The 274,101-nt window shown below is 56.1% G+C and overlaps 3 protein-coding genes and 1 long non-coding RNA gene across 18 annotated transcripts; 3 read left to right on the forward strand and 1 right to left on the reverse strand.

The window, feature by feature from the left end:
- Positions 1–10,763: 10,763 nt before the first annotated feature.
- Positions 10,764–14,623, forward strand: GPR20 (G protein-coupled receptor 20). The gene has a single exon (XM_064587446.1). The coding sequence runs from the start codon at positions 10,774–10,776 to the stop codon at positions 11,845–11,847; it is 1,074 nt and encodes a 357-aa protein (XP_064443516.1). The 5' UTR covers positions 10,764–10,773; the 3' UTR covers positions 11,848–14,623.
- Positions 14,624–48,860: 34,237 nt separating this feature from the next.
- SLC45A4 (solute carrier family 45 member 4) lies at positions 48,861–125,167 on the forward strand. Of its 5 annotated transcripts, XM_064587806.1 has the most exons (9): positions 48,916–48,968; positions 72,815–72,895; positions 90,952–91,607; positions 115,784–115,972; positions 117,784–117,963; positions 118,510–119,549; positions 120,094–120,193; positions 121,344–121,555; positions 123,334–125,167. In XM_064587806.1, exons 3-9 carry the CDS (start codon positions 91,355–91,357, stop codon positions 123,691–123,693), a joined length of 2,334 nt encoding a protein of 777 aa, XP_064443876.1. In that variant the 5' UTR covers positions 48,916–48,968; positions 72,815–72,895; positions 90,952–91,354; the 3' UTR covers positions 123,694–125,167. The 5 variants fall into 5 exon arrangements, with proteins under 5 accessions (XP_054368403.1, XP_064443877.1, XP_064443878.1 ...); XM_054512428.1 differs by lacking the exon at positions 72,815–72,895 and having other exon boundaries at positions 48,861–48,968; XM_064587807.1 differs by lacking the exons at positions 72,815–72,895; positions 115,784–115,972 and having other exon boundaries at positions 48,861–48,968.
- Positions 125,168–129,018: 3,851 nt separating this feature from the next.
- Positions 129,019–154,565, forward strand: LOC135364053 (uncharacterized). Of its 3 annotated transcripts, none has more exons than XR_010410487.1 (5): positions 129,019–130,053; positions 130,821–131,055; positions 133,258–133,406; positions 134,851–135,022; positions 154,444–154,565. It is a non-coding gene; the product is annotated as an uncharacterized LOC135364053 (long non-coding RNA). The 3 variants fall into 3 exon arrangements; XR_010410486.1 differs by lacking the exon at positions 154,444–154,565 and adding an exon at positions 136,545–137,952; XR_010410485.1 differs by lacking the exon at positions 154,444–154,565 and having other exon boundaries at positions 134,851–137,952.
- Positions 138,079–192,323, reverse strand: DENND3 (DENN domain containing 3). Of its 9 annotated transcripts, XM_045895824.3 has the most exons (25): positions 192,089–192,210; positions 188,576–188,802; positions 187,342–187,446; positions 185,032–185,290; positions 183,996–184,111; positions 181,244–181,386; positions 178,638–178,749; positions 174,718–174,837; positions 174,221–174,439; positions 170,662–170,777; positions 167,913–168,068; positions 166,833–166,929; positions 165,114–165,217; positions 164,450–164,649; positions 162,325–162,846; positions 158,145–158,404; positions 157,292–157,462; positions 156,041–156,170; positions 153,164–153,271; positions 149,030–149,169; positions 146,276–146,430; positions 144,894–145,027; positions 140,106–140,224; positions 139,890–140,027; positions 138,079–139,720 (listed from the first exon to the last, which is right to left on the reverse strand). In XM_045895824.3, exons 4-25 carry the CDS (start codon positions 185,288–185,290, stop codon positions 139,520–139,522), a joined length of 3,720 nt encoding a protein of 1,239 aa, XP_045751780.1. In that variant the 5' UTR covers positions 187,342–187,446; positions 188,576–188,802; positions 192,089–192,210; the 3' UTR covers positions 138,079–139,519. The 9 variants fall into 9 exon arrangements, with proteins under 9 accessions (XP_045751780.1, XP_045751779.1, XP_045751778.1 ...); XM_045895823.3 differs by lacking the exons at positions 187,342–187,446; positions 188,576–188,802 and having other exon boundaries at positions 192,101–192,323; XM_045895822.3 differs by lacking the exons at positions 187,342–187,446; positions 188,576–188,802 and having other exon boundaries at positions 192,089–192,323.
- Positions 192,324–274,101: the final 81,778 nt, after the last annotated feature.

Below are 274,101 nucleotides of genomic sequence, written 5' to 3' on the forward strand. Positions count from 1 at the left end.
TCCAGGGGGCCGGCCAGCCAGGGAAGGAGCCCGCCCCCACCCCGCCCCCACCCCTCCGCCTTTGCCCAAAAGGAGCCCCAGAGAGGGCCTGACGTCAGGCCCCAGGAAGGCGGGTCGGGCTGCCGGACTGAGTGGCCCACAGAGCTGCCCCAGGCGGTCGTCCAGGCTGTGCCGGCTCTGCCTCAAGCTGCTGGAGTAGGCGAAGGTGCGGTGAGTCCCCCAAGAGCTGTCCCCGGCCCCCAGGAGCTGGACAGTGCCGGAGTGTCCTCATTCCCCAGCCAGGCAGGCGGCGCAGGGGCTGAGGGACCGAGAAACTACACCCAGACCCGGGGAGGGGAGAGTTCAGAGCCTGGATGGGCTTTGAGGTCCCACCCTGCAGGGAGCCATTGTACAGATGGGAAAACTGAGACCCTGAGGGCGAGGGGGGTGGGTGGTCACAGCTGGCCAGGCTGGGCAAAGAAACGGGAAGGGAGGGCTCCCAGGGGCTTGTAGGAGCATCCCTCCTGACCCCAGAGCCCCACCTGTGCTGCCCCCACCCCCTCTTCCCTGGGTTTCATTCATTCTTTCATTCATTCATTCAGCACTCTCACTGATCATCTGCAGGGTGCCCAAAGCTGTGCCTCGGTTTTCCCACCTGTCAGGGCACTAGGGTGGCCCCAGAGGCCAGGGTAAGGAAGGGATTGAGTGCTTGACCACCACTGGGACCTTGTCCATCACTGTCCCCCAGGCTGGGGCAGGGCCAGGGGTTGAGGGATTCCTGTGGGCAGGCTCCTAGCCATGCCACCCCACAGCTCAGGCTCTATGCTCCAGCCCTGGCCCTTTGCCCACTCTTTCAGCAGTGGGGAAACTGAGGCCCAGGGCAGCTGGTCCACCCAGCCCCCAGCATGAACCTCGGAGCTGGCACTGCCCCCGCCTGGCTCCGGCTGGCGGTGAGCGCCCTGGGAGAAGGGCAGCGGGAACAGGGTCCCGAGGGGGGCGGGCGGGTTGGGAACTGGCCGGTGGCCAGGGTGCCGGGCGGGACAGACAAGGAGCAGCTGTGCAACCTCGGGCAAGACTGGGGATGGAGGGACGGCGGGATGGTGGTGGCAGCTCACAGCCCTCTGGCGGTGCCTGGGCCTGCCCGCGGGCCCCCATAGTCTCCTGCCACGTTTGGTCACTCCCAGCCAGAGGGCCGCCCAGGGTGCCGCCTTCTCCCCTCCGGCGGCTTCCCCGCGGTGTGGGCCATGGGCAAGTCACTGCCCCTCTCTGAGCCTTGGCAAAAGTGGGGGTGCGGGGCTGCTGCTTCTAGAGCCCTGGTCTGTGTGGGGAGGGGGACTGGAGTTCTCCGAGCACCTGCACACTGGTCTCATTTCGTCCCGGGGGACCTGATGTGCAGGGCGTGGGTCTCAACGGGCCCACTTCACAGTTGAGGAAACTAAGGCTCAGAGGCGCCAGAGTGGTCCCTTTAAAAATCATTTATCTGGTCATTCAGCTGCAGCTCTGCAGGGCCACTGCCCTTGTGGGACTGCCAGGCCAGTAGGGAAAGCAAACAACCACCAAGCTGCCGGCGGGGGGTTGGGGGGGGTGATGGCAGCAAAACACAAAAGGGAAGGTAGGAAAGGGAAGGGCGATCTGGGAGGGCCACCCTGAGGAGGTGCACTGGGGTCTGAAGAACTCCCTCAGCAGCCACACCTGCCTGGGAGCCTCGGCGCCCTCTGCACCTGCACCACTGGGGGCTCAAGGTCAGGTCTGATGCCTCCGACACACGGGGTCCTAACCATTCCTCTGACCCCGACACCAGGCTGGGTGGCCCGGGCCAAGCTGCTGGCCCTGACCTTGGCCTCCAATTCCTGGTCTGCACAGTGCACGGCAGTCAGCTTTCAGGGGCATGGGGTCGGCAGCGGGCTCCACGGGGCAGAGTTCAAGTCACAGCTCCTCCATCCCCAGCTGAATGACCCGGACACACCACTTAAGCGTCCTGGACCTCAGTGTCCTCACAGGCAAAATCGGGCCAGCCACACAGAGCAGGGGCATCTTGGGAGGAGTCAGCGGGAACCTAGGAGGGGTCATCTCGAAGTCAGCCCATGAATTGTGGGATCACAGCTTTCCCTCGGTGGAGGGGTGTCCAGGGGCTGAGGGAGGACCGTGTGAGCTGGGGACTAGGGTGCAAGGGGCCTTCAGCAGATGACATGGGCAGACACGTGTGTCAGGCAGGCTGAGGATCTGCAGGCAGCCCCATCCTGGCTTGCCCCGAGAGAAGCTGGGGGGTGGGGGTCAGCTGCGTGAGCACCTGCACAACCTCGCTGTGCAGCCCTGCCTGGAGCTGCCCCTCCCGGAGAGACGTGCGCTTCCTCCGGAGCTGAGGGCGCAGAGAGGGTGGACTGTGGGCGGGGTCCCGCCTGATGGAGCCCAGGTGCCCTTCTCCACCGCGCTCAACCCACACCCTCCAGCGACCCCTGTCCCTGAGCTGCATGGAGGGAGCCAGGCCAGGAAGGGAACCTAGATTCTGGCTGGCGCCCCCTAGGACCTGTTGGTGACCAAGGGCCAGTCTGGCCCCTCTTGGGGACCTCAGTAGGAACCCAGCAGTCCCTGGATGGAATGAGCAGAGAGGCTCAGACCAGCCAAAAACAGCAGGCGATGTTCTAAAGCAGATGCCATGAAACCAAGAATAATTGTAAAAATAAACAGGCAGATGGTTCCCCCAATAATGGCTATTTTGGCCTTGGAAGACCACGAAGGTCACCCACAGCAGCACGGACATGCACAGGTACTCTCCGCCCTGGCAACGCCCTTGTGCACAAACCCCAGGTCCAGAGATACCAGCCCCCCACCCTGGTCCTACCCCTGCCAGGGCCAGATGCACTGGACCTGGGTTTGATTCCCAGCTCCTTTGATGCTGTGTGACCCAGGGCCTGTGGCTCACCTCTCTGGGCTTCTGCTTCCTCATCTGTAAACTGCCGTGGGGATTTCAAGAGCCCCACAGGTGCCTGGCCCACAGCAGATGCTCTTAGCACCTCGGTCAGGGACAGACTGGGCCTGTCTTCCATGCCTGCCCCTCTTGGCCTCTGGCACAGACCAAACTCCAGGCTGCCTGCACCTGTTGGCCCAGGGCTGAGGCCGGGCTCCCCACCTGCCCTGGTGCCCCACGTAACAGGGGCAAAGCAGCCAGGCCGCAGGATTGGCCACGGGACAGCTGCAAGAGAACGTGCGGGGATGGGGGACAGTTTTGAGAGGAACCAAGATGTTAGGACACGCCCGCCCCTGCCAAGGAGGGGACCCCCCTGGGCGTCCATGGGCAGGTACCAGCTCCTGAGCCTGGCGTCGTTGGGCACACAGCAGGGACCCGGCGAGCTGTGAGTGGCAGCCTCCCATCACTTGTTGGAGACGACAGAGTCAAATGACCCGGAGAAAGATGCTCATTCCCTGCTCTCGAAAGTTGCCCGGAGTCTGAGAGCTTCCCTAAGGCTCTGAGAAGCCCTGCTCTGAGTACCCTGGATGACCATTCAGGTGGGGGAACCAGGAGCCTCAGCACCAAACAAATATGATACCCAGCATCACACGGGAGGGAAGTAAGCTCCAAAACTCCAGCTAAGCCCTGTTGACAAGCACCAGGGGCAGGGTGAGGATGACGGGGACAAGCTGGACCCCACAGGGTAACTGGGTGGGCTTCCTGGAGGAGGTGTCAACTCTTCCTGTGCTGGGCTATCCCGGTGCTGGAGGAACAGACTGGAGCACTGCCCCCGACCCTTCCCCCACCAGCCCCACCCTCCGAGGCTCCCGCTGGGAGGGTTTCCTGTGGAGGGGAGGCCAGGAAGTCCTAAAGGTGGGTGGGCAAAATGTTGGGTAGGAGGGAGCAAGGAAGAGTCCAGGGTGGAGGAACAGCTTGGGCAAAAGAGGTCGGAGGGCGCATGGAGTGTCATCAGTCGGGGTGCTGCGAGACTGGAGAGGGGGGCCCCCTCAGCCTATCCGGAGCCTCAGGTCACTCCCAGGGAGGGCCCCTACCAAGGGCATCGCCCTTTGCCCACAGGCCTCCCTGGAGAGTCTCAGCAAAGCTCTGGAAGAAGAAGGCCTGTGATGTGCAGGGCTCTGGGTCTCCCCACCTGGAGGGGTCACCTCCCTCACCCTGCACCCCCACCTTTCCCCCACCCCTCCACCTCTGGCCACATCGGCACCAGGTGCTCTGGGTCAGAGCCCTCCTCCAAGGCTGGCTGGGGCAGTAAGCAGTGCAGGAGCCTGGGAGGGAGGCTTGAGAGGGAGGCCTGCGAGGTCACCTCTGGCCAGAAGCCTGCCTCCCAGGGAGTTGGATCTCGGCCTGGCACCTTGCTCTGTGTTCAGGGCCCTGTGAGAGAGTAGCTCCTGGCCTCAGCCTCCTAGGCTGCTCAACCAGGTTTCCACACCTGCAGAGTCCACTGCCTCCTCCAGGAAGCCTTCCCTGATCTCACCTCCCTGTGTCTCCCAGTCACCCTGCCAGCATTCAGCTGGGGGTCTATCTTCTCCACCCAAGACACCCTGCAGGTCTCAGATCCATAGGGGAACCATGGGTGAATGGGGGATGGTGGGCGGGAGAGTCAGGTCTGGGTCTAAATTGAACCCTGTCCCTGCCCAGTATGGGGCTCGCCCCCTCTCCCCCCGACAGTCCTCGGGTTCTCACTTGTAAAGTGGAGGGCCTGGCTTCCCAGGCTGCTGAGTGGAGGAGAGCAAACCCCAGGGAGACTGCTGGGTGGAGGAGAGGGAACCCCAGGAAGACTGCTGGGTGGAGGAGAGCAAATCCCAAGCGTCCGGAAACACCCGGCGAGTGCTCTCTGCTTGTGAAAGAATGCAGTTCACCGTCAGCCCAGCCAGGGACAAGCCCCAAGGCCCAGCTGGGTGACCCCAGTGTAGTTGCTGAAGCTCCCTGTCTCTGTGTCCTGTGTCCTCACTTTAAAATATGGATCAGACCCCCTTCCGATAATAGGAGGAATCCAGATGTCCCTTTCCACCTGCTCCCCACCACAGGGCCCCCAGGGGCAGGGGGCAAAGAGAGCAGGCCATGCCAAAGACTTGCCAAACGGAGAGGACAGGGGCCATGGGCTGGGCTCAGAGGGAGCCAACTTGGGCTGCAATATAGAAAGACTTTCTTTGTCTTCAGAGCAGCTTTACAATGCTGCAGGCTAACCTGGGGCAATGTCCCCATTCTCAGAGGAGTGCAAGCTAAGCTCTCATGAATTCACTCACTCATCCACTCAACCTATACAGAATATGACTCTACAATCTTCTCCTCTGCAGAAATTCACGGGCTAGTGGGGACACTAGACAAGTGGCCAGGCAATGACAGAACCACGGTGCTATGAGAGCCCAAAAGAGGCCACAAATCTACTTGAGGCAACCAGGGAGGGCTCTCTGAAGGAGGAGGCATACAAACTGAAGAGAGCCAGCATGTGAATAAGAGTGTATGGTAGGATTATTTTAGTCACAAGTGATGGAAACTCAGCTCAAAGTAATATAAGCCAGAGAGGGAGGTAATAGCTTCATTTAACCGACAAGTCCCAGGATACTAGCTTCAGGCAGGGCTGGATCCAGGCACTTGAGCCACCTCCTCAGGACTTGGTCTCTGCACTTGGCCCTGCAGCAGCTTGATCTCACAACCCCAGAGCAGAGAGAGCTGTCGTTGAAAGTCCCCGGGGCTGGCCGTGGCTGACCAATCACTGTAGCCCGGGGCAGCTAGCTAGCTCATCACTGGGGGAGTCTGGGGCTCGGTGCTGCAGGAGCCCAAGAACAAGGCCAGGCAATGGAGCAGGACCAAGCCACTGAAGGACTTTATCCTGCAAATGCAGGGTTTCCGAGCTGGAGGTGCCCACTGTACAGATGGCAAGACTGAGTCATGCAAGGGGCCTGGGAGGGCCTGGGCAGGTTGGAGGGACTCCTGGCCCCTCCCTCTGAGACCCCTCACTTTCTCTGAGACAGGCAGGAGCAGAAAGAGGGAAGGAAGTAAAGAGGCAGGCAGAGAGAGGCCCTACAGGGCTGGGAACCGGTACGGGAGAGAAACGCCCCCGCTCTCCTGCTCCCCCCTCCGGGGCCGCCACACACCAGCTGTTCACCCCCACCCAGGACTCACTCCTGGGGGCTGGGGGCTGTGCAGAGAGCCCTTGCTGCCTCCTCCAAAGGGGCCCCCTTTTCCTAACCCTCACCTGTGGGCGCACTTGGCCCCGTCTCCCCTCCCCCACCCAGCCACCAAATCCCCTCAGGGCCTGTCCTGTGCCACCTCCCAGCACGCCTCGGGGCAGCCTGAGGCGGGTTCTAACTCTGCCCGCCTTACAGGGGACGACACTGCGCTCTAAGATGTTTGGGATGGTTTGGGATGGGCCATGCTCCAGGCCCCCCACCCTGCTGTGCGTCTTCCCAGCTGACCCTGAGCCCCTGGAGAGCAGCCCGTGACTCTCTGTTCTGCCGGGAGAAGTACCTGAAGGTGGGCGGGTAGAGCGGGCTGTGTCCAAGCCCAGGACGGTCACCCTCCAGCAGTTTCTAGGCCCTGGGCCCGGCCCCGCGCCAGGCTCTACGAGGACATGGCCTCTGTCCACTGGGCTCCGGCCGGCTGGCCCGGGCTATGAGGTCTGCTCCACCTCAGCCAGGCCCAGGACACCTGCCAGGAAGGGGGAGGGGACGGGGGGTGCCACCCCCTCAGACTAGCTCCCAGACGGAGCCACGCCACCCGCCTCGGGCTGTGGAAAGCACTAGTGACCCATTGACACTGATGAAGAGAGCAAGGCTCGCTGACAGGGCCGAGGTCCCCGGGCTTGGCCGTGGCAGAGCCCGACTAGAACCCGGGTCTCCGGGACTCCTCTGCTCGCTCCCCGCGCAGGGCCTCTCTGAGGGCCAGGTCTGTGCCTCCCCCCTCAGCCTGGGTGGGCAGGCCTGGGGCCAGGCTGTCCCCACAGAGGAGCAGAAGCTTCTCTCCTTTCCCCTCATTCCAGGCTATATTTAGAGGCCACGCCGAGCGCGAGGCACGCGGGGAGTGGGTGTCGTGTGCCTGCCGGCGGAGGGGGCCACTTGCCTGGGGCCCCCGTCCCCCTCGGGACCAAGGCTCTGGCTGTGGGCTCGCCTGAGGCAGGGCCCAGGTTTGAGTCCTGGCCTGTCCCTCCCTGAGCTTCGGTTTCTCCGAGTGTGAGTGCAGGAGGCCCAGAGGCCGGGACAGGGACCCAGCACCTGGCTCCTCGCGGCAACCACACCACGAATCCGCTAGAAGCAGCGGGAGGGAGGCTCTGCCGCTCCATGGCTGTGCAGGCGGGGAGACCGAGGCCCAGAGAGCGACAGGTGGTGCGTGGGGACCAATCTCTGTTGGCCCCTGTCACCGTGCAAATGCTCCCGCAACACCTGCACTCCGGCCGTCGCTGGCTGTGCCGCCCCGCCCTGAGTCCCATCCTCCTGCGGAAGCGTCGTGCACAGGCCCAGCCCTGGCCGGCCGCAGGGTGGGGGCCCTCGTGTGCACGGTGGGAAAGCCAGCAGGACGGGGCTTGGGGGAGGCCAGAGGGGCCTCGCGACTCGGTGGCGGGAGCACGTGGGAGCTGGGAGTGTGCCAGGTGGGCGGAGCACCCTGCTGAGGGTCACGTCCTTGACCAGAGCAGATTCAGGGGTTTGCAGGGGAAGCCATCCCAGTGGACTGTCAAGGAGCAGCAGGAGCTGAGGCAGTGAAGACCAATGGGGAAACTGAGGCCGGAGAACAAAAGTCCTTCCCGAGGCCATGGGGAAGAAGGAGGAGAGAGGGGGCTGCTCAGCCCAGAGGCTCCCAGCCCAGCTCCTCCCCTGCCCCAGAGAGGGGCGGGCAGGTAATGTGTGGGCAGATTCAGGAGGCCATCAGCGGGCCACCGCCCAGAAGGCCTGCCTCCACAGGCCAAGCACTGGGTCTGGAGGCCCACCAGTGCCTTCCTCATTGTTCAAAGCAAAATGGACAGCTGCCCGAAAGAGGTCATTAAATAAGAATGCCACAGTGAGAAGTGAGGCAGAGGAGTGGGGTGTGTGTGGGGCGTGGGCTGTCTTACAGACAGAGACAGTAGACTCGCAGAGAGAACAGGGGAAGAGATGATACATGTAGAAAGTCAGGGGTGAGGGCCCAGGCTGTGACCAGGATCAGGGCTCAGTGTGTAACAAAGATCAGGGCTCAGAGTGTGATCAGGGTCAGGTTCAGTGTGTGACGAGGGTCAGGGCTCAGAGTGTGACCAGGGTCAGGGCTCAGAGTGTGACCAGGGTCAGGGCTCAGAGTGTAATAAGGATTGAAGTTCATTGTGTTATTGGAATCAGGACTTGGTGTGTGACCAGGAACAGAGCTCAGAGTGTGATGAGGGTCAGGGCTCAGAGTGTGACCAGGGTCAGGGCTCAGAGTGTGATGAAGGTCAGGGCTCAGAGTGTAATAAGGATTGAAGTTCATTGTGTTATTGGAATCAGGACTTGGTGTGTGACCAGGAACAGAGCTCAGAGTATGATCTGGGTCAGGCTCAATGTGTGGCAGGATCAAGGTTCCTGGGATCCTGTGTGGCTGACATCAGGGCTCAGCTTTGTTTGGGATCAGGGTTCAGACTCTTGGAGCTGGGAATCACGGTGTGCTTTGCAGACATCTCCATCTCTCTTCCCCCGTCAGGCCTCTGGGGCGTCCTGAGCATCCTCCCATCCCCCTGCTGCAGAGGCCCCAGGCCCCCAGCCCTGGCCTGGACCCTCCAGTACCTTGAGCCAGCAGCTGGCCAGCACGTGAGCCTGGAAGGGCAGGATCCCCGGGGCCAGCGTCATCCTGGGACTATCTCCCAGAGGAAACGTTCTGTAATGTTTATTATTTGTCTCTCCCTGTGACACGGACTCGAACCTAGTGCAGACACACTGGAAAACCAAAAAGCATGTGGAAGGGAATCCGAAACAGCTGTTTGCCATGTCCCTGGAGCCGGATCCCGGTACTCCCCCATGCTTTGCCAAGGCTCATTTGTTTCCACAGTAGATAGGCTGGGAGGCATCCCTCTCCTTCTTGGGGGCATTCTGGGGTCCCCCACTGGCTGCGGCTCCAGGTTCCCAGCCTCGGGGCCTCTGCTCAATTCTATTCATGCCCCCAGAACATCTCTCCCTGCCCTAGATGTCCCGTGTGCTCCCCATCTGCCTGAGTTATCATTCGGCAAACGTATCCATCAACCCTGCGTGTTAGGGGCTGGGGGTACCAAACAGAGGGCAGCCCAGCCCAAAAGGACTGCTGTGCTGAGACCTAGGCCCGCATGTGGTGGGAGCAGCCACGGGCCTGGGCAGCAGCTGACTCCTCCCAGCAGCCGTGGGGGTCGACAGATGCCCAGGGCTGCAGTCCCAGAGGCAGAGGCAAAGCTGGGTGACCTCAGGCACGTGCTGACCTCTCTGAGCCCAAGGAGAGAGGCAGCCTACTGTCCTGCCTGGGCCTCCCTCCATGCCAGACTGGAGCCTGAGCCTTAGCCAGGAAGGACTCCTCTGCTGTGCCTCCCCACCCCCACCAGGCTGGGCATTTTGTGCCCAGCCCCCAGCAGGCAGAACTCGGTACCCCCGGTCCACCGGGTGGAAGCTGCCAGAGTGAGCCTGTTGCCCAAGGCCAGGCAGACAGCCACGGGGAGGGGGCAGTGTCCGGTCTGCACGCAGCAGACACCCCACGTCCATGGGCCATGGGGGGCGGTTGCAGGGGGTGGGCAATGTCTGCCTTTCCCCTTGCAGGTGGGGGAGGGCACATTGCGTGGCCGGATGTCCCACGCACCCACCCATCCTCCCTGCTTCTCCCCAAAGTCCTCTCCTTTCTCCGGGAAAAGCCAGAAATGTCCTTATTTGGAGTATCAGCCCGGCCCAGAGTGGGGGTGGGGGGCCTGTTAACCCTTCATGTATAAATAGAGATAAATCTCAGCAAGTTAAACACAGAGCTGCAGGAACATAAACAGAATGGGCGGGCCCCTTACGCTGCGGGGAGCAGAGTTTATTTAACTCACACCCGCCCCACTGCTGTGGGGACCCAGCTCCAGGCTCAGGCCCCAGCGAGCACCCTGCGTGAGTGTCGAGCCTCCCAGACAACAAGGGTGCTCACCTCTCAGGGCCGGGAGCCCCGGGAGTGGCGGGGAGGGGGCAGGCGCTTGGGTGAGGTTCCGTACGAGGACCCTAGCTCCAGGCATTGACTCGCCACCAGCCTTAGAAGAGGCAAGAACAGACGGGTGGGCTGGAGGACGGGGTCTGACGCACGGGTGTGGGGGCAGCCAGGCGGGGCCGTCATGGGCCGGGCTCTCCTGAGCATAACCGTGATTTATCCGGCAGCAACTAACACTGTGGTTTATCTAGCACAAGCTATGCGCTAGGCCATGCTGTGCTTAGTTAATCCTAGCAGCTCCACAACCCCGGCCATACAGGTTACATGAAGCACAGAGAGGTTAAGTGACTTGCCTGAGGCTGCACAGCGAGTAAGGGGGGAACCAGGATTGGAGCCTGGGTTCAAACACCAAACACTCGGCTCCACAGCTTACCTGTGCCATAGCCTTCGACTTCCTGGTTAGTCCTGGGACGGTCCTGCTCAGCGAGGGTTTTTACTTCCGCTCCATCCAGCTGTGGCTCAGACCATTACCATTCCACCAGAGCTCCACCCCGGCGAGTGCGAGGCCCCATGGAATGGAGAGGGCAGGCATTTCGGGGCCGGGCCGGCAAAGGCACAAAGACGGGAATGCCGGGGACCCCGGTGAGCACGCAAGCCCAGCAGCGCCAGCCTCCAGGCGCGGCTCCAGCCACCCAAAGGTAACCTGTCTCCTTGCTTCCAGGCCCCCGGTGTGTGTGCCGGCCGCCGTCATGCCCTCTGTGTCTCCGGCGGGCTCCTGGGCCCCGGCGGCCCCCAACACCACGGCGACGGAGGCCAACGTCAGCATGCCAGAGAAGCCCCTGTTCCACGTGTTTGCCCGGCTGGACGAGGAGCTGCACGCCGCCTTCCCGGGCCTGTGGCTCGCGCTGATGGTGGTGCACGGCGTCATCTTCCTGGCGGGGCTGGTGCTCAACGGGCTGGCGCTGTACGTCTTCTGCTGCCGCACCCAGGCCAAGACGCCCTCGGTCATCTACACCATCAACCTGGTGGTGACCGACCTGCTGGTGGGCCTGTCCCTGCCCACGCGCTTTGCAGTCTTCTACGGCACGCGCGGCTGCTTGCGATGCGCCTTCCCACACGTCTTCGGCTACTTCCTCAACATGCACTGCTCCATCCTCTTCCTCACCTGCATCTGCGTGGACCGCTACCTGGCCATCGTGCAGCCCGACGGCTGTCGCCGCTGGCGCCAGCCCACCTGCGCCAGGGCCGCGTGCGCCTTCGTGTGGCTGGCCGCCGGCACCGTGACCTTGTCCGTGCTGGGCGTGACAGCCGGCGGGCGGCCTTGCTGCCGCGTGTTCGCGCTGACCGTGCTGGAGTTCCTGCTGCCACTGCTGGTCATCAGCGTGTTCACGGGCCGCATCGTGTGCGCGCTGTCCCGGCCGGGCCTGCTGCGCCAGGGTCGCCAGCGCCGCGTGCGGGCCATGCAGCTGCTGCTCACCGTGCTCATCATCTTCCTCGTCTGCTTCACGCCCTTCCACGCCCGCCAGGTGGCCGTGGCGCTGTGGCCCGATGTGCCGCGCCACGCCAGCCTCGTGGCCTACCACGTGGCCGTGACCCTCAGCAGCCTCAACAGCTGCATGGATCCCATCGTCTACTGCTTTGTCACCAGCGGCTTCCAGACCACCGTCCGAGGCCTCTTGCGCCGCCACGGAGCCCGGTACGAGCCCGACAGCAGCAACATGGTCAGCATGCACAAGAGCTCCAGAGGCTCGGGCCACAATCACATCCTCGGCGCCAGCCCCAGCACCTTCACCCAGGACTTGGCCAACGGGCCTGACGCCTAGCCAGTGGGACTCTGCGAGGGGACCCGAGGTCAGGACTGGGCGGGGCAGGCCAGGTCCGGGACAGCAGGGACCTCTGCTCTGCCGGGGGGAGGGGGCGGCAATCAGGTTCCCCTGGATTGACTGGGGCTGGCTGCCCAGCCCACTGCGTGGAGAAAGAGTCTAAGACCACACAGTGCCGTGGTTCACTGGCGATGTCCGCCACAGGCTCTGCGGGGGATGCGGCAGTCCAGGGGCTGATTGCTCACCATCCCGGGGGCATAGACTGTGTCCAGTGAAAACTCAGAGGGGTAGCCAGGAGCTGCTCCTCTCCTGGTCCATCCTCACCCTACAAGGACTCCTCAGAAACAGGGACTAGGAATCCTAAAGAGGTTCCCACCACTCTTCCCCTCCCCTGCCCCCGTGCCTGTCCCGCACAGAGAGAAGAACAAGGACAGAAAGGAAAAGTCAAGGGACACGAATGCCACATGAGCAGACGGGAGGGGTTCGGGTCTCCGGAAGACCGCTGTCCGAGGCCCCCGTGAATCACACAGTACGACAGCGTGACGGCCATGGGGTGCTTTGGTGGAAGGGCTGTGACATCGGGGCTGATGCCTGACCCCGAAACACCCCACAGAGGAGAGGCTGTGTCCTGCCCATCCGGGGTGGGAGGGGTTAAGCAGCACGTACAGGGGGCGCACGGCCGCGTTGGAATCGAAACACCGTCCCACCTCCAGCCACACCCCTGCACCTGCCCCATGAGGCAGCTCCAATCTGCCCAAAGCCCCCACTCCAGGAACGACCTCAGAAGACCCTGCCTGCTGCCCCAGGACGGTGGCAGGGCTCACGGCCCCATCCTATGGATGAGAAAACCAAGAGCAAAGACCTAGGGCAACGTGGAGCCAGGCCTACGGGCCTGAGGCTCCCATCTGCCCACATACGGAGCTCCTTGTTCTCCTCCGGGGGTAGAGAGCTCTGACCAGCAGCTCCTGCCTGGCTCGTTCTTTCTCCCCTGCCTTTCCTGGGGAGGGAGCGTTTTTCTGGCTTGGGTCTCTGATGCCTCCTCTGAGCTGCACTCCGGGCTTGCCTCCACAAGCCTTCTGTGGAGCAGGCAAGCTCCCTGAGCCCTTTGTAGACTGCTATACGGATAGGGGCCTGTTGGGGAAGAGGAGCCCTGGGCATTCCAGGCACCAGGCCTCACCCCAGCACTTGGCCAGAGCCAGTGAAGCAGGGTGAGATGGAATCTGGCCTCAGATCTGCCCAGCCTTACAGAGGAGAGTCCTGCCTGCTCAGTGGCTCCAGGCAAAATGCCCTGTCCTCCAAGTTCAGGGCCCTGGAGGGAGGCCTGCCTGGGAGGCAGGAAGGCCATCTATATCCCCATGCTACAGATGAGAAAACGGAGTCTCGAAGAGGGAAAGGCCCGGCCAGGGTTGGAGCGAGCACTGGGCACTGCAAGGCCAGCTCTGTCTTTGCCAGCCCCTGTGGGAGCCCCATGTGAGCAGCTCCTCCGACCCCAGGACACGTCAGCCCACTGCCTCCCTGCTGGAGGCCAAGGGAGTCCAAGGCTCCCTCAGAGCAGGGTGGTGCTGCTGGGCCCCCAGGCGGGCTGCTTCCTGGGCCTGGAGGCTGGAGGAGCAGTGGGCGTGGTGGTCAGCATCACAAGCATCGACGTCCTTGGCCCTGACTGAGTGCCAGGCACGGTACGGGAGCCTCTCCCCTACCTCGCTCCGAGCGGGGCTGTGGCTCACCAGGGACCCAGAGCTGCACAGGAAAGAGCAGGGACCTGGGAGCCCATGGCAAGAGGGATGCTGAGCCAAGGGACCGGCACTAATGGTAGGTTTTCAGGCAGGGAATCCCCCACGGAGCTCTGTCTGTCCCCGGCCCTGCATCTGGCCCCTGGGCAGGCATGCGGTGGGGTGGGGGGGGGAGGGTCAGTGTCAGGTGTTTGCCCCAGTGGAGCATCACCTGTGGGCTCTCTGCCTCTGTCAGCTCAGCTGCCCCTGGTTCTCATTCTCATTCACGCTCAAGAGTGAGTGGATGGCGACGGACTGCTGTGTTTGGGGCTGGAAGTTTTTTGGGAACAGTCCCTTCGTCTAGGAGGAGGGGTCTCTAAAGTAGGTGAGCCAGCGGGGATCTGGGAAACAGTGAACAGACTGGGTCTGTCCCGCCCTGTTTCACAGCTGTTGTCTCGTTAATCCCCACCGTGTGTGGAGGGAAGCGCCATGGGCAGTGCTTGGATCCGAACCCAGGAAGGTGCCCGAGCCCCCTCCCCTTGTCCCCAAGCCTGAAATCCCACCATCCAACCTGGGTTTTGCAGGGGGAGCCTTCCACCACTCAAGCTTGAGAGGGTGGCCACCTGTCTTCTGCAGCTGGGGCGGGAATTGGGGGCTGACCTCGCACCCCTGAGAACTCAGCCTGACGGCCCCCCACACAGGGCTCTCTCTAGGTGGCCTCAGTGTCCCCCAGTCTCCACTGCTCTCTCTCCTCTCCTTGGCCTTGCAGCTGGAGGAGAGGGGGCTGGGGAATCACCCCACAGCTCTCTCAGAGGCTTGATCCCACCTCCTGACATCTGGCTCCCTCCTTCTCTGGCCTCTTTGTCAGGACTGAGGCCCAGGGGCCTCCGGAGGCCGACCTGGACTGTCCTTGTTCCCATGGGGGCCAGGGTGAGAGGTCCCTGCACCCCCTCCCCATGGCCTCCCTTCCCTGATTTTCAAAAAGCCCAAGTGACATGACATGGCTTGTGTATTTATATCTGATGTAAACAATCCCCTTAACAAGAAGTCCTCATCCTGAATTAAAGCTGTTTATTCCCTTAGTGCCCTCGACTCAGCAAGCACGGGGCAGGCAGGGGTTGCCCTGGGGCTCCTGAGGCAGGCAGGAGCCTACACGGCCCCAGCCCCTTCACCGGCCAGGGACAGGCTGTGGTGGTGGGTGTGCGCCTGCGCCATCCCTGGGTCCCTGGGGGCGGGGAGGGGGGGTTAGGGACCCGCAGCCCCGCGCCTGTGAAGGGCAGGGGATGGAAGGAGTACAGGTGGAGGAGTTTGGGGTAGGGTGTGGGCACAGGAGCTAGGGTCGGGCGCAGACCAGTAGAGAGATGGGTCCTCGCCCATCCTGGTCCCCACCCTGCCCACCCAGGGAGAGGCGCCCACAGTGTCCCATCATATCACCCAGGTGCCATCTGGGGAGGGGGAACATGGGTCAGTTGGCAGAGGGGGAAGGCGCTCTATCTATGGGCTTGCAAAGTGCCACCGAGTTGTCCTGTTCTCTGAACCTGCCCAGAACAGAAGCCTGGGAGGCAGGGATAGTCATCCCTGATATACAGATGGGGAAAGGGAAGCTCTGGGCATGCAGGACAGGCTGAGCCCCTGGGCACCCGGTTCCTGCCTCGCAAGCCTCCTGCCTCGCAAGGTGGCCTGGGTTCCCTGCTCCTCTGCCCGGGAGCCCTGGGTGGGAGGGGGCGTGGCTGGACACCGCTCATCACTCTGCTGTCTGGCGCTCTCTAAGGCGGAGGCGGCGGAGGTAAATATTAGGGCCTGTTTAGATTAAGCTCCATTAATAGCAGAAAATGTCACTGCGGCGCCCGCCCCAGCTTCCTGGGGGCCTCCGGTGCCTGGGGCAGGCGTGGAGGGCCCTGTGGGAGAGAGATGTCCCCCCTGACGCCGTGGATCTGACCCTGCACTGCCCCCTGTCTTCTCACACCCCCTCCCCTCCCTCAGGAGGCTCTCCGTGCCCTGTCCCCAGGGGCCCAGGAGGCAGGTGCCAAGGAGGTGAGGACATTCAACCAGCCAGGGGCAACCCCTACACGGGGTCTGTGTTCCCAATTCACAGAGGAGAACACTGAGGCTTGGAGATGTGAGGGGACCCATGCAAGGCTGCCCTGTGCCACCCAGACCTGCCTGGGGAAAGGAGGGCATGCCCTTGTGCAGGAGGGAGCAGGGCTGGACAAAAAGGGGAAGGGGGAAGGAAGGTGGGGGACAGGCCTGGGGGAATGGCTCCCCCAGCCTCGCTCCCCTGTTGTTTCCCTGGCTTGTGTCATCACCCTGCCCCCCATTTCCACATGACCCCCTGCCCCATGGAGCCTCCCCAGACCTCCCAGACAGGCCCCCCCCCTCCCCTGGCAGCCCCTCTCCCCCACTGCGCTCAGAGCTCCGCAGACTCTCCCCTGGGGCCTTCCCTTTCTATGCAGTGTCTGCCCAGCACCAACCCCGACTATCCACCTCTTGGGTCCCTTCCTTTCCTCTGGCCCCGGGGCCAGCCTGTCGGAGTCCTTCCCACCCCAGCCCAGGACAGACCACCCGGCCCAGCCATCCCTCAGGACTAGCCCCCCACCTGACCATCGGGCTTGGTCCCTTGAGGGGCCCTCAGGGACTCTGCAGGGCCCCTGGGAGTCCAAAGCCTGTGGCACAGCTGGGGTGCTCAGAGTCTTCTGCCACGCCAAATGGGACCAGCCAGGCAGGGGCATCCAGGAGGGCTTCCTGAAAGAGGAGTTTCGAGGCCCTTGCTTCCGGTCCTCACCCTGCCCACCTGGCTCACCGCCCGCTCCCGGCTGGGCCTCTCCTTGAGGGCGTGCTGTTTTCAAGCATCAAGTGCCCCCGGAGCCTCGCAGGCTGGCAGGACCAGTGGCCACTGGGACCACGCACAGTCCCCTGCTGCACTAACTCTGGGACCCCTCTGAGCCTTGGCCTCACTGTCTGTGAGGAGGAGCCTGCTGCCCAGACTGCAGGTGCCCCAGGATTGAGCAGCCCTGGCCCACTCCCAAGACAACAGCGGAGGGGCTGCGGAGCCTGGCTAGGCAGGCGTTCCTCCGGGTGCCCCTGAGACCTCAGCCTCATCCCTGCCCCTCTCCCAGCCTGTTTCCCCAGCTGTAACCCAGAGCTCAGAACAAATGGCTTCCCAGCCTGGTCTTGGATCCTGGGGTCTAGTTGACAGAAAGGACTTAAATGGCAGAAGCCCTGTATGTGTTCGTAAACTAGCCTGAGGCTCTGCCTTCCTCCTCCCCCCACCCGCTGCCCCTCAGCTTCCAGTGCTCTGGCTGGGGAGAGCGGGTGTCCTGAGCAGAGAGGTGGACTCACAAGCCATGGGGTCCCCAGGCATCCCCAAGCCAGGGAGGCCTTCCCAGAGTGGGAGCTCCTGACGGGGTCCCAGACAGAAGTGGGCTGGGGCATGAGCTTGGTGGGGGGAGTGAGCCAGGGGCACAGTCACCTGCCCTGCACTGGACCATCCGGACCCAGGCATCAGTACATCCCCAGGGTGTCACGGGGTGCCACAGACCTTCACATCTAGGGACTCTGGGGGGCAAAGGGCGTCTGACCCCCCATGTGCCTCAAGTGTCCAGACTGTACCAGCGCCTTCGGGACCTGCTTCGTGAAGGAGTTCTGGGGCCCGTGAGGGTCTTCCTGCCCCGCCCACCCCAGGTGCCTCTCCCGGTGGCCTGCTTGGGGGGGGGCCTGGGGGAGATCGAAGGTCAAGCTCTAGTCTACGGGAGTGAGGTCCAGGGCTCTGACCCCTGCCGCAACCTGTCTTCTCTAGAGCAAGCCATGGGGGGCAGCTCTGGGATCCTAGCACCAGAGCCCCACAGAGAGGGTGTCATAGCCCAGCCCAGCCTAGAACACGCCTCCAGGTACAGAGCCCAGGCAGGTAACCGGGCGTCCCGCCCAGGCCAGGTCCCTTGGGCCACACCAGCTTCTCCAACCCTGCGTGAGTCACGTGCCATCTCTGGGCCTCGGTTCCCTTTTCTGTCAAGGGGGTCAACTGACACCCTCCGTCTTTAGGTGCCGCTGTGAGAATTGTGTACGTGTGTGCATGTGTGCGCTGTATGCATGCGTGCATTGTGTGTTATGTGTGTGTACATGGGTGCTGTCTTCTGAGTGTGCGTGTTGCATATGTGTGCGTGTTACATGCGTGTGTGCTGCGTGTGAGCATGTTGTGCGCATGTGTGTACGTGTGTGTTCATGTGTATTGTATGCATCTGTGTGTGCCTGTGCGTGTGTGTTGTGTATGTGTTTGTATATGTATGTGTTGTGTGCATGAGTGTGCACCTCTGTGTATACATATGTGTTGTGTGCATGTGTGTTGTGTGTGCTGTGTGTGCACATGTAGGTGTGTGTGTCGCGTGTGTCGTGTGTGCATGTGTGTGTTGGCGTGTGAGCATGTTGTCTGCATGTTTTGTGCCTGTGTGTACATGCACGTGTTGTGTGTATGAGCGTGTCTGTGTGTGCACGGATGTGTGTGTGTGTGCGTGTGTCGTGTACTTGCTCGTACACGTGTGTGTTGTGTGTATATGTGTGTTGTGGTGCGTGCGTGTGTTCTGCGTCTATGTGTATGTGCAAATGTGTGTGGGTGTGTGTTTCTTCCCATGGTGTCTGCATTCAGGCATTAGTGATGAACCTGAGCTAATGAAGGACATAAGGCCCCCAGCACGTTCATTCCCTCCACAGCACCCTTTGCCTTCCCTGCGCCGTGTGTGAGGGAGGGTCTCTCTCCCCACAGGACCCCTGCGCCCCCCACGCACACGGCGACGGTGACTGAGACCCGTCCATTCTCGCTTGTTCCTCTTGGGTAAGCCCTGTCTTTGAGCTTTTGCACGCGGGGGGTGGGGAGCGGTGAGACAGGCTCAGGGCTAAGGGGGCACCTCCTGGGCTCAGGCCGGGGTGCAGGATTCCCGGGCTCTGCCAGTGGTCTGGAGTGAGCCCCCCGGCGCCCCCAGACTGGCCCCAGCTCCTTCTGCGGAGCCCCGGGGAATGCCAGACGGACGAAGGCGTCTGGGGCCGGGGGCCAGCAGGTGGCGCTGCTGGCCTGGGAGAGGCGGCCGAGTTGTCCGCCACCCCCTGGGCTTGGCGGCGGCAGTGCCCCTCAGATCACCTCTGCCATCTGACCTCAGAGGGATGGTCCCAGAGTGGGCAACACTGGAAGGCTGCTTGGAGGAGCAGTGGAATGAGGCTTACGGCCGCAGGACACGCAGGACGGTGGGTTCCGGGGGCGGCTCGCGCCCTCCCCCCTTCCCCAGACCCTGCCCCCCCCAACCCGCTGCACAGGCTGCCTTGTGCTGGTGATTTAGGGGAGCTGAAAGGCCCCTGAGGCCATCCGTGGTCCCCATAAGACCCTCACTCCCCATCTCGTGAGCCCAGAGAGGGTCAGAGAGCTGCCCAGAGTCACACAGCCTGGCAGTGGTGCCCGCTGTGTGGGCAGGAGAGAGAAACACCCCCGAGGGCTGGGATAGCCTGCCAAGCAGTGTGGTGCATTTCCAGCTACAGCGCTGGCACCTGCCCCAAAGCCGGGCAGCAAGGACGCGGCAGACAGACGGACAGACCAGGTATGCCAGGGAGAGACTGGGCTGGGTAGGAGTTACTCGGTGGTCCCGGGGCTCCCCAGTCAGGCAGAGGCGCGGACCCTGCCATAGTGGACACAGAGGGAGACAGCGTCCAGTAGACCTTGGCCCGACAGCTGGGCGGATACAGCCCGCGTCTCCACCCGCACAGCGGACCTCACTGGGGCAGGCAGCAGCCCCCACCTCAGCTCAGCTGAGGACGCAGCTTGGCCCCAGTGGGGTGGGCACAGGGCCAAGTCCAGCCAGCTCTGCCCGGGGCCTGGATTCCTGGAGAGGCCTGCTAACTTCAACTGGTTGTGAGGAAAATGCAGGGAAAGGGACAGGCCTTCCACTTACGACCACTCCCATGTGAGTAAGGATGGTCCATTGATCAGTCACTCAACAAGCATTTACTGAGCACATAAAAGTGGAGGATGCAGGGATGAATGAAGCACAGTCCCTGTCTCAAAGAGCCCACTGCTCCAATCCAGTGCGGTGGGGTCCTGGCAGAGATCCATGCTAGGCTCAGCTGCCTGCCAGAGGGCTGGGGAAGGCTTTGCAGAGGAAGTGATGCTCCGCTGGGTTTTGAAGGATGAATAGGAGTCTGCCTCTCAGAGAAACAAGGGAGGGCATCTCTAGCAGCAGACACCGTGGGGGCCGAGGCTCAGAGGTATGGAGGTGCAGGCCAGGGCTCAAAGGCCTGGCTGAAGGCAGAGGGACCTCGGGCAGGTCACTTCTCTCTCTGGGACTCCATTCCCTTGTCTATAAAATGAGAATGAAAACACCACCTCCCCGATGAGGGGATGGCTGTGGAAAGTGCCAGGCGAATGCTAATGTTTCCTATTTAATTTTCCATGCTCTTTTTTGAGGCCAGGGTTATTTCTGTCCACACTTAGCTATTTCCAGGCCCAGAGCTCGTCCTTTCCCACAGACGACTCCCTGCTCCCGGGCCACAGTGGGAGGACAGAGGTAGGGGGCAGGAGGAGCAGAAACAGCCTATCTTCTAGTAAGGGGAGGACAGACCCCCGTGATGGGGCAGGAGCAGGCTGAGCACTCCCCTCCCCCAGGGAGCCGGGGCACCAAGAGCCCAGGCTGAGAGCCCCCCGGGGCACACACTTCCAGTTCCGAGCCCCCTTTTCCAGATGAGGTGGGACTGAGGCCCAAAAGATGTCAGGGGAAGGGGACAAGAAGCATTTGCCAACATGAATGCTCTCATCAGTGTCTGCCCAGAAACCGCCCTGCTACTGCCCCGCCTGCAGATGAGCCTCCCTGTTCCCATAGTGACGGCCCTGGTGGGCGCACGGCTCCTCCCTGGCCGCCCGCATCCACCTCGCCCCCTCGGCATTACCTATGCAGAGGACTGACCCAGGGGCGTTGACACAGGGAGGACAAGGTGGGCAAGGACGGGAGGGGCTGGAGTGCAGGGCACCACACATCCTGCACCCCAGCTGTCTGGGGGTTTCCCGGAACCACAGAGGGCCCACAGGGGCCCCTGTCCTCCTACCAGGGGCTCTGCTGCTGGCTAAGAAGCCCAGACAGCCTGGGCACCTCTCCCACCCCTCCGGAAAGCCCAGTCCCTGCCACCTCTCCCCACTCTGAGACCCTGCAGGCCCTCCCAGGAGGGCATCCCTTGGGGTCCCTCCCTGGGGGGCCCTCCCTGCGGGATTTCCCCATAGGGTCCTCCCTCCAGGGCCCTTCCCGGCTGTCAAGGGGCCTTGCTGGGGGTGGGGCCAGGAGTGGGTGGCAGGAAAGATCGGGACCCACCGGGGCCAGCTAGGAGAGAGCAGGGAAGGGTCTATGGGTGTGGGAATGGATGCGAGGAGGGAGGGAGGAGTTGGCTGGAGACGGACAGTTGGCACAAGGTGGGGGCCAACAGACCTCATCCCACGCGCACGGTGGTAGCTGCCCCAGCCCCTTACAGGGGTCCTCGGGCTGCTGAGGCTCTGTTAGTGATGTCTGCTGTTGGGGAGCATGGGGTGGGGACCTAGATCCTGCTCAGAACTCTGTCCCCCGGAGCCTCGGGGGCTTAGCGTTTGAGAATCTTCAGACTCCAGTTCTGAGAACTTGGAATCATAGAGCTTGCAGATTTGGGAACATCAGGCAGGAAGGTCACCTGCAGAATAGCTCATGAGCTCCTGCAGCCTGTAGGGTGCAGGGACCTGGCATATCCTGGCCAACTCCCCCCCCACCACCACCAATCTAGCCTGCTGGGAGACAGGAGCCACCACGTCGAGGCCCCCAGTCCCAAGGGGAGGGCAGGCCCGGAGCAGAGAAGGGTGCAGGAGAGAGCACAGCAAGGACCCCACAAAGAGGAGTTCAAACCCACATTGGCTCCAGGATCCCTGCCGGCCCCTCTGCTCTCTGCTCCGGAACCGTTACCTGACCGCTGGGAGCAGCCACAGCTCGAGGCAGCCCAAGGGTCAGCCGGCAGATGAGCAGATGCACAACCCCGGAGCCAAGCGTCCCTCAGCCATGCAAAGGGAGGAAGCCCAGGAACCCACTACGACGTGGATGAACCTGGAAGACACGGGGCTGAGTGCGAGGAGCCCCGTGCAACGGGCCCAGAGTGTGTGGTCCCATGTACACAAAGCGTCCCCAGCGGGTGCATCCACAGAGACAGGGAGCACGTGAGGGGTGGCTGGGCGCTGCAGGGAGGGCCTGGGTGGTTGCTTGGGGGATCCGGGGCTTCCTTTTGGGCTGATGGAAATGTTCTGGAACAAGACAGCCGTGGTGGTCGCCCTGCATCGTGAGTGTGCCCATTGCCACGGAATTGTTCACTTTAATGTGGTTAATTTCATGTTACATGAATTTCACCTCAATAAAAAAAACCTATTTAAAAAGTCCTTATCAGGTTCCTCAGCTGGCTCAGTCAGTGAAGCGTGCGACTCTTGATCTTGGGGTCGTGGGTTTGAGCCCCATGTTGGGTGTAGAGATTACTTAAAAAATAGAAATTAAAAAAATGTTTTTAAAGAAAATAAAGAGTCCTTATCTAAGAAACAGGGCTAACACCACCCCACAGGATTGTTGAAGGGATTAACCAAAAGTACTGTTTGTACCGTGTGTGACGCAGCCAGCCCTGTCCCCCGCCAAGCCAAGTGCTCGCTAAGGTTGGGGGGGGGGGCGCGAGGAACAAGGGCCGCCACGGGAAAGCGCTGTCACGGGGACCCTCGCTGCTGGCTCTGGATGTTTCCAGGGAGATCCTAAAGGATCCTAGAGACTGGCCAGTAGACTCCACCATCTCCTGTGTCACCCCCACCCTTGCCATCCCATAGGGACCCCAACACCACTTGGGTTGGGAGCACTAGGGGCCATTTGCCTTTAGAAGAGCCTGGGTGCACCCTGCAGGGGGCGGGGTCACAGGCCTGTGTGCCAGGCTGAGCCCAAGCCCACCCATCGCAATTGGCCATGCCTGTGGGTGGGGGCCAGCCAAGGGCTCCTAGGGATGGCCACTGAGGGTTCTAGGATTGGCCTGACCCAGCCCTGCTCCCCATGGCAGCTGGGTAGGGCTCCAGCCAGCATAAGCCTGGAGACTCGGCTGGCCTTTGACCCCAGAAAACCTGTCTTACTCTCCCGTGGCTGCTAGACCACAAATGTAGGGGCTTAAAACAACACCCATTTGGGACGCCTGAGTGGCTCAGTTGGTTAAGTGGCTGCCTTCGGCTCAGGTCATGATCCCAGGGTCCTGGGATCAAGTCCCATGTCGGGCTCCCTGCCCAGCGAGGAACCTGCTTCTCCCTCTGTCTCCTGGCTTGTGCTCTCACTCTCTCTCTGTCAAATAAATAAATAAAATATTAACAAAACAAAACAAAACAAAAACACCCATTTATTGTCTCCCAGTCGTGGAGATCAGAAGTCCTAGGATCAAGGTGCCTCCATTGCTCCACGCCTTGGACTGCACTGTGCCTTCTGCCCCTTCCAACCGGGAGAGCTCCAGCTCCCTCGGGGCCCACGCAGGCCACGACCCCTGCCCGCCCAGCTGGGGGCCCCATCACAGCGAGTCACGCTCCTTCCCTTGCCTCCTTGGAAGACTGCTGCTCCCTGGGCGCAGCTCTCTAGGGCCACACTCCCCTGTCCCAGGGCTGCGCACAGGGTCTGGTGCCCAGTGCACCTAGGGACAGCAACCAGGTGCCCGCCAGAGAGTGTCCTAGGTGTCTTCCTGGCACCCACCCTGGCGCCCTTGGCCCCACCTTGGTGAAGTCTTCTTGTGTTCCAAGGCCTTGGCCATGCCAACCACTCAAATAAATTAATGTTCCCATGGCCGCTGACTCATGGACGAGAACGCCAAGGCCCCTGCCAATGGCTGCTGGCCCCTGGCCTGCCAGGAAGCAGCCCTTTGCCCTGGGAGCACAGGGCCGTGAGCCTGAGAAGCCACCAGCCGCCTGCATCACGGCTGCCCGAGCGCCATTCTCAGAGTCTAGGGGCTCAGCACCCAGGGCCGCCTGCAGGCTTGTTCAGGCCCTGTGACGAGGCATGAGGACACAGGCTGAGCAGGGGAGGGGCCGCTAACCCGGCCGCTAACCCGGCCACTAACCGGCGACTAACTGGAGGCTGCCTCCTGGTCCCAGCTGGTGCCTGCACCTGCCTCCCACCCACCTCCCCACTCCCCCCCTTGGAAGGGAAGCTTCAGCTCAGACTTCTGGGGCTGGGGTGCCCTCGAGGACCAGCGGTGGTTCCTCATCATCCTAAAAGAGCCCAGGAGAGAACCAGCCCCCAGTCCCCCAAGCCAGGGGGACCTTGGGGACCCCATGGTCCAAGAGACTGAGACCCGCACAAGGAATTTGAAAGAGAGGTGGAGTAAGACTCCCCAGCCCTGGACAGTCCCTAGGCTCCTTTGTCCCCCTCCCCTCAAGGGCCTTGCAGCTGGGGGCATCTGGGCCTATAGCCCTGCCTGGGCTGGAAGGGAGCAGCGTGGTCCAAGGCACAGAGATATGCTCAGTTGTGGCAGGGGTGAGGTTTGCTGGGGCAGGGAGCAGGAGGAGGGTCTCGGGGGTGAGGGGGATGCTGGAGGTGGTCAGTCTGTAGCTCAGACCCACCTCTGGGCCTTGGCAGGGGCCACACAGAGCCTGCATCTCCCCCTCTATAAAACAGGCAGAACCGTAGCTTGCACACAGGGCTCCCGGGGTTAGGGGAGAGGCCCAAGCACTGCTCCATGGCCTTGACCCCACGTGGGCAGAAGCCCTCATTCGGCTGGTCAGCTCCAAAGGTGCAGCTCAGGGATTAGAACCCAGCTCCGGCTGGCCCCAGAGCCCCGCCTCTGCCTCTCACCACCCTGAGATGGAGGTGGGAGGCAGCTCATGCCCCCCAAGCCCCCCAGACCAGGGCCCAGGGACCTGGGTCTTTCAGGACATTTTGCAGACAGAAAACTGCAGATTTTAAGAAATTCGTATTCCATGAAAATCTTTGGGGGATGCTCTCAATTTTAACCAATGTTTGAGATCTGCAATAGCACACGGACCTTACCAATGTTTGACAGGGTTATTTTTAGCCAACTTTGTGTGATCACCTTTTGAATTCAAAGCTCCTGGGCATTCGGCAGCAGAGACGGTAGGACACAGAAAAGAGAGGGAGGGAGTGGTGTCTCCCTCCTAATCAAGGTGTGACTCTGGGCACGGCCGTGCCACAGCCCGGAGTGGACAAACCGGGACAGGGAGGGGCTGGGATGGGAAAAGCGATGTTATCGCTGCTGCTGAGATATTAATTACAGACCTCTCCATTGTTCACTGATCTCCGGGCGCACTTTATCGCCATTCTGCTCACCTCTGCTCTGCCCAGGCAAGCCTGGCTCGGTGGGCAGGAGGTGGGGGCTGTTTTCTAGTCTTAAGCTGTGAGTAAACAGGCGCCAGTGCGCATGGGCCTCAGGAAACCCTGCCAAGGACCAGCTGGACTTCGGGGCCTGAGAGTCCTTGCCCTCCATTTCAAAAACAGAAATATTCCATGGGGGGTTCCCCAGAAGCCCCCAGCATGCCAGTAATATCACCATGACACCCCAGAGGGCCACGCTGGGGAGCTCTGAGAGTGGTACGAGCCTGGAGCCCACTGTACGAGGAGTTGCCTTGATCGGCTTGCCGCCACACTGCTGAAGACAGGTCCAGAATGCTGCCTCCTGCCATCTCACTGAGCTGCTTCGGCTGTGTGACCTAGGGTGAGCTGGTGCCCTCCCTGGGCTCAGCTCTCTCCCTGCAGAAAAAGAGTAGGCCTTGGGGAATGCGTGTTAGGGTCGGGCACCTGTAGAGCAGGGACTCAGGCCCTTCCCCATCTGGCTGGGGCCAACGCAGGGGGAGGAGGGGGCTGCCTGCTTGATGCACCTCTTCCTGATCTCCACCCCCATGTTCCACCCCAGTCACTTCCCACTTCTGCACTGTGCCTTTGCACTTGCTGTTCCCTCTGCCTCACATGCCTTTCCCTTTATGAGCTCTTCATCCTTCAAGACACAGCTTGGCTGCCATCTTATCCAGGAAGCTTTCTCCCACTCTGGCAGAGGACCGCTGCCCTATCCTCACCCCCACCCCCCACCCCACTGCAGCTTCTGCTCTCCCAATGCCGCAGTTGGCATGAGTGCTCAGGTCCACGTGTGCACATATGCATTTGCTTCCTGGGTCCCCCAAACACCCTCTCCAGCTGGGTCTGCCCACATCATGGCCCAGGTGTGTGCACGAGGGCTGGGACCGGGGAGACAGCAGGAAGAATCTGTAAGTTGGGCTGGGTCAGGATCAGGTACACAAGCAAGACAGCTGACAGAGTGGAAAGGGCTCTGACTTTGAGCAGGAACTTGTGCCCAGCTCCTTGCCAGCAAGAGGTTAAAAACATGGGTACGAGCGAAGCACCCAACGCATGGCTGACCCTGCTCCCCGGAGTCTCAGGCTGCCTGCACCCACGGGGGTCAAGAGCCGGTTCCAGGCCAACACGTGCCAACTGCAGAGGACCACACTGAGACATCTAGCTTGAGGGAGTGCTCTGCTTGGTCACTTGCTGGGCTTCGATCCTGGTCATATGCTGACTCCTGATCCTGGGCATATACTGAGCTGACTCTGGTCACACACTGAGCCCTGACCTGGCTCACAAACCCATTGGCCAGAACCAGTCATGGGGTCAACCAGTTCAGGGATGGGGGAGGGGTGGAGGGGAAATGCAATCCTTCCGGGCCTAAAAAAAGAGAACTGGTGCTCTTTAGAGGGGCGGTGCCGGGGAGCCTGAGGAACTGTATCTGCTCCGAGAAGCCTTGTTCTAATTCACAGGAAGGGCTATAAACCTGGAGGTGGGCCCTGACACAGCCTCCCAAATGCCCAGGACCCCACGTTGGCCCTCCCAGAACACCCTGTTCTGTGCCACCACCCCCCACCCCAGCTAGAAATCAACATAAAGGCTAGTGCAACTATTTATCTTCACCCTAAATAAATGCGCTCCAGACTCTAGCAGGATTTCCCCACTGAATTCTCATAACTTATTTTGTAATTATATCTTAGTATCCCATTTGCTGGGGGAGGACACTGAGACTCAGAGAAGTGAAGGAACTTGATGGAGGAGACACAGCTCATTCCTGGCAGAACAGAGTTTGAATCCAGGACTGTGGGACCCCAAGAGCAGCCTCCCTTCCCTTCTTCCCAGCTGCCTGGCTAATCGGCTTCATTCAGCCTGTTCCAGGGTCTTGCTGCCCCTGCCAGGGTTGGGGTGGGAGTTCTAAAGATGAATCGGGGTCCTCCCCACCCCATAAGAATGTAGGCTGGGTTCCATACTGTTTCTGCCACCCAGGAGCTCAGTGACCTTGGGCTAGTTACCTAACCTCCCCGAGCTACTATTCCTAGTCTATAAATGGGCTGTTCAGAAGATTTATTTTCTGCATAAATAAGATAATGAAAAAAAGAAAAAAAAAAAAAAAAAACCTCAGCACAAAGCCTGCCACACAGGACGCCCTTAGTAGGTGTCAGCTGCGGACAGCGTCTCATGAATGTCTGCTCAACACTGGAAAATCCAGGAGCGTTATAGGATCAAAGCCGTGTGACCTCAGTGATGGGGTTTCAGGTACTGCGCCTGCATTCAGGGAAGAAGAGCCCTACAAAGGCCCCTGAGGCCCATGTCATGGCCCCTCGCTGTCTGGTATGTTATCAGGAAGCTGGTTAAGGAGATTATGAGACCCTCAAGATAGGTCTCCCTCTTCCCACCCATCCTATTAGATCAAGTGCTGCCCTCTGCTCAGGGAATTTATAATGAACTCTCATTTCTGCTAGGCACTGGCCTGTCCCCCTGGACACCTGTGTCCAGAACCTGGGATGTGAACATCATCACAGCCCAGTAACTCCTCTTACATCAGAATCCTGACACTGAGAACGGGAGCAGGTGCCGAGTCAGAGCCCACCACTTGCTCCTCATCTTGCCTCCAGTCCCCGTGTTTTGTCCCCATGCCTGGTCATGACCACCCTGGTCCTTGGCCACAGAGTCCCTTCCTATGGACCCAGGACCCACCCTTGAAGACTGAGCTAGTCTGGCTCTGCAGAGTGGGTGCCGTTCTCCTCCTGTAACAGGTGGGGAAAGTGAGGCTCAGAGGATGAAGGAAGTGCTCCTAGCCACACAGGCACAGGAGGAAAGGCCCACGGGGCTCTTTCTCCTTCCCTACATTTTCAGCCCCATCTCCCTGTGCCCACAGCCCAGCTGCAGCAGAGCCTTGCGAGGCCTGGCCGGAGCCCCAGTCCCCATCTCCCTGTCAAACACTGTCCACGCAGACTGAGCAAATGCTTCTCCGGTGGGCCGTGGGTCCTTTCTCCACTCCTTCCTCCAAAGGGCCAGTCTGGCAACAGACAGCTAGGATAGGGGCATGCAAATGGAATAAAGTCTGATGCACTTGAAACTGGAAGCAAAAATCCCAGTCCCCAGAGCTTGGGTGGGGCAGGGAGGACGGCGGGGAAGGCGGGGTGACACGCCAATACGCATCCGCCAAGTGCACGAATCCCGATGTGTGGGATGAATTCTGGAACTTGAGGCGGACAATAACCCCCAGCCTGCCATCGTGCTTCCCTCCAGCCCACCTGCCGCTCAGCTGCGGACCTAGACTTTGGCTCCTCCCCACCACCACCCACCTGTGCCCAGCAGGTGATTTCAACCCTCCCTCCCCCAATTTAATTCTCAGGGAAGAGTAAGGCATATGGACAGTCAGAGGATACTAGAGGGGGCGCTCAGGTACGACTACAGTGGGCTCCCTCGCGGGCAAAAGACGGATCAGGGTCGACCCGCACGTGACTCAGGGGCCCAACGAACAGCATAGACGGTGCGCCGCTTGCGGGCAGGGCCCCCGGCGCGGGCATGCGCAGAGAGCACGCCGCCCGCGGGAGGGGCTCCCGGGGCTGGGCATGCGCAGAGGACGCACCGCCCGCAGGCCGGGCTCCCGGGGCTGGGCATGCGCAGAGGGTGCACCGCCTGCGGGCGGGGCTCTCGGGCCGAGCGCGCGCAAGGCCCCAGACCCACCAATCAGAGGCGGGAGGGGGCGGCCGGCCGGCGCTGCGGGAGTGTGCCCTCCACGTGCGCGGAGCTGCGGAGCCCCGCTCTCCGCTGCCGTCTGGGCCGACGTGTCGGGAGACCTGGCGGGTGGCTCCTCGTGCGTGTCACAGCTACCCACTTCTCTTTTCTGCCCCTCCGCTCCTGTCCGAGCTCTCCCAGGAGCCAGGTTGATCTTTTAGACCGGAGCACGCCTCCCCAGCTTAGTCCTCTTCCACGGGCTCCCACTGCTCTGGACTGAGAAGACCGACGTCCCCAGCCCACCCAGGAGGTCCGCCTGCAGTGTGCCTGCCCTTGCGCCCAGCTTCCTGCCACAGCAGCACCCTACGGGACACCTGCTGCCGATCCACCCCCAAACCTCCTAATTCCACCAGCTTCCTCACGCCTCTCTTAGTTCTCTGCCCCCGGTCCCTCTGCTCTTTGCCCCCCTGATGCCAACGAGGTCTGAAGGACTGAAGACAGTCGCATCTGCTATCCTTTTCGGTGCTTAATGTCTGCTCCAAGAAAGCAGAGCTTTGTCCCCTTTGTTGCCCGCTAAATCCCCAGTGCCTCGCGTGGTGCCTGGCAGGTAGTAGGTGCTCAGTAAGTACTTGTGGAGGATGGGAGGAAGGAAAGAGATGGACACCCCAAGGCCGGTTGTGTGGACTAGTTGCGGGACCCCAAGTACTTCCTCTGAAGGAAGAGGAGCAAGGAGCATGAGTGAGTTAACTCACAGATCAGGGTGGAGTTCACGTGCTGGGAGCCCCGCTCTCTTGTGGGGACCCCCCCCACACACACGTGAGCCCATCAAATTCTCACCCCGGCCCATGAGAGAAGCATCTCAATGCCCCCGTTTCACAAAGAAGCGGCTGGAGGTTCAAGGAGGTGAGGGCCTCCTAGGCCACACAGCTAGGATGTGCTCCTGACTCACTCTCTGCTGCCCCAATCCTGGGCAGGCCTGCCAGCTTGCTGTCATGTTCCCGAAGAGCTCCAGATACCTCACGGAGGCAGCCCTGGCATCCTCCTCCACCCGGGTGTGACCTGGGTGCGACCCAGGAACTGGCCCTCCCTGGCCCTGAGGCGCTGGCCTCCTGCAGCTGCTGGGGGCCGCCCTGGCTGCGAGCCCACCAGCGTGTGAAGTGCTTCCCGAGGCCTCCCCGGGGAAGCCCCTGCCAGACGCCTGCTGGGGAGTGCATCAAGGAGGAGGCCTTCCTTCCGGGCTCATCCGCCGGGGCCTCAGAGGTCAGGCCTCGGGTCACCCTCCAGCTGGGACAGGAAACTTCACATGAGTCTGGAGTCTGGTGTGGACAGAGGCCGCAGGGCTGAGGACACTAGCCGTCTGAGCTGACACCAGCTCGAGCAGTTCTCCTCTTCTGCCACCCGCCCGCTGGACACTCGGCCCTGCCGTCTGTGCAGTCTGCGGCCAGTCATGCCAAGGCCCTCCTGTGTGCCCCACCTGGGCTGGCACCTGGACGGGGAGCCCAGAGCCTGCCCCAGCTCTCCCCAGACAGACGGTGGCCGGAATTCCACCAACCTTCCCACCTCCACTCCAGTCCCCACACCTGTGCTGTCTAAGATGGTGGCCGCTCGCCTCTTGGGAGCTCTTGAAGTGCAGCTAGTCCAAATTGGGATGCGCTGTACGAAACATGCACCCAATCTCAAAGTCCAAGGATGAGAAAAATAATGTAAGCTATCTCAATTTAGCTCAGTAATTTTTGTATGAATGACATTTTGAATAATATTTTGGATATATTAGGTTAAATAAAATATACCATTAAAATAAATTGCACGGGGCCCCTGGGCGGCACAGTCGGTTAAGCATCTGACTCTCGATTTGGGCTCAGGTCGCGACCTCAGGGTCCTGACATCGAGCCTGGTGTTGGGCTCCGCACTCAGCGTGCAGTCGGTTTGAGATTCTCTCTCTCCCTCTCCCTCTGCCCCTCCCGCTCATTCTCTCTTGCTCTCTAAAAAATAAATAAATCTTGGGGCACCTGGGTGGCTCAGTTGGTTAAGCGACTGCCTTCAGCTCAGGTCATGATCCTGGAGTCCCTGGATCAAGCCCCGCATCGCATCGGGCTCCCTGCTCAGCAGGGAGTCTGCTTCTCCCTCTGACCCTCCTCCCTCTCATGCTCTCTGTCTCTCATTCTCTCTCTCTCAAATAAATAAATAAAATCTTTAAAAAATAAAATTCTTTAAATAAATAAATAAATCTTTTAAAAAATTGCACCAATTTCTTTTTCATTTTTATAACATGACCACAAGAGACTTTAAAGTGACTTCTGTGGCTGTCGGTTCCCACTGGAGAGCGCGGGCTCCCTCTTCACAGAGGGAGCTTTCCAAATCTGAATCAGATCCGCCCCTCTCCTGCTCAAAGCTTGTCCATGGTTCCCGCTGCCCTCAAAGAAAGTCCTTCATGCCCAGTGGATTTTGGTCATGACCCAGTGTCACTTCTCATGCTGGCCTCACCTTTCTTCTGCCCTGACTGCTCCCATCCCCTTGCACCTGGGAGACTTTGCATAAGCCATTCCCTTTGCCAGGAATGCCCTTCCCTGGTCCCTGCTCCCCCGCTCTGTCTGGAGTGTCACCTCTTCCTCAACACTCCTCTAACCACCTCGCCCGGCCAGTCCCATGGCCCCCGCCGCACCGAGCTGCCCTGGGCTTGAAGAGGTTTGGTTGGCGGCGTACGATGTGGCGACCACTGAGGCAGCCAACCTCCTGAATGGAGTTGATGAATCTCAGAAATGTTTCTGGAGCCCCAGTCTCGTGCTGAGCTCCGATCCTGCCCGGTGCCTCCCAGCCGCCGCTGTCTGTGCTCTTGAGAGCTGGGCTGCACTGGGCTCCCGGCCCGGCCCCCCGGGCTCAGAGGTGAACCGTGAGGGCTGCTTCCCCAGCTGCTGAGCCCTGGGTCTTGGCAGTTGTTTTGTGTTTGTCAGGAGTGTGATGTGCTTTTTAATATTAATGCGATCGCCCACACTTCTTTGGAGGCTCACGTCTGCCAGGCTTTGTAGGGGCGCTCCACATACATTAATCCAAGTGATCGGAACCACCTCCCTGTATTAGTTTGTTCGGGCTGCTGTAACAAGCAGCACAGACGGGGCGGCCGCAACCACCACTGTTTACTGTCCCACCGTCTGGAGGCCAGAAGCCCAAGGTCAAGGTGCTGGCAGGACTGGCTCTTTCTGAGGGCTGTGAGGGAGCACCTGTTCCTCTCCTTGGCTAGTGGACAGACAGCCGTCCCCATGTCCACACGGCCTTCTCCCTGCATACCTGCGTCCACATTTCCCGTCTTCTAAGGACACCAGTCATGGTGGATTAGCACCCACCCGTATGAGCTCACCAACACCAGCACCTCCGTAAGGCCCCGTCCTGGGGTGTTGGGGACCAGGACCTCAGCATATGAATTTGGAGGTACAATTCAACCCATGACCTTCTCAGGAGACCCTCACCACCCTGTGTCACAGATGAGGGAGGCCCTGGTGGCTATGAAGTGGGCCAGGACCCTGCCGGGGCAAGAGGGACTGCAGGGTCCCCTGCAGGGAGGGAGGCTCTGGGCTCCAGAGAAGGCGGATCCCCGGCTGTGGGTGAATTGAGTTTACCAGGGTGGTTGTCACAGTCAAATTTCAAAATCGGGGCCCTTGCAACAGCCTCCTCCTCCTCGACTAATTGGCTGTGGGTGCCCAGGGCGGTATCGGTTTCTTCTCCAGGTCCTGGGTGACAGTTCCCACAGATGGGCGCAGGTCCCGCCTGCCCTCGGAGCGGTCTTGGCACCTTCCTTCCCGAGTGCCCCACGCTGGGGCCAGGATGCTCGTTTCCTCCAGGCAGTGAACCAGGCAGGCCTCAGGTCCCCTCAGTGTGCCCATCTGGAAAATGGGCTGAAAAGAGGATTGAGTTAGTGCCCCTGGAGCACCTGGAACAGGAAACTCCACAGTAAGTGCCCCAAGGATCTTTGTGCAGAGCAAGCATCTGGAAATCCCCCTGTGGGCCGCCTTCCAGTGCTGCTGACCTCCACCCACCTCTCTCACATTCTTAGAAACTGCTGGGGGGAGAGGGGCTGCCTGACAGCCTCCGGCAGAGAAGAGCAGGCTCAGGGCAGGGCTGGACCTCAGGCCTGGCTAAAAGTCCTCATCTCCTCTGCCCTTCCTTGCCCCCCCCAGTCCCAGCTGCTGAGTCACCGCCCCCAGGGAGGCCTCCCAGGAGCTCTCTAGGCAAAAGCCTATTTTGAGCTGGTCTTGGTGGCGGCAAGGGAAGCCTTTGTGAGTGAGGTTGTGTCTTAGTTTAGTTTGGACGGTGGGGAGAGCATGGGCAGGGCTGGGTGGCATTCTGGAAGGACCAGCATATGCAACAGCTAGGGGTGCGGCCCCTCAGGAGTGCCCCCCGCACTGCCCACCCCGCACTAGGGCTCCAGCCCTCCCAGGCGGCTGCCTGGCCTAGAGCAGACCTGCAGGCCTCAATATCCTTGCACCAGCTGTTCCTTCGGCTGGAATGCTTTTCCTTGCCCATTAACAGAGCAGGTCTTCCTTACCGCCAGGCTCACACAGCACTCGCGCCAGGAGACCTCCCGGAGCCCCGGTCTTCATCACACAAAAAGCCTCACACTCTGGCTGCACTCTCGCCCGCACACCACAACCCTGCCCCGTTTCACAGGTGAGGAAACTGAGGCACGGAGAACCAAGAGCCCACGTGAACTCACACAAGGCCCCGGTGCCTTTGTCTTTGAGTCCTTCACTTCCTGGAGCCCGCTGCTGGGCTCCCCCTGAGGGAGGGTTGGAGGCCCACTGGGGCCCATGGGATGGAATCCTGGTCAGTGGCAGGTCCCACGCTGTGCCACATGAAGCGGGCCACGGCCGTGTGAGGCTCTGACCAGGCCAGGGCAGCCACCGCGGGGCCGAGGCAGCTGTCAGCCATGGGGCTTCAGTGTCTCTTCTGGAAAGTGGGGTCTCGGGTGCTCCTGGGATCACATTGAGGGGCTGCTGTCATCTCCTCTGGGCTTTTCTTCTGAGTGCAGCAATGCGGGCCTGCCCCGTGCTGCACAAGACCCCCGTGAGCCCCTGCACTGCCCCCTCCCCAGCCCCCACCCCACACCCCCTAACCCCCTGGGCTGTAGCTTCTGAGGCTGGGACGCTGCAGGGCCCCCCCGGGCAGAACCAGAACGGGTGGAACACTCAAATTTCAAATCAGCCTCAGGGAGTCTGGAAGGAGCTCATGTCTCAGGGGGGATGAAGAGTTTGGGTCTCATCCCTGGTCTCTGTCACCGTCTTCCTTCAGTGAAAGCATTTCTATCCTTTTGTTTTGTTCTCTTGTTTTTGTATGGGTTTTTTTGTTTTTGTTGTTTTTTAAATTTAAATTCAATTAATTAACATATAGTGTACTATTAGTTTCAGAGGTAGAGGTCAGTGATTCATCAGTTGCATATAACACCCAGTGCTCATCACATCCCGTGCCCTCCTTCATGCCCATCACCCAATTACCCCATCCCCCCAACCTCCTCCCCTCCAGCAGCCCTCAGTTTGCTCCCTAGAGTTCAGCGTCTCATGGTTTGTCTCCCTTTCTGATTTTGTCTTGTGTCTACGGCCATACCACCCTGAACGCGCCCGGTCTCATCTGATCTCGGAAGCTAAGCAGGGTCGGGCCTGGTTAGTGTGCGGATGGAAGTGAAGGCATTTCTGTCAACAACCTCGTACACCCTCCCGTCCTACGGCCCAGGGGGTGGGAGTGTTAGAACCAGGATTCCAGGTGGTAAAAGGGGCAAGTGGCTGGGCACTCTCCTGTAGAGGAGGAGCCTGGTGCCCCGAAAGGAGGGGCCCCTGAAGACTCCCCCAGGCTGCTGCCGGGCCCAGGGGTCCGCAGGGCGCCAGGTGCAGGCAAACTGAGCATCAGTCTGCCAGTGGGCTCTCTGCACGGCTCATGGGTGGAGAATGGATGGGGAGTGACCTGAGCTTGTGCGGATCCCCGTGGGGGCCCGGGTGGGGGCAGCAGGAAGGAGGGGCCTCATCCAGCTCCCGTGTCTCTGAAGCTGCCTGAACCCTTGGGCCCAGGGCCGGCTCTTGGGAGACATGAACTCCAGAAGCAGGCATCCGGAAAAGGGGCAGAGGTCAAAAAGGAAAGCAAAGGAAATGCCCGTGCAGCTCTGGGGTGTACCTGGGGACTCGGGCCTGGACAGTCTCGGAGAGCCTGACAGGCACGTGCGCCCTCCGTGCGCTGGGAGGCTGCAGGCGCTCCAGAGGGGCATGGCGCCCAGGCTGGATCTGGGGGCACATGTAGGTGAGCGTGCTGGTGGCTGAGGATGGCGTGTGGGTATGCACATGCTTGTGCATGCACGTGTGAGTGTGTTTGCCTGCCAGTCTGAGGGCAGAGTGTGTGCATGTCAGCATGGATCCCCCTCTCGGGCCCGCGGTGGTCCCCCCACCTGGACAAGCCACAGGACAGTCTCCATGAAATCAGAGAACTGAACAGAGCGTGCTGTGTGAGGGCCACATGCCAGTATGGTGGGGAGACCAAGGCACGGAGAGGGGAAACAGGTCGTCTGACTCCACAGCTAGCAGAGTGTGGAAGGGACTGGAATGAACGTCTGCTTCTGATTTCAGCCCATGCCCTTTGGACCGTCCCCCCCAACTAGGGCGTGAAGCCCCAGGGCGCCAAGTGCTAGGCCGGCACTTGGAACCATCACTCCAGCCTCCCGCCAGGCTTCTCTGAGGGACGTTCATTGCCTAAAGCTGCAGATGTGGAAACCAAACCCCTGACCAGCGACGTGACCATCTGCATCCCAAGTGGGGCTCCCCACCGCACACCTGCCTCAGGGGCGGTGCGGGCCCTGGGCCCCCGTCACCCAACAGCTGTACTCCCTCACAGGGCCGGCAGGCTTGAAGCCTGGCACAGCTTCTCGAACCTGGGGCCCTCTGGACACCGAGGAGGGTGTCCCATGACCCTGCACTCACCGGGGCCATGGCCGCAGCAGATTCTTGGAGAAAGCGGGCGGAGAGGGCGGCGGGCAGGTTCCCCAGGTGTGGGGCACTGGCAGGGCCAAACCAACCCAGCAGGTTGGGCGGGAACTGGGTGGGCCTCCTTCCATCTCCGCGCCCCACCCCTGCAGGAGGTGGTAACCCTACTCCTGGCCCCGAGGACAGCCTGGGGCAATGAACAGAGAGGTCAGGGCTCTGCTGTCGCCTGCAGCGAGGCCAGGCCATGACTGCCCTCAACCTTCCTTCTGCATCAGTCCGTGGAGATCAGAATGTGGTCCTCGGATGGTGGGGTGATGAGCAAGGGATGAAAAGGGCTGAGCACAGAGTAAATGCTCAATAAATGCCCAAGGGATGAAAAGGGCTGAGCACAGAGTAAATGCTCAATAAATGCCCTCTCGTTCAGGCTCAGGTGACGCTGTGTCTAAGAGAGTGACAGGTCATACCAGCGGGAGGCGCCCAAGCAGGAGTGGGGGTGGCAAGCAATGCCCTCTGGACCCACCAGCCCCCCAGGTGCCCGGTCACTGCCGAATTCAGACACAGGGCACCCCACATCTGGCCCCTGGCACAGCGCCAGGCTCCATCCTGGGTCCTGACAGCTCCCGGGCTTCAGAGTTCCAACGCTGGGTCCCTGGTCCAGAGACCAGCCCTGGCTCTGCCCGCTGATCGGGTGGCTTCCGAGCCATCACTGACCTGGTCTGGGGCAGTTTCCTCCTCTGAGCAAAGGGAATCCTCGTCCTGGTGCAACAAAATGGGTTCTTGGAGGATTGAATGAGCTCTTGTGGTTGTGTAGCCCTGGCCCAAAGTACCCCCAGCCCTGCCTGCACCCCCCGGCCCCTCTGCTGCTGGGCCTCAGAGCCCCCCCTCCCCTTCAGTAGGCAGTCTGGGAGGCAGCCCTGCCCCTCTGACAGCCTGGCTGTCACTCCCAGAGCCCAGCCTCACCAGCGGCTGCCCTGGGGGGGGACGGGGTCTCGTGAATGGGGTGGTGGGAGAGTGCTGGAGTAAGCCGAGGGTCTGGTCCAGGGACCGGGAGCAGGGGAATGGAAGGGGGCTCAGCAGCCGCAGGACCTGCTCTCATCGTGCTTGAAAAACATGACTCTTCAGCTCTGTGAAGGGGGGTGTGAAGTGGGCTAGACTGATGCCAAAGCTGAGGTCTGGGGCCAGTGGGAGGCCTGGGCCCAGCAGGCAAGGGACCCTGTCCTGCACACCCCTGCACAGATGGCACAGCAGAGGGTCCCCAAGGCCAAGGCCAGAGGTGGAGGGGGGTTGGGGGCTACAGCGACTTGGCCAGTGGGTCAAACACTCAGAGGCGGCCCTGGCTGGGAGCCCTGCCGCAGAGTCCTACCCACGTCCCAGGCCCCCACCACAGGTCCCCTGCTGATGGTGGGCTTCCTTGGGCTGTCTGCACCCTCACCTACTCTGCTTGTCAGCCTCAAGCACTCGTTCCTTCCCGGTGTCTGTTGCCTTCTGGTCCACCCAAGGTGGCTGGCCTCTGGGGCAGGGAGTGCTCACCAAAGCAGTCATCGTCTCCTGGGGCCACCTCCGGGCCGTGCAACCCTGGCTCCCTGTCCCCATGAGGCTAGCCCGGAAGGTGCTTTCTGATAACTGAGTGCTGTTTGTCCACAGCCCGTGGTATGGCCTGATGCTGGCCAGGTGCTCACCTTGGCAACCAGATTCCCTTGCTCTGAGCCGCCCAGCCTCCAAGCCTCTGCTCAGGCAGCATCCTCCGCCTGGAGCGCCCTCCCATCCACTCCCTCAAAGGAACCCGGCTTCAAAGCCTTCTCTAGTAAACCTCCAGTCCTGGGGTGGAAATATGTTCCTGGCCCTTCCTGGGGAGTATCTTGTACAATGGAGACTTGACTGAACCGACTAGGAGACGGGAGGTCCTTCAGGGCCAGGACTGCTGCTGAGTGAGCCTTGAGTCCAAAGCATCTAGTACAGTGCCTGGCACAGAGCACGTGACTCGTAAACGAGAAAGATGAATGGGGCTAAACTGTGCAGAGGAGAGACCCATCAGCCCTGAGCTCACTGCAGGCTTGCCGCTGCCCCACCGGCCTTAAAAGCACCAGCCCGGTGCTGAATCCTGATCCCATCACAGACTGACCCCCGATCCATGCTGAACTCTGAATCCTAGTGACATACTAGACTCTGATCCCAGTCCCGGAATGAATTCTGACCTTGCTCTGACTGGGTCGTGATCTTGACCACACACTGAGCCTTGACCCTGATCACACACAGAGTCCTGATCCTAGTTACATACTGAGCCCTAATCTTGGTCACACTGAAACCTGATCCTGGTCACACACTGATGTTGACTCTGATCACACTCTGAGCCCTCTTCCTGGTCACACTCTGAGCCCTGATCCTGATGACACACTGAGCCCTGATCCTAGTCACACACTGAGCTCTGATCCTAGTTGCATACTGAGCCCTGATCCTGATCACACACTGAGCCCTGATCTTGATCATATACTGAGTAGTGACCTTAGTCACATACTGAGCCCTCAACCTAGTTACACAGTGAGCCTTGACCCTGATCATATTCTGAGCCCTGATCCCCATCATATACAGAGCCCCAATCATGGTCACACACTGATGCTGATCCTGATCACACTCTGAAACTTGATCCTGGTCACCTCTGAGCCTCAATCCTGGTCACATTCTGAGCCCTGATCCTGATCACACACTGAGCCCTGATCCTAGTCACATACTGAGCCCTGATCCTTGTTCACATTTGGAGATACATAACCTTGGTCAGACATTGAATCCTGACCTTGGTTATACAGTAAGCACTGATTCTACCCTCAATTTACCACTGGCTCTAGTTTTACTGACTGAAACCTGACCCTATTTGCTCAGTGACTGAACCTGATCCTGTTTACTAGTCATGCCCCCTTTCCATATATCTGCTCCACCCCTTCCTTACCAGGCAGCCTGAAGAAAGAGGTCTCAGCTCAGTTCCACCCTGGCCCCCAGCTCTGAACCCAAATCAGAGGTGGGCCTGGGAGTGGTTTCCCAGGACTACAGATAGGGAGAGGCTGAGCCATGCACTTCCCTCCTGTCACCTGCTGCCTCCACCCTTCCCAGCTGACCCAGCCCTCCCCACTGCTCCCTCCTTACCTCCAGCGTGCTGTTGGGGGGATGACCCTGGGAACATGGCCCAAACACTCAGAGCTCCTTGGAGCTGGAGGAGTCAGTAAACACCATGGAAAACAGGCCTCCTGGCACCACCGCCTCGGAAAATGGGGTCAGCCGTCTCTGCAGCCTGCTGCTCTTGGCTCTGGACTCCAGTACCCCCAGCAACTTCTCCTGTGCTCTCCCACCACAAGATCAGACAACACCCACCCTGCCACAGGTAGCCACCCAACACCTTCATTCAAATGACCTGCCTCTGCCCAATTTCAGTGGCCCCAGTTCCATTAGCACTTCTTTGCTTTTGGCTGCAGTCTGCTCCCTCCCACTTTTTTTTTTTTTTTTTTAAGAAACCACAATTTGTGAAGCACCTATTACAGGCTGTGTCCCCCAAGCCTAGCTCAGTACAAGTATTTTTTTTTTTTTAAGATTTTATTTATTTATTCATGAGACACAGAGAGACAGAGAGAGAGAGACAGAGAGAGAGAGAGAGGCAGGTTTCCCATGGAGCAGGGAGCCCGATGCGGGACTCGATCCCAGGACCCTGGGATCATGACCTGAGCTGAAGGCAGACGCTTAACCAACTGAGCCACCCAGGCGCCCTCAGTACAAGTATTGACCGGGCCACAGCAAGCCTTCATTGGGTGAATGAAATCTGACTCCCCTCCCACGCTTTCCTGGGCTTCTCACAGAACCTGGGCAGTGAGGTCCTAGCACCCCATTTCACAGGTGGGAAAACAGGCTTAAGGAGGCTTAGACACGCTTTCACAGCTAGTAATGACTCTGCTCCCATGTCCCATGGCCCATCCAGCGGTCAGTCCTGTGGCCTCGGCGTTTATCCAGAATCCCGAGCCTCTGCTCTGCTCACTGTCACCATCAGCTCTTCCCTGCACCATCACAGAAGCACCCCGTGGTCCCCCTGCTCTGCTTCCACCATGCAAAGTTCGATGTGCCCCTCCTCCATCCTGACCCTCCTCACTCCTGCACCCACTCAGGGGCCCTTCCTGCCGCTCGCTGTGGGTGGCAGCACGGCTCCCTGTCCTCCTTCCTCGCCTTTCTTTTTCTTGACAGTGTTTATAACCATATACTCCTACTGTTTATTGGTTGCTATGTCTCCCCACCAGAATGTTAAGCCCCTTGAGAGCGAGGACTTGGTATGTTTGCATCATACACACTCACTGAGACCCGGGCACCTCACAGACAATCTGTACTATTTGCCGAACGAATGACTGTGTGAATGCATGCACAGGTGTGTGAAGGGGCAGGAGGGCAGCAGAACCAGGATGCCGCCCATCTGAGTTCATTTCTAGAGGGTGTGCTATCCCCTGCGTGGCCTGGGGAGGGGGGCCACCTCCTCTAACGCACCTGGCCCCTGCACCCCGAAAAAGGGGCATCTGTGAGCAGGGCCAGGACCTGCGAGAGGCCCCGACCTTCTCTCGTTCACTGCTCCTTCCTGCACTGCACCAGGTGTGGATGTGTGCCAGGCTCGGCCCAGGGAGCCCGTGCCCCCGAGACCAACGAAGCAGGCAGAGACCAGACTGTGTGGCTGAGAGCGTTGCAGCATTGGTGGCTGGGGCCACGGCCAGGGCCCAGCAGGCAGGCCAGGGAGAGCTGCAGTGAGGGGCCCCAGAAGGGCCTTCTCTGTTTGGGGGTGGAGGACAGAGGGGCAATGCCCAGCCCCCAGTGGGAGACCAGGCTGGCTTCTGGGGGGGACATCCTTGGGGCTGTCCCCTCCCCTCCTTCAGGTTTCTCCAAGTCCCCTTTGCAAGTGATCTTGCCTGACACTCCCCCACCGCCCCCCCAATCCAGCACTTCTCCCCACTTCCTGCTCGGCTCAGAATCCGTCACCACCTAACTTACCGCCTGACTTACCGTGTCTGACCTGCTCCCTGTCTGTCCTCTCGCGAGGATGCGGCTTGTGGGAGAAGGGACTGTGTTTGTCTGTTTTCTGGCACAGCATCTGTGACAGGGCCCGGCACGGAGTAGGTACTCAGTCAACGGTTGCTGAGTGAATAAATAACCGAATGGAAACACAGGGCAGCCCTTGGCACCCAGGAAGTTCTCAGTGAGTGTCAGTCATTGGTGCAACTGCACCCCATGTGAGCTCACATCCTCCCTTTGCCTCTGCGGGCCCCATCTGCAAAACCCCATAGGGTTCCTGTGAGGTTCAGTGAGACATGGACAGGAAAATACCTTGTAAGGTGTCGATTGCTCTGTAAATGGTGATTCAAGGCACAATCAAAGCCCAGCTTCATTTCTGGTGTGTGCTGGGGGAGGCAGGGACTACCATGCACCTGCGTGGTCTGGAAGGGCTTCCTGGTGGAGGTGCCCCTGGGACAGGAAAACCCAAGGCAGAGAAATGGCACTGCTGGCAAGACGAACAGTGTGAGCAAAGCAGGAGGACAGTCGACCCAGAGGGCGGTGGGGAGGGGGGGTGGCCGCCATCCAAGCAGGGGTGCCAGTAGGAGTTCTGAGTCGAGGCCTGGCTGAGGGCTGCCACTGGGCTAGAGCACCCCAGAGGCCCACTCTGCTCTTATTGACGTCAGCAGGTGGGGCCTGTGCCTCGGGCCGTGGGTGGGGTGGCCCCACGCATCGCCTGCCTTCACCCTTCATTCTGAGACGTTCTGCTCGACGCCCCACCCTGCCACCTGCCAGGGCAGCTGGCTCCCTGCCTCCTCTTCAGGTCACCCTGGTCATTTGGTTCCCGGCTGGGCTGAAGGGAGCCTGGCCCTCCCTCCCTCGCCGTCCTGGCAAGTGCACTTGCAATGCAGAGAAGATGCTGCAGCTTCTCCCCACTCTGATTGTCCGGGAGCTCCTCGCAAGCCCTCAACCTTGGGCAGAGGGCACAAGGACGCAGAGCCAGGCAGCCCGGGTTCAAATCCCAGCTCGGCTACTTACCTTCTACCTGCCACCTTCTCTCCCTGTGCCTCAGCTTCGTCTTCCAGCAGAAGTGCACACAAGTGCTGGGCGCAGGGCTTCGTTGGTGCTCAGTCCCTCGCGGTGCCTGTCCATCATGCCCCAGGCACTTGAGTCAAGCCAGACAAGCATTAGCACTGAACTCATGCACCCATTTTGCAGATAAGGAAACCAAGGCACGGAGAAGCAAAGAGACTCATTCACAGCCAGGACCAGCTGCGTAATTTTTAGGCCCAGCGTCAAATGAAAAAATGGGGATTCCTTGTTCGTAAGCTATTAGTAATGGCAAGACACCAAACGTGGGGCCTTCTGAGGGAGGGGCCCTGTGTGCAGCCTGCAGGGAAGGGGCGAAGCTGGGACTCGAACCCCAGCAGGCTGGCGCCCAGCTGTCCCCACTCCAGGACTCCTAGGTCCCCTTTAAAGAAGGCCTGTTGGCAATGGTGCCCCATTCTCTAGCAACTGCAGGTCCCACAGGGACTCAGACAAGAGGAAGCCTGGTCACCATTATTCTTCAGGCCCAGGCCAAGAAGGGCTCGAGAGGTGGGGGTTCCAGCCATAGTACCGTGGTGCCTGTGTGAGTGCGTGTGCGAGCACACGTGTGTGCGTGACCGTGCGTGTGCCTGCTTTCAGGCTTTGTGAACCCTCAGGAGGCTCCACCACCCCCAGGTACATTTCCTCCTGGGCCACGGCGTCTAACGAGCCAGCCTCAGCAATGGGTTCCTTTGGCGGTAGGCAGTGCCCTCTTTTTAAGAAGCACAAAACCCTGCGGGAGCAGGGGAGAGGGAAAAGCAGTCTTTGTTCCAAGGCTCTGCGGGGGGCTGGGAGGGGTGATGAGGGGGTAGCCCGGGGGAAAAGGACCCACACGGGTCCTTTGGGGATTTCAGATGGCCAGCGCCTGCCGCGCGGGCTGCAGACCCCATCCTGAAGGTCAGTCCCGCGTCCTGCTTCCTTCCCCTGCCCAGCCCAGCCCTCAGCCCCTCCCGGGCATGGGACAGCCGCTGCCTCACTGGGCTCTCCCATCCAGCTGCTTCCAGACCTCCTCAGGCCCCCGTACCCTCGGGCAAGAGGCCAAATCCCACAGCCTGGCATCTGAGACCCTCCAGCCTGGCTGAATCCTGTCTTATCCTACCTCCTATTCATTTACGCTACAGTTTAAGTGTAGAATATACAACTACAGAAAACGTGTGCTCCCCCAGACCCCCGGGGCCTTCAGCTCATCTCCCCCGCAGGAGGCCTCTCCCTGCCCTACCGCACTCATCTGGTCCCCCACAAGCTGGCCAGGCCTTTCCTAGTGTCTGCCTCTCCCAGGCCGGAAAGCCCCCCCTCCCCAATATTCAGGGTGGAAAGTTGCCTCACTCCCTTGTGGAAACCCTCCGGTCTGCCCAGGCTGGGAAGGTAAGGGCTGTGCTGAGGGCCACAGCTGGTCTCGCCGGTGTCACGGCCATTCACGGAGCACGGCCTAGGTGCCTGGTGGGCTCCGTGCAAGTCTTTCCTCGTGCTCGACAGCGCTGCCCCGTCCTCCAGGCACAGATGTCCCGTCCACCACACAGATAAGGAAACAAATGCTGGGAGGGGGTGGGGCCCACCCAGGACACAGCAACAGTAGAAGAAGCCGGAACCTCTTCTGAAGTCTGAAGCCGGAACCTGTGGCCCCAGGTGACCATGTGACCCTGGGGGTAGCTATATGACCCTGGGGGACCCCATGACCAGATAGCCATATGACTCCTGGCAATTGTGTCACCGCAAGAAGCCCTATGACCCTGGTAAGCTGTATGACTTTGGGCAGCCATATGACTCCAGGTAACCATATGGCCCCAAGAAGCCATACGACCTTGGAAAGCTGTACGACCCTGGATAAGCCTATGACCCCAGGAAGCTGTATGACTCCAAGTGGCTTATGACCCTGGGAAGCTATATGACCTTGAGGGTCCATATGAACTCAGGTGGCTGCACGACTGGTCAGCTGTATGACCCCGAGTGACAATATGCCCCAGGTATCTTTATGATTCTGAGAAGCCATATGACCCCGGGCACTTCCAAGCCCCAGGGAGCCTGCTGCTCTCTTGCCCATCCCAGTGCCTGGAGGTCCTGCCGTGGCTTTCTCCCCCCTGGAACTGAGGTTACTCTGAAGGTCACTCGCTGCTCAGGACGCCCGGGCAGGCGTCGTTGTCCTCTCAGGCCTCACGTCCCAACGTGGGCAACTGGGAAGCTTGGCCTTGCTTTAAGACTTGGGACCTGTAGGGTGTGGACCCACCAACCCTGCATCGCTGGAGGTCTGCACCCCACACTCAGGGAGGGCCCATCGTCTCCACTTTGCCTTGGGACTCACAGAGGTTAGGCATTTGCCCCTAGGTCACATGGTGGGAAGGGGTGGAGCTCAAATTCCGACACTGGGCACTCTGCTCTCTCCATCACACCTAAACCTCCGAGGAAGCCAGGAGCAGGGGAGGAGGGTGCCGTCAGGTAGACACAGCTGCAAATCAGCACCCAGAGAACATGTGAAATCGGGCCTGGCTCAGAGCAGGTGCTCAGAAATACCTGGTGACAACTGACCATGCTAGTTGAAACACTGGGTTTGGCAAGAGTTTATTTTAGAAAGTGTTACTGCTGGGCACCTGGGTGGCTCAGTTGGTTAAGCGATTGCCTTCAGCCCAGGTCATGATCCCAGGGTCCTGGGATCGAGTCCCGCATCGGGCTCCCTGCTCTGCGGGGAGCCTGCTTCTCCCTCTCCCACTCCCCCTGCTTGTGTTCCCTCTCTCGCTGTGTCTCTCTCTGCCAAATAAATAAATAAAATCTTTAAAAAAAAAAAAAGAAAGTGTTACTGCTTAGGGGCGCCTGGGGGGCACCGTCTGTTAAGCATCAGACTCTTGGTTTCAGCTCAGGTCGTGATCTCGGGGTCGTAAGATCGAGCCCCACAGAGCCCCTCCTCGGGCTCCACACTCCCTCTGCCCGCCCCTGCCACCGCTCCCCCCCACCCACAGGCTCTCTCTCTTTCTCAAATAAATAAATCTTTAAAAAAAATAGAAAGTGTTGTTGCTTAAAAACGAAGGACAGCTTTGCAAATGATCAGAGGGGGCATCCACCGAGGGCCACAGTCCTGGCTTCTGTGCTCTCTTCCCTCCGCTGTGCTCTCTTCCCTCCGCAGTACCCCCTGCCTCACCCCCAATGTACAGCCTGCAGCCTCTGCTGAGTTCAAAGTTCAAACCCAGGCCCTGTGATCCGCCCCTAAACCTGTCTGCTGATTGCCCCTCCATTTCCCCAACCCTGACCTGCCCCAAATCCTGTCCCTCCCAGGCCAGCACTCCCATCCTCTCTGCCTCCCTGCCGGGTCATGCCTTCTGCAGGTGTCCTCAACCTGGTGGGGTCACACGATGGAGATGAAAGCTCTTGACCCACGGAGGCATGGCACTGTAGGGGACACATGGAACGCCAGGTCTGGCCTTCAGCAAGTGCCCAGTCAAGGTTGGTTCACATTGTTTCAGGAGTCTGTGGACCCCTCAGTGTCTCTCCATGGGTTCTCATTAAGAGATTCCTTTTCTCTTCCTTTCTGTCCCCCCTACCTGCAAACATGTCTGCAGCCCCATTGTGGACAGCCTCTGGGATGCAGCCATGAACCTGACCCGGTACCAGCCCCCTGGACAGGGCTTGCAGACCACTCGAGAGACAGACATGCCCAATTACAGTCGGGAATGATCTGTGAAGGGGCAGAGTGCCTCAGAGCTCATGGGAGGGAGCCACTCACTCCTGTAAGGCAGGACATCGAGAGGGCTTCCTGGAGGAGGGAAATTCCTGGCACGTCTCTGAAAATGGGCAAGGATACAGTTTTATAGTTCTTAGGCCCATGCAAACCATGGATGAGAAGGATACAACTCTGCTCCAAGGGGCCCCAGGTGAGGTGGGGAGAAGGCAAGGTGCACAAGCAGTGATGGAGACGTTGTCGTGCCCTGGGGTCCCTCCAAGTGTCCCAGGAGGTCAATGTGCTTACAAATGACGATATAGGATGGGCTGCACAATTTGTTAGAAATTATGAAGATTTTTTCAAAAGATTTATTTATTTCAGAAAGAGAGAGAGACAGAGAGAGAAGGAGAGTGCTTGAGCCAGGGGTGGGGTGGGGGGGCAGGGCAGAGGGAGAGGGGAAGCAGATTCCCTACTGAGTGGGAGCCCAGTCCAGGGAGGGATGAGGGTGTGTGTCCACCCCACAGATCACAACCTGAGCCAAAACCAAGAGTCGGACGCTTAACCAGTCGGCCACCCAGACTCCCCAGAAATTATTAAGAATTTGAAGATAGTCACAGCAGAGCTGTCAACCAGGCATGGAGCGCTTGTTTCTGAGGTCGCACACCTGTGACAGGTAGGCGCCCAGGCACGCCCTGCTCTGGAGCCAGGCCAGAGTCCAGGTCTTTCTGACTCCGGGGCAGGAGGGCTTCTCACATGTCAAGCTCCCTCCTCACAGGACTGGGGATCCTGTCATTCGAGGAGTGAGGGAGGACGACCTGCATGGCTTTGCAGAGCACCCCCCCCACCCCCCGCCGGGGCGGCTGGACAGCGACAGGCACACCTCACCCTCTGTCTTAATCAGCTCAGGCTGCTATAACAAGAATACCACCGACTGGGCAGCTCAAACATCCAATGCTTATTTCTCACAGTTCTGGACACTGGGAAATCCGAGATCAGGGCGCCAGCATGCTTGGGTTCTGGGAGGGCCTCCTCATACGGCCTTCCCCCGTGCAGCATGCAGAAAGAGAGAAAGGAGCTTTCTCTGGTCTCTTCTTATAAGGGCACTCATCCATCAGTAGGGCCCCACCCTCATAATCTAATCACCCCAAAGGCCCCTCCTCCCAATGTCATCCCACGGGGGGTGAGAGCTTCAACATGACTTTTAGGGGAACACAAACATGCATTCTGTAACACCCCTCCTGGTGGTGGCAGCTGGACGAGGCCGCAGCTGGCTAGGCTGGAATGGAGCGCAGGCAGAGTGGCCCTGCCCCCAGCCCTCATGCACACATGCGCGCGCACACACATGCATGCGCCCTTGTGCAAGCGCATGCACAGTGACCTTGCTCTCTGTCCATTCTGTTGTCAAACCCCAGACTGTAGAAGTAAATTAATCTGACGTTGAAATTTTCTTCACATGAAAGCTTACGCATACACTTTTATACACGCATTCATTCGCTTTTTCAGAAACATTTATGCAGGACCTACTATGAGCATACCCTATGCTGGGCTCCCCGGCCGCAGTGGCTGGCAAGCATTCCTTCATCAGAATGCTTCCCATTCTGCTACGGAATCCTTGAGGAGGGGGAGAGGATCTTGCCGCCAGCTCCAGTACCCTGCATCTGGCGGACAGACGGCATACAGTGGGCACTCAGTAGTTGGTCGCTGAATGAATGAAAGTAGATTTGATAAGTAGCATCATTTGAGGTGTAGTGAATAATTAAAGTTATTACGTCCTTACTTTGTGCTCCTTACTGTATCAAGCTTTTTTTTTTTAAAGCGTTATATAATCCCCAGGACAACTTGTGAGGTAGGTGTTATTAGAAGGCTCATTTACGGAGGAAGGCTCTGAAAGATTACAAAAGGTGCCCAAGGTCACAGGATATCTGGGATCGCCTCTGCCTCCATCCTCTGGCCATAGGAGCCAAAAACCCAACAGAGGAGGTAGATAGACAGTTATGAGGTACCCACGATGTGTCGGGTGCCACTTTGGGCTCTTTACGCACATGCCACTGATGTTCTTATTAACCCCTCATTGAAGTATGACATACACACCCATGTAACCAACACCCAGCTTGAGAAATGGAATCCCACCAGCACCCCAAACACTCTCTTGGCTTCCCCCTCCTAGCTCTGGCACCCCTCCCCCTAACACTAACCACTATCCTGACTTCTACATACACTTACATACACTTTACCACTTTATGCACATGGAACCCTATATGCTTTGATGTCTGGCTTTCCTTACCTCAAAATCATGTGTGAGAGTCACCCACGTTGTGTGTGGTTGTAAATTATTCACAGCCATGCTAACATTGCACTGCACCAATAGGAGAATGCTGTGGGTGTATCTGTTCTACGGCTGATGGGCATTTGGGTCCCCCAAGTTTGGTTATTGCTATGAAGAGAAAGATGATCACATAAGGTGTGCATCTAGGAGGGGATTGCGAGGTCATAGGGTTTGCACGCAAGCACTTGGAAAGAGCATCATTTTGCAACCCCCTCCCCCCAGCAGTGGGAGAGAGTTCCAGTTGCTCCACTTCCTCACCAACACTTGATATTGTCAGATTTTCTCATCCTAACTGCTCTGGAAGCTGCGCGGCGCACCCTCTATTTCTAAATCCCTTCAGCGGCCCCATGAGAGGGGTCTGATGATCTGTGGGTTACAGGTGAGGACACCCAGCTCTGAGAGGCGAACTGGTTTGTGCACAGCCACTTCCACCCTGGCGAGGCACAGGGCATCCGCTTCTCTGTTGGTCAGGCTGCCTCCCCCAGCCTTGTCTCCCTGGGCTCCGACGTCGGGGCGGGGTGGGGGGTGGGGGTAGGAGGGCGACCCATCCTTGGGACTGTAGCCATTCTGCTTGAGGGGTGCCACGAGATCGGTGTCCCTGGCTGGCACGGATCCTGCCCAGCTACCCAGACGGGACGCAGAGTGCGGGGGGATGGCCCAGGCAAGGTAGGGGTTCGAGGAGGGAGAGCCAGAGAGGCGAGGCCGGGAAGGCGTCCTCTGCAGCACCCGGGGGCGGAGCCCACCCTGCTCGGTGCGGGCCGGGTTGGGGGGGGGTGAGGGGAGGAGAACGCTCCTAGAGGGGATGGGCTGGTGAGGGCCCCTCTGCTTTCGGGGGGGAGGGCGGGGGCTCTAGCGCGCGGAAGCTGGGGCTGGGGGCTCGCGGGACGCCCCTCCCTCGGGGAGGGAGGTGGGACGCAGCGAGGGGCGGGGCCGGATCGGGGCGGGGCCGGAGGCGGCGGGGCGGGGCGGGCGGTGGGCGGGGCGCGCTGAGGCCAATGGGCGCGCGCGAAGCCAGCCCGGCCCCGGCCTCCCGCGGCTGCTGCTGCATAGTCATGAGCGCAGGCCGGCGCTGCGTCAGCGGAAGCGGCGCGCGGCGGCTGTTTCCGACCCGATAAAGCGGCGTTGTCCCCGCGCGCCGGCCGCAGCCTCGCCGCGCTCCGTCCGCGCCCGCGTCGCTCGCAGACTGACCGCCCGGCCGGCCGGCCGAAAGCAGCCGCCGCCGGGCCCGCCGCCGCCCTCGCCGCCGCCGCCGCCGCCGCCGCCGCCCCCCAGCGCCCGGGGCCCCGCGCCCCCGCCGCCTCCGCCCGGCCCGGCCCGGCCGCCCCGCCGCGCCGCCGCCCCCGCGGCCCCGGCCGGAGGAGACAGGTGAGCGGCCGCCGCGCCCGCCCGCCGCCCAGGCCCCGCACCTGGGCGCCGGCACCTGCCGCCTCCCGCCTCCCCACCCCACCTCCGCGCGACCGGGCCTCGAGCTGGTGGTCCCGCTCCCGGCCCGCCCGGGCATCTCGTCCCCGGGGAGGAGACCCCCCCCCCCCACACCCCGACTCCTCCCACGACCCGGCCGGGCGCGACTCCCGACGGGACTCCCGCCTCGCCTCGGCCGCCCCGCTTCTCTCCCCGGGATGCACCTGCCCCTCGTCTCTCCCGTCCCGGCCGCCTGGGAGCATCCCGGGCCCCCTCCCCGCGGGGTGCACCTCCCACGGATCCGGCCCCCCTCGCCCCACAGCATCCCCTCACCCCCCGTTTCCTCAGGTTTCTCTACCCAGAGGGGAATCTGGAGCCTCGCGCCCTTGGCTCCGACCGCGTCCTGCCTCCCCGGCCTGACAGCTATCTCCCAGCTTCTCCGAGAGTCCGGCCCTTGCCTGTCCTCTCTGCCTGCCTTCACCCCACGTCCCCTGGCCCCCGGCACGCACGCGCTCAGCACGCCCATCCAGCGTTCCACACCTCCGGCTCCAAGCTGCCCCCTGGGCTGTGCCTGTGTTTGTGTCTCATGTGCTTGTCCTCCGGTCTGTCCCTTTGAAGACACCTTTATTTCCTGTGGCCAGGCTTGTCCCCGGACGAGAGGGGCCCGTGCGTCTGTGCATCCAGGTCCGGAGCCCCTGCCCTGCACATTTCTCTGCACCTCGGCACCGCTTCCCTTTCCCGAGCAGCTCCTCCTCCTGGAGCTCTCGAATTTAACCCATTCCTCCCCAAGGTGTGTTGCTCTTGATTGGGTTATTGGGGAGCACTTTCCAGCCGAGGTCTTTCCCAGGGGAGGTCTATCAGAATGAGGGGGGGTGGTTTGGCAAAGGCCCAGCTTCTTGGTTGGCTATCTGTAATGATTCTAGAAAGTGGACGGTGGGGGGAGGGGAAGGGTTGCTAGGGAGGAGTGGGAAAGGGCAGTTGATCTCCTGGGGAGTGTGAGATTGTTTTGTTTTTCCAATGGGGGCATTGATGGGCCAGACTGAGCCACCCAGCCCCATTGGATACCTCAGCTAACTCCAGCAAAAGGGGCCTTGGAGCTCCTGGTTACTGGGGCATCTCCTAGCCCTAGGTCCTGGGAAGGGAGGAGGGTTTGGAAGATGAGTGACTGAAGCAGTTGTTGTGGGATCAAATGATTGGCAGAATCGAAGTCCATTTCTGCTGGGGAAACCCAGGTTGGATCTTGGCAGTGTTATGTGTATGTGCCCTGCACTTTCCTTCACTACGACCACCTCATACCACTCCCCGGCCATGGACAGACAGGTAGGGCTCCGGGGAGTCTGTCATCTCTATTATTTTGTGCTTGAAAAAAAGGGGAAGAACCTAAAAAGCTGGAGAATTGGTTTATTAATTAAGAAGTGTAGTAAATGGTTGGGTGTCAGAAACAGTAATCCCTAACCTCTTTTAAAAAAATATGAATAATTTCCTTGCTCTTTGGCTAGATCTGAATTAAGTATTTGAAAAAAGAGTTTATTTGAGGCTTGGGAGAGATTTTGCAGAATCGGCCTGAAGTTGAGTGGCAGCGTTTGTAGCCTGGAGCTATGCAGGCCCCAGGTAGAAAGCCCCAGGCTTGGTCCAGATCTCAAGTGCTCTCTGGTGGGAGGGTGGGGAAGTAGATTGTCTGAAAAATCAGGAATTTCAGTCCCATGCAGGCTAATTGTTTTTATGGGCAGCAGCTGTATAGGAAAGAGGTGGATCTTTTGAGATGCATTTGAAATGCATATTAGGTATTTAGTGGTGGTTTTTTGTGGCCCGGGTGCCCCCCAGGGGAGGCTGCCCACCCGCTGGTGGTGGGGGCGGCGGCAGTGAGCCAGTGGCCTGCTTCCCTTGCAGAGAGGAGTGTTGCAGCCTTGGCCCCTGTCGCATGGGGGGTGGGGGCGAAGCAGAGCCGAGATTGGACTGGGTGCACTCCAAGGTGGCTTTTGCAGCTTTTAACATCCCGGGGCTCTCTCTGTTCTCCAACTTTGCGTATTGGAGAGGAGGGGAGCTGGGAATGGGCGGGAGGAGTCTGGGAAAGGGGCCCAGCCCTCCGAGCCCGGAGATCCCGCCCTGCAGGTCTGCGGGGGAGGAGGGGCTGCGGCAACGGCAGCTCCCCCATCCCCGATGGAGGGAAGGAGTCCAAGAAGGTATTTTGGCTAGCGATTAGGTTGCTTGATGTTGGACTGGTTTTCTCTGTGTTGTCAGAGGGATGGTGGGGAGAAGAGCCGAGGGCTGCGCTGGGGTCTGGGCTCTGCCGTTATTTTCCGACCATGGGGCCTGTTTGGCCCTATCACCTGTCTGCACCCTGTGCCCTCTGCCTTCTTGTCCCGCGAGCCCCGGGCGCCCAGCCCCGTGGAGCCGTTAGGGGTGGCCCAGGACGAGCAGCCTCGCGGCCTGGCGCCGAGTGAGGGCGGCCGGCTAGCGTCCTAGGTGGCAGACAAGCCCAAATTGCCAGTGCCCTGCTCGGGAACACCCCTGGCAGCGCCCTGTCTGTAATTTGTGGAGCCGGAAAGTGCTGGAAGCCGTGTTCCTGGGGAGGATGCTGCTCCACAGCTGTTGCCTCTGGCTCCCCAGATTTCTCTGTTACAACGCAGTTCTGCTGCTGAAGGTGCACTCAGTGAAACACCATTAGGAGGGTTGCTTCCACTCCAAGCCAGGAAACGTGAGAGCATTGTAGCTTTGCTGAGTGGAAATTTGACCAGAGGGAAAAAGCCTCCCAGATGAAGAGCATCGTTTCGAAGGGGGGTTGGGGGTAGGGGGCGGGAGAGGACCCTGGAGCCAAGCAACCAGTGTCTGCCCGGGGGCTCACCGGCCCAGGCCAGCCCCTCGCACCTCCCCCACAGGCGCCCACACAAGGCCCCCTTGTTTAGATTCGCTTAATTACCCCACCAAAATCAATGAACAAGGATCTTTTTAAACATGGAACTTTCAAAATGTGCTTCGAGTGGCTTTTTTTTTTTTTTTTTTTTATTAAAGGTATCAGGTGCGAGGCCTTTGTGAAATAAGGCCCTTGGAGCGACCTGGGGGGATTGTGGATCTTTGCACTGTGTGCAAAGGAAGCTTCCCGGCCCTAAATCAGAAGGAAGCTTGCCAAAGTCCGACTTCACCAGTCTGCACGATAGTTATTTCCAACCCGCTGCCGTTGGGGTAGCGGTAACATTGGAAACACTTAGTGGGGGCCTAACAGCGTCTGTGAGCCTCCTTCCTTGGCAAGTGACTTTTAGAGGAGACATTTTAAGAAGATTAAAACGTCCACAGGCTTCGAGGGCAGCAGCGTAATCCACTTACTGTTTTCATGTCACGAAGAGAGTTCCTTTGAAGCCTGGCGCTCCTGCGGGGCCCCTCCACGGCTGCGGGGGACGGCGTGGTGTCCCCACCTTCGCCGACGGGCAGGCGGAGTGAGGGAGGCTGCGGGAAAGGACCCGAAACCACGAAGTTGCGCGAGGAGGGCTCTGAGTTCGGTGTCGCCAGTTTGGGGCCGCACGGGGGCAGGGGCAGACTCTGGCGGGGACCCCCGACGAGGGTGCACATTGGCCTGGGCAGGGGAGTGCCCGCCGTCCCGAGGTGGGATGCCACCATGCCACCACCCGCCACCCCAGCCAGAGGGCTTTGCAGAGCCTTTTCTAGTTACCGAGCGAGGCTACCTTGCCCTCCCACCCCTGCTTGGCCTGAAGCCCAGGTGAGGGAAGCATTGTTCAGACCGAGGTCGTTGGTGTTTTCATCCTCCCAAACCTGTTGAAGGATTTTGCTGGCGGAGAGGAAAACTGCATTCCTGAACCAGTGCCCGAGGGGTGCTTTCTTTTGCTGCATTCAAAAAGTACCTTCTGACCTGGATTCGGTGGTGTGGCTCCTTCTTCACTCTGTGTTTTTGGGGGTTTGCCTGAGGGTCTCTCCTGGGGTTCTTCTGCCTCTGAATCCCGGAGCCGGATGAATGAATCCATTGGCAACCGAATGCTTCCCTTTGTAAAGGCAGGAAAGTCTTGATTGCAAAATACATAGCAGACCCCTAAAACGGCTGACAGGGGAGATGGGACAGCCTGACAGGGGAGATGGGACAGCGTGGTGATCACTGTGATCACGGTCACTGTACTTCACATACAAATCTTATCTCGCAATTTCGAGCCATCAGTTGGACATTGCAAGGCCAGGAAACAACAAATACGCTTCTCATTGCCAACATTTTAGTCATCATTGTAGGAAAATCCATCCAAAAGTATGATTTTTTTTGGTTTGAAATGGAAAGGAAATATTTTTCCACCAATTATTTTGAGGGGGGAGGGGTTTTGCCGTCTCCTATGCCCAAGTTGAACTTGTTGATCCAGAGTTCACTGGACATAATAAGGTGGGGGGAGCTCGTTAGATTATGGGTCTTTCACAGTTGTATTGCCTTCCAGCTGAGATCTTCAGACATTTTTGCTCACGTTCCATAAAATAACTTCGAAAACTACAGGTGCGTTTCTAAGTAGACATCGAGCTTACTGCTAATTTTAAATAGAATTAGATGTAATGTCTAGTGCAGTGTATCTGTGGACATTGAAGTTCACAGTGAGACTGCTCTTGAAAGGATCCAGTACCAAGTATGCGACTGACTGGATAACCACTACCACCCTTTAAAAACCGAGCAGACTGTTAATGGTGATAACACGTGCATCTCTTTTCTTCTTCAACTTGGATGTTTGCTCCATTTTCCCGTCATGGAGTTTGATTCTAACGCACACACTTTTACACATCAGAGTCTTTCATTGATTGTCCTTCACACCCGTGACACAAGTGTATATAAATTGGAGTTTAAACCATGATGATTCTGTGATCATAAGGCTGTGTTTACCCCAACCAGAAGCATTTTTTGTCATTATAATTACCAATATAAAATTGATCACAGAAGCATAAGTGTGTCACTGATCTTCATAATTACTAAATGCACAAAGTAAAAATACATTGGAAAGGCATGTCTTAAAGAGCTGAGTGGTGGTCCAACTAAAGGAATTAGGGATCTGCCCATGGTGCCTCGGACACACCCTTGCTGCTGGAACATTCTCTGAGAGGAGTGCCTCCTGCTCATGGGGCAGGAAGGGAGAGTGAAGGCTGGGGCTTCCCCCACTGGCCAGAGCTCAGGCAGTCGTGTCTGGGACATTGAGATCCGTACATTCAATCTCCCAAATGCACCCCACCCGAGAATCCCAAAAGTGCTTCCACTGCGTTGTGTTACTGTGCTTGGTGGGCAGCGGGGTAAAGAGCGTTTGCCACTTCGTTAAATGATGACATTAAGTGCTGACCCATGTGTACTTTAATATTTAAATGCGTATTTTCTAGATTTACGTGTTGAAGGGCAGAAGATGATAGATCTCTTAAACATGTATGTTTTAGTCAAGGGGCAATGCATTTGTATTTGGTTGGGTTAAAATGTAAGCCTATGGGATTGTGCCTTGAGTTACATTTTAATTTTCCGGAAAGATGTGTTAAAAGCAGACCAGACTGCTTGGCTGGGTGTTGGATGCCAGAGAGGCTTTTGTCCTGCAGGAATCCAGTGAGCCTGCTGTGCTGGTCTCCTTTCTCGGAAGCTTTTAGAAGCAAGAGGATGTGTTCTGGGAGGAGGAGAAGGGTGTGTTGTTGGCTTCCCTCTGGGGTGAGGGCTCTTGGGGTGGGTGAGAAGTCCCTGGGGTTGTGGAGGAGCCCGACTGCGTGGGGTTTGCAGAGGTGGGGCCTCTGTCCCTGAGAAGCCCGGACGTACCCGAGAACTTCCTCAGACTGAAAGTCCTGGGCTGGTCCTCTCTCAGGCGAGCTGGAGATGCTCTCAAAGCATAAGCGGTTACTGTTGTTAGCCCAGAAACAGAAAGTGCCTTGGATTGAGAACTGTAGAACTTTGTATTACGGGATGGTTTTACGACGTACAGGGAGGTTCCAAGTAACAAGGGGTCTCTGGCTTTGTCCAGTTTGCGGGGCGGGGGGAGAAAGCAAGCCGCTCGCCCAGCTCCTGGGATTTTGGTAATGTCTGTCAGCTTGAAGTTTTATCTGTCTTCTGTCCTCAGGGCTGGCTGTTAAGAATCCACTTAAGAATGCTTCACCACGAATTTGGATTTGTAAATATTTGGGAACAAGTCGGGTCCTCAGATTGTGAGGCTGTGCCTTTGTTCCTAGGGTTAAGTGAAGATAGGAGCTAGTTCTAAGATCATGTTCTAGGAACCCTGTGGTTTCTCTAAGCATTGTGGAGCAGTGCTGGGCAAGGCCTCACAGCCCTGACCCACCCTGGTGGGGAAAAGGGTGGGACAGCGCTCTCGTGGACCTCCATTGAGTTTTTTTTTTTTTTTTTTTTTTTAAAGATTTTATTTACTTACTTGAAAGAGAGTGAAAGCTAGAGAGGTCACAGAGGGAGAAGCAGATTCGATGCTGAGCAGAGAACCCGATGTGGGGCTCGATTCCAGGACCCTGGGTTCGTTACCTGAGCAGGAGGCAGTCACTTAACTGAGCCACCCAGGTGCGCCCCCCCACCCCCCGCCGCATTGATCTCTTAAGCACAAACCCTTGTTTACACATTCTTAGCATTTTGGGCCTTGACAAGGAAATCAAGGTTTCAGGCTCATAAAACAAAGGCTAAGAGAAAGGCTCGGCCTGGTGAAGGTGAACAGGGGCACCCAGGTGACCCCGCACAGAGGGGTTCAGTTCTCGAAACCCTGCGGTTCCCCTGGGGCCTGACTCAGATGCCAGTCTACTCCCAGCCAGTCATGCTGCGCAGAACTGGAATAACAGGGCAACTGTTAGTGGTTCTTTGCTTATGTAAAACCGTTTGCAGTAGAAGCTTGGAGGACATCCTCCTCCCCATCAGGCCCTGCACACCACCACCCTCTGCTGGATGGAGCCAGAGCTTCCCGACGGAGGCAGCCTCTCTGCCCTTCAGCACTCCCGCGTGCGGGAGCTCCGAATTGGTGCTGGGGATGGATTATAGAGTTGAATCCGTCTTGCTCTTTGCTTTCCCAGCATGGGACCGGGAAGCTGAAGGAAAGCTCAGGGCCGTTTCAAACATGTCTAGCTCATCCCTGAATTATTCAGATGTCTAAAGTGTTTTTAATTCTTAAGAGGATAGGGAGGGGCCCTGGGCCTTTTATTCTGCAGCAGAAACGTCCTAGAGCCTGGCGTTGTTCGGGGTGCGGGGACCATTTCCATCCCTGGCTGGGCCATTCCTGGCTTTGTGACCTTGGCCCAGAAGCAACCCACTGCTCTGAGCTTCAATTTCTGCGTTATAATCTGGGAAGCATAATGAGTATTTGTTCCTGGCACTTAGCAGGCCCTGAGAAATAATCTAGGAGGCCAAGTCCTGTGCAGAACACTCAGCCTCATTCTCTCGTTGCAGAACCCAATGAGGGTGGTCTGTTATTACCTGCATTTTACAGAGCAGAAAAGGAGGCGCAGAGAGGTGAAGTCACTTGTCCAAAGCCACACAATAAGTGGCTGAGCCTGGGGGTGAACCCTGGGACCCACACGTGGGGCACTGGCCCGTAGGTCTCCTGTGTAGTCCTGAGCCCCAGAGGTGTGTGGCACGCCTCCCCCCAATGAAAACCTGGGTTTACAGGTGTGTCAGGAGTATGTCTTTGCAGTGTAGGGTATCATGTTTTGTCTTCACTACAGCGTGTATAAAGCATCAGTAACCTTTCACAAAATGAAATGATGTTTAACACGAATCAAATGCAAAATAAAATTGGGACCATGTTTTCGAATGAGCTAGCCAGTTGAAATAAGTAAGAAGAGACAGTGCTTTCTGCACCATCCCAGAAGACGCAGGTGAATGGAAGCTTCTGTGGGGGCCGGTTATCAGTCCTTGGTTAATTCCTGACCGTTTGAGCAACCTCTGCAGAGGGGAGGCGGTGTGTGTGTGCCGATAAGAGTCATGTGGTCGCTGTCAGTTTGTGGTTGTAAAGTTCAAATAGCGATGGATAGCGCATTGGACCTCTAATTCAAATACGTTTTTGATGAAATCTTGTGGGTCTGTGGGAGAGTGGGAGCCAAGGAGATGCAGGCCGTGGTTTCTGCCTGCTTCTGATACGGTTTTGGAAACGAGTTTACAATTTTAATATGGGTTTCCTCGTGATCCCCTCAGAACCTTGTCCTTCTGACGATTTATTCTTGCCCACAGAGTTCTGCCTCGGCTTGCAGCCCTGCAGGTGTGGCCTGGGATCCCAGGCCTGCCTCCCCACAGCACCGCCTGCTCCCCGGCCAGATGGCTGGCTGTGAGGCTGAAGGCCAGGCCTCACTGCACTGCGGCATTCCCAGTCCCTTGCGGTGGGAGTCCAGGGGCCACTTGGCTTTATTTATTTATTTATTTTTAAGTTTTTATTTATTTACTTGACACAGAGAGCACAAGCAGGGGGAGAGGGAGAAGGCTCCCTGCTGAGCAAGGAGCCTGACCCAGGACCCCGGGATCATGACCTGAGCCGAAGGCAGATGCTTCACTGACTGAGTCACCCAGGCGCCCCTCCACTGGGTTTTAATAACCCAGTTGAGGGGCAGGGGATAGCTGCGATGTTCAAACGTTGTAAAACACCAAATGGATTATATGGGGAAGAATGTGAAGAAGAATCTGGACTTACTGAGGCCATCGCTGAGCAGATCACGTTTCCACTAGAGGGTGGTAAACTTGGGGGGACTCTAATGACTAGTTCTGTTCAACTGAGTCCCCGTGAGACCCCAGCAGCACTGTGCTGGCGCTGTGCTCTGAGCCCTGGCGTGCTGGGCCTCCGCTGTCCTCCCTGCGTGTCGATGGAGTAGCCCCCCAGTGATCCCACGGACATCTTTGTCTTGGATAGGCCCCTGCCAGTGTGGCTGTGGGCCAGGCTCTGTGTGAAGTGCCATCTAGCCTCAGAGTTAACTTCTGGGTTTTTCTGACCGCTCTGCATGGAAGTGGCGGTATCCCTGTTTTATAGATGAGAATATTGATGCCCAGAGATCTTATGAACCCCGCCTGGGATTCTCTCTCCTGACTGAATGCTCTGCTAGGAAATGTACGAGGGACAGTGGGAGCTGCTGCATAAGCGGTTTGAGCCTAAGCAGCAAGGCCCCAGCTGAAGAATAATACGTAGACAGGAGTGATGATACGGTGCTTGTCCAGCACAAAAGATAACTCGTACCACCCTCAGGCGGGGCTCCTCACGGAGGGCTTCTTTTTTTTTTTTTTAGATTTTATTTATTTATTTGACAGAGAGAGACACAGCGAGAGAGGGAACACAAGCAGGAGGAGTGGGAGAGGGAGAAGCAGGCTTCCCGCGGAGCAGGGAGCCCGACGCGGGGGTCGATCCCAGGACACTGGGATCATGATCTGAGCCAAAGGCAGACGCGTAACGACTGAGCCACCCAGGCGCCCCTTCATGGAGGGCTTCTTGGAGGTGGAAGCCCATGTAACTGGCTTAGGGAGAAACAGAGCCTGACCCTGGGGCCCGAGGATGTGGTTTCTGGTTTGGACAGTAGAAGTCGGGTATGCTTCAGCTGCATCTGTTTTAATGAGTGACAACCCCCCTTGGGTTACTGCTTGTCACAAGCCAAGGAAAAGACCCTGCGGAGCTTGGATGGTGGCCTTGACAGAGGCTGATGGCCTGCGCTGCGGGGAGGGGGTGAGGGCTCTGTGTCAGAGCCAGAGTGCCAGGGCCCCCGGATGCCCTGCTGGCTGGTGTGGAGTCCTTGGACTTCTCAGGGCCTTTCAACTTAGGAGACGCGTCCCGGCTCGATGCCTGGGCTGTGCGCTGTGAGTGGCATCCACGTGAGTGTCCTGCCGGCTTGTGGCTTGGTCACTGGGACAAGAGCTGCCTGGAGCGCTCCCTACATCAGGGTGCACCCACTTGCAGATGGGCCTGCCCGGCTGCCTTCCCAGCCCCTCTGGGGGCGGTTTCTGCGGCGGCTCACGAGAGAGGGCCTGCAGAGGGGCAGCTGCTGGCTGAAGCCTGTGCAGCCCCCCACCTTTGTACACCCGCCGGGGCTACCACGGAGGAGGGATGCTCCAGACCGGCTCCTCTTGGATTCCCCTGCAAGATAACAGGTGGGAGGGGCTCAAGGAAGTGTCCATTGGACCTTCCATCTGCCGAGTGTCCTCGAGTTGACACACACAGCTCCTGATGACTCACCGCAGGGCTGTTTTAAGTTTAAATGTTATCTCCATTTTAAAAATGAGATCTCCTTGTCTTTATTGGTGGACTTAAGGGACTGGCTGCTGGTCACATACCTGGAAAGTCCTGACCCTAGGAATTCTGGTCATGCGCCCTTGGGCCATACCTCCCAGCTGGTTTGCAGGTGTGGGGCAGGAAGGTGGACAGGTCCCACAGGGACTGGGCCCTGAGACCTGCCTCCCTTTGGCACTCGGACTTGTGAATCGCACCTTCACCTGTGAGCCCCAGCCCCCCCCTCCCGAAACTGGCAGGAGGGTCATGGGTCTGCGCCACAGGCCATTGGAGGACCCAGGGAGCTTGGGAGCGCCCGAAAGCCCTGTGAGCGCCTGCATGCCTCCCAGAGCAGGTCCGCACTCGGTGGCCGAGTTTCCCGAGCACTTTGCGGGGCTGCTGTAACTAGGTCTCTGTCTCCACCACGCGCTGCTAATTCGCCCCAGGCAGGGCCCACGTTTCCAGTTGATGTGGGGTGGCCTCTGTGTTCCATTTTCTTTGCTCTGTCCCCAAGGAAGTGCACATATGGGCGTCTCCTCCCCATTTCTGGTGATGCATATGCAGTTGGGGTCCTTAGGGCATGCAGGCCTCTGGTCTGGAGTGTCTGCAGTCTGCTTACACGTTCTAGCTTGCCTCAGAGAATCCCCTTCAAGGCCGATGGTTCTCATCCTGATTTGGTAACCCATTGAGAACGATCTTAGGAGTCACTGCTTCGTAACAGCACAGAGGTGTTAGGGTTGCTGCTGCCAGCTTCTGCCCCCGTGGCGACTGCGCGCATGTGTGTGTCCACGTCGTGGAGGGACATTGGCCACCGCGTCTGTCGTGTCCTGGTGCAGGAAGCAGATGGGCATCGCAAGTAGAGCGATGAGCCTTAGGGCCATACAGAGGGGTGGGCAGGGTTAAGGGACACCAGCAAGGAAGGCTTCACCCTACCCTGGGCCCAGGGGCATGGGGGCGGGGTGGCATTCTGTGCCGGGGCCTGGTCAACCGGCAGTGACCGGTCAGGGCTGGCTTTCACTGCAAGCGGCCCTGCACTCCTGCTTGGTCACTGAGGTGGGGTGGGCATGGGTGTGTGACTCACTGCCTGGCGCGATTCCCTGCTTGGTGGGAGCTGATGCCTGTGGGTTTATGGTAACATGGGGCTTGGTAAGGTGGCGGAAGGAAGGAACTGAGTTGGCCAGCGCAGCTGAGAAACGCAGGCTGAGTGGGCTTTGGTGGGTCCAGGGTGTAGCTGTGACCATGCTGCGGGGCCACGGTCTCTTTTCCTGGGGTTGACTGGTTGCCGGTTAGCAGCCAGGTGGCCCGGAAGCAACTGGAGAGCAGTCTGGACCTCCCGGTGTGTGCACAGTGGGCGTGCAGTGAGCAGACGGGTGAGGGAGGGGAGCCTTGGTCAGATGGCGTGTCCGTGAACTGTGAGCCCAGACACAGTGGAAGGAGCACAGTGGTGCTCTGCATCTGAGGGAGAGAGGCGGTGCCCGGACCCCTTGGCTGAATGCAACATGCAGATCAGGTTAAGGTTTTGTCTGGAGCCTGGCTCATGTTTTGGTTATGAAACGTGAGAGCAGTGTTTTGCTGACCTGGTTTTCCTTGCTCAGTCTTTCCCCAGCTCTGTCTGTCCTGGGTTACTTTTCAAAATGAATGAGCTAACACCATATACAGGAGGTTCAAAACAAGCTCATTATCACTCTGGCGAGCCAAGTAAATAATATTTATCCAGGACTCCATTCCAGACGCCATGGCCTGACTGTTCGAGAGAATGACAGCCGTTTTACTTGTAGCGGTTCATACTTTTGTCCATTCCTTTAGGATCAGCTCTAGAAATCGTGGTTTGATCTTTCTGATGTCACCAGATGTTTAGTGAGCTCTAGAAAATTCTCAGCTCTGAAATAGCCTGGGCTGGCCCTTAGAGTTTTTCCTAAATTTCGAGTTCGTCTTTCTCGTTTTGTTTATCTGCCTTTTTTTTTTTTTTTGCCCCTGTATGAACCTAAATTGTTTAGCTGAATTCTAAAGGAAACTATAAAAGGAAGGGCCGACTTTTAAAAGTTATGAAAAGCTGATGCAGTCATTTTGTCACAGCAAAAATCCCTCTAACCAGCTGTGTGACCGTGGATGCTTCCCTCTTCCCCCACTTTGAACTGGGCTAGTGCTTAACCTTTTTTGGGTCATGGATTCCTTGGAAAATCTGGTGCAAGTATGGACCTTTCCCACAAAAATGCAAGGAGACACCATTTTGTGTATACTTCAGGGGTCTCCTAACACCCATCCAGGGAGGATCCCTCCCAGCCCCCCATCTCTGGCCTCAGCTGAGGAACCCCCCCCCGTTCTGGAGCACAGCTGCAGACCCAACAGTGTGGGCTGCCTGGTCTGTGTCTGGAAGCCCGATGGGGGCTGCTTGGCCGGCGGTCTGCCCAAGACTGCATTTGGTAGCTCCGGAAGCAGGCGGGCAGCTGGGGCTGGGGCTGGCCTTGGGCTGGTCTCTCTCCCCGAGGAGTGTGCTAGAGATAAACCCCAAGGGGGGTGGCTGGGTTTCCTTGCCGTGACCGAGACGAGCAGCAACAGCCGTGGACTTGGAACACTCTGTCCGGCGGCAGCGAGTCAGGACCTGCCCGGCATGCTGCCATCTGGAGTGGCTGTTGGAATCTGCTGTGATGGTGACAGCGGGACGCGCCAGTTCACTTTGTGGGGAAATGTAGGGTAGTTAAAATTAGCAGTTAGAGAGTCAAGTCAAGGTTGTCTAAAAGAATTGAGCAGTGTCACATTGAGCTAAAACTTGGGAGGGGCTGGGTGGCACTCCTGACCCCCAGCCAGGCCAAGGTGGAAGGGTCAGGCTTGCAGCTGCACGTGTGACCTGGAAGAGGAGCCACCAGGTTAGACGTCCACATTTGCACTTGTTCACCCGTGGCCAGATGGGTACTGTGGCATAGAGAGTGCCCTGGACTTAAAAATGCACATTCATTGGACATGGTGTGATAGCGTTACAAAGTCCTACATATTCTATGTGTGTATTAGAGTAATTTGTAATAGCCGTTCTTTATTTAACTATATAACGTAACATACTGTGTGTAATAGACAAAACTGTAGGTTGTGTTGCGTATGACATATTGTAATGTTGTATTATACTTAAAATTCTTGGTGGGGAGGACATCTGGCTGCCTGGGTTCAAGCTCTCCACTAGCTCATTTTCTTTTTCTTTTTTTTTTTTTAAGATCTTATTTATTTATTTGAGAAAGAGAGAGAGAGAGAGAGAGAGAGAGAATGAGTGGGGGGGGAGGGGCAGAGGGAGAAGCAGACTCCCCGCTGAGCAGGAAGCCCCATGCAGGGCTCCATCCCAGGAGCCCGGGATCATGACCTGAGCCAAAGGCAGACGTTTCGCCGACTGAGCCACCCAGGCACACCGCCCCCCTGCCCGGCTCATTTTCATTGATGTGAGGGACGATGTGGCTCACAGGAGGACCGTGATCCGGTCTGAAGCTGCACCACCAGGAGTTCTCTGGACCCTTCCTTGTGTCCTGGGCCTGCCAGGCAGAGAAGGTGCTTGGCTGGCTCCTGGTTCACAGGAGTTGTGCGGTCAGCAAGGGGCCTGGTTTGCCCTGTTTCCCTGCTGGGCTGGAGGACCCAGGTCTGGTGGTTTTCTGTGCAGCGGCCACAGCCACTGGGCCCCTGCAGGACTCTGGCACGGGGCCACTTTGCTCCCCTCGAGGCAGGATGCACGTTATTTCCAGGGTGTCTCTCCCCACGCGACAGCCAGCTTCTTGGCAGAACAGGCTAGCTCTTCTAAGCTGGGAAGAGCCCAGAGTCCCACCCATTTGCCATTTGCAAAATCACCTCTTTGTACTCTTCAAGTGAAGAGAATGTGGTTTTAGTATGAACAGTAACTGATAATACTCAGCAATCTGCTAACCCCATCTGCAGCCCTAAAGATTAGAATCCTGTCTTAATGGGAAGTCACGAGTCAAATATCATGTGCCCTCCACACGTTACTCTAATGGTCATGTATTATGTATGGAAGGTGGAGTAAAGGACTGTTTTATTTTTTATGTATTTACTTTTTAAAAAGTAATCTCTACACCCAGCTTGGGGCTTGAACTCGTAACCCCGAGATCCAGAGTTGCATGCTCTACCGTCTGAGCCGCCAGGCCCTCCAATAAAGGACTGTTTTATGTTTATTTATTTATTTTTTCTCAGAGAGAGGGGGAGCGTGCTTGCCAGGTGGGGGAAGGGGAGAGGAGGTGAGAGAATCTTAAGCAGGCCCCACTCTGAGCGCAGGGCCTGACCTCACAACCCTGAGATCATAACCTTAGCTGAAATCATGCATCCATCTGACGCTTAACCGAGCCAGCCAGGCCCCAGTAAAGGCCTGTTTTAAACTAAGGTTTTTGATCAGGCCGGGTTTTAATTTCTTCAGTTAAAGAAACAAGTACAGCCCTCTCTAGAGCCCCACCTCCCAGCGGCAGCTGCTTTGCTCCTTTCCAGACGCCGTCTCCCAAAGCGTGTATGCCCGTGCCTGCGTGCCCCTGTGTGCGTGCTCCCGTGTTCCGTGGCCCACCACCGCCGGCTTCTCCAGGTCACCGACTCCGGTGTCTCCCGTGGCCAGCTGCCTGCCTCACACGGGAGGGTTCCCTCCAGAAATCAGGCCTGGAATGAGGCTCTTGCATCTCCTCTGATCCCCTCTGCATTTCCCAGCCCAGCGGTGACCTTGGCACTGGGAGAGAGCGCCATGGCCGGGCTGCTGAGCCGAGGCCGTGGTGCTCCCCACGCTTCTAGTCCTGCATCTTCTGCGTGCTAGACTTGGTGCTGCAGTCTCCTCGTCTGTAGATTGGGGCTAATGATAGGATTCCCTGCGTTGGAGTGTCATGAGGGTTCAGCGAGTGTATGTGGGTGTGGCCTCTGGAATTGGAATTGGCTCCTAGGAAGGACGTTCAGAGTTGCAGCTAGTTCTGTCCCCACATGAAGCAGTTGAAGATGAGTGTCTACAGAGAGACTTTGTAGTTCCCAAGAGAAAGGGGATGGGGGAAACTGGAATTCGCCTTTCTTTTCCGGAGGCAGTCCACTCCTATGTTGGAGGGGCAGGGCCGGGCTGGGCTGGGGGAGGCCCGGGATCAGAAGGGGGTGAACAGAACGAAGCCGTGCGAGAGCCCGAGGTTCTGGTGGATGTGCTGTGTGTCGGCCCCTCCTGTGCGCAAGCTGGGCCCCTGGTGCTGTGGGGGGCACTAGCTTGGGGTTCGGGACTCACCTGCAAGAGGAAGTCAAGATCTGGTAGGAGAGGTGGAATTGTGGGTGCGGGGTGGGGTGGCCTCAGAAAGGAGCTGCTGAGGTAGCCTAGGCTTGGAGTAGCCTAGGTGTGAGCCATGTGTGGGCAGGAGACGGGGAGAGAACCTTGGGAGTCAGGGGCCTTGGCGTCTGCGCCCTGGGAGGCCTGAGGGCACCCGGCCGCTGGTGCCATAGATGCTGGAGATGCCGGGAGTGCCGCCTGGTCACCAGTCTGAGCACCGACCGAGTGGTGTTTGGCCCAGTATGGGGACTGCTGCACCTGCGGGAGTCCTTGAGGAGGGCGGTGGGGCAAAGGAGGGGGCACAGTGGACCCTTTATGGCCTGCTTTTTTTTTTGTTAATAGACTTAGCAGGTGCTTAAAAGGACAGCCTATTTAAACAAATAGGTCAATAACTTTCATATTTGTAGTTAACTGCCCTTAACTGGCAGCTCAACCAGTTAGGCCAGAAGGCCAGCGTGCTGGAAGGAACTGGGAAATCCACATGTGCTATGAAGTGTTAATGAGGGGGCTTTGGAGGACCTTGGAGGAGGGAGGCTGGGGACCCTTGGAGGAGGGAGGCTGGGGACAGGGGCAGCCTGCTCTCCCTGCCCCGTGCGTAGGTGTGGGCTGTTGCCTGGTGAAAACACCAGTGTGCATCCAGGTGACCTCACCTGTCAGGCAGTCAGGGCAGCTGAGTCATGGTGCTGTAAATTATATCCGCAAGGAAAGGTTTGTGAGCTGCGGTTATGTTTTCTCCCTGTTAAAATTAGTCTTGAAGACAGAGTGAGGTGTGTTGAGTTTATAGCGCGTCTATTACAGGCTTCCTGCGGGCCCTGCAGGCCTTTCTCCTGTGATGATATTGCCCTCGGTGTGTGGTTTTAAACTGTTAGGCTCAAAGCTTGTGGAAGTGCAAGAGGAGGGACAGACAGGTGCTTGGTTCCCACCCCGCCATTTTTTTTTTATTCTTATGTTAATCCCCATACATTACATCATTAGTTTTAGATGAAGTGTTCCATGATTCATTGTTTGTGCATAACACCCAGTGCTCCATGCACCACCCCGCCATTTTGCCTGTGGCCTGGAGAGGTAAGCGGCTTTCTCAGGGTCCTCAGGTGACCTGGGGGTCCTGCTGTGCTGCCCACGCCTGATACTCGTAGGGTCCGCGGATAAAATACTGAGGGTAGAGCCCCGTGGCAGACCGGGAGCGCCCCCTCTCCCTCCCTCCTTTGACCTCAGACTGTCACTTGAATTCGAGGCATGAGTGGTTTGTAAAGAGCAGCTACTTCTCTTTCCCCTCCATGCTCTTGAACTTGGGGAAGGTGTGGACCAGCTAGAATGCAGTGGTACTGAGGGAAGGGCTCCCAGTCAGTGGACAAGCTGAGGAGGGTCTCCTGGCAAACAGGAGAAGGGGTCGTGCTCCTGTGGGTCCGGCTTCTGAGGACAGCGGGAGCAGGACCCCAGCTCAGGGGCAGATTAATGCCATTTACGGCTTTAAATGCTCCTTGATGGGGAAACACTTGCTTTCGAACTGTAACCGTTATTCTGCTTATACTCGCCTTATTCTGGGAAGGATTTAAGCCGCTTTAAGTAGAGAATTACTTAAGAGGCACTTGTAAAGATACAAGGAAGATGTGTTGCAGGTGCTGCATGCTTCCCTTGCTCTGCCTTGCTCCGTTCCTCACTCCCGCACGTGGGGCTGCCTCTAGCCTGTGCTTCCTGGGCCCCAGAGGGGGGTAAGGGCCGGCTGCCAGGCCATAAACCACCGCCATTTCTCCTCCTCTGGCGCTGAGTCCCTTATTTCTAGAGGGATCATGAGCTCAGACCCCCACCTCCTTGGGAGCTGGGGGGGCCACAGGCAGAGATGTTCTGGGTCCTGGGGCTCCCGCAAGGCCGGTGCTGGGCCTGTCTCCCTCGTGCCTCTCCGAGGCCACTCTCGCCCCTGAGCGGGAGGATGTGAGCGGGGCTCCGCAGTGAGTAGCGGCTCACCCGAGCCAGCACGTCTGCCTGCGCATGGAGTCAGCGACAGAGGAGTCACCGCGGGCTCCAGGGGCATGGGCATTCTGAGTGACCCCCACTGTCACCCTCCCCTCACGCTGACAGCCTTGGTGCTTTCCTGAGAAGCAAGCAGAGCCCCGCAGATGCCCAGCTTCAGGACGTAGTAGCCTCTGTCGGGGTTTTCTGCCTTGTGTCCTGGTTCTGCCTCCTGCCTGTTTCTGGGGCAGTACTTCTCCCCGGGGTGTGCACATCCTAGGAAAAGACCTTATAGGAACGTGGGCATGGGTGTGCAGGGGCTGGAGTGTGGGCCTCACAGTTTGAAAGAGAACTCTGTTTGAGGCAGGCTGCTTTGGTGGGGTTTATGCCCCGGGAGTGTGCGTCCTTCTGCAGGACAATGGGACATGCCCTGGCCTGGGCCCGGCACCCCATCACACCCCGGGGCGGGGACTCAGCGATGGGGGAGCTGGGGAGGGTCGTGGGGGGCTGCCTGCGTTCCAGCACAGGCAAGGGCTGGCTGCTGCGTGAGGTCACAGCTCTGGGCTCCAGATGAGAGATGGGAGCCCTTGAGGTGCCGTGACCAAGGAAGGCCTGCTGACATGCTGAGTGTGGGTCCTTGCTCAGTGGCTGCCATGACAGGACTTCAGGCCCAGGGCTACGTGGGGCAGGTGGGAGCTGAGGGCTCCTTCCCACCGACTGGGCCGCACTGGAAGCGAAGCGTGCGGGAAGGCCCAGCGGGAGCCGTCCTGCCACGGGGAGGGAAGCCCGCTTTGGACCTGGCAGACGCCGAGCCCCACGTTCAGCCCCGTTTCTGGTTCTGCGCAGGCCTTTGCAGATCACCTGCCGTCCTGGGGTCGGCCTTGCTGGGTTGTGGGGTCTGGGGTGGACACGCAGGACAGGCACTCACTCCATGGGTGGTTCTTTTCTCCCACGTGAGGCCACGGTGGGGACAGAGAAGATTCCCTGGGGTGGGGAGAGGGGCTAGCACCCAGGAGGACCCAGCAGAGGGTGTGAGAAGCGCCTGCAGCCCCGCCCCCCCTACAGAATTTGGAGTAACATGGGCCCACTTGGGATATTGGATTAGGTTTTTTATCCCCCAGGAGAGTAACCAAGTAAACAGAATAGAGTTTCTTTGGGCCACTGGCCAAATGAGAAATATTTTGGATCTGGTGACCTTTTTCTTTGGGTTACTATTCACTGTGGAAGGTTTTGACCCGTATTGCATTTCAGAATAGGAAGAATGGCTTATTTTTCAGAGTGGCAAATAAGGAAAAGAATGAGAGTCTCATGGAGTCTCTGCTTCCAGAGGCTCCCCTGGGAGGCACATTTTTATAGACACCAGACGTCCTCTCCATTCCCAGCCAACTTTCCATGCTGCTGATGGGGGCGTGCCGAGGGCCAGCCGCTCCTCCCCGGAGCCAGCGGCCCGCGTGCGGAGCCTGCCTGGCCAGGGCCCTTCCTCCCCCAGCGAAAGCACCACCTGCCCCCTTGCCCCCAGGCCTGGACCCTGTCTGCCCAGCTTCCCCTGGGGTTGTGGTCTCTCTTCCGGGACTCTCCGATCATGGTTCATAGACAGTCACCTCATCGTAGGTCACTGTCCTAATTGAATTTCAGGGTAAAGTGCTTATATAGTTAAAAGCCAATGAAGAAAATAGGACTTAAGGCATTGATTTTGTTTAAAGATTTATTTATTTGAAAGAGGGAGAGGGCAGGGGCGGGGTGGGGGTGCAGAGGGAGAGAGAGAATCTCCAGCAGAACCACCACCCCGCCCCACCCCGAGCATGGAGCCTGACACGGGGCTCGATCCCATGACCCTGAGATCATGACCTGAGCCGAAACCAAGAGTTGACGCTTAACCGACAGAGCTGCCCAGATGCCCCAACTTAAGACATTGTTCGAGCAAGTCCGTACTGTTGAGATGAGCACGAAAACATCCTGTCTGACTTTGTCGTCCGTGCGACGTGTGGGTGCTGCAGAGGAGCGGGGCTTGGACTCACGGACACTCTCTGTGAAGCACTGGTATTTGGGGCTGTCCCTTCAACACCCATCCTCCAACCCTGGGCCTCAGGTTTGCACACGTGGTGCCGTCGGTCTTCTGGAGTGCACGCGGGATGTGGCCTGTCTCCGTTGCCGCCTGTGCCTTCCAGCTGCAGAGTGGCCACCGCAGGGAGGTCCCCGATGCCCCGCGTGTGGGCGGCTGACCTGAGTGCAGCCCCTTTGGTGCCCTTGTCTGGTGGGCCCCTGGGACCACCCTGAAGCGCAGGCAGAGCCCAAGCTGATGTTGATGCCTGGAATGTCTGGAGAGCTTGAGACATGCTGGGCTGCAGTGTTAAGAGCTTCCTTGTCTGCCCTCCACTCTGCCTCCCTCTCCTGCTCGTCCCAGGGTGCCGGGCAGGAAGCTGTAGAGGGGCCTAGACTTTCAGGCGGGCGGGGAATCTTGCTGTGCTATTCCCCGGCCTGCTTGAAGGCAGGCTGCTGCTGGTGTCCCCAGGAAGAGAAGAGCTAAGTGCCCCCCTGCTTCTTCCCAGCACCTAGGCCCTTTGGTAGTCTTGGGGCGTCTTAGGCTTAACTCCTTACTGAGAGGCTCTGCACAGGCCCAGGATGTGGGGTGTTGCTTGGTGATGAGGTTGTGAGTTAGGAGTAGTGACTTCTGATGAGTTTTGGATACAGCCGGGGGTAAAATAACAGACCTCCCAGGGGTAGTTGGGGTGGTTTAGTGCCCTTGGCCAGAAACACCTGCGGGCCACCTGGCGTTGGGTATGAGGCAGAGGTGGGCTGGCAGATCCTTGCTGGACTGGGTGTCGGGCTGCCACCTCTAGTTCCTGTCTCATCCCGCTTGTCCCACTTCTAGATGCCCAGATAAGAAGTAACCCTTGGAGCTTTAGGAGGAAAGGATGCTAGGTCAGGCCCCCAGACCTGTGGCTGCTTGTTCAGAAACCAGGGGAACACAGCAGACTTGTGTGACATCTGCAGGGCCACGTGGCTGATGCGGAGGGAGGCTGTGGTTGGTAGTCAGGGCCTCAGACGGACGGGGACTAGTGTGGACTAGTGTGTGTTGCTGTGCTTGAGGGGTGGGGAGCTGGAGGGGACAAGCCGGACACAGAATGTTCTGGCCATACCCCGTGCTGGTGACACAGCAGCAGGGAGTGCCAAGGGGCGGCAGTGAGTTCAGGAGGGTGCAGCCGGGGGGGCTGGACTGCGGGGGGAGTCAGGGGCGGCCTGGAGAGCAGGGCCAGCAGGTGAAAGGAGCGCTGTCCCCGGCCACGGGCCACAGAGCTTGCCTGCACGATGTGGCGCGTTCCTCTCCTTACCGGTGGGTGAGCGCGCACACTCGTTCTTCACACCTGTCCAGGACACGTGGCCAGTTTTCAGGCACTTGGAGGACGTCTTAGCAAGGGGGCTCCTGGGAGGGCAGGAGAAAGAAGCATGTGTCAACGTCAGCTCTGCTCAGGGTCGCTGTCCTCGATGCTGGGTCCCCAGGCCTCTCGGGCCCCATTTCTCCTCTGAGGTTCAGCTGGGGCTGGACCATCCCCGAGGGTCTTACCAGCCCTGTTGCTCTGTGACCTGCAGCCCGGCATGTTTCCAGATGCTTGCCCCATTCTCTTACTGGTTCCTTGAATCCCCCATGGCTGACCCAGGTGAAGCCGAAGCTCCTGCCCTTCCCTTTGCACTGGCAGCCCCGTGCCTGAGCGCCTGGCCCTGCTGCCCCGCCTTGTGATGCAGACCTCCTGGACGGCACCTCTCCACTCCCAGGCTCACCCGCCGCTGGGCTGTGCTGGCCCCTTGAGGGTGTCTCTCTGGGTGGAGCCCCTGCAGGGGCAGGTCCTGCTGTCGGAAAATGCCCAGCACATAGCGCTGTCCCAGCGGAGAGAGCCAGCTGTCGTGCTCCTGCTGATAACAAGTCTAAAACCTCGTGCCCATGCCCTGCGCTGTGCCTGGACCTCTGAGCATGGCCACCCCCTGCGTCGGTCTAGGCTTGCCTGCTGGCCTCCGTTGTCACGGGCCTCCTCCACCTGACACCCTTGGGGGGAGCAGGTCTCACTGGCTGTGCTTTTGGGTGACAAAGCTTGTCTTCGCTCTCCCCTATCCACCCCCACACCCCTGTTTCAGGTGCCTTGAAGGGAGGGACCCTATCCTAGACCAGAGGTGGCTTCTTTGTGTCCCTGTTGCCTGCCCACTCCACAGGTGGCCCGGAGTGGGTAGCCCTGGTCACGGAGCTGACCTCCATCCTCAGTGGTCAGTGTCTTCGTGCTGGAAGGGTCCATGGTATTCTAGACCTAGGCACGTGCCGGCTGTGCTTGCTTTCTGATAACGGAGTGGAACCACTTCTTAACGTAAATTTTTGTTTCTCCAACAAGAATTTTTCTCTCTTAGTGACCGCTCTAGGTGAAAGTTCTCATGAAACCAGGGGTTTTGTCATTATTAGATTGCTCGTTTATTCTTGAAACCATTCAAACAAAAATTAGACCATGTTTGGTGACTTAAATTCTGTTAGATTGTTCTCTGCTCTCTCTTGTGACTTCTCTCTTTTAGGGCTGCACACCTGAGCACCACACGCTGTGTGATGTAGCTGAACCACAGATTTGGTTCACCTAGGGACTTTTCAGCACTCTTACCCAAAGGTGATTGGGCGCAACCACTGTTCTACGTGAGGGCTTAGGGGTGAAAGCCGCTCCCTTCCCCGAGAACGCGCAGGCTTTGGGCTCCATGGTGATCCTCCGCACTACCGGGTCCTCCCCACGGTCTGGAGGTGTTGTTCCCGTGGCAGGTGGGGAGGTGAGGGCTGAATGTCGCAGTCTGCAGTCACAAGAGACCGTGTTAGTGATTCGGGACCTCGTGCGGCCCGTCTCTCCACCCCGCCATCCGCAGGCCTGGGAGGAAGCATAACTTGTTTCAAGTGCGTTCCACGTTAGCTCGGGGCTGAGAGGACGTTCAGCACGCCGCCGCTTGTTCCAGAGGAGTGTGAGGAGAACAGAGCGTGGCCTTGGAAGATGAAGGGGGTGGGAGTCAAGGTCCCCGAACCGGATCTTGCGGGGGCCTGTGGTGGGCGAGGCTGCGCTCCGCAGGTGCTCAGTCCCTCCCGCCCACCTGGCTCTGCAGAGCCCTGTGCCCAGCCGTCTCCCTGAGCTGGTCCCTTGCTGGGGAGGACTTGTGTGTCACCCACGTGTCACTGCGCGGTGCCTGGCTTTGTTCTGAGCTTGCTTCCAGTTCCTATTGAGTTGCGAGCTACTGTGTTACAGATAAAAAGACCCCCGCAGGTGAAGTGAAGGGTAAGTGCCATCTGAAGTCAGTCGGGGAATTAGCAGCACAAACAGGCCGCACGCCCACCCAGCCTGGCGCTTGGGGGCCGGCCGCTGATGGCAGGGCCCGCTATCCCCTCACCGTGCTGCCCTTGGCTACCTAGGCTACTTAACTGTCTTCCAGGAAATTAAGTTTAAATCAGATTGAAGCTATGATGTTCCTTGTTCTTTTCCATCCCGACAGTTATCTTTAAATCTCTCCTTTTAATTAACTCAATTTTCCAGGCCTTGTGTAGGCCGGGTGGTTTGTTTGTGGAGGGCCTGGCGCCGTGCCCCCGATCGGGAGACAGGGCTGCAGCTCTGCCCTTCTAGGCTGGGCGGCCCCAGGACGGGTGGGGTAACAAGGGCTTGGCTGCCCAGCCTTGGCACGGCGCTCACGGTGCGCAGTGCAGGGCAAGGGCCCCGCCTCCTCCCCGGCAGCCAGGGGCAGCTTGCTACCCTCTGGCTGAAGCAGCTTCTGTTTTTTTTTTTCTTTCTAGAACTGCTTCTTTGGCAGCTTTCACTTCTCCTGTAGGCAAGTCTTAAGCTAATATTTATCCTGCAAAGTATCTTAAAAATGCTGGAGGGCGAGTATTTGTGGAGAACTTTATCAATCTTTGAAAGAGCATTATTGTTACGTTGATAAACTGAGGCACTATTTACAACAGGCAGATTGTGTTTGAACTTGCAACCTTAGTCCAACAGCTAGTTTTTGTTAACAGATGGAATTGTTTTGGCTGTTCTTGTAAAGAGGTCTTTATCCGTGTGGTTTTTGTTTGTTGCTGGTGAGCGGTTGGCCTGTGCTGGGGGAGGGGAGACCTGGGCGGCTGAGTCTGTAATACGTTTAGGTGTTAACTCATTTTATGAGCCACAGGCTTTTCAGGAATGTGGACTTTGGTGCTTGCAGCCCTGCCTCTTCGTGAGGGTCTCTTTAAAACTGGAGGTGCCTCCTTCTGAGGGGACAGTGGCCTCACCATGAGCAAGACCATGGGGACAGGTGGTATTGTTTGCGTGGTCAGGAGATTTCAGATCTGAAGGAGAACAACACTGAGAGTGAACTTGTTCCTTAAAAACTAAAGTAAAATCTTTCCGGGGGGGGGGGTTACTTTTCAGTAAAAGGAGCCACTTCCTGGATCTTCTTCTGAACCCGTTTCCTCCACCAGGCAGCCCTCTTTGACCCTCTTTGACTCTTGGGTGAGTGAAATGCCTCCTGGTGCGTTGGGGGTGGAGGGGCCCGGCTCCCCCAGGGCTGCACGTTCCCTGGCCCCCGGCCTGGTGCTAAGGGTGTCGGGTACCAGCGGTGGGGGCCGGCGCGGGCTTGGGCAGGAGGAGGTGGGAAGCCGTGCCCGAGAAGTCTAGGTCCTGCAGAATGTCACAGTGATTCAGCCGTGGCTGGTGGGGGCTGGCCAGAACTGGAGACAGATGCCTTTCCCTGGGGCTGGGGGAGCCCAGGTAAGGGCGTCAGGCCGGGAGGGGCTTGTGCACCTGGCCTTGGGTGGGGGGGCTGCCCTGGAGGTGGTGAAATGTGCGGGGGGAGGGGGATGCCTAGCAGAGGTCACAGTGGCGCCTGTGAAGTCTTGTTTGTGCCCTGCGGGGAACATCCGCACTTCCTCCTTGGTCAGCTGACTCATCTCCTGCTGACTTGCTGTTTCTCCTCTGTCTGCTGGTCTCCATCTGTTTGTGTTTCTCTGTCTCTGTGTGTGTCGGTGTATCTCCGCCTTCCCGCCTCCCTCCTGACTCATGCCCTGAGCTGGGCCGTGCTGGGGCGGGGGGCGGTGTGTCCTGGGGCCTCCTGCTGCGCCCACACCGCGGCGGGTTTGCAGCCCCATCCGCCCCGGCGCCCATAGGCTTCAAAGAGCGGTGGTTGGCTGAGTTGTTGGGGATGCACTGAGTACCTGCGGGCAGAAACCCCACTACCTTCCTGATTGGACTTTGCAGGTCATTTCTAGATAAGTTCCTCATACTACAGTATTTACTTTTATTTTGGCGAAATACACCTAACGTAAAATGTACCATCAGAACCATCTTTAAGGGTACGTACAGTTCCAGCGGCGTTAGGTTCGCGTTCACCACGTAGCGCTCCATTGCTGCCCTCCGTCTGCAGGACTTCTGCGTCTTCCCAAAAGGAAGCTCTGTCCTCGTTTATTTTTAATGCATCTGAAAATCCGCCATAGCCAGTAAGGTCCCGTGGTGGGTGCTGCTGCCGTCCAGTGTCAGGGCTGTTGGAATCCAAGTCCCCGGGCTGGCCGGAGGGAGGTGCGGGGCTGTGTGCCCCGGAGCTGATGTCGGGTGGCCTCGGGTGGAAAGCGCTCTATGAAGGGCAGTGAATGGCCTTTTTCTTGTGAATGGCCATTTATCTCCAGTAGATGTAAAACCTAACCTGTTTAACCCCGTTGGTTTCGCACCTGTGGTAGCGCACTCAGGTCCTGCTGTCGGGCTGAGTTTATGGAAAGCAAGTGTCATCCGTTTATGTAGCTGAGAACTGCATTGTGCCCAGAGTAGTTTAGTTTTAATTACGTCCCTGAGGCTTCCGTCTCACGACCTTCTGACAGGCTGAGTGGCCAGGTACTCTCCTTTGGGGGAAGGCGGTGGTCTCCCCCCGCGGTCTCCTGCTGCGAACATTCCAGTCATTCATTATCTGACTTGGGTCAGCGTCAGGTGGAGCTTGCCCATCTCCCAGGTTGGCGCAGGGGGAGGCTGAGGGCCAGATTGGGCTTCCTATGTGTGGATTTGCCCTGTGTGTGTGGGGGGGGGAGGGTGGTACGCTTGGCTCCATTGGCCCTCACTTGCATTGCAGGCATCTGGGGACTCTGGGGTTTCTCCCTCGCTCAGGGAGGCCTGGGCTTGATCTGGTGCTGTGTTTTTGGCCGTGTTCTCTGCACTGGCTGGAGGCAGCCTTCTGCTGGCTCACAGATGGTAATCCGGTCCTGGAGGGCAGTGCTGAGAGCCCCCGGGGACGTCAGCACCCACAGATTAATGAGCGGGAAGGGTGCCCATTGGTGTTGTCAGCTGAGAAACACACATGAGGCTTTCAGCCTTGGGAGCCCAGTGCTGTTTGGGTCGCAGGCAGGGAAGGATGCTGTACATCACCTGGACAAGATTAGAGTTTCCTAACCCCACGTGGGCCTATTTCAGACCTTGATGCAGGGCTTCTCTGTCTTGCCTCTTAACCCGGAAAGAAGAGGAAAGAGCCATTGACTCCTTTCTCCTTGATGGGCACAGGGCCTGGTAGGCTGACCTGGGAGTACCCTTAAGTGGGAGAATCTGTGATGAACAGAGCAGGTGGCATTGTTAGGGGTGGGTGCTTGACTTAAGTCCAGTGGGGAGAAGACTAAGTCCAGCGGCGGGGTGGGGGGGCAGTAGGTGCTGTGGACTGGGAAGCCATGTGATTGTGTTTGGGAACTGGGGTGGATGCCTAGTGAAGAGCCAGCTAGGGGTCCCGTAGGAATGAATAGCCTCCATGCACCAAAACATGTGGGACAGGTCTGCTGCTTCCTGGGGTGGGGTTAGCGTGCAGTCCGTGTCTCTCTGACGTCGAGGGTGGACTGGGAGCAGCTTCTGAGATGGTTCCTGGTAATCAGCTCTGAATCTGTACTAATTAAGGGGACCTGCCAGTAGCTCTGCATCCGTAGACGGCTCTTCAGAACTGCCTCTGTTGGCACATCTGGGCCGCGTGAGATTTGACTTTGTGATTGCAAAACACTTGAATGTCTGCCACACGCCAGGATCTTATTCTGCATTTGGAGAGGACCACTAGGAAAATTTGTTTTTATTTATTTATTTTATTTTTTAAAAGATTTTATTTATTTATTTGACAGAGAGAGACAGCGAGAGAGGGAACACAAGCAGGGGGAGCGGGAGAGGGAGAAGCAGGCTTCCCGCTGAGCAGGGAGCCTGACGCGGGGCTCGATCCCAGGACCCTGGGATCATGACCCGAGCCGAAGGCAGACGCTCAATGACTGAGCCACCCAGGCGCCCCAGGAAAATTTATTTTTAAAGGTAATTTACTGTGTGTGTATGTTTTTAAGATTTATTTATTTGAGAGAGAGTGTGTGCAGTGTGTGGGGGGGTGCGGTGTAGAGGGAGAGAGAATCTCAGGCAGACTCCTGTGGAGCCCAACGTGGGGCTCCATCTCACGACCCTGAGACCATGACCTGAGCCAAAATCAGGAGCCACCCAGGCGCCCCTACTCTTTTCAAATTTAAGATAAATTTAGGTCCTGCAGAAGCAGAGAGACTATAACTACAAATCATCCAGAAATAACACCCTTTTCTCTGCTTCCGTGTCTTAAAAAAAAACTTAATATGATCATAATGTGTACTTGATCTATAACCTGCTTTTTGCACTTGATATTAGGTATATTTCCACGTCAACAGGGAGTCCTGCAGCGGAATTGTGTGTCTGGGTGCGCCACTTTATTTATGGGAGTTTCAGGGTTTCTGTGCCTTTGTTTCCTTACGACGAGTTCCGAAGAGGGAATGCGAGCCCAAGGGAATTCACATTTTGAAGCTTTGGATACACAGTGACCACAGCTTACGTTTTTCAGAAGTCCTTTTCGTGGTGTCAGGACCATCCTCACAAATTCCATAGGGATAGTCCGCTCAGGATTCCCAAGGAATCCCTGGTTCTGATTTGCTGACTTCTCCAGATGGCAGAAGGGTTAGTCATTTAGGTACCAAACTGGGTTTCTGCATCACAGAAAATCGGGGAACCTCCAGGTTAAGGGGTCAGTCTTGTCTGTAGAGGTAGAGCTGGCATACACTGTTGAGGAACCTGGGAGCAGGCTCCCGTCCCCCCCGGCCCCCTTCTGTAAGAGTTTGTCTCTGCTCCAAGCCACTTCCCTGGGCGGAGACAGGAGGGGCAGGGGAAGTGGCCGCCCTGCCCTCTCTTCTCCGCGCCCCACCTTTCCTGGGCCTCTGGACGGGGGCCTGAGGAGGGGTCCTGGGACCCTGTTTTCCTTGATGTAAAACCAACTGTAGGTGTGCCGTAAGGGATTCATGAGATGGAGGGGGTTTATTAAGGGTGTAGACACTCGAAAGACCACGTTTTTAGTGGCTCAGCAATGCATGCTGTCTTGTAAAAATGGTGCAGAAATGACCTGTCCCATCTGTGTATATCACTGACCTGCATCTCTGGCTTCAGGTGTATGGAGGGAAACAGAGTGCTGGTTTTATTGCTGTCGTTGTACTTCTTAGAAGAGTAAATTTAACTCCAGGCCATATAGAAAGCACATGTAAGTTCTACTCATTAACCAAAACTTTACCTTTTCTAGGAAAACTGGTTTTGATTTTGCTATTTCTCAAATAGATTTCATACTTCCCCTCTTTAGAAACTGGCATTTTGTGTTCACCTGACACACGGCCCGTAATTCAAGTCATTCCATGTTGTTAGACAGTCCGTTTGCAGTTTTTCACTTCTGTGGCACTGTGTCCTCCTTGCCTTAGGGTGAGAGTGGAACCTGGAAACTGCTTTGGCTTGGTTTTATATATAAATGCCGGCAAAGGGTTTCTTTGTGTCTTGGCAGAGTGGCTGGTGGTTCTTCATTCGGCCACCTGCTCTGAGGTCAGTCCTTGGTGATGTTTGTAATGTGAGGAGTCTGGTTTTTATTTTTCAATACCATTTGGTGGTTACGAGTGTCCTGAGGCAGCTTGCAGCCAGCCTGCCTCTCTCGTCCCTGGCCTGGAGCCCGTCTGCACCTGGCTCTGCCCTCAGATGAAGACCGTGCATGTTCAGAGCAGTAATCCAGGTGTTGTCAGTGACTGCCCACTTGGCATTTCGGGCGGTCTTGAGGCTTGCTCTCCCAGCGCGTGCCGGGGTTCCCGGAGCTGCATGGTGGATGGCCAGGCTCTTGTTTCCATGGTAGCCCAAGCTTCCTCGGACTCCCGGGGTTTGCTAGGAACATGTAGAAGAGGGGCAGGGGGAAGAAAACTTCACTTGCTGCTTTTTTTTTTTTTTTTAAGATTTTATTTATTTATTTGACAGAGAGAGACACAGCGAGAGAGGGAACACAAGCAGGGGGAGTGGGAGAGGGAGAAGCAGGCTCCCCGCAGAGCAGGGAGCCCGATGAGGGACTTGATCCCAGGACCCTGGGATCATGACCTGAGCCGAAGGCAGACGCTTAACGACTGAGTCACCCAGGCACCCCACACTTGCTGCTTTTTAATTAACAAACAAAACCCATCCCTCTGAGTTGATTATGCAAATCTGAGAAAACTATCTAAAGGTCAAAGGTAAAAAGTAGTTATAGGAGAAAGTCTCTATTTTAGCAGAAGGCAAATGTTGCAGGGAATATCCTCCTCTGGGGGCAGTTTGTTCTCATTCAACATAATCTCTTCCTAAACGGACTTGCGCTTGCTTTCTGAGGGTTGGATGCTGGCTGTGTTCTCCTTCATATTAGGTAACAGCTTGTTTTAGTATGAGATGCAGGTGGATTCTGCATAGAAAGGTGCTTGATGTCAGTCCTAAAAATGCCCCCTAAAATTTAGGAAGAATAAGTACTTTGATTTGATCCAACATTCAGAATATTTATTGTCACGTAGACTGTCCATGGAGTCTGCCAATTCAGGTTGAGTGTATTATCCTGCCTTTATTTTTTTTTAAGATTTTATTTATTTATTTGACAGAAAGAGAACGCGCAAGCAGGGGGGAGCGGCAGGCAGAGGGAGAGAGAGAAGCAGGCTCCCCGCAGAGCAGGACCCCGGGATCATGACCTGAGCCAAAGGCAGATGCCTAACCGACTGAGCCTCCAGGCGCCCTTCCTTCTGCTTTAACCGAGCCCATGTTTGTGGCAGGTGCAGCGTGGCCGCGGCCCCGAGGAAGGAGGGTGGCGGGGCACGCCGGGTCCTGTTGGAACGCAGTGCCCTCAGTGCTGTGTCCCTGTGACGGGGCTCAGGCACACCAAGGCTCACCCCACTGTCCTCCTGCGTGTTACCGAAGAGACGCGGTTCCTGGATGCCTGGGCAGGTGGTAGGGATCCTGCAGCTCTGTTGGAACGCTGACATTTTCTCCTGCACATGGAGAAGTGGCTTCCGGAATTGGGTGTGCTCCGCAGAGAAACTCTGGGGCCCTGCGAGTAGATGGTGCTCATCGGTGGCGCTGCAGCTGGTAGGTCAGTGCCCTGCCCGGAGGGCTCTGCTCCGGCACCTTTCCCTGCCGGTGTGTGCCAGGGTGAGGCCAGGCGTGAGCCTGCTGAGTCATCCTGACGTTCCGGCCCCGTGTAGGGCCCTGCGGTTGGGGCTCTCGCCTCTGCTTTAGCGCAGCGCCTGAGATGACCTGTCCTCTTGCGGTGTCCCAGCGTCCTGTCCCCGCCCACCCCCGGGGTCCCAAATCCCGTGGGCGGGAGAGGCCAGTGCAGACGGGGCGGCTGCTCCTAGCCACCGTGGAGCTCGGTTTGGGGCAGTGGGTGCCAGTGGGGGCCTGCCGGCTGTCAGAGGATCACCAGGGAGCCCTGTGCTGGGGAAGGCCTTTTGGTGTCTATGATTGATGTCCTACTAAGAATGCAGGCCCAGCAGAGGCCTCCCAGCTGGGCTGGGACAAGTCCGCTAGACAGCGCAGGCATCAGACTCCGCACTGGGAGCCCCAGCAGGTGGCTGGGGGGTGGTCTGGAGGATGCTGCGTGTGAAACGTGGCCGTGCGGTATTTTATGCTCCAGGCACTCCTGGACTCGTACTGTTTCGATAAAGCATAGGGATTCCTGAGAAATTCCACCTACGTGTGAAATTGTGAGCTGCTGTGATTTATTTGGAGGGTGTGGTTCCTTTTAAAAAAAATAACACCTTTAGCAGCATGTGCATTTTGAAAGTTTACTCGAATTGAAATATGCCAGTTTTAAGGCATTAAAAAAATCATCTCAACTATTCATTAGCATTGACACACTGTTTCTGCTTCCTATTCAGAAGAAAAAGGGATTTTCTTTGAGCTCTGTGCTCATCTTGCTTTTCTCTCTAAAAGGGAGGGATTTCTAAAAATCAGTTTTCTTTTTTTAATGGAGTAATTATGGTTTGGTCTGGTCCTCTGCCTTCAGCGCTCACGAACCCATTTCTTTCCAGCCGTCCTGAGTGCCTGCACTGGTTAGGTGCTGGACCACCCAGTGGGATCCGAGCCATCCTGCCCTCGGGGTGGGCGCCCACTCTCTGCTATGTGCTCAGGCTGCCTCTCTCCTGGGGGACGTGCTGTTCCCTTTACCAGGGGGCCAGGGAGGGGAAAAAGCTGGGCAGCTGGTCTGGGCTGTGCCCCCAGGCTGGTGGGACCTGAAGGAAAAGCAGAGGGGCCTGGCCAGCCCAGAGGACGTCGTGCTTGCCAGGGTCTTGGAAGCAGGGCTCTGAGTTGCACAGGTGGATAGGGAAGGCGTGTGGCCTGGAGCTGCTCCCTTCTGTCTTGCAGGCCTGTCCCGCAGGCCTGTCCCCACCTCTGGGAGCTTACAGTGGGGCTGGGGCTGTGCTGTTGAATAGTCACATGCCCTGGCCTCCTCCGGGAGGGAGCAGCCTGGCCCAGGCCTCTGCTGGAGGTGTGTGTGTGGGGTGGTGGGCATGTGTGCGAGGGGGCAGGGGAGGAGAGTACCAGCACTGCCCAACAGGGAGGGGCCGGGCAATATGGTCACCACGAGAGTGGTCTGGGAGGAGCGCTGGAGGTCCAGGGATTGGGCACCTGCCACTTGCACTCGGATGGGAATCCATTGAGAAAGACTTTAAGTAGACTGATTTGTTAACAGTGGAGCAATATTTTCATCCCGTTGCGCCCAGGGGGGGGGCCTCTTTCCACATTTCCTTTGCTTCAGTCTGTTAATATTTAGAATAGTGTGTACACACACATCCCCCCCCACTTTACCAACATCAAGTTCCCAGCAAGCTGATCCAAAGGAGTCAAATAGAAATTGATGTCAGGTCTGACGTGTTTGGTTTCTGAAGTGTCCTCGACTGTGTATTATGACACAGAACACTCAAAGGCTGGGGTATGAAAAGGTTCAAGTCCTAGTTAAGCTTTTGATCATTTATCTCCAGAGTGGCAACGCACTGTCCATACCGGGACACTTGAGTGCAAAGGGATGCAGTTAATAACTGTGCCGCATATGGGGCGCCTGGGTGGCTCAGTCGTTAAGCGTCTGCCTTCGGCTCAGGTCGTGATCCCAGGGTCCTGGGATCGAGCCCTGCATCAGGCTCTCTGTTCAGCGGGGAGCCTGCTTCTCCCTCTCCCACTCCCCCTGCTTGTGTTCCCTCTCTCACTGTCTCTCTCTGTCAAATAAATAAATAAAATCTTTAATTAAAAAAAAACCTGTGCCACGTAACCGAGACACGTGGTCCTCATACTACCCGTTGCGAACGTCTCACACTGGGCTGTGCCGTGGGTGCATGTCACAATGCTGGTTCTTTGGAGAACCAGATCTTTGGAGAGGGTAGCGCCCTAAATCGACATTTATAAATGAACCCCTCAGCTTCCCGGATTCATGCCGATTCGCATGGTCTCGGGCCACTGTAACACAACCACAGGCTGGGGGGGCTCCTCACCAGCACACACTTAATTCTCACAGTTCTGGAGGCTGGGAAGTGCACCGGGGGCACCAGGTGCTGGCAGATTGACCACTTGTCTGTCTTAGGGGCTTGCTTCCTGGTTCAGACCTGTTTTCTCGCTGTGTCCTCCCCTCGCACGGTGGACGGTGGAAGGAGCCGGAGAGCCACGGGTGTCTTTCATGAGGGCACTAGCCCCATTCATGAGAGCGCCACGCTCACGACCTGATCACCCACTCTGGCAGCACAGGAATTTGGTGGGGAGCACAGACCTTCAAGCAGCACCCCAGACACCGAGGGGCCGTATGCTTTGGGGATACCACAGAGTCACCCGCCTTATTGATTTGTTCATTCGTTTATTTATTTTTAAAAAGATCTTACTTATTTGAGGGGGGGAGAGGGAGCATGAGCAGAGGGAGAAGCAGACTCCCCGCTGAGCAGAGAGCCAGTGCGGGGCTCTGTCCCTGGCCCCCAGGATCATGATCTGAGCCGAAGGCAGATGCTTAATCGACTGAGCCACCCAGGCACCCCCCTAATTTAAATTTATATAAGTTTTGTATTTCTTAAGCCCACACTTCTAGACTGTAGAGGCACATTGAATTAGAGGAGACCAGCATGGGTTTCTGCAGGTGATACTCAATCCCTACAGGAAGGTAATTTCAGATGTGAGAAAGTATTCCCAGTTACAGAACATTCGGTCTGATCACCTCTTGAGTCCTTTCTTGTCAGATGTTTTTGATTGTGTTTTTTTTTTAATATAAAGGACATGTTTTAAAAAATTAGTAAACTGTTGGGCACCCTCTCTCGCTGTGTCTCTGTCAAATAAAATCTTTAAAAAAATAAAATAAGAAATTAGTAAACTATTTTTTAGAATAGTTTAGATTCACAGCAAAATTGAGCATAAAGTACAGCATTCTGTATATCCCCGTCTTCATGCACATACAGCCTCCCCCATTATCAGCATCCCCCAGCAGAGTGGTACGTGTGTTACAGCTGATGAACCTGGGGCGCCTGGGGGGCTCAGTCGTTGAAGCGTCTGCCTTCGGCTCAGGTCATGATCCCAGGGTCCTGGGATCGAGTCTCGCATCGGGCTCCCTGCTCATTGTGGACCCCGCTTCTCCCTCTGCGTGTCCTCGCTCTCAAATAAATAGAATCTTAAATAAAAAAAACCATCTGATCAACCTGCACTGACACACATCATCGCCCAAAGTCCATAGTTTACTCTAGGATTCACTCCTGCTGTTGTTCCCTCTGTGGGTTTGGACGGATGTGTAGTGACGGGTATCTGCCATTCTGGTATCCTACAGAGTAGGTTCACTGCCCTGAAATTCCTCTGCTCTCCACCCATTCATCTGTCCCTACTCTCCCCCACGCCACCCCACTCCATCCCTGGCAACCACAGGTCTTTTTACTGTCTCTATTGCGTTGCCTGTTCCAGAATGTCATGTAGTAGGAATCCTACAGGGAGTAGCCTTTTGGGATTGGCTTCTTTGACTTAGCAGTATGCATTTAAGGTCGTCCTTCCATGTCTTTTCATGGTTTTCCATGTCTTTTCATAGCTCATTTCGTTTCAGCACCAAATAACATTCCACATTCCATTGTCTGGGTGGATCACAGATCATTTAAACATTCACCTACTGAAGGGCACCACGGTTGCTTCCAGGTTTGGGCAATCAGGAATAAAACTGTAAACATCCACGTGCAGATTCTTGTGTGGACAGAAGTTTTCAGCTCCTTTGGGTAAATACCAAGGAGCATGGTTGCTGGACCCAATGGGAAGAGCATGTTTAGTTGGTGAGAATCCGCCAGTCTTCCCAAGTGGCTGTTCTCATGAGCCATGAGTGAGCTGTTGCTTCGTGTCCTCGTCAGCACCTGGTGTTGTCTGTGTGCAGACTATGGCCATTCTCACAGGTGTGTCGTGGGATCTCACTTGATTTTACAGGTGTCTGATGCCCCGTGGCGTGGAGCATCTCTCCACGTGATTACTTGCTGTCTGTGAATCTTTAGTGAGCCGTCTCTTCGGGTGTCCTGCCCTTTCTTAAATCAAGTTGTTCATTTTCATATTGTTGAGTGTCTTGTGTACTCTGGAGAAGAGTCCTTTAGCAGATGTGTCTTTCGCAAATATTTTCTCTCAATCTGTGGCTTGTCTGTCTCTTGCTACAACATTAATTTAATGTTGGAAGTCAGTGGGATTTCTTAAGTGCTTTTCAGGAAATAACCTTATAAACAGATTTGCCGGTATGCTTCTTTCTTATCAAGGATACTTTGAACTTGCTAGATTCAATTTTACGTCTTTTTTTTTTAAAGATTTTATTTATTTATTTGACAGAGAAAGACACAGCGAGAGAGGGAACACAAACGGGGAGTGGGAGAGGGAGAAGCAGACTCCCTGCCGAGCAGGGAGCCTGATGCGGGACTCGATCCCGGGACTCCGGGATCATGACCTGAGCCGAAGGCAGTCGCTTAACCAACTGAGCCACCCAGGCGCCCTCGATTTTACGTTTTTTTGTTTTTTTGTTTTTTTTTTTTTAAAGATTTTATTTATTTATTTGACAGAGAGAGACACAGCGAGAGAGGGAACACAAGCAGGGGGAGCGGGAGAGGGAGAAGCAGGCTTCTCGCTGAGCAGGGAGCCCGATGCGGGGCTCGATTCCAGGACCCTGGGATCATGACCTGAGCTGAAGGCAGTCGCCCAACCAACTGAGCCACCCAGGCGCCCGATTTTACGTCTTTTTATACGCTTGGTCTAAAAGCTGATCTTCCTTATTATCTGCTGCCCTTCGTTTGGTTTCCCTGGCTTTTGGGTTGTGTGTGGGTTCATATTCTTTGCCATGGTCATCTGGTGAGAGAGGGAGGCAGGCTGATGGGGAGCACTGTTCTAGTCGCTCTTCGGCAGGGTCATCGGAGACTAATAGTTGATGACATTTTAGAAAAATGTTGGTAGTTGTAGTTGATTTTCTTGGGGGAATGGATGCCTGGCTTTAAATGGCGGATGGACAAAGCAAACAGCTGTTGCCACAAAGCAGGCACCATAATGCATTTGCCACGTGTCCAGTGCCCAGAGCGCTGTCCGCGCGAGCATGTGTGCCCGGGGTGGGCGGCGGGGGGAGTCGCAGGATGTGTTTGAGTCGCACTGCAAGCATCCATTAACTCCTCTCTGACCATTCTCCAGGAGATGGGTCGAGGCTCGTGGTGCCTGTCAGAAGTTGCTCTGCACTTAACTTTTTGATGGCGTTCAGTTACCAGCCGGCTTTCCACAGAGCAAATTGTAGGAAGTCACATGTTCTGGCATCGGTTACCCTTAAATTAGAAACAGGACAATAGAGGAAGTTGTTGATTGGAACAATGGTAGTTTCACTGGTCTAAGTGCATCTGCAAATCGTACCCACATCGCTGTCCCTGAGCGTGGCGACAGTCCCTGGAGCGGGCCCCAGAGGGAAGCGTGTTTTCTCTGCTAGGGAAAACCTGCCCGAAATGTGTTTCTGGGTCTTCTGGATAGAAGATACTTGGATGGGTCACAGCTTAAACTTCACGCTTTTCAACAGCTCCAGAGGAGGCTCTTAGGAACAGGCACTTGCCCATGCTTTGGGGAAGGACCAGACCAGTCTTCTCCTTAAGCTGCTTCAGTGTATTTGTCAGGTTTTAGCTTGGGCTTTTTAAGCTCGGTCCTTCAGAAGAATGTTCATAAAATGTTTTATTTTAATGGTTTTAGTTACTTTGGTTAATGGTCTACCATTTATATAAAATAGCTTCCTTAAAGAAAACAATTCACATGCGATAAGATTTGTGCGCGATGTAAACCTGGTTTTATGGGGTCCAGTTGCTCCCCTCGGTGCGACGACACACCCTTCACCCAGGCGCCTGGCTAATGGGGGAACAGCCGTGGGGACCCGCCCCGCGTGCTCTTGCCTTTTCCTCTCAAAGCTTCTTTCCTTTCCTTTTCTTGTGGAATCCCGAGGGAAAGGGCCCTAGAAATAGAACAAGTGAGGGGAGACTATTATGAAGTCTTTGTGCCCAGGACAGGGGCAGCCATATGCCACGTGGGTCCTGGTCCCTCCCTCCTGAACCAGTGCTCTGATTTAGTTCAGTTCAGACGGGGAGGGACCCTGAGTTCTGTCTCTGAGGAGCTGATGATCAGGTTCCAAGGAATGCATACGTGAGCTTTGGAACATAACCCAGTTACGCCAAGTTGGGGGACTATACATAGTTTGGTAATGGTTGGTAGATTTGTTGTTAACTTGGTGGTAGTCCTTTTGTCCATTCTCAGACACTTAAAGAAGTAAATTACCAAATTAAAATGTAAAAATCATTAGCCTTAATTACAGGGGAAGGGACACTTGGGGACTTGCCAGAGTATTGGAAATGTTCTGTGTTTATAGAAGTTTATCAGAACCAATTGAACATGGTACATTTTCACTGCGTGTAAGTCATACCTGAGCAAATGAACCAACAACATTTACCACTAGCCTTCTTGTAGGCTAACTAAACAGTGGGGATATAACAGAAGAGAAAATCCCATTTACAGTGGCCACACACACACAAAAAGGTAGAACTGTTAGGGAGGAACTTAACTAGAAATGTGCAAAGGAGTGTCCTGTAGCAGGAGTATTTTGAAATTCTCACGAGAGGCACTGAGGTGGTCTCCGACAAATAGAGAAAGCCCTCCTCCTCGGATGGGGGTACACAGCAGTTTTCCCTCAGCTGATGTATAAAATTAATGGAATCACAGTAAGAATTACCAACAAAAAATACCTTCTTTCCTGAGCTAGTCAAGCTCTTAAAGCTTATATTCTTGTAAACAAATGTGCCAGGAGAAATAGGGAAGTGCTGGGGAAGGAAGCAGTGAGAGAGTCCGGCCTCAGCAGTCTGAAACCTCTGGAATCCTCTAACAGCAGTGGGTTACTGGGCAGGCAGCCATGCTGGTTGGATGGAATATAGGCAACTGGGAAACAGACCCAAGGACTGATGGAGATTTGGTGGATGACAAAGAGGAGTCTCAAAGTGTTGGGAGCGGACTTAGTGATCGATGGCCACGGTGAAAAGAGAACGGTGCATCCTTACCTCACGCCACACACAGTAATACGGATCCGAGATGTAAAATGTGCCCCACGAGATTTTCCCTGGGAACTAATGGCTGAGTTGAACATCCTGCAGCCTGTGTGCATGACCTGACCCAGAATCTATGGAACGTATCAGAAGTGCCTGGTACACTTCTCACATACTATGGACCCTTCACCTGTGGCTCTTTTTTTTTTTTTTTAAGATTGATTTGAGAGAGAGAGCGCGAGCATGAGTGGGAGGGACCGAGGGAGAGGAAGAGAGAATCCCAATCAGACTTCATGCCGAGCGTGGTGGAGCCTGATGCTGGGCTCTATCTCACGACCCTGAGATCATGACCTGAGCCAACACCAAGAGTCGGACTTAAGTGACTGAGCCACGCAGATGCCCCTCGATTGTGGCTCTTGAACAGAAATGCTTGCACAGGCTCTTCTGCCTTTAACTGGCTCTCCCCTCACAGCCTGGTTGCCGTGGTTGCTGTTCAGTTTAGATCTTCGGTACCCAATGTTCGTATTTCTAAGCACATGATGCCTAAATTTTATTTTATTTTATTTTATTTTTTAAAGATTTTATTTATTTATTTGAGAGAGAGAGAATGAGAGACAGAGAGCAGGAGAGGGAGGAGGGTCAGAGGGAGAAGCGGACTCCCTGCTGAGCAGGGAGCCTGATGCGGGACTCGATCCCGGGACTCCAGGATCACGACCTGAGCCGAAGGCAGTCGCTTAACCAACTGAGCCACCCAGGCGCCCATGCCTAAATTTTAAAGTATCTTCTGTCATCCCCCTAAAAAGCTTATAAAATCCCCAGGGCTTGCAGAAAGAGCATTTGGGAACCAGCTCTGCCCAGTGATACCTGCTGCTGAGCACTTGGGTATTATCTTCAAGGTACCTGGCTCTAAACCAGGTTGGTCAGGTCTTTAAGGAACCCCAGTGCCCACTAACATGCGTAGATTTTGTTAGTTGGTTCAGCCTCATTTACAGGTACCGATTGGACAGCGGCTTGCGCTCTGGGAACTTGCGCTGACGTGCGTGGGCCTTACTGCCTTGGCTTGAGAGTGCTGGCGTGCGGCAGTCGGAGAGCTGTGAGACCTGGAGGGGCTTTTGTGTTTGCGAACTGCTGCTACAGTCAAGCTCACTGAAGATGCTAACGATATTTGTCATTTTCATCAATGTAGATGACAGTGAAGTTGCCTGTGTAAAATCTCTTCACTGTGCCACTGCGTTTGCATGGCTTGAGGAAGGGAAGCCGGCTGTGTTAATGCCTAGGCTCCTTGAATGACAGGTAAACCCCCCGCCACGCTCCTGCCATTTCACGCGGGCTTCCCTGCAGCCTGACCCTAGTCGCTGGCCGCCCAGGCCACGTGGGTGTGGCGCTCTTGGAGAGAGCTGGCATGGGCGGGGTTGGTTTCCACTGCACACAGGCCCTAGTACATTCTGGTCAGCAGGTTAGCTGGCTATCATTCATTCATTCGTGTGTTCATCCGCTCTTTCTGTGACCTCGCCCGGCTCCTGCTGTTTGGCTAGGCATCGTGGGAGGTGAGGGGACAGATGAAGCGTGGATGGCGGCCTCTGCTGTGTGAGCTTCTCCCTGCCTTGGCCAGGGTCGAGTTACCCAGGTACAGGCCAGAGCCCCTGGCACGAGGGGTGGGGCCACGGCCCATCTTCCGGGGAGAGCTGAGCTGGAGATGGGTCTTCAGAGACGCCATTTGAACATGTTGCGGGAGGCTGCGGCGGCAAGCTGGGGCTTTCTGGAGAATTCCCCGGGGGTCCTTAACTCCCGAGAGGGAATAGCTGGTACCCTACTCCCTGCCACAAACCACATCCCGGAGGCCCCCTCCTTCTGCTCTGGGACAGTGTGGCTTGAGCCCACTGGCATTTTCCTGTCCACTTTGAGCAACAACTGATTTGGTTCCACGAAGAGGCAGTGACGTTGAGTTTGCCACATCCGGCCCAGTTGATGGATTCAGAATGTAATAGTATAAAATGTAATGTTTCAGCATTTCGGGAGAAGACTTTTTCCCATTTAATAATAACCTTCGAGGGGCGCCTGGGTGGCTCAGTCGTTAAGCGTCTGCCTTCGGCTCAGATCATGATCCCAGGGTCCTGGGATCGAGCCCCGCATCAGACTCCCTGCTCCGCGGGAAGCCTGCTTCTCCCTCTCCCACTCCCCCTCCTTGTGTTCCCTCTCTCGCTGTGTCTCTCTCTGTCAAATAAATAAAATCTTTAAAAGAAAAAAAAATAAAAAAATAACCTTCGAACAGAGTTTCTCAACTTTGACCTAGGTGACATTTGGGGCCAGATCATTCTCTAGCATGGGGCCGTGTTGAGCAGCATCCTGGCCCCGACCCACCTTGTGACAACCAGAAACGTGTCCAGACACTGACTGGTGTCCTCAGAGGTGCAGAATTCCTGGTGGAGAACCAGTGCCTTAGAAGAGCTCACAGATACCTAGTGCAGAGCTCGGTTGGCTGATTTCTCACTGGTGCTGACATGGCCTTGGGAGAGGCCGCCCTCATTCAGCGTGGGTGTCAGGACAGCAGTAGCCGTGGGTAGGGGCACGAGGACCCAGCTGGATGCTTTTGTGTTCATAAGTTAGTCACTAGGATTCTTAGAAAACAGTGACTGTCATTCCTGCCCCCAGAACCCCAGGTCATCAGTGTGGGCTTTGAAAACCTGTCTGGATACATGTCCTTAATATAAAAATCCATCTTATTTGGTGGAAAAAGGCATTTAAAATCACGGACGCTATTTTGGTATAAGATTGACAGGTTGACAAACGGATTTCTTCTCTTCCACTTTCTTAGGTCAGGGATCACTCCCAAGGTAGGAAGGGATTGGGAACAGCAGGTGTTGGTCATTGTTAATGCTGGGCGATTTGGGTTTTTTAAACACTGTTTTGTTTACTTTGTATTTTAGAAGTAGTTTCATAACACATTTTCTAAAACGATTGAGGTTAGAAACCATGGTTGTTTTGTTTTGTTTGTTTGTTTGTTTTTAAAGAATTTATTTATTTATTTGATAAAGACAAAGCGAGAGAAGGAACACAAGCAGGGGGAGTGGGAGAGGGAGAAGCAGGCTTCCCGCTGAGCAGGGAGCCCGATGTGGGGCTCGATCCCAGGACCCTGGGATAATGCCTGGAGCCGAAGGCAGACAGACACTTAACGACTGAGCCACCCAGGTGCCCCTGTTTTGTTTGTTTTGAGAGAGAGAGAGAGCGAGAGAGCAAGAGCGTGTGGGGGGGCGGGCAGAAGGAGAGGGAGAATCTCAAGCAGGCTCGATCTCATGACCCTGAGATCATGACCTGAGCTGACCCCAAGAGTCAGATGCTCAAACGACTGAGCCACCCAGGTGCCTGCAAAGCCCTGGTTTTAATTGAGCTGTTCTCGACGGGGATCGTCCTTGTGAAGTGTAGCGGCACTGGGGGGGGGCATGAGATGCACACATGCAGACAAGGACATGGGCTTGTGGGCCCCAAGGATGCGCCCGTTGCAGCAGGAAGGGGCTGTGAGGGAGCCCTGCAATGGTGACGTGATGAGGGAAGGACTTGACCTCAAGGCACAGCAGCCCGGCCTTGCCTGAGGCTGGAGCCCCACCATCGCCCCCAGAGCTTCCCAAGGGGGTCTCAGTGTGAAGGCCACCCTTCGTTGGTCATTGGTTCTGGGGGGAAAGGGAGAAAGGAGCTAATTAAGACCCATCTTTGGTTAAGTGAATATGAACTAGAAATATTTTTAATTAAACCAGTTGTTGAAAATCTCTGGTAAGATTTCAGCTCGCAGACCTACCTTAAAATAAGACAGGAACAGCATTGTGATTTCAGGGCCCCCTCTTCTAATGCAGGTCAGAGTGAGGAGGACCCCAGTGCCTGGAGGCCTGCATCCCACAGAATGCATGGGTGGAGCTGCATCCTTAGTCTTAACCTTGCATTTTCCTAAAACCTTCCTAAGGGGAAAGTTCTAGTTAGATGCAAGGCAGTGGACACATTATTGGGGTGTGTTCCCCTGGGTATAGAATGCATCACAAAGCCGGGTCGAGGGACCAGGACAGTGGGAATGTAGGACTGGGGTCAGGAGTTGCACACCACTAGGAATGCCATGTGTGGGTCGGGAGTCTGTGAGCCCCTAGACAGGATATTCAGAGTTTGCGATGCAGGCACTTTTCTCCTGGAGAGGGGCTGTAAGCTGCCAAGGTCAAAGACTGTAGACAGCCCATAGCATGCACTCAGCTGCCTTTTGGTGGACTTGGAACATTATCTCCCTTCGGGTGGTAAGTCACCCCATCCTTGCTCTACCCACCTCCCTGCTTTCCACTCCTGGGTGGCATCTCCAGTCCTTAATCCAGCCTCCCTGCCTCCCCAGCCTCTCCATCCCCACTCCCCGGAGGCTGACAATTCTTGCTGGTTCTTGCTGTCTCAAGAGCGGAAGCTGAGCTCTCTTCTGCTGCCTGCCCTTCGTTGTCCTCTCTTTACCCTGCCCCAGGATTAGATCCATACAAGATGTTTCTCTAGGAATTAGGGTTTGTTTTTTCCACAGCTGACCCAGAGTCAGCGCCAGAGAGCTGCGGCGGTCTGAGGTTGGGGTCTCCCAGGTGGCCGAGGACCAGTCCGTGGAGCGCTTGGACAGCCAGGGGTGGGAGGCCACGCGGCGGCCGCCCCCGACTGACTCTCTGCCGGGGTTGTTTTCCTCTTTTGCAGATCAGCCAGTCACTCGATGGGGAGCAACGGCGGACCTCCTTTTTGTGTCACCTTCCCACCTCTCTGTAGCAAGAAAAATAACTTCAGCACCTCTTCAATAATAATGATGAAACTGGTATTAACTGAATGGCAATTATGGATTTTTAACTCTAATTCACAGTAAACCAGCAAGCCATATGTTTAAAATCCAACCAAAAATCATTTTGTTTTGCTGCGTGTCTCACCCGCTTGTGAGAAGTTGCGAGATCTCGATTTGTACAAAGAGGGATATAAGCATTACTTGCCGGAGGAACACAACTGAAGCAGAGAGAGAAGGCGTCCTAATTTATCCTTAAAGATACCTGATAGTATTATTTATATAGGTAGAGGAAATATATATACACACACACATATATACACGTATATGTTTTTGGTGGTAATGAGAATGGCCCCGCAGAACGCCGACTCGGAATCTCTGCAAGTTCAGGAGTTTCCTGTGCCCCTGCCGGATCTGCAGAAGCCGGGAAGCGCGGATACCCACGATGAGACCATCAGCGAGGGGTCCATAGACCGGATCCCCGTGCGCCTGTGGGTGATGCACGGGGCCGTGATGTTTGGCAGGGAGTTCTGTTACGCCATGGAGACGGCGTTGGTCACGCCGATCCTCTTGCAGATTGGTAAGTGCTGTCCGCGCTTCTGCCTGGTCCTTAGCACCGAGCGCGGCGTTCGCCGTTTGGACACACGAGCGGACGTCAGCACGCGGACCTCATCGCGTGCACTGGGAAGTGTTCAAGAGCCCTGGGGGCCAGCATCCTGTCTTTGCTGCCCTCCACCTCCTGGCCATTTTTTTCCTCCCGTTCTGGGCTGGGGCTAGGGTGGCAGGTGGGCCTTGCATGGCGACGAGGAGGTACCTGTTTCGGCAAGGTGGTAGTCGAGCACCTGAATGTGTGCAGTCAGCTTCGGTATGTTCTTCTCCCCGTGTGCCTGTCTCCCCTGCGGTACCTCCTGCCCTTCTCCTGCCTCCCGGACACGGTCACCAGCCGTGTCCTGCTGTGTGTGGCAGGCCAGGGAACCTCCCTGACTCTCCCTTAGCTTCCTTCCTGAGAAGGGGAGGGTGACTGCAGACCGTCCCCTGGTCGGGCACAAGGCGAGTGCTTGGAACAAAGCCTGGCCTAGAAAACCCTGAGTAACATGGTTTTTTATTACCAGCTTCTTGTTGTTGACGACTTAAATCTGAGTTTCGTGTGGACTAGAGGTGGCTGAATGACGGGCATTTCCAGAAATACTGGAGTTTACGGAGTTACTCAGTGAGCATTACGGAGCCCCGTATGGAAGAGCCTGCATCCCCTCCGGATTACATGTCGGTGTTTAGTTTTCCCTGTTGTCTAAGGAAGTTTGAAAATCTGCAAGTTCCCAGCCCCTAAGAGTTCTGGATAAGGGGCCGAGCTGTTTAAAATCTTCTGTTTCATTCCAGAATTCCACATGTGCGTAGTATCTGCTTATTTTGGTTATTTTAGGAATGTTTCTTTCTCCAAACATAATGCTTCCTGTTCGGTGAGCGCTCACCGCTCTGCGGATCCGTTAGTGAAGTGCAGGGGTCTGACACTCGCCACGTTTCCTTCGGTTATGAATGGCGCCATCATCAGAGAGCCGACCTCGGCCGTGGCAGGTGTGCTTGTGATTATTTCAGGTCGCCGTGGTCATGGGACGCACCCCTGCATCTTCTCAGCACATTCATTTCTTCTCTCCGTTCTGAGGTTACTGTCCTGCCACACGTTTTTCTCTTGGTAATCCTGTGCTTTGTTGTGCATCTTTAAAGATGCCCTGAGACGGTTTCACGAGACCTCGGGCTCGGCTGAGAGCTCTTCGGGAGAGTTGGGGATGGTGGAGCATGAGCGATGCGGGTCACTCCTGTTCTTTCATCTCTGTACTTGTCATCTCTGCATTTCTGCTCTCACGTTCCGTACCCAGGAAGGTATGCCAGCGGCCCGAGCGTGGACAGGATGCCACGTCTCTGCCCGTGCGGCCTCCCTCTGGCGGTGGAGGCAGGGGAGTGACCCGACCAGCTGGAGCCACTTCCTGTGAGCAGGGGGGAGCAGTGTGGCCGCAGACCCTCCGAGGGGGACACCCTCCTTGTGCGGGGGGCTCTGGGTGACAGTGTGGAGAGTGAGCAGAAGGCACTCGGGGAGACAGAGGCTTAGCAAGTTTAAGAAACGAAGACTGGCTTTGTGGCCAGACCTCAGGGAGTCCAGCAGCAATTCACTTTACCAGACATTTATTTATTTATTTTTGGTCCTTCGGCATGGAAGGACTTGGGTTTGGCACCACAGCTGAGGTCATTACAAGTGCAGTCATAACCGTAAGTGGGGTGGTTACGGTTAGAAATGGAATGCCGTTATCCAGTTTCTAGACCACCTCGTGGTTATGGTGACAAATACGGAATACAGAAGCTCTGGTGATCGAGAGATGGTTGTTCTAGAAGTGCAGGTCTGAGGGTGTGTCCCCCCAGATTTTCTTTGTGGTAGGTTATATGTATTAAGGCTTAAAACCCTGGCACTAACAACTCTTTGCAATGTTTTACTTATAGGTTAAGAGTCTCACCTTCTATACAACTTAGCACGTTTCCTGGTTGGGGTTTGAGTATTTAACATGCTACTGAGTCTAGTATCAGGTTTGGGTCATCTGGGATAATAAACACGAGTATTTTACTACAGAGCATAAATGCGTATGCTGCGTGGCGACGGAAGCTCTGGAAAGTCGCGGGTGTGTTGGCTGCGTGCACACCTCCGCGGGTACTGACTGTCGGGAGTGGGCAGGGTGCCTAGAGCCGGGATCCAAGGACATGCTCACCTTGTGTGTGTGGCACTGGGTGACCCCGCAGGGCTCCCCAGGGAAGAGGTCTTTAAGAGCTAGGTGTTACCGTCAGCACCTTCTTGACCCAAAATGGAGCTTCCCTGGGATGCCCTGGGTACACCTGCTTCAGTTGGGGCCCCCTGAAATCGAGTGGGGCCAAACGTCTCCAGTGGCCCAGTTGACCTGCCGGGGAGAGAGATGGGCATTGTGAAAACTTGGGACACGTCTGGCGACACTGCTTCAGCATTCTTGGCCGTGAGCTGTTTTGTTGTCCTGACAGGTGCAAGCGATGGGTTTTGCCACAGCCTTGCCCGGTCTGTGGTCCTAAAGCCACCCGTTAGCACAGGGGCCATTTGTCTTTCCTGTGGCTGCTGGGCTGTGTACCACGCAGAGCTGGTAGGTGTCGGGCGATTTCAGCTTCTGTCCCCTCAGCCCACTGCGCCGGTCTCTAAACTGAGCCCGGCCCTCCCTCCCTCTGGTCTTGCAGGTCAGTGGTGTTGGAGGACCCTAGTGAGTCACACAGCCTCTGGACACAGAAGGAAGACATGGCACCCTTTGTTCCACAGCCTCCTGGCCGGAGGACAGATCAGGCAGAGGTGGCTGGGCTCAGAGGATGGACTGTGTGCAGGGGCCTCCAGGGGAATACTGATCCCGATGCTTGTGGGAATCTTTGCTGGGGTCCCTAACACAGCATGGAGATGGGAGAGCTCATCCCTTCCCTGCTGGCTGGCCGCTGTGTGGAAGGCCCGGTTGGCAGATTAGGAGAGTTCTGGAGTCCTCTCTTAGGGAGATGAAGTATACACCGTGACGAGGAATGACCTGCCACGTGGTCTTGGCAGACATGAGAGGGGGTGTGCTGTTGAGCTCTTGCCATCTCTGGGGAGCCAGGCCCCATCAAGGGGACCCCAGAGCATGCCTCAGCACCCAGCAGCTGCCCCGATTTACCAAATCTCCCCATCTTGGGCACCCTGACCTTCCTAGGTCTTTTAGGATTGACATAATTTTGCGGCATACTGAAGAGTGGTGGCTTTTTTAAAAATGGACATTCTGTTTAGTTGGAACAGTTATTTTGTAATGCGTCAGTAGACTCTGCCCAGTTTCTGAAAGCTGGCCAGCCAGATGTGCTTGGCAGATGTTGGGTGCTTCAGGAGACAGTCCCACAAGGACTTGGATCCTCTCTTGGGAGAGGTTCCCACTGCCTGGTCTGGGACCCAGCAGCCTGCTGTATACGCTCCAACTCTTCGGCCACGTTTTAGAGTACATTAAGCAATGACAATGGGGACCCGTATTTCGGTTGAAAGTCCCCTTCCCAGGGTGTGTATGTGTGTCAACTCGGCATGGGGATGGTGGTGCCCGGGCCTCGCAGGTTCCAGCGGAAGGCAGTGTCACCAGTCTTCCTGGCCTACCTGTGAGCCGAGTGGGAGTGACTGCGTGAACCGGCAGGTGGGTGGCCCCAAACTGGGCCAGGTGCCCTGTCACCTGGGGCACCTGCCACACACCGTGGCTCTCCAGCAGGTGACAAATACTCCAGCAGGTAATTTTCATTCTTGCGCAAGTTTTCTTCCTGGCTCCTGGTATGGTGGAGTATGGTGGTCTGTTCTTGGTGCTGGATCCCACAACTATAGTTGCAGCTTTTTCTTTTTCTTTTTAAGATTTTTAATTTATTTATCGGAGAGAGGGAGTGAGCGAGCATGAGTGGAGAAGGGGCAGAGGGAGAGAGAATATCCAAGCAGACTCTGCACTGAGCAGAGAGCCCAACCTGGGGCTCAGTCTCATGACTCCAAGATCATGACCTGAGCTGAAACCAAGAGTCAGATGCTTCACTGATTGTGCGCCCAGGTGCCTTGTGCAGCTTTTTCTTCTTGTGCCGAACGTGCTTTGTAGGCACGAAGTGTCGAAATGCCCTGACCAGGACCCAGCCCACGCATGGTGCACTGTCGAAGTCAGCTGGGCTGGCCTGTTGCAGTCCTTGGTTGGAGAAATTCAAAAAACAATAATAATTCCATAATATAATTGTTTTGTTCTGTAAATTCTGTTCGTTGCACAAGTGGGATCGTAAGGAAGAACCCGGATCCTTCAGTTGTCCTCCCTACTTGTCATTCGTAGCCATGCAGGTTGGTTGTCCTTTCCCAGCAAACTCCGGTCTTGGGGGTTTATTTTTGGTTGTACACTGGTCTTCGTGATCCTCAGCTAAGTGTTGCGTGTGATGACGAGCAGACTTGGCAGGACTGGTCTGTTTCCGTGCTTTGGGGATGACGGAGCTCATCTGTCTTCGTGTCACTCTGGGAAGGACAGGGCCTCGCTGCCTCCTTTCTCCTCAGACCCTGGAGCTGACCTTTGCTGTCGGCTTGGGCCGTTGCTCTGCGGCATCTGTTAGGGTGTCCCATTGTCAAACTGGTTCCTCAAGAGGAAAAGTTTTGGTTAGTGCCAGTTTAAATCCAGACAGTCTAAAGTGTGCGTGTGTGTGTGTGTGTGTTGCATTCGAGTGAAGTGTGCACTCCCTGACGCCCAGGTAAGTGTAAAGTGCACCCCAGCACCCGTGGCCACCCTCCCCATTGGAAGCTCGGTCACAGGAAAGCTGTCGTCCCTGCTCTACCTGACCAGGTGGGGACCTGAAGTCAGGTGTCTCGATCCCAAGTGACCGCCTCTTTTTCTGAAAGGAGCCTGTAGACTAGAAGCGAGTGTCATTTCTTGGGGCTGGAAAGGATGCTGCCAAATTTGCTGGGCCCAGGAGGCGGCAGATGAGGTGGACGGGTGGTGGTGGGGCCGTGTCCTTTCTTCCTGGCTGTGGACCCCAGGCCTCTAGCTGGCTGTAGAGGCATGGAAGGGACACCGTGCTCCATGGAAGATGCCTCCAGCAGTCCCTGAGTCCTTGGAGCAGGCCTAGCTTAGCCCGTAGCCTGCGCCCACCGCTCTGAACCCTTGCTCACAGGGGAGGCTGTCTTTAAATTTAAAATTGATTTTTCTTTAATAGGTAGCATTTCCACGAACGTCAGAATTCAAAAGTCCCGACTGTTCGGATGGTGAGATTTCCATCCCTCTCTTGCCGCCCACTTCCAGGTTCCTCCCTAGAGGCAGCCAGTTTCTTGTACCTCCTTCCAGAGACTTCCTACAGACAAGACACAAGACAAGTGGCTTTGTGACTTGTCGGTGTCCCCAGTAGCGGCTCCTGCAGAGCATCCAGTGCAGATGAGGATCCCGATTCCAGGTCAAAGCAGAAAGCCCGTCTGTGCTGGCATCTCTGGTGCCTGCTGGGTGGTCCCAGCTCCGCTCTGTGGCTGGTCCCCTGTGCCTTCAGAGTCCCTGCCCATCCCTTCCTCTCCTGTCTCCTCCCCCAAAAGGGTCCGGTGAAACCTTTATATTTTGTCTGACAGTTTCTTACGCACTGGACCCCCATCCCATGTATTGAACAGATCAGCTTTTGGAGGGGACTTTTAAAACTGTGCTCAAAGGGCGCCTGGGTGGCTCAGTCGTTGGGCGTCTGCCTTCGGCTCAGGTCATGATCCCGGGGTCTTGGGATCGAGCCCCACATCGGGCTCCCTGCTCAGCGGGAGGCCTGCTTCTCCCTCTCCCACTCCCCCTGCTTGTGTTCCCTCTCTCACTGTGTCTCTCTCTGTCAAATAAATAATAAAATATTTAAAAAAAAACAAAAAAAAACTGTGCTCAAAGATTGGAATAAAGGAGATCAGAGGGGGCACCTCCAAGTCCGGGTTCCAGGTTTGGTTTTGTTAGTGCCAAGGCGGCTTCAGCCCTTCTCCAGAGAAGATGCCTCCTGGGAACCGCCCGCCTGGGTGGTCTGAGGGCAGAGGGGGGCCTCCTGGCCCCGGAGGTGAGCTTTCCATCAGTGCCGAGTGTGGGCCTGTGCGCGCAGGGGATCTGGTGGTGGTGAGCATCAAGTGGACACGTGGGGTCACTCTTCAAAGAAAGCCTGTGGAAGCACCTGCCCCTGAGCCCTGGAGCAGCCCTTCCTAATGAGCAGACACCTCTCCCGGGCCTGGTCCCATCCAGCACCCCTTCCCTGGGAAGGAGAAGTCCGTCCACTCCCCACCCCGCCCCTGGTTTCCTCTTGGTTCAGGGTGTATCTTCCAGGGAAAGGAAAGGAAAGCCATATAAAAGAAAAGAGGCTGCCTTGTTGCGGTCTCTCAGTTTGACTGACTGACGAATGAGAACTGGGTTTATCTTTATAAGATCCTAATTCATGGGGAAAGTTCGATTTCAACTTGTCTGCTTCATCCAGGATGCAGGGTAAGGTTTGTGTGCATTTGGTACATGTCTGTTGAAACAAATCCAGACTTTTCCCCCTTTCCATTTCAGCTCAGTGTGAACCAGGATTCCTAGGCTGTGATGTGTTGTTACTTGAAGTGCACCTTTTCTTCTGTGGGCGAAGCCTACCCTTGAACGGCCTGCCTTAAAGAAAACATTCGAAGTGTCTTAAGGGCTCCTCACTTTGCTCTACTCCCTGGATTGTTCAGGGAGGGGGATGTTGCAGGCCGGGCTGGCAGGGGCCTCGAGGTGAATCCTGCATAGGATACGTGCCCTCTGCGAGGGGTGGGGCTGGGGGTGGGGGGTGGGTGGCTGGCCCCGCCCTTGACCTGCAGTCACTGCATGCTGGTGCGCCTGACTCTCTGGATGGTGGGAAGTCCGCAGGGCGCAGCACCTTGTGAGCACAGTCTCTGTGAGGATTGGGAAACAGGGTCACGCTGCATCCGAACTGGAAATGCATCTGGTGACTCAGCGTGTGCGTGCATGAACTCCACAGGTGCTCCGTCTCTGAGCACAGGTACATCTCCTGCACTCTCCTGGAGGGAGCGTGGGTGGTGTGACCGGGTGACCTGTTGTGAGGTCAAGGTATTGTTTTTCCTGCAAGATGCCTCTGACTCGGAGCTTCCAACGCGTGTGTTGAGATCTGGGCAGCAAGGGCTGTATGGTGTTCCTGTAGCTCACCTTGCCTGGGACGTGGCAGGGGTACTTTTTGCAATTCAAATGCTTCTGACGTCTTTCTAGGAGTCCCCTTTGTGTACAGGGACGCCGTCAGAAGGGTCCAGTGAAACCTTTGTGTTTTGTCTGACGGTACTGGTCCTCCAGGGCCTTCTGCAGATAGCACCCTGCGTTGGTTTTCCTGTTTTGAGAAAGCAGACCCAGCAGCTAGCTACCCTGTTTCCTCTGGGCGGGAAGCATCCCCGAGGCGCACCTGCCCCGCTGTCTCAGTATCTGCCACGCTGAAGTGGGCCCTACAGAAATCCACTAGGGCCCTGCTCACCTCGGGACCCAGACAGTTGAGCCCAGGGACATGAGATGAGTTGCCTCCGATGCCTGGCCTCTTGCTTCTGCTGAGGTGTGGCTCCCCTGGTTTGCAGAAGGCACACAGGCTGGGGCAGGAAGGGAGTGGCGTCATTGCAGGGAGATTTCAAAGAATCAGGTGGCCGTGTTAGCCTGAAGAAGCCATAGCTCAGGAAGGCTGGAGGCCTGGTCTCTGAATGCCAGGAAAATGGGCAGGTGGCAGAGGCATGAGCTGTGCCTCTGGGGCCCAGAGCCCAGGAGCAAGGGACAGATCGCCCCGCTTAAAAGTGACTGTGCACCCGTTACCCATGCTGAGGTGATGCCCTCTGGTCCCTGGGCACGGGAGGCCCACCCCTCAGGCAGCATGAGGACCCTCCGTGACACGGTGGCCAGGGAAGCCCTGGGCAGTGTGTGGGAACCTCCCCTGCATGGAGGGGGTCATTGTCTTGGCCGAGAGCAGGTGGGAGTTTTTGGATTTTAATTCTGTATTTTCCCTTTCCTGGTTTTTCTCTAGCAGCCGAACATCAGGCCGGGCGTGGCTGCCTCCCCTGCAGGTGGCTGAGGCTCCTTATCTAACAGTTCTTCCAGGATCAGGTGGCTGAGGCCCTACAAGCCTGGGGAAGTTTTATCAGTAAGCTCTCTTGGGTGGGGGTCCCCCAGGACCCACCGTCCTTCCTGGCGCTTGGCTCAGCCCTTAACTTATCTTTGGTTGCTTGTCTGCAAGGCCCCAAGGGCAGGGGCGTGACTGCCCTGTCCCCACGGTCTCCTGGGTATTGTGCCTGGTTTCGGGGGAGGCGTGCTCAGACTGCTTCCATCTGGGCTGTGGGGCACGATCGTCTAGTGGTTGATCTCTCCCCATGTGGGGAGCACTGGGCTCAGTGCCTTCCCCCGCGCTGTGGGAGCTCCATAGAGTGAAGAGCTAGGTGTACCCAGCAGCATGGGCCACAGGGCTGGGCCTCCAGGCTGGAGGTACTGAGGGGGGGAGGGGATGTTAAATGGCCGAAATTGGACGGGCCCTGGAAGATACGCGTCTCAGTGAAACAATCCAGATGCAAAAGGACAAATCCTGTATGATTCCACTTCTTTGAGGGACCCAGAGGCATCAGGTTCGTAGAGACCCAAAGTGCAGTGGTGGGACCTGGGGAGGGGGAATGGGGAGTCCATGTTTCATGGGGACAATCTCGGTTTTGCAAGATGAAAGTGTCCCGAGTGGACTTGGATGATGGTTGTGCAGCCACGTGAATGTATCTGATGTCCCCGAACTGCACACTTAAAAATGGTTGAAGTGGCCAATTTTATGTTATGTATATTTTACCACAGTTCTCGAAATGTGAAAAAAAAAAGGATGGGCCCCACAAAATATCCAGCTTAAACACTGGATTTCCTGCTGACGCGAGACTAAGGAAGCCCGAAGGGTGCCACGTGGCCCGGGCTTGGAGTCAGCAGACTGCCCGCCCTTGTCCAGCGGGAGAGAACTCTGCAGCCCGCAGGCCTGGTGTCCAAGCCCGGGAGTCCTGCCCCGAAAGCCCACCGAGGTCAGGGGACCCTCAGTGCGCCTCCAGAGCACCGTCGGCATTGACCGGACGACAGGCAGCAGGCCAGGAGGAAAGGCACACACTTAGGCGGGAGTTTGTCAAAACCTCCTAAATTTTGACCAAAATAATTGAAAAAATCCGTGTTAGACTGTTTTGTTTGGATTGGGAAGTCTGGATTTCCTTGTGTTTCAGATCATTGTATTTTAGAAACAATGAAATGTCAGCTGTAGTCCTTTTTCCCAAGGAGTTACGAAGCCTGTTATTCTTCCATCAAGCACTGACTGAGCACCTACCTGCTAGGTGCTGGGCACAGTGCCAGGTGCAGCCGCTGGGTTTAGAGTGGAGATGGAGAACGGGGCATGCGACCAGAACAATTGGCTGGGGTGCTGAGGTGTGGGAGTCAGTGCGACTGCAGAGCCCTCGGTCCAGGGATCAAATGATTCCAGATCAGGGAAGGCTTGCAGGGAGGTTATCTAACCAATAAGCCGGCCTCGAGGGTGTGCCCCGTGCTGGGGGCTCTGCCAGGACCTGGGGGAAGGTTGTGATTGATGGTTGGGAGAAGCAAGATTGGGAAGGACAGTTACAGTACTAGCTGTTGGCTGCTGTTGAACTCGAGCATGGGAGCAGCGAACAAGGCGGAAGGCTATCCACCTGGGCGCAGGAAGGGGACCGGAAGTCAGGAGGCTGTGTGTGTGGAGGAGGGCATGCTGGGCCTCCCTCTTGGCAAAGAGTAAGTTGATGTCAGTGAGTGAAGCAAGGGTGAGTCAGCACATTGTCCCAGGGAGAGGTGTAGGGGAAAGTGCGGCCTGGCCAGTGGAAGAAGGGCAGGAGCTTGCTGCAGAGTGGTGTGAGCAGAGATCTGGCCTCTGGTAGGCAGGGATCGATCATAGGAGGTGTTACGTGCCACTCTAAGGAGGTGATTTACAGAGACACCTGGGCAGTTGTGCTTTTTTTCAATCTTGAGCATTGGTAAAGCAAGAGGTTTTTAGAAGTCTTAATAGTAAGCAATGTACTGTAGCAGTTTCCAGACTTACCAGATTAGTTTGCAGAATTGTGGTGACCAAACATGAAGCACATGCACACTTGATTAAAGAAAACAGAAAAAATTATGTCAATTATTCCTGCAGAAAAAGCTCATTTAACTGATGATGAAAGCCAAAAATGAGTTAAATAAATTGTAACAAAACATTACGAATATGTGTTGAAAGGATAAGATAACCAGGCAGCCCAGACACCTGAGTGTCTGCATTTGGGGTGACCTGTGGCACCTTTGTGCTCCTGCCCTCAGGTGAGCACGGCCAGGTGGCTTCCTGGCTCCCTCAGAAGGGTGGTGTTCAAGGCATAGTTCCAAAGGCATCACTGTGATTATTTAATATTTTCCGTAAACACGTATCAGAAATAAAATTAGAATCCCAGAGAGGTTTTTTCAATGATAAACTTCAGAGCAAATGCTCTCTTTTATCTTAAAAACAATCAGTATAGAATGTGTCTACCCGCAAAATATTTTCCAGATGATGGTAATTTTGTCATAAAAAAAATCAACCATTTAAATCTTAACATGTTTTGATGTGTACAAAACATGTACACACATAAATTATGTAAATAGGTCAATAGGATTTGTCTTTGGGTGAAGTATAGGTCATCTGCCCTCCATTTAGGTGAAGAACGGATACGGATGTATCTAAATGTGAAGTATTTTGGGAACATCACAGACAGTAACTTTAAGACACTTCAATTTAACATTGAGAATCTGGAGTAGCTGTGTTAGAAGTACTGTATCTGGATGGGGGTGGGTCGCAAAATGGAAGACGGGGGATCTGGAAACCCGAGTTTCAGTTTGAGGTGGGAGGGGCTGGACTGGGGGGAAGTCCAGGTTGGGCTCAGGTGAATTGGCTTGGACAAGACCCTGGGCCTAGGCAGAAAGTGGCCAGAGCCCTGGAGGGTTCTGCCAGCAGGAGGTAGGCTGGGCAGAGGGGGTGGGGTGGTCTGACCTTGCATCAGTTCAAACCAAATTATGTTCTACTTGAAGTTCCTTTTAGACATACACCTGCTTACATTTTGCTGTCATTTAAGAGCATGACTAAGGAGAATTGCTGCCTGTTTTGATGGTAATTGTTTGGGCCCAGCAGCAGTTTTGTGCTGTGCCCCACACTCTTCCTCTTCCCCTGGGCCAGCCCCGGGGAGGCCTGAGCTCTGAACACTTCCCCATTCTCACACCAAGCACCCCCCCCCCCCCCCCACGGCCCGCTGCCCGTTGCTGGTGCAGACGGCCCCGGGGAGCCTTCACAGGGCTAGCAGAAGGCCTTTGGTTCCCCATATTCCCTCACCTTGCTAGATCGTGACAGCAAAGCAGAATGTAACCACAGCCCAGCCGAATTTGCAGGCTGGCTAGATGCAGCAGCGTTGCAGGTTCTCTGTGCCGCTGTGACTCGACACTTGGGAATTTTATATTATTATTATTTTAAAGATTGTATTTGAGAGAGAGAGAGAGCATGAGTGGGGGAGGAGGCAGAAGGAGAGGGAGAAGCAGGCTTCCCGCAGAGCAGGGAGCCCGATGCAGGGCTCGATCCCAGGACCCCGGGATCATGACCTGAGCCGAAGGCAGATGCTTAACGACTGAGCCACCCAGGCGCCCCCTGACACGCAGGATTTTTAAATGGGCTCCTGGGCACCTGCTGAAGCTTACTTGCTCACCTGCACGAAGAGGGGAGTGGTGTCCAGGCAGAGTAGAGGACACCTGACTGGTGTGGGGTGGGACCCTGGGCCACGCCTGGCTCTCACCTCCACGGGGCTGGTGAGCAGAGCCTGAGTGTGCAGGTCCCCTTTGCTGGGAGGGGAGGCGACCCGAGCCTTCCTGTCCTCAGGGAGGGCACACCAGCGTTTAGAGGAGGGGACGCACTCTTCAGCTAGTTCTGCGGCCACCACGAGGACAGCCGCTGGGAACCTAAGCTGCTGGGAGGAAGGTTCAGAGCTGAGCCCGGTATGGTGAGTGGGCCAAGGAGTACCAGCTCTCCTGGGTCATGAGACCACTCTGTCAGAGCAATCACTTCAGGCCCTAGTCATGGCCGCGTGGAGGGGAATTTTCTAGAGGCAAGCCATCGGTCTGATTGGGACCAAGGGCTCAGATAGAGCCGGCATGTTTCCTGACTGGTTCTGGGAACCTTTCATGGTGAACGGCAGGTGCTGGTGGGGAGGCCAGGTCCCATGGGACGCTGAGGGTGATAGCAAAAGGCAAATGTCACAATGGGGAGGGCCCTCACACTAGAGCATGCCTTCCACACTGGCCCTGGGCCTCACCTGCTACCTTTCAGTCCCCCTGAAGGTCCCGGGCGAGGCTGTCCTGTGTGGGATGCAGTTTCCTATGGTCTTTTTCTTCAAAGCAGGCTGCCTCCTGCTTGTACTGGGCCTGAGGCTGCAGCGATGCTGCCGGGGGGCCGGGGGGCTGGGGGGCTGGGCCTGGACTTGGACTGCTGGAGAGGGCCGCAGAGGGCACGGTGGCCATCCTCGCTTCCCCGCCTGCGAGCTCGACGTATGGGCCTGTGATGATGGTGCGTGCCAGCAGCAGGCTGCTCTCGGGAACCTTTGGGGTACTTTTCAGCCTCCTGTGAGCTGCCCAAAACAACTGTTTGTTGAGAGCATCTTGTCCCAGCCGTCTGTCAGTCTCCGCCTCGAGCACCACAGCTTGTTTCAGGCAGCCCTCCCTGTTCTGCAGTCGGCGGGGGCGGGGCTCTGGGAGGTGGTGGACCGGCCTTGGCATCCTCCCTGGGGCAGGTGCCTGCCAGAGTGCTTGGTCCCCGTCGTCCGCCTGTCTCCCTTGCAGCATCCCCACCTCATGGTTCTGCCGGTTTCTGCCAGAAACCAAGGAAGGTGTCAGTGTCCACATTACCTGGGCACGGAACTTCTTAGGTGTCTAATTTCACCAGGAAGAAGACGTTGTGGAGCCCCAGTGGGGGGTCCGTGAGGTCTGTGATGGAGGATCTGAGAACATGCTCGGGGGGAGTGGTTCCAGAGGGGGGCTTGGCTTCAGCCCTGCTCCTCTGGGCTCCCACACCCGGCATTTCTCGCCGTCGTCAGGACTGTGTAGGGGCTGCCCTCAGCCGTGTTTGTGCCTCGAGGTCCGCCCTGTGGGGGCGTGGGCCCCGCCAGCCAGTGCCAGGCGCCTGAGCGTCTTCGTGTGCGCCTTCCCGATGAAGGGCTCGGTGCTCGCGGGGGCCCGTGTTCTCTGGGGGCACGTGTGGCATATGTATGTGGGAGCTTTCTGGTCCAGAAATCAAGGGTTGTGCTTCTCGCCTCCCAGGGAGGATGACTTCAAGGAGTGGGCTACGACCTGCACGTGTGGACGGCCGGCGAGCCGGCTTTCACGGGTCCCCTGTTTACTGAGAGCACATGGACGCCCAGAGAACTTTCTTTTGATCGCGTCATTGAGCTGTGGGGTTGTCCTTCCAATGCTTTAAACTCCGTGCCTACTGAAAGCTTGACAGCAACGTGGCCCCAGTGACGCAGGGAGGGACGCTCATGTGTGGAGCAGCCCACGTACCCGGGGCTGAGCTGTATGCACGTGTCGTCTTGTGGAACCTTCAGAGGGCTCACCTCTGTCAGCGTGTCCTCGGCCTCCGGCTGCAGAGCCCACTTGGCCCTCTGGTGCTCAGTGGGGCCTAACCCCATCTCCTGGGGCTGGAGGCTGCTTGCACCCCCTGTGTGCTGGAAAGGCTGCTGGGGTCTGGGCCATGGGGCCGCCGCCTAGTGGGAGGCATGCTGCTCTCCTTCTCTCCCCAAGGATTTGTTGAGGGCCTTCTGCGGCAGGCGGTGGAAATGCCCTGGCAGACAGTAAAAACAAATAAGCAAGACGGGCCAAGATGGCGATTGGCGCCATGGCAGGAATGTCTGAATGATGAAGGGAGCCACCCCTGCAAAGATTGGGGAGGGGGGCTTCCATGCAGACACCGGGGTCCGTCAGCCTAGGAACAGAAGGTGGGGGGCGGCAGGGTCGCTGGAGCCTAGAAAGGGGTGAGAAAGGGAGGGGGTCTGCTGTGGGACCGGCCCTGCCAGCGGGTGGGGTAGGACCTCGTGGACCTTGTAGGCTGGGGGTTGGGAGCTGTGGCAGCTTGTGAGTCCAGGACATCCACTCATTTAGGGTTTTAGAAGGCTGCTGGCTGCAAACTGGTGGGTGGTGGGAAGACATGGGGAAACGGGACAGTTGGGGAAGTCTGTTCTGTTTCACTCCTGTGGAAGTGCAGCCCTTTTAGGGCACAAAGGAGCTGGAGGCACTGGGGGAGACAGAGGGCGGGGTGGGGTGAGCCGTCCGGGCAGGAGGCCCTGGGGGGCGCAGTGGGGGGGGGCACAGAGCTGAGCTCTGGGGCCCGTGGGGTGGGAAGGGACTCTTGGCCTTCCACCAGCATGATTGGGTGGATGGTGGCCTTTTTCCTGAGTTAGGGGACCCCCGAGGGGGACTAGATTTGAGCCACGGATCAGGGTATAGGTTCTGCACATGTTGAATTCGAAGAATCTTTATCCTCCTCCAAGGCCAGGTCCTCTTGGTGGGCGAGCAGCTGTTGGCTTCTGGAAGCCATGCAGCTTGAGAGATGGCCGCAAATTGCAACTGTCCTGACCCAGGAGCTTAGGCCTGGCTGCGGGATTAGCTGCATTTCATGCACTTTGGGAAGCTTCTAGAACCTTAGGCCGAGCGCCTTGTGATTTCCTGTACCGATAAGGTAACGTGGCTGTGCCATCACGAAGATGCTTGCTTGTTGCAGTGTGTACTTTAGAGCTGTGAGGTGGGCGGTTGTGCTGCTGGTTAGGGCGAGAGCAGCTGGTGCTCCAGCTGGCAGGGGCTGTGCTCCTGAGGCGCTTCCGGGAAGGAGAGGGCCCGCAGCAGCTGGGTGCCAGGGCAGTGGGAGGTTCGCGCCCCTGGCTTTCCAGAGGCTCAGTGACCCGCCAAGTGCATCCAGCCGGGCTGTTGAGTCTCCTCCTCCTTTAAAATAGGCGTTGGGGGCCCCTGGTGCGGGGCTGGTGGGCGCTGTGCACGTTTATTCCCTGGAAACAGCCCAGCCTCAGAGCCAGTGCAGGGGCTGGGAAGTGCTTGTTTGACCAGAAGAAGGACCATGCAGAATCCAGAGGTGAGTCTCCTCTGAGGATGTGTGAGGGGTCAGGAATTCAGTGCCCCCCAGTAAGTTTGAAGGACACCATTTCCAAACTGCTGCCTCTGTTCGGAATAGCGCGTTGTGACGTGGCACAGTGAGTCCCAGAGAACCCCTTGGGCAAACTTCTTTATCACCCACCCACAGGGAGCATGAACTGACCACTTTGCCCTCTGTCCCTGACCTCGAGGGGACCCGCGCCCCCCCACAGCCCGCCCAGGTGGGGGCTGCACCCTCTGGGTACCCGAGCCCGCTCTTTAGCACTGTGGTGAAGGAGCACACTTGGGGAGCACAGCCTGGGTGCTGGGGACGCCCCGAGAGCAGCCTGGTTGGCGGTGGGCTTCTGGGCCTCTGGGAAGGGCTTGTGCGCACACACGTGGGGCCTGTTCGTCCTCACCTGCAAACGCCAGTTGCTGCTCCCTGCCCTTCATCCCACTCCCTACCTTCCCGTGGCTCTGGGGTTCTAGAACATTCCGTGCAGGTGGAGGAGTGCCTGCCCCCCTCTGCCCAGTGTAGACCCTCCCTGAGCAGGGGTCCCTTTCCTCCCTGGGGCCATTGCTCTTGAGCTGGTGGCTTCCGCCCTGTGCTGCAGGCCCCCTGGTCCTGTCTGGGGGTGCCTGGGGCCCTTGCCAGGGTCCCCCCCAGGGCTTGTTGATGTATGTTCATCAGAGGTCACGCAGGGCTGGTGGGCCTGTCCGCCAGAGAGCTAGTTCTCATGAGTTAAGCGTTATCATGGAATTCTTGTCTGAGAATACAAACCTATCTTGATGTGGAAGGCTTTGTCTATTGAAAAAAAAGAATGTACGTTCCTATTCCCGGTTCAGATCTTTTGTTAAACATTTATAGGCCACTTTCCCGGTCCCCTGGCTCCCCTCCCCCCACAAGTACCAGTTTATCAAAAAAGCCGTCGCATTGAATGGGAGCTGCCGCGCGTGAGCCGCGTGGTCGCTGCTGCCCGTGACCTCACACGGCCCTCCGACGATGCTGACACACCGAGCATTTCCTGTGAACGGGGAGCCTTCCTGGTCCCACCATTGTTGTTCAGCTTCTGCCTGGGAGAAAACAAAAATCATTTACTACGGGTGGCGTGCTGTTTGTTGAGAGCCGTGCTGGGAAATGCGCTGTCGGAGGTGTCCCAGCCGCAGCCTCGCGGCAGTGGGGAGACCGGGCTCGCTCGCCCCTGGGGCTGCCTGGGGGACGTGATGGGAGATGCTGATGCTCCTTGCCAACCTGCTGGACAAAGAAAGCCATTGCCCCTTGCCGCTTCCGCCGTGCCCAGCTCGCCCCCCCTCCCCCCGAGGCCACTTAGCTGGGGCGCAGCAGGCTTCCTGCTGGGCCCCAGGTGCCATGACCTGGGGTTCACTTTGGGGAGAACTGGGGAGAACACCACTGAGCTGGCACCGCTGTGGGTCCTGTTTGCTCCTCCCGCGCTCTCCTTCTTTCCTTGGCCTCTGCTCTGTGGGCACTTTTCTCAATGGGTGGACACTTTGGGGTGTCCAGTTGGAGGGGACACATGGGGACAGGAAGCCTGGGAGCTGCCGGGCCTGGTGAGTCTCCTCTGAGGCTGTGTGGTGGGACCGGATCCAGGCCAGCCTTCCCACCCCAAGTGTTCAAATCATGAGAAACCAGCAGAGGCTTCTGAGCACAGAGGGTTGCAGCCGTGGTGTGTCTTGAGGAGATCACCCTGGATATTGGGCAGGGAGGGAGATGAGTTAGTGGCGGTCAGAGAGAAGGTGGAGGCCTGACGGGTTGGCAGCACAGGAAGGGGGGGCAGAGCTGTGCTGGGGGGTGTGGGGAGCTCCAGGTGGACAGGGAGGCTGGGGTGGGGGGTTCACATGCAGAGCATGAGGGCCACCCCATGGGGAAGAGAGCCCTGTGGAGTGAGGAGCCAGGCGCGGCCAGGTGCTGGGGGTCCAGGGTGGGGCTCCAGGCACAGCTGCCCAGCGGCGCCTCCATCCAGCACGTGGTTTTGGTGCCCGCGGTATGCCAGGCATGATGCCAGCACTCTGCCCTTATGGGGCTTGGGCTGAGTGGAGCACACGAGGACCAGCTCGGTTGGCGACAATGGTGGCCCGCCAGAGGGCAGACCTTGGAGGGCTGTGGGTTAGGCCAGACCGCCCTCGGTGGAGGGGTGAATGCAAGGTAGGGGCGGGGAGGAGCTTGTTTGGGGGATTGGCGCTGTAGGAAGGGGACGCACCTCAGCCCACCACATAGTGCATTTTATCTGGGCTGGGGCGAGAGAGGGGCCGGCAACGTGCAGGTCCCAGGCGCGCTGGAGAGCCGGGTGGCTCACCCCCAGCCCGTTGTCTCTCAGGGAATAGAGCCTCCAGGGCACGTGCCATGCTCTGTGTCTTGACCTCCGCTTTGCCAAGGCCAGCTGGCGCTCTGTGCGACTGGCCAGCTTGGGTGAGTTGCTGACCCCTGTCCGCGTGGCTGGTTTCTTCATGTGTTTCTAAGATTGGGGTTTGAATCACATGACTGTTCGGTTTCGGTCATGCGCCTGTTCTCAGAAAGGAGTGACAACTTCCCAGTGTTCGTCTCCCCTCCTACGGGTGCTGCGGGCCAGAGGCCATCTGGGCATCTCCGGGATGTAGCCTGAGCGGGGCTCCCACAAGCCCCCACGTGTGGCCCGGGGCTCCTGCTCGGCAAGGCCACCTTGAGCAAGCCTAGCGCAGGAAGCAGCCGTTGGGGCGGGCCGGCGTGTGGCACGGGCCTGGGACAGCAGCAGCCCTTTGCGCAGGGCACCCAGGAGCACGCACACCACCTCCCCAGCTCACAGACCCATCAGCTGGTGCTGGACTGGAGCGCAAGCCACAGCGTGAGCACGCCTTTGGGCTCAGTTGCCACCACCATGCATTTTCTGGGCGTCCGTTGGGCACAGGGAGCTGTCCGGGGCAGTGCCAGGCTTCTGCCCGGGCTGCCAGCCCTCTCACGGGAGAACAGGAAGCCCTGTTTTCCAGAGGGCCCCTTTGGTGGAGCAGCTTCCTTCCCTGTCCCCTTGACAGCCAGCTTCTCAAGCCATGTCCGTGTTGTGGCCTGTGCTGGGGAAGAGCACAGGCTTTGTCAGCCAGACCCTGCTGGGTCGCCCACTTGCTGGCCTCGAGGACTTCCTAGGGACAGCGTCCTGGCCTCACATGAGCCAGGGGCCGGTGGGCCGTGGGTTAGCGGACGGTGGGTCGGGGTCAGGGCACGGCCCACACCAGGCATTGGCGGCACCCAGGTGGTGGTGTGCACTCGGCAGCCAGTCTTCAGATGCTGCTGCCTGGCACGGAGCCTCGCACCTCAGAGAGGCTTACGGTCGTTGGTCCAAGTTGAGGAGGGATTTCTGTGCACACAGTTCTCTCGTGAGCAGGCCCGGAGCCTGTCGGCGCTCGGTCACAGCTCTGGGAAGGACTGAGCATGGCCAGAGAGAAGTGCTGGCCACTGTTTAGGCCTCTCCAGCTGAGACCACGTCTCGAAGGAACTTTTCCCATGCAGCTTCCTCTCTGCCCGTTAGCGCAGTGGGCCTGGGGACTAGAGCTGCTGCCCGTGAGTGTGGTGCGCCCACCACTCAGGACCCGCCGGGGGGCGTGCACGCCCGTCTACGATCGCTGGGCGGCCGCATCGTGGTGCCCAGAGGGTGCTCCTCGTCTTGCTTGTCTGCTGGAGCTCTGCCCCTGCCCTCCGTCGACCCCGTCATTCTGCCCTCTTCACCCAAACCCTGGCTTCCTGCCCCGAGGCCCCCACGCCCTGCAGGCGCAGCTGGTCGCCCGAGACTCAGGGGGAGTTGGCAGACTCCATTGTGGGGCTGCTGCTGGCCCTCTGGCCGTGGAGCCGGTGGCCCACACGAGAGCCACCTGGAAGCTGGATGTGCCCCGCAGAGTGATCAGTGTGGTCCAGCAGCGTGAGGATGGGGGCTCTGGCGGCAGAGTGCCGGGTTCAAGCGTCGAGTGTGCCTCGCCATCGCTACAGGTGGGTCTCCCCTCCAAGCGTTCGGTCCCTCAACAGTAGAACGGGGACGGTGGTGCAAACCTCTCTGGCTGCCTGTGAGGATAAATGAGATGCGACTGGGCTCTGGACGTTGTCTCACAAGCTTGTCAGTGGAACATCGAGAGATGCCCTGGTGACCTCAGGGCATTGGGGCTGCCCCTCCACCACTTAGCTACCAGCCCCCCACACACCCATCACTTACCACGTGGTGCGTGGGTCCCTCTGTCTCCCTGCACAGCTGGCCCCGTCTCAAGTCAGGAGCGTGGGCTGGGGAACTGCTGGCTGTTGCTGAAGGACAGTGGCTACCGAGCACCTGCTGGAGCTACGGCAGGGCACAGAGCACACCTCGTCCCTTTCTTCACGGAGCTTGCGATGGCAGTGAAGCAGCCCAGGGGAGGTGGTGGGAGTACGGGGTGCGGTGAAGGCGATACTTTGGTCCTCACGGAGCTCTGCGAGGATCGAGTGAAATGATCCCTCAGCATTATTCATTGTGAAAACCACGCAGAAGCTAGGGCACGGCAGCTCCCACCAGAACTTTTCTGCCGTTCACAGAAAGTGAGGGCCGAATGTAAAAACAGCTCCTTGAACCCACTCGAGAACATTGGAAAGCAGAGGAAGGGAGCAGTGCTGGGCAAGTTCGCATCATTTTATGGCCTTTGGCCTGAAGATGGGCAGCTACGATGCTGGATAGGTGCTGTTACTGGAAGGACCCAAGCACAAAGTTCGGGGCAGAGTTTGAGCCAGGGGAACCCCAAATCCTGCAACATCTCTGCTCATTTTTCTGCCTGTTTTTTTTTTTTTTTAAAGATTTTATGTATCTTTTTTTAAAGTTTTTAATTTTCTTAAAGATTTTATTTATTTGAGATAGGGAGGGAGAGCAAGCGAGCGAGAGCACAAGAAGGGGGAGTGGCAGGCAGAGGGAGAAGCAGGCTCCTCACTGAGCAGGGAGCCTGATGTACGGGGCTCAATCTCCGGACCCTGAGATCATGACCCGAGTCAGAGGCAGACATCCAACCGACTGAGCCACCCAGGCGCCCTATTTATCCATTTTAGAGTGAGAGCGTGAGCGAAGGCCGGGGGAGGGAGAGGGGGAAAGAATCTTAAGCAGATTCCTCACTGAGTGCGGAGACTGACGTGGGGCTCCATCCCACGACCCTGCGATCATGACCTGAGCCAAAACCAAGAGGTGGACACTCAACCGACTGAGCCACCAGTTGGCTGGTTTTTGAAATGGTGGATTTATGGGCCAGAGTTTAAGCAGCTCAGCTAAGAGAATAGGACAGATTTCTGCTGGCTCCTGTTGTAGGGGAGAGTTTTGAGTTTGAGTCTAGCCAAATTACTTATCCACAGCCTTCAAAGGAATGTAGCAGAATGTAGCGTCTCTGCAGCATATCATTTATACTGTGTAGGGTACCGCTTAGTATTGTTAGAGTTTGTAAAATACAGGGAAGATGAAAATGTGACCCTTAGTCCAGAGAAAAGGCAGCAGTTGAGACTCACCCCAAGGTGATGACTGGTTGGAATCCTCAGGTGGGTGTAAGTGTGCTCGGGACGTAAAGGAAAACATGCTTATAGTGGGAAGTAGGAGATCTCAACAGAGAGAAACTGTTGAAGAAGAACCAAATGGAAATTCTGGAACTGAAAACTGTAATACCTGAGAAAATTAGGGGAGATGGGGGGTGACGGAAGAAAGACTGAAGGCTTGGTTGGCAGAAATGATTCAAGAACAGAGAGGACAAAGATGGAGACCAGAAAGGGGCGGGGCCTCGGGACGCCGTGTCAGCAGGTCTGACGCACCTGTGATTGGGGTCCCAGAGGAGGGGAGCTAGAGCAGGGGGCATAAAAAATTTGTGCAGTACTAACTGAAAATTTCCCACGTGTCCTGAAAGACGTGTATGTACGGATTCATGGAGCTCAGTGGGGTCCGAGCAGGAGAAAGAAAAAGAAAACTTTGCTTCGGTTCATCATAGTCAGACTGCTAAAAATCAAGAGAAAGAGAAAATCTTGAAAGCACCCGGAGGAAAGGAAGACATTTCACATCCCCAGTCACATGAAATGTCGCCGCCTTCTCTGCAGAAACAGGGGAATGACAGCCTCACAGCTCTGGAGGGCGGTGTGCGAGGAGTTAACCCAGAATTCTTTATTCAGCAAAAATATCCTGTAGAATAGAAGTGAAAGAGATTTTAGGTAAAATACAAGAGCATTTTAGGTGAAATACAAGAGCATTTATAAGAGCAAATACATTAGCAGCTTGCTGTAAGAAATGCTGAGGAAACTAAAGACAGTCCTTTAGGCGGAAGGGACGTGATACCATGTGAACACTCGGTCTTCAGGAAGGAAGGAAGAAGTGGTGAAATGGGAAGTAAAAATAAAGAGTTTTCCTTTTAATTCCCTTAAATACGACTGTTTACAGCGCGGAGTGGGGTTTACACTGTCTGTAGATGGGATGCACGTATCGTGTACTGTGAAGAGGCTCGGGCGCAAAGACAGACGATTGCAAGGTTCTTTCTTACCTTTCTTTTGTGCTGAGCTTCTCTTCCACGAGACTGAAAAGTTGGTGTGTAATGAAATCTCTAGAGCAGCCACTTACAAAATGATGCTAAAAAGCCAATACATAAATTAAAATGGAATGCAAGGCAGTATTCCGTTAACTTGGCCAAAAGCAGGCAGGAACAGGGGTGCAGAGAAACAAGGAGGGGCAGAGACAGCGAGTAGTAACGTGGCACGTAAGGAATTATCTCAGCCACGTAAGGAATTCCACTACGCGCAAGTGGACAAAACAGGCCAGAGAGCGGGGTCGGCAGAATGGGTGAAGAAGAGCCGTTGAGGTGCTGAGAGCGACACCCACTCTTAGAATATGACACAGTGGCTTGAGAATGGACAGATCGAGATCTGCCGTGCGAGTAGGAAGCCCGAGTTCGCGGGGACGTGCATATCCACCTCAGACAAAGTGGACATCAAGTAGAGACGGGCGTTGCCGGCAAGAGGGGGGGCAGCTCACGGGATGAAAAGGTCAGTGATGAGGCACAACCGCTGGGAATGTGTGTGCTCCTGACAAACGGGGCTCGGGGATACATAAGGCAGAGATGAGCAGAATTCCAGATTTCGCTGCCATGCCCCCAGGGCAGGCCCAGCGGGTCCCGGGCAGGTCGTGGGTGCTGATCCCCCGGCACCTGGACCAGCAATGTGCGCGTTGCCTGAGCCGGGAGCCAGGAAGACGTGATGCCAGGAGGGAGTGCTTGTGGCCAAGGAGGGTGCGGGGTGGGGGGGGGTGCGCAGCAGTTGGATGAGCCTCGGCATCTCACTGGAGAGCGTGGGCTTGTCGGGAACCCAGCGTCTTGGGAGGGTTTGGTATCACCGGGTAGGTGGATGCAGGCCTGGCAGGTGAGGGTGTTCCAGGGATGGAGGGGGCCAGCCACAGCCCCCCTGGACCGGAGCGGGGTTCACGGGCTGGCCTCTGCAGCCCGAGGATGGGTGAACAGAGGGTCGGTGGTTGGGGTCTTCTCACCAGCCAGTCAGTGTTTATCAGTAAAGTTGTGCCATATTAAAAACCCCGACAAAAGTAAGAGTCCACGTACCCAGGGGTAAGAGCGCTTTCCGTTCTCTGTGAGACGGTGACCGTGTCGCACACGTGGGGTAGTTTCGCTCGCGGTCCTTCCTGGGCAGCGTGGGCCCGGCCTGGGCGGTTGCTGCTGCCCCCCTGCCTGCCCTTGCCGAGGAGAGGCGGGGCCCCAGGCCTGCCACAGGAGCCAGGGCACGTCGCCGACACCCCCAGCAGTGCTGGGACATGGGTACCGTCTGTTGACGTGCAGCAGGGGCGCGGTTCTGCCCGGTGCAGAGGCCGAAGAGACGCCTCGAACTGTGGACTGCGTGCGCGGGTGTTTAGTGGGAGGGTGCTTCCCTCTGCCGGACGAGTGCGGCTCCCGGTGGCGCACCCAGCACCCCGTTCCCCAGGGCCCGTGGTGCTGCAGTGGGCTAACCGGGGGATCGCTGGCGGCCCGGAGGCTGTCCTTGTCTGAGTAAATGTTTCATTGAGGTAGGACACAGGTGCACGGTGGCGGCCTGTGCAGGGGGACGCGTCCCCAGTGACCCCCAGCCAGCTCAAGAAGAGAACACACCAGCCCCGAAGCCCCCACCCCTCCTAAGGGCCACCGCTGCCCCGGCTTCGGCCAGTAGAACCCCCGTTAGCCACTTGGACTTCACGTAAGCGGACCGCACGTTGTGAGCCGTGCCGCGCCTGGCACGTGTGGGGTCCGGCTGGTGCGTTGCTGCAGCCTGGTCCCCCAGCTGAGTGTGGCGCTCTGGTGTGTGCAGCGTGCCGTTCCCCTGGCGACGGGCACGGGGTTTGTGCGATAGGTGGCAGCAGGTAGTGCGAGGGGGTCCTCCCTCCTCCCTGTGTGACCCAGCGCAGGTTACCTAACCTCTCTGAGCTTCACTGGGACAGTGGGCACAATAATCCCTACCTCCTGGGGCAGTTAGGAGGGTCAGAGCAGAGTGGATATCTGGTGCCAGGTGGAACGCCAGCCCAGGCCTCCCCTCTCGTTGGCCCCTTGGCCTCTTGGAAGCCCACCGCGGGGGTCGTGGAGCCTGCCAGTGGCTGTGCGGCCCCCCAGCAGGACTCCTGTGATGGATTTCGGGCAGTGAGGCCCAGAACGGCCCAGAATAGCGGCGGGGGCGGTCCTCACTCCTGCCCCAGTTCTGGGCTGATGCGGGTGCGGAGCCTGGGCCCCTGGTGCCGGTGAGGCGGCGTCAAGCAGCTGGAGGCGTGCGGCCCCGGTCAGCACTAGCAGCACCGCGGATGCCTGGTCTCCGTGTGTGCGCGGCCGCTCCAGGCTCTGCTGCGTCTAGCAAGTGCCGCTTGTCACACTTGGTGCCCGGCTGTCAGGGACGCCTGCTCCGAGGCCCAGGTGCTGGCCTCCGGCCCCCTGATGCTTCTCGGTCGGGCGTTGGTGGGTTTCAGATCTCCCAGTTCAGAGGTGGGCTCTTGGACCCCACGGTGCCTCCGCTGGCCCCGGGTGCAGGTGTGCACGTGTGTCTGTGTGCGCTCGCCCCGTGACCGCCGTCCCGTGTCTGCCGCAGGCCTTCCAGAGCAGTACTACAGCCTCACTTGGTTCCTGAGCCCCATCCTCGGCCTCATCTTCACGCCCATCATCGGCTCCGCCAGTGACCGCTGCACCCTGAGCTGGGGCCGCCGGCGGCCCTTCATCCTCGCCCTGTGCGTCGGCGTGCTCTTCGGCGTGGCACTCTTCCTAAACGGCTCTGCCATCGGTAAGTGTCCCTCCGCCGCGGCCCGGGAGACGGGCTGTGCTCTCGGCGCCGTAGGTCAGCCTGGCCGGCCGCGGGCTGGCGCAGGGCTTCCGGGCTGTCCTGGCAGGGCTGGGGCCGGGCCCCACGTGGGAACGCCGTGGGGACCCGTTCACAGGGAAGCACTTCCTGTTGTGACCCGCTGGTGTCCCCTGCGTATCTGACAGCGCGTCCTGTTTCCAGCGTTGTTTCAGAAATTCCCCCTTCTTTTTTCTCCTTTTCTCAGACTTGGTATTGAAAGTGGCCAGACCCAAGCCCATACTTGTTTTTTTGTCTCGTGTACTCATGGTTTGTTTTGCCTTTGTTGTTGTTTTGTTTTGTAATTAAAGCCAGTCTATGTGGGAAAATAGTTTTTGCCCTGAGGGAGCCCATCAAAACCATTCAAAACAAGACCTTGTTTTCTGGCAGTGACTTTTTAAGACCGAGGCTTCATCTGTGTTCTCACGAATGCCAGTGGGCGCCAAGTCTGCGTCAAGTGAGGTGGAAGCGGTGACGCTGGATCACTCACGGAGAGGCCCCAGAAACCCTCGGTTTCTCAGGGGCCTGTGTGGGGCTGGGCTGGGTCCCAGGAAGGCCACTACAGGCGGCTGGCCAGAAGTCCAGAGGGAGCAAGGGGGCTGCTTTCCGGGAACCGTGGGCATGGGGCTGCTGGTGCTCTCAGCCTGTCCCCTTCAGCCTACGGAGCAGGTGTCCCTTGCCAGCACTTTGACCCAGAGAGAAAGCGTGGCGTTCTGCAAAGCTGTGTCTGTGGGGCCGGCATGGCAGTGACGTGGGGGCTCTGGCCTCCGCCTGGCACCCTGTCTAGCTGTGCTCACGCTTCTCCTGGGCTTCTCCCCTGCACCTCCCATGCTGCAGCTAACTTGCCCCAGGGCCCAGGTTCTCTACCCACGGCCCCTCCGCATCCATGGGTACAGGATGCCAGCTGGCCTCATGGACCCAGCTGTAGCTCGGCCATCGGGGTACCAGGTCTCTGGGTTCACGGCAGGTGAGATGTGGCATGTGATTGCTGCTTCCTTTGAGTGCCTACAACCTGCTGAGGGAGGAATTGTCCTGGAAGTGGGGCCATTCCCGTCGCTCCTCAGAGCCGCACCTTTCTGGAACACGGGCTGCTCCCAGAATGTGCTTGACGACCCCGGGGCAGGTCATGAGCACGTCCGTGGGCTGGGGTGGTCTGTCACCAGAGGTCTGATTGTGGCCCTCCGCACAGCTGGCCCGTGTTTCTGGCTTGGTGCCTTGGGTGCGGTCTGAGTACGACACGTCATCAGTGTTGGCCTTGGAAGGTTCATTCTTCTTGGAAAATAAACACATGCTCACCACGGAGCATCAGTGAGACAAACTTAGTCTTCCACTGGAAGGTGTGAAACTACAGTGGAGGACCAGGGAGACCCGTCACGTGTTCAGTAAGCGCCGAAGGAGCAGCCCCGCAGGCCCTGGCCCCGTGTGGTGCGTGTGACTGTGTCACACATCGCCTTTTCTCCGAACACGGTCCTTCTTCCCCAGTGAAGGTTGGGGAGCAAGGATCATTTTCCCTTTTTAGTTGCAAAATGTGAAGGTAAGTAAGCTTTGAGGTTCACCGAACAGTTAATGTGACCGGGGAGCAGAAGTAACCCTGCGAATAACAGAAATGGAAAAAACAAGGCCTGTCTTCTGTACTGAACGTCTGTGCCCAGGAGCACGCCCCTTTCTGGCGTTGGCAAGAGCGTCCCCATCTCCCCTTGTAGGTGGCCGTCTGCTCTTAGGAGCTGAGATCTGACTGCCCCTGTATGTTTGGTCAGGTCTGTCCCTTGGCGATGTCCCCAACCGGCAGCCCATTGGCATCGTCCTCACAGTGCTGGGGGTGGTCGTCCTGGATTTCAGTGCCGACGCAACCGAGGGCCCCATCCGGGCCTACCTGCTGGATGTGGTGGACAGCGAGGAGCAGGACATGGCCCTTAACATCCACGCCTTCTCTGCTGGTGAGATCTTGCCCCTGGCCCCCAACCCTTACCCGGCTTGTCCCAGGTTGACCAGTGTAGGGGAGGCTGTTCCCAAGGCCCTCCTCCCCACATCGGGCGGCACTGGATGGTGCTGGTCAGTGAGGCGGTGAGCAGGCTGCTGCTAACCTCCCCTTGTACTCGGGCACTGTTCACATCCGTTGGGAACAGCAGCTTCCTGAGCTTAAGGGATGGCGATCAGTGCTGCCCAGAGTCCCGGGCAACCATCTGTTTCCTATCCTGGCAGATAGCTGCTCCTGATTCCTTAGGCAGGAGTCTGTTAAGCCAGAACTCCAAACCTACGGTCAACTGTAGTTTCTCATCTTATTTTTCCTACCATTTATTCATTTTCCATCCCCAAAACTTGTCCTGACTCAGGACATAGCTACGAATGCTGGCTCTGGTCGCGATTGAGGGTGAGGGCCCTTCGAGATCTTTCCTAGCTGCGCGCCCCCCCCCGCCCCGGGAGGCAGGGTCGAGGTGCCCCACATTGCTCACGGGCTCCATCTGTCTCTCCCACCCACTCAGGCCTTGGCGGGGCCATCGGCTACGTGCTGGGGGGGCTGGACTGGACCCAGACCTTCTTGGGCGCCTGGTTCCGGACCCAGAACCAGGTGCTCTTCTTCTTCGCGGCCATCATCTTCGTGGTGTCGGTGGCCCTGCACCTGTTCAGCATCGAGGAGGAGCAGTACAGCCCCCAGCAGGAGCGGGGCGGGGAGGTGGCCGACGCCCTGCCCCCCACCACCCGTGCGAACGTTCTGGATGGCGGCGTGGCCCTGTTCCCCGAGGAGGTGCAGTCGGAGCACGAGCTCACGCTGGACTACCTGAGCGTGGACATGGTGCGCAGCAAGAGCGACTCGGTGCTGCACGTGCCGGACGCCGCCCTGGACCTGGAGCCCGAGCTGCCCTTCCTGCCCGACATCGAGCCCTCCATCTTCCACGACGGCTCGTACCCCGGCACCCCCCGCAGCACCAGCCAGGAGCTCACCCGAGCCAGGCCGCCGCCCCGCCTGGCCTCCCTGCTCAGGGAGACGGCGAAAGAGGACGAGACGCTGCTCGATAATCACTTGAATGAAGCCAAAGTGCCCAACGGCGGCGGCTCGCCGCCGAACGACGGCCCCATGGGCTACAGCAGGGCGGACGGGAAGCCCGCTGCGGCGGCGGGCTCCATGAGGCGGCGCAGGCACATGTTCCGGCGGCAGGCCTCCAGCACCTTCTCCTACTACGGCAAGATCGGCTCCCACCGTTACCGCTACCGGCGGGCCAACGCCGTGGTGCTCATCAAGCCCTCGCGCAGCATGAGCGACCTGTACGAGCTGCAGAAGCGGCAGCGACAGCGCTGCCGTGGCCGGCACCAGAGCGGGGCCACCACGTCGAGCGGCGACACGGAGAGCGAGGAGGGCGAGGGCGAGACCACGGTGCGGCTGCTCTGGCTGTCCATGCTGAAGATGCCCCAGGAGCTGACGCGCCTGTGTCTCTGCCACCTGCTCACCTGGTTCTCCGTCATCGCCGAGGCCGTCTTCTACACCGACTTCATGGGCCAGGTCATCTTCGAAGGGGACCCCAAGGTGAGCGCCCGGGCGCGCGTGCCCGCGGCTGCGTCCGAGAGGCTGCTCCCGGGGCCCGTGGGCTGGGTGCAGGCGGCCAGCATGCAGCCCTGCGGCTGTGGTTGGAGGTCCACAGAGTCGCTGGGAACGCCGGCTTGCGGGGGGGCACTGCCACCGCTGTGCACCAGCCTGCCCCAGGGCTCCGCGGCTCCACGGAGGGCCCCTCTGCCCCGTGGCCCGGCCCAGCCGGGACCTGCTTCTGTTCCCTGTGCCATCAGCTGGCGCCGACCTGTGGCTGCGTGGCCCGGCATTGGGCCAGATGGCCTCAGCCCAGGCTCCGGCACAGGGCAGGGGCGAGGCTGGGGCGGGGCGGGGGGGGTTCACACCACCTGCTCGGGGCCCAGCCAGGACTGTGGCTGAGTCTCCTGTCGGTCAGTGTAGCGTTCATCACTGTTTGTAAAGTGAACAGCCTGCCTGCAGTTGAGATGTAAAGTCACTTTCTTTGCCCAAAGGGTGTGGCACGTGAGCCCTGCCCCCCTGAACCCCAATCTCATTTCTGGAACAGGCCCCCTCCAACTCGACCTCCTGGCAGGCCTACAACGCTGGCGTGAAGATGGGCTGCTGGGGCCTGGTGATTTACGCGGCCACTGGTGCAATTTGCTCAGGTAAGCGATCCTCAAGGTGGAGAAGCGTTGCTCCCTGGGCGATGCTCAGTGACGGGAAATAGGGCCAAGGTCATCCTGCTCGGAAGGCGGGCCTGACTTTGAACAGGACTGTTGTTCAGGGGCAGACACGTGGAAACTTGTGTGTCTAGAATTGGGCATCCCGAGACCCCATGCAGGCTGTCCTCTGTGTGTTGGTTCCTGCCCCGGGGCTCCTCAGAGAGGGTCTCTGCTGGGGATGGGGTCAGGGGAATGGGGGGACTCCAGGAACCGTGCCCGCAAGCCTGGGAGAGGGGTCTTTTGCATCTCAGCCAGGAGGACAGGGAGAGGTGGTGCCGGCATCCCAAGACCTGTATGAGGGCGTGAGGTGTGTTTGCAGCCGTCAGGGTGGCTGTGGGAGCAGTTTGCCGTGGGGGAGAGGCCTTTCCCTGGAGGTGCATTTTATCCTTGAGGATGGGGGTCGGGGTGACATGCTTAGGCACACCTTCCGGAAATGGGGCACAGTCAGGGTCCAGGGTCCCCTAAACAAGTCTGGCCTAGGTCCTGCCCATTCTCTACACGAACCGTGGAGGGGGAGGTCAGCTTTGTTTCAGCCTGGCCTGGACCTGAGGATGGCCAAGGTGAAGGCCATGAAGCAGTGGGAAGCCCGCCTGACCGTCACCACAGCATTGTCTGTGTTTGACAGAGAAGTTCTCAGGAAGCCTCAGAGATGCTTCCTGGGGGAGGTAACATTAAGCCACTGGGTCAGAAAGGGTCCGCAGGCGTCTGTCCCTCTAGACCCAGGGGTTTACCCGTGAGGAAACCAGCCACAACTCGAGCTCCCACGTCAACACTGGGTGTGGGGCTGGACTGGTGGGAAGGGTCTGGGCCAGGCCGGCCTGCGGGGTGGGGAAGCCCCAGGGAGCCGCAGGATGGGACCAGGCTCCGGGCTCTGGGACCCAGGAGGGCTCACGTCTGAGGTGCTGGAGCCCCGGGGAGTTGAGTGAGGCACGATTTGCTGCAAGCTGTTGGGGGCGAGTGGGCCGCGATGTGGGGGCCGGTGGGCATCGAAGGAGCCTCCGTGGAGTAGAGGCGGCGGGGTGCGGTGGGGGGCGCCCGACAGGAGTGAGGTGGGCACGCAGCTCAGGGCCTTGTGGCCACACTCTCTCTACAGCCCTGTTACAGAAGTACTTGGACAACTACGATCTGAGCATCAGGGTCATCTACGTGCTGGGGACTCTGGGCTTCTCCATCGGCACAGCCGTGATGGCCATGTTTGCCAACGTCTATGTCGCCATGATCATGATCAGCACCATGGGCATAGTCTCCATGAGCATCTCCTACTGCCCCTATGCCCTGCTCGGGCAGTACCATGACATCAAGGAGGTGCGTCCGTGGCTGGGGGGCGGGGGACAGTGGATGAAGTGCTGGGGCACAAGGTCACCAGCCCAAAGTGTACATCAGGTCACATCATCAGACCCATCTGGCTCCAAAGCCCATGCTCTTCTCCACTCATCTCGAGGCAGAGCTCTGTACCTTCCACTTGGGGGACATTTGGGGGGATCCCCCTAGGTCTCTGGTTCTGAAGGGACCCACAGAGCCGCCACCTGCCTGGGTCAGTCTGGCGCCCAGGCTTCCTGGCTGCAAGGCTCTGTACCTTCAGTGGCCTGGGCCACTGGTACCTGCCTGGAGGCTTCAGTTGCATCTTGAGGGATTTTGGCTGGGCACCTATTGTCCCCTCACAGACCCCTGAGGACTGCCAGCACTATCCTGTCCAGTCGAGCGTGAGGCACCTGGATCAGTCTGTGCTTTGAGTAGCTACATTTAAGAGGGAGTAGACAGGTGAAATCACTTTAATGGTGTATTTTGTTTATCGCAGTACATCCAAAACACCGTTACTTCAACACATTCAGTATAAAATATTGATTATTCTCCCCAAGTCTTGAAATGAGTGTGTATCTTATATCTACAGTTCCTCTCGACTCAGACCAGCCATCTTTCAAAGTGCTCAGTAGCCACAGTGCTGGTGTAGACCGTGGTTCTCAAACTTCAAACACAGACCCTAAAAAGAAAGGAAGAAACACAAAAAAGCTCGGATTTCTTTCTTCCTAAACCTAAACTATGTTTAATCTTCTCTTGCACAATTATAGAAGCAAAGTAAATCCACTGTGATTAGGTTCCTACCAAATACCAAACTAATGAAAATCCAAAGAACAGCATTATTTTTTAAATAAGCTTTTTAGTTGGAGCATAATATGACTACAAGAAAAGTACACAAACTGTAAGTGAAGAGCTTAGTGGATTTTTGGAAAACAAACTGGAAAAAATAATGCAGACCCAGAAACAACGGAAAGCTGGGCCTCGTCCTAACCTCTGACCCCGTGTAGTCATCTTGCCAGTGTTTGAACCTTGTGCGACTGGAATATCTGCTTTGACTTCACACCTGTGCTTACAGAGGGCGGTTCTTCCTTCCCTTTCGTCTCTCCCCATCTGACCACAGTCTGTGCTCCGTGCTGCTGGTGCTGGCATTGGGTGGCGCCCTTGTTTCTGGTCCCCCTGTCCTCTCTTCCACTGGCTGGTCTGTCCTCAGACAAGTGTTCTACTGTTCTGAGTAGCTTCGTAGTAAGACCCGAAACCTGGTGCTGTGTGTCCTTCAACTTTGTTGTTGTTTATGATTGTCTTGGGTGTTCTTGACGGTTTACTTTTCATCTAAAAGTTAGATCAGTTTCTAGGCTTTTGCATTGGAAACACATTGATTAAATAGATCAATTTGGGGAGAGTTATAAACTTTATAGTACTGAGCCTTTCGACTCATAAATATGGTATATTCTTCTATTAATTCTTACAGCATATCTGTGGATTCTTTTGGACATCATACACAATCACATCATCCGTGTATAAGACTTATTTTTTCTTTTCCAATCCTTAATACATCTTATTTATTTTCCTTGCCTTATTGCAAAGGCCAGAATCTCCAATACAATGTTGAATAGAAGTGGGACGGGGTCAGGGAGACAGGCTGAGTGGTCGCCAAGCAGCTGAGTGGAAGGCAAGTTTTGTTTCCAGACTTCTGAGCTAATAATTTGAACCACAGGGATGTTGACCGACGGCTCAGCCCCCCACCTCCGCCACGGCCCTCACTCTTGTGCTCTCTTCTCTTGCAGTATGTGCACCACAGTCCCGGGAACTCCAGGCGCGGCTTTGGCATAGACTGTGCAATCCTCTCCTGCCAAGTGTACATCTCCCAGATCCTGGTGGCGTCTGCCCTCGGGGGCGTGGTGGACGCCGTTGGGAGCGTGCGTGTCATTCCCGTGGTGGCCTCCGTGGGCTCTTTCTTGGGCTTCCTGACAGCCACGTTCCTGGTGATCTACCCGGAGGTGTCTGAGGAGGCCAAGGAGGAGCAGAAAGGCCTGTCGCGCCAGCCGTCAGGTGACGGCGGGGACGGCGGCCAGAAGCCCACTGTGCTGACACTCTCCCGGAAGCAGGGCCCGCAGGGGCTGGTGGAGACGGAGTCCGTGGTCTGAGCCTCGCCCCTGTGCACACACATTCCGGGGGGGGTGGCGGGGGGGGCAGGGGTGGTCACTGTTGCTTTGGTGGCAGCACAGAGTCCCTTTACAACACGGGGGGGGTGCGGTGGTGGTAGGGTAGGCCTGAGCCACTAGGCAAAGACACCACGCTAATTCCTTTTTCCACAATTAAAAAAATCATTTGAAATATTTTTTTTTTTTAATTGAAAAGGATCTTCTAATTTCAACTCTTTTATTCCGCAGGTATATTACTCTGCATGTTTTTAAAATTATAAGTCAGATTTACAATAGACACAAGCAGTTTAGAGAAGAGTAAGGTTTTCATTTCCAAGGTTATAATTGAAAACAAAAGTATGTGCTGTCCTTCGTGTAGCCAGTGACTGAACCTTTCCACACCTCTCTGGACGCCTGCAGGCGTCGGGACTTTCTGTCAGATCTCACGTTTTGTTGGTGCTGCAGTTATTGGAGAGTATTTTTCTTCATCATCGTTTTAGAAAACCATTTTTTTTTCTTTCAAAACTGGTTTCCCTAGAAGAAACAGCGTTTCTTCTTTTCCTCAGAGATTCTGATAGATGGCGCGAGTAGCAGGCCTGCCTCTGGGCAGTGGGAGGCGGCAGCCGCCCCCCACCCCCACCCCCACCCCCACCCCCGCCCCCGGGGAGGCAGGGCCCCAGGGACCCCGTGGGCGGGAGAGGGTGATCGGAGGGTGCCCTGCGGGGACGGCGGGCTGGGACGGGCACCCGCGGCGGGCGGCGTTCCAACTTAGCAGATGGGCCCCCTGGTAGGCGGGCGCGCATGTCCATGCCCGGACCCCTGAGAGGTGGTGGACTCTTTCATTGCACTTTGACTCGTGTTTAAACCATTTGTTGGGGAAATCATGAGGGCAGAGCTCCAGGCGTGGCCTTGCCCCCTGGGTCCTGCCGCCAGGCCTACCTCGGGTGTGTGGGGCGCTGCCCCAGCGCGCGTGAACTCCTCATGCTGGGACTCCTCTGACCTCTTCTGACCTCTTCGCCTGCTCCCCCCGCTGATGCTGGGACTGGAGCAGTGGCAAAGTGAAGCACGTGTCTGGGCCCGAAGGAAGGTCCACTCCCCCAGAGGACTCTGGCGGTGTTTTCTGCTTTCAGCGTCTAAGCCAAACCCGGACTTTGGGGAAAGTACAGTCACGAAATGCTGCAGCTACTTGGGAATGCTTTCCAAACCACAGTCTCTTTATAACTGAGCAGTTTCTGCTTCTCTTACTTGGAATGGTCAGTCTAAGCTTCCTGGTGTCACCTGGACACAGACGACGGTAATACTTCGCTGCCTCAAGTTGTTTTTTAAATAAAGAACTTTAGGATGCATGAACAATCATGCTGCAATATGATCATTCTAAAGCAAATATATATACATACATACATATATATATATATATATTTCAAGATGAGACTAAGCAGTTTTTAAATAAATTACTTGAATTTTCTGTGTATTCCAAGGACTGGCTGTCTAGCGTCCTTGGCCAGCCTCTGGCCGCGCCGCGTCTCCCAGCCGCCGGTGGTGTGCTGTGCAGGTCCTGTTTGCGTCTAAGGACCCGCGGGGCCCGTCCACTCGGGAGCCCAGGACCTCGGAGGGCTGGCAACCAGGACGCGAGCGTTGCCGCGTGAATGTGGAGCTCGGACAGGGAGAGTCTGTCCTGCTGCTGGAAGCGCCGCTGGCCTGGGCACAAAGCCCCAGCCTCCTGCGCCAGCCGGGCTGGGCACCCTGGGCAGGTCCCTGTATCCAATTCACCCCAGCCCCCGACGGCTCTGCGGCCCTGGGTCCCCCTGCATTGGTTCTCAGGGCCCCAGGAGGGTCCTCCAGGGCACAGCCTCCGTGTAGCCAGCCTGCTCCGTAGGGGTCTCCCTGCGGCCAGAAAAGTGGGAAAAGTGGGCGGCAGGGGAGTGGACTATGCGGGTGGTGGTGGAACAGTCCCGAATCCAGACGTGAAGTGAAGGCGCATGTGCCTCTGGGCCGCCCGCCTCCCCCCAGGGCCGGACTCACGAGGCCTGGCTGGGACTCGGCGTTTAGGCACAAGGGCCTTACGGTGGGACCACTGTCATCAAAGCGTGTTAGCCCTTGATGTCCCAGCCTTCCACTTCACCCTGCTCTGAAATACCAAGGACCCCAGAGGACACGTGCCTGAGGCCCCTGTTAGAAGAGGAACAGTGCAGCCCTCCCAGGACCAGCCAGCCCGGGGCCCAGGTGCTTCAGTAGCTGTCGAACGGGGATGTTTAAGACCAGTCTTTCTCACTCCATAGGTCTGGTCTGTGCAGACCTGTGAGGAGAGGGAGGTGCCTTGTGGTTTGGATCAGAGTCGTCTCCGGAGCTGCCTTCCTGGGCCCTCGTCCCGGGTGTGAGCACAGAGGGGCGCCTCTGCCCGCCCTCGCGCTGACATGTCAGGATCGCACTGAGTGTCTTAAGAGCCGCGAGGAGGAGCTGGCCGTGGGCACAACGTGGTTGCACTCTGTGGCTCGGCGGGGGTGGGAGGCGGTGTTTTCTAATGCGGTAGCTCAGGTGGGCCCCGGGGGGACGCAGGAGAATGTCCCAGAGCAGGCCATCTTTGGCCTGGTGACGGAGGGTTCTGTGACGCCCGCGCGTGCCCGCTGGGTGGGCTGGCAGGTGTCGATGCCCGGGACAGGGGTCCCGGGGTTTGTGGGCAAGGTCCGTGGGCTGGGAGTGTGGCCAGCAGTTGGTTGCTGTGTAGTGTAAATGGGCTTGTTACCAAAACAGGGTAACGTGGGTCTGATTTGCACTTTGGTTCCCTATAAAAGTCAACGAAGTAAAAAATCAAGGAGAAGACCCGAACCCGTGCAGCCGAAGTCTGGACTGTGCTGGAGCCGGGGTGGGGGGAGGCTGTCTTGTCAGGCCAGGCCGCCTGCCTCTGCACTCCTTCGTCCCTGTTCTGTTGGCAGAGCGCCGCTGTGACCCTCCGGGTGGCTGAGGGCAGGCGTCTCAGCCGGCAGCATCTGTGGCCCCCACCCCCCCCACCCCCGGTTGGAGGTCCTGGAGCCCCTGTGAGCGCCAGGCGGGGCTGGCAGGCGGCCCCCCTCCCCCGCCCCAGCCCAGAGGTGCTCAGGTGTGTTCCTTAAAGGTACCAGTGTGTGGGAAGTGGGTCTCTGACCCCCAAATCCCCAAAGGGCAACCGGTGTGTGGGGCTGGCAGGAAGCAGGACGTGGAGGGGAGCTGAGCTCGGGCTGAGGGGCGGGGCTTCCTGTCCAGCCCCCTGGGGTGGCACAGCCTGGCAGCCTGTGATGGCTTCCGTGGGTGTCTGACGACTAGAGGAGGTGCTGACTGTTCCCTTCGGGGTCTGAGGGTGCGTGCAGCAGCTGGAGATGGCAGCACCTGTCACTGACCAAGCTTGTAAAACACCCGCAGTTCACAACTGACCCACACCCGCTTCGCGAGAGACGCTGTCCGGCTGACCCTCAGTGAGGGAGCTGGCAGCCCGTCCTCGGATGGCGCTGCTGGGGACAGACCCGTCTCGTCGTGTTGTATCTGCGGGCATCCATCTTCCTGCCTGCTTCCGGGCCACTTCCCGAGCACTCCTGGAGGGGGACTCAGCCCAGCGCCCACGGGGAGTGGGGTTGATGCGGCCCAGCCCTGCACACGCGGCCCATCTGGGGGCCCAGCCTCAAAGCTGCGCGTTACCTCCTCACGGGAAGCCAGCCGCCACCGTTCCGGCCGAACCCCGAGTCTTGAGATGGCCCCTTGGCCAGCCCATCCTCCGGAGCCGGCTGCTTCCACCGGGACCTCGGGCAGAGCTGAGTGCCCACCCCCCACCTGCTGAGTCCGCTGGCTCTCCCCTGGGCTGCCGGGGGCACGTCTCCTTGTGCCATGGACTGACACGGTCTCTTGGTGGCGGAAGGACCCGTTTGCTGGAAGTGCCTCTTGTTTCGAGAAACTCCCCTGGCATCTCGGAACAACACTGTTTAGTTCCATTGTGAACTGGCCCCAGGACAACATTTCTTACCAACTCACCAAGTGGGGGCGGTGTACTAGCTCTTGCTGGTTTTAGCAACGATGTAAGTGTGTGTTAAACACATAGTGTTTTATGAGGAAAAGGGATTGTAAAGAAGAGTAATACCGCATATTAGCTTTTTTTATTAGGTGGTGAGAAGTGGCCTGATGTCTGTGTGTCTGTACGCGGAGCCCTCGGTTGGTTGTGTTGTTTCCTTCCAGGTACGCTGAGCTTGTCGGCCTCGTTGTTCTGCACACGGCTGTTTGTGGAGCACTCCATCTCCACGCACAGGCCGGCCTGGCCTCCCCCCAGGGCCTCCCTGGGTCTGTTTTGCTGTAACCCTGCGGTTAAATCTTAATAAACCTTCCCTACCAGGTGACCACGTGGGTGTGTCTGAGTCACTTCCCCTCAGCCCCTCCCTGTGTCTGCAGCTGGGCTGGGGACCTAGGCCTGCCCTGCCCCGCTCCGGCCCGGGTGGGTCTCATGGGGGGAGGGCAGAGAGCCCCAGGCCTGCCGCTGAGTGTGGACAAAGTATGGGCTCACCAAGTCTTCCGAGAACCTCACCCCACCCCCAGTTCCCAAGCCTGGGGGCCCGAGTTGGAACCCCCAGCACAGGCCACCTTCAGCCCGGGCCCCTCCAGGACAGCTCCCTCGGCCAGAGGCTCTGCCTGCCTCCCGGGGCCCAGGGGCGTCCAGGTAGGAGCCTGCTGGCTATGCCCAGAGGGCCGGCCCGGGGCTGGGGCCCCAGGACAGGTGTGGCCACAGGTCTGGCCCTCCCCTCCTGTGAAGAGGGGGAGCTGCTCAGAAGCTGGGCCTGCACCTCTGGCCACACGGGTAAGCAGCAGAAGCCTGAGGTTCGGGGTGCCTGCGCCTCAGGCTGGGTGGGGCCCTGGACGGCAGAAGCTGCTGCCACCCCCTGGGGTGGCCCCGGAGGAAGCCGGGGGGGGGGGGGGGAAGGGAGGGGAAGTTGGCCTTGCCCAAGGCCACACGGCCAGGGATATCTGAACCCAGGGCGGGGCGCTGGGAGGGAGGGAGGGAGGGAGGGAGGGGCCGTGTGGTCCCGGCGGGGTCCCTGGGGAGGGGGTGGTGGCTGAGGCTGGAGGCCCCTGGACCTCTGTGCAGCCTTCCTGCTGCCCCCACAACGCCCCCTGCCGCCCACCCGGCCTCCGTGAGCCTCACCTGGTGCAGGTGTCCGGTGGCGGGCGGGGGGGGAGGGGGCGGGGGGGGGCAGCCCGCCAGACTCCGCACATGCTGACACAGAAACCACGTGTTGGTTTGGTTTGGTTTGGTTTTTAGAAAAAACGGAACCACACGTGCGTTTGCAATCGACATGTTCTGTTTCGCAAAATATTTCATCATCATATCCGTATGTATAGGTCTCCTACATCCTTTTAATAAGATGAACAGAGGGTTCTTGTTTTGGGGGTTTTCTGCTTTTTGTTAGTTAAGTTTGTATCTGTCTACTGTGTATATCTCCTCTATCTTTCTAAAAATGCAGCACTAATTTACTTTTTCTGGGTGATGCACTTTAGGATTTTCCTGGGAAGAATGGGACACCTCAAGGAGGACCTATGTAGACAAGAACAATTTATTTGTGAAACAGTTAAATTATTGAGAGAGCTCACATCTGCCTTCTAACTCCATCTGGAGAACACATTGGTTGTAATTATCAGTCTTTTCTTCGCTTCCACTAACATGGCTCTTTGACATCATTATGTTACTTGGTTCTTCCAACGAAATGGAAAGGAGGAGACTGTACTATAATTTTTAGATCTCTGAGTGGTTACTCAGAGACCAGAAGGCAGACACATGTGTTCTATTCCAGGCTCTTAGAAATGGTAGAAAACACACATACACTCCGACAAGGGTAGGAATCCTGGAAGGATGGAAAGCAATCAGACCAGAGAAGGAAACACAATCTGAAATGCTCCCAGGGTAGTTTTGTGAAGGGTTGGAAGGAGGTTCCGTGGAGAGGGGGATTTGGAGGCAGTGCACATACCCCATAGCGCTCTGGCGGGGGTGGCCGCTCTGGGGGTGAGGGCCTTACCGAAGCGGCCTCTTGACCAGGCTCAGGAGGCTTTGGACTTGGCTGGGCCTGCACGGTACAAAGTGAGCAGAGACTTGGCATCATTTTGTTCATTTGAACACTGCATCAGTAAAGTATGTAACCGATGATTCATCGTGACTTGTTTCTTTGATTTCTTTTTTTTTTTTTTTGCTTTAAAAATTAGGTATGGCATGATTTATATGCAATAAGATGGACCAATTTGAAGTGCACAATGCGATACGTTCTGACAAATGTATACAGTGTGTATCCACCACTGCAATCACGACCTCTGATGACAAACGCTTCTGCGGACAGCCCGGCAGTTCCACTCCTGGGGGTATGCCCGAGAGAAATGAAAACCTGTGTTCACACTCACACAGAAACTCCTATCACACGTGCTCACGGCAGGGTATTCTGTCACACGGAGAGGTTCCCTTGTGCCCCTCTGTAAGGCCTCTCCTCCCCCCACCGCTTATAAGTGTAACAACCATGGATCCGCTTTGTGTCACCGTAGAATCACCGTGTGCTTCGTTTCTCCTGCTCAGTTTACATTTTGGGGGCCCATGTTATTTCAAGTATCATTAATTTGTTCCCTTTTTGTTGTTGATCAGGATCCCATTAAATGACTATACTCCACAGAACAGTTGATGGACATTGAGATTGTTGCTACTTTTTGGTTATTGTGCCCAAAACTGCCCCAAACATTGGATCACAAGACTTTGGGTAGATGTAGAATTTCTGTTCTCATTAATAACTACCTAAGGGGGATTGCCGGGTCACGTGCTAGGTGTATTTTTAACGTTATAAAAAGCTACCGAACGTTCCCGGGGGGCCCCACGACTCTGCTCCCACAGCCATGAGCGAGGGCTCTAGAGGCTGCTGCCTGTGCTTCCCAGCCCCCGGCCGGGCCAGCTCACCCAGGGTGGGCCAGTCCCCGACTGGGCGGCTCCCGCGAGCACTTGGACGCCAAGCATCTCTTCCTGGGCTTGCCGTTTGTACATCTTCAGTGAAATGTTGAACTGGATGTTCTGTCCTGGTTTTTAGTGCGTTTTCCTTATTATTAGGTTTTTAAGGCTGCAAGTGCTGATTACTATTTTCTCCTAGGCTCAGAGAGAAAGAAGTGTGCCTTGTTCCTGAGTTCCGAGGGAAAGACTGAGTCTCTGGCCATGAAGTACGACGGCGAGCTTTCGTCCTGAGCGGACGCTGAATTCCCTCATGGGCTCTTTCTGAATCTAGTGAAATGAGCATGTGTTCCTCGTTTTGAGTTTGTTAATACGGTGAATTACATCATGGTCTCGAATATCCTACCAGTTCTGGGATGAATTCTACTCAGTCATAGGTATTATCCTTTTCACTTATTGCTGGATTTTTTTTTTTAATATTTTTATTTATTTATTTGAGAGAGAGAATGAGAGAGAGAGAGCATGAGAGGGGGGAGGGTCAGAGGGAGAAGCAGACTCCCTGCCGAGCAGGGAGCCCGATGCGGGACTCGATCCCGGGACTCCAGGATCATGACCTGAGCCGAAGGCAGTCGCTTAACCAACTGAGCCACCCAGGCGTCCCTGCTGGATTTTTTTTTTTAAGATTTTATTTACTTATTTGACAGACAACAAGAGAGGGAGCACAAGCAGGGGGAGTGGGAGTGGGAGAGGGAGAAGCAGGCTTCCCAAGGAGCAGGGAGCCCGATGCGGGGCTCGATCCCAGGACCTGGGATCATGACCTGAGCCGAAGGCAGACACTTAACTGACTGAGCCACCCAGGTGCCGCTATTGCTGGATTTGAATTTCTAAAATGTTGTTAAAGATTTTAATGTTTATATTTATGAAGGGAAATGGTGTTTGTTTTTTTTTTCTTTGTAATGTCTGGTTTTGGTATCAAGGTAATATTGGTATCATAAAATGAGATAGGGAGGTGTTCACTTCTTATTTTTATGAAAAAAATTAGCATAGAAATTACATGTTATCCTTGTATGTTTGGAAGAATTCATCAGTGAATTTTTTAAAAGATTGATTTATTTATTTTAGATAGAAAACACGTGAGGAGGGCGCAGAGCAGAGGGAGAGGGAGAATCCCAAGCAGGCTCCATGTTAGCACAGAGCCCAATGCAGGGCTCCATCCCACGACCCTGAGATCATGACCTGAGCCAAAACCAAGAGTGAGATGCTCAACCAACCCAGCCACTCAGGCGCCCCCACTGGTGAATTCTTTGTGAAATTGTCTTCATGTGAAGGTTTTAAACTATGGGTTAAATCTCTTGATTAGAAATGAGGCTCTTCAGGCTATTTCTTCTGGAATGAGCTTTGTTGGTTTGTGCCTTTGAAATAATGTTTACGTTCCAGCCATGTTGTCAAATTCACTGGCATCAAATTCAAAATATTCCCTTACTGTCTTTTTCAACAGCTGTAGGATCCATAGTGATTTTTTTGTTCTGGTTTTTGATTGAGGTGAACTGACATACGGCGACAGACACAGTGTGCGAGCCTGTGAGTTTTGACACATGCACACCTCTGAGTAACACGCGCATTCTGCACAGAACATCTTTCTCACTGCAGAAAGTTCTCTCTTGACGCCTTCCAGTTCAATCCAGTCCTACGTTTACATTGATTAGATACCAGGCAACCACTGATAGGAACTTAGCATGGATTAATTTTGTCTGTTTTGGACTAAATGTGGATGGAAACAGAGTCTGTAGCCTTTCTGCCTGGCTGCTTTCAGGCGCCTGGGTGGCTCAGTCGGTTAAGCATCCAACTCTTGATTTCGGCTCAGGTCATGATCCCAGGATCGTGAGATCAAGCCCCGTGTTGGGATCCCTGTTCACGGGGAGTCTGCTTGTGGTTTTCTCTCTCTCTCTCTAAAATAAATAAATCTTAAGGAAAAAAACAACAAACAACCCCGAGGTGTGGAATCGTGGAGTTGTATGGTAGGTATGTGTCATTAAGAAATTGGCAAACGGGGGGCGCCTGGGTGGCTCAGTTGTTAGGCGTCTGCCTTCGGCTCGGGTCATGGTTCCAGGGTCCTGGGATCCAGCCCCCCATCAGGCTCCCTGCTCAGCAGGAAGCCTGCTTCTCCCTCTCCCGCTCCCCCTGCTTGTGTTCCCTCTCTCGCTGTGTCTATCTCTGGCAAATAAATAAATAAAATTAAAAAAAAAAAAAAAGAAATTGGCAAACGGGCACCTGGGTGACTCAGATGGTTAAGCGTCTGCCTTTGGCCCTGGTCGTGATCTCGGGGTCCTGGGATGGAGCTCCGTGTCGGGCTCCCTGCTCAGTGGAGAGTCTGCTTCTCCTGCTCCCTCAGCCCCTCCCCGCGCTTGTGCTCCTGCTTGCTCTCTCTCAAATAAAATAAATCTTAAAAAAGTAAAAGAAACTGGCAAACAGTTCTGCCAAAGTGGCTGTGCTATTTTTATCCAGCAGTGGACGACTGCTGTATACACAGTAAACCCCATTTGCTGCGTATCCTCATCTGTGTTCATTATCGTGACTCTTTAATATGAGCTATTCTTTTTTTTTTTTTAAGATTTTATTTATTTATTCATGAAACACAGGGGGAGAGAGAGAGACGCAGAGGCAGAGAGAAGCAGGCTCCCCGCCGAGCAGCAGGGAGCCCGATGCGGGACTTGATCCCAGGACCCCAGGATCACGACCCGAGCCGAAAGCAGACGCTTAACCATCTGAGCCACCCAGGCGCCCCAATGTGAGCTATTCTAATGACTATCAAGTAGTATTTCATTGTGGCTTAATGTCTTTCCTAAATGACTAATGATTTTAAGCATCTTTTCAAATTGGCATCTATATATCTTCATTAGTAAAGTATCCTTTGCCCATTTTTTAATTGGGCTGTTTGTCTTTGTATTGATTTGTAGAAGCTCTTTATATGTCATGGGTATAAGTCTTCATCAGATCCAGCATTGTAAATATTTCCTTCTAGGTTTGTTTTTTTTTAACTTCTTAATGATGTATTTTAATGATGTCCAATTTATCATTTTTTTTCCTATTTAGCTTTTATTGTGTTTTCTCTAAGATATCTTTTTTTTTTTTAAGATTTTATTTATTTATTTGAGAGAGAGAATGAGAGAGAGAGAGAGCACATGAGACGGGGGAGGGTCAGAAGCAGAAGCAGACTCCCTGCTGAGCAGGGAGCCCGATGCGGGACTCGATCCAGGGACTCCAGGATCATGACCTGAGCTGAAGGCAGTCGCTCAACCAACTAAGCCACCCAGGCGCCCTCTAAGATATCTTTATCTGTACCAAGGTTGCAAAGATATTCTGTGTTTGTTTCTAGAAGTTAAAGTTTTACATCTAGATGAACCACCTCGAATTAAATTTTTTGAAGTGAGATTAGGGTTGAGCTTCTTCCTATTTCCACACATTTATCCAGTTGTTACAGCACTATTTGTGGAAAAGATTTCCCTACTGAATTGTCTTGCAACTTTTGTTGAATATCAACTGTCAATTGACAGTTTTATCAACTGATAGTCAGTTATGCGTATGTTTCTAGATCCTACTTTCTGTTCCATTGATCTATTTATGCCCACACTCTTACCGTCTTAATCACTGTAGCTTTGGGGGAAGCTTTACATTACGTACTGTGAGTTCTCCAGCTCCAATCTTCTCCAAGGTTGACTATTCAACTTTGCATTTCCATGTGTGCGTGCACACCTGCGCATGTCGAATTGTCAACGTATGTATTTTTAAATTGTGTTGGGATTTGGATTGGAATTACATTGAATCTCCTGGGCTGACTTGGAGAGAACATCTTTAGAATATTTAATCTTCTCATCCATAAACATAGTATACTTTTTCATTTATTTAGGCCTTTTAAAATTTCTCTCAGCAGTGTTTTTGAGTTCAGTATACAGGTCTAGCACATCTTTTTCATTAAATTTATTTGTATCTGATGTGCTTTTAATGCTTTCGTAAGTCATATTTTTACATTTTCCAGTTGTTTGTTAATATAGAAATGCAGTGATTATTCTGTATTGACCTGTATCCCACGATCTTGCTAAATTTGCTTGGTCTAATACTTCCTTTAAAAAAAGATTCTTTAGGATTTATGTAATTGATAATGCTGGCTGTGTATAAATAGTTTGTCCTTCCTGTCCAATCTTTTAATCATCTATTTTTGCCTTCGTGCCAAGGCCAAGACCTGCGGTGTGGTGTTGAATGGGGGGATGAAAGTGCACGTCCTTGCCCTGTTCCCAGTCTTGGAGGGGCGCAGCCGGTCTGCGGCCGTCAGGTGGGGACGTCCGTTGTGGGTTCCCGCAAGTGCCCTGTATCAGTCTGAGGATGTTTGCTTCTCAGTTTGCCAGGGTATGTATTGTGAACGATTATTTTATTCTGTCAGTTTTTTCCTGCATCTGTTGAGATAACCACTGTGGCTTTTCTCCTTTATTCTGTTAACGTGGAATTTCCAGATTGATTGTCGAATGTTAAATTAACTTTGCATTCCTGAAGCAAGCCCCACTTGGTCATGCTGTATTATCCTTTCAAAATGTTGCTGGATTCAACTGGCTAATACTTTGTTCAGGCATTTTGCATCTATGTTCATGAGGGGAACCAATGTGTACTTTTATTTTCCTGTAAGATCTTTTGTCCGGGTTTAGTACAGCATCATGCTGGTCTCCTAAATGGGTCAGGAAGTGCTCCCTATCCTTCTGAAAGACTTCTGTGGGATTCTAGTATTCCATCCTAAAGAGTTTTTGTTAGAATTCACTAATGAAACCCACAGGGCCCGCGATTTCCTGTGCGGGAAGGTTTTTGACCAAAGTCAATTTCCTTAATAGATGTAGGACTATTAAGATTTTCTATTTCTTCTTGCATTGGCTTCAGCTTCATACAGTTGTTTCTCAAGGACTTTGTACATTTCACCAAATTTATTGCCATAAAGTTGTTCACCTACTGTTTTTTTTTTTAAAGATTTTATTTATTTATTTGAGAGAGAATGAGAGAGAGAGAGCACATGAGAAGGGGGAGGGTCAGAGGGTGAAGCAGACTCCCCGCCGAGCAGGGAGCGCGATGCGGGACTCGATCCCGGGACTCCAGGATCATGACCTGAGCCGAAGGCAGTTGCTTAACCAACTGAGCCACCCAGGCACCCTCACCTACTGTTTTGATGAGATTTCAGCCTGCCTTTCGTTCCTGACACTGGTGATTTGTGTGTGCTCCTTTTCTCGATTGGTTTTACAAGAGTTTACCAATTACTTTACAGAACCAACTTTTGGTTTTGTTGATTGCTTTCCATTTCATTGATTTTGGTCTTATCTTTGTTATTTCCCTCCTTTACATATTTTGGATTAAATATGCTTTTATCTTTTCTTATATTCTTATGATGGAAGTTTAATTTTAAATCTTTCTTCTAATAGAGGTGTTTAAAGTGATAACTTTTCTTCTAAACACTGCTTTAACTGCATCCCACGAATTTTGTACTTTTTTAATTTCTTGTGTAATATTTTTATTTGACCCATAGGTTATTTGGAAGTAATGTTTAATTTCCAACATAATTTTAATTTGGGGATTTTAAGGGCATTGTTGCTGTTGATTTCTTATTGAAGTTTGGTGTGGTCTGAGAACATATTCTGTAAGATTTAAATCTTTTCACACTTATTTTATGGTCCAGCATATGATCTAGCTTGATGAACATTCTATGTACACTTGAAAAGGGGTATCCTGCTGTTGTGGGGTGTAGTGTTCTGTAACGTCAGGTCACTCTGGTGGATGGTGTTGAACCTTCTATGTCGTCGCTGAGTTTTTGTTTACTGGTTCTCTCACTTACCGAGAGAAGGGTGTGAAAATCTCCTGACTCCTAGTGTGGATCTGTTGTTTTCTCCTATAGTTCCACCACGTCTGCTTCATGTGTCTTGAAGCTCTATTAAGTGCATATATATATGGGATTATTATGTCTTATGGATTAATAACAGTATCACAAGGAACAGAATTGTCTTTTTGGCATTATGCACACCTGAGTTGGAGTCTGTTTCGTCTGACGCGAATAGCCATACCACAACTGTGCTGTCTGCCCGGTGTGCTTGTTCCAGCTTTCACGGCGCCCCCCCAACCCTCCGCCCCAGGTTGGTGTATTTAAAGCGCATCTCTTGTAGATGATGTGTGTGTTGGTCTATGTCTTCTTCCAAGGACACCTGTCATTGCATTTAGGGCCTGCCCAAAGCCAGGATGACCTCATCTTGGGATCTCCAGGGGATAGGGGACAGGACACAGGACACAGCCACAGGGCACAGGACATGGACTGGCCTTTCTGGGCCACTGCAGCTGCGGTCACGTGTTTATAAGCTCTGAGTATTTTCACGAGCGCCCAGCAAAGCAGCCTGGCTGGAGTATTCTCTGGGCCGTTCCAGGGCCCAGCAGTGGAGTGCCCTTCTTAGTCACCCCACCAGCCCAGGACTTCATGGACTAGGCCTGGACTAGGGCCCCCGGTCCTCTGGCCTCACCTAGGGCCCTGTTCCACCTCCCTGTTCCAAGGCACAGAAACCCAGAGCTTTGGAGTCCTGTGCAGCTGAAGGTCATGCCACAGCTGAGCAGTAGCAGCACTAGTTCCTGAGTGTCTGAGCCTCTTACTCACCCGGAGATCCCATGGCCTCGCTGCAAGAAATACAGACATTTCCAGGCAGTGGGGCAACTCTGCCTGGCTTTCTATCCAAGCCTTCCCCAGCCATGCAGAGAAAGCACCCCTTCATCTTCCTAAGGAATCTTCTAGAAATGGGCAGAGTCATGTGCTTTTAATTCAGACATGACAATCACATCCGATTCCAAGGTTGTCATTTGAGAACAGCCAATGCGTTCACATATCCAGAGAGCAGATCGTAAAGACGGTACCAAGCGCCCATCTGGACAACTGCAGCAGTATGGAGTGGGGCAAGCTTGTGATGGGCGTCGTAGCGCTGGGCCGGCACCCGAAGCAAGCTTTCTCTTCTACTGTTTGAAATACAGCTGGAGAGCTGAAATCATATTAGGGTCAACTGGCTTCTCGTTCAAGATAAACACTTTTTTTTTTTTTGGTACCAACTTAGTTCAGGTTTCTGAAGCCAAGTCAGGGAAGGCGTCGTCGGTCTAATGAATTCCAGCTCATCCGGGGCTTCCCGTGACAAGTCATTCATCACGGAACCTCTTCAAAGCACAGAGGAAACACTGAAGGCATAAAGTGCCCTTTCCATTTTAACAACCCCCACCGGCCACTCTATCACTGTCAAGTAAGATCTTGGAAATTATCACCAAGAATAAAGGGAATGAAAAGTCTGCATTAAAATAACAATGCATGCTTAGAAAGAATCAAGAGCAAACCCAAAATGGTCCTGAATTATTTTATAGCTCTCTCCCACCAGTGAATGTGGGGAAAGTAAGGAGACAGGATGTCAGCGTTTAATAAACAAAGGAATTTATTATTGACAAGGTGAAAATACCTGGTTATGTGTGGATTGACATGAAATAATTTATGAGTATTTCTGACAGGATTTGACTAATTTTTCATGTGTTTACAAAAGGAGAATTCAACCTTTGTTTCCTTCTAGAAGTCAGGAGCACACCCTCTTCGTAAGCACAGTCGCGGGGGCCTAAGGCCACCTAGCTGTTCTCTGCACCACATTCCCAGAACACCCCAAAATCGGGTCCATCATCTGGACCCTGCAAAACGCTTAGGTCCTGCAGACAAACGCAAGGCCTGGTCAAAGCTTTCATCTGGAGGTTCTGGACGCTACTGAGCTCGGCCCTGTCCTGGGGGCCTGATGAACACCGTCTGTGACCTCTCAGGGTGAGTGAGGTCCTGGCACAAGCCCAGGGCAGAGGGTCTAGCAGCCCCATCTGTGGCTGAGCTCATGGTGGGTCCGTCGGGGGAGAGGCCACAGGCCCTCAGACGGTGCCATCAGGGGGATGCTCCCTCCACATCCAGTAACTACGTCAAAACCTTCCTTGCTGGACACCGAGGGAGGGACATCTCAATATTACAGTAAAAACGGGTAAGAGGTTGTTTTTGCAAATACTTATTTATAGCTAATAAGATCATCTTCCGTTAAATAATACAGCACCATCTACGGAGACAGAGATGATACAAGAAGCAGACGGTTGAAAGGTACGGGACTGTGAGTGGCAGCAACTTCACTAGAAAACTCGATTATATAGGGCTATTTTAGGTGGAACTCTTCCTCTGTGATCTTTGGCAGCAAAGTCTCTCTAGGTTTCTTCATTATAAAAACTTGGCATTAGTTAAAGGAAAGAAACACAGAGCTTGCTTCAGCTGGCCCAGCCCCTGTCCAGACACCCTGAGTACAGTGCTGTCCCCTCCCTGTCCCCTCCTCGGTCACCTGCTCTGAGCAGGCGCAGCAAGGGGCAGGCACAAATCTCTTCAACCACAAAGATGTCATTTAAAGAACACCTCCTCTCATAAACTGCTGGAAACGAGGTCAGCCTAAGGCTGTAGGTCTCCTGCAAACTGGTGCTTACTGTATATTTGAATGAGTGAAGTAGAGGAAATGCAAACCAGAGACTTGAGGTCTGCCGGTCATACGTGATTTGGCTACATCGCTTCCCTCTGGCTCTGATGCTGGCCCCTAGTCGTGGGTTCTGGAACTTTCTAGACAACACACAGGGTAACTTCACAGCAGAGCCAATTAGCAAGTTGATCCAGCTGCCTGCCTGAGAAGCACCCCAACCTGAAAGGCTGTTGGTACGGTTCAATCAGGAAAGTCCGACACACCGCCTGCCCCCACTGGGGGCCCAGACTGGCTCCCCACCCCACCTTCTCCGGGGGGCACCGGAAGGGGGGCAGAACACAGACCTTTTCAGCATGTTCACCCACGTTTACTCAACTTTCCAGATGGCGATCTTCCCCTCCCCGCTGCCTGACCCGCTCAGCACGTATCTGTCCTCTGCCGAGCACAGGGTCTTCACTGTGTCCATGTGGGCCACCAGCTCCTTTTCCACCGTCCTCCTCTCGGCGTCGATGACGTAGATCTTCCCTTTGGACTTCCCCTGTGACAGACCTGTGCCGCCTACCCAGATCTGCCAGGGAGAAACGGAGGGGGCGTCGGCCACACGCAGCCTGGCCCGGGAAGGGGGGCCCCTGTAGGTGTGCTTTACCCGGTGTACTGGGTGGAATGGTCCACCCCAAATCCAAGTGCTCCTGGAGCCTGGGGGGGTGCTCTGGGGGAGGTGTGGCTCCTCGCCTTACCTGCTTCTTCACCGTGATCATGCAGCTGACCTCGGAGCAGTCCTGAAGGTGAACCGCCTGAGGGCGCCGGGTCAGGTCCTTCAGGCTCCAGACGTAGATGCTGTTGAATCCGGCACACGCCACCCAGAGCTGCTCCTGCTGAAACAGAAGTCAGGCTGTGGCTGGTGGCCCAGCGCTCCAGGGAGCCGGTCCCCACGGCGCTGCGGGGACAGATACCTCGGGGAGGAGTTGGAGACTGAGGAAGGACATGCCGATGTCCCCAACGTTCTCGCCGATCTTCAGTTCTTGACAAAGCAGTCCGCTTGACGTGACAACCACAATCCTGTTCCCGGTGCCTGCAGAGCGGAGGGACGAGTGTGAGGGCCGGGGGCGCATCTGGGGCACAGGGATGAAGCGGCTGGGAAGGTCTTCCTGGGCAGCCAGCTGCCACGCGCTGCCACCTCGCGGCCCCGGTGGCCATCACCCCGCTGTTACTGACGAGGACACGGCAGCTTTGGGACCCTTCCTCCTCTCCCGCCGCCTGAAGCCACAGCCAGTCCTCCCCGTCTGGCATGAGAAGTGAAGGCGACAGTGCCACGCATCTCCACGTGCTTCCGCGTCTGTGAATCACTCAAGGAACGTGGCTTTCTGCAAACCGAGAGAGCTGCAGGCGGCCGCACGCTCTTGCCTTGCGAGTTTGCTGCGTGTCCCCCTGCCCCTTGCACTGAGGCCACTGCGCCAGCATCACAGACATGGGGACAGGCGGGCACGGCCTCGGTGGGGGGGCGCCAGCTGGATGCAGAGGGAGGCGGGAGCCCCCAGGTGCGCCGCTCTGGCTTCCTGTCGCCAGCCAGCGCACCGCAGGCCCCCCCGACACTCAGCCTCCACACACAGGAGCCCCCTGCCCCTGGCCGCCCCGAGGACTTGGAAGCTCAGCTGGGGTTTCAGTCATGGAAACCGAGAGCTGCCATCCCATCTCTCCTTCTTCTAAGCTGGGGACAGGGTGGTTTTCCCGAGACCTCATAAGCAAAACCTCGTCCTATGATGGCCCATTAGCCAGATATGCCATCATCCACTTGGGCTAACTGGCGAGGCCCTCGTGATGCTGCGGCTGGTTAGGAACACCGGGCCCGCCCTGTGCCCCTCAGGCCCCCTCTCAGTGCACTGGACACAGAGCCCAGGAAGGGGCCCCATAGGAAGGGGCACGGGACAAGACAAGGCTCAAGAGGGGCGTGAGCAGTGGAGCAACAGAGGAGGGCTACTGTCCCCAGCGCAGCACTCTGAGGATGATGGCGCTTTGGCCTCTTGCATCTTGTAGCCGTTAGCGAGCTCTGCAGGGGTAAGGGTAGTATTCGGTCTCATTTTCAAATGAAGACACAGACTCCAAAGTGACCAGCTGTCTGGCGGCAAAGCCCGAACTGAACGCACCCACCTGAAGGCCACAGCAGACCACGGGGTGTGGGAACGGGGTCTGCTTCCCTCCTAGAAAACGACCCAGCACTCAGGCGCAGGGTGCCTGAGCAAGGGCAGCTGGCCACGCTGCCCTGGGGGAAGACACGCAGGTCTGAGGTCACATTACTGGACTAGAGAGGAAGATCGCAGCCCCTCAGGCTCACCTCACCAAGCACCTGGGGAGGAGCGAGACGCACCGCCTGGCCGGCCCTCACTGTTAGGCGCTGCCTCCGAGCACACCGACGGCCCGACGTGAGAAGACCCTGACCTGGTCCCAGTCTCTGCACTGGTGACATCTGATGAGGGACCGAGGTTTCCACTTGTTACTCTTGTTCAGAAAGAGACTTAGGACAATACTTCTCAGGCATGCGCTCTCTGTTACCTGAAGAAACCCCACTTTTCTCATTGTTGCTAAATAGGAAAACTACTTATTGTATTAACTTGGAAAATAAAAGGCATTCTGTCCTCTGTTCGCTCCCTCACTGTATGTAATAGGCACCTTTTAGCCCAGAGTTTGGTCAGCTCTGGTAGTCCAAAACGCATCTGGGCTGGACACACACACACACACACACACACACACACACACACACTGGAGATCAAGGCTGAGGCATATGGTCCTTGAAAGAAAAGAAGTAAACCCCATAACCTGCACACACACCCAGGTTTCCCTGGGGGTACTTCCCAGTTCTCCGTGGGACACTGAGGAATAAATGTTCTAGCGCTGTCACAGTCCACCTTGCTTAAGGGTATGATTTAGGGCTGCCAATGTGGCTGGAAAGAAGGAATACCCCCCAAACGAGGGAGCCCAAAAATGTATGTATAGATTCTCAAATCCTTGGCTGACTCCTGAACTGTGCATAAGCACAGAAGGCAGAATTGGAACAGTTCAAAATAGTAGCTCATCAGGCTAGAAGGCTTCGTACATACCTCAGGCACTCCCTTGCGACCCTAAAAGAGCTGTGCTTACAAAAACCAAGACTGTGCACCGGAACAAAGTGTTATGTGCTCCAGGACTAAGGTCAAAAGTGAAATATATTTACCCCAGAAAAGCCAAAAACCGAGCCTCTACACAAGAATAAAATGATTGGCCAGTAAGTAATTTAATAGCCTTCTAGAACAAAACCTAATGGTCTCTAAAGAAGGCTATGACCAGACTCTCCTAGATGTGTCATCAACAACATCCAGGATACAGTAACTCCTGCACACGCGAAGCACGAGGATACGACTAGGGTCCAACAGAAGAAGTAGTGCACACAAGCAGACCCACAGATGACCCAGGATCCGGCAGAGAAGGAGCTCAACCGGCAATTACGAATAAATTTAAAAACTCACAGGAAGATATAAAGAGGATGGGTGGACATGGAGACTTTAGAAGAGAAATGGAAATTCTCGAACTGAAATGAAAATTTGCTGGACAGGTCCAGCAGCAGACAGGACACAGATGAAGAAAGGGTCTGGTCTTAACCAAGCTAAAGCAGAGAAAAGAAGGAAAAAATTACAGCCGTGCCTGAGACCTGTGGGACATTATCCAGTAGCCTGAGATATGTATTATTATATTATTATATATATTTATATTATATTCTAATATAATTCTAGAATACACACACACACACACACAATTAAGATCCCAGAAGACACGGAGAAAGAGAATGCACAAAAATACTGGAAGGAATAATGGTTAAAAGTCTCCCCGACTCACGAAAGTAAACCGTAAGTGAGATAGACATGAAGACCTTCACACCTAAGCACGCTCTCATCCGACTCGTGAAAAGCAAAGACAACACTTCCATGCAGCCACAGAAACCAGACACGATGTATCAGCCGAACAGTAAGAAACAGGGCTGACTTCTCATCAGGAACAAACAAAGCTACATAACGATGGAAAGATATTTCTAAAGTGTGGGGGAAAAAAACACAGTCTATCAGCCTGGAATTTGCTTATAGCAGACTCAGGTGGGAAATGCTTGAGCTAAGGGAAGCGATGCAGATAGAAACCAGGTACCACGCACCCCAGAAATGGTAAACATATGGGCAAAAATCAGTGAGTACTTACGCAAAAATTTAAAAAATATTTTCTGAGGTTTATCACAGTTGTAGAAATAAAATACTGCTTTTAACAATAGTAGCAAAAGGGGCAGAAAATGGAATTGCTGATACCGCTGTGAGCTTACATGACATGTTAAGGTCGGCCGTGAGAAGGGCAGGCTGATACTGCAGTCCTTCGAGCAACCACTAAAAAGTAAAGCAAAAAATGTAGAGCTAAAAAGACAGGAAAATAAACTAAATATAAAAAATTCTTTCCTGCCTTCTTTTAGACGGAGTAACAAAAGCAAAGAAGGACAGGTGGGAAAGGGAAAGGGGCGGAGGGGACGGCGGGCTCCCACCCGAGCTGTCGGAACGGCGCTAGAAGTGAGCAGACTGGCGCGCAGCCGCTGCTGTAGACAACACGCACACACGCACAGGGCGCACGCACCCCGGCATGCGGCTGGGAAGGCAGGGCGGCCACCGTGGGACGCCACCGCACACAGCCATGGGGGCGCTGACAGTAAAAACCAGCACAGTGAAGGTGCGGAGGAATCGGAACCCACATGGTGCAGCAGCTTTGGAGAAGAGTGGGACGGTTTCTCAGTGGGGTAAATGCCGGGTTAACCCTTGGATGACCACATCACAGTATATTCGTATGACCAAATCGAACTCCGCAATCGCGGGAGTGAGCCGAAAACAAACATCACAGGTGGCCCCGCGCACAAGAGGCTCGTGAACAGCGCGGCTACAGAAGGGCCCCTGTTGCGGAGTCCGTGTGGGGAAGGCTCGGGAACAGGCAACACAGCCCCAGGCGGCAGAATCCACAACGGGTGGCCTCTGGGCAGGCGCTACCTGGAAAGGGGCACAGAGGAACTTTCCGCTGTGATGGAAATACCTAGGTACCTCACATTTGTGCATTTTACCATATGTAAAATATGCTTCAAGTTTAAAAAAATTACGTTCATGACCATCACCCTGGCATCTGGGACAGCCCAGGGAAGACTTGAAAGTGCAGACAATGTGCTCTGGGACGCTCAGAAATGCAGGACCTACGCCCCCAGGCCAAGCCTCTGCACCTCCTGTCACACCCCGGGCAGGATGCCCAGCCGAGCTCCACAGAGTCTTGGCCTGAGGTCTGTGCCGAGGTGTGCCCGGCAGGCCCTGCCCTGCTTGCCCTCGGCTGGGGGGCCGTGGGTCACACACAAAGTGACAGGGCCACAGAGGGCTCCTGGAAGGAGCAGTGATGATTCCAGGGGGCATGGGGGCTGCATTCACGCTCCAAGCAGGGCCCGGCGAGAGCAGAGGTGAGCAGGAGAGAGACAGGCAGCAGGTGGGAGGATGCCAGCGTCCTGGCCACTGTCGGGGAGGGAGGCCCGAGAAGCCACACAGACAGGAGATGAGCACGGAGCCAGCGAGCACAGAGGAGTCCAAGTTGGAAGGCTGGGAAGGTGCACAGCAAAGGAAATAGGCCTCGAGCTCGCGTTCAGTCTCCTCTTGCTGGAGCAGGGCTCCGGCGCCCCTGGGGACAGCGGGGGACCGAGAACTTACAGCACCACAGGCAGCCGTCATGCAGGCTGATGGACGAGAGCCTGCCGCCCGGCAGCTGGAACCTGCTGGTCACTCGCAGGGTGCTCACGTTCCACGCCAGGATGGTCCCATCCCTGCTGCACGAATACACCTTGCTGGTGGTGTGAACACACAAGAGCAGGTTTGGCTCGAACAGGCTTTAACCCCGAGGAGTACAAAGTTACCATTACGTACAGTTACCACCCGAGCAAACCCCATCCCTGTGGATAGAACAATTAGTTACGACGTAACGGATGCAGCAGGCAAAAATGGTTTTCTGGGGATGCCTCTCCTTGCCCTGCAGCTGCCGGCTCTGCAGAACCCTAACACGACCACGGAGTCAAATCTAGCCCCGGACACAGGGCGAGACCAAGCACGCGCCCCGTCCCAGCCAAGTTCACAAATCAGCGCCGCGTCGGCCACCAGCGGCTACAGGAGAGGGGCGGGCACGAGCCAGAGCGATGCGCGGCCCCTTCAGCCCGAGAGTGATTAATTTTCAGGTCAGTGCCTTATGTTCTGAGCGGGCCCACCTGAGGACAGATGGCACCCCTAAAACTCAGGGGACAAGGCAGTGGGGGGCTGCATGGAGGAGAGTAGCAGAGCGGGGGGGAGCACCCACGCCCTGGGCAGGGCTGCCTCTTTGCAGTAGGTGACCTTGCTCCCGGAGCCTCTGCTTCCTTCAGAGGGAAATGGGACCCCTCCTCATTCTCCAGGCTCCCCTGGGCACCTACTGTGTGCCGGGCCCTGTTCTAAGCACAGGACACACAGCAAAGAGAACAGACGGGGTGCCTGCCTCTGGGCTGACATTCTTAATACGGCAAAGACAGTGAATGAAGCAGACGCATCTTCCAGACTGAACTGTATCCCCCCAAAAAGATACGCTGGAGTCCTAACCCCCAGGACGTCAGAGTGCAACAGTACTTGGAAACAGGGCCTTTACGGAGGTATTCAAGTTAAAGTTAACAGGGTGGACCCTCATCCAGTATGACTGGCGTCCGTATAAGAAGGGAGATTTGGACACGGGCAGCACCGTGTGAAGCCGGAGAACCGGAATGATGTATCTGCAAGCGGCAGGTTCTTGGCAGACGCCCAGACCCCAAGAGCGGGCAAGGAAGGCCACGTACCCGTGGCCACTGGCCGCCATGCCTACCCTGCAGCTGGCCTGCAGGGGAACCGCTCCTCCTTGCTCAGGACCAGAAACAAGAACATCACCTGACTCGGCTTGTGACAGACCCGCTTCGCTCTCCACGGCCGGCCTGGCCCCGCGGGCAGTCGCCTACAGCGGCTGGGAGCCCTTCCTGCTCGGGGCTCCCCACCCACCCAGGAGCACAAGGGTCCCTTGTCCCAGCAGAGCCCAGCGGTACCTGGGCGTCCCGTTCTGCACAACCAGGTCCGTGACACTGGAGCGGTGGTCGGTGAGCTGCTTGTTGCAGGACATGCTGTGGATGTTGATGATGTAGATGACCGAGTCCTCGGAGCCGACCCACACCTGGTTCTGCTCCGCCATCACCATGCAGTTCTGACGCAGGCCGGGGGGAAACCGCCAACAGTCACGGCTCGTCAGCCACCGCAGTCCTACCCTACAGCTCACGGCCCACACCACGCCTCTGCTCCGGGGGACACGCGGGCCGTTCGGTGAGCCCCGGGCACATCTGCCCGAAGGCAGACGCTTAACCGATGGAGCCACCGAGGCTCCCCAGTTTTATTTAATTTGTGAGAGAGAGTGGGAGCACGAGCGGGGGGGGGCAGACTGAGTCACCCAGACACCCCTAAAAACTGATAGTTTTAATTTTACCAATAAATATTCCCGTAGGTTAGAAAAGGATGCTGGCTTACTAATTTCAAAATTAATCATTTGAAAAAGCCCTTTCTTGGGGCGCCTGGGTGGCTCAGTCGTTAAGCATCTGCCTTCGGCTCAGGTCATGGTCCCAGGGTCCTGGGATCGAGCCCCGCATCGGGCTCCCTGCTCCGCGGGAAGCCTGCTTCTCCCTCTCCCACTCCCCCTGCTTGTGTTCCCTCTCTCGCTGTCTCTCTCTGTCAAATAAAATCTTAAAAAAAAAAAAAAAAAAAAGCCCTTTCTTTTGAGGCATCTACCTGAGACCTGGCATAATTTTAGTAAAATGGGGCGCCTGGGTGGCTCAGTTGGTTAAGCGACTGCCTTCGGCTCAGGTCATGATCCTGGAGTCCCTGGATCGAGTCCCACATCGGGCTCCCTGCTCGGCAGGGAGTCTGCTTCTCCCTCTGACCCTCCCCCCTCTCATGTGCTCTCTCTCATTCTCTCTCTCTCAAATAAATAAAATCTTTAAAAAATAATAATAATAATAATTCTAGTAAAATGTCTTTCTTTAGTGGCCCAAAGATATCTTAAACTACTTTGAACTTCAAATTTCAGAGGAGGCAGCATTTTCTTGAGATAATTATCCGAGTTTCTTTCTTGTTAAACAGTACAGAGTATCTCAGTGAGATGAGTACAAAGGTGTTTTCACATAAGTGGGAGAATTTATTGCTTTACCTAAATGTTACCTGGCCTGACTGGGACCAGCAGAGATGGCCACATAATGCAGCCTTTTGATTTTATTTTAACTAGGATTTTAAGTTATTCTGTTATTAAAAAGTTTTTTTTTTTTAAGTTTTTATTTATTTATTTGACAGAAAGACACAGCGAGAGAAGGAACACAAACGGGAGTGGGAGAGGGAGAAGCAGGCTTCCCGCGGAGCAGGGAGCCCGATGTGGGGCTCGATCCCAGGACCCTGGGATCATGACCTGAGCCGAAGGTGGATGCTTAACTGACTGAGCCACCCAGGCATCCCTAAAAAATCTTTGAAATACATATTACTAAGATTCAACAGGAAAAAATTAAATTTAGAATAAAAATGATTTCCTCAATTTCTCCTTCTTGTTTGTTTGGTCTCAAGCATTATTAGACCTTAGTAAATATTTTATCTTGGGTCCTGTTACTTTATCGTCTGAGGCTCACTGTGTGGTTAGGGGGGGAAATAATTTAGTAACCTCTTGCTATCCTGGTACCTAACATGAGGTCTGCTGCTCACTCAGTGAAGAACGAGCCCAGCCCCCAGCAACACGCATCTGAATTCACGGCATTTCTGTTGTTCACAGCAGTTTTGAAAGCTTAGACTGTGCCCCAGATTGCCACATTATGTTTACATGATGGAACGTGGCCACCAAAGTTGGTGATGCTGAACACTGAGGTACCTAACTCTGCTAGACTGTTCTCACCTTAAACCTGAAAAAACAGTTTCACCTTAAAGGAGGAGGGAGGTGAGGGCTTTCCTAGCAACACCTCTTCGGACAGCAGCTTCTTTTATACGCTGAGGGCATCCTGAGCAGATGACTCCCACCAGATGATCGGTGGGAACGTACCCTGAGATGGGGGACGGTGTGGAAGAGAGGCGCTGGGCTCACTGAGCTGGACCTCAGGCCGCAGTCCCGGACGAGCAGCGCCTCCTCACCAGCAAACACCAGGATGCACCTGAAACGTGCCGGGTGGGGCCCATCGCCAGGGCCCTGGTGCCTGTGGGCACCTCACCGTGCAGCGCGGGACGTAAGACACGGTTTTCAGAGGCCTTACGAAGTCTCGGAAAAGCAGAGCTGAGTCCGCGTCCCACTGCCCGCCCCAGCACCTTGGATTGAGGGGGGTGGGGATGGCTGTTCTCGTACAAACTATCGTGATCAACTTCACTTAATTAAAGTCATCAGTCTAAAAGCTCAAACCTTAACATCATGTCGACATGCTTTAAACTGTTCTTGGTTCTCAACCCCAAATATGTTAAAATAATGCACGTTTCTGCTTGGGATCGGGAATGTGGATACGAGACAGGACTCTGCGTCCGCATCACTGAAATCCATGTTCAGGTTCCAGGCTGGGGGGCAGCTAAAGCCACCGTCCGCTCACCTAAACAAGGACACTGACAGGATAGGACGGGGTTGCATCTAGTGAAAAACCTCACAATGCAACCTCCTGTTTGTTTACCGAATGGGGCGATGCTGTGGGATAACGTGCATCCCACTGCCGTGTACGGGTGGATGTGTCCATCTTTCCGGAGCCCACAGCCCGGTCTGGGAAGCTGCCGTGTCGCAGGGCACCGTGTTTACTCACCAACTTGGAAGTGCCCACTTTAAAGCAATGCTGGTAAATCGTCCAAGAGGAAGCATCAAACACGGTCACTTTGCCTTCATTCAGAGCACACCATAACTTGGGGCGGGCATCCTCCACTTTTTCTGCTGGGTCCAGATGCCCTGAAGAGGAAAGCAACCCAAACATGTTTTTATTTTTATTTATTTTAATTTTTTTAAATTAACATATATTATTTGTTTCAGGGGTACAGGTCTGTGATTTATCAGTCTTACACAATTCACAGCACGTACCCTCCCCAATGTCCATCACCCAGCCTCCCCATCCTTCCCATGCCCTTCCACTCCCGCAACCCTCAGTTTGTTTCCTGAGATTAAGAGTCTCTTATGGTTTGTCTCCCTCTCTGGTGTTTTGTTTCACTTTTTTCCTCTCTTCCCCTATAATCCTCTGTCTTGTTTCTCAAATTCCTCATATCAGTGAGATCATATGATACTTGTCTTTCTCTGATTGACTTATTTCGCTCAGCATAATACCCTCTAGTTCCATCCACGTCGTTGCAAATGGCAAGATTTCATTTTTCTGATGGCTGAGTAATATTCCATGTATATATATATACCACATCTTCCTTATCCATTCATCTGTCGATGGACATCTTGGCTCTTTCCACAGTTTGGCTATTGTGGAGATTGCTGCTATAAATATTGGGGTGCACGTACCCTTTTGGATCCCTACTTTTGTATCTTTGGGGTAAATACCCAGTAGTGCAATTGCTGGATCGTATGGTAGCTCTATTTTCAACTTTGTGAGGAACCTCCATACAGTTTTCCAGAGTGGCTGCACCAGCTTGCATTCCCACCAACAGTGTAGGAGGGTTCCCCTTTCTCCGCATCCCCGCCAACATCTGTCATTTCCTGACTTGCTAATTTTAGCCATTCTGACTGGTGTGAGGTGGTATCTCATTGTGGTTTTGATTTGGATTTCCCTGATGCCGAGCGATATTGAGCACTTTTTCATGTGTCTGTTGGCCATTTGGATGTCTTCTTTGGAAAGATGTCTGTTCATGTCTTCTGCCCATTTCTTGATTGGATTCTTTGTTCTTTGGGTGTTGAGTTTGATGAGTTCTTTATAGATTTTGGATACTAGCCCTTTATCTGATATGTCATTTGCAAATATCTTCTCCCATTCTGTCGGTTGTCTTTTGGTTTTGTTGACTGTTTCCTTTGCTGTGCAGAAGCTTTTTATCTTGACGAAGTCCCAATGGTTCATTTTTGCTTCGTGTGACACACCTCAGGCTCCACATTCTCACTGACACTTGGCGGGGTCGGTCTTGCATCTTGGCCTTTCTAACAGTGTGAGGATTTGGGGTTTTGGATTGTGATTGGTTTGCATTTCCCTGATTGCACAAGTGGCTGATGGCTTTAACTGCCATGTGGAGGGAATCTTCTGTGGGGAGGTGTTCTGTCTCTTGCTCATTTCTGAACTGGGTGGTGTTATTCTCCTTGACTTGAGCCACTTGTTGGCTCTGCTGTGTTACCAGCATCCTGTCCAAGTCCGGACTACCCTGTTCACTCTCTTGAAAGTGTCCTTTTCTTTTTTTCCTTAAGATTTTATTATTTGAGAGAGCAAGCAAAAGAGCATGAGTTGAGGGGGAGGGGCAGAGGGAGAAGCAGGCTCCCTGCTGAGCAAGGAGCCTGACGCAGGGCTTGATCCCAGGACCCGGAGATCATGACCTGAGCTGAAGGCAGACGCTTAACCTACTGAGCCACCCAGGCACCCGGAAAGTGTCTTTTTAAAGTCCATAATCTTAGTAGTCAAATCCTCCAATCTTTTCATGGCTAGTGCGTCCATACGGTTTCCTTCTCTACCCTGAGGTCATGAACATGCTCCTCTATGTCAGCTGCTAGGAGCTTGCCTGCTTCATTCATTTATGCTTGTTAGTGCCTTCCCATGTACCCTTCCATCCACTTGGCACTGTGCGTGACCTGAGGTGTGGCCAAGCTTCGTGTTTTCCATACGGATGCACGATGTCCCAATGTCATTTGTGGTGACGACTGTCTTTCCCTCAAACCCCTGCTCGGTCGTATCACCTCTGTCATAAATCAAGGAAACACAAATGTGTCGACCTTTCTGGGGTATTCATTCCACTGGCCTCTGGGCCCCCTTGGGGAGATACCGCCCCACACACTCCTCAAGCCCACCAGGGACTGGGATGCTTTGAGGCTGGGCTTCAGTGCCGGAGGGCTGGCTCCTTAACACTCGGGTAACCCTTGCAGTCTGGAGCCACACTAACGGGTTTACCAGGACTCCCCTTCTCAGCAGGTCCTGGCTGGTTTTGTCCCTCTTGCCCTCGGTGCTGGCCAAAGCTCTGCTCCGTTCCTCGCTTCTCAGAGACCACTTCCAGAGTTGGCAGACAATCCACAGGAGAAAGGGGCTCCACCGTTCTTCATGGTGGTTTGGCCCTTCTAGATGTTCTCAGAGTTACCTAGCCCATCATGACAGGAGGCCCAGAGGCCAGTCAATGTTAATGTACAGGAAACCAAATTAGGTCTAAAAATACTCATTTATCCAGACACCACGATGAAAACTGTCTCAGTCTGTGGTGTTAGAGTCAACAAGGAGCCTTGACTGGAGGAATCTGGTCCGTCTCCAGTGGGGCAAGGTCCAACCGGGCTCTGTCCTCCTTCACGCTCAGTCTGTCACTTTGCAGCGTCTTCGGGACGATCAGTGAAGAGATAACACTGTCTTCTCCACTGGGAAACAGCTTTGCCACCCAGCTGCCATATGGCCACCTGGAACCGGTGAGCTGGGGGACAGCCGTGGAGTGAGAACCATGAAGGGGACAGGGGAGCACATCCATGGTGCTCACTGTCGCTCACCTCACACTCTGATGAGCCGAAGCAAAGTGCCCGGACCGTAAGGTTCTTTAGTGCCCAGAATGACATCCTTTGTTTTCCAACTCGGTGAGCCCCGCAAGCAACCCTCCCGCCGCAATTCTTTACAAGTCAGACTTAAAGAAAAGCATCCTCGTTCTTGCTTAGACCTGCGGCAGCACCCATTCCTGTCCGACCTTCGTTCTGCCGCAGCCTGTGGGGAGCCAGGAGGTCCGCGTCCGGGAAGACGGCCGCACAGCCGTGCCGGATGAAGAGGACCCGTGTGGTCACGCGTTCGGACGTGCAAATGCACTGACAATTCCTAAGACGAGATCCTGGGTGCAATCGCTTAGGACAGCAGCGTGGATTCAGTGCCCCCAGAGGAAAGGGTGTGAGTGCAAGCACTTTCTAAACTGTAGAGTGCTGTGCAACGTGAGGAACAGCTGGGTTGGAGCGGAGTCTCCATGGAGTGTCCACCCCATATCTGTCCCCACGGGCTCCCCCAGCTCAGGCCTCCACGATGTGGGGTCTCTGTGGCCTCCAGGCTCTGGTCTTCACGAAGCGGGGTCTCCGCAGGCTCCCCAGCTCTGGCCTCCAAGATGCGGGGTCTCTGCGGCCTCCAGGCTCTGGTCTTCATGGTGTGGTGTCTCCGCGGGCTCCTCAGCTCTGGTCTTCACGATGCGGGGGTCTCCGTGGGCTCCCCAGCTCTGGCCTCCACGATGCGGGGGTCTCTGTGGGCTCCCCAACTCTGGCCTCCACGATGCAGAGGTCTCCGCGGCCTCCAGGCTCTGATCTTCACGATGCGGGGGTCTCCACAGGCTCCCCAGCTCTGGCCTCCATGATGCGGGGGCCTCCGCGGCCTCCAGGTTCTGATCTTCCTGATGTGGGATCTCCGCGGGCTCCCCCAGCTCTGGTCTTCACAATGTGGGGGTCTCTGCGGCCACCCCTCCACCCCCCAGCTCTGGCCTCCCAAGATGCGGGGTCTCTGCAGCCTCCAGGCTCTGGTCTTCACAATGCGGGGGTCTTCGCAGGCTCCCCAGCTCCAGCCTCCATGATGCGGGGTCTCCACGGGCTCCCGGGCTCTGGTCTTCACAAGGTGGAGTCCATGAGCGGCTACCCAGCTTCATCTCCTCACTGAGGGCTTCACCTCAACAAGTAGAAATCTGCCTGGTCCCCACTCGTCCTACCACAGGTCCTGTCCCCCTTCACTTCGGGGCTGACCTCAAACACAAACCCCGTGTCCCCAGAGTGTTGAAAAGAGCAGCAATAAGCAAGCCGCTTGCCTCACCTGGCGTGTACAACAACACGTCCACGGCGTGTGGGAAAGTCTCTCCCGCTGAAGGGTTTATCTTGTGCTTCAGGGTTTCCGAGGTTGTCTTTGGAACCGTCGAGGGCACTGAAATGCAAGCACTCTGTTAGTCTCCCCCAGCCTGGGCACTGCGCGCTCTGCAGGAGCTTCGTGCACTTGACACCAGACGTTAGAGTAAGGCTTCCCCCTCCAGGCGGCCTCCCTCCCTTGCTCTGTGTGCGGACCGCCAGCGAGACTGGGACGCCGCTCACGTCCCAGCTGGGAACTGTGTGATCTGACCTCTGTCTGCACTCAGCCATCACCGATTACCCACCAAAGACAAGACCTAAAACGTTTCTCAGTGACTAAATAGTCTCAAGACAAAACCAAGACAACTAGCCTGAGAGCAGTCTCAGCCTGGGCGCCATGGACATCTCAGGCCATAGGTGTGGCTGCTCTGGGGACCGACCTGTGCACCGCGGGACAGTCCGCAGCATCCCGGCCTCACCAGGAGATGCCGGTAGCGCCCCCCACAATCACAGGGGTCTCCAGCATCCCCAAATGCCTTCCTGCCGGGATGGGGTGCGGAACTTCATAGAGACTAATTTTTAGACCTCCCATCATGAGTGGACTCCAGGCTACTAACCAAAGCCTGGGCTTACTGCCTTTACCTCATTAAGCTGTGCTCACCAGCAAGCAGTTCTTGTGGGTGACAAGGCGTCAGGGACACCGAGCCTAGACAACCTGCCTTCACCATATGGAACAGGGTGGACGACAATTAAGAGTGAGCTGGCAGGTGTTGGCGACCACCAAGGTGACGGTGTGCCTCGTTCATAAAGGAGTCGGAAGGCTTTTGCAGAAATTCTTGACGAAGGGGAGGCCTGAGCTTGGACTGAGATAAACAGCTGAACTGTAGTGCTGGATTTTGTTCCTAATGAAAAAATAACAAGCAACCCACGTCTATTTCCAGGACTGTTGACAAGAGCTCCTCCCAGTCGGCTGGTGCTGTGGTGACCAGAGCATCCTGCCCGCTCCCAGGAAAGGGGGCTCTGGGGCAGGGGGTCCAGGACACATGGGGGGTCTGGGAAAGGGGGCTCCAGGGAGGGGGTGTCCGGGACACATGGGGGTCTGGGAAAGGGGGCTCTGGGGCGGGGGGGTCCGGGACACATGGGGGGTCTGGGACCAGGGGGCATCTGGGGCCTCATAGTCAGTGACAGACGTGGGAAAGAGCAACATGTGCCAAAGCGAATGAACACTTAACCAAGATTCGTTTTTTCTAGATCTGGAAAAACATTTTAAAAACCAGAATCTCCAGCTATGCACCCAGGAGCTATGACAACATCCCCAAACAAAACCTGTCCACGAAGTGTTCACAGCAGCATTATTTGCAACAACCAAATGGTGCAAACAACCCAAACGGTCAGCTGACGACGGATGAACACAGTGGTCCATCCGCACGGTGGAATATTATTCAGCCACAGGACGGAGTGACACGGGACACCTGCTTCAGGGACGGACTCTGAAAGCACTGTGCTAAATGAAGGAAGGACACATGCTGTAGGATCCGTGTATATGAAATGCCCAGAACAGGCAAATCCAGAGAGAGAGAGTGGATCAGTGGTTGCCTGGAGGCTGGGGGTGGCTCCTAAGTGTACAGGGTCTCTTTCTGGGGCGATGAAGATGCTCTAAAGTTCACTCTGCTGGGGCACCTGGGTAGCTCAGTCAGTTAAGCGTCTGCCTTCGGCTCAGGTCATGATCACAGGGTTCCTGGATCAAGCCCCGTGTCGGGCTCCTCGCTCAACGAGGAGTCTGCTTCTCCCCCTCTCTCTGCCGCTCCCCTGGCTCCTGTTCTCTCCCTCTCTCTCTGTCAAATAAATAAAAATAAAATCTTTAAAAAAAATAAAGTTCACTCTGCTGATGCTGCACAAGTCCGTGAATACGCTAAAACCATGGAACTGTAGACCCTCCCTGAGTATGGTGTGTAAATTCCATCTCAGTAAAGCTGTGATTTAAAAAACAGTGCATACAAACAGGACCACAGATGGTCTTTAAAACACCCCTACGTGGTTCGCCTGTTTCATGAACTTGATGTTGTTGGTGGACCTAGCACAGGGCGGCCGTGGCACGGAGTGATGGTAGCAATAAGCAGTCCTCTGTATTCTCTCCTTTATAAAGCAAATCATAAAGCCGTTGGCTTTAGATCATTTAAAAGTTGAAATAAAACAGAGGTGTCTAAAATGATACATAAAGTCATTCTTACCCATTTGCTGTTTCCTAGACTTGAAAAATCCACCCCCTGCCAAATAAAAATAGCCCACCGCCAACCTCTCTTTGAATGGCTTCCAGAATGTGAGAGCCAGATTCAGATCTACATGCAGGTGATCAGAGAATTCCTATCTGGGGAAACCGACCACATCGAGGGGAAGAAAAGATCCTGCACCCGGGGGCCTCCGCTCAGGCTCCACTTGACACACCGACCATGCACACAGCTCTCTGGTGGGCGCATTCCCCACGGCTGAGCGCTGGTGACCTTGCCAGGGGCTCCACGAGCCACTCAACAGCCGTCCACAAATCCCTATTCCACGTAACCAGCTGCTGGAGATCTGCTGCTGGCAACTGGGAATCCTGACAAACGACACCCAGCGTTTGTGGGACGTCACTCAGACCTCAAGCAGGAAGTCCCTCCGTGGGCGTCAGTACGCACAGAGCGCCCGGGAACGGGCGAGCAGAAGGACGTGTGCTACTCAAACATAAACGTGTAAAAGTGTAAAAGGAACAAAGTGAGAAATTCGGGATTCGGAAAAAAGTGATGTCAACCGGATAAAAGTACGGAAGCCACGTTCGGGACCACGGCTGTCGAATGCGTGCTGCGCTTACTTTCGCTCTTCATCTTATCGAAGTAAGACAGCTTGGAAGCGGCGTAGACGGCACCGGACGACTGCAGCGTGCCGACCACGGCGTCCATCAGCAAGACGTGCGTCAGCGCCTGCTGGACGTACTGAGGGTCCTGCGGGAGAAAGGCGCTCATTTCAACAAGTCGGTAAAGCGCCTGCGAGACTTCGGGACGTTACAGCAAACCACACCTTTGAAGAGGCGTGTTTTTTCAAGGCAACTCGGTTTACGTTTGGAGTTGATGTCATGTGACTACTTTTGTCCATCTTAGTGAAGACAAACACCGCTCATTTATACACACGCTGGCAAACATGTTCTGCAAAGGGCCAGGCAGCTAATAATACTCGGGGCTCCGTGGGCCTTGGGATCTCTGTGGCAACCACTCGGCTCTGTGGCCGGGCTCGAAAACAGCCAGAGGTGGTCCGTGGCCCGCGGGCTCCAGTTTGTACTGTTGTGCAAAATATAGCAGCAGGCATAAATCAGATGGCTGGTCTGAAAGTCACGGAGTACTGGGGCCCTGGAAAGGACCTGGTCCCCCTCCCTTCTCCAGATAGAAAGACTCCCTCCGTAGCCATGATCTAGGCCCCCCAGGGCCTGGCGACTCCCTCATGAAGGCCAGTGCTCCCACCACGCACAGTCTGTTCTTTCTAGTGTTCGCCCCTGTGGCGGCGGCTGCCTCCCCCACTTTCCCTCTGATGACTGTGGGCTGTGCACCCCTCTGCGGCTCCTGACCTGCCCCGTGTGTGAGTCCCCATCCGTGCTCTGCGCATTGGGTTGTGGCTTTCCGGCCTTATCTGCCATTTAGACGGTACAGACCTCTCGCCCCACCGGTGCCCCGTCCGGGCCTCTGTCCATGGTGCCCTTCACGCCCATGCAATCCTCACTCCGTGTACTCAAAGCTACTGTGGCCCAAAGCAAGTGAAAGCACACAAATCCCTAGGCTGTAAAGTCTATCGGAGGACGTGCCCCCTGCCAGAATCCTAGTCCTGGGAGGTAGAAGAGGAGACGCCTGGAGCAGGGTGTGCCCGGGAGACCCAACTCAGACCTCAGAGGCCAGCCCCAGTCCTTCCACAGTGTCCCCAGATGCCACTGGCCACGCACTGGGCCATGTAAACCACGGCATCTCCAGGGCCTCTGGAGGGACCTCGTCTAACCCAACTCGTGCTCACGGGACCACGCCCGAGCCCCCAAGACGAGCCGTGAGTTGGAATGAGCAGCCACCCGCGTCCCCCAGACCTTGTGGTCGTCAGCCAGCTTCTTCCCGGCCCACATCTCCTTCACCATCAGGTGCCACAGGTCACACTCCGTCTTCAGATTAGCTTCAAACACTTCTTTCCTGGATGCCATTTTAATTTTTAAAGTGGGTATTCTCAGAAGCAGAAATGCTACAGTGGTACTTCTCACTTCCTGCGGAGGCAGAAAAAGAAGAAGCAGGTCAGAGAGATGCCCCGTGGCAGGAACTCGGGGGTCAGCGAGGGAAGGTGGCTCAGCAGCCGGTGCCTGAGTGTGAAGGCAGGCCCCGGACCGAGGGTGCAGAGTGGGGGCTGGCCGGGGTGCGGTGCAGGGAGCCCCAGGCAGAGCCCGGCCACGGGCGGGAGGAGAGGGACGGCCCGAGAGAGGGGCCTCCGTGCGACCCTGCCGTCAGACACTGGTCCCAGGGGGTCGGGAACCCAGGCCCGTGTCCGAGGACTCACGGGCCTTCCTGGCCGACCACGGGCATGACCTGTTAGCACATCCGCACAAAGGCGCTCGTCCGCAGGGTTCAAACAGGGTTCATTCCTCTGCCTCCGGAAATGCTTCTCTTTCTTTGGCATTCCGGGAGGCAGTCCGTGGAAGCAGGTATGGGGGGGACTAGAGGACGGGGGGGGACCCACGGGCCAGCGTTCACCGCGGCTGCAGTACCTTCCTGCCTCTCCCGTCTCCAGGAGTATTCAGAGCTGGATTAACACATCCAACACGCCTCTCGAAATAAATATAACGCTTGAGATGAAGCCACAGCTGAGTGTCCTCAGTGGGGAAGACAAGCCCTTTACACTCGAAGGGGCACCTCAAGTTAGCAAACAGCACGATCCAGCGGCTGCGCTCTTACCTCTATGTTCCTGAAGGTGGAAATCTCCACGTAGCCTGGTCTCCCTTCCGTCAGGAGGAACAGGCGCTTCTGGGTCATGGCGATCTTGCCCACGCCGCGATTCGTTTTGACGGAGCTCGACAGCTTATAAACACACTCGTTCTTATCCAGATGCTCCATCACCGACAAAGGCAGACTGACCTCCTGGGCCTCTGCTTCTGCCTCCTTCCAGCAGTTGTAGAAATCTTTGAATGTTTCTGGGTCAATCTGTTTCTGGTGTCCTTGGTTTTGGAGAGAAAAGAGATTTCTTAGAGCCACATACACAGCCCTTGCGCGGGAGAAGACGCGGTGCGCTGTCCACACAGGCCAGCAGGTGGCGCCAGCACCCACGTCTCCCACCCCAGCGGTCTGCCCAGGATGGGCACCCAAACCACGGGATCGGGGCTGCCCTGTGACCCGAGCCAGCAGCCACGGTAACTCTCGGGACACTCTTTTTACGGTGGCAAAGCCCTGGGTCGCCACTAGACCTGGCGGCAGGCATCGTGGGGCCATGAGGGGAGCTAGCCCTCAGATGAAGCTAATGCTAAAGAGACCAGACCCTTGGTGACCCTCCTCCATCACTGGATCAAGCTTTTTTTTTTTTTTTTTTTTTTAAAGATTTTATTTATTTGAGAGAGAGAATGAGAGACAGAGAGCACGAGAGGGAAGAGGGTCAGAGGGAGAAGCAGACCCCCCGCTGAGCAGGGAGCCCGATGCGGGACTCGATCCCGGGACTCCAGGATCATGACCTGAGCCGAAGGCAGTCGCTTAACCAACTGAGCCACCCAGGCGCCCTGGATCAAGCTTTGCCTGAAGCTAGCCCTATCTCAGTATTCTTTGGTTATGTGAGCAAATAAGTCTTATTTGTAACCAAGATGAACTTGATACAGCAACATTTCTAAATGCCCGACAGTCACGGGCTCTGAGTTAGAGAGAGACCCAAGTCTGAAGCCCCGCTTTCCTGGTTAACGGTGGGACTTCAAGCAAGCTGTATAACGGACCCGCTTGCTCATCCGAACAGCGGAAATGGGACCACCCCGCTCCCACTCCACCCGACTGCCAAGAAGTCCTGCCCATCCTGACGCCCACGTTTCCCTGTGTCTGTGGCTGCGGTGGCCGGGTTCCGCCTCTGCTCCGCATTCCTCGGTCACGCGGCGGCCCCTCCCGTCCTGCACAAACGCCCACACGGCCTCCCAGCTGCTGCAGCCGGCGCCCGGAATGCCCTGAGAAACAAGTAGGCGCCCCCTCCCGTTCAAACACTTCAGGGCTCCTCCTCTACACCAGGCCCCAAATCCTCCAGGACTGGGCCCCTGGGCCCTTTCACACTCCCGCGTTCCAGTCACACCGAGTATATCCCAAAACAGGCCCATGTCAGGTGCCTTTGCACACACTGGCCGAGGGTGCTCGGACCAGAAAACTCCTACGCATCCTACGCAAGACCCAGATAAAACAGCTCACGTGCTCCCTTCCCTGAAGCTGCACACGCATTTCACTCACGTACCACTCCCCACGACACGGGGTCCCACTCAATCCTCCCACCCCCTCAGGAGGCAGGCACCGTTAGGCTGTTCACAAATCGGGAAACCGAGGCACGGGGAGGAAAGCCGTTGCTGGCACGCTAAGTGTGGAGCCGGGCCCGGCTGTGTGTGTGTGGTTCTGCCTTCCTGCTGAGGCGGCTGGGAGAGCAGGAGCCGTGTCCTCCCCAGCCAACCCCACTGGAGGCCAGATTGGAGAAGGACAAAAGACGCGGGAAAGCTCCAGGGCAGCCGCGTCCCTGCTCGGGCTCCATGACACGGTGTCAGGGGGACAGTCCCCTGGGGACTTGGATATCATGGCCACCAGAGTCTGGCCCAATTGGGCCGTCCCTGCAGGCCTTGGCCACCACACCCTCCGGGGCCACCACGGGACTGGATGGTGCAAGCCTGCGGCCACCGCGCACATCCATGAGCTCCCCGCAGGCCCGCTGCCCACACCAGGGCCTGCCACGCTCCACCACGGCTCCCGCACGCGCCCACGCAGACAGGTCACGTACGCTTCACCTGTACCCAGTTCCACCCAGAAACGCCGGCCGTTCCCTCCTGTACCCCATCACCCGCGGTGCAGGCGGCGGCTCTGGAATCCCAGGCTCGCGCACGCATCCACCTCCCTGCCTTGCGGCCCCTCGGAATTACTGGTCCTGCAGTGTCAACATCGGGCTTTGAAACGTCTATAAAAACGTGCAATGACAAAACAGTGACAGGAATCTCCTAAATAAAATCTCAGGTGTGTTCTTAGACCACAGCCGTTCATTCCAAGGTGGTAACATTCATCTTTGACTTAACAGAGCTTTTCTAACACACGGCCATTAGGCCGAAACATCCATCTGGTGCCGCCCTACAGCGGCTCATACATCCCAGAGTCGGGACCATTAACGGATGTATTTTGCAATGTGAATGGACCCAAAGTGACAACCGGGCCGTCGATGGCCCACGCTGATGGCCCAGGCGTCCTCCGTGTCCCTGCTAGCATAAGTCTGGGAATGCTGGACACTGTCCACGCGTCCAGCCATGAAACCATGCTTCCCAGGCAGCTACGTGCTGTGGGACACGCTTCTGGCCACAGGAGTGGGGATAGACCCTCCTCTTCCTGCTGGGAGAACAGCACCGCCCGGGGCCATCGGCGTCTCGGGCCGTGAAACAACACGGCCACGCTCGGGGAGCCTGGTGACGTCCAGGGCCAGCCAGGCACAGCCTGGACATCTTGTTCCCCGAGAACAATACCACCAGTGGCTGAATCCACCGTATCTCAGGCCTCGCCGCTGGACTGGCTGGCCCCGGTGTAAAGGGAAGGGGCAGGGTCCCGCGAGTCATGGGGGCCCGTGCTCCCCCTTCCCGGCAGCCCCAGCACTGCTCCCCAGGGCTCTCTGCAAGCACCTGTCTCCTCTCGGACCCAGCTCATCCTCCCAAGCTGTCTGCCCCACGAGTGCCTCCTGGGCGTCCGACGAGATGCGCTCCACTGCGCCCTGCCCGGGCCAACACGGTGTCGCTTCTCCGTGGCATCTCCAGAGCACCACACGGGGAGGTGACCAGCGAGGGCCGGGCTGGCCTGCACCTTGGTCAGGCCAAGTGCCTGGGGCCAGCGAACAGGCGATCGGCTCCTCCTCCTGGCGGGGGCAGCCGGACGCATCTACGTAAAGAGTGTTGCGTGGCCCAGCCCGCCCACGGAGCCACGGACGAGACCAGGGAGAGAGGCCTGCGTTCGGCAAAGGACAGCCTGTGCAGAGGACACGAGGCGCTCCCACACGCCCTAAGGAAAAGGCGAACATGCTGGTGTAGAAACGGACAGATGACACCAGAGCAGCTCCGAGCGGACGCTCGTCACACTGGCCCAGCACCCGGGACGGACAATGCCCAGCGCTGCCCGGCGGCGGTGGCGGGACATGGGTGTGTCCCGGGCCGTGCAGCCACCGAGGGCAAGGAGGCAGCTCGCCGTCAGGATGGCAGTACCCGCGTCCAGACTGGGCCTCTTGGCTCGAGTCCCAGGGAGACCCGTGCACAACCACGTAGGGCAGCAGGTGCGTGAAACCCGCCACGTCAGTATTTGGGAAAGTAAGACGCCCGGACGCCACCCGATGGCCACGCCCAGGTGCGCCATGCTGGCCCCCGCTACCCCAGCGTCGCAAGATCCGCTGGAGAAACCAGGCGCACGCGCTTCAGCACGGAAAGCTGCAGGACAGCGACGAGCCTGACGCGGCAGGACGCACGGCCATTTAAAACCACACACACCTACGTACCGCGTCCAGTAAACACGTAAACGCACGGTCGAGGGGCAGGCTCCGGTTGGGGACGGTGGCCCTTGGCGGGGGCAGAAAGCTCCCAAACGAGCCAGGCAGTGGCAGTAAATGCGGGACAAGGCGGCACTCTGTCTGCGCCGTCAGGTCGTGTGAAGCGTTCCCGCCACCGGGGGGATGGCGCAGCGAGCGGGGGCCCCGGGACAGGAGCCAGCCTGCCGCGGCTTCGGGCTCTCGGGTCACACTCCCCTAGACCCTGGGCGGCCCCTCAGCCCCCCGTCCTGTAACTGCCCGCGTCGGACAGGGCCTCCCCCCACGGGGGCTCGCGGCACGGTTCGCGGACTCGTCCCCACGTGGTTACGCCCGCCGTCCGGGCCACGGCCGGCCTCTCACCTACGGTTAGCGCCTCAAACAGGCGGTGTATGATGCTGGTGTCCTTCACGATGCCCGACTCCTGAACCCTCTTCACGAAATCGTCCAGCTGCATGTGCTTCTTGGGCAGCTCGAAGTTCTTCACGCGGTCGTCCGGCTTGGGGGCCTCTCCGGGCTTGTCCACCACCTCGCTGATGAGCCGCCGCAGCTCGGGCACCCGCTCGGCCTGGGCACGCTGGGGGCCCGACAGCGACTCCACCGTCCTCCGAACGAGATCAGCGGGGAAGATCCTGATGTCTGTTTTGTACAGACTCTGGAAGTCCAGGAGGGCGTCCAGCAGCTGCCCGTGCATCAAGTGCACGGCCCCGCGGAGGTAGAAGTACCGCGCCAGGAGCACGGAGCTGTCGGGCGCCAGAAGGCTCATGGCCTTGCTCAGCAGGGCGACGCAGTCTGAGTAGTAGGCCTGCACGCACTGGCCCACCAGGGGGAAGTGGATCTCCGGGATCTTGAACGTGTACGTCGGCTTCGGGGTCACACTCAGAACTAGAGCCGAGAGAAGACATGTACACAGTCAGCAGACCCGAAAAACAGACCGGGGTCCCCGTCATCTCGTCCGGGTTAACGTTTCTGGGCCCTGGGTGCAACGTCAAGCGAGAGCCTTTATGCCTCTTCCAGAAAGCTCCACATGCCCCTGAGCTGAATGGGGGCCCCCCCACTCTGCTTCCATGGCACCCTGAGAATACGGAATAATTTTATTTGCTAAGACTCTAGCACTAAATGGAAACACCTGGTAGTGAGTCTTCCCGGGAGGGTTAACCTGATGACCTAAGCCCAGATGCGCCCTCTCTGTGAGACGCCCACGGCCATCAACCCCGTCGTACAGACGTGCAAACTGAGGCTTCGTGCGTCCCAGGTGCCCAGCTACTAGATGCCAGAGCCAACCTAATCCAGGTGTCTCACACCGATTCCTTCCACAAATGTCACCGAAGTGCCTCTCAGGTGGCCCCAGGGGACCAGGACCAGGCCAGTCCTGTAGGTAGGCCATGCACCCCACGGAGGTGGCGTCTTTGCCATGAAGCCTGGGGGAGAGGGAGGAGGCTGGGAGGGGAAGGGGGGCTCCAGCTGAAGGTTCAGGCGGCAGAGAGGGCAGAGCGCCTTCCCACAGCGGAGTGAGCACAGCCAGGGGTGAAAAGCATCACTGGGTTTTACAGAAGAACTACAGGCCCAGAGAGGTGAATCACCTGCCCAGGGTCACACAGCCAGGGGGCCACCGTGAGGGGCCTCAGACCCAGCAGGCGCCTCCAGAACGTGTGCTCTGTCATTGAGGACTTTTCTCTTGGACGCACGGCCCCTCCTGAGGCCAGCTGGGTGCGCCCCTCACTCAGACTGCCGCTCTGCTCTGCACGGTCGTCAGGAGGCACCGAGGCAGTGGCCACAGGGCCCCCGGCTCACGGCGCCTGGCCTCACCCGTTCCTCCTGGCCGCTGTGGATGGAACCACATGGAGGGGGCCCTGAGGGTAAATACCCGAGGCACACGTGGCTCGTTTGCTGCAGCTCACGCAGAAAGGAGACAAGGGCTTGCACACGTGCACACGTGTTCTAGAGCACTTTACACGCCAAGGAAACGCCCGGCTGACATTCGGAGCTGTGCACACAGGCCTGCCTCCCCGACGGAGCTGCTGCCGTCACGGCACCCACGGCCCTTGCTGTCCCTCCGCCTGCCACTGCCACTGGGGTGGCCTGGCCTCGCCATTCCCTCCGTGTCTGCTGAAACGTGGCTGCCACACCCGAGCCCCCGTCACCACCCCTGACGCCGCTTCCTTTGTGCGGGGACACCGCACACCCCATCGCTTCGTGTTTATCTGCTTCTGGTCTGGCCTCCTCCCAGGAGCGCAGCTCCACGAGGGCTGGGACACCGGGCCCTTCGTACCCCAGGATCTAGAGCGAGCGTGGCGCCTGCTGGGGCCTGACAGTGTCGTGCCCGTCAGACGCGGAGAGGCGCCAACGTGTGTTTTATATGTACACGCAGACACACCCAGGCCAAACCCCCACCCCCTTGCCCTGAGCAGACCCCGGCTGTGGCAGCGGCCTGCCGCGTCGGAGCCCAGCGGCGGGGGCAGCGCCCGGACAGGGGCCGGTCTATTACCTACGCCGCTGCTGCTGCATTCCGAGGCGTCCACTTTGCGAAGCGACGAGTTCCGGGCCGGCAGCTCGGGAATGGTGATGTCCTGCAGGTTGGGCATGCTGACCACCATCCTCCGGTGCGCGACGTGCAGGGGTGAGGATTTCCGTGAGGCCATCTTCTCAATGGTCGGTCTTCTTGGACTTGGCAGCATCCCGTTAAATCTGGGGTCAGGAAAAAGCAACGCCTTTTAGCAGCAAGAACGACTGCAGAATACGTCTCAACGCCTGAGCCTCTTCTCCCACGTGACACCCGGTGCCCACCATTCCCGCGTGCCAGTGGAAAACAGCGGGAGCACCGTGTCGGAGTCTCCGCAGTGTAGCCAGAGGCTGGAGAACAGACCGTACCCCCGAAGGGACACACATAAACAAAGTCTGTCGGGAACAGTGTGGGAAGAGCTGGAATGGCACGGGAGGCGGTGGTGATGCGGCGGGAGAGGGAAGGCGGACGGCAGTGGATGGCAGGGCGTACACGCTACACTCGATGTCCTGCCCCCAAGAGAAACGCGCGGGGACGAGCCCAACGTGTTGCACGTTTCTGAATGTGAGATTTTCTGGTCAGATGCATCATTCATCCACCCAAATAAACCCATGCTACTCGAGCGTCTGGTCCCCATTGTAGACAGCACCTGTCCTCTTCAGATTGCAGGTGGAGGTCCATCTGGGCAAAGGCGTCCATCCTTCCGCTGAGCCGGGCTTTAAGGAAAGAGCGAAACATGTAGGTATCCGACACCTGAAACAGACCACGGAAGGCCAGTTACCGCCACGCTCCTGGCCTTCGCTGTGCCGCCGGGCGCCTGCAGCGGCTACCCGGCCCCTTCCCCGCCGGCCGCGGCCTCTCCCCGACCCCCAGCTGCTTGGACACAAGTTCCCAAGCGGCAGCTGTCTTCACTGACCCCACCCTGCCACGCTAGCCTCCAGATCCTCCCCAGGCCACCACGAAGGACCGGCCAGTCTGTGTCTGAAAAACCACCAAACGTTCAAAAGCTCAACCACCTTCCCCTCATGACGGCAAGAGCCACGGTGCCCTGTGGCCTGTGATTCCAGATCTCCAGGGACCACAGCCCCCTCCTCACAGCAGGTGCACGGTCTGGCACGCACCCGTGGCTCCCACGACCCAGCTGCTGGTCTCTCGCTGGACAAGGTGACCCTCCAGCAGCCGGTGCTTGTCCCCACCCTGCTCCCTGCTGTGGTCCAGCAGCCTGCAGGGGACAAGGCCCAGGGGACACCGCCCCGCCTGGCGACAGGAGGGCTGCAGGGGCGCAGGGCCCACGAGGAAGGTGCTGGAAACCCCATGTACAAAACACCCGCAGAAGAATGAAGGCAGGAGCGGACACGCAGCGGGATGGGAGGTGGCAGCCTGGCTCCTGGGGACCGCTGGAGTACTCTCCACGAGCCAGCAGAGCACGGAGGCCGATGGCAGGGAGCTCGGCCCAGGCGCCTGTCACAGCTGTGACCCGGCTGCGAATGGGGCTCCCGGCTTTGCTCTGGCCCCTCGTGCGTCCCTGTGGCTTCTCCCTGTGCTCCTCCGTGGTGCCTTTCGTGGCAGGGTCTCCTGTGGGCAGCATCAGGCCCGCAGGCCAGGCTCTGTGCCCCGGGGAGTGCGTACAGAGGGGGCAGACGGCCAGGGCGCCCATGAACGGGGGGAGCGTGGAGTCTGTCCAGCAAATGTCAGGGAGCAGACATGAGGGCACGGGTGGTGCCCGGAGAGAGGTAGAGGCTGCTGGCCGGCCGACGTGAACGACTGCTGTGTGGACCTCAGCCATGAGGGGAGCCGCGGCTCACACACCCCTCTGGCCATCAGCTGGACAGGACGCCACCGAGAGAGGCCACCCGAAAAGCATGAGAACAGCCCTAAAGGACCCAGAAGATCGGCGCCGGCTGCACCACCTGCCAGCACGAAGCCCCAGACATGACTCCTCATAACAGACAAGAACGGAAGCATCCCACAGGCTTGTGAGCGGGTGGACAGAGCCACGGCCACCTCCCGCACCGGACGGAAAGGCCCCGCGGCCGCGCCTGGCACGGGAGCCATCCGGGCTGATGGAGAGGCCCTGACCCGGACCGAGGAGGTGGCTCCCAGGCACGCACGTCTGTCAGAATTTATCGCCCGCTACACTGAAAATGGGTGCATTTCATAACAGGTAAATTATACTCTGAAAAGCGGATCAAAAAACGGGGCCAAAGGGACCAAAGGAACCATGTGGAAACAAACTTTCTGGAAACGTTAATACTTCCTAAAATATTAACAGATGCTGAAAAAATGTACTTTGAACAACGCTGCAAATACAGAAACGTATGCAGGACAGAATACGCACACGCGCACACCAGCCCCACTCGCTCCTCACCTGTCTATAAAACTGCTGGTCCCCCGGAGCCCTGGTTTTGAGAAACTCCTCACTATTAAACACTCTGTGTTCGTAATTTAGGTGGTTCTTCACCTCCCTGATGAAGAGAAAGACGATCTAAGTGTGGAGCTATTTTTAAATAGGTGAGAGAGTCATGACGATTTAGCGACACAGGAAAGACGAGAAGGCCAGCCTTTGCAAAAGCCCCGGCCCACGGGAAGGGGACTCCGACCCCGGGAGGGCTGGGTTTGGGCGTGGTCTGCTCCATCTCCTCGGTGACGCAAGCACGGCCTTTCCCTCCCGGGGGGACCGTCACGGCCCTCTTCCCTTTCCAGCCCCTACTTCCTCCTGCAGATGACACACAAAGCGGACTTGAGGGGGTGACCCCGTAGGGCGGGCAGACTCTGAGCGTGAACCCGTATGATCTGCCACAGCAGAAGTACAGTCTACACGTGGGATCAACGAGCCCACGGGCCACATTCCACGTGTCAGACATTCAACGCTTTCCTTCCGTTGTTGGGAAAAGTTATCTAAGGGACATAAAGTTTGATCCTTTGTATTCAGTCTCTGCTTTTTTACGAATTCATCAAGCTTATAAGGTGTTAAAAAAAAAAACAACCCAACCTTGCTTGTGAAAGATTTCATTTCAAAAGAGCAAAATGAAAAGAACCTATTTGTGTCCACACCAATTATACTGCTTTAAGCAGAGATAACACGACCCGTCTACAGTACACAGTCCCATTTTTTTTCCTGATAAATTATTTATTCTATGGAAATATATACATTTGAAAAACACAGCCACTGGATAATCACAAAGGCTCTGGTCTAAACCCTGCAGGACGGTGGCACCCACGGGAATGAGGACAAAGAGGAAGGCTCTCTAACGGGGACAGATCCTGAGTGCTGCTGCCTGGGGGGTGGGCTTCATTCTCACAGTGACCCGAGTGTCCCCACCCTGGGCTGGCCCCGAGCTCTCAACTGGCGCGATACCCCACAGGCAGTCAGGGGCTGGAGGGGCAAGGATTTCAGCCGCGTCACTCGGGGTCGAGCCACCGCGGCCAAGGAAATGGTCTCCAGTACCTGAAGATGCTGAAGAGCAGGTGCAGGGCCACCTGCTGCACCTGGCAGTTGAGTTTCTGCTGCCAGGCCCGCCTGCGGGCGCGCCCCTCGTTCAGGTCCATGCTGGCGCCCAGGTGTGCGAGGTCCAGCTCGTAGTGCAGCTGGAGGCTCTGGACCCTGGAAAAGAGAGACAGACGCTGACCACAGCTCACGCCGTGTGCCGGGACTGCTGTTCACGGGCGGGGAGAAAGCTCTCCCAGGTGCGTGAACACTCCGGACGCTTGGAAGACCCATCAGGAACTTCTGGCCCGGGTCACTAAAAATACATCCCTGGAGAGTCCACTCACCGCTCCATGCTAACAGCTCATCGGTGCTGAACCTGCAAAAGCCTCCACTGTGGACCGTGCACGTTTTCACCCAAACCGAATCCGTCCCTCCCCCGGGCTCTGCCTGGAGAGATCATGCACTCCCCACCCCAGGAAGGACAAGGGGTTTCCAGCGCAGGCTGCCTCGTGGCCGGCAGCTTTCACCACCACGCCCTGCCTGGGAGAATCGGATGCACCCAACGCCCTGTGCGTCAGGGCTCTCGGCTGCCTGGCGGAACCCTGTGTCCATATACCATGCACTGGCATTTGGCCACCCCGGCCTCCCCAGCACGATCAAGGCCGCAGCTTTGGAAACCAACCAGCAAGCGTGCGGTTTACGTGCAGAACACACACACCCAACACACACCCATCCCAGCCGTGTTTCCTGAGCACCCGCTGCACGCCTGGTGCCATCTGGGTGTGGGCTCCATGGTGACCAAAGGCAAAGCTCCCGGGTGGGGCCTATGTTCAAGTGGGAAGAAACAGAAAAACAGAAGAATGCACCCCAAATAGGAGGTCGTGGGGGTGGGGGAGGGGAGGAGGGGATTAGAGAGCAGGACAGCTGGAAAAGAGCCTGGCTGGTGGCTGGAGGGGCCTCTTGAGGACCTCGGACCTGAAAGGTGAAAAGCCAGACACACACAAACGGCCCTGGGCAGGTAGGGAGCACCCAGCTGCCAGAGGTCCCGCAGGAGCCGTGGCGGGTGGGGGAGACGGGCTGAGACCAGGTCTGAGTGGTCGGCGGAGCCGGGGTGGGCCGGGGAGCACTCTGGATTTGCCCCGCATGTGACAAGAAGCCACTGCTGGAGACAGGTGTCCCAGCCTGGCCGACCCCAGCTGACCTGTTGGGTACCTGCCACCTGGAAGGATCGTGAGCTGGCCACGCACCCACAGCACAGGGGCGCCGCGGGGAAGGAATCTGTACGGAGCCGTGGTGGCGGCCTCCCCCCCCGAGCTCTGTGCAGGGACGACCCCTCTGCTGGAGGAGAAGGCTGCCCCTCCTACCTGAGCGCTCTGTGACAGTCTGCCCGGGAGGGCTGGGGTCCCTGTCCTGCCCCTGGGAGGTGGGGTCGGCAGGGGGGACACCGTGAACACACAGTCAGATGCAGGTGAGGATGACGGGGGACGGAGAGGGTGAGTGGGATCGGGGCGTCTCGGGGAAGAGCGCTGCCTCCTGTCCTGCCTGCCCCACCAAAGGGCCCGTGTGGACACCCCAGCACTCCAGGACCCCCGGGGACGCTGCCCACCACTGCCCGGTGCAGCCTCAGAGCCCCCACAGATGTGCCACGACCACACGCGGGTCAGCTCACGTGGTTGAGATGGGAGGAGGCACCACACCCCATCCATGTGGGGTCCAGCCAAGCAGAGACGCAAGCCGCTGTGCATGTTCTAGAATCCTGACAATGCCACACAGGCAAGCACGAGACCCCCCTCCCCCTGGGGATGCGCCACCAAGCGCATGCTTGAGAAGCACCAAACGCTAGCGCCCGCCGGCGCTAAAACGTCAGACTCTGAGAGTCGGCGGAAAGCGGCTTTTGCTCACCAAAAAGTGAACAATTACAAATGTAGGTTCGCACAGGGAGACACTCCACCAGCACACCCTGCTCAGGTCCCCTGCACACACCCAGCAGCCGGCCACGACCGGGGATGCCACGGTGCTGCCCTGTCCTGGATGGCCAGACGCCCCGACCACGGGACGCACCATCGTCCTGGCAGATGGCAACGAGAGCTCCTTCACCCTCCCCAGAAGCAGCTCCGGAAGTCCTCGACCCCCACGACAGGCCGCAAGGCCTAACCTGGCCCTTCTGGGAAGCAGCTGCTGCTTGCAGGCCAAGGACGTGGGCAGCAGAGCTGGAAAAACCATACGAGCGATGAGCAAGGCAGGAGGCCGTAAGAGCCCTCCTGGGGGCTGGGGTGAAGACAGGAAGACCTCTCGCTCGGGGGTGGGGTGCCCACCTCTGCACTGCAGGGCAGGGCAACACACAAATCCTGCCCTGCGGGGGGAGCAGCGTCCCACGGGTCTGAATACGTGTCTCATGTGGGGGTGGAGGGGGAGGAAGGGAAGAGGAGGAGGAGAGAAGGGAGGAAGGAGGGAGGGAAGGAGGCAGGCAGGAGGGGAAGGAACCTCAAAGGTCCCAGGCAGACCACAGGGTCACAGAGAGAGGGTGGGAGGTTCCCTGAGGGATGAGACCATCACCTGACTCGGTGGGGCCGTAATTACTATGTAGACAAGATCAGAGTAAGGACTAATGACTTTCACCTTAAAACATTCACGAATAATTTCCAAACTATAAAGACAGAAAGGGTGGCTCTGGAACGTACATGGAAGAGCCACTCAAGACACTCAGAGCCGGCAAGTACAGAATGTTACAGGGACGTCCCCAAGCACACACGACTCCCACCTCTACCTCTGAATGAAGGTCTGTGCCGCGAGCAGGGGGACGTCCGGGACATCGAAGTCCTCGTCATTAGAGCAGGTGACGCTCCCGTTATCGATATTGATCAGAATTAGACCATCAGCTTCCTGTAAGTTTGAAGAGATTGATGTAAGAACCTGAATTGGTAGACATCTTTGAAAACACAAAAACACACTTTGCGTTCCCTGAGGCAGCGTCGCTATTGATTAAATCACCATACTTAACACGTACACAGCGCCTTATACTGTCCCTACCAAAAAATGTAGGATATGCTGTGAGTCATGTTGACAAGCCAGATTTGGTCAAACCCGTCCCGGGCTGAGTCAGGGTTCCATAGTGTCATCTGGCTTCCCCTGCCCTGGTATAAACACTCTGTGGGCCACTTCAGGGAACCTGGAGGGAACATGCCAGAACTGGAGTGTGGGCTGGGCCCCGGCTCAGTGAGCACACACACTTAGGATGTCTGAACTATGTGCCCGGGGTTCCTTATAAAGCCTGATGTGTAACGAGATACACAGACACTGAGTCACGCTCTGGAGTCCCGCATCCAGCAGCCCCAGGAATGTGGCGGCCCCGGGCTCTCAGAAGGCCGCCAACCCCCCCCCGCCGCTCCCCCTTTGGGCCCGGCTCTGAATGCCTGTTCCAGGTGGCACATGAAGCGAGCACACGCCATCTCCCAGCGCACTGACTGGGCACTGACTGGGCAAGGTGAGCATTCTCGCACACGCATGCTACACGACTGTGTCCAAGGCCCCAGCCCTACAGAGGAAAACGTCCAAACCCAACCCACGCTCTTCAGCCTGCTGCCTGTCCTGAAATCTCCCAGAACACGTAAATCCCTGAGCGGGCCTCCTTCGTGACTGTGGACGGGAGCTGTCAGGTGGATGTGCCCACAAACGTTCCCCGGGGAAGGGCCTGAAACAAGATGGTTTTTTCCCTAATGACTAAGAAAAGACACACATTTTCAACTTCAGAGCATGGCCCTATTTCTTCCTCATTTGCAATGCAGACTGGGAGACATTTTCCGTTCCTTCCATGAAGGTCTGAACGGCCTTTCCCCAAAGTGTGTTTGTCGCTTGGTGAGTCACTGGCTTTGGCAAGAACTCGGCAAGAACCTGGCTCCTCCCCGGGAGCGGCCGGGCCGAACAGGGCACCTGGCACCTTCCCGGGATTTGCTCCGAAACGCTCCAGGGCCCCGTGCAAAGGTGCTCCAGTGTCAGTCGCTGGGGAAACGCGCATCAGATCCGCCGTGAGACGCCGCGTCCCCCTTGCCTCGACGGCCAGAAGGACACACGGGGCCGGCGCTGGCAAGGCGGCAGAGGATTGCGGCCCCACGCTGCTGGCGGGAATGCGCTCACAGCCCAGCCTCCCCTCCAGCAGCTAGACGGCTAGCGTCTGCGGCGGGTGTGTACCCGCGCGGGGAAGAGCACACGCCGCACGGAAGCTCGCGCACACACGAGGGCTCGCAGCTGCGCGGGCACAACAGTCAAAAGTCGAAACAACTCTAACGTCCATCGACCGATGAACGGACAAACGAACTGTGGCACGTTTGCACAACAGGACCCTATTCAGCAGCAAGAACCACGACTACGTGGATGGACGGCATGGACGACCCTAGAACACGCTGTGCTGAGCGAAGGAAGCCACTAACGGCCAGCTACGGACCTCAAACCATGCGTGTGGAACGGGCGAATCCACGGACACAGAAGCAGGTGGGGGTGGCCAGGGCGGGCGGAGGACAGCGTGGGGCGACGCTGAGGCACACGGGGCTTCTCTGTGGGTGCTGAAAACGTCGGAAATTAGTTGGCACAACTCTGTCAAGTTACTAAGAGCCACTGAATTGCACATTTTAATCAGGCAAACTTCGTGGTATTTTATGTGAATAAAGGTGTTTTAGAAAGCCAAACCTGCTCTGCCTGCCGACAATATCACAGTACTACCAATCCACGTTAGCTCACCATCTAAACGTACGTTATTAAGCACTTACTGTATGCCAAATGCTGTACTATTAGCCCTTTTGGTCCCCCCCACGATAATGGGGCCAGCACACTTACTGCTGTTACAGGATCTTTGTTCCCTTCCGTGCCCGCGGCTCTTGGTCGCACCGCTTCGAGGAACAAAGAGGTGACCAGATGGAGCGGTGGGCAGCAGGGCGAAGTTTATTGAGCGATAGTACGAAGTTGCCCGAGAGGGTTGCCATTTCGGCATTCAAATCCCGGGGTTTTTTATAAGCTCTTCTGAGAAACTATCTTTTTTTTTTTTAAAGTTACTGCTCCATTAAGATTTTTTTTTTTTTAAAGATTTTATTTATTTATTCATGAGAGACAGAGAGAGAGAGAGAGAGAGGCAGAGGGAGAAGCAGGCTCCCAAGGAGCAGAGAGCCTGATGCGGGACTCGATCCCAGGACCCCGGGATCATGACCTGAGCCGAAGGCAGACGCTTAACCATCTGAGCCACCCAGGCGCCCCCTGAGAAACTATCTTGAGCACCCTGAGTGTGGGCCCCTGTGGACTGGGCGCTAAGGTGTGCCAATCAGGGCTTTGACCATGCCCCCATCTACCTATCGGGTTATCGTTCCCGTGTTGATGGTCTTTCGGGCTGACATCTGGAGACTAACTGCCTCAACTTGTGACAGTGGTTAATTGTTTTGTTTCCGGATGTTTTGCAGAAGTCACTCCTGCAGAGGCCATTAGCATGCTGTCGTGGTCTCGTCTAAGGTGTAAAGCAGGATGCTAGTGTGGTTTTGTCTTAGTTGTCCCGGCGTTTTTGCCTTCTTGTCGGGGACCCTGACCCTGATGACCTAAGTGTCCAATTAACCTCTGTCTTTTCCGACTAGGACACAAGAGGGCCGAACGCTCTGCCGAAGGTCAAGCACAGTGTGTAAACGGTCACTGCGTGCACCAAGGCCCACGCACCCACTGACGCTGTGACACGCAGCGTGGCCAGACATCTTCTCACAGGAGGGCCCACAGCATTACTGAGCAACAGAAGCTGAACTACACAGAGAAACACAGATCTGGAGCAGGGACACCAGCCGCTGCGGGCTGCCGAGCCCCTGCCACGTGCCGGCAGGTGTGGGGTGGTCCCCACTCAGAGCCTGGCCCAGGAGGACATGCCCGCTTCAGAGGCAAGGAGGCTGAGGCTCAGCAAGGGCTGGGACTGCACTCGAGGCCGCAAAGCTAGAAAGGGGCCACAGCCAGGCCAGAGAGCGGGCTCCATCAGCGTTGACGCCCGCACTCTCCTCGCTGGAACTGCGGGAAGCCGCGGACCCCCGGGAATTTAAGCGGACTGGTAGGTGACACGGGGTCCCGGCGCCCAGAACCCCATGGCCTTGAACACGCCCAGAGGACCGCAGGGGGATGGTGCAGACGCGCGAGAGCACCCTGCGTGCGTGGCACCCAGGGCACGAGCCGCGGGGACGGGAGTGACCGCATTCTCCCTGGCCAGGGCACACGGCCCTCCCTGCGGGGCCCTTTGAAAGCCATTCCCTGCCGGTCCCCACAGGGGTCACAAGGATCCGACATTCTCTAGCAAACGGTCGAGGCCTAACCTTGCTGACTTCTTCAAAGTGGTCGAGGTGACAGCCCATGAGGAAGGACGTCGGCGCCATAATGAAGTCCAGCATCTGGTGCGACAGGACGGGCACGAAGGTGTGCTGCCACTGCAAGGGGTGCAGGTAGGCCAGGAAGCACGTGGCAACCAGGGGCAGCAGGGCCCAGTTGGAGGAGAAGAACACGATCCGCTGCTCCGTCAGGAGGCACGTTAGGATCTGGGGGGAATCAGCAACACCGCGTGCACTGAATACACGTGCGATCGCGCCACTAAAACCACATGGGCTGACATCTGCCAAGACGAAAGCCCCTTTAGCCCCCCAAAAGCACTACTTGAACAGCATACAGTCCTGAATGTCTGCTTGAAGCCAAAAAGCAACCATTCCCAGTGCGTTCTGGAACACACGTGCCTTGGCATTGCCCTCCAGACGACGACAGCTTAGATGCCCCACTAAGCCAACCAGCAGGGACGCCCGGGGTCCAGAGGGACGCATACCTGCAGCACCTTCTCGGGCCTGAAGCACAGCAAGGGCAGGTGAAGGTCCAAGTCGATGAGCGGGCTCTCAGGGTCCGCACGGGAGGGAAACACGATCTGTAGCGGCTTCATGTTAAATATCTGTGACGACCAAGTTCCGTCATTAGTTCAGAGAGCCGCTCCCAGCAGAGGCTGAAATGCACTGAGACTCTCAGTGTAGTCTCCAGGGGTGTCTGAGTTAGGATACGTGTTTGAAGACTCACACTGTCACTGCGTATGTCACAGAACAAAACAGTCTAGAGACACACGGAACCGCTGAGAAAGGCTCATACATGAATCAAGTACTGAATGTCTTTTTCAGCCAATCTTCCCTAAACTCTTTAATTCATTAGCAAACCGCTCATCGGCAAAGATTAACCGACGCCCGGACACGTGTCCAAATCAGCACAGGTTCCAAGTCAAGCACGATCAGGTGAATCTTAGCTAGAACACTTACTGCATATTACGAATTCTCTTAGTATTTTCAACATAATTGTCAAAGCTCCTTAAAGACATGGACTTCAAGAAATCGCTGAGAAAGACTCTATTTCTCCAAATGACAGTATTTCAAAATAACACTTCAATTTGAATTCAGTATCTGCAGAATGCCCTTTCTGGATGGAGGGGGACGGTAGGGGCCTTCCAGCTCGATGGCAAGTTCGCTCCTGACCGTGGGGTCAGCCTCGTGGGGGGGCACCCAGGAGTGCCCCCAGAGCCCCAGGGGTCATCGGAATGGAGTGACCCAAGTGTGAGCAGTGCCGGGCCAAAAGCACAGAGAGAAGATTCTCGAATCAGAGACAGAGAAGCTCCCGCCAGGAAGAGTGTGGAAGGAGGACACACGGAGAGATGCATAGCACTGGCTGGGGAAGAAGGTTCCAGAACAAATGTTCGTCATCCACACCTCCTCACACCCACGTCACCACAGCTCTGTGTGAACGCTCGTGCAGAGAACCTGAGGACAAGGGAAGACTTCTTTCTGCAAGTGTCCCCTGATGGCCCCGTCTTGTCACCCACAGGTCTGCAGAAGCAAGACACGTCAGAAGGCAGACGTGCTGTGTGGACGATAACATCCTTTTTATTTAAAACAAAACAAGGTAGAGCAGAGTTACATGCTCCCAGTGGTGATGAACTACAAAAAATTGTAAAGTTTATATTTCAAAAAATAAACGTGTCAACCGGCTTCCCAACTACAGATAAAAACTAAATACAAATGCCAGTCATTCTATGATGCTGTTGGGCCCCTGGGTCATGTCCACTGCAGCGCATGAGACCCACACCCTCTGAGCTGGGCTCCGCTGTCCCCCCACCACCTTATTGTGAAGAAACTGAGGAGGGAGAGAGATTTTGGGGAAACACTTTCCAAATTTCAGCTTGACTGTAGCCCCAGGCAAACAACAGGTTCCCCACACAAAGCAACACAGGAAGTGAGTCAGGTAGAGAGAGAAGGAAAATGCCCATTTCGTGTGCACACCCAATAACTTGGCCCGTGCTGTGAAAGCACATAAAATCAGACCTGCTTGTGGGCAGAGAAGCCGCAGAGCAGGCCCAGGGGCGCAGGGTGTCTTTGCTGCCCTCGGGCCGGTGGTCCAGGCGCTGTCCACCAAAAGGGCACGGAGCCAGGCTGGGCCGAGGCTGGGTGCCGCCTCCCCTGTCACAGACCGGAGGTGACCCACCCAGCACCCACGCACTTGACTCTCAGGAATCACGGTTCCCGAGCAGTAGCTACAAGCCTCTCCATCGACATTCATTTGCAGTGGGTTCTGGAAATTCCTGCTGAATTGGCTCCTGGGTTAGAGGAGAACCTTGGCTCGCATTTCTCCAAAACAAGAAACAGCCACGTGGCTCAAAACTACCAAAGATGGGTCAGGGCCACGTATCAATGGGGGTCCCAGAGCTGGTGAGGCTGCCAGGGAGGATCACAGCGGCAAGCCTGAGCCAGGCTCAGCTCGTTCGGACAAACACGCAAGAACCAAGATGCAGACCCCACTCTGAGAACACGACAGGCTGAGCCTGAAACACGACGCATCCGTTCATTCATTCGCTCAACAGCGGGCGCGGTAACAGCGCTGAGTATGCAGCTCTGCACGGGCCCTCTTCCTCATGCCACTCGGAGGCCGATGGAGAAAACAAAACACACACGTGCGCGAGCCCCAACCGCAGACTGCGCTGGGCTCCACAGGAAGGGAGCGGGGCACAGAGCGGCGGGGTGGGAGGTCACACGGAGGCTGTCCCGAAGAACCTGACCTCCAGGAACAGCACGTGCGAGGGATGGAGGGAGACCCAGTGTGGCTGGACAACAGTGAGTGAGGGGGTGAGGCTGCACACAGAGCAGACGACACAGGGGCCAGGGATGTAGGACTGGCTGCAGGTACACAACGAGAAGCCATTGTGGGGTTTTAAGCACAAAAGGAGAGTCCAATGGATAGATGGTAAGTCCCTGCAGCCACTATGCAAAGGATGAACTGAATGGTCAAGAATGGACATGGACAGACCAGTGGCTCCCCAAGTCACACAGTGGGAGAAGCCGGTGGCCCCACATGAGGGGCTGGCCGTGGCCAACTGGAGGCAAACGCTGGGAGCTGGCTGGTCAGGGGTGAGTGATGGATGGAATGCAGGGGTGAAGAGAAGAGGTGTCAGGAACGACCCCCAGGAAACTCTCTCACAGGGGTGGGTAAAAGTCGGAGAACCAAATATGAATTAATCCAAGATTCCAAGGTACAGAAAACTGGTACAGATGTGGTTCGTGCATTACTCATGCTCAAAGGCAGAACATAATACGTAGGGTTAACCCTCAAACTGTCCTGAACTCGGTTTTGTTCACGGCTTAGCCGGTCCTCAGGGAATACTTGTTGAGTGAATAGAGCAAGAACAGAAACTTTGATGACTTCAGTGTACCATAAAAAACCACCAATTATCCACGTAATAAAGATGACGGCCTTGCACAAAACAAGTACCCAATAAATGTCCCTACAAAGGTTTCTGGGAGCGGAACCAAGGTACTCAGGCAACCTTGTCTGCCTCTGGGCCTGGAATGCATCTGGCAGGATTCCCCCCACCCCCACCCCACACACTGTAGGGTGGTATTAAAAATATACATTTTTAAGTTCATAATCACATGTCTCCAGTGAAATAAAATTAATTTTTCAATTGTGAATAATAATCAATATATAGAGAACTGGGATCTCTGTGTCTAATCTTCCAGAAAGGACTGAGTGAAATAGAGTCGACATTTATGACCGGCTTCGAGACGCTAATTTGGCGGGTGCCTGTTTGAGAATGAGGAAGCGCCTGGTGGTTGCGTCAGTCTGGAAAATGCTGAGCCAGACAGGTGTCGTCACGGCTCGGCCGTCTTGGCCCGTTACTCAGCAAAGAGGGAACGCGGGAGGCCTTTCTGCAACTGTCCTTAGCCTGAAACCCTCGCGTGGTGAAAGAACCAACAACATCTCAGGACAAGCGTGCCAGGGAATCCAGATCCCCGGAAACGCTTGGCCACTCATTCAACAGCACTGGGAAAAACCAAAAAATAGGAAGCCAGGTACTTTTCATTAATCACCCTGGACAGGAGAAAACATGAACAGATGTAATACAGTACCCAATATTCCAGACAAATAAACCAAAGGAACATTTGTAATTTGAGTAAATTCTGTATGTTTTTGGCACAGCAAGTAACGAACCGATGTGTTAAGCACTAAGGGGACCCATCACAGGCTCCACACCGCATATCACGGGCCACCAGGCAAACTCATCTTTAGAAATGGCGTAATAAGATGATTCTGTAAGGAACTTGAGAAGCATAATTTAAACACACTGGAACATAAGAAACAGTTTAAAACATTAAAACCATCGTCGTCATAGGACTTTTACTATTCGCAAAGAAAAGACAAAATTTCAGATTTAATTACCAAGTGAAGCGGTCCAGGCGGCGGGCTAGGTATTAAAGACAGTTTTGCAGCAAAATCTTTTATGTGATTGTCAACTTCAAAATCTTTACAGAGCTTCAGGTGAGTCAACAAACTAAAATAAAAAAAAAAAAATCACATCACAAAATAAGTATCAGCCTCCAGTTGTCATTTTAGCATTTCTAATCAGCGCTGACATGTCTGCCTGCGCCGGCAGCCCCAGGCCCTTCCAGCAACAGGGGGACGATCCCCCGGACATGAGACAGCAGGGCATGGCCTGCCCAGGGTCGGAGCCTGCCTGCAGGGGGTGCCGGGGAAGTGGGGTGTTGGCGGGCTGGTCATGTTCTTTTCTTGCTGTGGCTGCTGATTACACGGCTGGAATTCACGCAATTTCTGTCTGGGTCATACTTCAGCAGCGAGTAAACATCTCAAAGGAAAGTGCTTGACCACATTTGTTTCCCAAATACATTCTGACTTTTGAAGTATGGTTGGCCCTTGACCAATGTGAGGGGTTAAAGGCGCCCACCCCCGACGCAGTTGAAAACCTGCGTAGAACTTCTCACCCTCCCAAAATCTTAACTGCTAATAGCCCGCTGCTGACTAGAAGCCTTACCGATGACACGAACAATTAACAGGTATTTTGTAGGTTATATGGATTATATGCTGTATTCTTACAATAAAGTGAGCTAGAGAAAAGAAAATGTTTTAAAGAAAATCCTAAGGAAGAGAAAATACATTTACATTATGCATTTACATTACTGTATTTGTCGAAAAAAATCGGGTGTATGTGGACAGGCACAGTTCAAACCATGCTGTTCAAGGCACAGCCGAAACCGATTGAAACGCATAATGGACCAGCAGGTGCCTGGGGGCAGAGGGGCTGGGCAGCACCACAGGGTGTGAGGGAACTTCGGGGGTGGTGAAAATGTTCTCTGTCTTAATATCAGTGGTGGTCAAATGGGGTCTACATTTGGCAAAATGCAGCCAACTGCCCCGGACACCCTGCCTGGGTGTCCTGGGGCAGACCCCGGCCTTGCCCAGCACAGCAGGCCCCACGCGGTCCCGGCAAGCCGCGCGCTTACGCTCTTACTTTAGTAACAAATCATAGCTCTTCCTGAGTCAGTGTCAGGACTTGGAGATAATTCAATATTCCTCCACATTTTATTTATTGTAAAAGAATAGTATCAAGTTTAAAAAATAAAAAAGAACAAAGACTTTCCATAATCTAATTTCGCAAACACAGCTAAGCATTCTCTCCCAATTTCTGTCCACACAGAGGCATAGTTTACGTGCTACCATTACAGCAGAAAAACAGATTTTAAAAATGTATAAATCTATGTTTATAAAGTGCGTTTGGATTTCTGTTATTTGTTTTTCTATTTCCTAGTTCGGGTCGTTCAGCGATGAGCGTCGAGAGAGAGAACACTCAAGAAGTGTGGAAACTGAACACGTTTTTCGAGTTAAACATTCGTTTCCATCAGTGTCTAGCAGGATGGTATTTGTGGGGAGTCACACATGAATGATCACGTGTACAAGGTCTGAGAAAGTGGCACAGGGGCTGCCCTCCTCGGAAGGAGGGCGACAAGCGGCCGGAAACTGTTCCGTTCAAGAAAGGGTGTAACCACCCCCCCCACTTCACAGACGAGGAAACTGAAGAGGGGTGGACAAGCCATCTACCTTCAGGTGCTGAAGATTTTCAGTTAATTAAGAAAAGGGGACCCTGTCCTGATTTATCATCCCTTCACCGCCCACGTCCGGGCAGACATGCATTAATGAACGCGCACGCGCTCAAGTCCTGGAGGGAGACCAAGCGAGCGCTCTGTTCTCTGTCGGGGGCAATAAAACCCAGGCTAGACCCAAACCATGTGCAAAGACCAGCCACATTCTGAAAACTAAAACACTAAGGTGCTGGAACTTGAGTTCCCAAAGTTGTGAGTTTGGTCAGGAAGGATTCCTGCTCGTCCCTCTGACCACAGTGTGAGAACCAAAATGACAGTCTTTTCCAGGAGTCTGACTTGCCAGGGGCGGCGGGTGGGTATTGCGACATTAAGGCAAACCTCCGTTGACCGCCTCTGTGTTTAACAAAACCACCATGAATTCCAAGACTAGAACTTGGTGAGAATGAAAACCAGGAGGCCCGGGTGCGTGTGGCCGGGGGCTGGACCGTGTCCACACGCCACAATCATCCCCCGACAACAGGCGGTGAGCGCAATGCTCACTGGAGTTTTCAAAACTTCTCTGTCCTCAGGCTTTCTACTCAATATCAGCATTAAGGCACTCAAAGATTCCACCCCCCAAAAAGAAAATTTGTTAACTGTCATGAACTCAACAGGACTGACAGTGGTAGTCTCCTGATTCTCTCAGCCAGGAGAAGAGCCGTTTCTGATGGACATCTTTTTTAAAAAACCAAACAAACATAAAATCCTCCATACTAATCTTACTTCCCACAGTTTGGTTTCATCCTCCCTTGTCTGGCAGACCTTCCCCACACGCTACCACCTCCGGAAGCCTCTGGGCCTTCATGGAGCGCCCGTGGCCAAACCAGAGCCTGCCCACGGCCCACCAGCGCCGGGTGGCCTCGCAGACACATGGGCAGCACGCGGGCTCACCAGGACAGGCAGTCCTTGAGGGCGTTGTAATAGGGGAGCTTGGAGACCACGCACACCGCGAAGGGTACGAAGCAGCCAGCCATGCCTGCGGTCGGCCAGGACGGCTCCCAGTGCGCCTTGCCGTTGTAGAAACACGACTCGTCCTGGAAAGAAAGCAACAGACCCGTGTCACCTCCTGACCCAGCTGGTCCCGGCTTCTATCCTCAGCAGCGTGGGCCTCTGCAGACAGAAGTGAGAGCACAGGGGCCCAGACAGCATCCTGCTCCCCCACCGCCCGGCCCGCGCTCCCTCCGGTGTCACTGTGAGTCCCAGTCAGTGCGGACGGGCCCCCCCGGTGTCACCGTGAGTCCCAGTCAGCGCGGACGGGCCCCCCCGGTGTCACCGTGAGTCCCAGTCAGCGTGGACGGGCCCCCCCGGTGTCACCGTGAGTCCGTGAGTCCCAGTCAGTGCGGACGGGCCCCCCCGGTGTCACCGTGAGTCCCAGTCAGCGTGGACGGGCCCCCCCGGTGTCACCGTGAGTCCCAGTCAGCGCGGACGGGCCCCCCTGGTGTCACCGTGAGTCCGTGAGTCCCAGTCAGTGCGGACGGGCCCCCCCAGTGTCACCGTGAGTCCCAGTCAGCGCGGACGGGCCCCCCTGGTGTCACCGTGAGTCCGTGAGTCCCAGTCAGTGCGGACGGGCCCCCCCGGTGTCACCGTGAGTCCCAGTCAGCGTGGACGGGCCCCCCCAGTGTCACCGTGAGTCCCAGTCAGCGCGGATGGGCCCCCCCAGTGCCTGCTGTCTGTGACATACTGAGGTGGTGGAGATGGTGAGACACGTTCCCGCCTGGGTGGGAAGGGATGCATAGTGAGAACACAGTAAGACACAGAAGGGGCCACGGGCTCTGCTTACAAAGGAAAGAAGCTGCAGCATTAGAGCATTTGTGTGTGTTTGGGGGGGGGGGGGTCTCAGCTGGAGAAAGCACCCGGCACCGGGATTCCAGAAGGCACAGACCACTGCAGAGCTGACGAGTGGCGCATCACTGGGGGCCACAATCTGGCCCCCGCGGAGGGTTGTTCGGGGTTTTTCAGCAGGGATGGCAGGTGTGATAACAGCTTCACCTGGGGATGGTGTGAACGTGAGGGTCTTGCAAGACAGGGAGGGGGAAAGCCCAGCGGGCACGCCATCCGTCTACCCACCAACACTGAACCAAGGCCTACTGCCGTCAAGTCAGTGTGCCGGGGGCCCTCAGGCAGGTTACCTCACCTCCCTGTGCAACTGCTTGCTTCATCTGTAAAACGGGGATGACACTGGGTTCGCAGCCTCGTTCACTGTGGTGTGGACTAAATGAATGACTGCGCAGGAGTGGCGTGTCTCAAGTGGGCGGCTCGCATATGAGGACCACGGTGCCCTCTGCACTCCGGGAGGGGCTGCACGTGCAGTCCACGGAAAGACAGGAGCGCAGGAAGGGGCGTGGGTGGTCATGGACACGCGGGGAGGGAGGGGAGGCCGGCACGTAGGGCCCAGGGTCACCCCGAAACCACGCAGGCACTGAGGGGACAGGTGAGGGGCCATGCACACCCCAGCAACCAGGTGTAGGGGGGAGTCACATGCAAAGCGCAGGGCTGTGACCTCTTTTAAATGTATTTAATGATAATAAAAATAACATGCACTTCTCATAGCAATCACTCCACAGACGAGCTCCCAAGCACCGTCCTGAATGATGCAGCCTCCCGTGCTGTCTCTGCCGGAAGCGCTACCAGGGAGGGGCAGGAACTCGGCCCCCCTCCCGGCTCGTCGCCCGCCCCTACCTATCCCAGGCGGGTGGGCAGGCCGTCAGTGCCGCGGGCGCAACAGCCCACACGCCCGGCCGCGAGCAGTGGCCTCCCCGCGCCACCCGCCGCCCGCCCTGGGGATGCCTAGTCCAGACACTGAGGTTGCGCACTCAGACCTCAGCAGAATGCTGGGCTCCCACGTGTTTCTGACGCACATCAGGCATGTCCATGCCACTCCACAGGCGTGAAGGGACACAGCCCGTCAAGCTGCACCTTATGTCCCCCGACACTTGGGGATAATTCTCCCACTGCAGCTGGCCCAGCCTCTGATGGCAGAGTGGGGAGGAAAACCCGGGCAGCCACCTCCCCCTCGGTGTCGGACTCCTGGGCTTCCCCGGATGAAGTACCGGGGCCCCTGCTGCTTCTGGAAACCCTCTGGACACAGGCAGCAGGTCACCCCGCCTCTTCAGGTGTGTGGCGGCCCCTGTGAGCTCCCGAGAGGCTCGTACAGGTGGCCCTGCCAGGCGGGGGAGGGCCGAGTCATGCTCGGGAGGCCCAAAGCCGTCACCCTGCACAAAAGAACCTGAGTGCCCCTTCGTGGACGCGTGGGCAACAAGCTCCGGCTCACACCCACGGGGCAGTGGGACTCGGCCACAAGAACAGAGGCGTTGCTGCCCCAACGTGGAAGAACTCTGAACCCGGCCACTGAGTGGAAGAAGCCAGACACAGAGGCCATATGCAGCCTGAGTCCACTGACACCAGGAGTCCGGAGCAGGCAAATCCGTGGAGGCAGAATGGGGGCCGGGGGAGGGACTTTCGGGGTGACGGACATCTTTTGCAACCAGACCCAGCGGGGGCTGCCCGCCACCGGGAGTGTACTTAGGCCACTGACCCGTACACGCTAAGGTGATTAGAGTGCTGGTGGTTTGTGATGTGTGTTTCGGCAGAAGTGAAAACCACGGCAGCCCCATTTCAGAGCGAATTCACGGCAGTCACGTACGTGTAGGGGTCGGTAATACTGGGCAATCACGCCGTATGTTCTGTTCCCACAGACGTCGGTCAGCACCAGGAAGTGGACACTGTCCTCCCTCGGTTCCGAGGCCATGTACATGCCCCCTGCGGACGGAGAAAGAAGAGGAAATCTCGTCACGGCCCTGCGGCATCCGCCTCCGAGCCTGGGCTGTCCACGAGCCCACTTCACGGCCTACGGAACCCGTCCTCGCCCGGCCAGCTGTGGCATCTGGGGGGTCAGGCCGCTAGCCAGCCGTGGCCCCTTCATCTCCCTGCGGTGCCCATTTCCCGGCCGCCCTCTGTGCTCTGCAGAATTTAGCAAAGGAACACGAGGACGACTGCAGACAAACCCTTCGGGATGCGCCTGGAGGAGGCGCCCGTTTCTGAGCACAGCAGGCCTGAGGGTGTCCCAGCTGTCCCTGAGTTATAATCCCTGAGCCCAGGAGACAGCACCCATTCCCGATGGAACCTTCCATTCCAGGAATGAGAGAAGGCAAGTCCCTGGTCTGAGTTTTCTACAACAGCCACTCGGTGTTTCTCAAAGACCAGTGGAAAACATGAGGGCCGCCCGCTGCCGGGAACGGGCCAGGTGGGGAAAGCATGTGAGCCCGGGCTGTGGGCTCCGGAGGCATAGAAAACAGGGGCTGGGGAGCCTGGATGGAGGCACACTTGGGGGCGGGTGGGGGGGCCAGATGCCGCAGGCTAAATGGATTCTTCTTGACCCACCTACCAGACCTCTGGAAGAACGGCCTGTCAATTGAAGGTGAAAATCCTTAGAAAGCACCTACCAACCGTGCTGGCAATCCGCACAGCCCCTCGTCTGGGACTCATTCTCCAAAACGGGAGCTGCACTACATCGTGGGCCACGCATCCTTCAGCTCCCAAACCCCCAAGCTTAAGAGAACTGAGTCCCACGGTTTGACCTTGAGGCTGCCAGGGGTCACCAGCCCCCCATCTGTCACCCTTTCTCGACGTGGTTTCTAGAAAGCACCATGGGTGCGGCAGGAAAGCAGGGCAGGGGATACCTGGGAAGCAGAGCTGAGGCAGGGCAAGCAGGTCCACACCGTTGGGGACACTAACGTCTTCAGGAGGGAGGCCCTTCCAGGGCTCTGTTTTGGGCTTGTCCTTCTTCTTTCTGAAGGAGCGCCTTCTGGTCTTGCTCAGAGTCACACAGGGGGCACCAGCCATCTGACTGTCCTCCTTAGTGATGAAAGGAGGCACAAAAATGGACAGGACCTCCGGATCGAGAGAAGAGGGGCTGCGGACCCCGTTCTTCAGAGACATCTGAAGCAGGGAGAAATACGAGTAAGCCAGCGGCGCCGACCCTTGCTCCGCTGTGCGCCTTCCATCCAAGACCCACTGTCACTTTGTTCCCCGACCCACCACCGAGCACGGGTTCCACACCCGTGTGTGTAGCCTCACCCACAGTGGCCCGGGACAGGAAGGACCGCACAGAAGCTCCTTTTAGGGACCCGACGGGCCATGCGTTCAGGCGAGTCACCCGCAACGCGGGGTCTGGCTCTTTGGCTGCCCCTGGGCACACAGCCTGACAGTCCGAGCCCGGCCAACAGGCAGACGTGAGTTCCAATCCGGCTTTGCAAGGACTGCAGCAGCGAATGCCGCATCCCTGAGCTTCCCTCTCCGGGGGGCGAGGTCGCAGGTCAAGGGCTCAACCCTGACCCCCCACACGGGAGGCCCCAGTGCCCTCACAGGCTGGGGAGGAGGTGCCCCGCACACTGTCCGGCCTGGTACAGATGGGGTGCTGACGCCCTGCCCCATGCCAGTGGTCCTGTCACCACTGACCTGGGGACACAGACTGAGGGGTGAGAAGGACTCCCGGCCCAAGAGAGGAGAGACGCACCCTTCCTCCGGCAACCACATGGTCGCCCCGGATCTATGCAACAGGGGCATTCGGCCTGAACACTTTTAAGCTTTAACTTGGTACCCGATGTTTACAAAACCTTTTGTCTTTTCACTCTTCCCCCCAGATAAGATAAGGAGCACGGGGGTGCCTGGGTGGCTCAGTCGGTTAGGCGTCTGCCTTCGGCTTGGGTCATGATCCCAGGGTCCTGGGATCAAGCCCCGCATCGGGCTCCCTGCTCAGCGGGGAGCCTGCTTCTCCCTCTCCCTCTGCCTGCCTCTCTGCGTACTTGTTCTCTCTCTCTATCTCTCTGTCAAATAAATAAATAAAATCTTTAAAAAAAAAAAAAAAAGATAAGGAGCACGGCTCTGCCTCCGGTCTCTGTTCTGTGCAGCTACGATGGCCGAGAGCCCGAGCCGCACCGGCAGCTGCCAGGCTGCTCCCTGAGCTCCCGGGGGAGGTCAGCAGGCCATGACAGCGAGCAGGCAGTCAGCTCCAAGCTGGCGGAGAAACAGAGAAGTCAAAGGCAGGATTCGCTGGGTGGCAAGCACGTGGAAGGGGGAGGACGCCCGGGTGGGGTGGGCAGTGGGCAGTCGAAGATCTCTGAGGGACTCAGGGCAGCAGGAAGGACGTCACTGTCACCAGAAGAAATGGAATAGTCACCGGCAGGAAAGGGATGGCCAGCACCCCGGTTTCAGTAAGAATCATGGGACCAAAGGGGAACTCTTACCCTTGAGGGGATTCATACAAGGAGATACCATCAGTAAATACACTCTCCAAACTCAAAATGCTTATTTTTATGCTGTATGATTTAAATTCAGGCAACAATTTCTTTATATTTGGAAGAAGGGTTTTTTTTTTTTTTTTTTTTTTTTTTTAATTTGAGAGAGAGAGAATGAGAGAGAGCACATGAGACGGGGGAGGGTCAGAGGGAGAAGGAGACTCCCTGCCAAGCAGGGAGCCCGATGCGGGACTCGATCCAGGGACTCCAGGATCATGACCTGAGCCGAAAGCAGTCGCTTAACCAACTGAGCCACCCAGGCACCCTGGAAGAAAGTTTAATACCAGCAGGAACAAAGACCAGACATGGGAAATCTGTATTATCGGATAATTTTTAAGTCTCTGTGTATCAGGCATGAAAGGAAACCACATCTTGAGTTATATAAAACCTTTTTTAAAACTTTCCTGTCAAAATCCAGCAGTTCAGACCTATTTAACTATGAAAGTACGTGTGTCCGCTCCTTGCTCACATCAAACATCACATCCATGAGGACTGGGCACAGGTGGCCACACTGGAGCCCACCCCTTTCCTGCAACTTCCCCTCTGCTCTTTCCCTCCGCCCTGACGCTCCTGGGTAGGGCCCCAGCAGGCAGCTCCTTCCAGGCTGTGACACCCCCCGCCCCCAACCCAGGCCAGGGCTGACTCATTGCCCCACCTCAAGCGCCTGGCCTGGCCGGCAATCTCCACACTCACGTGGTGTCCTCACTTGGGGACGGCGCCCAGAATCCCACCGCCAGCTCAGACCTCTTTCCAGTCCCAGACTGCACCCAACTGCCTCCCAACGTACTTGGCGGGTCCCTGAAATTATAGTTTCAAAAATTAAGCTCTGGCTGATTCCCCTAAAACCCAAGCTTCTACCCATACGCTCACCTGGGATAAAGACAGTGACCCTCGGGTCTCAGAGCCGGCCCTCCGGCCCCTGCTCCTCACTCCCATCTGCAAACCCGCACTTCAGGGCCCCTGGCCTCAGGAAGGTCTCTAAGAGCAGCCCCAGTGCCACCCCATCTGCACATTTCCAAACAGTCCCCTGTGGCTTAGCGGAGGTACAGATTTGCCACAAACTAATCCTCCAAGGTTTCTGCCATGAGAATGACATCACCTCCTCCCACCTGGCCCAGGGCGCCCCGCCTGCACCTCTGTCCACTCTCACAAAGGGGCGCCAGGGTGGCTCAGTCGGTTAAGCATCTGCCTTCGGCTCAGGTCATGATCCCAGAGTCCTGGGATCGAGTCCCACATCGGGCTCCCGGCTCAGCGGGGAGCCTGCTTCTCCCTCTGACCCTCTCCTCTCTCATGCTGTTTCTCTCTCACTCGCTCTCTAATAAATAAATAAAATCTTTAAAAAAACAAAACAAAACAAAAAAGAACCCATGTGACCTCATCATCCGCCCTGACGGGCAGTGGCGCCTGCCAGCTGGTGTCAGCTTCTTACCCCTGCAGACCCTTCGATGGGCTCAAACCAGCCTCACAGACCACCTCTGTCCCTCGACCAGAATGGAAACCAAGTCTGTCTCCATGTCATCGTTACTAGTACGTATTCCGTGCACATGTCACACGTGTGCTTGTGTCCCAGGGAGGATGACGACCTGGTCTGCAGGCCTGAGTAGCAGGCCAGCCTGCTTCCAAAGCCAGGGCGCCCCCAAAGCCGTGCACCACCGAACCTCAGTCTCCAGACACACGCGCCCATGTTCCAACGCTCTTCCCAGCTCTCCACTCAGGCCCCGCTCCAGGGGCCTGACACGTGCCCAGCCCCCTCCCCACTCCACCTCTTCACCAGGGACCCCCCCCTCCCCTTCACCCCCACTGGAGGGAGAATTTCCTCACCTGCAGCCAGGGCAAAGTGCCTCTTCCAGGCCATTAAGGCCCTGGCTCCGCCCCTCCTCGAGCACCTCCTTCTACCTCCACATTCCCTCCCTCCTCACCTCCTCACCTCCTAGAGCACCTCTTTCCACCTCCACCTGCCCTGGCCCAGCACCTCTAGAGCATCGATGCCCTCCGCAGTGGTACTGTATCACCTTCAGAGTTGTTGGTGGGGTGATGCGGGGATTGTATGGTTTCGCTCTGTGTCCCCACATTCAGCACAGAAGATGGTTCTCAGTGGATGCCGCTCATCCACTCATATCCTGGCACTCCGTGATCACTTAGGGCACATTCGGTCTGTATGGAACACGGTCATCATGCTAACACCAATAAACTACCTCTTGCTCCCTCTACTTACCTAGTCACTTAAAGTGAAATGGCCCAAATTCAGCCAACTTGGCATTTGGCAGTTCATCACACATCTGTTTTTCCTCTGAACATATATCCTTGCTGTCTTTCCTGGTTGGATAAGTAACACACTCTCATGTTTTAAAGCTAACAACAATATAGGAAGAATAAAAAATAAGAATGGAAAGGAAAGGCCCTCCCCCTAATTCCATGAAATGGTGGGTAATACCCTGTCACAGTGTAGGATACAGTCTTCCTATTTCTTAGGTGTATATCAATACGATTTTTCTCTCTACATACAATCATCTCCTTTTAACGGTTCCACTCAGCTTTTTTCCCCACTTAAGCACACAGTGTGGCTGATTTCCCTGTCACAGCTGTACGGGGCCACAAGGGGACGACTCAGGAACGTATCTGCCCCATCCCCTACCGAGGGACAGCTGGTGTGCTCTCAGTTCGTCGTCACACACACAACCTGAGCAAAGGCAGCAGTGAACAGTGACTTATTCAGAATAAGTTCCTGGAAGCACCGTCCTGGATCCCAGAGCATCGCAACTGTCCCTCCTCCCCTACGGGCAAGACAAGGTCCGCTGGTGACAGTCTGGTGCCAGTCATTCCTGCTCTTCTCTCGCAGACACCGATTTACTAACCCCTACCGGGTAATAACCATTTCAGTCCCCGAAACCAGAGCTAATACGTAAGACACACAACACCCTAACTCATAGCGTCACAGATTTATTTCTGTTAGATTACAGAGGGGCACTGATCTTCATATAGGTTGGGCCAACAGTTGTGAAATAAAACAGAAAACAACAGATTTTTTTTAATGCTCTAGAACTGTGCTGTCCAACACCATTAAGAGCCATGTGGCTATTTAAATTGAAATTAATTAAAATTAAATGAAATTTAAAATCCAGTTCCTCGGTGGCACTAGCCACGCTTCAAGCACCTGGTAGCCACATGTGGCTAGTGGCTGCCTACTGGATGGCACAGATGAAGAACACTGGTGTCATCATTCAGAAAGTTCTGGTGGGCCGAGCTGCTCTAGAAACCGAAAGCCAGGATGCTCTCCATTAAGAACCGTTACAGTGTTGCTTTCACAGGCAAGAATTATGCTAGTGACCTACTCTATGGACACTGCTCTCGGTCCACTGGGAGGGTTAGCGGTGCATCCTTCCATCCCCCACGCCTAGTCTCCACGGCAACCACGGAGTGGAGGGAAATGTAACCAAGCACAGAAACTCACATGGGGATGGACCTGTATCCTCCAAGTCTTTGTCACTATCCTCACAAAACAAACACCACCCCATCTAAGAAATGAAATGGAAAGGTAGGGCTCCTTACTACCCTAACATTAAATTGGATGTTTCTCATACTTCCAGGCTTGTTTTCATCTGTCACCAAGCAGGAATGCCTCAACGACAGAGAAATGGTGATTTTCAAAGTTCTAAAAAAGCCTCAGACGTTGGAAATAGAACTGCTATACAGTAAAAGTAGCCAAATGAAGTCATATGTTTGGTTAACTGTAACGTCAACATCGACCTTAAAGGAGGCTCACTCCAGGAAGTTGGACCCATCCCATAAGGTTGCCTTTTTCCTACTCCAAATATTTGCTCTCTACCTTCTGCTGAACCCCTAACAGAATCAGGGTGTAGGATAAAAAGGATAATAGTTAAAATGCAGAGTAGCAAACTGCCGCTCGCCCGGGAAAGCCGCGGCCTGTTTGGGTCAGGAAAGCACCCCTGTGCACATTGCAGCTGATTCACCCTACTCTCAAGACACGTCTCACCCTGGGGCAACCAACACATGTGTTGAAATCACCCAGGAAGCAACTGAAACCAAGTCATTTCCTATGAGAAGAAAAAGGAGGAAATGCCATTTGGCAAATTAGAGGCAGAGAGATAACTCAATCGATGAGGGTCAGGGGAGACAGAGGTCAAAAGGGGATGCAGACATCACTGGGGTTTGGGGAGTAAGAAAGGAGGAGGGAAATGCAGAAACCATCCAAGTCGGCTCTGTATTAAAGTCAAGGAGACGGGGCGTCTGGGTGGCTCAGTCGGTTAAGCATCTGCATTCTGCCCAGGTCATGATCCCAGGGTCCAGGTCATGATCCTGGGGTCCTGGGATTGAGCCCCTTGTGGGGCTCCCTGCTCAGCGGGGAGTCTGCTTCTGCTTCTCCCTCTGCCCCTCCCCCCTTCTGCTCGCGCTCTCTCCCTCTCTCTCTTTTTCTCGCTATCTCTCTCCCTCTCTCAAATAAATAAAATCTTGAAGAAAAAAAAAGTTAAGGAGACTACCAAGACATTAAGAGACATTTGTCCAGTTAATTTTAGCAGTATCTAGCAGTATCTGATGACCTCAACCCTTCAACTCTGCAGTCCTAAATACTCAGGTGCCTTCCTGTGCCTCTCCCTGCTGTCCTCCAGAATGGGATGAGGATTTGCCCAGATAACTGGGTGGAAGAGCCGGGAATCTCTGAGTACTCTGGGCATCACCACTAACCAGAGAAAAATGCCACAAACAGACTCATATGGACATCCTGGACCCAGAGAAAAAGAGGGCCACAAACCGATTCAAAAGAAAGCCTGGGTTGCACAACTAAGAAAAAGTGAGGGCACAGGAAAGAAACACAAAGAATGAGAATGTCCCAAACTGCTGCTTTCCGGGAAAAGGTTTGTCGCTCTGACCGCTAGGACACAGAGAAGGAGAAAAGGGGCGGGGGGGGGGCAGCCTTTTCTGCAAGTGAGAAAAATGGCAAGGTTTCATCGCAAAACGACTAAATGCAGAACATTCAGAAGTGGCCCTTACATCTAAAACCCCAAACCTCACGATGCTGTGCCTGGAACAGCACCCACCACCGAGGAGACAGTAAGTCCGGGATAACGAACGGAATCCTTTCTTCGCGGACGCCCCCCCGCGCCCCGGCCGCACCTCCCCGCCCCCCGCCGCCGCCTTCACCCTGCCCAGGTGTGCGTCCCGAAGGCCGAGGGGCGCGAGGCGGAGCACCTGGAGGGGCGTCCTCAGAGCCCGCAGCCCCCGCGACTCCTCCGCAGCCGGGAGGACAGCCACGGTCCCCGCACCGGACGAGCTGGGGGGGCGGGGGGGCGGGGGCGGCCTGGCCGGGGCCCCGCGCACCGCCCCCACCCCGCGGACGCCCGGGGCGCCGGGGCCAGACCCGCGCTCCGACCCCAGCCGCCGCCCGGCCGCGTCCCGCCTCAGTTTCCCCGTCGGCCCTTACCTGCTCCCTTACCCGCTCGGGGCCGCGGAGGCTGGCCCGGGAGGGCCCCAGCAGCGCGCACAGCTCCAGCAGCCCTGAGGGCAGCGCCAGGTGCGGCGGCGCGGCCTCCGCCATCGTTGCTCGGCGGCCGCGGCCCGCTGGGCGCACCCCGCCCGGGCGCCACGGGCCGCCGACCCCGACCCCGGCCCCGCGCCCCGCGCAGCGCCGCCCGGCACAGCACCCGGGCGCCCCACAGCCAGCCCCTGGTCCGCGCAGAGCGCCGTCCGCGGGGCGGGGCCTCCCTGGGGGCGGGGCCTCGCTGGGGCGGGGCCTCGCTGGGGCGGGGCCTTCCTGGGGGCGGGGCCGGCTGCGCCTGAACTAGTCTTAACGGGGCGGGGCGGGGCGGGGCCCATCGGGGGCGCGGTCTGGCCGGGGCGCCCGCGAGGCCCCGCGCCAGGTCGTCATTTCCGAACCGGCCCGCGGATCCTGGCGCGTGCGCGGTGTTTGCGCGCGCAGCCCCTTCCATTGGCCACGCCCCGTCGGCAGTCCCCTTCCCAGGGAACCGAGGAAGACTCAGGGCGGGAGCGACCCCGCCTCTCGCTGCCCCCTGGAAGCCCTCCTGCGCCCTGGACAGCGGAGTTGGCCGGGCGTGGTCAGCAGAAAAGGCTGGCGGGGAAGGGGTAGCAAGATCCATTCCTGGTTAATAACTCTGCCCGGTTAACCTTGCTGGCCCTGTCCAATGAGAGGTTGAGCAATACTCAGCAGGAAACCTGGCGGGGTGGGTACCGCTGGAATGGATGGAGCCTGGGAGCGCAGAGATGAGGAGACAGGGTCCGGACCTGGCCAGCTCCACGCGGGCCTGATCCCGGGGGATCGTGGGCCTCCCCCAGCCACAGGCTGGGCCCAGGAGGCTGGCTTTCGTGCCCGGTCCCAGTCCCAGCTCTGCCTGCCCACCGCCGACCTTGAGCACATCCCTACCCCTCTCTGGACCCCAGCATATGCATCTGTAAAACCAAGCAAGTGGGGCGCCTGGGTGGCTCAGTCGGTGACGCGTCTGCCTTGGGCTCAGGTCATGATCTCAGGGTCCTGGGATGGAGCCCCACATTGGGAGCCCTGCTCAGTGGTGAGCTTGCTTCTCCCTCTGCTGCTCCCCCTGCTTGTGCTCTCTCACTCTTGTCCTGGCTCAAATAAATAAATAATAAAATCTAGAAAAAAAAAAAAAGGCGGGAAATGATTCCAAAGGAATTTTTTTAGTTCTAATAATTTATGATTCATTTTTTTAAAAACCTCAAATGCTTAATAATAATGTCAAACATCTGTCATCAGCCTGAGAAGAAAAGGAACAAAGTAATGTTGGCATCACAAGGGGGATGGAGTGGGCCTGGATCTGGGGGGGCAGGTATTCCTCCATCCTTCCCAGCCTGGGTGAGGCCCCCACTGCCCGCAGCCTGACTCATGGGATCCGAGTTTCACTTACTAAGTGACCTATTGGCTGTGGGTCACTGCTGGTTCTCACTTAGGTCTGGAGGCCGCCTGGCGCCCACGGATCTCATTGGTAGTTACCAATGAGACAAACAGTTACAGTCACTGACTTCAAAAAAAAGGACAGCTTTTGCTCATGCTTGTCTGGTGTTTTCGTTGTTGGTGCACAGGGCAGGGTGGAGTTACCCGTGAATCCCCAGTGCCCAGGAGAGGCTCACTGCTGCGGCTTGGGGGCATGAGCCACTCCAGGAAGGCAGCAAAGCCCTGGGCTCCGGGGATCTGAGCTGGAGCCTGTCTCTGTGTGAGCTGTGGGACAGCAAAGCTCCTCACGGGCCCTCAGCCTTGGTGGCTTCCTGTTTGCTCAAATACCGCTGGGTGTGGTCAGGATTTGGGATGGTAACCACTTGGCAGCTGTCACGAAGGCCCCATGAGGCTCAGGGGAGAGCAGTGTCCCTTTTCCTCCAAGAGGTGCAAGGGTGGGTTTGAGGAAGGGAACTCCAGGTAGGAATGGGTCCGGGCCTGGCTCCGGCCGTGCACGGGGCCGTGAGGTTCTGCTTCTCTGAGCCTCCCACCCAAGAAGGCCAGAGGTCCTCCACAGGGCTCCTTCCTCACTCTGTGCTTTTCAGTGAGTCCCCAGCGCTCATGCCAGACACCTGCACAAGGCCTGCAGAGTGCCCCGTCCTTGAGAAAGCCCTGATGGGGCAGGACACAGAAGTGCAGATAAGCAGCCATCAAAGGCTAGGTGGAAAAGCCTCATTAGGGTCACCTAGAGGCAGACAATGCAGGGAGAAGGGGGGGCATGTGGAGCCTGGCTAACAAGACCACCGCACAGGGCGTAGCACCGCCCCCTCCTGGAGTCCGGGAAGGGACAGGTGGGACTGGCTGGAGAGCTCGCTGTCACTGTGCCCGCTGCACAGGGGCTCTGGCTGCAGGCACCCCTAGCCTGAGGAGCAGCCTTGCTGTGCTGTCTCACTCTCAGGATTACTGTAAAGAGCAAAGGAGAAAATAGATATGAAAATTGTTTGTAAACCGTAAAGGACAGAGGCAAGAATGGGGGATGGGCACACCGTTGTGAGTGTGCTGAACAACACCAAACTGTTGACTTTGAAAGGGTTAATTTTATGCTATGGAATTTCACCTCAATAAATTATTTTTAATGGAGTTTATTTTTTTTAAGATTTATTTTTTACTTAGAGAGCGTGTGCGCCCCGTGCAGTGTGGGGGAGGGGCAGAGGGAGAAGGAGAGAATCTCCAGCAGATTCCCCGCAGGGCTGGATCCCACAACCCCAAGACCACCACCTGAGCCAAAACCAAGAGTCCGACGCTCCAGCATCACCCAGGCGCCCCTCTAATGAAGTTTAGGAGGGTACAGTCTCAAACGGTGGTACATAGCAATGTACCTTGTGCATTTTAGCAGTGGTTTAGGTGTTAAAATTCTGTTAAATATGGGGAATAGAGGGAAAGCTTCATGACATTGGATTTGGCAATGATTTCTTGCATATGACACAGAAAACACAGGCAATGAAAGAGAAAATAGATAAACTGACTTCATCAAAATTAAAAACTTTTTGTGCATCAAAGGACACTATCAAAATCGTAAAAAGGGAACCCACAGAACAGGAGAAATATTTGCCTGTTTCCTTATCTGTAAAACAGGGATGACGCCCACCTCACTGGCTGTGGGAAAAATTGAACATACCAGTGGCTGTGGAAGAGCCTCGTGCTGAGAACAGGGACATTTAAATCTTTTTTTTTTTAAGATTTTATTTATTTATTTGACAGAGAGAGAGACAGCGAGAGAGGGAACACAAGCAGGGGGAGTGGGAGAGGGAGAAGCAGGCTTCCCGCCGAGCAGGGAGCCCGATGCGGGGCTCGATCCCAGGACCCTGGGATCACGACCTGAGCCGAAGGCAGACGCTTAACGACTGAGCCACCCAGGCGCCCCGGGACATTTGAATCTTTACAAGTCTGACCTCGGAGGCATACGGGCCCTTCGAAGTCTGGCCGCAATGTCTCCAGCCCCACCACTCCCTGTGCCTCTCCTACACTACACAGACTTGCTCAGGATCCCCCCGACCCCATCAAATGCATGGTGCTTTCTGCCTCCCTGCAGGCTGCCCGGAACGCACCTCCCCTGCGGACTGCAACTGCATTCTCTCACCTCCTCCCCCAGTGGGAGGGGCTGTCTCCCTCTGAACACTACAACGCCCAACTCAGGGTTCCAGCCTCCTTATTCTCAATTGCCTGCTGCAAATCCTGATTCCAGTATTTGCTAAGTCTTTGACCTTGGGCAAGTGACTTTATCTCTCTGGGCCTCGGTTTCTCGTCCGTCCAATGGAATAGTGCTACCTCCTGCGCAGGGTTGTTCTGAGGGTCCAGCATCATCACAAAGACCACGGTCGATGGTCAGGTGCAATCAGCATGACCTTCTGCTCTCATGTTTATAGGAATTATCTACAGGGCCCATCCTCTGACTTCATGGTAAGTAGACACGCATAACCCCAGAGCCCACGGCACGCAAACATCCACGTGCGGCTGACCTGCCATGCCCGCTGCTGAATGCGCTCTGCGGCGTTGGGCTGCTCTTCACCATGTTCCAGCTGGTGTTCGTCTTTCCTGTAATCATTGCCCGTTTTATTCCTCTGGCTGAGACCTCCAGAGGTAATCCGAGGTTCTTCCATCAAGAGTTGAGGTGCCCCCATTGCCCTTATAAGCTAGTTGCAAATTATTTGACTCTTATAAAACTTTCTTTGTGTGTGTCTGGCACGTGTTCATGAAAAAATACATCTAAGCAAAAAGAAAAAAGCTCACACCACCCAGGACAAGCAGTTAAGTTTTCGGTGTACGTCTGTATACGCACGTGCTCCCGCACACAAATTTGGGATTTAATCCTACATTTGTGAGCTGATACTAAGCAGACTGCCCTGTAACCTGTCGCGTTCTCCTTTACAATATAGAACGAATGTATTTTCATGCAGATGTGTGAAACTTTCCAGGTGAAAAACAGACCTGGAGAGCGGGTCAAAATACAAAATCCAGTGCGATGCTGGTAACAAGGAAAGGACCTAACACAAAATTCCACCAGATGATTAAAAGTAAAACAAAGGTCAAGGGTAAGTCAGAAAACGCCACCAGAAAGAAAGCAGGGGCCGAATTTTCGCATCAGACGAAGAAGGAATTCATGGCCTGGAACACACAGGGTGAGGGCGGCTGAGGGCTTGTCTTGGCCTCCATGCATCCTCGCAAACTTGTTTCTTACTCTTCCTTTCTCTTCCCTAAGCCTTTCTGGCTCAGCTACTCCTCTTGTCCTGTCTCCAGGGTCCAAATGCCCCAGGGGAGGGTCCTCTTTCTACCCTTGGCCAGGTTGGGTCAGCCCTCCCCTGAGGTTTTCTGTGCGTCCTGCTCACACCTCCTCTGCCTCCCATGGCCCGGCTTCCGAAGGATGGTCTGCCTTGGCCTTTGGCACCTTCACCAGACGTTTGCCTATTGAACATTTTTCTGTTATTTCTTATGAATAAATTAACCCTGCAGGGATCCAGAGCATTTTCCTGCCTCTTCCCTCACTCGATGTATGTCGGGCCCAGGAGACCAAGCGTTCCGGAAGGATCCGGGCACTTCTCTCCTTCCCCAGCAACACAGAGCTGCATTACAGCTGGTTTTTGAACATTTAAAGTATTTATTCCTCACAAAAATCCTGAGCTGAGGGCTAGCTGGTTTTCCATGTGAAAATATAAACCAGGCTTTGACATTTCTTGGTAAAGTTTACATATCTGTAAACAAAGAAAAACATGAGTCTGAATAAACAGTTTTCTCCAGGAAACAAGGGGACCAGCGTGTCAGGAGAAAATGTTCACTCTGAAGAAGTCAGACAGGGACACTTCCAGATCCAAGCTGTCTGAAGTCACTAGCTCGGAAACCACCCCACCTCCAGAGCCTCAGGGTCCTCATTTCTGTTGGGATGTTTATTGAGCACCTACTATATGTCTGGTCCTGTGATAATAGCTGGGCACACAAAGAATAAAATACAAGCCCTCCCTGCCTTCCCCCCAGGAGCTCCCAGTGCAGGAGGTGTGTACCCAGTGCAGAGAGAGAGGAAGAGGTGCTGAGGAATCAGAGCAGTGTTGCGGGGGGCGGGGCTCAGGCAAGAGAAGAAACCCCTGAGACCAACCATGAAGCTGAAGAGGCATTTTCCCGGGAGAAAAGGCCAGGAGAGCACGGCAGGGGAGGCAGAGGGACGGCGCGGCGTGTGCAGAGCCCCATAAGCGTGTACGTGGGTCCAGCAGCCGGGGAGCCAGGGACGGAGGTGGGTCCAGGGCGTGGCGGGGGGCCCCACACACACCTCGGGGAGGGACGAAGGCAGCTGGAGGCGGGGCAAGGGCCAGGTTGGGAAGGCTCAGGCGCCAGGCTCAGGAGGCTGGCCTCTGTCCTGCGGATAGTGGCAAGGGGCTGAGGACTTGGCCCAGGAAAGAAATGGGGCCAGTTAGGTATTTGAGGAGACTGACTCGGGCTGCAGGGCGGAGGCCGGAGTGGAATCCGAGCTCTACAGTCATCAGGCAGGGGAGCGAGGGGTCTGCGTGAGCAGTGGGTGCAGAGTGGGGAGGGCTCAGAGTGAGGAACACTCAGAGGGCAGGATGGCCAGGACAGGGAGGGGGCTGGGGGAGGGGGAAGGGGCAAGTCCAGGCTTCTCCTCTGTGGCCCCACAGATGACGGGCCCCCATGCCACCTCCCCAGCATGGACGACACCGTCCTCTAGAGGCGTGATGTTCTGCCCTCCTGCTGGTCTGTCAGCTGCCAGGGCAGGGACAGTGGCTGCGATGCCCACTGAATCAGAGCCCAGCACAGAGCAGGCCCTCGCTCACAGGAACATCTCTCGTCAGGACCAGGCGGGTGAGTGGGGCGGAGGAGCCTCCGAGGGACCGATGACCTGGCCTGTGGACATCTAAATAGGGCATCCTGCGGGCTGTGTGTGTGTGCACGCATGTGTGTGCATGTGTGCGTGTGTGTGTGCACGCATGGTTAGCAAGTCCCGTACTGCTGTGCTTCAGGCTGGGCCTCTTTCGTCCCGCTCCTAGGTGGGGAAGGACAGGGGGATTGTGCGAAAGGTGCAGCTCCAACAGGGGGTGCGCGGAATGGCTGCCCAGCAGGCGAAGCCCGAGCCATCATCGGAGAGATGGGGTCACAGCAAAGGGACGGGGCTACCAGACATCATTGCAGCCACGCCTCAAGAGGGCCACCTTACCAAACGCCTCTGACCTGTCCAGACAGCCCGCTGCTGCCCTAAGCTGCCGGAACCCCACTGTCGAAAGCAGTTTTCTCTTCCGAATATTCATAAATCAGAGGAAGCCGTGTGTTAGTACGTGCCCACGGCTGGCTTCACTGGGAGACCGTGTGATCCCTGAGCTCAGCAGGTCACAGGGTTTGGACAGGCGCAAAGGGTGGCCCTTCACCCGAGCCACAGGTCCACAAGCCCTCCACCAGGCCCTCCCCTGAGGGGCGGAGGACCACGTGTCGGGCCGGGCCCTGGGGTCCTGCAGGGGTCCTCGGCGATGCCCAGACCCAGCCCTGCCTTCTCCAGCACGGGCTCCAGGCTCCACGTTGTCAGTGGCAAAACGGAATAACAGTACTTGTCTCCCCTAAAGAACAACATTCAGTGCTGCCGACGAACGTTTGCTGCGTGTCTACTGCGTGCCGGCCACCGCTGTGCCCGACAGTCCCGGGGCGTCGTGGGGCTGAAACCGGATCTGCCCCGACAGGGACCCAGCCCGCGCCAGCAGGCTGGGGGACCCCGGGCAAGCTCTTCGCGCTCTGCGCACATCAGCTCCCAGGGCCTGGCTTCACATCTGGCGCAACGTAACAGGTGCACAAGGAGTATCTGATGAACAGAAGAATAAAGTCCCCCGTCCATCGGTTAGGGTCTAGCTGCGCTGCAGGGTGCCTGCCATCCAGCAGAGATTCACCGACTTAACATTGAGTAAAAGGATGAAGTCACAGGAAAACACACGCCCTGGCGCCATTTAACAAAGTCCAAGCGTGGACAGAACACACCTTGGCGGGAAAAGTATAAGGCAGAGCAAGGGGGGCTGACACTGTGTTTGGGACGGGAGCGGTGGCCGTCTGAGTGTTCGGCAGGTGGGGCAGGAGTGCCCGTGTTATGATTAGACATATTCTTTGTAAATACGAAATACTTTGTAAATATGAAAAAAGAGAAAGCCAAGGGCCTCGTCTATTTCTGGAGCAGCATTGTGTTTAAAACAATGCGAGTGCATGGGGAGCACTTCCCCCACTTCAGACCCCACGCACCTGTCCCAGACGCCCCGAGACAGCGGGCAGGCTGAGAGAATGGGGACAAAAGGTGACTTCCACAGGAAACAGGGAAGCCAGCCCTGCCCGACGGGTCGTCGGCTGCCGCTGTGGTCCACTCAGGCGGGAGGAGGGGACAGATGTGAGAACTATCTTAACCCATCCAGACCGGGAATCAAGACAAGTAAAAATAGACAACTAACAGTAAATGGGTGGAAAAGAGGAAGTCAGGCGCTACCCTGCACTTGAGGGAGGCCCGAGGTGACTCAAGGTTATTTTCTTTGGCACCTGTGGTTCCGGCTGCCCTAGAATGCTCTTCCCCCTTCCCTCCCGGATAACTCTGACTTACCTTTCATTGGTTCAAATACCACCTCCTCCAGGAAGCCCTCCTGCACCTGCCTCCCTGCTTCCCAGGTTAGGGCGACCCTCTGCACCCCAACACACCTCTCAGGCCCTCGTCATGTTCCTCTGACCATGAGGCCCGTGTCCTCTGTGCCTGCCCCTGGGCTTCCGACCCACTGGCCAGCCTGCCCCTCACTTGCTCCTGGCTCCTCTCACACGGCACTTTTCAGAAGACAGTGCGTTGCTCTGCGTTCCGCCCAGTGCAAAGGGCACGAGCGTTGGAGGCAGAAAGACCCCTACAAGCCCACCCTCCACCCTTCGCCAGCTGCAAGGGAGGAGAGCCAGGCAGACCGCATGAGTGGTGGACCCTTAGTACAAGACAGATGCCCCTACTCCACCCTGCCCTGGACTCTCCCCTCCTTGGGACCCTCTGCAACACTACCCAGCCTGGCCGGGGCCGACAGAGGTGAGGGGCAGGCCGTGGTAATGATGGCAAAGTCTGCTGACTCTTCCCCCAGTCGGTGCTCATGTATACACATGCGTTCTCTTATCGATTGTCTCTGCAACACCACGACAACGTGCCACCCCATTTGGTAGATCAGGACCCGAGGCTCGGCCAGGCCAGCCGCTGACCCAGGAGCGTACAGTGGTCAGGGTGAGGATGCACACCTGGGTCAGCCTGCCTCCGAGGCCCAGGCCCCTGCCCGAGGCCGACCTACTTCTCTGGGCATGGCCGGAGCCTTCCCCGGCTGGACAGGCTCACCCCGTGGGCCCCACCGCCCCTCTGCAGGGGTTCTAACATTTGCTAGAGAGTTCAAGGCTGTCACCTCACGGTGCTTTGTAAATCCAGTTGGGGCCTGTCTCCCACACATAGTGCATTTGGCATAGACACTGGGGTGGGCTGGTGGCCTCCCTGTCTCCCCACCCCCTAAGGCAGGGCTTCCAGCTGGGTCCTGAACGAAGCTCAGAAAGGACAGAGCAGGGCCTCAGGGACTCAGAGGGGAGCCTCCAAGGCCAGACTGGAAATACCACCTTCCCAAAAGAGAGGGGATTCATCCTCCCAGGGCTCTTGAAGGAGCCTGAGGAGGCCAGTCCTAGCAGGGCACACTCCCTCCCACCAGCCCAGGAGGGTGGTCCTGCTCCCACCCACAGAGAAGGTTCAGAAGTGCTGGGCTTGCTGGGGGCCCCAGCCAGGAAGTGGGTCCCTTGGGCCAGCTCAGGTCAGAGCGGCAGTGGGGCTCTCCCGTCCCATCTCTCCCTCTTCACCTCAAAAGCCAAAGTCGGGCTGACCCCAGGGTCAAGGAGGGGCAGAGGCCTGGAGGGCCCCCTGCTGCCTAGCCCCACCCCCCTCCCCCCAGCTGGCTCCGACATTTCCAGGTGTGCACTTACACCTGTGTTTGCCTCTGCACGTGAGTGAGCGTGCGTGTGCGCGTGCACACCTGGGGAGGAGGGAGACCGAGAGCTACCTGGTGGACAGTGGACTCAGTGGATCCCGGGACCTGGGTCACCCCCTCCCCCATTCACCCCTGCCCCACTGAGACGTCCTCATCAAGCGCTGGAGCCCTTCCAAGGACTGCGCTCAGGCTTCATGGAAGGAAGGAGCCACTCCCACTTCTCCCGATGCATCTAGGAACACTCCCGCTGGCGGTGAAGGCCCCAGGCGCTGAGCAGGGCTCCCTGGGAGAGATGCCCCACCCCGCGTGGGAGGACTGGGGACGCTGACATCAAATGGTCTGGAAGGGCCTGGCGGGGAGAGTCAGCCAGGGTGCCTTTCGTTAAAAGCAACACAGGCTTTGGGTCCCAGACGTTTTCACTACCTGAAACACAGCCCTCGCCCTGCAAGGGGGTTCAGGAGCTCATTCTCGCTCCCACTGGGGGTCAGACCCTGGAGAATGGAGACAGCTCCTCACTTGCCACTGACCCAGGCCAGGGTCCTCCTCCCCTGCCGGCCAGGGGGCTGCAGGCAGGGTGGTGTCTACCTGCTCCCCTTCTAGTCGGGGGCTGGAAACCCGGGAGAGGGGCACAGGAACCTAGGGTCACCCTTGCACCCACCCAGAATTTGCCCATAGCCTTCCCCTGCGGCATCCCACACTGGCCCTCACCCCTCCTCTGCTCCTCTCTAGCCATTCCTGGTTCTGATCTGGGCCTCTGTGCCCGGCCTCAGGTCAGCACCATGACCTGGGTCTCTTGGACAACGGAACCAGCTTCCATCCTCCCAGGCAGCTCCTGTAGGCGGGGGCACGGCACATCCTCAGGGCCCCCTCTGTGTCCCTCACCCTGGCACAGGCTGGGGGCTGATGAGGTCAGGGGCCAGCCCAGCCTTCTGCAATGACCCCTGGGCCCCAGGACATGTCCTCGAGTACTCTCAGCACCACTTGGTGCCTCTCCTTCCTCCAAACCTGCCTGCACAGAGTCCCGACCCCACCCCCTGGCCCCCACCAGATGCCTGTCCAGGCGGCCGCCAGTCTTGGGCCTGTGGGAGCCACTCTGGACGCCCCTCACCCGCCCCGCCCTGGGACGAGCCCCAGCCTCTCACCCCACAGCTCTGTTTGTGCATCAGCCCTGCACCCCTGAGAAGCAGACCTCACATGGGAATGTATCAGGGGACAACTGTGAGATAACATGGGGAAGGAGCAGGGGGATCCATCAGACTCTTAGCCGGAGGGAAAAGGGTCCCTCAGAAATCATGTCCCCTGAGCCTCGGAACATGACCTTACTTGGAAATAGCATCTTTGCGGATGTGAAGCTGCTATAAAACGAGGCCATCCTGGATTAGGGTAGGCCCTAAACCTGGCCTGAGGGCAAGGCTGCCCTTCTGTTTTTCATGCACAGTATTGGCCCATATTTAATGACTCTCTGAAAAGGGAATCTAGAGACAGATTCCCCAATGCCCCTACAATGGCGTTCACTGAGCATCTACTATGTGTCAGGGATGCAGAGATAAGTCAGCAGGTCCCTGCACCCCCAGACCTCCCCAGAGTGTCAGGTCCCTGCTCCAGGCCACGCTCCAAGACGCCCCCGGGTCTGGTGGCGCTGCTCTGCATGCTTGCCCCCAGGTGTGCTGGGGGGCTTGCTAAGCCTGGTGTCGGTCCTTCCTTCTCAGAAGCAGCCATTCCGCCCGTGCCGGGCACAGAGAAGCACAGCTCCTGGAGCCAGCCGGGCGCGGCCCCAGCTGCATCGCTCCCCGCCTGAGTGACCGAGTGACCGTCTCGTGCCACTGCGGGAATCTAAGTCAAGCAGGGCGATCCTCCCCGACGCCATGGCACCCCGCCCCAAATGTAGCAATCGGAGGACTTAGAAAGAGGACTCTGGCTTACTGTGTACTGAGGTGCTTTTCCTACAGCCATTTGCAACCTGTTCTAATTAAACCCTTTCTAAAGAATCATAAATGAAAGTGCCAAGTCAACCCGTAACTCTGCTCTTTCCCTTACTGTGAAATCTTTCTTTAGCCGAAAGTGCATTTATATAAAATCTCTTCTCCTGGAACAGACCAGGTGCATGCCATGCCCTCATCTCTGCATCAGGCTTCTCAGCCCCCAGACGGGTCAGGAGGCCTCGTCGCCTCTTCCCCGGGCTGACAGCAGCTGGGTGACCACCGGCTCTGGGGTCCAGTCTTCCCGAAAGCAGCTTGTTCTCACCCTGCTCCTCGTAGCAGGAAGGCTAAGCGCCTGCTCTCCCCGCACCAGCGCTCTGGCTTAACCTTCCTGGCTCATCCGCACTTGATGTATTGGACAAATGCTCAATTGATGATTCCGTGGGGAAAAAAATCCACCCGGAGAAACACATGAACAACACGTGCGGGGACGTTCCAGCTTCTTCACAACTTGCAAACCTTCACAGAGCTCTTTGTAAAATCTCGGTGTTTGAAGAGACCTGCGGGTTGATGATAGTGCCCTCTGTCAAGACATAGCGTTATCTGCATATTTTATTATCGGATCTTCACCACATTTCATGAGATAAGAACGAGTATCCCATTTCACACCACAGAACATTGGGGCCTAGAGCTCCTCAGCGTCTTCAGCTGGTGATTACTGGAGCCAAGGGTTCCTGGATGCCCGCTCCTTTCGAGGGTCTCTGGTCATGCTTCTCCCACTGACCCCCACCCCACACCACGCTCTGGGCCAGGACTCCTGTTAGACCTACTTCATAAAAGTCAAGTGTGGAGGCATCCCGAGGTGGGTCTGGAGCTGGGAGCCAAGCCCGCATGTCCGTCCATCCCCAGAGGCCCAGTGAGCCCTCAGGATACAGCAGAGTGGAGCATCGATCCTTTGCCGCCAAACCTGATCCCCATCACTCAACAGCACCTTAACGCAGGGCATCTTTGTTATCTGGCCGTCTGGCAGGTCCCCCACCTGCCTCCTAGCCAGGCTCCTGGTGGCCACCCCAGCCTGCCCTCTATGCCCAGCCTGGCACTCAGGTCCCCAGCCTGGCCTGGCAGAGCCCCCTTTGCCCCCAGCTGGGGCCTTGGCCTGACCTTGACTGCCCTCTTGAGCGGATGCTATAGCCACAGGGAGCCTGCCAGGCCCCCTAGTTGCGCTTGGCCTGCTGGACAGCCACTTGTTGGTAGAGGGGTCCGGTCCTCACTGCTGCTTCATGCTGTGGGACGTGGCCCCTGGTGCAGACCGAGCTGAGCAGAAGGCTGGGGGTGGTGCCTGGAGTCTGGCAAGGCCCTCCAGCTGCTCCGCTCGTGATTGGATTGTCCCACGCCTCACTGCTTAGGGTGCTCCATGGCTCCCTGGTGCCCTCAAGACGACCTGCAACCCTCTACACGGCGTTCCAGGCCCCACACAGGCTGGCCTGTGCTGTCTCAACTCCTGCTCCCCACACGCCCAACTCCCACCCAACTAGAAGAGGCTCAGCAGCGTCTAATTCTCCAGGCCCTTCCGGACCCTTCCATGCCATTTTCCCTTCCCCACCTCCCCACGCAGCGAGCCTCCTCCCTGGAGCTGCCCTGGCTTACCCAGCAGGTGCATCCTGGTCTGTGCCATACCCCACTTTGTAATTAGAAGGAGGGACTCTGAGAACAAGGTGCTAAGTCTCAGTCTAGGGATGGCGGGCACTCAGACACGGAGCTAGAACAGGGAGGCACCAAGGGGAGCCAGGCAGGGTCTCTACCCGGGAGGAGCTTAACTGCTGGCCCAGCAAACAGACACAGAAGCAGTTCATCCAAAACAACGTACTAAGCGAGGCCACCAGAGTGCTGCTGGGCAGGGAGGGGCCACACGGGGGGAGGCCGTGTGAGCAGAAGCTGGGCTGCCCGCAGCCTGGCTTACCCAGGACTGTCCCTGCACTGACAGCCCCACTCCCCAGGGACCGCTCCAACCAAAATGTCCGTGGGGAGGCCCCTTCCTGGCTCAGAGGCAGGACCATCAGGCGAACAGGCTGGGGACCCTGCAATGGGCCCTTGTTATTGGCTGGGTCACTCCCAGTGAGCTTAGAGCTGGCTGCCCTCACCCGATTCTACACACCCTCCCTGACCCCATACACCTGGGCCCCATTGAAGGCTGAGTGCCCCATTGGGTGGGTTTTGGTGTGACCCACCTGAGACAGCAGGTTTGGGGCCTGGGTGGTGGTCTTACATGAATGAATGAGTATGAGGCCTCTCTCTTCTCTTCAAAGCTGCTTTGCAAATCAAGGACAGAGCCCAGGTCATTCCTGCCCACCCCCCCTCCCCCGACAGAAGCAACACCTAATTGGACCCTGTCCTTGCTCGGCCTCCCCTCTCAGCACAGCGGCCCCAGCAGCTCTGGGAAGCCTAAGGCAGCCCTCTGGCCCAGAACTCCCGGTGTTCCCAAAATTGGAGTCATTGAAACCGTGTCCAACTGGCTAATGCTAAACGTATATGTTTTTCACCACCAAGAAAAAAGGCCCTAACGGAAGTGCGGCAGGGGGCCTGGAATAAGTCGTGGCAAAACAAGGGTGGCTGGTGCAGGGGAGCGAGGGGTGAGCAGCCAGGGAGGAGGTCACAGAGGATGCAGGACGGGAGCAGTTCTGGGATCAGAACGTCCAAAGCATCACAGGCTGGAGCCAATTGAGCACAGGCCTCTCTGTCCGCCAGGGAGCTGGCCTTGGCCACATGATGCCAAGGAGCGCCCTCCCGGCCTGGGCACCCAGAAAGGACATTGGGTGCTCCTCTGTCTTCTTCATGGCCCACTCTGCGGCCTGGGGGACCCGACGAGGGCATAGGGCTCAAGCTCGCTGCTCCTGGGGGCTCCATGGAAGATGTGACATCTTCCTTGTGTCCGTGACGCCCTCACACTGCCTTCTGGCCTCCTTGGTGTTTGCTTTGGCTCAGGGTCCGGTATGGGCAGGGGCTTCCTTCTTTGCTTTGTTGCCATCTTTGTGAAAACAGGGTCATTTAAAAAAATCTATTTTAATTTTATTTTTTCTGATATTCAGTTCCTTATATTTGATTAATCATTGCAGTTAATAGAGCACCTTATCAGCCATGAGGTTGAGGAGGGCGCGTAGGAGACTGTTGGTCTCCCGATATCCATTATCCCCTTCTTCCTTACTAACAGAACCTTTATTTTTTTTTTTTAAAGATTTTATTTATTTATTTGAGAAAGAAAGAGAGTGAGTGAGAGAGCACAAGCAGGGGGAGCAGCAGAGGGAGAGGGAGAAGCAGACTCCCCGCTGAGCAGGGCTCGATCCCAGCACCCCAGGATCATGACCTGAGCCGAAGGTAGACACTTAACCAACTGAGCCATCCAGGTGCCCCTAACAGAACCTTTATATTGCTTGGGATGGCAATGTGCCCAGCTAAAAAAATGACATTTCCCATCTTTTCTTGAAAATAGGAATGAGTGAGGAGCCATTGTGTGAGGCTTCTAGGAAAGTTCAAATGCACGACCCTCTTCCTCATTCCTCCTTCCTGTTCCCCAGAGCTAGGATGTGATGACTGGATCTCCAGCAGCCACTTTGTACCACAAGGTGATAGGATGGCAGTGCAGAAAGATTAGAGGCAGCTGGGTCTCTGATGACTGTGTAGTTCCAGATGTTTCTAACGTAAGAAAAAACCAAACTTTTATCTTGCATAAACTGCCACTTATAGAGGTTTTCTGTCACACGTTGCCTAGTCTTAATGGCTACAGAAGGTATAATCCTGATCTCCATTGTACAGAAAGCAGTCTTAAGCACCCACTCTGGGCTGGTCCCCAAGGTGGGATCTGCACATACTCTGCCTCAGTGCCAGTGCCCCTTCCATTGGGGAGGAGACTGAGACCAGAGAGAGAGAAGAGGACTTGCTATGGCAGAACTGAAGCTCCCCTAACCGGGGTGTCCCTCCTGCTCCAGCTGAGACACCCCAGGGAGTAAACAAGAAAAGGTGGAAGTGTGGGCATCTGAACACAACAACGAGGAAGTTATTTGGGTGAGTCGTGTTTCCTGAGACCCCAAACCACAGGATTGAGGCTTTGTCTGTTCATGGTGGTAACAAGTCATCTGTGCAGAGGTCACTTGAACCCTTGGGGACTGAGTTTCCCCACCCTTGAAGGGGGCGGGATGGGGTGGGGCCGCTGTCAGCATGGAAACCCCTCCTGGCTCTGGGATTCTGGCGCTGTGCGCTCTAAGACTTCCAGCTGCCTTGTTTGTTTCTAACCCTCTCTGTCCCAATAAGGGGGCAGTCCCGGAAGAGCTCACTGAGCCCCTGTCCAGGTTGGGAGGGAAACTCTTCTGTAGTTCGAGAACCTTCTGAATCAGGCAGGAGCCCTGTGGAAGCGAAAGAGGAAGTGTCCTTCTGTTTACCTCCCTCTGGTGACATCATGCTTCCTTGCTTTGTGCAGAACCTGCGGGTCTGTGGCCCGCCCGTCCCCTGGGAGCACCTCACTCAGCCGCTGTTCCGGAAGCGCACAGACACAGCCTTTGGCCAGCTCTCCTGGAAACAGGAAATGCTGGTGCGGGGCTGTAGATCCTTTCAGAGGGTTTTCTTATCTCTTTAGAGGGGGCTCCTTGGGGTCAGTCAGGTCCTGTTCACCAGCACCTCCCACAGGGGTGGCCCTCAGTTCCGGGGGTCAGAGGCCAGGCTGGAGGGTACTGCAGATGAATCTGGGAGGCCTCGGAGGGCCCAGGAACCCCAGGAGGGACAGGTTCTAGCCCCAGCTTTGCATTTAGGAGCCAGGTGACCCCAGGCAAGTCGCCTGCATCTAGGAACTGCATTCCTCATCAGGAAGGTGGGACTCGGATGGCCCTGAGGTCCCTGTGTTGATCCTGGCACCACCGGCCAGCTACATAGCCTGGGGCAGCTCAAGGCCTTAGTTTCTCCATCTGTCAAACAAACAGTTCAAGGCAGTGTGGGCCAGAGAGAAAACTGGACAGCACAGACTTGAAGTTCCCCCTAAAACTGGGCACGCTCTCGCTGAGTCCATCATGAGTAACGACACACCTCCACTCAGCCTGCAGTAGGCACGCGGGAATGGAAGCGCGCTGGGCAACTGGGCAGGATTACACAGTGGTGGAGAGCTGGGTGCGGAGTTGGACACGCACACTCACTCACCAGCCCCCGACTGTGTCCGCTGAGTGCCTACTATGTGTCAGGCCTGGGCAGGGGCTGAAGGTACCTCCAGCCACAAGAAAGGCACAGTGTCCTCTCTCGATCCTACACTCCAGCAGGTGGAGGCCAAGAATAAAACAAACACATCAGTGAAATTGTTTCAGTCTGCATCAGGGCTGGGATGCGGGGGAGGGCAACCAAGGGGGCTGGAGCCTAAGTGATCAGAGGGGCAGACGAGCAAAGATCCGGGGATAGGACTGTGGGAGGGGGGACGGCTGGGGCAGAGCCCCCAACGGGCCTGTGTGTCGTGTCCAGTGTAGCTGGAGAGTGTGTTGAGCGGGAAGAATGGAACAGGAGAGGAGGCAGTGACGAGGCAGGGCCAGATGAGGCAAGGTCTTCCTGGTCAGGGTGGGGAGGCTGAGTTGATTCTAAGTGCACCTGGCAGAAATAGGTGGTTTTCAACCAGGGGAGGGACGTGGGTCTGGACATGGCCTCTGCCACTTACTAGCTCGGCACCAGGCTCCCTTTACCCTTGGTTTCCTCTTCTGTAGGGAGGGACCCACACTGCCGACGACTTCAGATGGTTTGGGCGGCTGCGCCTCCGCACAGTGCCTCGCACGGAGGACGTGCTCAGTAACTGTCAACATGGTGGTTTTTAAAACAATGACTGCAAAATCCTTGGCACTCCTCCCGCCGAGAGCGGGGCTGTGTGTCCCGGCCCCTCGGGCCTAGCTGTTTGGTGAGCACTCTGACACTGTGCAGCGGACGTCACGCTGCATGGCCTCCCGAGGCCGGTCACGAAAGCCCTCGGACCTGCTGTCTGGTTTCCTCGGACGGCGCCTCTCCAGATGTTTCCCCTCGGGACGCTCCCTCTTCAAACGTGGCCGCCGTGTGGTGAGGAAGCCCGGCTCCACGGTGAGGCCGCACGGCGGGCTCCAGTCGCCGGCCCCGGCGGAGCCCCGTCTGGCAGCCGCCCTGGCACGTGAGTGAAGAAGCCTGCAGGTGGCTGCAGCCTCCGGGACTCCCTCCGGTAGTCGCCCCAGCCGAGCCCCCGGGTGTCGTGGAGCAGAGACAAGCTGTTCCCCCACCTCCGAGCCCTATCCAAACTCGTGGCCCCAGAATCCATGAGCCCAGCAGCACGATGGCGAGTTCTGGGGGTTGGTCCCCAGCCACAGAGGACGGGAGAGTCCGCCACCGTCGTGACATCAGCCGCGCCCGCCACCTTCGCCGGGTCCACGTTGTCCTCACTCCTCGGGACACCCGCCTGTCTTGGCTTCTCCAGCACTCGTTGTGGTCTCTAACCATAGCTAATCTAGATTCGTGGTTTGAGAACTTGTTTCTTAAAAATTTTATTTATTTATTTATTTATTTATTTATTTATTTATTTATTTATTTATGTTAGAGAGAGAGCGAGAGCTCGCAAGAGAGCCTGGACAGGGGGAGGGACAGAGGGAGAGGGACAAGCAGACTCTCTGCTGAGCGCGGAGCCAGATGTGGGGCTCGATCCCACCACCCTGAGATCACGACCTGAGCCAAGACCACGAGTTAGACACTTAACCGGCTGAGCCACCCAGACGCCCCGAGAACTTGTTTCGAAAATAGCAGAATACTTTGCTTCAAATTAAATCTTAGGCAAATCCAAGCCCCTGCTCAGCTGCAGCCTGGCCCTTCCCTCTCCGGCTCCGGGTTCCTCCTCCAGCTGGTGAGGGTGGAAGCACGTGTTCTAGCACCAGAGGGGTGTCTGTGACCATCCTGCCTCCTGACTCTGGCCACAGCCAGGGTCACGGGGCCCCCAGCCCTGACCCCGGGCAGGCCTGCAGGAGCTCGGGCAGGACACAGACTCTGCGGCATCAGGGCTGGGACTGGGGGGAGGGCGACCAAGGGGGCTGGAGCCTAAGTGATCAGAGGGGCAGACGAGCAAAGATCCGTGGATAGGACTATGGGAGGGGGGACGGCTGGGGCCACTCTGCTCTGTCACGGGTCCAGAATCCAAAGAAAGCAGAGGGGTATCTATAAGCAGAGACTCCCAAGAAGTTCTGGGTTTTTATTCATTTGTACTTTGTTTCTGGTTCTCTAAAGCAGTGGTTCTCAACTGGGGAAATTTTGTCCCCAGGAGACATTTGGTAATTTCTGGAAACATTTAATGTCCCATCTAGGGGAGGAGGGGCCCCTGGCATCTAGTGGGCAGAGACCGGGGTGCTGCTGAAATCCTGCAGTGCACAGGCCAGCCCCAACAACAAGGAATTCTCCACCCCAAATTTCAACAGTGTTAAGGTTGAGAAGCCCTGGTCTAAACCAAATCCCTTCCACTCTTCAAGCTTCACCTCCTCCAGGAAGCTGTCCGTGGTCTGCTGTCCCTAATTATTCCTACTGGCCTTTAATTGGGTTTTCCAATGTTCTTGGGAGTGGCAATAGCAACAAGCCTGCCCCATTAGGGGAACAGCTTCTACCATCTTGAAAAGAATCTTTTAGGGGCGCCTGGGTGGCTCAGTTGGTTTAAGCGACTGCCTTCGGCTCAGGTCATGATCCTGGAGTCCCGGGATCGAGCCCCGCATCGGGCTCCCTGCTCGGCGGGGAGTCTGCTTCTCCCTCTGACCCTCCTCCCTCTCATGCTCTCTGTCTCTCATTCTCTCTGTCTCAAATAAATAAATAAAATCTTAAAAAAAAAAAAACATTAAAAAAAAAAGAATCTTTTATTTGTTCACTTTTGTATCGTAAGATAAAACATCTACAGAGAAACACACATAACATATGTACAGCTCAGTGAAGTGTCATCAACGGAAGCCCCTTTAACTGCCGTCCAGGACAAGAAAGGAAACTGTGCCACCCCCACCCCCCCGCAGCTGTGGGATGGGCCGCATGATGTCAGAGCCTTACCTGCCCTCTACAGAAACGGCTGCCCAGCGGGCTCTGTCTCCCGTGTCATCTCCCATTACCTTCACTAGACAAGATGGTTCAACTGTGCCCTTTGAAAATACTGGAGTCTCTCCTTCTTACTGCCAGTGTGGGGGTAATGAACTGACCCGCTATCACCCCGTGCAGGTGACCGGTCAGTATCTTTGTTTACTCACCGTGGACACATGGATGTGGACGTAGTTGAAAGTCTCAATCATTTGCAAGTATGATGCTTTTTCCAGCTGAACTTGACCTCTTTGGCCAGTAGACACATCTGCAAGTTGGACCCGGAGACCTTTCGACATGACCCTGGTCTGCGGCAGCTTTCTTGCTCTCTGGAGGGTCTGGGTGTTCTGGGCTCATCTTGTCCATTTCCCGCCACAGACCCGGAATCGGCCGTTTCTCCAAAAAGCCCTGGTTTATTTTTGTAAGAAATTGCATTTCAAGATCACAGTGTGGGGACGCCTGGGTGGCTCAGTCAGTGAAGCGTCTGCCTTCATCTCAGGTCATGAGCCCAGGGTCCTGGGATGGAGCCCTGCATGGGGCTCCCTGCTCAGCAAGGAGCCTGCTTCTCCCTCTGCCTGCCACTCCCCCTGCTTGTGTTCTCTCTCTCTCTCTGTCAAATAAATAAATTAAATCTTTTTTTTAAAAAAGACCACAGTGTGGACTCCAGGGATGCTGATTTATACTGGATTAGTCTTTCTTTCTTTTTTTTTTTTTTAAGGCTTTTTCAGTGGACAGAGCTAGGAAATATACTAATATTTCTTTTTTTTTATTCTTATGTTAGTCCCCTACATTACATCATTAGTTTTAGATGAAGTGTTCCATGATTCATTGTTTGTGCACAACACCCACTGCTCCATGCAGAATGTGCCCTCCTCAATACCCACCACCAGGCTAACCCATCCTCCCACCCCCCTCCCCTCTAGACCCCTCAGTTTGTTTCTCAGAGTCCATCGTCTCTCATGGTTCGTCTACCCCTCCGATTTCCCCACCTTCATTCTTCCCCTCCTGCTTTCTTCTTCTTTTTTTTTCTTAACATATATTGCATTATTTGTTTCAGAGGTACAGATCTGAGATTCAGCAGTCTTGCACAATTCACAGCGCTTACCAGAGCACATACCCTCCCCAGTGTCTATCACCCACCAATATTTCTTTTAACTATAAAGTGCTTCATGAGTTCAAACTGATACTTCCAACCCAAAATCCAGGCCTACAGCATTTTGACTTAGAGTCTTCTGTCTTACACCTGCTACCCCTTTTCTTTTACATTTAGAATTCAGGCTCAAGAGACCTGATAATCACATTGCAGTATCTCGTAATTTCTCATTTGCACTATCCCTCATCCCACACTCCACTGTCTCGGAGTAACAATACCAATGTTACCACCACAGGGATGGTTCCTGAGACCCAGCCTCGCTCTGGTTTCTATGTCTCTCCTGCGCCTACGCCGTCTATAAGATCCTCAATCCTGTACGATCCTCGATCCTCACAGCCTTCTCTTAGCCTTGGTCCTAGAGCTAGCCTTCCTTCACGACTTTCCCTGGTTGCTTGTTCTCTAGACGGTTCCTCGGGATCCTCAGACCCCGGCGGGAACAGTCCCTGGCTCCCTGCAGCCCATGCCTGCGTGCACCTCTCCTGCTGGAAGGTCTGGCTTGCTCGGGTTTGCTACTGGGCTCACATTTACTTTGTTGAGTATCTTACACACGCTTCTCCACTTTCTTCTGGCAGAAAACATTGCCACTGAAAAGTCTGAAACCAATCGAATTTTCATTCTTGATAAGTCCCTTGCTCTTTTTACCTAAATTCCGGAGGGATATTTTCCTCCTTTTTCTTGAAAGGATTTTACTAGAATGTGTAAATATTCTGGGTAAATATTCTCAAATGCGTGGTGTGCTCTCGATACATAGTTCCAACTGCTGTTTCAGGAAAGTTTTCTGGAGTTGCGGTGCTAACATTTTTCTGTTCCTCGTCCGTGACCCCTTTCTGCAGGGGCTCCTGCTACTCACATGTTGGGTCTTCTTTGCCAACTGACCTTCACCTCCGGTAGGTGAGGGTTAGCTTTCTCTGGAACGCTTTTTACCTGTCTTTGTTTCTTTTTTTAGTTCCTCCTGTTACACTGTTTTATTTCTTATAAGGCTTTATCTACTGTGTTCTTTCTAGTTTAGTCTTTATTTCCAAAATTGTTTTTGCCTTTGTTTTAAATCTTTCCTGAATTTTATTGCTGCCTATCTTGGTTTTTCTATTTCTGGTTTACACTGCTCTTTTCCTGGCTTTTACTATGTCCTTAACATCTGTCAGCTCACCTTGGAATGAAGGGCAGGTGACTTTTCTCCTCTTTCATTTCATGTGGATCATTTTCAGGTCCTGAAAACTGGTAGGTCGCCACTTTGGTCCGGTTTGTGGCATGTCTTTCTGGAATGCTTTCCTTGTCTACCTGGGGTGTTATTCTGCCTTTTATTCTCTTTTTAAATAATAACATCAGTGTGGAATTTTAATCTCTGTACTTTTCTGTTGCTCATATTTGGGTGAAATTAATTGGTTTCTGAGCTTTTAAGTGTCATGGTCCAGGACCGCTTCTCTATTCTCCGAGCTCGCATCAGCCTGCATCTGGCGAGATGCATGGCTCGGTGTCCGACACGTGGGGCTCACTTTCTGAGATCTGAGGGCTGTGCTCTCCTCCAGAGCCCACCTTTATCTGGCCCTGTTCTTTCTCGTGTCTATTAGCCCTATCTCACTCCATCGTGCCTCTGCTCCAGCAGCTTCCTGTCAGGGTGGACCCCACCCTGGAGGGCGCCCTGGTCGTTCTGAAGGTTCATGGGGCTCAACCCCCACACCTCCTGCAGCCCCTTGCACTCACCGGCTTTGGGACAGTGAGAGTCCTGCAGCCAGCAGCGGTCCTCTGAGGCTCTGTACGCTGTCCTAGGGCCGCTTGAGGGCTGTCCTGTCATCAGGCCCCCCGGCCACCCAGCCGTGTCTTTTTCTTCCCATGTGGATGTAGACACCTGACAGGAAGGTCTAGGGCCCTTTGGAAAGGCCAGGCCTGGCCTATGCATCCCTAGGCTGAGCCCCACTGTGAAGAAGGGGTGGAGTGATGGAACTCCAGATAGATTTAAGGAAACTGGGATCAGAGGGACCTGAGCCCCCTTTCCTGGGGAGAACCTGAAAACCCTCAATTTATCTCCACCTACTTCTAGTTTGGGGTTCATGGGGGACATCTTTAGCTGAGTCTTGTCATAACCGCTGTTCTTTGGTTTTGCTCTCCAATTTTGGGTTCTTTTTTTTAACATGGGGATTTGGGGGCCCTCAAAATGGCCATCACCCGGAGCTCTCACAAGCCCTTCTGTCCCTATGCCTGTTTCATTTGCTCCTCCCAGTAACCCAGAGCAGCACATCACGTGATGGGCCCGAGGGGGAAGCAACCTGGCCAAGGGCCCTCACCTGGCATGTGGCCAGCTGGGATTGGTCTCGGGAGATGACACTGTGGGCCGTGACAGCACCTGGCACCACACCTGACAGCTAGTGAGCCACCAGGCATCCCTTATTTGCTGAGCACCTACCATGTATCAGGCACTGCATGACGGTGGGGGTGGGGAGGGCATCTCACCCCTGGGCAGCCCAGGCTGTGCCCCCCACACCTGCTGATTCTGCACCCAGACACCTCGCCGACCAGCCACTGCCCCAAAAGGGGCTGCACCGTCCCTCCCTGGTCGGCAGAATATCGTGTGGTCTCCACCTTCACGCCACACCCAGCCAGTGTCCCTACAGCCAGAACCCTCCGGGGCTCCCGATCCCCGAAGGACCAGGACCAGCCCTCTGGTGGGGCGTTCTGGACCATCTTGCCCCTCTTCATGTCTGTCTCTCTGGCCACATCTGAGCAGTGCTGTGTGTGGGCTGATATTCATGAGCTACCAACCACTCTGGGTTTCCCCTAGACTTCCTGCTGCCTCCACCACTTCCTGGATCTGGCCACAGCCTGGGGGAGTGTTCGAAGCTCCCGGCCCGGGGAGCAGCTCACGGAGGTCGGGAGGGCCGGCGGCAGGCCCCCGCACATCTCCGCGCTCTGCAGGAACCCATGGGTGAGAGCACCTTCCTGCCACCCTCCCAGCCCGCCTCCCACAGGGGAGGCCAGGCCGCTTCTGTCCCCAGCGAGTCCCCTGCCACAGTGGGGTGGGGATGAGGAAACCCCGGGAGATGCGGGGGAAACTAAGGACAGAGGGGACTGGAGCATGCGCTTGCCCCTTCATGCCAGGCCCGAGGCGGCCTCACAGACGTCTCTGCATCTCAGAGCATGACAGAGCATGGGTCCCCAACAGCAGTGGGCGCCCCACAGGGGCCTTGCTGTTGAACTCAGAGCACACAGCCATTCTCTGCAAGGACCAACACCTAGAGGTGACAGAAGTGGGCCCAATTCAGCAGTGTCAGGGAAGGTAGGTGACGACTCGGAAGGTCAGAGACCCCACATCCGTGCCCCCACAGCCCGGAGCCCAGGACAGAGGGGCAGCCCTAGGGGACCAAGAATATGCCCAACAGTTGGGAGCCAGTCACAAACCCATGTGGCACCGAGCCCACCCCGGAGCCACGTGCAGCCTTTGGCACCTCGCCGGAGCCGATCAATAATCCCACTAACACAAACAGGATGCTCTATCTCACAGATCAAGAAGCGGAGTGACTGGCTCGCGTCACCTGGCAAGATTGTGCCGATGCTGGGGTCTGACCTCTGACCTGGGATTCTCTGAGCCTGGACCCCGGCCTGCCTGCCCCTCCTCACAAGGCAATATGGTCTGGACAGGCCACAGGGGCCCCGAGGCCAAGAGAAGGGGCCAGCTGCTGCCAGGGGGGCATTGTCCGACCGGGGAGGCCTGGGCCCTTGCTGCGGTGGATTGAGGACTGGGTGAGTGTGGCCTGGCTCGGCAACCCAGAGTTTTCAGGAGGGAAGGCCACAGCCCAGCCCCTGCAGGCCTTCCCTCCGGGCAAGCCCCTCCACACCACGGGCCACTGGGAAGAGAAAGAGCCTCTCAGGCGGGTTCCCCAGGGTCTGGCCTGGGGAACCCTGGGCCCCAGCTGTCCACCCTCCTGAGTCAGCTCTGACTTCCTGATGGACGGGAGTCGGACCTGGGGCCACCTGGGCCCCGAGCACTCCAAATCCCAGCCCCGGCAGGCTGCCCGGGGCCGCTCCTGTGGTCACGAGTGCTGACTGCACGCCTGCTGTGGGGGGGGGCACCGTGTGGTGGGGTGCCTGCAGCGAGGGCAAGCTCAGGTGCAGTCAGAGAGTCAGGTAGCGGCCACAGGGCTCCTTGTGGGGATGCATCGTTGTCTTTGCGGATGAGAGTCTGAGGCGCAGAAAAGAATGGCAGCTTCCTGGGGCCCCCCAGCCAGTGCAGAGCTGTCCTGGACTACATGCTTGTGTCACCCCAAAATTCCTGGTGACACCCTAACCCGCAGTGGGGTCATATTAGGAGCTGGGGCGTTAGGGGTGATTAGGTCGTGAGGGTGGAGCCGGCTTCTCTCCACCATGTGGGGGCACAGTGATGGGACTGAACCAGGAGGAGCCCCCCAGAGCCCCCCCGCGGGCTCCCTGCTCTCAGGCCCCCCGCCTCCAGACTGAGGATGAGTTACAGCAGCCCGAGCTGACTGAGCAGGGGCCGAGCCAGCCTATGAACCCAGGAAGCCTGAACCCGAAGTTCATGACAAATACATAAAATAAATAGTGTGTTCGGTGAGGATAAATGCAGAGCAGCGAAGTAAAGCAGCAAGGGAGGAGTGTGTGTGTGTGCACGTCTGTATCCGAGTGTGCACGTACGTGTGTCTCTGTGTACACACGGGTCTGCATGAGTGTGTCTGCGTGTGCGTATCTGGGCACGTTGGGGGCGGCGGGCCGGTCTCGTGGCTGGAACCAGCCCTGCAGTGGAAGCTCCCACTTGACCTTGCTTGTGCCTGGGGTCTGTCCCAGGCGCGTGGGGCAGTGCTGCCTCCTCTGTGTTTTCTCCCCCCTCCCCACACCCTGGGCCTGGCTCGGGGCTGGCCCACGTGGGCCTCGCCAGCTCTCCATCAGCCTAGGGCTGGAGGGGCTGGGGAGCTTGGCCCCGCCAGTGAGGGAAGTGGTGAGGACAAGGCCAGCGGCAGTGAGCCTTCGTGGAGCACCTGCTGCCCCCTGGGCACTGAGCTGGGCCTTAACAGCATCGCCCTGAATCCTCCCGAACCGGGAAACCTCATCATGCCCACGTGACAGGTGAGGATTCCGAGGCCAGCGGAAGTAGCATTACATGACCAGGGTCCCAGAGAACAGGCTCCCCTGCCACCAGACCCGGAGGTGGCTCTCGCCAGGGCATACGGGCCTGGAAGCCAGTTGCCTTTCTGCTGCAGCCCAGGCAGATGGGCCCAGAGATGGCCCATTCATTCATTCATTCGTTCATTCTCCTAGACAAGGTGGCCAGTGGTGCACCGTGAGCCCCGAGGAGTGGCTTAGCCCAGAGGCAGGAGACACATTCCGTTCCAGCTCGGCTTCTGCATCCGAGAAGTGAAGGACCAAACACCTCCCTTGGCAGGTTGCCACGAGATCAGGGCCATCCCCGCCCCCGCCAGGTGCACACACTACCCCCTTCAGTGCCATCCCCTTCTGCCCTTCTGCCCTTCTGCCCGGGGGAGCTTTGGTCTGAGGGGCCAGGCTGTCTGCCCCGTGGGACGATGAGGTGCTCTGGAGGAGCGCAGGCTCGAGAAGTGTGCCCCACAGGCAGGCACAGTTGGGAAGACCCCAGGTTGGGGAGCTGGGGCCCCGTCACCTCCACACCACAGACTCACCCTGGCATCTGGGCCACCTCTCCGGCGATAGGAGGTTGCACCTGGATGGGATTGGCAGGGAAATCTGCAATGTGGAATGCCCTCCCTACCTGTCTAAACGGCACACATGGGGAGGTGCCTGGGGCATGCTGTTTTGAGATACCCTGGTGTAGACAGCCACATGATGACATGCTTTTTTTTCTTTAAAGACTTATTTATTGGGGCACCTGGGTGGCTCACTTGGTTAAGCGTCTGACTCTTGATTTTGGCTCAGGTCCTGCTCTCAGGGTCGTGAGCTTGAGCCCTGTGTCGGGCTCCACGTCAGCAGGGAGTCTGCTTGAGATTCTTGCTCTCCCTCTCCCTTTGCTTCTCCCCGCCAAAATAAATAAATAAATCTTTAAAAAGAAAGAAATAAAATATAAAAAAAGAGAGGAGATTCTTCTATTTTTAAAATGATATTTATTTTAGAGAGAGAGGGAGTGTGAAAGTGCACGCGAGCGGGGGGGTGGGCAGGGGGAGGGAGAGAACCTCAAGCAAATGCCCTGTTGAGCGAGGAGCCCCATGCAATGCTCGATCCCACAACCCTGAGATCATGAGACCTGAGTGGAAACCAGGAGTCAGTTGCTCCCCCGACCGAGCCGCCCAGGCACTCCACACCATGACATGTTGTTGGAGGGGGGAGTAGATGAGAGATACAGAGGTCCTGGGTCGGCCGTCTCTGTAAATGCATGTGTTTGTTTCATTCATTTTTGCACCCTGGGCACATAGTAGGAGTAGGTACTCAGTAAATATCTGCTAAATGAGCAGATGAACAAAGGATGAGCACTGCTGAGGGGTTGTGGGATTACAGGTGGTTTTTCTGCATTTCTTTTTGCCTATTTTTACATTTTTTTTGCAATAATTACACAGAATTTTTAATGTAAGAAAAAAAGAACCACAGAGATTTCAAAACCTCGTCACTGCACATCTGGTGTGGCCACAGGGAAGTGAAGGGGTTTTGAGGCAAGAGCAGCTCTGCGAGGCCCTGAGGGTCACAATGGCCAGTGTGACATCTGCATGTGGCCGAGACGCACATAGGCTCTGGAAGGAACCAAGCCGTGGGGAGCTGGGGGGGGCTTTTCTTCCCTCGCTCATGCCCCCTGCTTATCACACTGCTGGGGCAATGGGTCTATTCCAGGAAGGGACACAGGGCTGTGGGGCGTGAGGGACGCAGGGCTCCAGAGCCCCTCACTTCACTCCAGGAGCCTCAGTTTCCCCTCCCATGACATGGGCTGATGGCAGAGCCCTCGGCCAGTGGTGAGAAGTGACTGCTGCCATCCTGGGCCTTGGCCCCCTCCATGTGCTCAGGACAGCTTCATTTCCTTCCCTTTTCCTGCCCTGCTGTTCCCAGGGTGAAGCAAGACTTTGCTGATACTTGTCACTGTCTGCGACGGAAGCACCCGAGAAGGACCAGTTCCCGTGTCCCTGAAGCTGGCCCGGGGAGCGGGAGGACAGGAGGGTCCTGGGCCAGGAGCAGGGCTGGGTCTCAGCTCTGCCACTCAGCAGTGGGCACCGCACCCCTCTGTGAGGGGCGTACCACCTGTCCGGGCTCTTCCGGTGGGTGGCCCCACCCCTGTGTCCAGAGGACCCTCTGTCCACACCCCCCCCCACCTGCACGACCCCGGCTCCACCACCACCCTCTGTCTCTGTCGTCTGCCCTCCTCCTGCACCCCCTCTCTTGCAGGCCGGGAGTTGGCCCTGAGCACTGCTGGGCCTCTACTCTTCTCTCTCAAAGCCCAGACTCAAGGAGCTTGAGTCACAGTAGGGACTGTTCTGCTTCCTTGAGATGGGAGAGGAAAGGAACATGCAAGCCTTGGGCCCCATCTCTACGCTCAATGACTCTGTGCCCGTCCCACTGCCCGTGGCACTGTGTGACACTGGTGGGCCCACTGTGCGTGGGGCTTCGGGGGAAGGGAAGCCCACCGAGCCACGGCCCACTTCCATGGAGGATCGGGGCACGTGCGCCTGCCCGGTGACGCAGAAACGGAGCGGTTTGTGCAGGTTTTCACTCTGCTGGTGAGAACAGAACGCACTTGCATGTACAACCCACGGAATACAGTCTGTACGGTTTGGGTGAGTCTGCACACAAGCTGAATACTTGCGCTTAAAACTGGCATCCCACGATATAAAGATGAACGGCAAAATTCAACTTTTTATTTTATTAGCGGTATTAATTTTATTGGTACTTAACAAACCAATGATGTGAAATTCTTTTTTCTTTTTCTTTTTTTTTTTAAGATTTTATTTATTTATTTGAGAGAGAGAGACACAGCGAGAGAGGGAACACAAGCAGGGGGAGCGGGAGAGGGAGAAGCGGGCTTCCCGCAGAGCAGGGGGCCTGATGTGGGACTCAATCCCAGGACCCTGGGATCATGACCTGAGCCGAAGGCAGACATTGAACCAACTGAGCCACCCAGGTGCCCCAGAACTCAAAATTTTTCTTTCTTTTTTTTTTTTTTAAAGATTATTTATTTATTTATTTGACAGAGAGAGAGACAGCAAGAGAGGGAACACAAGCAGGGGGAGTGGGCTTCCCGTGGAGCAGGGAGCCCGATGCGGGGCTCGATCCCAGGACCCTGGGATCATGACCTGAGCCGAAGCCAGACGCTTAACCGACTGAGCCACCCAGGCGCCCAATGATGTGAAATTCTAATGTTCGACGTTTCGCTGCTCACAAAGACATTAACTAGCACATTAAAAATATCATGACAAGTCGGGGGGGGGATGAAAGGGAGGGGACAAGGCCCCTCTGAGCCCCCCACACCTTGAGTTCAGGCAGGCCCAGGTGGCAGGAAGGCTCACTCCGATCTTGACCATCGCCCGTTCAGAGCACGGTGTCTGCGGTTGTCCCTTCCTACGTTCATTCATTCACTCGGCGGCAGCTCGTACTGCCCGCCTTCCACATGTCCTGGGACAGGGCACTGAGGAGTCAAGGTCGACATCAGGGCCAGGAAGGGAGAGGCAGCAGCTTGCGGGGTGTATGGCATTAGGAGAGCTTCGGGGCGCTAGTGGGCAGTGCACGCCCCGTCTCCTCCCTGCACCTCCGTTTCCCCGTGCAAAAACGAAGTGCATCCCTCCTACTCTGAGAGTCCAGGCTCCCCGCCTCACCTTCCCCAAATCGGGAACCCTGGAGACCTCCCCGCCCTTCCTACTGTGTGGTGTCTGCGCCCCCTAGTGGTAACCAGAAAACGGGGGGCCAGGCCTTCTCTCCCCCAGAACAAAACCGTCTCTGCCTGCTTGTCCCTTCAAGCTTCTCCGGAGCATTAACTCCTGAGCCTCTCTTGGGGGGTGATACAGCAGCACCTTTCACGGCCCCGAGAGCACATACCCTCTGACCCGGCCACTCTCCCTCCAGGCATTTCTTCTAAACATGCCCACGCACACATGTTCGAGAGGGCGAGTGGACGTACGTTTGAGGTTATCCACTGAATAAATAAATAGTGTCAGATAAATACGACGGAAGTCACAAATGCTGTGCAGGCGTAAGAAGTGAGCGGGTTCCTTAGGAACCGATGCGGAGTGACGATGCTGAGCTGCTGTCTTAGCTCAGGTGCCCAGTGGCACTGCCTAGAGGAGGGTTCCTGCAAATGGGGAGCTCTTGCAGGCCACGTGGAGAGGGTTGGTGCCGATCCCGCAGGGGACTCTGGAGGGTCAGTTCTGTTCCAGCCGAGGGAACAAAGGCAAAAGAACAGAGCGTCGGTTCTCCCCGACCTCGGTCATTGGGTAAGGACTGCTCTAGGGAGATGTGAATCGCCAGCCACTTCTGACTTTGCATGTGTAGACAAAACTGACTCTGGTAGCCCAAGGTCAGTCCTTCAAATAAGAGCTTCAGATGCCAGCCCTTGAGATAGAAAGCACCCCAAAACCGAACTGAAAGAGGGGTGCGTGCACACACTCACAAAGTCTGGGGGAGTTGTGGGCAGACCACCAATGCCATCTACTACAATCGTTAAGGGAAGAAAGCAATGCAGAGCAGTGTGCGTAGACCTACAATCTGGGCCAAAGTTTGGAGGACACGTATTGTAATTCCTGCCCCTCGCGAGCACCGTGGGTCTGACAGTGGCAGCTGCTTCCGTGGAGGCTCCCCGAAGCAGGGGGACAGAGCAGATGACTTACTTTTCCTTGTCACCCTTCTGTACTTTCTTTTTAAATTTTTCCCCATGTACAACCTACAACCTACTCAAAAAATAAAATTATATTGAAAACAAATCTTGCCATGTTGATGGGTCAAAACACTTAACATTGTTAAGATGGCAACACTTCTCCAAGTTCATGTACAGACACTATGCAATCTCTATCAAAATCCCAGACTGGATGAGACCTTGGGCTACCAGAGCCTGCTTTGTCTACACATGCACAGAGTCAGAAGTGGCTGGGAATTCACATCTCCCTAGAGTTACCTTCCATGCAGAAATTAACAAGCTGACCCAAAATTTCACATGGAAATTGAAGGGACCCAGAAAAGTTGAAACAATTTTGAAAAAAGAACAAAGTTGGAGAACTCACACTCTTCTGTTTCAAAGGTTACTATGAATTATGATCATTGGAGGATGGAGGAATAGGTTGATGAAAGAGAATCGAGGGTCCAGAAATAAACCCTCACATTTATGGTCAACTGATTTTTTATAAGGGAGGAAGAATAATTTTTTCAGCAAATGGTACTGGGACAACTGGATATCCATATGCAAATGAATGAAGTTGGACCCCTACCTCACACCATGCACAAGAATTAGCTCACAATGGATTCAAGATCTAAATGTAAGAGCTAAACTATAAAACTCTTAGAAGAAAATATAGGGGTTAATCTTCATGATTTTGGATTAGGCAATGGTTTTAGATATGACCCCAAAAGCACAGACAACAGAAAAAGTGATAGGCAAATTGGATTTCATTAACTTTTGTTTTTCAAGGGACACCATCAAAAAAGTAAAAAGACAATCCACAGAATGGGAAAAAATATTTGCAATATACATCTGATAAAAGACTTACATCCAGAACATGTGAAGAGCAGTTAAACTCAAACATACAAAGGCAAATTTAATTTAACCCAATTTAACAATGGGCAAAGGATCTGAATATACAACACTTCAAAGAAGACATATAAATGGCAACTAGCCCATGGGAAGATGCTCAGCATCATTAGCCAACAGAGAAAGGCAAACTGAAATGAGATGCAAATTGTATCAACCAGTTCAGCTGCTGTAACAAACACCACGGACCAGGGGCTGAAACAACAGAAACTTATTTTGCACAGTCCCGGAAGTTGGACGGTTGAGATCAAGACATTACTAGGGTTGTTTTTTGGCAAGACCTCTCGTTCTAGTGTGTGGACAGCCGCCTTCTCACTGTGTCCTCACACGGCCTTCCTCTGTGCATACGTGCGTGCAAGCACGTGCACACACACACACAGACACGCATCACATGTGCACATGCAGGAGTCTGCTGTCTCTCCTCTTAAAAGGACACCACTCCTATGGAGTTAGGGCCAACCCTTATGACCTCATTTAAACTTAATGACCTCCTTATCCTCAAACACAATTGCACTGAAGGGGTTAGGGCTTTGACATATGCATTTGCGGGGGACACAGTTCAGTCCATAACACCACTCACACCACTGGGACTGGCTTATTTAAAGAGGCAGATGATACTGAGTGTTGTAGGAAACATGGAGGGATTGGAGCCCTTATGTTCTGCTGGTGGGAGTGCCTGGTTTCACAGCTAGATGCCTCGGGAACAGTCAGCATAAGATGAGTTTCTGAACACCAAGGATTCTTTTTTTATTTTTTTTGTGATAAAATACATGTCACATGAAAATTACTATTTTAAGCATTTTTAAGTATATGGGTTCAACAGCATTATGTAAATTCAAATTACCCTGCAACCATCACCAACACCCACCTCCAGAACTTTTCCATCTCCCCAAACTGACGCTCATGCCCACCAACACTAACTGCCCCCCCATCCCGGCGCCAGGCCCTGGCTCCACCCGGTCCCCTGTCTCTCTGCTCCTGACCACTCCAATTCTCTCAAGTAAGTGGATTAGACCCTATTTGTCCTTTTGTGTCTGGCTTTTCTCAGCCTATTGTCTTCCAAGGTTATTCGTTATCACATATGCCAGAATTCCTTTCCTTTTTTTTTTTTTAAGATTTTATTTATTTATTTGAGAGAAAGAGAGAGAGCACGGGGCGGGGTCGGGGGGGGCGGAGAGGGAGAGGGAGAAACAGTCTCCCCGCTGAGCAGGGAGCCTGATGTGGGGCTTGATCCCAGGACCCCGAGATCATGACCTGAGCTGAAGCCAGACGCTTAACTGACTGAGCCACCCAGGTGCCCCTCCTTTTTTTATTTAAAAAAAAATTCCAGTATAATTAGGGGTGCCTGGTCGGCTCAGTCAGTGGAGTGTGTGGCTCTTGATCTCAGGGTTGTGAGTTCAAGCCCCACGTCGGATGTAGAGACTACTTAAACTTTCTTAAAAATTCCAGTATAATTAACATACAGTGTTATATTAGTTTCAGGTGTACAATTCAACAAGGGTTTCTTTCCTTTTTAAAGCTGAGTAAAATTCCGTTGTATGTCTATACGCCGTATTTTGTTTACCCATTCATCTGTCCGCAGACACCTGGACACCACCTCTCAGCTATTGTGAATAAAGCTGCTATGATCGTGGGCATACAAATAACTCTTTGAGTCCCTGCTTTTAATTCTTTCAGGTTTCCACTCAGAAGTGGGATTGCTGGATCATGCAGTAATTCTGTTTAATTTTTTGAGAAATCTCCATATCGTTTTCCATAGCGAAGCCCAGGGGTCTCAAGGGTTTCATAGACGTGGAACTCTCCCTGGATGCTCACAGGAGGGTGGGGGGACAGTTCACCGACCACCGTAGGGATGAGGATCCTCTAGCACGAACCTGAGCGTCAAGCAGACCCTGGCGCATATCCTGCCCCTGCCACTTGGTACTGGGATCTCCGGGGTGGTGTCCCCCACCTTGTGGGGCTCAGGAGGTTTCGGTGAGCCGGCGTGTGCAGCCGGCCCAGCCAGGCCAGCCCCATCCCCACCAAGCGCCACAGCCGTCGCCGAGTTTGATGATCGCCCTGCAAAATTCAGCCACGAGACAAAACCCCAAAGCAGAAAGTTTAAAAACAATCTGCCCACATGTGACACCTCGAAGGGGTATGAACAAAGTGATGAGATGTTATCTGGAAGAGACCATAGTTCCCAGACATTGTCTCTAGGAGCAAAGGTGTTGACCGTGTACAGACCCACAAATCACGCATAAAAACGGCACCTTGTGCAGAACTGCCCGGCGCAACCAGACTGCCTCCGCAGTTTGGCGGCAGGCTGTGAAGACCCGGCTCAAACCTCCGCTCAGCACCTGCCCGCTGTGCGCTCCTGAGAGGGTAGCATTGCCTTCCTGAGCCAGTTTCCGGTCTGTGCCCCCGAGCTGATAACAGCAGACACCCAGGGGGCTGCTGGCGGGGCACGGGAGGGGGGGGCAGATGAGATGATGCAAGCAGTTGCTAGGCAGGAAGCCTGTGCCTGGGTCAGAGCCCCACCCCGGGGCGGCTATGGCCCCACACCACCTCTCCAGCCTCCCAGCTGACTGCCTTCTCCCACGCCCCTGACCCCCAGGGCGTCCCCGCCCCTCTGCATCCCCCCACTTACATCTCCAGCATCTTCACTCGCCTGTTCCCTCTCCTTCAGCTCTCCCCAAACTGAACCCCCCTCCCCACTTCCCAAATGTGAACTAGTCAACTTCACTTCTTGTTGTGGGTCAAATTGTGTCTCCCAAAAAATATGTTCAAGTCCTAATCCCTGGTACCCGGGAACGCAACCTTATCTGGATATAGGATCTTTGCAGATGGAAGCAAGCTCGGATGAGGTCAGCCTGGAATGGGGTGGGTCCTAATCCAGCGACAGCTGTCCTTATAAGAGGGACACTTGGACAGAGATTGGAGGGGTGTCTACGAGCCAAGGAGCACCAGCGACCGATGCCAACCACCCTAGGCCAGGAAGAGGCAACGAAGGATCATCTCCTAGAGGCTTCTGGGAGAGCACGGCCCTGCCAACACCTTGATTCCAGACTTTCAGCCTCCAGAACTGTGGGACGATACGTTCCTGTTGTTCCAAGCCACCTAATTAGATGGCCCAAGGTGACACACTGTCCCCTCCCCAGCATCACCTCCCCTCAACATCTCCCCTGTCCCAATACTATCTTACCCTTGCAGGCTCACCTCAAGAGCCTCTTTTTCCTCCAGGAAGGCTTCCCTGAGCATCACCCACCCCCCCAACGGCTGCTTCTGCAAGTGCGTGCCCCACCCCCCAACATCTCATAGTGCTTTGTACCCAACTTAACACATACCACATTCTGCCCTAAGGTAAAATGTGTCAGGAGACCTCCTGGAAGGGAAGATGCTTCCTTCCTGGGAGAGGTGTCCCTGAACAGGGTTCTGAAGGGATGAGTAAGAGTTTGCCAGTTGGCCTAGGATTTGCAGTTTTGTGACAGTCACTGAGTACATTTGTTTAGTCATGTATTCACTCAACAAGCATTGATTAAGTGACTTTTGCCCTGACTTGTTCACCAGAATGTGGCCCCCAGGGGAAGGGCAGCACCTCATTTATCTGGGGCTGGGCCCCCCTACTTCCAGGATCTCCTAGCAGCCCTGGCCCAGGCTCAGTTTGACTTTATGCTCAGCGAAGTCTGTGATTCAAGGGCATTTTCCAAGGGCGGACGAAGCCTTGGGCATGGGAGCGTTCGGCAGGAGGGAGGGCAGAATGCCACAGAGCCTCCCAGGTTAGTGAAAATAGGGCCACTCTGTGTTGGAAGCCCACGGGCTCGGGAGACGGTCCTGGTTCCAAATCCCGACCCTGCTACTCCCCAGCTGAGTGAACTGGAGGCTCTAGGACACTGGTCGGTACCTGTTAAGTGGGGGTAACAGCGCCCGCGGGGTTAGGTGGGCGCTTGCTGGGCTTGAGGGCGGCTCTGCCTCCCACAGTAACCGGCACTGGCCAGCAGGGGTCTCCTGAGCGACTCGAAACCTCCGGCTCTGGCTACCGAGCTGGTGGACGGGAGGCTGGAGGGCGGCTGTGCGGGAAGCTCTGTCCACCTTGCGCTCTGCGGACAGGTCCCCCCCCCCACCGCCCCGAGCTCCAGGACACAGTGGGCGGGCTGGGCTGCGACACTGTGCACTGAGCCGGCCTCGGGACGGGCCCCAGGGGCCGCGCATGGTGACACGGATTTCGGCCCCCAGCGAGGGTCACTGACCACGGGCATCTCACAAGGCCACGGGCGATGCCAGCCCGGCCATGGGGCAGGGGGAGGCCACAGGGCTCTGCTGGTAAAGACCTCGTGCTTTGTGCAACTGCCTAGGCCCAGGCACGTTTAACTCATGCAATCTTTCTGGCAGCGCATGTCACACGTGAGGAAACCCAGACACAGAGAGGTTTAGGAGCTTGCCTGAGGTCACACAGCAGGTCCGTGGCAGAGCTGGGATGAGAACCCAGGTGATGTGGTAACACCCACACTCTGACCACCGTGTCTTATGCCTGGTGGAAGCGGCCCCTGCTTCCTGATTAGGAGGGGATGACAGATAAGGACAACTTGACAGAGGACAAGGAGAGGAAGGGAGTTCCTGCAGAGGGAACTGCATGAGTGGAGGCCCAGAGGCATGAGACTATAGACAGAGAGGCCAGCCGTTCAGAGGAGCTTCATGGGAAGGAGGGCGCAGAAGGGAACTGCTGTAGGGCTGAACGCGGGGGACTCACGAGGTCAGCTCTGTGCGTGGAACCTTCCCAGCGGCCGTGGGGTGGGGAAGGACTGGGGCGCCGGGTGGGAAAGCCAGGGAAGAGGTCGGCGCTGTCCCCGGGAGGAAGCTGCAGCAGGTTCCGGAGCCTCGGTCAGGCCTCTCTTGGAGACCAGAGACAGAACTCTGCAAAGGGCAGTTTAGCAAGAGGCTCTAGGAGCGCCCCCTCCATGCATAGCCGTGCAGCTGGGCCCTGAAACTGAAGTCAGGGCATGGAGAGCCATCAGGACCCTGTCTGTCTGTCTGTCCTGCCTGCTCCTCTCAGCCCCCAGGCTTCCTCCCTCCCTCCCTCCTGCATCTCTTCTCCACGAGGCAGTAAATGTGGCCCCTTCAACTCCCAGCACAGGTATAAAGTCCCCCAGAAGGAAGCCACTGACCCCACATGGGGCCATCCCAGACAGGTTCTGCTGTGGCCAGGGACAGGGTTGTGCAAAAAGGTGGCAGGTTCCCGGGAACCATGTGGATGGAGCTGGAAGTAGTGGCTCCTGGAAGGAAGGAGTGGGACCACACAAAACTTCTGGAGCCAGTGGATCCCCGCCCTGGCCCAAACTTGGAGATACCCGGTCTTAAAATCTAGCTTCTTCTAGCTCGGGTAAATGTGAGGTGGCCCAGCCAGCTGGACAGGTCAGTCCTGGGCACAGTTCTACCCGCATGAGCTTACTTGTCTCTCCAGAGTCTCTGAGCTGGACGGCTTGAAAGCATCAGAAAGATCTAGGTTCAAATCCTGGCTCAGTCACTATAGTAGATTAAAGATGGTCATAAATTCTCTGATGTCCTTTCTTTGAGAGTCAGACCCCACAACCACTTGACCAATAGAATATGGTGGAAGTGATGTCGTCCTTATTTCTGGGCCTGGGGTTTTAGAGAGAGGTGGGTCCTCGTCTCCTGGAGCACTTGCTCTAGGAACCAGGCTTCCGTACTGTGAGGAAGCCCACGTTCTAGGCTCCGGGGAGAGCCAGCGCCATCTTAGTGGTGGGGAGCACCCCGCCCGGGAGGCGGGCCCCCATCAGCTGTCCTGGAGCGCGGACCAGCCTTCCCCACTGAGTCCTGCCAAAATGCAGGCTTGGGAACAAAATAACATGATGATGAAAGATTTAAGCCCCTGAGTTTAGGGGTGTCTTGTTATGCAGCAAGAGATCACTTGAAGTAACTTATCCCCTGTGTGGCCCTGGACGAAAGACGTGTGGTTTCTGGAACCTGTTTTCTCATCTGAGAACAGAGATAGTGTGTGCGTTTCAGGGTTTGGTGAAAATTGAGCATCCAGGACGCTGCTCACTGCTGTTCTCCAACTCCCGAAACAGTGCAGAATCAGCGAATCCCCATTTCACAGGCGAGGACTGCTGAGGACGCTTGCCCAGGGTCACACACCAGCTAGCGGCAGGATGAGGATGCAAACCCAGGTTGGGATTACAGTGCAGCCCCAGAATTTTCCAGACATGACACTGTCTCTGCAAAGCGCACATCCCTAAGACAGCCTTCTGGTCCTGCCGAGTTTGCATCTTTCTCCAGAAGCCTCCTTCTTCCTTTTGAAGAAATCCCATTTCCCCAAGAACGGCTAAAGCAGTGCTCCCACCCTCAAGCTGAAGGGCAAACGGGCAGATCCCCTGGGCCCAACTTTCCCGACCGATGGCACATTCTACTCCATGGTGACTCTGCCCTGGTGCTGAGACCTGCTGGCCTGGGAGCACCCCTCCCCGATGGTCACACAGCTGCCCGCAGTGACCTCCAGTGGCTGATGTCAGCTCAAGGGCTTCTGGGGGTCTGAGTGCCCACCTGGCTTCTGCGCCTTGTCGACTGCCCCTCCCCACTTGCCTTTCCCTCCCAGAGCAGCTTAAGGACCCCAGGCCCAGGCAGGACTTGGGAAGCTGGTAACAACATGGGGTTCAGGGTTCAGCAGGGTACCTGGGGCTGCAGGGGGGCCTGGGGTGCTGTGCCCTGGACAGGGGCCTCCGGGGGACAAGAAGTTGTGGAGAGGCGGGGCGGTGCTGGGAGCTGGGATCGGTCAGCACTCGGCCACAGGTCCATTTCTCATCGAGTTCATGCAGAAAGTCCGATGGGTGGTGTGCAGAACGCTGAATCCATTTTCTTTTCAAGGTAAAAACAAAACAAAACAAAAAACTCTGCAAAAAAGGCAGGCAGGTGAAAGCAAAGAATAAATAATGGTGCTGTGTATTCTAAGCCATAGCTGGAGAGACGGGGCCCTCACTGCAATACAGTGTGACCCCAGGGAGGTCATCAGCCTGGAAGGGGACAGAGAGAGCAGATGCCCAGAAGCCGCAGTGAGGAAGTCCCCTTGCTGGGCCCTGGCCGAGGCCTGCTGTGACCCGGGACCAAGTGGTTTCTGAACCACGAGTGGTTAGGACGGGACGCCGTGTGCAGTAACGGGACGGGGTTCTTCCCCGGGGCTGAGGCGCCGTCACACACAGGTGGGCCGGGGGCCAGGCAGGCAGCTGCAGGGCGACGGGGCACTTACCCAGAGGTCACTGCGAGAGGAGACATGGCCCTGGGCAGGGCAGGTTCCATTTCCAGCTCTGCCCATTTCCTGCTGTGTGCCCTCGAGGAAGTCACTCACACTCTCTGTGCTCAGTGGCCTCGCCTGTACAGTGGGCCATGGCTGCTCCGCCCAGGAGTGTGGGGTGATGTGTGTGCACCTCACGCACCCTGAGGGCTTCCGCTCCCTTGCCACCCCACCGCCTCGCCATCCCCCTGGGGAGCCCTGCAGGGACTGCCGAGGGCTCCCCTCTGGACCTCCTCCACGTCGTCCGGACGGGGCTACTGCCAACCGTGTCCACTCTCCAGATGGCACCATCACCGTCCCCGCAGGAAATGATTTTCTGGAGGGGCTTCGGCAAGGGGACCGTGGATGGGCGTGGGAGCAGAGCTCAGAGAGGGATGGTGGGGGGCGGCACCCCAGAAACAGAAACCACCCGAGGTCGCCCGGGCGACCCCACCTCCCGCTAGAGACAGCGGGACGTTTCTCACCCGACGCGTCATGCGGGTTGCAGGCCACGATGCGCAGCGACAAATGTCCGCGCAGACTCGAGGCACCTGCGCCTGGGCCTGCCGGCCTCCCCTACCAGGTGCGTGCCGCGTGTCCGCAGCAGTGGGGGCCGACAGGGGCGGGCGGATGCGCCCAGGGAATGCTCAAGAAATGCAGCTGGAGTGGGGCAGAGGGTCCTTCCCGAGGCGGAGGGGAGGGGCAGGGACGGTGTGCGTGTTCCTTCCCGAGCCGTTGTAACAAACTACTGCCGTCTCCGTGGCCTAAGACAACCCGTGGTCGTTCTCCCACAGTTCCGGAGGCCACAAGTCTGCACGCAGATCCAGTGACCAAAATCAAGGTGTTTGCAGGATGTGCGCTCCAACAACTCTGGGGAGAGTCCGTTCCCTGCCTTTTCCAGCGTCCAGAGCTGCCTCCCTGCCTCCCCGGGGCCGTCCTGCATCTTCAGCACCAGCAGTGTGAGCCTTGCCTTCTGTCCGCGTCAACTCCCACCCTGCCATCCGAACAAAGCAGGGTAATCCTCTCGTTTCAAGGTCCTTAATTGAATCACACGGGCAAAGTCTCCTTTGCAGAGCAGGGAACGTTCACGGGTTTTGGGGATCAGGACCTGGCTATCCTTGGAGACCCTGACCCAGCCTACCGCAGTGTGCAAATGGCTGTGGGGTTGCTGCGCCCTTGTCTGTGCCTGTCATTATGATGGACTGCAGCACTTCGCCCACGGAGCCCAGGCTCGGCCGCAGAAGCCTTCTTAACCCAACCCTCAGGCCGCCATTACCAAGAGGTCAGAGTTGGTTCACAAGAGGAAACTTAGGTGCCTTCCCCACAGTGGGCATTTGAAATCACTTAATTAAGCTAAACCATGAGGGAATTCACTGGGCAATGTTCCCCCAGTGTTTTCTTTACTGTATAAAATATTTTGACAAATTGGGGCGCCTGGGTGGCTCAGTTGGTTAAGCGACTGCCTTCGGCTCAGGTCATGATCCTGGAGTCCCAGGATCGAGTCCCGCATCGGGCTCCCTGCTCGGCAGGGAGTCTGCTTCTCCCTCTGACCCTCCCCCCTCTCATGCTCTCTATCTCATTCTCTCTCTCAAATAAATAAATAAAATCTTTAAAAAATATATATATTTTGACAAATTCTTTTCGGCAGAGTTGTATTAAAGGAGAGCTCCTGCGAGGAGAATGAGCAAACCTGTGTCTTAGGATCATTTGCCAGGATCTGCTCCCCAGCAGGGTTGGGGAGGGGCCTGCAGGCCCCTGGATCGAACTGGTCCTGATGCGAACTCACATCTCCTCTGCCCCACCCCACACCAGCCACACTGGGGTGACCAGCTCCGTGCAGGCACCCACTCGGAGGTGTCACCCACTGGGCCCTCACCTGGGCCTGGGCTACACCCCACCTGCGTCCTCCCCAAGGCTTCTCCCCGGGTGGGGGGCCCTTGGGGGCAGCTCCACACGCGAGCAGTCTTGCCCGTGCGGCTGCCCCTGACCACTCAGCCAGGGGAGAAGCCAGCGGATAAACGCTGCCCCGCAGACAGTTCTGGGATCCCTTCCCAGGCTCCCCGGGAGCTGCCGCCGGTGGAACCCCGGTGCCCACAGCGGTGGCCAGCATACCTGTTCCTCAGTTCCTCCTCTGACCCCGCGCCCTGAGAGCAGACTGCACAGGCCCTGCCGAGCGGCCGCCCCGAACCAATTACTCCTGGTTCCAGGGCTCGGAGCCCGCATTCTGATCCACTTGAAATCAGAAGGACGGAGGAGGCTGCTTCCCGTTTGGAGCAGGGGCACGAGGTGGGCCCCCCCACCGGAGTGCCGCTCAGGGTCGGCTTTCCCTGAAAGGAAAGGGCCTATCAAACATGTGTGCCCTGGCTGTCGCCGGCTATCAGAGTCCCCACAATGAACATTCCCATCCTCCCTCTGAGGGCCCGGGTTCCGGGACTGAGCCGGCTGGCTGCTCCAGGCCCCAGGTCTCTCCCACTGCAGCAGTCCAAGGCGGCCTCTCGGGCCGCGCCCTTGGCCGGGCTGTCCCACTCACGTGGCTGTCCTCACCCCTGGGCCTCACGGCATGGCGCTGCCTTCCCCCAGGGCAGTGGTCTGGGGGGCGAGACAGGAGCCACACGCCCGTGGTGGCTTGGCCCCAGAAGTCACTCATTTCCACCACAGCCGGGGGTCACACGGGTCAGCCCGCCCCTGACGGGAGGACACTTCAGGGTGTGAGTCCCAGGAAGCGGGGTCCCTGGAGGTCACCTTGGAGGCTGGCTGCCAGCACATAACAGTGGAACTTCTGTGACCCTGGTGTCTGAACCAAACAAAACAAGTTGATTTTGACGCAGTGTTATATTTCCCGGCATAAACACCAGAACTAAGCCACTGTGAGCTCCTTCCTTCACCTCCTGGTCTGCTGCTTCTCGGTCCACACCACTGGGCAAGGAGGGAGAGCATCCAGGACTGGTCTGGTGTTCGCTGGCCCCCAGGACCATGAAAGGGTCCCTTGGCCCCCCAAAACCCCCCGGTCTCCAGGCCCTGGGCTGCGGGAGGCTGAGCAAAGAGGAGTGACGTTCAGGCACATGGTCAGTAAGGGGTGGGGTGGGATTTGGACTAGGTTGGCCGGAGCCCAAGCCTTTGACTTGCCCCCACGCCCCCGGGGCCACAGCTGCCCAGGAGAGCAGACAATCTGCAAACAGTATTGACCCTGGGTCCCACCCCAAATGCTCCGTGTGCTGTAGGGCCCCAGCCTCTGGCCACTAAGCCCTTTTGGGGCCCTTCCTGGCCCCGGCCCACTGGCTCCCGCACTCCTGGGCCTTGCAGCTTGGCTCTGCCCCACATGCTCCGACCCAGTTTGTCCTGCCCAGAGACTCCAGCCCAGCCCAGTCCATTTGGCCTGACCCGGTCGGTCCCCTCCAGATGATGGAGTCTGGAGACATGGACGAGTGGTCTGGAAGCCCTCAGCACTGTTCCAGTAGGTCCTATCTATTCACTGAGTACTTACTGCCTGCCAGATGCCGTGCTGGGCCCTGGGACAAGGGGTGCCTCGTTCCCGCTCTCAGGGAAATTAGGGGCAGCAGAGGGGACAGGCAGAAAACCAGCAAATGCCCGAATACACTGGACACGTTATAAGTGCCTCCTGGCAGGTCACTGGACTCTGTGAGGGGGGCTGTGGGGGCGGAGGTGGGGGAAGGACTTTCCCAGGAGGTGACATTCAGGCTGAGATGGGAAGAACACCAAGGAGTCTCTGAGGCACAGAGCAAGGGGAACAGAGTTCCAGCACGGGAGACAGCAGTGCAAAGGCCCTGAGGTTGAAACACTTGGCACAGTGGAGGGACTGGGAGAGGCCAACCAGGTTGGTCCCTGTGCCCTACCTCACCTCTCTGACCTCAACCCATCCAGGGAAAACGAGGTGATAAACCTAGTCCTTGGAACTGGAGGCGCCCTCTGGAGGAAGGCAGGACCTCTGTGTGCTCAATGAGGAGCACTAGTATTAACAAGTGTAGACAGGCAGGGGGGCGGCAGGTGCAGCGCAGTCCTGGAAGGAGGGGGCCGAGGCTGGGTCCTGAGGCTGACCCTTCCTTGCCTGAGGCTTGGGGCCGGTTTCCACGCATCAGATGAAGCTGTGCGCTCGGGAACAACGCCCCCGGGGGCTAAGCATCTATTTTGTGCCAGGCATGAGCTCAGTACAATCCAGACACAGCCCCCGTGGGCTAGGAAAGTGGGGCTCCGAGGTGGGTGCCAGAGCGGGCCCTGGGTCTGGGCGTCCACAGGCCATCCTCACCCAGGCCACACCCTCCCTGCACAGGAGCAAAGGAGAGTGTCTCGCAGGACCCAGAAGCTGTGCCCCCAACACACAGGACAGCTGTGGACCTAGAGGCTGAACGGCAGACACAGCGAGGGGTGGGGGGCTGTGAGAAACTGGGGCCCTGGACCAGGGGAGGGGCATCTGTGCAGGAGGAGCTGGGTGTGGGGAGGGTGGGGACACCTGCTTAGAAGCTGGGGTACTCCCTCCTCCCGAAATGAACTAGGCGCAGGAAGGACAGAAGCTGGACCCTTGAGGTCCCACTGTGTGCTGGGCTGTGTATCTGCCCAGCTCCACGCTCAGCTCCATCAGGCTTCCATCCTGCTTCTGTCCTGGCCTCCTTCTCCCGGTTTCCAAAGCTTCCGGGAAAGGGCAGGAGGAGGGAAGTGGTGGGATGGGCCAGGAACTGCCTGTTCTCTGAGTTCCACTGGGACAACCCAGAAACTGGGGCAGGGAGGCCCAGACAGAGAGGAGGGGAAGGGAGGGGAGGGAAAGGGAGGAGAAGGAGAAGAGGAAGGGAGGGGAAGGTGGGAGGGGAGGGGAGGGGAGAGGAGAGCGGGAGCAGAGGGAAGGGAAAGGGAGGGGGTAGAGGGAGGGGAGAGAAGGGACGGGGAGGGAAGAGAAGGAGGGGAGGAAGGGAGAGGAGAGGAGGGGAGAGGGGAAGGGAGACCTCGCATCCTGGAAGGCGCTGTTTGCACGCTTGCTGGGCGGAGGGTCTGGCGTAAGTAGCTGCAAGGAGGGGTCAGCGTGGGTGTGTGGAGTTGAGTGTGCGAGGAGGAATGTGTAAGAATAAGTGTGTGCTTGTGAGTGAGAGCAGGTGAGGGTCTGTGTGAGTGTGCGTGCAGGTGTGGAGGATGCCTGTGGTGACAGCCAACAGAGCCCAGGAGGCCCAGGGACCAGGAAGGCCCCCCACCCTGTGCAGGACTTTCCCGAGGCCCTGACTTCAGCCCAGGAGCTGGACCCCCCACTCCTGCCTCATCCCCATTCCTCCTGGGGCAGAGAGGGCCCATCCGACCTTGGAGGGGACACCCCCATGGGCGCAATGCTGAAGTCACCCCCAGCAGCCCCCTGCAGAGCATCATCCCATTTCACTGATGGGGGCAACTGAGCCCCTGGCAGGGTGCAGCTAAGACGGGAGTCTCACCCCATTGCTTACCTCCTGCCTAGTGGCAGTGAGGGAGCCAAGCCCAGGAAGGCCCAGGGTTGCTGGGCAGGACTTTCTGCAGGCACTGGGTCCTAGGAGGAGCCTGGAGGGACAGCAGGACCCCAGGCCATGGCAGGCAAACACAAGGACATGACCTTGCCCTGCATGCATTTGAGTATGTATGTGCATGTTTGTGCTTGTGCGTGTGTGTGTGTGTGTGAGTGAGTGTGGCTGGGTGGGTGGTGGGGAACAGGGACCTTGATCTCCTGGCTCAGTCCCACCTTCCTTTTGCTGGTTCTCCCCTAGCACTGACCCACCATCACCTGAAACCCCACCCCACCCCACCCTAGGGGACCCCTGATGCCCACCGGAGTGCTCCTCCCCAGAGCTTGGCTTCACACAGGCCAGCTCCCCGACCCCAGCTGCCCAACAGGTTGTAGTGGGTTGAAGTGTCCCCCCAAAATTCGTGATCACCCAGAACCTCAGAATGTGGCCTTATTTGGGAAAAGCGTGTTTGCAGATGTCATTCATTAAGATGAGGTCATGCGGGAGCAGGGTGGTCCCTGTATCTAGGGATCCATGTCCTTGTAGGAGAAGGGGACCTCACAGAGACACGGGAGGAGGCCACATGGAAACTGAGGCAGAGATTGAGGGATGCGGCCACAAGCCAGGGAGGCCTGAGGCCCCCAAAGCCGGAAGAGGCAGGGGGCATCCTCCCCAGAGCCTCACAGGGAGTCTGGCCTTGCGGACACCTTGATTTCAGAGCCTGGCTTCCAGATGGTGGGAGGGTATTTCCTGTTTTTTAAGCCAGTTTGTGGTCATTTGTCACAGCAGCCCCAGGACACAAACACAGGGCTGTCCCCTCCTTCCCTGGCCCCTCCTCTGCCGTTGACTGAGTTCTGGAAACAGCAAAGCCCCAGTACCTTGGCAGGGGAGGGTTTGGGCAGTGGGGCGGCCACAAGACCCCCACTCAGACCCCCAGCTCCAGGTGGCCGCCCCCCACCCGGCTCCCTGCTCATGGCGCAGCCCAGTCTCCCCTGGGTGCTCCCGGGCAGAGACCGAAGGTGGGGAGGGCCACCAGCTTCCCAAGAGGTACAGCCACTTCCGATGGATCACTCGGCTGCAGGACTCCCTGACGGCCTTGCCAAACACAAAGGGACTGTAGGCCCTCCAGGATGCTCCCGGCTCCCTCCCTTACCTCACAGACTTGGCCCACTCATCCTGCCTGGGCATCTGCTCCCTGGGGGCCCTGTTCGGTCCTGCCAACGCTGTATCACTCTCCCCACACTGCAGATGGCAACACTGAGGCTCAGAGCAGAGCGGCCTCACCAGGCCTGCGCCCCAGCCCACCCCCTCGGCTAAGCAGCTCTCCTGCAGGCAGCTGCCCCCAGCTGCGGGGCCTGGTTGCCATGGTGTCGGAGGAGAAGAAAGAGGAGCAGATTCCTGAGCCGCATCCAGAAATACACACACACCACTCGCCCCTCCTTCCTCACTCGCTTTCTCCAATGTCAAAGCCTCCCTTTGTGCAGCCCATGCCACTTCCGGACAGCCGGGAGCAAAGGAGGTCAAAGAGGCCAAGGGGCCAGGAAATGAGTCAGGGGAGCCCAGGCCGGGGCTCCGGACCCTGCCTTCCGCCAGTGAAGGGCTGTCAGCAGCTCCCACACCAGCCGCTGCTCTCCGGCCTCCAGTCTCCGTGCCTTCGGGAATGCAGTTCCCTCCACCAGGTCCGCCCTTCCTCACCCTTCACGTCCAGCCCCACAGGGAAACCTCCCCTGACTCTGCACCTGCCTCCACCACTTGTGTCCTCATGGGGCTGTGAGGTCTTGGGGATGCGAACTTCTCCTTTCTACCCAGTGTCCCCAGGGCCGGAAACAGGCAGTTGCTCAGTAAATGCAGATGCAGGAAGGGAAGGAAGGAGGGAGCTGATGAGAGGTAAGTCCACCTAATTATCCTCCCCCATTCACACTGGCCCCGGGCACGCTAGTCCTGCTGTCCGCGTGCTTCCCAGCACAGATCTTGGTTCTTTGTGGCCTGTCAGCTTCCTGGCCTATGATAGTCTCCTTCCTGGGGGTCCCAGCTCATGGGGCTTGGCTCTCTGGGTCCAGAGTGGGTGCTCAGAGAATGTGTAGGAAGGAAGGAAGGAAGGAAGGAAAGGGAGGACAGAGGGAGGAGGGAGGGAGGACGGAAGGAAGGAAAGGAGGGAGGAAGGAGTGAAGGAAGGAAGGGAAGGAGGGAGGGAGGAAGGAAAGGAGGGAGGGAGGAAGAAAGGAAGGGAAGGAGGGAGAGAGGAAGGAAGGGAGGGAGGGAGGGAGGAAGAAAGGAAGGAAGGAAAGGAGGGAGGAAGGAGTGAAGGAAGGAAGGGAAGAAGGGAGGGAGGAAGGAAGGGAGGGAGGGAGGAAGAAAGGAAGGAAAAGAGGGAGGAAGTAGTGAAGGAAGGAAGGGAAGGAGGGAGAGAGGAAGGAAGGAAGGGAGGGAGGGAGGAAGAAAGGAAGGAAGGAAAGGAGGGAGGAAGGAGTGAAGGAACGAAGGGAAGGAGGGAGGAAGGAAGGGAGGAAGGGAGGGAGGGAGGGAGGAACCGCAGGCTCTGGTTGGGTTCAGGAGTCTCCTATACTCATCCAACCTGTCCAGGACCGGGAGCTCCAGCAGCCCTGCTTTAAGCCAGTCGCAGCGTAGGCTGGAGGTGGCAGAAAGGATGAACATTTGTCCAGGTCTCCAGCAGCCCCCATGACCACGCAGGCAGCTGGGATGAGGGGTTAGAGATGAAGAGACAGGGTCAGGGAGGCATGGCCGCCGGCTGCAGGCAGACTGACTGGCACCAGCCATCAGGAACAGGTTATGCTCAGAAGCCCTCAATCGTGGGGCTGGCTGACCGCTGGAGGGCACGTGGCAGAGGTCCCTGAGCTGTCCCCTTGAGGGCGCCCCCTGCACGCTGGGTCCCCAGGTCCAGGGTGGGGAGAAACCAAACATTCCACTGAAAATAAATACCCCAGCAGAGGTGGCTCAGCCTCTGTGGGTAGGGAGGAGGGCTGGCTGTGTGAACGGCTTACTTTGCACAATTGCATGATTATCTGAATTTTTACCAAGAGCATATATTATATACATATTTGTTGAAGAAAAGAAAATGAATATCCAATGACCTCAAGGTCTCTGCCTTCCCTGGAAACCTCTACACTGCTGGGCAGTTGTGACAAAGCCCGAGAAACTCTGTCTTCCACCGGCCATCACCCCACCCTGGGAACATGTCCTACGAGCTAGGCCCTGCACCCAAAGGTGGCCATGCGTTTATTAATTTGTTCATTCATTCCTTCACTACTCTGTGTCAGGTCCAAGCCCCCTGAACGATGCCAGACTAACAGGGAATCAGGCACAGGACCACATACCCACCATATCACTGAAGAAGAATGTGGAGTAGAAGTGTGGCTGTGGGAGCATTTAGGGAGGGCTTCACAGGGGAGATGACCTTGAATGGGGTCTTGAAGAGTGAGTAGGACTTTGTTAGAAGGAAAGTGGGTAGGGGGCAGGATGTTCCAGGCAGCAAGAAGAGTGTGAGCTCCAATGTGGATGTGACCCAGGTGCCAGGAGGAGTCTAGTGCAAAAGAAGTATGGGTACGGGGCTGGGGGTTAGCAAGAGATCAGGCTGGATGACGGTGGAAACCAAAATCACAAAGTGCCTAGATGCTGGGCAAGGGGCTTGCAGATTTTCCTTTGGGCCAATGACTTTGGACTTGCTCACCAAGGGCACAGCTTTGGGTTCTGGATTCTGATCCATAGACCACATAGACCAGAACCCGGCTGGTTCTGACGGACTCCCGGGGTTGGTATCCACTGCTGCAGCTGGAGGTCATTGAAAATGTGAGAGTGACAGGGTCCGGCTGAACCCAGGGTGAAGATAAGGTGCGGACAGTGAGGACAAGGAGGACAAATCCTTCTGGGAGGACAGTGATCTGCCTGAGGCCACAGGGATAAGGGGCAGAGCTGGGCCTCCAACCCAGGTCCCTCTGACTCCAAGACCACCTCTGCTATCTGTTAGCATGGGCTGGGGGCTCGTGCTCCCCAAAGCCCCTTTACTCATGTGCTCTGAGGCTTCCAGTGCCTGGCCCTGCTGCGCTCGGGGACACAAAGGTGCCAAGTCATGCTTCAGGAGCTTTGTCTCCAAAAGGGAGCACGAAGGTATCCTCTGAGCTCCCACTCCCAGCCCCTTCCTGGGGCAGCTCCTGACCTCCCTTCCCTCTCCACACAGGATGGGGTGTCCTCGGAGGCCGCGCCGAAAGAGCAAAGACTTTGGCATGAGATAGACCTGAGTTCACGTCTAGGCTGTACCTGGAGGGGACAGGGGGTTCTCAGACAAGCACGTGCTCCCCCAAGCCTTAGAGTCCTCACCGGTAAGCAGCGGTGGGAGGTGGCGAGAGAAAGCACCTCTCACAGGATGGGGGAAGATCTTCAGCATGAGAACCTGGGCATGGGTAGGGCCAGGTGCGGAGCCGAGCCTGAGCAAGCTCACTCCCTTCCCGCCGCCTGCAGGTGCTCCTGGGCTCCACACCTTCTGCCTCACCCTATTTGGAGCAGGATCATGGGGAGTTTCCACTCGAAGGACCATGTCTGCTGCCAATCAGGATGCAAGGGAATTACACCCAGGTTGCAGACGTGTTCTCTGACTGCTTCATAAGCTAGGCGTGCTTAGGCAGAAAGGTCTCTATTCTCTGAGGCTTGGGATGGTAAAGCTGCAAGGCTCTGAGGACTGACCCTGAGCAGCAGTGTTCAATCCCCTTGGATGCTGAATACATCTTGCCAGCAACGCCTTGTGTGGGCGCCCAGTATACACAATGGATAAAAACTGAGCTGCTCTGCTTGAAATGGGGTGTTGAAGGCAGTCCTGGGGAAGGGTCCAGAGTCCCCTTTGCCCTGTTGCCCTGGATCCTGAGGAGATGGGGTTGAGACTGCTCCTGGTGGTGGATCAGGGTAGCCGGGATGCAGACCTCTGTGGATAGAGTCCAGCAGCCGATATTTACCAGCTGGCATGAAAGGACTTCCATATACTCAAAACCACATGCTCTAGCCAATGCTTTTGGGCCAATGAACTCTTGTTTCACAGCAAGAAGTCAGACTATACAACAAAAATGATAATATGTCTTTGCAAAAAATCATAATGATGTCAACCTTTTAATGTCCCCACAGTTTCTTCTCTTAAACTTGGAGAGATATTTATCTCTTGTATAAAAGAACTATGTATATGAACCCAGCAATTCCATTAGCTTCCCTTTTTCTTTTGTTAAATTCAAGTAAAATTAAATAAAAATAGTACCCAATATATGATTCTTTGGGTTTTATAAAAGTCTTTCTACCCATCTGATCCTCATCCATCCTTCCGTTTGTGTACTTGCATGTAAGTCGCCCGAAATGATGTTCACCTAATGCCAACGGTTATCTCTGGCTGGTGGGACTGGGGCACGTTTCTCACTTCCATCTTGGGGATTTTTAGCATGTTGTGAATTCTTTATAGTGAGCAGGTATCACTTCTATTTTGTTTTAATGTGACTTTTTTTTCTTAAAAAGTAAGATGGTAAGAAAACATTAAGATCATTAACCAGAATTCATTCTGGAAACTGAGTACCGAAGCCAGGGATGACTGCTATTTTTCTCTCTAATTTCTAAATCAATTTTACTTTCTAAATGAGGGGAAAAGGAAATCATGGAGACTGTGAATCAAAAGCAGCTGACAGAACAGCTTGGCAATGATCTATTTGTTCGACAAATATTTATTGAACAACTTGATGCCAGGGTCCCATGTTTTCCGTCCCTTATAACTTGAGGTTTTCAGTCACTGCTACTCGAGGCACCTGCGCCTGGGCCTGCCGGCCTTCCCTACCAGGTGCGTATTTTGGGCTGGGCTGGGCTGGGCTGGGCTGCACTGCTCTCCTCAAGTCGAAGACTTCAATTCAAGCCACCTATTCCTGATTTGTAAGTTCTCATTGGCAGAATTCTTGTTATATATATCTATATATACACCTATTTATCTACATCTGTGTCTATATCTACAATCGGCAATATCTATATACAAATATAGGTATATTTTTAGGATTGGGAACATTACAATCAAGGATGCTCAATTACTTGTCTTCCTCAAATAAATACTTCAGACACAAGTCAAACAAGAGACTGAAACAAACAAACATGATGCTTCTGCACATGAGACAGGGTGGCCTAGAGGCAAAGCACCCCAGCTTTGGGAGCAAACAGATAGGAGTCCAAATCCTGGATTCATCGATCGTTTGCTTCATCATCTTAGTCAGATTACTGGAGCTCTTTTGGCCTCAGTGTCCTTATCTTTCTGCTTGGGATCTAATGGAGCCTGAATCACAGGGTTGTTGTAAGAGTTGAGTGAAGTCGGGTAGGTAAAGAAACGAGGATCCAGCAATTGTTATTATTCCTGCTGTCATTTCCACCTAGAAAACACCTACTCATGCCTGAAGACCCAGCTTAAAGGTCTCCTCCTCAGTGAAGCCCCTGCTAACTTTCTAGCAGCCATTAGTTGCTGGCTCCCCCTGTCCTATACGATAGTCCTTAATCCATTAGGTTGCCAATTTTTGCTTTATATCTTTTGAGACTATGTTATCAGGTGAGTGCAAACTTAGGATTTCATAGCTTGCTCTTGGAATGACCCTTTTATTATTTTGAAATGTCCCTTTTGAACTCCTAAGGCCAATATTGATAACATAATGAAGACTGCTCAATTTTCTATCTGATATTAGTTTAACTGCACCACCTTCTTTCCTTCTTTTTTTCCTTTCTTTTTTTCTGTATGTTATTTGTTTGAATGCCATATTTTTTCCATCCTTTTACTTTCAATCTTCTTGTGTCTTTAAATTTACAATGTGTCTCTTAAAAGAAGCATATAGTTGGGTTGTTGTTTTTTTCAATACAATCTGGCAATCATTCTTTTCATTCGAGTATTTAGTCCATTTACATTTAGTGCAATTACTGATCTATTTGAGTTTAAATTTACCATATTACTATTTATTTTCTATTTACCCCACCTGTTCTTTGCTCTCTTGTTCTCTTTTCTTGCCTTTTGACTTGATTGTTCCAATATCTCAACTATTTCCTTTTCCTTCTTATAGGGTGTTAATTATGTATTCAGTCATTTATCTTTTAATAGTTACTCTAGGAATTACAACATGCATCCTTGCCTTTTTAGAGTTTACTATAATTTTTTTCACTTGTAACTTCCTAGACAATAGAAGGACCTTATATTTTAACTCCATAAACCCCATCCTGACTTTTGCACTGTTTTTATTTTTATTCTACATGTGTTTTAAACCCCATAAAATTACCTATTATTTTAAACTGTCAGTATGTATTTAGTTGTATTTACTTATTTGCTTATTCTGGCACTCTATTCCTACATTACTACCTTCATCTAGAATAATTTTTCTCCTATATGATGAACTACCTCCAGTGTTTCTTTTAGCGCGGGTCAGCCAGCGATTACTGACAGCTTTTGTTGATCTGAAAACATCTTTGTTTCATGTTCATTTTTGAAGTATATTTAGCTTACTATGAAATTAGAGGCTCTCCATAGTTTTCCGTTCCTCTCTTTGAATATTGTCTCTGGCTTCCATCATGTTCTTTGAGAAGCCATCTTTGTTCTGTTCTCACGTCATTTAAAGTAATTGTGTCTTTTTCGCTAGCTCCTTTTAAGAGTTTCTCTTTGACTTTGTTTTTTTGCTGGTTTGGTAATGATGCGCCCAGGTGTGATCTTCTTTTTATTCTTCTTGATTGGGATTCTTAGAATTTCTTGAATCTGTGGCCTGATGTCTTTTGCCAATTTGGAAATGCTCAGCTATTATATCTCAAGTATTGCTCCTGGCTTATCCTCTGCTTTCCTTCTAGGACTGTTAAATTTTTCCACCATGCCTCATATCTCTCTAATGTTCTTTTCTATATTTTCCCATTCCATCTCTTTTCCCATGCTTCTGTCTGAACATTTCCTACAAACCTAAATTCTAGCTCACGAATCCTCTTTTCTGCTGTATCTAGCCTGCATCCAACCATCAATGGAATCATTAGTTTTAGTTATTATACGTTTTAGTACTATAGCTTCTACTTTTGTATAAGTTCTCATTTTTTGAAATTCTCCATCTTGAAAGCTATATATCAACATTTTCATTACATTTTCAAATCCAATATTTGCGTCACCTGTAGGTTTGTTTCTATTGCCTGGGTATTTCGTTTGGGTTTGGCTTGGTTTTGGTTTTCTTTCATTGGCTCTGTCTGATGATATGCCTAGTCACTTTTGCATTAAATGTCAGACTCCGTGTTTGGAAAGTCACAGAGGCTCTGGAGGATTTGACCAGCCTCCAGAGAGGGTTTGATTTTCTCCTGCTGGCAGTAAGAATAGAGCAAGGTCACTTGGTACCACTCCGGACTTGAGAGAAAGTAAGCCTGGATTCAGGCGCTGTGAGGACTGGTCTCTCTCAGATTTCCCTTAATCCAGAGCATACCTTGTAGGGGTCTTCGCTGAAAACTGGGGGTGTTTACTAAGGCCCATCATCCTTGAATGGCTCTGAACTCTGATTTTCTTCTCCCCCAGCATCTTGAGATTGCCAACAGTTGAGCTTATCATCTTGGCCTCTTAGCAGCCACTTTTGGTTGGCTTCTTGACCTCTCACCTCTGAGCCGCTCCAGATTCAGCAAAGACTATGAGAGCAATAGCTGCACAGAATGCCAGGTTCCCCTGCCTCTGGTTTGCTTTTCTCAGAGCTCTTCCAGCCTCCGCTGCCTTGGTAACCTCGAGTCCTAATCACTGCGAGCCTGCAAAAGCTGCAGGGGCTCCGTGTTCAGCCTCTATGTGTCACACCATGACCATCACCCCTAAGCCAGAGGGGACCGTGGGAGGTCCCACTGGCTTCCGCGTGTTCCTCCCTGACTAAGCATCAGGCACCCCAATTCTACGTGGCTTCCAATCCTCCACAAAGCTATCAGATTGGTTTTATTTTGTCATGTTTCCAGCCCTCGTAGCTGTTTTCTGCAGGAGGGTTCTTTTGATACAAGCTGCCCCTTCCCAGTTGGAAGCAGAAGTGGACAGCACAAGGTGACACAAGCCTGTGTCCCTGACTGGACAGACTGTGAGACACCGGTGGCGAGGACTGCGTGGCCTTCCCTAAGTGCAGACGTCACCGTATCAGGAGGTCTCCCCTGAGCTCCCGGCTGGGGCTGGTGGCCACTATCACCACCTGCCCCCTTGTACCCATTTGGCTGCCATGTCTGCTCAGACTCTCAGTGGCTCACCCGGCCAACATGCAGGTGGGCGGACTTGTAAGCGTGTGTCTGGGCGGACAGCACACACACGAGCCCCGGCGGGGAGCAGACCGGACAGCGCCTTTACGGGCAACCGTGGCTAGGCTGTCTGCGGAAAACGGGGCCTTTGCGTCCGTGTCTCCTTGGTGGCGGCTAGTATTTGTTCAGCACGTGCGCACCGCTCGCTCTGCGCACGTGAGCGCCTCTGCATTCCTGGTGTCAGCACCGTCTCTGCCTCTGCGCTTCACATAAGGACAGTGAGGCACAGAGGACACCCTCCTGGCCACGTCCAAGGTGGTAGAGCTGGAAGTGGAAGCAGGCAGCTTCGGCCCAGGCCCGCCGGCCTGGCCCCCAGCTTACCCGGCTCCTGGGCCCCCCCCCCGGGGGCGCATTCTGAGAAGAGAATCGGCATTTCGTGTGTGCTTCTGACCTGCCCCCTCCGAGGAGCCCCCTCACCAGTGTCCCAGCTGCCAGGCTCCCCTTCCCCTCACCCAGCCTCGGCCGTGCTGCCCACTCGGCCCACTCAGGGCCCCCTGCGCAGCCTCCCTCCGCTCTGCCCTACTCGGAGAGCCCTGGTGCCCCAGGAGTCTGCCGGGTTCCCAGTGGGAAGTGCTGACTCCGCTGACCTTTGCTTTCTGACTTTCACGCTCCCTTTCGTCCTTCCTGGTCTGCAAACGCAAAGCCTAGAGATGGAGCCGCCCTCTCAGGATGCTAAAGCAGGGAGCTAGAAGGAGCCTCTTCGGCGACCGCCTCCCCAGGTGGCTGCTCCAGCCCCGGGCTAGCTCCTCCGGGCTCCTCATGGCGTCAGAAAGATACCCCCCTCTGGTTAAGCCGCTGTGGTTCGCACAGTGAACTGGTACACCTAGTGACAGAAATCCTAATTGGCACGAAGAGCAGCTCGTGCGACACCTCCTCCAGCACGCCCTCCTGGATTCCCCTGGCAGATGCAGTCCAGGGCGTTGTGTTCGCACCGGGGCTTGGCTCTTTCCTCGTCCCAGTTAACGCTGGCCTCCCAGAGAATCAGGCACACCGGTCCCCCGCCCCGAGCGGAAGACACACCTCCTGGGGTTAGGGCCCCGCTTGCGCTCGCAGGGACGCCCCTTCTTGCTGAGCCGAGCGCCGGCCGGCACGCTTCTGCCCCACGTGCAAGAAAGAGCCGAGCACTCGCTCCCGGAGCTCGCGTCCGGGCCCCCAGCACCGCGTCCTAGCGCTGAGCCGTCCGCTGCCCTCTTGCGGCTGCCGTCCCTCCAGCTACAAAGCCACGGGAAGAGCCATCTGGGGCGCGACGTGCAAGCGAGGTCACCGGTCTGGAAGAGATGCGGACACAGAGAGGCACCGCTGCCCACACGGGAACGGTCAACGTCTGCACGTCGGAGGAGGGCTGGTGTCCGGGGGAGCCCTGTCGTTCCTGCGGAGCCACGGCGGCGCACACACACGCCACACGCTCCCCACACGTACGCCTCACGCCACACACGCCTCACACACGCCTCCCACACACGCCACACGCTCCCCACACGTACGCCTCACGCCACACACGCCTCACACACGCCTCCCACACACACCACACGCTCCCCACACGTATGCCTCACGCCACACACACCTCACACACGCCACACGCTCCCCAAGCGTACGCCTCACACCACACACGCCTCACACACGCCTCACACACACACCACACGCTCCCCACATGTATGCCTCACGCCACACACGCCTCACACACGCCTCACACACACGCCACACGCTCCCCTCACGTACGCCTCACGCCACACACGCCTCCCCCACACACCACATGCTCCCCACACATACACCTCACACCACACACGCCTCACACACGCCTCACACACACACCACACACTCCCCACACGTACGCCTCACACTACACATGCCTCACACACGCCTCACACACACACCACACGCTCCCCACACGTACGCCTCACACCACACATACCTCACACACACGCCACACGCTCCCCTCACGTACACCTCACACCACACATGCCTCACACACGCTTCACACACACGCCACACACTCCCCACACGTGTGCCTCACACCACACACGCCTCACACACGCCTCCCCCACACACCACACGGTCCCCACACGTACGCCTCACACCACACACGCCTCACACACACTTCACACATGCCTCACACACTCCACACACTTATGCCTCACACCACACACGCCTCACACACACCACATGCTCCCCACACGTACACCTCACACATGCCTCACACACTTCACATAAGCCTCACACACGCCACACACACACCATACACACCTCCCACATACTATACACACTTCATACATGCATGCCTCACGCCACGCACGCCTCACACATGTCTCACACACACCACACGTGCCATACACCTCACACACACCACAGGCTCCACACATGTATACCTCACACACACCTCACACATGCCTCACACACACCTCACACATCACACATGTACAGCTCACACCACACATGCCACACACACACAACACACCTCACCCTGCACACATACTTCACACCTCACACACCTCACACACAGCATACACTTCACTCACACACACCTCACATACACCCACAGGCGCCCACACACACAGAGGCATGAACGTATCTCCTAAGCCAAAGCAACTTGAATTTCCCTTGGAAGCTACCCAAACCAACCTTAACCACAAGATAGTTCACACTTGATGACATGGTGCTGATTTGAGAACTAGCTGGGCTTCTCTGGGTTGTTTTCTTTGGGCCCAACATGGTGTCATCACATTATATATTAGCCTTTGGAACCCTGCTTCCCTCCCCTGAGGCCCAGGGGAGGCCTTTCTATAGCTTCACAATGGGGGAGCTAGAACTCGAAGAACCTTCCAGGCCAGGCTGGCGGACACGGGCCCCGGAGAAGGACGTGCTGGCCCACGGCCCGCAGCCTGGAGCAAGCGGAGGGACCCTTCCATCCCTCTCAGACCGCCTCAGCCGAGGGGCAGGCCGTCTGCCTGTCTCGCCCTGTTTCTCGCTCTCTGTCTCTCCATCGGTCTCCGTCTCTCTCTCTCTCTGTGCCTGGGGCCCAGCAGGAGCTTGAAAACCAGGCCTGGCTCAGGCTGGCTCTAGGTAGGCAACCGGGGTGCCAGCCCCTGTCCACACGGGCGGCAAGGGTCCGGATGTAGACCGCGGGTCCTCGAGCCGACACCACCTGAGCAGCTGCCGTGCGTACAGACGGGGCTCTGTGTGTGTGTGTGTGTGTGTCTGTCTGTCTGCCCCTCCATCTCTCTCTGTGACTCGCTTGTCGGCTTCTCTCCCTATATATACCTTTCTCTCCATCCTCGTCTCTGTCTCTGCGTCCCCCTCTCACCCAGCAATTCCACTTCTGGGTATTTTACTGAAAAGAACGGAAAGCAGAGTCTGCAAGGGGTATTTTCACACCTGTGTTCACAGCAGCACTATTCACAGCGGCCGGAAGGTGGAAGGGACCCCAGGGTCTGTGCACAGAGGAAGGTGATGGTGTGGTTCACACACAATAGAGTATTACTCAGCCCTGAAAAGGAAGGACATCCTGACACCTGTTAAAACATGGCTGTTCCGGGCACCTGGGTGGCTCAGTCGTTAAGCGTCTGCCTTCGGCTCAGGTCATGATCCCGGGGTCCTGGGATCGAGTCCCGCATCGGGCTCCCTGCTGGGCGGGGAGCCTGCTTCTTCCTCTGCCTCTGCCTCTCTCTCTCTCTCTCTCTGACTCTCATGAATAAATAAATAAAACATTAACAAAAAAAATTAAACAAAACAAAACAAAAAAAACCATGGCTGTTCCTCAGGGACACCAGTCAGTGAGATCGGCCTGTCACAAAAGTCCTATGAGGGCCCTGGCATCACCGAGTTCACAGAGACACAGAGTGGATGGGGGAGCCAGGGGCTGGGACAGGGGAGTCCGTGTGTAACGGGGACAGAGTGTCTTTGGGGAGAGGAGAGAGTTCTGGAGGTGGACGGAGGTGACGGTCGCACAACAATGAATGTGCTCAGTGCCACAGAGCTGTGTGCTGGAAATGGTTAAGACCCTGCATTTTACGCTGTTTGTATGCGACCACCAGGAAAACAAGAATGACCGTTTTATTATCTCTCAGTCTCTGTGGGTGTGGAGTTCAGGAAGGGCCCGCTGGGTGGTTCTGGGTGGTTCTGAGTGGTCTGGCCTGAGATGTCTCACCACACCCTTATCTCCTTGACTCGTAGTTATCTCAGGGTCCCCAGTGAATGTCTGTTGACTGACTAACTGCTGGCCGCTTCCGCAATGCAGCCCTGGCCCAGGGCCTGGGGGAGACCCCGGAGCCTGGGCAGCCGGGCATGCCGAAGGAAGGCCAGGAGCCTGGGAGCCGCTCTGGAGCCGAGGCCCAATGCCAAGAAGGAAGTGCCAAACAATAGCCCCCAAGAGGTGGTCCCTCTCAGGGCCAGATTTGTACTTCCACGGACAAAGGAGGTTTCCTCTGCAGGAAGTGTACCAAGGGAGGGCTTCCTGCAGAGCAAGCTGGAGGGGCTGGGAAGGACAAGGGGAGGGGGCAGGAGGTCTGGACACTCACCACCCCTGCCCTTGGTACCAAAGACCAGGTGGACCCCACCTCCCAGGCCACAAAGGACTCACGTTCCTGCATGAAGCACTGACTGCATTTTCAACTGTGTGACCTTGAGCGTGTGCTGCTGGCTTCCCCCCCTGGAGAAGGGGGACATATATTATTCAGTGACCACCGTGCATCCAGGCACTGCCCATGTCATTGCAAATGACCCAGACCGGGGGCTGTCCTCACTGCTTCCTTGCCCTGGAAGGAAGGGCAAGAACAAACAAATGTGAACAAATAAGAGTAACTGAGTCCCGGAGTGGGGAGCTGAGGACCTTGATTAACCCTGCCCGTCTCCCCTCTCTTCTGAATCAGTTAAGAAATAGATAGGAGGCAGATAAGGACCAAAAAGTCAACTCTGTGGCTGGAAAGTGGAAATGAGAAGCTGATGGTGAGGCTCTGAGTCAGAACCAGATGGGCTCTTGCTCTTCCTCCTGCATATTCAATGTGACCAGGAAGGAGAGGCTGCCTGGGAGCCAGCCAGGAGGAGCCACGGGCAGGCTGGGCCAGAAGGGAGCCGCCTGCAGACGGGGGTCCTGCTGCCCGGGTCGGGAGGTGCAGGGTGGGACAGGGTTGCACTTGAACTGTGGGGTCGCTTACCTGCATGGAACCCTAAGGAATGGGGGACGGGGCAGGAGGAGGTAGCAACCAGCTGGTAACTGGGCCAAACAGCAGAACCCAGGGGTGTGCATGGGGGGCTTCTACAGAGAAAGGGAAGGATGGTGCACAGTCGGAGGGAGGAGCCAGGCCAAGATGGTAGAAAGGAGGTGGGCCTGGAGCTCCCCCACCACACACACACACATGGGGCCAGCACAAGGAGCTAGTGAGCTTGTGAGCTCGTCCCTCATGGTGGAAGCTCAGGAGAGGGTAGCTTCCTGGCACCCTTCACTGCCATTTGGAACCCTCCAGAGAGATGCCCAGCAGATGGTCATCGCCCTCTGCTTGCAGCAAGAAGAAGGGGGGAGGCCACGGAGAGGAGCCGGAGAGTACAGGGGGACAGGGAGGGGAGGAGAGGATGTGGAACCAGAGGAAGGGGAGCCCAGGATTGCGAGGGACAAGTCCCAGGGAGGGAGGAGGTGGGGGAGCGGAAGCAGAGCAGAGGAGTGGCCAGAGTTCCTGCACATCTGCTATGTGGGGCGCTGAGCTGGGCTCAAGACACACCCCCAAGCTTGTGGTCTCATGGCACAGACAGAAGCAAAGAGAAGCAGGGAGCTCTCCAAAGCAGGCAGCCAGGCAGGTGGTGGGCCCCTGGATGGAGGCTCCCTGGGGGAGCCAGAGCGCCTCTGCCCCCAGCCCCTCTGCTTCACTGCCTTCCTTTTCCTCTGGCCCCCTCTCCATGACACTGGGTCCCCACCTGCAGCGGGCAGCATTGTGTCCCCAGGAAGACATGTTCAAGTCCGACCCCCAGGTCTTGTAATTGTGACCTTATTTGGAAAGAGTCTTGGCAGATCCAGTGAAGGATCTCAAGATGAGGTCATCCTTCCTATTCAGGGTGAGTCTTACATCCAATGGCAGGTGTCTTTATGAAGAGAGGGAGGACACAGGGAGGGGCCACACGGCGATGGAGGCAGATGCTGGAGGGGTGCAGCCGCACGCCAAGGACCGCCAGGAGCCCCCATAAGCTGGGAGACGCGGCAGAGATCCTCCCGCAGAGCCTCGGGAGGAAACCCTGTCCACACCTTGACTTTGGACTCCCAGCCTCCGGGGCTGTGGGAGAGGACATCCCTGCTGTCTCAAGCCACCCAGCTGGTCGTCATTTTTCCTCTGGCAGCTTTGGAAAGGAATACTGCGCGGGAGAGCGAGGCCCCCTGCACTGTCACGACCAGCAGGCTGGGGACCGAGCTGGTCTCCTTGACTCCTTCCCTGCCTGTGTCACTGCCTCTGGGGAAATCCCAGGGAGCCGGGGAGCCCAGGGGGGAGGACTGGGTTTGGGAAGCACAGGAGAGGCCAGCGACAGAAGCCGGACTCCGCATGAGCCCTGGCCAGCAGGGGCCGCGGGGACCAGGGCTTTCCTGGGCCACCTCCTTCCCCTCCTTCCGACCTGCTGTCTCAAGGGGAAGCAATCTCTGCGAAAGTGCGGTCTGCGGTCCGCGGTCAGAGCAGGGAGGAAGTGGGGAAATGTGGCAGAAGCGCCTGCGACCCGGGGCATCTGTGCCCCTTTGCACCTAAGTCACAGCTTTGCTTTTCCCAGCAAAACGAACAGCTGTGAGGTCAGTGAAGCTTCCGGGCCCCCTCCCTCACAAAGGCCACTTTCAACGCCCTGCACCTGTTTTTGGATTCTTCTTCTTAAAGGGGACCCCTTCCCAAATTGTAAAAAAAAAAATCGGGGTCCACGAAGCCTGGCTCACTCCCCACTAACGCCAGGGCAGAGCACATGGCACCCGGCTCGCACACAGCCCGTTGTGTGGAAGTGACCCTGGTTTTCTGCCCAGTGACCAGCCAGCCGGCCAGCCGGCTCTCCACACCTTCCACCAGCCGCAAGTACTGGGTCTCGGCCAGGGGCTGTACTCATTGCTCTCAGAGCTCATGCTTAGAGGTGAGGGAAGAGGATACATAGGAAAATGGGAGACAATGAATCCGGCTGCAGAAGGAGATGGGCTGGAAGAAGCTGCGGGGGGAATGGCTGACTCTGCAGACAGCCCTGACTTACAATGGCTCAGCCTACGATGGTTTGAGTTTATGACGGTGTGAAAGTTGCATACATTTGGGAGAAACCATACTTGGAATTTTGAATTTTGGTCTTTTCTGGGGCTGGGGGGTGTGTGGTATGCTACTCTCCCCGGTCCTCCCTGCTGAGCCTGGGTAGTGGTCGTGGCCGCAGCTCGCAGGCGGCGATCTTGAGGGTCTTGCACTCCAGCAACCGTTCCACGCCACACAGCCCTCCTGTCGCTTTCAGCACAGTATTCAGTGAATGACGTGAGACAGTCAACCCTTTATTACATCAGGCTTTGTGCCGGATGGTTTGCCCACCTGGAGGCTCACGTGAATGCTCACGTCGAGGCGGGCGCCGCTCAGCCGTGTGGTCGGTAGGCTGGGTGTGTTACATGCGTCTGTGACTTAGGATGTTTTCAACTTAGGGTGGGTTTATCGGGACGTGACCCTGTCGTAAGTGGAGGGAGATCTATATTTGGAAATCATCACGGCCCCACCAAGGAGATGACTTCCGATCTGGACTTTTAAGGATGAGTAGGAGTTTGCCAGCAGACAAAGGGAGGGCAGCTTAGGCAGAGGGAACAGCGTGGGCAAAGGGATGGGACAGCCCAGGTCTCGTGGGCACCCACAGGTGACAGCCTGCCTGGCCTGCAGGACTGCTGGATGAAAAGAGAGAGGGAAGGGGCTGTCCTAGGCAGTGGGGGAGGGCCCTCCAGGGACGTGTCAGCTTCCTGGGGCTGCCGTCACAAAGTACCACAAACTTGGCAGCTTAAGACAGCAGAAACATATCGTCTCACAGTTTGGGAGGCCGGAAGTCTGAAATGCAGATGCGGGCAGGGACAGGCTCCTTTGAAAGCCTCTGGTGCCTCTTCCGGCTTCTGGCTGTGGTGGAGATACTCGGTGCCCGTTGGCTTGCGGCTGCATCCATCCAGTCTCTGCCCCCGATGTCCCATGGAGCTCTCCCCCTTCTTTTTTTTTTTTTTTTATTCATGAGAGACAGAGCGAGAGAGAAAGGCAGAGGGAGAAGCAGACTCCCCGCTGAGCAGGGAGCCCGATGTGGGGCTCGATCCCAGGACCCCGAGATCATGACCCGAGCCGAAGGCAGACGCTTAACCGACTGAGCCACCCAGGCGCCCGAGCTCCCCCCCTTCCTATAAGCACACCTGCCCTCTCAGATGAGCGTCCGCCCAAATGAAGTAACCTGATTACATCTACACACGCCTTTCCAAATAAGATCTCATTCACAGGTCCCTGGGGTCAGGGCTTCAACAAGTCTTTCTGGCGGGCACCATTCAAACGGGGCTTGCCACCATTAGATGGGTGACACGGACGGCATTGTGTCCCCCTCCACATTCATATGTTGAAGCCCTAAACCCCCATGTGACTGTACTGGAGACAGAGATCTTAAGGAGCTCATCAGGGTCAAGCTCCGACCCCGTAGAAACAGATGTCCTTCCAAGGAGAGGAAGAGACACCAGAGGTCTCTCTCCTCCCGTACGAGGACACCGTGGGAAGGTGGCTGTCTGCGAGCCAGAAAGAGGCTCCCAGCAGACACCGAACGCTGCCGACCTTGATTTTGGATTTTCCAGCCTCCAGAACTGTGAGAAATATGTTTCTGCTGCTTGAGACAACGGGGTTGGGGCTGGGTAACGGGAGGCAGAGAGGAACTGAGGAGCCACCGGGTCTGGAGGAAGCTCTGACACACACGTGCTGCGGCTGGATGGCCTGGCGGGAAACTGAGCTTCCAGAGATGAACTGGGCACAGCCCAAGGCCTCCGGGAGCTTGGGGTCAGGCGGGGAGGCAGGAAGGAGCCCCAGGCCTGCCAGGTGACCGTGAGCGTGTTTTGGGGACATGGCGCCAAGACAAGGAGGCTGCCTGAAGGGGCAGGGCAGGCTGCCAAGCAATGTCCTTATAACGGAGCAAGAACACCTGTTATCATCGCTGACCTGGCCGTGCCGCCCGGCCTGACCTCTCCCCTGAGCTCCTGGCCCCCACATACGGCCGCTGGCTCAGTCCCCTCCACCACCATTAATGATACGTTCTCAGCCAGATGCACTAGGCTTGTTCTCCAAACGGCTCTTCCTCTCCCTGTCACTGGCTCTTCTAACAGCCTCCATCCTGCCCCTGCCCCCTTTCAGAGCAGCCTTCCCCCACCCCATCCTGAGACGAGCTTTCACTTGCTCCCAGTGTCTTCTCAAAGCCCAGGTGGGTGTGGGCTGCAGGTGAAAGAAAACTCATCTCCCTCGGTCCTGCCTCCAGGAGCTCTGAGCCTGTGATTCCTACACGTCCTCACCCCTGGGTTCTGCCGTGGCCTCGGGCTCTTGGCCATCAGGCCCCAGTTTCCTCAGGGGCTCTGGCTCGCTGCCCTATCCACTCGTGGTTCCCAGGGGTAGTTCCCCCTGGACTCTCTCCTCTCTCCACACCTCTCCTGTCCCTCCCTCCCAGACCCTGGCCAGCTTCCGGGTAGGGTGGGGTGGCCCAGGTGGAATATGTGGATGCTTCCAGGTCTTTGGGCTCCAACCTCAGGGTCATTCACAATCTCCTGCTCCAAGACTCCATGTCCAGTCGGTTTCCAGGTACTGTGGATTGGTCCTCTAAAATGCTTCTTGCATTTGGGTCTTTCCTACTCTAGTGGTCACCTTCCCAGTGGATGGGGTCACAGTGCTTCAGAGGCCACACGTGGGGAGTGGCTGCCTCTCTGACGGTCTCTCAGCCTTTCCACAGAGCATGCAAACTGGTCCCCAGAGCCTGCACCTTCCTCCCTTGTCTCCTCTCGCTCTGGCAGCTGGTGGCAGGACTCAGGCTTGGCGAAAGACAAAGGGAGAGGCCCCTGCATGGGGCGGGGCGTCCTACACCTGGGCCTGGACCAAGGGCTCTGACAGAGCCGGGTGTGAAAGCGCAGGTGGGCACAAGGAGCTGGTGACCAGTGATGGAGCAGACAGTTGCTGCTGTGAATTATGCCATCACCGTGTCCCCGCCGGCTCTCAAGCACAGCGTGCTTGCTGTAGCCTGTAACACTGTGTGTCGCGACCCTGCGGTCGGCTAGGCTGGACTTCAACCCTCCAAGACGGCTGGACCCTGTCCATAGCACCTGGTGCGAGAGCTCCTCGGAAGCCGCGCGAGACAGCCAGCGCTTGAACCAGTGCATCGGTCAGGCTGCCTTGACCCTCCGTGGAGGTTGAGAGGTCATGCTCTGGAGCAGGACCTCTGCGTTTCAGTTCCCTGTTCCCCGTCCCAGCAGCCCGGTGACCCCAGGCACTTTACCATCGCTCAGCATCTTCGCTCAGCCTTGTACAGAAGGCGAGCCGAGTGCCTCCTGCGAAGGTTGCTGCAGAGTGGGTGGGCTAATACACACGGTCCCAGCAGGTGTCACGTGTCCGTGGGAGATCCATTACTGTCCCTATCATGAGGATGGCAGGCAAATCTATGGAAACCCAGCTCCAGAGGATCAAACTGATCGGGGCCTTTGCTCCAAACATGCACAGACTTTTGCCTCTGCGGATAGGGGACTTCTGAAAGATTGATGGGCGTGGAGGTGAATGGAGAATCCCTCCGATCACGAAAGACCTAAATTTCCCGTCACTGAATCTACCTTGTCCGCCAGCTCAGGCCTGTCCCTCTGGCTTCCTTTCCTTGGTCTCACTGGGGCAGGAAAGCGCACACTTATTAGAGGGGTTTCGTGGGCACCCGCTGTTGACTCTTACGCCGCTTAACTGTCGCCTCTGCTCTGTGCAAAGCTGGGCTGAGATGAGCACTCGGAGAAGGTGACATTTGGAGGCTTTGGCCTCGCAGATGGTTGGCTCTCTGGGTTGGCGAGTTCCAGGCTGCCTTCCTTCACTGCTGTCGGGCTGTTGCTGTTGCCATGGCGTTTGTGTGCGCGCGCAAGAGGCTCGTGCATCCCGTCAGCTTCTGAACACTCATCCAGGGCCCCGAGTGAGGTGGTGGGAAGACTGTGTGCAGGGAATCGGGGAGGCTGCGCGGCGTGGGAGGGACTCAATCTGGCTCCAGCACCCTGTGCTGAGGGAGGCTGGGGGAGAGGGAAGAGGTCTCGCTGTCTCCAAACCGGGACACGGGGATGGAGGCCCAGTACGCCCCTGGGCAGGGGTGGCTGCAGGGCATGCTGGGACCTCAGCAGCACAGGCCGGTGGGCCTGGCACCCGGCCTTCTGCGGGTTCACGCCTGTGCCCGCTCCCCAGATGGCAGTCCAGGTCATATTTTTAAAACATAAATGACGTTGCAGCACGCCCCCAGTCAATGACCTCTTCAGCGGCCTCCAGGTACCGTCCAGATAGAATCCAGTCTCCCTCCCAAGGCCACAGACAGTAGGCTCGGCATATAAACGCAGCGTCTACAAAGCTGTGACCCACGCCATCCCTTCCCAGAGCACGTCATGGTCGGAAAAGCACGGTCCAGCATTTGGGGCACTTTCCTTCCCTTCAAGTCCTTCCCCTGTATTTGTCACATACCAGAAAGGTGGCACAGAGTTCATCGACATGCTTCCAAAAATCCCCGCTTCATCCTCACCCTTGGCAGCCTGTGCTCTGCCTCCCCCTACGCATCCCTGCTTATCCGCTTCCCCTCTGCCTTCACCTACTCAGGAAAACCTTAAATATTCCATCTGGTTGGAGGAGGTCTGCCTTGAAGGGGGGACGAGGAGCAGAGGCCACGGGCCAGGAGCTGGCACGCGTCCTAACTTCGGCCCTGTTGCATCATAGCGTGAGCCACGTTGTGCACAATCTCAGGCCACTTCCTACACCTGCCCTGCAAGCGCACTTTCAGAGCTGCTGCTTTTAAACTGTGCCTTTAACAAATAAGCAAATATGTATTTAACGACCTGCCCGCATTGCTGTCTTCCCAGAGCTTCACACGGCTGGCTCATTCTCATCATTCTGGTTTTTGCCCAAAAGCTATCTTTTCTTTTCTTTTTTAAAAAAATTTATTTATTTTTATTTAAATAAAATTAATTAACATAATGTGTTATTGGTTTCAGAGGTAGAGGTCAGTGACTCATCAGTCTTATATAACACCCAGTGCTCATTCCATCGAGTGCCCTCCTCATGCCCATCACCAAGTTACCCCATCCCTCCCACCCCCCCACCACTCCAGCAACCCTGTTGTTTCCTATGATTAAGAGACTCTTATGGTTTGTCTGCCTCTCTGATTTCGTCTTGTTTTATTTTTCCCAACCTTCCCCTATGATTCTGTTTTGTTTCTTAAATTCCACATATGAGTGAGATCCTATGATAATTGTCTTTCTCTGATTGAGTTATTTTGCAAAAGCTATCTTTTCAGAGAGGACTTTCCTGGCCCCTATCTTTCCCCAGAAGAGCCCCTCACCAGCACAGGGCCCTATTTTGTAGTGTCTGGAATGATCTGCCTTAAGCTCTAGCCGTGCATGTGTGTAATGTGTACGTGTCTCCCTAAGGAGCTCATCGCAGGCACTAGTCAAATCAGATAAATGAATTGGTGAGCTGGTGTATTCTGAAGTCATGGTGAGGTTTCAGAGCACGTCCGGTGGAGAGAGATGTATTCCCTGCCATGTGCCTGTCACCTGGCCCGATGTCCTAGGCTGTAAACTGGGAATAGTGGTAAGTACTCACTGAAGGGAGGCCTGAAGCATCCACAGAGGCCCCCGGACAGAACTCACCCGGCCGTTCCTGCTTCACTGGGCAACGGTGGTCAGCTGGGGTCCTGCGTGGCTCGACTCTGGGACCACCGATCACAGTTCCCAGGGATGGAGGAGGCTCTGGAGCCAGAAGGCGGGGCAAAGAGACTGTAAGGGTTACGGGACGCAGCTGGGGAGGGACTTGTCTGCGGGAGAGGGGCTGGGACGTAAACTGCCCTCCCTCCTGGCCTGCTCTCCTTCTCTGGCTCTGCTTCGCAGGATCCTCCAGCCGCCAGGACCAGGGTCTTACTCTGGACGCCCCAGGGGCTGCAGCCAGGATGGGACACAGGGAAGAAGCCGCGAGACTCGGGGAAGGCCAGGAACCATGGAGAGCCTTGGGGCCTGGCTCGTCAGAGTGGTCTCCCCTCATGGGCTGCAGGCCTTCATCCACCTTCCACCTCACGGGCACTCAGTGTCTCCTGCCTCCTCTCGGGCTCCTGCCGTCACCAGCCAGCTCCGAGCTCTGGCTCCCTCACGACTGGGTTTTCTGTACCTTCTGCCTACTCGTGGCTTCCTCCTACTTCCTCAGAATTCTAGCTCCCTCGGGCCATGGCAGCCCCTCTTGCCGCAGGGCTTCTTGCTGTGTGTGCTTGAACTCCGGCCACCACCAGCAACTCTAGGAATCTCTCCACGTCTCCCTGTCCAAATTCCTGACACAGATCAGCTGGCCAAACGCCCTGACTTGGGCAGCTTTCCGGTGCAGCCGGGTCATCCGCATGGCAGGCCCGCGAGCTTCCTCCGGGATGAGCTGCCCACCCTGCCCGGCTCTCCCTGGCTGGGGCTCTGGCAAGGTCAAGGCCATCTTGCTTTGAGGGTTACCTGTGACAGTTTCCCTGGAAGGGAGGGGTTTATAGGCACCACGACGGATGTGCTTGTCCACCCCCTCTATCTGCCTGACACTCCAGCCAATACCCCCGGCTCCCTTATCCGCCCCACCCCAACACCTTTGCTTGTGGTCTGCCTTCTGCCTGCTGTGCTCTCTACCCGCTATCTCACTCAGACGCCACCTCCTCAATGGGGTCCTCCCAGATCGCCACAGTCGAATGTCACCTCTCCTTATTTGGACCTCTAGATCCCTTTGTCCCACTTTGATACTTCGACTTTTTGTAATTAGGAGTGTGGTGGACAGAATAACGGCCCCCCCAGAGACGTCCACATCCTAATCCCCGGGCCCTGTGAACTCGTGACCTTACGTGGTAAAAGGGATTTTGCAGATGTGATTCAGTTAAGGACCCTGAGAGGGGCCTATCTCCCTGATTGTCTAGTGGGCCCAGGGTAATCCCAGGGTGCTTCTGAGAGAGGGGCCAGAGGGTCAGGGTCAGGAAGGGAGATGTAACCGCCAAGATTCATCTGAAGCTGGAAGCAGGGCCACAGGCCAGGGAGTGCAGGCACCTCTAGAAGCTGAAAAGCCAAAGTAACACTCTTCCCTGGAGCCTCCACAAGGAAGCAGCGCTGCCAACAGCTTGATTTTAGCTCATGGGATCCACGTCAAACTTCCGATGGCCAGACCTGTAAGAAAATAAGTTTGTGTTGTATTAAAGCCCTACAGTTTGTGGTCCTTTGTTACGGCAGCCGTAGAAAACTCACACCGTTAGCTTATGTGGCATTGTTCCTTTGCTAGAGCAGGAGACTCTCGAGGAGGGACTGTGCCTTGCACGTCTTTGCACATCTGCATGTATATTTTATTTTGTTTAAGATTTTATTTATTTATTTGACAGAGACAGCAAGAGAGGGAACACACGCGGGGGGGTGGGAGAGGGAGAAGCAGGCTTCCCGCAGAGCAGGGAGCCCGACATGGGGCTGGATCCCAGGACCCTGGGATCATGACCTGAGCCGAAGGCAGATGCTCAACGACTGAGCCACCCAGGCGCCCCTGCATACATATTTTAAAACATGTGTTCGTGATTGCACAGATCTATCATTTCTTAACTGAGCAATCTATCATGCGTCACCCTTCCTCAGCCTCCTCTGGGCTCCTCCTCCTGGACCAGCCCTGGCAGGACAGATTTCCTGGAGTACAGGAAGATTTTCCCCTTGTTTAGCAGCGTCACTGCACCCGTCAGTGGATGCTTCTGCGATATTTCTATAAAGCAATTCTCTTATGCAACACCAGTCATATCCATTGGAAGGAAGAGACAGAACACTTCCGAGAAATGTCTTGCTTCAATAAAGCCCCTTTGGCCTCTACCACTGGCCTTCTGACACAGTTTGAGAACTGGCCAAAAAGATAAAATTCACACTTCTGTGGCTCTTGTGCATGGCCACACAGTCCGGCCTGTCCTCTTCCCCATGCTCAGCAGTTTTTCCCTGCCACCGAGCCTCGATTCTGGGCCTGCACAGAGCCTGGATTCCCTGAACACTGAGACGGTTCCAAGTTTAGGAATCTTAGCAACTGACCCAGCCCTGCTCTTGCTGGAAGATTCAGCTCAGTCGCCATGTCCTGTGGAGAATGTCCTTCTGCACGTGGAGGTCAGGGATGTGGGTTCTAAGCAGAGGCTGAGAATCTTGTGGGATGAGCCATGTGGTCTCCAAGCCAGGCTGTTGCCCTGATGGGAAACAAAGGGGCCCGGGACAGATGTCCCCTCTTGCTGGAATGTTTTTGGTTTGTGTATTTATTTATTTTTTTAAGTAATCTGTACAGCCAACGTGGAGCTTGAACTCACAACCCTGAGATCAAGAGTCACATGTACTGCCAACTGAGCCAGTAGGCACCCCTCTTGCTGGGACTTCTAGGCTCACTCCTTTCTGTTGCCCCAGCCACACTGTGTAATTTGTGAGCCCAGTGCAAAATGAAAGGTGGCGCTCCAGCCAGAGGCAGGAAGTCTACCTCTCCTGCCTCTGGGCCTGCACCCCAACCATCGTGAACAGCCTCCAAAGGACATGACGTCAGCTTCAGGATCTGAGAGGGTGCTGTGGGACTCCCAGCCAAGGGCGGGGGCAGCCACGACTGTGCCCCACTTGCCAGGGGTGGAGGGCTGCAGCCCTGGGGTGGGTGTGGGAAGGGTGAGGTGGGACAGGACTCAGGACCCTAGGAGGCAGAGAGGCCGGGAGGTGATGGGGGTGGGGCCAAGGCTCCAAGCCCCCCACCCAGTCTGATGCATTGTCCCTGGACTTCACTTACAAAACTCAAAGATACAATTATTAAGAATTTCAAGGGGCGCCTGGGTGGTTCAGTCGGTTAAGCATCCAACTCTTGATTTCAGCTCAGGTCATGATCTTGGGGTCATGGGATCGAGCCCCACGTCAGGCTCTGCACTGGGTGTGGAGTCGGCTTGAGATTCTCTCTCTCCCTCTCCCTCTGCGTGCATGCTCTCTCTCTCTCTCAAAAAAAAAAAATAATAATAATTTCAAGATGGTGACAGCAGGGCGTCAAACCCCCACCATAGGTCCCCCTTCTGCGCACAGGGCCCCGTGTGACTGGACGGGTCACCCACCCAGGAAGCCTGCCCTCCGGCCAGTCTCCTGCCCGGACGGGGTGGGCCGGGGCTCAGCTGCTTGCCTCCTGTGACCGTGGCCCTGCCCATCCACCAGGGTTGCAGCTGCAGGCCAGGGTCCAGTCCCCAGAGGTACACACAGCAGTCTCTGTGGGGGCTTGTCCAGCACATTCTGGGTGGCCACACTGGTCGCAGGAGAACTCCAGGAGTCTGCGGCCCTGACAGAAATATTTCTCCTGTCCCCGCCCCGGGCTGACCGGACTCGGTTGCCCCGACAGGCCAGCTCCTCTAGGTTGCCCCCAGCACACCCACAGGAACAGCTCAGGACTACCATGACAGGCACTCCTGATGAGAGTTCTTTCACATGCCGGCAGGCCCTTCACCCCGGAGGGAGAAATCAGGGATCGGAGGCCCAGGGCCACAGGCCGGTGAGCCGTGAAGCTGGGCCACGTCCGAAGCTGCAGACATGCAGCGCTGAGCCCCGAGCACCACCCACTGCTCCCCGCCCCCCCACCCCGCGCTGGGTGCACAGCCTTCTTCCTACTGCTATTTTCCCCCTGCCATATGCACCCTCACTAAATTTACATTAATCATTCAAGAGAAGAGGATCATGTGCTTCTGCATGGCTCATCTGCTTCCCCGGGCTTTAGGACTTCGGCACGAGCTTTCCTTCAAGGCAGCCGCGGCCCTGGGCCCGCTGGCTTACACCGCCTGCCTGTCCTTGGTCTGAAGCGACCTTCTCCCCCGCTCCTCTTTCGGGATGCTTCCACGCACTTATTAAATGTGTTCGCCGCAGCTGGTGTATTTCGATATCCAGTTAGTAATTTCCACCTGCAGGCATGCAGACCAGAGGGGAGCCACCCCCGCATACTCCTCTGATCCCCCTTAGGCCTCACCCAGCTACGCTTCAGCCGCACTGATCCACGCCGGTGGGAGGGTCTGCGGGACCCAGAGCCCCGGGAAGCTCAAAGTCCTTATCTATTTCCTCCCAGCCGCAGCTTTGTCTTAAAATAGGACTCCCAGCCTAATATATTTTACAGGCCAGGGCGCTTTGTGGATCGAGCAAGCGTTACAGGACGGGCTGGCCGAGGCTCCGAACGCTGCCCAACGTGTAGAGCAGGGACCTGGGGCTGAGCCGTCTGAGTTCAAACCCTCACCCCCTCCCAGGTCGCTGCAGGTCATGTGGGCCTCTACCTCTCTGGACTCGGGGTCATCTGTCAAACGGGGAGGGGGGGTCACAGGCCTCACGACCCGCAAGACTGTTACGAGGTTTAAATGGGTTGAGATCGGTGAAGCTCTTAGCATCAGGCCTGGCACGAGAGCACTATTCAAGTATTTGCTAAATAAATAAATTCCCTCTTCCCTCCTGAGTCCTAGGCCAATGAGAAAGACGTTGGAGATGCAAACAGCGGCTTTATTACCACTGAGCCTGAATTCGAGGAGACTTGACTCACAACCAATACCGTACGGCCCAATTGGAAAGGAACTTGCCGCCGCTCCAGGCTGGCCAGGGCCTGTCCTATAAGCTCCCTGCGTCGTGAGGCTGTGACCGGAGGGCAGGGCAGGGAGGGAGGGAGGGGCGGAACCCAGCCTGGTCAGGCCCCGGCTCCCCACGCCCCAAGCCGACAGAGAGGTGGGGGCTGTCCTGCCCCTTCCTTCAAACACCGGGGCCGAGGGCAGGGGGCCAACGGGAGACCACATGTTACCGCATGGACATCCAGCATGTGTTCGGTTCCTCCCTGCTCACAATAGTCTGACAACGAAGTGTCACCATCCCTAATTGTTCGGACAAAGCAAATGGGACTTGAAAATGTTAGGTGGGGCGCCGGGCTGGCTCAGTCAGAAGAATGTGCGACGCTTGATCTCAGGGTCATGAGTTCAAGCCCTATGTCGGGGTAGACATGACTTAAATAAGTAAAACTTAAAATAAAAAAGAAAACCTCAGCACGTTCGGTGACTTGTCCGGGGGTCCCACAGCTAGGAAGCCGCCAAGCCCAGATGTAAGCCCAGCTATAGCGCTCACTGGCGTGGGCTCTTTGCCCTTCACCATGCCAGCTGTGGTTCCAATGGGAGCCACTGGGAAGTGCTGGCCAGCTATGGCTCTGGGAAGAGCTGGCAGAATTTGTTAGCTGTCCCTTTTCTTTAGAAGGGACCACACCTTGGTGTTGATGCTTGGTCAAGGATGAGGACACAACAGGTCCAGATGATGGAGTTCATGTGCCGGCTTCAGTCTCAGGTGTGTGTGTGGGGGGGGTCCAGGCTGGGCAGGGGTGTCCTCACGAGGCCCTGCGGCTGTACCCTTGAGAGAAGCAGCCTGGAGCTGAGGGAGACCATCCCCACCACTGAGCCCACCAGGCCCAGAGTCCCAGAAACCTTCTGCCTCCGAGATCTGCATACAGTGTGACTGTTGCTATTTTGAGGAGAGTCAGAGGAAGAGCAGGGGCAAAGAGTAGGACCCCCAAATCTGCCGGGTGACACGGTGCCTTGCCCACCTTGGAGAGAGAGCACTCCACATAGTAGGGCTAGCTCTGCATGAGGGCAGGGGCAGGAGCAGGGCAGTTCTGGTTCATCGGGCACAAGCAATCCAAATGGACTCTGGCTGACTTTAGCACAAACGGAATGTACTGGATGGATGTAGATTAGCCCTCACAGTCCAGGGAAGACACAATGGCCCAGGCTGGTGCAGGCCAGGAACTGGGGCGGCCCTGGGGGTCCAGGCAGGGATGGAAACAACAGGATGGATTAGAAAAGATTTGGCCTGGGAAAGCAACAGGAACTGGTAACGGGGTGGGTGGAGGGGACGGGCAGAGGGAGGACTTGGGGAGGGGGCTATGAAGAGGGCCGGGCTCTAGGAGCAAGGACAGCCTGCTGGGAGTTGGGGGTTTCTTCCATTTGGGGGTACCATGAGCTTAATGTGCCTGTTGGACCCCAGTCTCGAGTCCAGGCAGAAGCCTGGCCTGAGGTCCAGGTTTGGGGGTCATTAGCACAGGGTGACTGTGGAAGAGTGAAGCTCTGAAGAGATAGCAGGGACCTTCCCATGAGCGGAGAGGAGCTGGGCGTGGGCCCATAGCCCAGGAACAGCCCGCAAGGCCCCCAAGGCCCTTCTTCTCCCCAGTGGGTGCCCCTGCAGTCTACATGGGCCTATGGCACTGCCCGCACCTTCTCTGCCCTTCCACGGCACGTGGCCTAGCGTTGCGCACAGAGTAGGTACTCATGAATACTTGCTGCTTGATTCATCAACTGGAAGGAGACAGCTGGATGCAGAAGGCACTCCCGTGTGTCAGGCCTCAAGGATGACCCAGAGGTGTCACCTGCAGTGGTGCCTGGGGCCGTCCTAAGTCACACTTCTTGCCTGCTGACCCTTTAAGGCAGACGACTGTGTTCATCTGAACCAGAGTCCTCGACTTGGCATACCCGTGGATAGAAAGGAAACACAGGATGACACATCCCTCCGGCTCCCAAACTCTATGTTCTCCCGAAAAATACAAACAAATCCACATATTTAAATACAAGCCACCCACTTGCACGGACGGCGGTGGATCCCTGGGTGACAAGTACACGTGGTTCTGGCCGGGTTTACATCGAAGTCTCTTCCTGAAACCCCTCACTCTCGGACACCTTGGCCCGCCACCATCCTAGCTCAGCACCTTTGTTCTGATGCCCTTGTCAAGTCTGTGTCTGCAGGCCTGCCCCTCACAGGTGCACCTGGGGCTCTGCTCTGATCTACATAAAACCTCAGCGGTTCCTAACACCAAGGACCTTGCAATTTGTTTGTCCTCGAAATCAGCCTGCTGCCACGCATCAGTCTGTTGCAGGTGGGGGAATTTTCCTAAAGCCTTGTTTTAAAGCGGGCAGAATGATTTATTTATTGAGCACTCATGGCTGGCTTTGCAATTTGTGGGAGAACCAGGCTCCGTCCTTGCCCTCGGAGAACTCCTGTCACAGGCTAAATGTCACCCTTTTGTGAATTCCCCGGACTTCAGAGCTCAAGGGGCCACCCGGGAGCTCACCGAAGTCCTCTGTCCTTCCACGGACCGGGGGCGCAAGGCCGAGCAGGGCGAAGTGAGATAGGAGGCAGCTTTGGGTCCCCAGCTGTGTGGTCTTTCCTGAGAGGCGAGTGAGAGCCCACGTTGACTTTCACCGGGAACCAGACAGCTGCCTCCCGTTGGGGTTGGCCGAGGTCCCAGCTCTTTTCCTGTCCCTGAGGCATCGGTGGTATTTCCACCCAGCTGAGTCACCAGGGTTTTTTCCAGGTGGAGATGGTAATTACCAACCAAGCGGAGCCCAGAGTTCCTTTGTTGCTCGTGGAGGCGGCTCTGGGCTGCCAATTTAGGCACCAGTCTCTCTACACAGATATGTGTCCTCAAAGCCCGTTTAGGGGACGTACCGAGAGTCCTGGTCACTGTCCCCAACATGAGATGTCCTGAGGATGGCGACCACGGGCGCTCGCGCCCTCCGGCATCAGACCGGCAGGCACCCTGAGGGCCCCTATCGGATGAGCATCTGTGAAGGAGATGTGCTGTAAGCGAAGCGCCAACTCTTTCCTAGGCAGATGCTGCTCATTCCTCATAACAGCCCTATGATCCCCGTTGTAAAGACGAACTCAATTTAAGGGAGCTCAGGTCACTTTGTTCCTTATCCTAAGGAGTTTACCATGCAGGCAAGTCAAGAAATACAAAAATAAAGCCAGAGGGTCAAAGGTAACACACTGTACGTAATCACGGGGAAGAAAGGAGTACGTAGGGAAACCTTCATTCAGTCGTTCAACAAACACCGGATTTAGCCCGAGGTAATCCCCATTCTTGGTTGGGTTCTGCCCAGAACTCCTGTGTCCCACACACCTCTGGTGCTAATTTGCTGATGCCCCGGGTGAGTCACTTCCTTGCCTCGGTTTCCCCCTTTAGGGGGACCACACTGGCTACCAGCACTGTTAACAAGGATGCTGTGGGAAGGAGGAGCCAGCCTCAGAGTGTGGGTTCCCAGGGGAGGGGGTGCAGGCCTTTCCCCTATAATTTATTTGTAGCTCTGGTGCTCGTGAACTCCTCCCCATCCTACTGCTGACGTATGTGCGATGCCTGTGCGTTGTCACATGCATTAATTATCTGCTGAAGGTTATAAACTACTCGCTTTGGCTGGGTCACTCCAAAGAAGAGGGCTTGATCACCATCGCAGAGAGCTGGAGAAGGTGGAAAGGAAAATCGCTCAAGCCAAAGAATAAATGACATTTCAGAAAAAGCAGAACAAGTGGATATCAAGACCAGTTGGAATTTATTTTTATTTATTTTTTTAAAAAGATTTTTATTTATTTATTTATTTGAGAGAGAGAGAATGAGAGACAGAGAGCACAAGAGGGAAGAGGGTCAGAGGGAGAAGCAGACTCCCCTCCGAGCAGGGAGCCCGATGTGGGACTCGATCCCAGGACTCCAGGATCATGACCTGAGCCGAAGGCAGTCGCTTAACCAACTGAGCCACCCAGGCGCTCCGACCAGTTGGAATTTAAAGTGACCACACGTCCGATGACATAGTTGCGGATTCTGGGTTGTTTCGGGCTAGAAAGGGGCAGATACACACGGAGCCAGACAAGAGGCCCTGTGGCAGGGAGCAAAAGGTTTGATCCTGGGCAGCGTCTGAACCCTTCCGTGCCTCAGTTTTTTCATTCATGAAATGGGACAATAATCACACTGAACTTGAAAGTGACAATAAGAGAATACAAATTTATATGCTTAGTATCTAATAGATGCTCAAAAATCATAGCTATCATCATGAAGAGTCACAGCAGAGGAAGCAAAAAGTAGGCACGGGATTAATAGGTACTTAGAATGAATTTCATTTCGTTGGACTAAAATGAAGCTTTGTTTTAAAGGTCCCTGTCTCAATTGTTTCCAGACTGTATGTCACCTCCCCGTGCGGCACGTAGACAGACCGTGGTATGCTGGTAAATGTAACAGGTTCCCGGGGAGGGGGAGAGCCCTGATTTGTAGCATGTGCCAGTCTCCAAGGGGTGCATATTCCCACCGTGGCTGATTTCGAGCTACCAACCTGACGTTACTGAATTCAGTCAGGAAGAGACGTCAGCAGCTCGTCCTGTCATTTCCGCGGAGTTCCGCTGTAAAGATATAACAGACGAGAGCGTAAATGATGGCACTATGTAGTAAAGCCATCAGGAAATGATGAGTTTGGGATATTTATTACCTTTTTTTTTTTTTAAAGATTTTATTTATTCATTTGAGAGAGAGAGAGAAAGAGAGCGAGAGGGAGCAGGGGGAGGGGCAGAGGCAGAGGGAGAAAGAGACTCCCCGTTGAGCAGGGAGCTCGACGCGGGGCTCGATCCCAGGACCCTGAGATCATGACCTGAGCCGAAGGCAGCCGCTTCACTGACTGAGCCATTCAGGCGCTCCTCTTACCTTTGTTTTTGATATAATTTATTTAATTGTAAGTTTATATAATTTGATTTTTGTCGGTGGCTGTGTTTAACAATCGGCTCACAGAACCCTAAAACCTCAGCAGTTGGCAAAGCTGGCTCAAAACCACCTGGGGCAGAGCCCCTGGTGTTGGGCCTGGTGCTCAGTGAGAGCTCGCTATATGGCCATCTCTTGTGTCCAGCCCCTGGTGTTGGGTCTGGTGCTCAGTGAGAGCTCACTATATGGCCATCTCTTGTGTCCAGCTCTGACACGGTCTCATCAACTCTTCCCGCCTCAGTGGAACTGAGAGAATAGAAAAGTCTAGAAAGGGAAGAGGGAAGAAATGGCAGAGGAGCATGCAAGAGAAGCTAGTGGAAGACGGAGCTGGATCTGGAGGCTCTGGGCCCTCCTGAGATGGGGACTTTCTCTAGGAGGAATCACAGTGTGGGGCCCTGGGGCTGTCTGTCTTCTGTGGCTCACCCCAAACCAACCCCCTTCCTGAAGCATGAGACTCCCCCTCCCCCTCCGCCTGGCTGAGCTCAGTCATGTGACCTAGACTGGCCATCTGGGTACACCTGTCTGGGAATGTGAATCTTGAGCAAGTGGTGGGGAGATAAGATCTCTGCAAGAATAGATTCCTGTTGTGGTGAGCAGCAGAGCAGTGAGGTCCTTCCTGATCATTTCTCCTGCCTGGTGCCAGAAGGCCCCTGGGTCCTGCCCAGGGTTCATCCTGCTGCTCTAGCTTCACTTCGGCTCAATGAGTCCCCTGGTATTTTTTGTGGCAGATCCTCTGGATGACTTCCTCAGTTTAATCCATTTTTTTTTTAGACTGTAATCTGCTGGCCAAAAGACTTCATTCCCCAGCCTCTCTCCAAGCTGGTGTGGCTGTGATTAGGTCCCTGCCAAAGGGATGTATACACTAGTATTGGGTGGGACTTTCAGGAGAGTGTGCCATTTGGTCATTTCTCTCTCCTCCTTCCTGTTGCTTGGAAAGTGGAAGCAATGGCTGGAGCTCTAGTGGCCATTCTAGACCATGAAATGATCTGAGAATGGAAGTCATGTACGGTGGAGCAGAAACAGAAAGAGCTGGGGCCTCTGATGAGTTTATGGGGTCTCCACACAGTTCTCTTCTTCCAACCTCTGGACTTTGTTTATGTGACAGAACAAACCCCACTGTGTAATCCCTATTGCAGTAGAGTCTCTGCCAATCACAGCTGAAGCTCTTCCTCCAAGAATGCCTTCCAGTAAAATTCCTTTGGCTTATGACCACCAGGGTTAGTTTCTGTTATGGTAGCTTCATAGCTGAGTCCTGACTGGCTCACAATCAATTTGTCCTCTCCCCCAAATCTCAAACCCCATATTCTGGCTCCAGATGCCTTGTAGGCCTTGTCTGCCTTGTTAGTGACCCAGCAGAACCTGGTTCCTTCCCAAAGGACACGACCTCTTACACTCTATGCTGTGCCCTCCCCAGGGATGTCCTTCCCTGACCTTGACTGCTTTTAAGATCCAACACAAACATCACCTCTGTAACAGCATTGCTTGGATGGCTCCATGTCATAATTACCTGTTTACTTGGCTGTCCCCACCAGACCACAACAACCTGGTTTTTAGCATGCTGTGTGGCATGTCCCAGGGGCTCAGCACAAGTGGGCTGAAGGAGGGAACGAACATTGCAGACACGGGAAGTGGGTTACAGCTTAATAACGAGACCCGTCAATCTCTTCCCACAGACCTGCTGCCTACCTGGCTCTGTTCATGCTTGGAGATTTCTGTGTGTCATCTAGGCTGATTTCCTGCAGCTCTAATCCATGCCAAACACGAGCCTGATTTTGAATGGATGATTTCAAGCTTGAAGGTATTTTGGATGTTAACAATATCCCCAAGAGCAACAAAATAAATAAAGTGATAGCAGATTATGCCAAAGAACTCCAAAGAATGTCTGCAGACCCTCTGCCCTCAAAGAAGGTGATTGTGACTCCTCACTCTTCAGGTGTGAGCTTCTTCCAAAGCATACAGCCTGGAAGGGAGGGTGCGGAGAGCAGCTTCACAGTGGAGACTGCTGACAGACGCAGCCTCAGCCGGGTGATCAAGTCCAACATCAACAGCCCGACGTCATGTGGATGGTATGAGAGCTTGATGTGATGACAATGTCTCCCTATCTCTGGGGTCTTCCAATAAAGCACAACCCTGCTCTAATCAAGAGAAAGCCATCAGACAAATTCCAGCCAGTAGTGGGTCTTCCTAAGAAGCACCCAACCAGCACTTTTCCAACCTGTCAAAGTCATCAAAGACAAGGACAGTCTGAGGAATGGTCACGGCTAAAGAGGAGCCCAAGGACACAAGATAACTAAACACGGTGTGGGGTCCTGGATGGGGTCCTGGGCAGGGGGAAGATGTGAGGTTAAAACACGGGAAATCTGAATCAACTATGGACTTTAGTTAGTAACAATGCATCAGTATTGGTTAATTAATTGTAACAAACGTATCATGCTAATGGAAGATGTTAATAATAGGGGAAACTGGGTGCAGGGTCTATGGGAACTCTACACCATTAACTCCATTTTTCTGTAAATTTAAAACTGTTCCAAAAAAAATAAGGCCTATTAAAAAGAAAAAGACGTGGGGGAGAAACAACAACAATAATATCTATTATTATTTTTTTAGAGGGGGAAAGGACGGAGAGGGAATCTTAAGCAGGCTTCACGCCCAGCATGGAGCCCTTCTCGGGGCTCGATCTCACGACCCTGAGCTGGTGACCTGAGCGGTAATCAAGAGTTGGCCATTGAACCGACTGAGCCACCCCAGCTCCCCAATAACATCTATTATTAATCGATACTATCATGTGTCCCTATTCTCTCTGCTTCCGCCGGCTAACTTGGGGGAAGCCAGAACGGAGAGGACACAGCCTGACCCGGGGCACTGAGAGGAGAGAGCGGCAGCCAGGTCAGCCCTGGGTGCCCTCTGACCGGATCCCCATGGAAGCTCTGAGCACTCTCCCATCCCACCACCTCGGCTCTGACTACCTTTTCTCTCCGAGACGCTGCAGGGGTACGATCTGGGAGAGAGACCACTGCCCCGGCTCTTCATCGCACACCCTTTGGCCATGAACAGTCTGAAGGCAGAGCGGGGTCCTCTGGGACCAGAGAAGGGGGGGACCTCTGGCATTTCGGCTGCCCACCACCCCTTCCCTTCCTACCAGCACACGCTCTCTCTGGTTTGGTTTGATTTGGGTGAGGCTAAGTCTACGTCTGGGTCCATGGCCGAACAAAGCCAGGAGACTTTGTGGACACTTGGAAAAGGGGCAGATTCTCCCCAGAGGCTGCTGAGGGCATGGGATGGGGCCACTTTGCCATCACAAGCGGAAAACTGTGTGAGACGGGACCCTAGATCTTCAGGTGGGAGAGCGAGCATCCTTGAGAGATAGGGCTTAGACAGCCTGATCCGAAGTTCCATGAGTGAGTGAGTCTAGTCCTTTTTTATTTTTATTTTATTTTATTTATTTGAGAGAGAAAGATAGAGAGTGGCGAGAGGAAACTGGAACTTGGGAGAGAAAAAAAAAAGCCAAGAAGATAGAAGTGGGAAACCTTCAAGGGCTGTCTGTTCACCTTGCAGACACCGGAAGGCAGCAGCCTTCAGCGCTGAGCATGACCCCCACAAAATTTGCAGAGAGGACATTGCTTTAGTGGGGATTTAATGCTGATCAAAGCAATGATAATGACTTTCGTCCAGCCCACGATAGGAGCAGGTCCAGGGGAGGCCCTGCAACTGCATCATTTTTGCTAAACCAGGACGCACTCCTTATCCACCCTCGGGAGAAGGCAAGAGAGCCTCCTCTGGACTCCGTCCTGGTCGCCCCCTGACTTGGGAAGCCAAGGAGCTCAGTCACTGAGAGCACAGCCTTGGAACCACAGAAGCTGGGTTCGAATCTTGTCTCTGCCACTTACATGCTGGGTGGACTTGAGCTGGGTAGACAGCAACTTCTGGCCTCAGTTTACCCACCTGGAAAATGCATTTAATAGCACTTATCCGAGGAGTTGTGACAATTAAATGAGATAACCAATGGTTTGGGGCAGAATTTCCCAGAAAATGTAGACCTTTTCTTTTCTAGAGGCTGGTGCAGGTATGTGGGCACTCTGGACGGATGCTAATTTGAGTGCCAGCTGCAAGTTTTCCAGACCAAAGGGGCATTTCAGGTTAGGAGGATGGGGGGTTGTCCCTGTCCGGGACCTGCTGAGCACTATACAGGGAAAGGGTTTCCCCTCTGTGTGTTGGGGGAGGGGTTGTGAGTAGTGGGAAGTGGGTGTGAGGCCCAGACCAGGGAGCATTATCCCTGGAGAGCCCCATAGATGAGGTCCTCTGTTCCCTGCTATAGGCAGCTTAGCCCCTAGGGCTGAGCCTCCTGACGGGGCCTGGGAGAGGTCCAGCTAGTGTTCTCTGTATCAAAGGGACCTGGGATGCCATGGCAGGGCAAGGAGTAGAGAGATCTGTGTGAGCAGGAGTGTCTGGGGCACCCCTAGCTCCAGCTGAGGATGAACCCACACCTGGGGCAAACTGTTCACATGTCCCCTCAAGAGAGGTGCACCCACTGTAGGCACCCCTGGGGGGCATGACCCTTCCTCTCTCTCCTCGGAGGTGTTAATAGTTCCACATTCCTACATCCCTACATTAAATTCCTACGGAAAGTGAAATTTCAAACATATAGTAAAACCTGCATCAATAGCCTAGTTCTCCTGAAAGTTCAGAATGTTCTCTTCTGGGCAAGGTGCACGTGGTGGTTGTGGCCCATCTTGCCTTTACACTGGCCAGACGTTGAAGGAGGGAATCTGGCTTCCAGTCCCTCAAACTGTCCCTCCCTTGCCCTGCTTCTCCTCTGAGCATCTTGCCTAGGGGTGCCCCCTGCCCCCTTCCCTTCTGCTCTTGCAGCCTGCCTCCCCCTTCCCCCCATTCCGCAGATGAGGAAGTTGAGACTCAGAGAGGTAGAGCGGCCTGCTTAGGGCCCCTGGGCTGTCACGTGGGCGAGCTGAACCGGGTCGGTCAGACTCCTCTCTCTGTTCTGCTGCAGCGTGTCCCTCTTCCCTGACCAGTCTCCTGATTCTTAACACCTGAGGGCCGGCATCCCTGGAGGCCGTGTGGCACACCCATATCTCTCAGCGGCTCATCCGACTGGATCTACAAGTGCCCCAGGCACCAGTCTCCTGGATCCCACTTTTTCTCGTTCCAGTTTCTCTGTGTGGATCTGCAGTCTGGTCGGCGCCATGAGGTGGGCAATGATTTGGGCTTCGGTGTCTCCTCGGTGACATCAGCTTCTTACCGTGCATCCTCCTTAGTGTGCATCCACCCACAGCCTTAAAGTGTGTTTCTGTTTCCACTATGAGCAAGTCCCTCCTAGGGACAAGCCCTCATCAGACTGGGGAGGTGGGAGGGTGCATTTCAAGGGGGAAGTGCTCCCAGGGTTTGCGCAGCTGCTTTGCCAATACACAGGAAGCCCTTCCTGAATGCTTCCCACATAAGGTCAGTGCTCAGCCTGTCTGGCGCAGTGCAGGAAGGGGAGAAGCCACATGGTCTTGTGTGTTTTGTTTTTTTGTGTGGGGTCTTAGTATAGCAGAGGCTGCACAGGGAGAGGGAGGAGTGCATGCTTTGCAGTGGGACCGACTGTAGCTTTGAGTTCCAGCCCTGCTACCTGTCCCATCACTTTCTTTCTCCATTGTCACGGTTTTTGCAACGATAAAATGAGGGTGATGTTAACATGTCCACGCTGCGGGGTTGCTGTGAAGTTTGAGACCGTCGATACAGCATCTGACCCACAGAGCCGGGTAAAATCAGCTTTTGTTAACACTACAGTCTGGGTGGTCCTCTGAATACCCCCTCCGTGATCAAGAATTAACAGTAACCCATACAGTAATGCTATTGCTAATCAATAACACTTATTGAGGGTATATTGTGCCA

Source organism: Mirounga angustirostris, unplaced genomic scaffold (assembly GCF_029215605.1).
Source record: "Mirounga angustirostris isolate CCGP_5_RB_7025 unplaced genomic scaffold, mMirAng1.0.hap1 SCAF_4, whole genome shotgun sequence".
NCBI classification, from domain to species: domain Eukaryota; kingdom Metazoa; phylum Chordata; class Mammalia; order Carnivora; family Phocidae; genus Mirounga; species Mirounga angustirostris.

Bases quoted from the DNA above. Each gene is read 5' to 3' on its own strand.
- GPR20 (XM_064587446.1), top strand. From the start codon at position 10,774: ATGCCCTCTGTGTCTCCGGCGGGCTCCTGGGCCCCGGCGGCCCCCAAC.
- SLC45A4 (XM_054512428.1), top strand. From the start codon at position 91,355: ATGTTTTTGGTGGTAATGAGAATGGCCCCGCAGAACGCCGACTCGGAA. The intron at 119,550-120,093 runs GTGAGCGCCCGG...TTTCTGGAACAG, and splicing joins TCTTCGAAGGGGACCCCAAG to GCCCCCTCCAACTCGACCTC. The intron at 120,194-121,343 runs GTAAGCGATCCT...CTCTCTCTACAG, and splicing joins CACTGGTGCAATTTGCTCAG to CCCTGTTACAGAAGTACTTG.
- DENND3 (XM_045895822.3), bottom strand. From the start codon at position 192,202: ATGGCGGAGGCCGCGCCGCCGCACCTGGCGCTGCCCTCAGGGCTGCTG. The intron at 153,272-156,040 runs GTAAGCGCAGCA...CTTGCATTTCAG, and splicing joins CGATAAGATGAAGAGCGAAA to TGCCCTCGACGGTTCCAAAG. The intron at 146,431-149,029 runs GTGAGTAAACAC...GGCCTGCGTCAG, and splicing joins AAGTGGGCACTTCCAAGTTG to AACTGCATGGTGATGGCGGA.